The 288,358-nt window shown below is 44.3% G+C and overlaps 4 protein-coding genes across 5 annotated transcripts; 3 read left to right on the top strand and 1 right to left on the bottom strand.

Annotated features, from left to right (window-relative positions):
• Positions 1-28,939: 28,939 nt before the first annotated feature.
• On the bottom strand, positions 28,940-35,365 carry LOC136632956 (cystatin-like). The gene is made up of 3 exons (XM_066608279.1): positions 35,068-35,365; positions 32,571-32,684; positions 28,940-29,372 (listed from the first exon to the last, which is right to left on the bottom strand). Exons 1-3 carry the CDS (start codon positions 35,269-35,271, stop codon positions 29,295-29,297), a joined length of 396 nt encoding a protein of 131 aa, XP_066464376.1. The 5' UTR covers positions 35,272-35,365; the 3' UTR covers positions 28,940-29,294.
• A 35,418-nt stretch (positions 35,366-70,783) lies between these two features.
• Positions 70,784-125,464, top strand: UFL1 (UFM1 specific ligase 1). Its single transcript, XM_066608264.1, has 19 exons — positions 70,784-70,920; positions 74,045-74,190; positions 74,284-74,312; positions 76,394-76,491; positions 80,805-80,919; positions 84,996-85,126; positions 87,368-87,426; positions 88,621-88,767; positions 97,496-97,671; positions 102,153-102,332; positions 105,760-105,877; positions 109,236-109,358; positions 109,976-110,096; positions 113,221-113,387; positions 114,393-114,523; positions 116,673-116,753; positions 119,153-119,238; positions 122,046-122,226; positions 122,627-125,464. The coding sequence occupies exons 1-19, from the start codon at positions 70,844-70,846 to the stop codon at positions 122,843-122,845; spliced, it is 2,385 nt and encodes a 794-aa protein (XP_066464361.1). The 5' UTR covers positions 70,784-70,843; the 3' UTR covers positions 122,846-125,464.
• A 15,354-nt stretch (positions 125,465-140,818) lies between these two features.
• Positions 140,819-275,255, top strand: FHL5 (four and a half LIM domains 5). Of its 2 annotated transcripts, XM_066608253.1 has the most exons (7): positions 140,819-140,852; positions 155,901-156,067; positions 255,024-255,195; positions 256,791-256,965; positions 257,274-257,443; positions 263,657-263,843; positions 273,663-275,255. In XM_066608253.1, exons 3-7 carry the CDS (start codon positions 255,037-255,039, stop codon positions 273,812-273,814), a joined length of 843 nt encoding a protein of 280 aa, XP_066464350.1. In that variant the 5' UTR covers positions 140,819-140,852; positions 155,901-156,067; positions 255,024-255,036; the 3' UTR covers positions 273,815-275,255. The 2 variants fall into 2 exon arrangements, with proteins under 2 accessions (XP_066464350.1, XP_066464340.1); XM_066608243.1 differs by lacking the exons at positions 140,819-140,852; positions 155,901-156,067 and adding an exon at positions 197,247-197,514.
• Positions 217,117-218,859, top strand: LOC136611675 (uncharacterized). Its single transcript, XM_066591451.1, has 2 exons — positions 217,117-217,254; positions 217,328-218,859. The coding sequence occupies exon 2, from the start codon at positions 218,060-218,062 to the stop codon at positions 218,789-218,791; it is 732 nt and encodes a 243-aa protein (XP_066447548.1). The 5' UTR covers positions 217,117-217,254; positions 217,328-218,059; the 3' UTR covers positions 218,792-218,859.
• Positions 275,256-288,358: the final 13,103 nt, after the last annotated feature.

The following is a 288,358-nucleotide window of genomic DNA, read 5'->3' as shown; positions in this document are numbered from 1 at the left end:
AGCCATTGACAACATGGAAAGGAGTTTGCTGCTCACTGAGCAGGCACTCGCTGGGGTAGAGGCGGGGCGGATGGCAGCACGGAAGAGCAGGGAGAGCAGGCAGCTAGTTGGGTGACAGATAGAAGGAGGCGTAGAGGGAATAGATCCAGGGAGGCTGGTCCTGAACTGGCACAACCCAACATGTCTGCAACGTTGGCAGATGAGGGCGATGCCATTACAGAGCCAGCACCGCTGCCGCACGACATGCCCTCTGAACGCCAGGGGGATGACTGCTCCAGTGAGACAGGGACGGGGAGTGCAGGGCAGGCTAGACAGGTTCTAGTGGTGGGGGACTCAATTATTAGGGGGACAGAGAGGGCAATCTGCCATAAAGACCGGGATCGTCGAACGGTGTGTTGTCTTCCTGGCGCTCGAGTTCGACACATCGCGGATCGGATTGAGAGATTACTGGGAGGGGCTGGTGAGGATCCAGCGGCCATGGTGCACATTGGCACCAATGAACAAGTTAGAGGTCAATGGAGGGCCCTCAAAAATGATTTCAGGGACTTAGGATCCAAGCTTAGGGCACAGTCCTCCAGGGTAGTTTTCTCGGAAATACTACCTGTACCTAAAGCCACACTAGAAAGGCAGCAGGATCTTAGGGAGGTAAACAAGTGGCTCCGGAGTTGGTGTAAGAAGGAGGGATTTGGGTTCCTGGAGAACTGGGCTGACTTTGCTGTCGGCTACAGGCTCTACCGTAGGGACGGGCTGCATCTTAATGGGGAGGGTGCAGCTGTGCTGAGGGATAAGATGGCTAGAAGGCTGGAGGAGTGTTTAAACTAGGGACTGGGGGGGAGGGTAAAATGAAAAATAGTGGGGTAGCCAGTGTAACTAGCGATCCGGGTCCAAGCAAAGGGAATGGGGGTCGAGCAGGGGGTGGGGTTAGTACAGTTAGAACTGATAGATCAGCCATAAGTACGAATAGCAACAAAACAAATTTAAAAAACAAAAAAAATGATATAAATTGTATGACCACGAATGCAAGAAGTCTGATCGGTAAAGTGGGTGAGCTTGAAGCGAGAATGACTGATGAAAACTATGATATAGTCGGAATTACGGAAACATGGCTTGATGATAAGTGCGATTGGGCGGTGAATTTGCAGGGGTACAATCTCTTCAGAAGAGACCGAAGGAACCAGAAAGGGGGAGGGGTATGCCTGTACGTCAAATCGAACTTGAAGCCGAGGCTACGGGAGGATATAAGGGTAGGAGACAAACAGGTGGAATCTCTGTGGGTAGAAATACAGGGAGGAAAAAAATAACAAAATCCTGATAGGGGTCTTCTATAGACCACCAAAAGCAACAGAAGAAACTGAAAGCTTACTACTAAGGCAGATAGAAGAGGTGTCAAACCGCAACGAAGTAATTATCACGGGGGACTTTAATTATCCAGATATAACATGGGAGAAGGAAACCTGCAAATCTCACAGGGGTGATAAGTTCTTGAGAGTAATTAAAGACAATTACCTGAACTAACTGGTACAGGAACCAACAAGAGGGAGAGCCACTCTGGACCTAGTACTAACCAACAAACCGGAACGTATAAAGGGGGTGCAGGTTAAGGGGCACTTGGGGAACAGTGACCACAATATAATCAACTTCCAGCTGTCAATCAATAGGAAGCCTTATCAAGGAGCGACAAAGAAACTAAACTTTAGTAAAGCAAAATTTGATCAGCTTAGAACTACTATCAGTAACATTAATTGGGACAACATCCTCAAAAATGACGGTGCAGAGGACAAATGGGAAAAGTTTAAAAGGATCCTAATCACCTCATGTGAGCAGTTCATTCCCTTTAAAAATAAAAGAAACTCAACTAAAAGGAAACCAATGTGGCTCAACAGGACGGTAAGAGGGGCAATAAACGAAAAAAAGAAAGCGTTCAAACTACTAAAGCAAGAAGGCAGCGAAGAAGCGCTAAAATCATACAGGGAAAAAAACAAAATATGCAAAGATACGATCAAAACTGCCAAGGAGGAAGCAGAAAGACGGATCGCCAAAGAAAGCAAAAACAACCCGAAGCTATTTTTCAACTATATTAACAGCAAAAGGATTTGCAGGGAGAGCGCTGGCCCTTTAAAAAACAATGCAGGAGAAATCATTGATGATGACGAAGGGAAAGCAAATCTACTAAACAGTTTCTTCTCAAGTGTATTCACAAACGAAAAGGAAATGCCACAGGAGATGCAGGGGAATAAAACGAACCCCTCACAAAATATCTCATACCTAACGCAGGAGGAGGTGCGGAAACGTCTAAAGAAAACTAAAATTGATAAATCGCCGGGCCCAGATGGATTACACCCAAGGATACTAAGGGAACTAAGTGACGAGATAGCTAGGCCGCTATACCTAATATTTCTAGACACTATCAAGACCGGTGTTGTACCATTGGATTGGCGCATTGCCAACGTGGTTCCAATTTACAAAAAAGGGAGCAAAAGTGAGCCTGGTAACTACAGGCCAGTAAGTCTCACTTCAGTAACGGGAAAAATTTTCGAGGGGATTCTGAGAGACGCCATCGATGAGTACCTCAAGGAGAATAAGGGAATAACTCCTCACCAGCATGGATTCATGAAGGGTCGCTCATGTCAGACAAATCTGATCAGTTTCTACAATGAAGTAAGCTCTAAGCTGGACCAGGGAGAATCTATTGATCTTGTATATCTGGACTTCTCTAAAGCCTTTGACACCGTGCCACATAATAGGCTAATATACAAAATGAGGCAGCTCGGACTGGGCGAAAACGTGTGTAAGTGGGTAAAAAATTGGCTCAATGATAGAAAGCAGAGGGTGGTAATAAATGGTTCGTACTCTGATTGGACCACAGTCGCTAGTGGGGTGCCACAGGGTTCAGTATTAGGCCCCACTCTGTTCAACATATTTATCAATGACCTGATAGAGGGGCTGCACAGCAAAATATCAATATTTGCAGATGACACAAAATTATACAATATAATTAATGCAACGGAGGACAACGTGCGGCTACAAACGGACCTGGATAAGCTGGGGGCTTGGGCAGGAAAAAGGCAAATGAAGTTCAATGTTGAAAAATGCAAGACTATGCACATGGGCAGGAGAAACGGATGTCACCAATATTCACTCAATGGGGTACCGCTGGGGAAAAGTGATATGGAAAAGGATCTGGGGGTATTAGTGGATAATAGACTAAACTGGAGTAACCAATGCCAGTCAGCTGCTGCAAAGGCAAATAAAGTCTTGGCGTGCATTAAAAGAGGTATAGGGGCGAAGGACGAGAACATTATCCTTCCATTATATAAGGCACTTGTCAGGCCTCACATGGAATACTGCGTACAATTCTGGTCACCGGTGCTCAGGAAAGATGTCACAGTGCTTGAGGGGGTTCAAAGAAGGGCAACTAAACTAATACATGGAACGACGGGACTGGAATACCCTGAGAGGCTATCCAAATTGGGACTATTTACTCTAGAAAAAAGAAGGTTAAGAGGCGATCAAATAACCATGTATAAGTACATGAGGGGACAATACAGGGATCTCTCCCAGGATCTGTTTACACCCAGGACCATGACTGTAACAAGAGGACATCCGCTACGATTAGAGGAAAGTAGGTTTTATCACCAACATAGAAGGGGATTCTTTACTGTAAGAGCAGTTAGACTGTGGAACTCTCTACCGGAGGAAGTGGTGATGGCAAAATCCATAGAGGAGTTTAAAAGGGGACTAGATGTCTTTCTGGAGAGGAAGGATATTACAGGATATAAATCTTAGGTTAAGTGTCAATCTGGGTATATAGGAAGGTAGGAACTATTAGGGGTTGATCCAGGGAACAATCTGATTGCCATTAGGGAGTCGGGAAGGAGTTTTTTCCCCAAAAGGGCTAATTGGCTTCTGCTCTTGGGGTTTTTTGCCTTCCTCTGGATCAACTCAGTAGGATAGACAGGCTGGACTAGATGGACATTGTCTTCATTCAGCCTTACATACTATGTTACTATGTTACTATGTAAATGGTATAACGCCTCCTCCCCACTTAAACGACACAGAGGAGTGGCAATAGTTCTAAATAAAGATCTACCATTTCAATTCAACAATGTTCAGTCTGACCCAGACGGAAGATATATCTTCCTTAAGGGCACTCTGTACAACAAATCCTACACGCTGGCCAATATATACGCTCCAAACAGCAACCAAGTAAATTTCTTCCTCTCGGTTTTTGACCGTCTGGAAAAATTTAAAGAAGGGCAATTAATTATAGGCGGTGATTTTAATGTTCCACTCCAACCCTCCTTGGACACATCAAATGGAACGTCTTCAATTTCCTACCTTAAACTCAAAAAAATTAAAAAATTACTAACTGACCTTAACTTAGTTGACCCATGGAGAATACACAACCCCTCTACAAAAGATTTTTCTTTCTACTCGCCCGTACACAAGAAATACTCTAGGATAGATTACTTATATATTCCGCATCACTTACTGGGTTCGGTGACCAAGACTGCTTATGATGTAATCCTCTTTTCAGATCATGCCCCTCTTTCGCTCGAACTTTCACTAGCAAAAAAAAAAAGATGCCCACCGAATTGGATACTAAATGATAGCATCCTACATAACAAAGAAGACGTTGCCTCCATTAGGCAAAATATCCAATTATACTTTACTGATAACGCCCAATACTCCTCAAAGCCCGAAATTCTGTGGGAAGCCCACAAGGCAGTGATCCGAGGTCTTCTCATACAAATAGGCTCTAGAAGGAAGAAGAAAAGGGAGAAAGAGAAAAACGACCTCATCGAACAAATCAAAAAACTAGAATTACAACATAAGAAAACAATCTTGCGCCCCCTGGAGAAAGACCTCTTTGAACTACGCTCAAAGCTGAGGCAATTACTTAACCTAAATACCGACAAATATCTATATTACGCCAAATTCAAACACTATGCTTTAGCAGACAAATGCGGGAAAAGACTAGTCTCCTTAATTAAAAAACAAAACTCCAGATCTTTTATCACGAAAATTAAAGATAGGAACGACCAGCTCCATCACACAACAGACGCTATAGCTAGAACCTTTCAATCTTACTACTCAGATCTATATAATATAGATAATCAGGAGATATCATATACGCAGAGAACCGAGCGGATTCAGAGAATCTTAGATTCTATCAATCTCCCACGAGTTTCAGACTCCCAGAAATCGGCACTAAATAACCCAATCTCCATAGAAGAAATAGAGGATGTTATTAAAGACCTCCCCAAAGGCAAAAGCCCAGGCCCAGATGGGTTTAGTTCTTCATATTATTAAACATTCAAAGATAGTTTAACCCCGGCCCTGCTCAATTACTTCAACCATATCAACGCCACAAACGATTTCCCAAAAGAAGCACTCACCGCCAACATCTCCCTAATTCCGAAGGAAGGAAAAGATAACTCCCATTGTAGCAGTTATAGGCCAATTTCATTAATCAACAATGACATCAAACTCTATGCCAAAATCCTAGCGAATAGAATCAAACATCTTCTCCCAAGCCTTATTAACCCAGAACAAGCGGGTTTCACACCCTCTAGAGAAGCTAAAGACTAGAGATGAGCGAGCACCAAAATGCTCGGGTGCTCGTTACTCGGGACGAAATTTTCGCGATGCTCGAGGGTTCGTTTCGAGTAACGAACCCCATTGAAGTCAATGGGTGACCCGAGCATTTTTGTATATCGCCGATGCTCGCTAAGGTTTCCATTTGTGAAAATCTGGGCAATTCAAGAAAGTGATGGGAACGACACAGCAACGGATAGGGCAGGCAAGGGGCTACATGTTGGGCTGCATCTCAAGTTCCCAGGTCCCACTATTAAGCCACAATAGCGACAAGAGCGCCCCCCCCTCCCAACAATTTTTACTTCTGAAAAGCCCTCATTAGCAATGCATACCTTAGCTAAGCACCACACTACCTCCAACAAAGCACATACACTGCCTGCATGACACTCCGCTGCCACTTCTCCTGGGTTACATGCTGCCCCCCCCCCGCACGACCCAGTGTCCACAGCGCAAACCAAAGTGTCCCTGCGCAGCCTTCAGTGGCCCTCATGCCACACCACCCTCATGTCTATTTATAAGTGCGTCTGCCATGAGGAGGAACCGCAGGCACACACTGCAGAGGGTTGGCACGGCTAGGCAGCGACCCTCTTTAAAAGGGGCGGGGCGATAGCCCACAATGCTGTACAGAAGCAATGAGAAATATAATCCTGTGCCACCGCCATCAGGAGCTGCACACGTGGGCATAGCAATGGGGAACATATGTGCCACACACTATTCATTCTGTCAAAGTGTCTGCATGCCCCAGTCAGACCGCGGTTTTTTATAAATAGTCACAGGCAGGTACAACTCCGCAATGGGAATTCCGTGTGCACCCACAGCATGGGTGGCTCCCTGGAACCCACCGGCTGTACATAAACGTATCCCATTGCAGTGCCCTGGACAGGAGACCTAACGTCAGATTAAATGCAGGTGGGCTTCGGCCCACACTGCATGCCCCAACCTGACCGGGGTTTTTAATTCATAGACACAGGCAGGTACAACTCCCTATTGTGAAGTCCCTGTGGACCCACAGCATGGGTGGCTCCCTGGAACCCACCGGCGGTACATAAATATATCCCATTGCAGTACCCATCACAGCTGAGGTAATGTCATGTTTAATGCAGGTGGGCTTCGGCCCACACTGCATGCCCCAGTCAGACTGGGGTTCTTTAGAAGTGGACACATGCAGTTACAACTCCGTGTGGACCGACAGCATGGGTGGCTCCCTGGAACCCACGGACGGTACATAAATATATCCCATTGCAGTGCCCAGCACAGCTGAGGTAATGTCCTGTTTAATGCAGGTGGGCTTCGGCCCACACTGCATGCTTCAGTCAGACTGGGGTTCTTTAGAAGTGGACACATGCAGTTACAACTCCGTGTGGACCGACAGCATGGGTGGGTGCCAGGAAGCCACCGGCGGTACATAAATATATCCCATTGCATTGCCCATCACAGCTGAGGTAATGTCATGTTTAATGCAGGTGGGCTTCGGCCCACACTGCATGCCGCAGTCAGACTGGGGTTCTTTAGAAGTGGACACATGCAGTTACAACTCTGTGTGGACCGACAGCATGGGTGGCTCCCTGGAACCCACCGGCGGTACATAAATATATCCCATTGCATTGCCCATCACAGCTGAGGTAATGTCATGTTAAATGCAGGTGGGCTTCAGCGCACACTGCATGCCCCAGTCAGACTGGGGTTCTTTAGAAGTGGACACATGCAGTTACAACTCCGTGTGGACCGACAGCATGGGTGGGTGCCAGGAAGCCACCGGCGGTACATAAATATATCCCATTGTATTGCCCATCACAGCTGAGGTAATGTCATGTTTAATGCAGGTGGGCTTCGGCCCACACTGCATGCCCCAGTCAGACTGGGGTTCTTTAGAAGTGGACACATGCAGTTACAACTCCGTGTGGACCGACAGCATGGGTGGGTGCCAGGAAGCCACCGGCGGTACATAAATATATCCCATTGCATTGCCCATCACAGCTGAGGTAATGCCATGTTTAATGCAGGTGGGCTTCGGCCCACACTGCATGCCCCAGTCAGACTGGGGTTCTTTAGAAGTGGACACATGCAGTTACAACTCCGTGTGGACCGACAGCATGGGTGGCTCCTTGGAACCCACCGGCGGTACATAAATATATCCCATTGCATTGCCCAGCACAGCTAATGTAACGTCAGCTTTAATGCAGGTGGGCAAAAAATGAATTGGATTACACTGTAGGCAAGGGCCCCAAAAAATTGGTGTACCAACAGTACTAATGTACGTCAGAAAAATTGCCCATGCCCAACCAAGAGGGCAGGTGAAACCCATTAATCGCTTTGGTTAATGTGGCTTAATTTGTAACTAGGCCTGGAGGCAGCCCAGTTAAAATAAAAATTGTTTCAGGTGCAAGTTTCAACGCTTTAATGAGCATTGAAACGTATAAAAATTGTTTACAAAAATTATATGACTGAGCCTTGTGGGCCTAAGAAAAATTGCCCGTTCGGCGTGATTACGTCAGGTTTCAGGAGGAGGAGCAGGAGGAGGAGGATGAATATTATACACAGATTGATGAAGCTAAAAGGTCCACGTTTTTGATGGTGATAGAGAACAATGCTTCCATCCGCGGGTGCAGCCTACGTATTGTTTAGGTATCGCTGCTGTCCGCTGGTGGAGAAGAGAAGTCTGGGGAAATCCAGGCTTTGTTCATCTTGATGAGTGTTAGCCTGTCGGCACTGTCGGTTGACAGGCGGGTACGCTTATCTGTGATGATTCCCCCAGCCGCACTGAACACCCTCTCTGACAAGACGCTAGCCGCAGGACAAGCAAGCACCTCCAGGGCATACAGCGCGAGTTCAGGCCACGTGTCCAGCTTCGACACCCAGTAGTTGTAGGGGGCAGAGGCGTCACGGAGGACGGTCGTGCGATCGGCTACGTACTCCCTCACCATCCTTTTACAGTGCTCCCGCCGACTCAGCCTTGACTGGGGAGCGGTGACACAGTCTTGCTGGGGAGCCAGAAAGCTGTCAAAGGCCTTAGAGAGTGTTCCCCTGCCTGTGCTGTACATGCTGCCTGATCTCTGCGCCTCCCCTGCTACCTGGCCCTCGGAACTGCGCCTTCGGCCACTAGCGCTGTCGGATGTGAATTTTACCATCAGTTTGTCCGCCAGGGTCCTGTGGTATAGCATCACTCTCGAACCCCTTTCCTCTTCGGGTATGAGAGTGGAAAGGTTCTCCTTATAGCTTGGGTCGAGCAGTGTGTACACCCAGTAATCCGTAGTGGCCAGAATGCGTGTAACGCGAGGGTCACGAGAAAGGCATCCTAACATGAAGTTAGCCATGTGTGCCAGGGTACCTGTACGCAACACATGGCTGTCCTCACTAGGAAGATCACTTTCAGAATCCTCCTCCTCCTCCTCCTCAGGCCATACACGCTGAACAGGCAAGAAGCATGGGTACCCTCAGCAGTGGGCCAAGCTGTCTCTTCCCCCTCCTCCTCATCCTCCTCCCCCTCCTCCTCCTCCTCCTCAACGCGCTGAGATATAGACAGGAGGGTGCTCTGACTATCCAGCAACATACTGTCTTCCCCTGCCTCTGTTACCGAGCGCAAAGCGTCTGCCTTTATGCTTTGCAGGGAACTTCTCAAGAGGCATAGCAGAGGAATGGTGACGCTAATGATTGCAGCATCGCCGCTCACCATCTGGGTAGACTCCTCAAAGTTTCCAAGGACCTGGCAGATGTCTGCCAACCAGGCCCACTCTTCTGTAAAGAATTGAGGAGGCTGACTCCCACTGCGCCGCCCATGTTGGAGTTGGTATTCCACTATAGCTCTACGCTGCTCATAGCGCCTGGCCAACATGTGGAGCGTAGAGTTCCACCGTGTGGGCACGTCGCACAGCAGTCGGTGCACTGGCAGATGAAACCGATGTTGCAGGGTGCGCAGGGCGGCAGCGTCCGTGTGGGACTTGCGGAAATGTGCGCAGAGGCGGCGCACCTTTCCGAGCATGTGCGTGAGGCTGCCTAGCTGCAGAGCCACCACCAGGTTACGGCCGTTGTCACACACGACCATGCCCGGTTGGAGGCTCAGCGGCGCAAGCCAGCGGTCGGTCTGCTCTGTCAGACCCTGCAGTAGTTCGTGGGCCGTGTGCCTCTTCTCTCCTAAGCTGAGTAGTTTCAGCACGGCATGCTGACGCTCGCCCACCGCTGTGCTGCCGTGCCGTGCGACACCGACTGCTGGCGACGTGCTGCTGCTGATACATCTTGATTGCGAGACAGAGGTTGCGTAGGAGGAGGCGGGTGGTTTAGTGGAGGAAGCATACACCGCCGCAGATACCACCACCGAGCTGGGGCCCGCAATTCTGGGGGTGGGTAGGACGTGAGCGGTCCCAGGCTCTGACTCTGTCCCAGCCTCCACTAAATTCACCCAATGTGCCGTCAGGGAGATATAGTGGCCCTGCCTGCCTGTGCTTGTCCACGTGTCCGTTGTTAAATGGACCTTGGCAGTAACCGCGTTGGTGAGGGCGCGTACAATGTTGCGGGAGACGTGGTCGTGCAGGGCTGGGACGGCACATCGGGAAAAGTAGTGGCAACTGGGAACTGAGTAGCGCGGGGCCGCCACCGCCATCATACCTTTGAAAGCCTCCGTTTCCACAACCCTATACGGCAGCATCTCCAGGCTGATAAATTTGGCTATGTGCACGTTTAACACTTGAGCGTGCGGGTGCGTGGCGGCGTACTTGCGCTTGCGCTCCAACACTTGCGCTAGCGACGGCTGGACGGTGTGCTGAGAGACATTGGTGGATGGGGCCGAGGTCAGCGGAGTTGAGGGTGTGGGTGCAGGCCAGGAGACGGTAGTGCCTGTGTCCTGAGAGTGGGATTGGATCTCAGTGGCAGGTTGGGGCACAGGGGGAGAGGCAGCGGTGCAAACCGGAGGCGGTGAACGGCCTTCGTCCCACCTTGTGGGGTGCTTGGCCATCATATGTCTGCGCATGCTGGTGGTGGTGAGGCTGGTGGTGGTGGCTCACCGGCTGATCTTGGCGCGACAAAGGTTGCACACCACTGTTCGTCGGTCGTCTGCACTCTCAGTGAAAAACTGCCAGACCTTTGAGCACCTCGGCCTCTGCAGGGTGGCATGGCGCGAGGGGGCGATTTGGGAAACACTTGGTGGATTATTCGATCTGGCCCTGCCTCTACCCCTGGCCACCGCACTGCCTCTTCCAACCTGCCCTGCTGCTGCACTTGCCTCCCCCTCTGAAGACCTGTCCTCAGTAGGCTTAGCAAACCAGGTGGGGTCAGTCACCTCATCGTCCTGCTGCTCTTCCTCCGAATCCTCTGTGCGCTCCTCCCTCGGACTTACTCCAATTACTACTACCTGAGTGATAGACAACTGTGTCTCATCGTCATCGTCCTCCTCACCCACTGAAAGCTCTTGAGACAGTTGCCGGAAGTCCCCAGCCTCATCCGCCGGACCCCGGGAACTTTCCAAAGGTTGGGCATTGGTCACGACAAACTCCTCCAGTGGGAGAGGATTCGGAACCATTACTGCCCATTCTGGGCAGGGGCCCGAGAACAGTTCCTGGGAGTCTGCCTGCTCCTCAGAATGTGTCATTGTAATGGAGTGAGGAGGCTGGGAGGAAGGAGGAGCAGCAGCCAGAGGATTCAGAGTTGCAGCAGTGGACGGCGCAGAATTCTGGGTGGTCGATAGATTGCTGGATGCACTTTCTGCCATCCACGACAGGACCTGCTCACACTGCTCATTTTCTAATAAAGGTCTACCGCGTGGACCCATTAATTGTGAGATGAATGTGGGGACGCCAGAAACGTGCCTCTCTCCTAATCCCGCAGCAGTCGGCTGCGATACACCTGGATCAGGAGCTCGGCCTGTGCCCACACCCTGACTTGGGCCTCCGCGTCCTCGCCCGCGTCCTCTAGGCCTACCCCTACCCCTCAGCATGCTGTATTACCAGTAGTGCAGAAACAGAACGCTGTAATTAAATGTGCCGCTTATTGGCCTGTGGTTGGAGGCTGACTTCGCTTACGGAACGCACAGCAGAGGCAGGAAAGAAGTTTGCGCAAACCTGCTGTAACACTTAGCTGGCTGCGTATGAATTAGGACAACTACCCCCAGCAGAGACGCAGTACAGTCAGGACGGTCACAGGCAGCCCAAATAGATTTTTTTTCCCAAATTTTTTTGGAAAAGCCCACTGCGTATATAGACTGGATATGTCTTTCACTGTCCCTGCCTCACCACCACTACTGGCCGTGGACTATGTAAAATTACTGCAGGACGCAATGCTCTGGACGCAATGCTCTGCACGGCCGATATACAAAAAAAAAATAAAAAAGTGCAACACTGCAAAAAGCAACCTCAACAGTACTGCACACGGTCAGATGTGGCCCTAAGAAGGACCGTTGTGGTTCTTGAAGCCTAAAATCACTCCTAACGCTCTCCCTATAGCAGCTCCGGCATCAGCAGCACTTTCCCTGATCTCTGTCAGAATGCATCTGTGGCGAGCCGTGGGAGGGGCCGATTTATATATTTGGGTGACACCTGATCTCGCTAGCCACTCACTGCAGGGGGGTGGTATAGGGCTTGAACGTCGCAGGGGGAAGTTGTAATGCCTTCCCTGTCTTTCTATTGGCCAGAAAAGCGCGCTAATGTCTCAGACATGAAAGTGAAAGTAACTCGAACATCGCGTGGTGCTCGTCTCTAGTAACAAGCATCTCGAACACGCTAATACTCGAACGAGTATCAAGCTCGGACGAGTACGTTCGCTCATCTCTACTAAAGACAACACCATCAGGCTGATCAACGCGTTACACCAAGCTAAGAATGCCAAAACTCCCCTAGCGATCCTTACAACTGATGCAGAAAAAGCCTTTGATAGGGTAAATTGGCTATTTCTTAAAAAAGCCCTTCAAAAATTTGACCTCCCTGATAATTTTTATCGACAAAATTATGGCACTATATAAAAAACCCTCAGCTAAGATCAAAATAAATGGAAGCCTTTCCTCGGCCTTTAACATTAGGAATGGCACGAGACAAGGCTGCCCCCTCTCCCCTCTTTTATTTATCTTCTCAATGGAGGTGTTTCTGGAAAGAATAAGGCAAAATCCGCGAATCACAGGCCTCCGTTGCGGACAGATTGAGCATAAAACAGCTTCCTTTGCCGAAGATGTATTGATAATAATATTCCAGCCACAACAGTCTCTCAAACCACTCTTGAGAGAATTTGATCTCTTTGGACAAGTTTCAAACTTCAAACTCAATTATTCAAAATCTGACCTTCTTAATATAAATATAGAGGAAAAAATATGGTCCAGATTATGCAAAACATCTCCTCTTAAGAACACATGCTCCCATATAACATATTTGGGAACAAAAATTTCACATAATTTATCTGATCTATATAAACTAAATTTTCTCCCACTATTAGATAAACTTGAAAAAGACTTAGCTTCCTGGATGACCCTACAGGCGTCGTGGATGGGAAGGAAGAACCTAGTTAAAATGGTGGTCCTGCCCAAAGTCCTTTATCTGATGCAAGTGCTCCCAATAGAAATCCCACAGTCTTTCTTCATTAAAATAAAACGCCTTATATCCAGATTCATTTGGCAAAATAAAAGCCACAGAGTAAAATACTCAACCCTAATCAGACATAAAAAATCTGGTGGCATAGGCCTACCAGACTTTGAACACTATTACAACGCAATACACCTATCCCGCGTTTTCGACCTTATACACCCAGCGAACAATAAATTATGGGCTCAAATAGAACGTCACTCACTAGAGACCGATCTTTATTCATTACCTTGGGTGACACCATACAATAAACCCTTACTAAAAGGAATCTCCAATCCCCTATCTGCAACCTCTTTTAAAATTTGGCACAAAACTAACAAGAAATTGCGCTTCTTACCTCAGGTCAGTGGATACACTCCCTTTTTGAATTTACTACCAAACAAATTAAAGAGGCTTAAAAATTATCTCTCACAACACTCTCACCTACATACTATGTCCGCATCTAAATTATTTCACAACAATTCGTTTATCACCTACCAGGAGTTCCAAAACCTGCTCGGCCTGCCACAACTCCATTCTAAAGATTACAAGACCATTAGGGACACACTGTCCCTCTTTCAACCAGACATTCTGAGCACTAACCACAATCTACTCTCCCATAAACTCCTCAGGACATTTCGCCCCTTTAAAGGGATCACCTCAAAAATCTACAATACTCTCATCCATAATAAGGAAAACCCCTCTTATATCTCCAGCTGGGAAAAAAATCTCGGCACCACATTCTCCCAAGAGGAAACCCTGATCATCTTAAGCAATTCTCACTCAAGCTCAGTTTCAACAAAATATCAAGAGCTGAACTATAAAATAATTTCCAGGTGGTACAAAACTCCAGAACTACTCCATAGAATAGATTCGAAATATCCCTCGACCTGCTGGAGGTGCTCTAAAGCAGAGGGATCCCTTTCACACATTCTATATTTGTGCCCAGGGCTGGCCCCCTTTTGGCGGGATATACAAAGGACGCTAAAATCAATTCTGGGTTACGAAGTAAACCTCACACCCAAACTGCTCCTCTTAAATATATTACCCCGGAAGGTGGCAGGAAAAAGCGACCCACTACTCCCTCTTTTACTTGACGCAGCGAAAATACTAATTCCGAGACATTGGAAAGAAGTAGACCCCCCTAACATCCACGAATGGTGGAATGAGGTTAATTTAATAAATAGCTGCGAAAAAACGAGACGCCTACAAGAAAGAGAACCAGAAAAGTACTTCAATATCTGGAACAAGTGGATCTCTTATGGGAACAAACAATCCTCCAATTAGAAACACACCAATCTGCATACCATGTGCATCATCACAATAACCCTACTCTATTTCTTAAAACGACCTACAATTTGGATCATAAAGCAAACTACTAAAAATCGACCCTGTTTTTCCCCCCTCCTCCCCCCCCCCGTTCATACCTACCCGTATTCCCTTACCCTCTAACCTCTCCTATCATACGTAACTCAATTACAAGACTTAAATGTATGTGAACAAACCTCCTTGCATTTTATTGCTGTATATTCCCCTCCCCCTTTTTTCCTTTCTGTACCCAATTTAAAACCAAAATAAATAAAGAATTTATAAAACAATAAATAAATAACTATAAATGTTAAAAAAAATCATTTTTTTAGCATTTTACCCCCAATAAAACTAAAAAATGGAAAACAAAATCAGTGAAAAAGGTATTTAACAAATAGCCCTATATGTCAGGGGAAAAAAACACTGCAAAAATAATTTTGGTAGCTAAAGGAAACAAAATACGGCAGTAAAACTGCCACATGGGTAAAATCCCTAAAAAGTGTCTGGTCCTTAAGGGGTTAAGGACTCCTCCAGATCTCTAAAGGTGCTTCTCTTCTCTCAAACTCTATATGTATAGAGGTTACCTGTGCAGTGTAAGGGTGCATTCACATGAGCGGGTGCGTATTCGTAACTTGGTGTGCACAAAACCGCGCACCCATGTACATGCACAAACACGTGTGAATGCAGGTCCATGCAGCATCGCTTTTAATGGAGCCGTGGCTGCTGCCAGCGGCCGCATTGAAAGCAATAGGATACCAGCACCCCTGCAGTGATTTTCAGGGAAGGGCTGGAAATATAAGCCCTTCCCTGAAAATCAGCCATGGTTTGTGCAAAAATTTAAAAAAAATAAATAAATATATATATATATATATATATATATATATATATATATATTCACCTCTCTGCCACTGCTGTGTAAACATTCCCCACAGGGAGAAAAGAATCCTCTGTCACAGCTGTAGCAGAGGATTTCTTCATCTCCGTAGGGAGTCTTCTTGTCACTGAACACTGTGACAGCACTGTCAGTGTTCAGTGACAAAGGGACTCCCTGTGAGGCTAAAGATTTCCCCTGTCACAGCTGTGGTAGAGGATCACGATGTTCTCCCATTGATTTTAATTGGATCGGCGCTTCTGCAGTCCCAACAGCTGTGGCAGAGGATCGCGATGTTCTCCCATTGCTTTCAATGGGACCGGCGCTTCTGCAGTCCCATTGAAAGCAATGGGCTGCCGGCAAGCCCTGCAGGGATTTTCGGGAAAGGGCTTTAAATATAAGCCCTTTCCTAATAATCATCCCTAGAATGTGTTAAAAATAAAAAAATATATATATTCACCTCTCCTCAGCTGTCGGGGCTCAGGCACGTCCAGCCGATCTTCTCCCTGCACTGCTCTGAATCTGTTTCAGCAGGCAGGGATTTAAAATCCCCACCTGCTGAAATTGCTGTATCTAATTGGCTGAGTTCTCAGCCAATCACAGGCAGCACTCAGCCATTCATTGAATTCAATGAATGGCCAAGCAAAGTCCTTCCTCTGCCCTTGGAATCCTTCTCCTGAAGTAGTAGGAGAACCCTTCAGTATTGGAGTGCTCCCTGTGTTGCTGCACCCGGACAGGAGGTTTGTTGTATGTAACCTTCTGTTTAATCTGGTGCTTTCATCAGTAAATGGTGTTTAGGGTTGCTATTCTGGGCAACATGTAGTATCACCATTGATTAGAGTAGTACAGCTGGTAAAAGAAAGGAATGCTTTATAAGAGCATCTCCAGCCAGTCTAAAGTAGAATTACCCAGCATAAGGGAATAGATTCTACCTTTCCTTTAACCCTACAAGAATGAGAAATTATAGGAAATTAGCTTGTTACCCACGACTTCGACCGTGTGGAATTTGTATTTTTTTATCTAATGTGTTTTGCTGTATATTGAAACGTAAAGTTGAAATAGTGAAAGGAATGTAACTGAAATATGCTATGTCAGCTCAGTTCTGTATACTACTTTTTAGTCTTGTCATCTTTTGCTAGGATATAAAAGTTTTGTGGGCTGTATACACGTGAGACGCCACAAACAATCACCCATGAGAAAACATGTTTTTTCTAAATGTACACCTGCTAACTTAAGTGTATGCCTTTGAACCTTATTGATCGTCATCGCAAATGCTATTTTTAGGGGCAATTGCAGTCTTTTTGAATTGAAAAGGCAAATCCATTGGTATTATCGGAATGCATTATCCCCCGACAGATACTCTACAATTTCTCCTTCAACTTGCGAAATACTTTTTTTCATTCATCTGTCCTACAGTTTCATTAGTTGGTGCCAAAAGTGCCTTTAGACACAAACATTCTTTATTCCCATATTAGGTTGCAGTTGGGAATAAACCTTGCCTATCAGTTCCTCTGTACTATGAACATTACAGAATTCACGCTATTAATATTACAAAAAGCTCTCTCACCTGGCCGCTGATCTACATTGTATGGCCTCTTCCAGTGGTAAATCCCAATGATTGTCATTCTGTACTAACCTTTTTGGCTTACATGCCTCTCTGAATGTAGACAATTCCTGTCTGTTGTGATTTTTAAGATCTATGTAGTCACATCCTGCAGCTTCAGGGCATGTATGAAGGGACATCGTGGGGTGATCTCGCTCCATAGATTGTGGCTGCTAGCTGTTTCTCTGAAAGGCCCCAGGGGCTGTCAATGCAGAATGGCTATCACGCAAAATAATGTGTTATTTACAACGCATGGTGAACGTCATCAGAAAAAAAAATAAAGAATGCCAGAATTGCGCTATTTTGGTCACCCTGTCTCCAAGAAAAAAAGTAATAAAACATCATTAAAAAGTCGTATGTACTCCAGAATGGTACCAACGAAAACTAGAGGGCATCCCGCAAAAAATTAGCTCTCGCACAACTATGTCAATGAAAAAATTTAAAAGTTATGGCTGTCAGAAGATGGCGGTAGAAAATAATTTTTAAAAATTATATATCTTTGAAAAAAAAACGAAAAAAAACCCCCAAAATTATATAAATTTGGTATAATAGTGATTGTACTGACCCATAGAAAAAAGTAATCAGGTCACTTTTGTTGCTGTGTGTACGCCGTAGAAACAAGATGCATCCAAAGATGTTGGAATTTCGTTTTTTTCCATTTCACTCAACTTAAAATTTTTAAAACATTTTCCAGCACATTATATGGTATATTAAATAGTACCATTAAAAAATCAAGCCCTCATATAGCTACGTCAGTGGTTGCTTTTTGTTTTTTGTGCTATTTCCCACTTCTCCACATTCAAAATCTCTGAGCTTATGGTCTTTATTATCTTGAAAAAGGACATATGAGTCAGAAACGTTGCTATATTGAAAAATCATCCTTGTTCTGAAATATCATTGAATTGCACACCAGGCTTTTTCTCTTCATGAATGAACTACTTGTCTGAAATAAAGAAGCTGTTTTTAAGTGCATGCAAACTAAGTCTGTGGTGCAACTTATTCTCCTAATAAAATTTCTGAAATTAAAAATAGCTTTGGCGCTGCCTTTGTTAATGTATTTACATACATATTTTAGCGCACAAACTGAACTGCAAGCCTCTACATTGAAGTGGGCATTAAATATTTTGGACAAAATAGAGGAATAAGGAACCTATTATCGACATTAGTGTAACTGCCATTTCAAAGTCTTATAGATGCCGTTTGACCTCCACCTACTGGTGGTCTTCATTGGTATAGAAGTATTCGTTTTCATTGTGAACAGTCTCTTTGTGTAGCTTACGTGAAATTTTTTTTGTGCATTTCCCATCTTTCATGTAAGGGGATTGGGAATTTTCAGGGCTGCATGGACTATGAATCGTATTTTTAACAATGTCATGTAGTGCCTTGTCACTGCCTGAATCAGGTATTTCAGCACTGATGATATCAATTTGATTAGGTGTCAACTTGTTTTTTCACAAAAGTAAAATGTGGACATGTGGTAAGCCGCGCTTCTGCCATTCCATGGAATACATAAAGCACAACACTTCTCTATATATTTTTCCTTTGGTTATAACCGGCATTAGTTTTTTAAATTTTAATCTAAAAACTCTTGAAATTATATCATGTCTATCAGTAGTGTTTTGTCCCAACATCAGTTCACCGACTATTTCTGTCCATGTTGGGTTACATGTGAAAGTAAATAAATAAATCCGGGGCGACCATACGTGCGCAGATAAGCGAATGTGTCTTGAGTATACTCATTCAGGTATCATGGGCTGTTTAACCATTCTGCCTAAATGATTAGGATTAACATTTGAGACATTTGCTACAGTACCTTGAAGATGGATTTAATTCTCTGCTCTTCACTTAGTGTGATTTAACCCCTTAGTGACGAAGCCTGTTTGCGCCTTAGTGACGGAGCCAAATTTTGGAAATCTGACATGCGTCGTTCAACGTAGCATAACTCCGTAAAGGCTTTACATATCCAAGTGATTCTGACATTGTTTTTTGCCACATGTTGTACTTCATTTAGGTGGTAAAAAGAGACCGATATAATTTGTGTATATTTATTAAAAGTACCAATATTGGAAAAATTTTGAAAAAAGTGTCATTTTTTCACATTTTCAACCAAATATGTTCAAACATACTGTACAAATTTTTGCTAAGATATATATTTCCATCTGTTTACTTTATTCTGAATGCACACTTGAAAAACTTTTGTGTTTTTTTTTAACCATTTAGAGGACGTACAAATTTAACATTACTTTTCAGCATTTTGAGGAGCACTTTGTTTTCCTGCACAAAGCCAAGTTTGCAAAGGCTCATGAATGTCAGAATAATAGATACCCCCACAAATGACCCCATTTTAAAAACTACACCCCTTAATGTATTCACTGAGGGGTGTCATTAGTATTTTGACCCTACCAGTTTTTTTCAGGAATTAATTCAATTTAGAGGAGAAAAAATAAAATGTCATATTTTTGCAAATATGTCATTTTAAAGACATATTTTTTTCCTATAGTGCCCATGAAAATGAGGATTTACACCCCAAAATGGATACCCCTGTTTCTCCCGTGTTCAGAAACATACCCATTGTGGACCAAATATTATGTCTGGATGCACAACGGGGCTCAAAACGAAAGGAGTAGTCGGTGGTTTTCAGAACATAAATTTTCCTTGAAGGCGTTTTAGGCCCCATAGCACTTTTATAGAGCTCTTGAGCGGCCAAAACCAAAGAGAACCCCCACAAGTGACCCCATTTTGAAAACTAGACCCCTTAACGAATTTATCTAGGTGTGTACTGCCCATTTTGACCCCACAGTTTTTGAATGAATTCAAGCAAAGCAAAAGGAAAGAATTGTGATTTTTGTTTTTTTGTCAATTCTGTCATTTTAAAAACAGCTTTTTTTGTACAGCACACACATGAATGAAGACTTGTACCCCAAAATTGATACCCCTGTTTCTTCCGGATTCAGAGACATACCCATTGTGGCCCTAATCTTATGTCTGGATGCACAACGGGGCCCAAAACGAAAGGAGTAGTCAGTGGTTTTCAGAACATAATTTTTCCTTGAAGGCGTTTTAGGCCCCATAGCACTTTTGTAGAGCTCTTGAGCGGCCAAAACCAAAGAGAACCCCCACAAGTGACCCCATTTTGAAAACTAGACCCCTTAACGAATTTATCTAGGGGTGTACTGCCCATTTTGACCCCACAGTTTTTGAATGAATTCAAGCAAAGCAAAAGGAAAAAAATGTGATTTTCGTTTTTTTGGCAATTCTGTCATTTTAAAAACAGGTTTTTTCGTACAGCACACACATGAATGAAGACTTGCACCCCAAAATAGATACCCCTGTTTGTCCCGTGTTCAGAGACATACCCATTGTGGCCCTAATCTTTTGTCTGGATGCACAACGGGGCCCAAAATGAAAGGAGTAGGCGGTGGCTTTCAGAACAGAAATTTAGCATGAAGGTGATTTAGGCCCCATTGCCCACTTGTAGAGCCCTTGAGCGGCCAAAACGACAGAGAACACCCACAAATGACCCCATTTTGAAAACTAGACCCCCTAACGAATTTATCTAGGGGTGTACTGTGTATTTTTACACTACAATTTTTGAATAAATCTAAGCAAAGCAGTAGGGAAAAAATTACAATTTTCATTTTTTTGGCAGTTGTATCAATTTAAAAACTGTTTTTTTTTGTACATCACATGTATAAATGAAGACTTTCACCCCAAAATGGATACCCCTGTTTGTCCCTTGTTCAGAACCATGCCCCTAGTGGCCCTAATCTACTTACAGGACACATGGCTAGGCCTATAATGGAAGGAGCACCCGTTGGATTTCAGGGTACAGCGGAATAAATTCCAGGCCCCATTGCCCACTTGTAGAGCCATTGAGTGTCCAAAACGATAAAGAACCCCCACAAATGACCCCATTTTAAAAACGAGACCCCTTAACGAATTAATCTAGGGGTGTACTGCGTATTTAGACCCCACAGTATTTGAATAAATCTAAGCAAAGCAGAAGGAAAAAATTACGATTTTCATTTTTTGGCAATTTTGGCAATTTAAAAACAGTTTTTTTTGTACAGTGTACATAGGAATGAAGACGTTCACCCCAAAAACATGTTCAAAAACACACCCCCTTGTGGCCCTAATCTACTTACAGAAAACATGGCAAGGCCTGTAATGGAGGGAAAACCCGTTGGATTGCAGGGTACAACTGAATAAATTCCAGGACCCATTGCCCACTTGTACGGAATAAAAATTGACACCTTAAAAAAATCCCCCCCCCCCACACACACACTCCGCACTCTTTCAGGCGTTCCCCAAATCTTAGATAAAAGTAATAATGTGAACTGTGTGGTATTTCCGAAGACAGGGGTAATTACGGAGGCTGGTTGGGATGGGTACATGGGGCAATAAAACCGTGTATCCCCCCTCCTCTCATGCTTTTTGGGGGGTATTTATTGACCTCAGTGGCGGGTATGGGGTGTAAAAAGGGGCGCTCTGTGAGTCTCCGTAATCTCGCTGAGGTGCGGCGGTCTCACACAGAAGGCGCTCAACAAGGTGCTCCTGGAATTGCATGAAGGCGAGCGTTCCCGGGGCTTCTTGTAAATTACGGATTACAGGTAGTGGTCTGAATAACGCCGGGCTCACGCAGCCGTAGGTGGAATCTTTTTGCAGAGGCCCGCAGCGGATCCCATCTGTGAGCCCGGCTGTGACCCTGCGTACGGCCGCGTAATGTACTGCGCATAACTGCCTACTCACACAGGCCGTCATGCGCAGTATATATATATTTTTTGTTTGTATTTCCCTTAGCGATGACGCGGGTACCTGCAGGCCGTATACAACGTAGTTACGTATGGGTTGCGGGTATATCTGCGACCATGGAGCACAATAGGCTCTATGCTGTGGATATCCGCAGTAAAATAGAACTTGCTGCGTTCTGTTTTCTGCGAATGGATTACACAATTCTAACCCGCTAATGTGAGCGGAATTGTGGAATCCAATGCGATTGATCTGCGTATTACCGCATCGGTGAGGGGAGATGAACCTTCACCTTTTTTTTACTTTTACGTGAACGCCATTATCCATTGGATAATGGCGAACACGTGATCAGGAACCGCTCACTGCGGCCCCCCCGTGAAATCTCCAGGCTCTTGGCTAAGTTTTGTATCCAGGAGCAGGGAGATTTTAAATTACAGCTTTTGCGCATGCGCCTGCCACTTTGGCAACATGCGCGTGCGCAGAAGCTGGGGTAAGGTCCGCGGGCCTTAGGTACGTCATTTCATGATCCGTGGGGGGAGATGAAACGCAAGTTTTTTAAACTTTTTTTTTATTTTTTACACTTTTCTTTTACTTTACATGATCACTGTCATCCATTGGATGACAGTGATCATGTCCCTGGTGACATCCCTCTGCTCCGGGCTACACATGGCAGCCAGGAGCAGAGGGATTTTAAATTTCCCGGGGCTCGAGCCCCTCTGTGCATGCGCCCGATATCAATCATCGGACGCGCATGCGCAGAAGGGGACTCCGGTCCCAGAAGACTGAGACACCGCTGAGGACCGAGGGTGAGTATTTTCACCTCCCCTCATGGATCCGATCCATGAGGGGGGGTGAGACTTTACTTTTTTTTTTACTTTCAATCTTTTTCGCGATCGCCGCTATCCAATGGATAGCGGCGATCGCGGGCCCGGGGACCGCTCACAGCGGTCCTCGGTAACACCTCCTGGTTCCCGGCTACCTTCAGGAGCTGGGAGCCAGGAGATTTTAAATTTGCCAGGGGCTCCCGGGCTTCTGCGCATGCGCCTGACGTCATCGTCTGGCGCGCATGTGCAGAAGGCTGGCGGCGGGTCCGGGAGGACCAGATCTCCGGGGGACACCGCCCACCATCCGGGTGAGTATTTTCAGCTGCCCTGATGGATCCGATCCATCAGGGCAGCTGAATATCTTACTTTTTACACCGTTTTGTTTACTTTTTTGCGATCGGCGCTATCCTTTGGATAGCACCGATCGCAATGCCGGGGGTGACTGCCCGCATCCTGGGATGACAGCTCCATGCTGTCGGCGACCAGCGGGCACCGACAGCATGGAGCTGTCACGTCCTCAGGCAAGTGGGCATCAATCCAAAGAGGATGCATAAAACTGCGTCCTCTAGGATTAAAACCCACTTGCTGAGGACATAGTTTCCCAATGGGGCAGTCGTTAAGGGGTTAATTCTAAATATTGCAGTCGTTCGCTTTTTAATCTTAATGTACATAAAACTGATTGGCCAGTTGTCTACATCATGGTATCATATTAAAATCGTTATCATATTGTAGGCATAAAAATTCATTCAGGACACCTTTTTGTTTGCCAAGAAAAGGCCTGTTACAGGGTTGATATGCGTTATTTCAAAGTAATAACCTTCCTGCCCCTTGCTAAAAATGAGCGTATATGGTAGTGCCTCATAATATTTATGAGTATCAGGCACCCTGGTTAATCTCTCATCACAGGCCTGTAAGACAATATCACAGGTTGCAAACTGTTCACCTGTAAGCATGTCTGCAACTTAATTTATCAATGATGTGTTATATCGTGTTTCGTGTTCCCCATTTGGCGTACGGTCTGGGTGCATCACTAATTTATAATCTTCTCCCGGTATTCTGTCTAAAGCAGTTTTGAAAGTGGTGATAAGATGGTTATGTTGATGCAACATTCTTTGGATTTTTAAAATACTATCTTTTTCAATCCCTTGAATATTTGGCCTCATTGTTGTCATCCCCCATGAAATAAATCTGTAAGAACTTACGTTGCTGATTTTCTGTAGGAAGCAAAGAGCAAATTTTATGGTAAATTTGACCTTGGATTGTGAAAGTAGGTGAAAAACCAGGCATTATGACTTCCCAATCCATACCAAATGACATAATCTGGAAACATGAATTGTATTTCCTAATTCTATTTAAAGAAAATGCAGTGATTCACTGCAATCGTACAAACGTAGCGTTTTTAGCAGTTTCTCTGATTCGCCTAGTGATGAGAGCGAGATTTTCCCACCAGACTAACCGATACCAACAGTTTTCTCCTTCCATTTTAGCGCTTTGCAATGCTTACATTTTTGATTAATTCTCCCTATGATTACTAATTAAAGATTAACATAGTCAATCAATGGGTCATAATGAAATGCGGCATTATTAAAAGGCTCCCACATTTTCCTGCGTCTCCTGTCGGTCAGCAAATAAAACACGCCATCTTTGGGAGTCTTCAAGCATCTCTACAGCTGTCAGAGATGCGTGACACTCAACATCTAAAATCTGATGGGCCTAAGTTTGCTCTAGGGTCTTGGCAGCTCTAAGGGATGTGTGACGCTCAGCATCTAGGGCCGGCGGGCCTCAGATTGCTCCAACATCTCTGTAGCTCTAAGAGATGTGTGACGCTCATAATCTAAAGTCAGACGGGCCTGAGACTGCTCCAGGGTCTCTACTGCTCTAAGAGCAGCTTATCTTTCAGCTTGTTGATGCCCTCTTGCCTCAGCGTGGTCATCAGATTCGTGGGTCCTAGTAATTTTCGCAGCTCAAGCTCTACTGGAACTACGCGCTAGCTTTGACTTGCATGGCATATTAAATAAAGACCAAAAAATGGATAGAAAATCTGATCAAAAGGAAACCATTTCTTACACAGTTAAGGTAAAATAAAAGCTGCGCTGTGATTGGTTGGTATTTCTTATACGGCTAAGGTAAGATTACAGCTGCGCTGTGATTGGTTGCTATGGGCAATACAGATTTTCTTTAAAATCTCCATGTTAATCTATCTTTTGTTCAATTTGTAATGCAAAATCTGTCTGTGTAGTACAGCACAGCTTTCATTTCTTACACAGCTGAGGTAAGATAGACGCTGCGCTGTGATTGGTTGCTATTTGTTCTACTGCTGAGGTAAAATTAAAGCTGTACTGTGATTGGTTGCTGTGGGCAACACAGATTTTCTTTAAAATCTTAATCCATGTTAATGTGTCTTTTGCTCAAGTTTTAATCCAGGTTAATGCCAGATATCCCTGCTAGCTTAATAATCAACACAAGCACGTAGTGACGCGGTCACATGACGCGTAATGACGTGATGACGTCAGTATTACGTACACGTGAGGAGGTCGGGATGACGCGCACGTGACGCCGCCCCCCTCGTGACCAGGATGAGCGGAGGACGAAGTGGCAATTAGAAACAGGTAAGAATGTATTTATACAGACAATGTATATATGACAGCATGGCTTGAGAAGGGTGCTTGTAGCACCGAAACGCATTGCCCTATATTTTAATTGCGAATAAAGAAGACGATATCCTATACCTTTCAGCTGATTCTAACATCTCGAGACACTAGGAATAGGAGGAGGTTCGGTGGACATCATCCCCCCCTCCTCCAAAGTAAGTCTCCATTACAAGGGAGAATTATTATTATTGTCATTCTACCATTAAGCGGTGGATCCTATGAGCACAGGACCTTTTGTAATCTAGTTTCTTTCATTGTGAGGACCCCTGTAACTCCTGCAGCTCTCCCCTGGTCCAGTGGATGCCATCAGGCATAGGATTACACCAGAACGATCCCCAGGTGAGACAGCTGGTATCCTAGGGTGCAAAACTGTCTACACCACGTGAGACTACCTATATTATTCTATCTTTGGCGCTTCCCTGACTTTGTATCTTCCGGATCTAAACATTCCCTGGACAATATGAGAAAGTACAACTCATGTTTTCAAATGACGGCATTTGGTGTGACAAAGGAATTGAGTGATGCCAGATTTTTTCTTCGACTTTTAAAGTCCAAGGGCAAATTTATCATGGTGTTGGTTCACTACTACCTGAAGCAAATGAGAAACACAAGTTCCTGCAGATCTACTTTATGGGTACGAACAGTAGCAAGCCGACCGGCGCTGCAAGAACATCCCAGGCACTAGGGAGGATATGGTCTTATTGCTGCACGAGAATAACAGCTATGTTCGTAATTTTAAATCAGTGCTACAGCAAATGCCACGTAATGCCCATTTTGTATCGGGTATCTAGGCTAGTACCTTATATACTTGCATAGGGCTTATAGCATTCTGTTTGGCCTAACAGCATTTTTGCTTTTGCCTACGGCTTATTGCCTTGTGCTTTGCCTACGGTTCTTAGCGGTTGTACTTTTGCCTATAGCTTCTTTGCTTGGCTGGGACTCATGGCCTCTGTGATTAGGGGTCTTCTGTGCCTCACATGTGGCTTCAGGGCTTTCCTATGGATATCAGCCTACAGGCAGAGCATACAAGCCATAGGTAAAGCTAGCCTGTGGGCCCTGCTTATGATCTAGGCATCTAAGTTTAACCACTAGCTTATCACCTCTAAGCTTGACCTGTGGTTTTTAATGGATAAACAAGTAGATGAAATATCTTACTGAACGTGTATGATAAGGAATGCAAGGCTTCAAGTAAAGACTATCTTTTGAAGTGTTAGGTAAAGGCCCATTTACACAGGACGAGTGTCGGGCAAACGATGCCCGACACTTGTCCCTGTGTCTCTGCGCTCCCGTGCTCCTGCACGGGAACTAGCAGAGCTGCTTGCACACAGAGCGGCCATCAGGGGGGCAGGGCAGTGCAGGAGATTTCTCTCCTCTCGCTCCCTTGCCCTCTCCATTGAGATACACAGTGGCCGTTCGCTATGGGATATCTGCTGTTTAAACTGCACAATGAGCTTCATCTTTTTGCCTGTGTATCTCAATGGAGAGGGGCGGGGGAGCGAGAGGAGAGAAATCTCCTGTACTGCCCTGCCTCCCTGCTGGCCGCTCTGTGTGCAAGACAGCTCTGCTAGTTTTTTTGCATACAAAGTTTATTGCAGGTACAAACACTGCTATTCCCCATCATCACCACCACCACCACCACCACCACCACCACCACCACCACCACCACCACCACCACCGTGTTTGAGTTAAAAGAAAAAAAAAAAAAAAGAAAAAAAAATTTAGGTATAAACCTAAATTAAAATAGGAAAAGGCCTCAAATAATTCATAGGGCTTACTACAGAAGGAGGAGGTGAAAGATGTCCCCACTTTTAAAGCGATCTAGGAGTTTCCGTTTTCTTTCTGGAGGGAGGCAGGCACTCATAGCTGCTGTCATGGGCTTATGGAAAACGTATTACCACTAAGTAATGTTTTCTTGAAGATGGGATACCCCTCAAAAAATGCAATTCTAGTGTTGTAAATGTTTTCGTTACATCATTCATTGTGCAGTACAAATAAAGCATTATTTTGATAGATCAGACTTTTACAAATACGGCAATACCAAATTTTTTTTTTGTCCTGATTTTATTAAAATAGGAAAAGCATGGCCTTTAACCCCTTGAGTGGCGGGTTTCCTACCCCCCTGTCGTGCCCACCAGGGCAGGTTTTTTAAATGGGCCAATCATTTAATTTCAACTAATTTTGCAGTTGCGTTCCAAGAGCCATAACCTTTTCATTTTTCCATTGACACGGCCATATGAGGGCTTTTTTTTTGCTAGAGAAGTTGTACTTTTTGATGGCATCATTTTTGGGTATATATAATGTATTGCATAACTTTTGTGAAAAAATTTGTAGGGAGATTAGGGAAAAAAAGTTATACAAGTTATATCACTCTCCTTTTGCCATATCTATAATAAAAAAATCTAAATCATAAAAGAAAAATACATATTTGGTATCGCCGCGGCCGTAAATGTCTGATCTATCAAAATAGTGCATTATTTACCCCCCACGGTGAACGTAATCCGAAAAAAAAATAAAGAATGCTAGAAATGCACTTTTTCAGTCACCCTGTCTCCCAGAAAAAATGCAATAAAAAGCGATCAAAAAAATCATATGTATTCCAAAATGGTACCAACGTTAACTACAGGACGTCCCACAAAAAATGAACCCCTGCTCAAGTACGTTGATGGAAAAATAAAAAAGTTATTGTGCGCAGAAGATGCAGCAGAAAATAATTTAAAAAAAGTAAAGGTCTTTGAAAAAAAATACAAGTGCCATAGTAAAAAAAAGTATACATATTTGGTATCGTAGTATTCGTACCGACCCATAGAATAAAAGTTATCAGGTCATTTTTGTTGCAGTTTGTGTGTGGTAGAAACAAAACGCACTGAAGGATGGTGGAATGTCATTTTTCTTTCATTTTACCCCACTTAGATTTTTGTAAAAGTTTTTCAGTTACAATATAACTCATTCCGCAAAAAACAAGCTCTCATACAGCGACGTCGATGGATAAATAAAGGAGTTATGATTTTTTAAACGGGGGGGGGGGGGGGGGGGGAAGAAATGGGGAAAGAAGAAAAAAAAGGGACCGTGTCATTAAAGGGTTAAATAATGTACTAACTTCTGTCTCTGGGTCATTACAACGCAGGGATACCACATGTGTAATTTTATTTTTAATTTTTCACAAAGTAAAGGGAGACAAGTGTTTTTAATTTTATTTTTTAAATAATTTTTTACTTTTTTTTTTTTTACTTTTGTTTTTTACTTTTTTAAAGGTGACTTCCACAGAGACCCATCAGGACTCCCTGATCACATTCTGGGGGGGGGTCACATGGGGACAGCCCTTTACATGCTGCAGTCACATAGACTGCAGGATGTAAAGGGTTAACACAGCAGAGAGCGGAGGTTTTCTCTGATCTCTGCTGTAAGAGCTGGTACCTAGCTGTCCTCTGACAGCCAAGCACCAGCTCTCCCTGCAACAGAGACCATCGGCTTGCTTCTGACAAGCCGATGGTCTCTATAGCAACCTGTAAACAAAGCAGGACATTAGAAGCAGGAGATTGCCGGCAGATCGGCAATATCTTCCTGCTTCTCAACCTCCTGCTTTGTTCTCTGTGGGACTGTGCAGGCAGAGCACACTGCCACAGCTTGTGGCATTGTGCTCTGCAGCTCCCATAGTGATACATAGCCTGGAAATCTTCCGGGCTATATCGCTATGAGCAGTGGAGCTCGTCCCGGAAAATTTTTGGGCGTGCCAATCAAGGGGTTAAAACTGTCTGTAATGTCTCTGTGTACTGTGTGTAATCATTCAAACTAGGCAAAACTCTGCAAATAACTGCTTTATTATACAACAGAATACCATACACTGAGCGTTTGTCCTAGTTACTGCAATAGGGAGTTAAAAACAAGGCAACAACAATGCAGAGGTATATTACAAAAACTTAGTTACTGTTATGCAAGTCAGGTTACAATTAGTGGAAAAAAGACAGTTTTCTTAAATGAAAGCTGCTGAATACACTTCACTTTGCTTAGGAACACCACATTTTAGTTTTGCTATTATTTTTTGCATATAATACCAAAGTTAAAAACTACAGCGTATCAAACGTTTATCCTACTCTATGCTGTAAAACATTAATAAAATGCCATGGTAAAAACCTTAGTATGCTGGAATAACACAAATTAATTGCAATTATACTTTTTCAACTCAGTTTTTGACTCCCAAGGAATGACGCGCACTTCAAAGTGGCAATGAGTGATCTACAAAACAAAACAGGTTACAATTAGAACTTTAATGCAATAATATTTCTTCAAAACAGTAAGCTACAAAAATACACTGGCCGTCACAATGCTGAATATACTGTTGATGAAACATCCATCTGTTTAAATAGAAATCTATACATCACACTTGTTCACACTTGCCTTTATCTTAGTCTTGCATTTTTGTTTCTCTGCTCCGTTTTTAAAAAAAAGAGAATCTGACGTGAAACTCAAATACACTGATCACGTTTCTGCCCCATAGATTTCAATGGGTTTTCAAAAATAATGAATGATTTCTGTTCGCTTCAGTTTCTTTCAGCTCCATTTTGCTTCTCTTTTTTTTACTAGACAAATATCACAGTCTACTCTATTTGTTCCAGTAAAAAACTGAAGCAAAACAGAACTGAAGTAATTGAGCTAGGAAGGCGTAAATTGCAGGGTGCACTTGTCTATTTGTCTATATTCAATGATGCAAAAATCAACTATTTATGATTTTAACTTACTATTTTTTTCCTGTCCAAAGTGAACATGACAGAATCTCCAAAGAACACGCTGCAATCTATTTTGCACAAGTAGTGTGAGCAGCAACATGGATGCCTATGGCAGATTGGTACAGCATATTCCACATACAAGACCCGCGCAAAAAATGTGTTTTTTTTTCTCTAACTAATTTTCTAACAAAGTGTGAGAAGAGGACGTTTTATTCGCTCTTCCACTGGATATATACTTTTTTTCTTCCTTCTCATCTTTTTTTTCTTCCTTATACATTTTTTTCTAAACCCTTGCAGGGGACTTGAACCTGTAATGGTATGATCACTTGGGACCCTTTTACATGGGCCAGTCATTGCTTGGATTCTCGCTGGATCGAGGGAATCTGTTCAGTGTAAATGCGGGAGCTGAATGACAATTTGTTCATTTATCTTTCGTCATTCAGTTTATGTACTCACAAAAACTGACCGGTGATTGGCCCGTGTAAGCAAGCAGTAATTCATCTATTCATCACCTGTTTACTGTAAATGGAGGCTGGAACGATCTCTGGGCCCATCCACCTCCATTCATTGAGTGATGATTGCTCTTGTGGAAAAGCACAGGAGTGAATATGACTGTATAGAGACCCTTCGATAATACACTGCTATACTTCTGTTCTCTATTTTTTTGCAAGTGATGTTCCGGCACAGATCCTGAGCTACGCTCTCACAATTACATGCTTCGTAGGATCTATCTTTCCGTTGCAATGTAATAACAGGGTGAAAAACATCAAACAGCACATTTTTAGCAAAACTGAATGTACAGCTTTGTTGTGCTGTAGCGTGTATAACACAACATTTGCTGCCATGTAACAAAAGTTTTTCAGCATTAGATGACATGGCTGGTTTCTTCCAGAAACCGCATCACATCTGTCCAAAGGTCTTCTCTGTTACTGCAGCACAGCTCTACTGAATTAAATAGAGCAGAGCTTCAATACCACATACAACCTGTGGGGAGTTGGTACTGTATTTGGAAGAAAGCAGCAATGTCCTTCAATTCCAAGGAACCCCTTTAATCTCAATTCTCCAATCAACTCCAAGTCATACTGAAGTTTAAGGAATGAGATATGAGGAGCCCTTTACTCTGCTCCTTAAGGTAGTCATAGAAATTAGACGTATATTGGCCAACCCCGCCTATTTAGACATGTCTGCCTAATCATCTAATGCGTATAGGAGCCTCTTGACCATCACTGACAGCAGATGTCAGGTGAGATAAGGATTGATCAGCTGCATTTTGAAGAGGTATTCCAGACGTTTTGAACTTATGACCTATACTCTGGATAGATCATCGGAAGTTGATGGATGGAGGCCCGCCACTTGGGACCCCTGTCCATCAGCTGACCATCCGGCCCGCAGCAGGCCGCATGCCATTAACAGTGGTCACAGCAGGATATGGGAACACCAGCTTCATTCACATTTGAATCAATAGGAGCGCTGTGCTCCTTACATCAAATCCTGACCTGACTATAAGAAAAGCAAGAAATGTAAGTGAAGTGTGGTGCTCCTATTGATTTCAATGGAAGTGAAACCAGAGCTCCCACTTCCTGCTGTGACCACTGATGATGACACTACTAGCTGATAGACATGGGAACTGAATGGTGGACCCCTGTTTAAAAAGTCCAGAATACCCCTTTAACTACCCAATCTTTTTGCTCTAAGGAAGTTAAAGGGGTTGTCCCACGCCGAAACGTTTTGTTTTTTTTTCAATAGCCCCCCGTTCGGCGCGAGACAAACCCGATGCAGGGATAAAAAAAAACAAAAAACGGGTAGTACTTACCCGAATCCCCGCGCTCCGGTGACTTCTTACTTACCTTGTGAAGATGGCCGCCGGGATCTTCACCCTCGGTGGACCGCAGGTCTTCTGTGCGGTCCATTGCCGATTCCAGCCTCCTGATTGGCTGGAATCGGCACACGTGACGGGGCGGAGCTACGAGGAGCCGCTCTCTGGCACGAGCGGCCCCATTCAGAAGGGAGAAGACCGGACTGCGCAAGCGTGTCTAATCGGGCGATTAGACGCTGAAGATTAGACGGCACCATGGAGACGGGGACGCTAGCAACGGAACAGGTAAGTGAATAACTTCTGTATGGCTCATAATTAATGCACAATGTACATTACAAAGTGCATTAATATGGCCATACAGAAGTGTATAACCCCACTTTGTTTCGCGGGACAACCCCTTTAAGCCACTGCCAGATGTGTAGAGTGAGCATGTATAAGGGGGTATCGGCCCTTACATTATCCGTGCTCCTCCATGACCTGCAAGTAAAACTTCTCAGTTTATGAATATGCCCTCCAGTAATTGGTACCTTTTAAGGCATTGGAGACGACTCACAAACAGGTTTTAAACCTGCACATCTTTTTAAGGTGTTGACTTGGCTGACTACTGAAAGACAGGATCCTTCTCAAGCAGCGAGGAGCAGAGAAACCTCAGATCCTGGCAGCTTAACCCTTACATGCCACAATCAATAGCAACTGTAGCAACTGTGTTTGGATTTAACACATGCAAGTCAAAAGGTAAATTCCAAGGCAAATCTGCATCAACATTCAGATGCTTATGCATCCACCTTTGCTAAAATGGTCTGTAGATGACTGGCTCGTACAGGTGCTACATATCCTAAAAACACTAGGCGATCACATAAGAATTAAACATGCTGTGGAGCTAGACATTACCATAGAAAGCTGGGGATCTGTGTGGAATTCACAGTTGTCCGCGTCTGTGGTCGGCTTCTTGCACTGAGTTCGCCTAATATCCGTGTCCAGATAGTACATGGTCCCGGATACAAGCTTTGGGGGGCGAGAGAAGAGATATTAATTGCCATTTGGAGTACAAGCCATGTGTGATTAGGAAGATCCTTACTATCTATGGAAATCCTGCAGTTGCTCTTTGGGGTGAGCAGCGCCTGGACTCCTGATTCTGAGTGCTGGGAACCACTTGAGGACAGGAACAATTTTGTATATTTTTCCAGTTTGCGCTGCAGCAGTAATAACTGTTAGTCTCTGCAGCCCTGCTTTTTGCAGAACGAGTTGTACTTTATGTAGGTGCAATTTTTTACATTTAAATTATATTGACACCAGTGCAGAAGAAGAAACTATTTTGCTGCAGTTTCCATTTAGCTTTTTATGGCATATACAGCAGCCATCATAAATATATTGCACGGGTTGTTACAGCCAAGACGATATGAAGAAATGTGTAGACTGCTTTATGTTCCGGCAGCTGCTTTAATTCATTTAGCTTTATTTTACTTTTATCCCAATAACGTACTGTCCTAGTGCTTGGTCATGTATGCTACCCGATTGAAATGAGTGGAGCGGCCAGCATTTTATTCACTGAGCATCGCAGCGCCGACCAGAATTGGGTCAAAGGAGGACATATGAGCAATGCAAGGAGGAAAAAAAATCGTGGCATGCTCTACCTTTTCGCGTTTCTCGGAACGCATTGCCCATTGATCTTATTCAAACCCTGCACATGCGTTTGAAAAAGAAAATTGGTAAGGCAGGCCCTGCCGTATGTTTCTCACATAGTATTAACGCTGGAGAATCCCTACTGTGAAAACGAAACCATTGAAATCAGTGGTTTCATTTCGTCCCCTTATGTGATTTCACAGCCAGATAAGACAAAAGACACCCAACTGTTTAATCCCTAAGTGTGGAAAACACAAGCATGACATAGTACAAGCAAAGCGGGCGAGATTTAGGCCGCCTGTCCACAGCAGACTTCCTTGTAGCACTTCCTGGTCAGGAGGTACTAAATCCCTGCCTCCAGGAAGCGCTGGCTGTGATTGGTTCTCCAGCGCTGCAGCTCAGCCTATTACTGCCGAGCTCAATGACCAATCACAGCCATCACATTGAATGGCTGTGATTGGTTCTCCAGCGCTGCAGTGATTGGCTGAGCCACAGCTGTTCTTGTATTGTTTTTATGCTTGTTTTTGAAGTAGGGCTTTTATATTTTAAGCACCCCCTTCACCACCACTCCTCCCAAGGATTCCTGCAAAAGAACACTACAAAGTCATACGACTTTGTAGCAACACATAATGGCGATATAGCTAAGAAAATGCTGCAATATTACACAAAACACAGTTGCGATATTGCTGCGATTTTCTTGCGACAATGTCGCTGTTGCCCGTGTGAAAGAGACCTAAAGCCTAATTCATATGGATCTGACACTGAGGGCTTCTTTATATGAGCGTATACGCAAAAACACTCACTGAAGTGCAACGTAATAACGCCGTGAACGAGGTAGACTTGCATGTATATTGGCGCACAGTACCGCACGTTTTGCTCCCGCAGGGCCAGTCCACGCACGCATGGATAAAAAGGCTATTACCCCAATGAGATCCAGATATGGGTTTTGCTTTCCGTAGCTTTGCGCAGTCTTTCATGCATATTCGTGCAACTGCCATAGACTTCAACGGGACTTTTGCTGCGCAAATGCCCTCAAAAATAGAGTATGCGCACTTTTTTACTGCTGGCACGAAATGCACGCCCACGGGGACGGAGTACAGAAATGATTGGGTTCTGTGTTTTACAGATTTTGCATGTACAAATACGTTCGTGTGAAGGTGCGGCAGCGGGCCGAGGGCTCATTCACACGAGCGGCCCGTATCATCCGGGAATTCAGACCTGTATGTGAAGAACCCCACAGAATCTTCTATACCGAAATAGCCCATAAGCGCAAATGGGAAGGTGTAATCATGGCGCTGTGCGACACCGGAGGATTCACTGAGGATTTCCACGTAAAATCAATGCGCCTACTTGCAGTTTGTTTTTTTTAAAGCACATAAAAAATGCTGTTAATACGAGCGCAATGCAAAAAATGCAATCAGGGCCAGATCCGCAACGAATATGCAATGTTTCAGTTCGGGAAAACGCAGCACATTCACAAAACCAAAAGCTGCGTCCGCCCGTAGGCTGCGCCTCACTGGTGCGCGGTGGGTGCCGCCCGCCGGCGTGTGGCTGCCTTATATGGGAACCACTGAGGCAATTTACATGCCACTTTTTCTGCGAACATAGCATTAATTTGAATGTAAAAAATGGCGCAGTTTGCAGCCTGGATTTTGTAAATGGGGCCGCGGCCAGGAATGTTCTGTGCTGGTCAGCAGACATCCTGCCAATATGATGGGGGGCGGCCATAGCCAGCTCCGGACCAGCTCTGCGCCGCAGCACCGACCTGCTTCTCGGCGTTGGTCAGCTGCACCACGCGGGCCTGGTACATGTCGTTGGTGCGCCTGTTGTACTCGTACATCGCCAGCTTCAGCGCCTGCTTCACCCCCGGGGACTCCCTATCCGCGGTCGTGCGGCCGCCTAACAGTGTGCCGGCCTGTGTGACTGCAGACAAGCAGAAGAGCACCGCCACAATGCCGAGCTGCGCCATGACTGCCGGGGGACGTAGGGAGAGGGGGGCTCTCACAGGAAGGCGGGCGCCATGTTTAATGTGGGCGGACTGGGGATTGGTTGTCGGTGGGAGAAGAGTGGGCTATGAGCATCTCCTCTAATCTATGCAGTGTGTTAGCAGAGCAGGGGAGTCGTGCAGGCAAGGGGACGGGCATCGCCCACACTAAAGATGGCAGAGAAGTAAACAGATGGGCAGTGCTGATGGCAAGGAGGACACTACTGGTTCACAGAGAACCACTGTTTATTCTCTGCTATTCACAGACTGCGCTTGTAAATACCAACAGGCCACTTCTTTCCTGAGGGAGGGCCTGCGTGTGAACACGGGGACACATGACACGGGGCTGTTCTGGACAGTTTAAGCCATGTTCACACTTAGGCCACTCTCACAGCAGCGTGGCAAAGCACCGCGGCTTTACTGTCGTTTTCAGCCGCAGCTCCCTGTGGCCGACAGCGGTGGTTTAGCGCACACCATCATTGATGAGCTGCGTTAAACACAAAAGATGGAACAGACTGTCAAAAATAGTGGCGCTGGAAAGCGCCATGATCGAGCACATCTCTGCGAGGCTCCCATTAAAATCAATGGGAGCATTTACTGCGGAGTTCAAAACACCACGAAAAACCGCCTGTGTGAGAGTGGGCCCACGCATTCTGGTCATTGTTATTTGTAAGCAATATATGGAAGGGATGCCAATCCTCCATTATAGCGTTTCTCTCTGTAGGTTCCCCTTCTAGATTTCAGCTTCCAAACACGGATGCAGCATCTACACGCATGAGAGCGGGCTCGTTTCCTTGCCTTCGTGAGCGAAAAGACGGAACTCCTGCAAATCCATTGGAACATTCTGCATATTGACAAAAACACCATGGGCATAAAGAAAATGTCTGCCGAAACATTTAAATGGCTTATTTCCCATTTTTGGTTTGTTTATACAATGTATTAAAAATTAAAACGTAATGTAGATGCTTAGTACGCAATTGTGAATGAGTCCTTAAGGCCTTATTCGGATGGTCTCCTTTATCCGTACACCTATTCAGTGGAATCGTGAGGTCTAGTTAGTGTTAGGTCTTGAATGCAGACGGCTAAAATTGGGTACAATGCGTCCATCTGAATTTTAGGCCTAAGGGTAGGTTGATAGGACCACATACACTGGTGGATCCACTGCAGTATAGCCTTGGATTTCTGCTGCAGTTTTAGGGGCGGTATCCGCCATGGGAGCATACTCTTAGGGCTCCTTCACACTGGCCATCGCGATTTTGCCACAACTTTTGCTTAGTTTCCATGATTTTTGAATGTCAGCGATGCTTTTTCCTGAGAATAATCTCGCATCACATCACTGTCGCCCCCGCGATATTCTCAAGTCAATAGTAGTTTCTGTATAAAACTCATCGCACAAAAATCACAAGTTTGTGCGTTGCAATGCGATGAAAAGGAGGTTCCAAAGGGAAGCATAGGAGATTTAAAAATTTTTTTTCTTCCGCTGCGGTTGCGCTCTCCTCTATGGGAGCGCCATCCGCAGCGGAAGAGCAAGCGGCCAGGCCGCTTCAAAACCCGCGGCTAAGTGCCCCGGGTTTTGAAGCAGCGCTTCTCCCGGCGGAAATCTCGCGGTTTTTCGCTGCGGCAAAAACATGAGATTTCCGCCGGGAATCTGCCCCGTGTGAACCCAGCCTGAAGGAGCCCTCATACAAGCTTTTGTAAAAACGCAGTGTTCTATAGCAGTTTTAACATACCACGTTCATTTCAATGGGCGACGCAGGGCGTCAAAAACTCGCTGCAACGCTTAAAAATAGAACATACAATATTCATTTTAGCACGCGTTATCAATGCTACACTAACCCGCTCATCTGAGAAGCCCCATAGAAGAGAATAAAGGTTTAGTGCAACATTGTGAAAAAAAAACACCTGTGTGAAAGAGGCCTAAGGTACCTTTCACACAGACCCAAGAGGGTAATTCCCAATCATAATTTTTAGGAGAGTTTGCACATGCCAGCACGAGGGCTCCCACACACTGACGAGAGCGATATCGGGATGTGATTGACGCCCCGATATCGCTCTCGCAATCCTTCAGAAGCCCTGGATGTGAGGTGTTTTCGCAGGGAAACAGCCTGACATCCCAGCAGGGCTAAAGGAATCTCCTGCTGTGGCTGTCACAGCCATGGCAGGGGATAGTGATCTTCTCCCATTCATTTCAATGGGGCCAGCGGCAGCAGCGCCAACCCTATTGAAATCAATGGTGAGGATCGTGATCCTCTGCCACTGCTGTGACAGCAGTGGCAGGGGACTCTCTGCGATGAGGATTTTCGAGGGCGGGCTTGAAATATAAGCCCTACCCCGAAAATAGTCCATAACTGTAGAAAAAATAAAGTAAAAAATAAGAATACATCACCTGGAAAGCGCTGTCATCTCTGGCTCATCTTCTGGCCGGTCCCCGACACTCTTCTTCTGCTCCTCTTCCAGGGATTGAAAATCCCTGCCTCCTGAAGTGCGGCCTGTGATTGGCTTAGCGCTGTAACCAATCAGAGGCAGCGCTCAGCTGTCACACGGGCGACAAATTTGTGCAATTTTCTTGCGATGCGACAGTGTGACAAATCGCATGTAGGAGAAGCCCATGCTTTCCAATGGGTTCCTTCACATTACCCATGTTTTGTAGCCTTAGACATTGCAAGAAAAAAAATTGTGGGTTTCTAGATATGCCTGCGATTGTAACATTAGAAAGTCCTATTAACTTTCTCGATATAAAATCGCGGGTAGCTTCGACGCAATGCTACATTTTTCCCAAGAAAAAAAGCATCAGTGATACTACGAAACCGTGTGTACATAGCAGCGATATCGCAGTGGGTTTGTAGCAGCGATATGGCTGTCTCTCATGTGAAACAGGCCTCAAGTTCACAAGAAGACCCTTTCCCCAGTTTTTCCTTGTCGCCTCATCCTTTCACCCTGGCATGATTCGACTAACCTCATCACACTTCATATATGTTCAAGTCATTCTAGCACTTGTTTCCTGGGCCAAGACTCTTCCTTTGCGCTTTTTCGGTCTGTGGGATAGTATCATGCTTCCCAAGTTTCCTACTTTGTTTTGCTAAGTAATTTGATGCACCAAATTCTTCCATTGATCTTTTTATCCCAGATGGAGACAAGGTAAGAGAATTATTTGTGCATTTGGAATTGTCATCTTCTTCGTCTGTTGAATCAGAGCTCTGTTGTAATTTGATTTCTAAAGATCTTGTCACTTTCTGTAATTAGTTTTCGCTTTAGTTTTCTTTCGTGATGCAGAAAGTTCTTTCAGCTCTAGAGGTGTGTCATCCAGCGAGGATAAAACAACAGTAAAATCTGAGTGAATTTGCATCTTTTTTGTGTGATCAAATCAGATGATGATGACAATGATGATCCAGCTTCAGATTCTTCCGCAGCAGTAGCTGAGCCTGATACCCCTGTCCTTCCTCAGGTCAATGTTCTTCGGCATGCCATTCTGTTTCATCCCAGAAAACTGCTTTCTTATGCAGAGATGCTGTCATGGCACAGCATCTGGATCCACATTTCATTTTCTCACACAGAGCCGAGCTTATCACCGTCAGAGTTTTTGTTCTGACAGCATGGTATTTAAATGGGTTGCAGCAAGCTCTTTGGTGGTGAACAAAATTCTTCAGCCAATTAATGGCATGGTATGTGCAATTATCCTTCAGTTCTTCATAGGGCTAGCTGTGCGACTGTGCACTATTTCCTTTCCTTCATCTTTTATCTTCCTTACTACAGATTTTTTTTCTGGCATTGGTCTTCAATTGAATGTAACCTGCATTACTTCATTTTTATTTTGCATGCTTTGTTGCAGATCAAGCGAAGCTTAAACCTTTAAGGACCAAGCACCATAAATTTATGGCACTTGGGCCTGTGCTCTAACCCCTTAAGGACCAAGCGCGGTAAATTTACGGCGCTTGGTCCTGGGCTTTAATCCACAGAGTAAGCAAAAATATAGTGGGTTGGGTCCTCAGCTGTTAGTAACAGCTAAGAACCTGAAGAAGTAAGGAGCGTTTTTTAACTGCTTCTACTTTCTCCTTTCCTGGCTACATAGCACTGTGAACTAAAGAGGGAAAATGGAAGTGTTTCTTCTACTACCCTGTTTCCCTGAAAATAAGACATAGCATGATTTTCCAGAATTTTTGAGGATGCAAAATGATTTTTCAGGCTTTTTGAGGATACTTGAAATATAAGCCCTACTCCAAAATTAAGCCCTGCTAACAGTTAATTAAAAAAAAGTCAACTTAAATAGTGTCCAGGCAGCTATACATGTAAAAAAGTTAAACCTTTATGAACAAAAATTAATATGACACTGTCTTATTTTCGGGGAAACACGGTACATGACCCAGCAATCATCTGACCCTTGCCACAGAAAAGCTGCAGGGTACTAGCAGATCCTGATCAGCTCTGCCAGTGGTTATTGTCACTGCAGGGGATGCTTTTCCCCTACAATGGGGCTCCTATGGATGCCCCAGCTACAGTGGAAAAGTGTGAAATTAAAAAAAAGCAAAAAAAAAACAAACAATATGAATGACCCCCAGATGTCTTATATGACATCATGGGGGACATAGATGGTAAAAATAGTAACAAAAATTAGTAAAAAAAATTACAGTATGAAATAAAAATATGTACATAAAAAAGAAAGTGACCCACTGCCGACGCCAAAGAAAACCGTCGCCATATGTGCGCTGTAATCCAATACTATACATATTTCAAAAAGTCCGAACCAAAATGAGGAAACCAATCCTATGTTTTATTTTAGCGTAAATATACAAAAAAAACCAACTATAAGTAATTTTTTTTAGCTTTTTACGCCTAATAAAACTAAAAACGGAAAAAAAGTAAGTGAAAAAAGATATTAAAAAAATATCCTGCTTCTGCAATAAAGCAGGGGCAGGTCAGATCCTCGGTTATTAGACAGCGCTGAGAACCTGGGGGAGAAGGTAGAATCGATTTTTAACCGCTTCTGCCTTTTCCTTTCCAGGCTACATAGCAGTCAATGAGCTATGTACTAAAAAGTGAAATGGAAGTGTAATTTCTGCTAAGCGACCCAGCGATTACGTGACCGACGGGTGCCCTCTGTCCTAGCAGACCCAGATCAGCTCTGTTAGTGATTGATGTTTTCTCCTGTAACTGGGGCTCCTATGGATGTACCAGCTACAGTGGAAAAGTGTGAAATTAAAAAAAAAGACCATGTGAATGACCCCGAGAGGTCTTATATAACACATAATATTTACAAAAATAAGTAAAAAAAATTACAGAATAAAAATATATACATACATATGCCCTGTAATTCAAAACAATACAAATTATTTATCAACACGTCCAAAACAAAATGAGGAACCCATTCCCATAGTTTATATTAGCGTAAATATCTAAATTTTAAAAATAAGCAAAAAAAATCATTTTTTATCCTTTTAACCCTCATAAAAATAACAAATGGAAAAAAAATCAGTGAAGAAAAAAACTAGCCCCAAATGTCATGGGAAAAAAATTCAGCAAAAATAATTTTGGTAGCTGAAGAAAAAAAGAACAGGGCAAAAAAACACCATGTGGGTAAAATCCCCCAAAAGTGTCCGGTCCTTTAGGACCACACACTCTAGAGGTGTTTTCCGATTTATATTTTTGTAGTAAAAGTCTGTTCTGCATGCAGTAAAATAACAAACCAGCATATTCTCACCTGTCCCCGATCCCACTTTGTCCAGCTCCGGGTCTACCCTTTGATGTTACGTTTACAGGCTTCCATAGCTTACAGGACCTTGCAGGCATGGCAGCTAATAACAGTGTTCAGTGATCCAAAAATTAATGTAAAATTTAGATCATAGTACTTTCAGTGTTGGGATAAATTTACATTATATTACACAAAGATAGATAGATATTACACAAAGGTAGTTGTTTGTTTGTTTGTTTTTTTAAAAACTACAAATAACGCTTTCCTGAAATTTTGAGGTAAGTAACTTCGATGTATGAGTCATACATATAGCGGATATATAGTCTTCACACCCCTCTTATAATGCCATGATTTTGTCATGTTAAAAAAAACAGACAAAGATGAATCATTTCAGTTTTATTTCCACCTTCCATGTGTATAATTCCATTGAGTGGAAAATACATAAAAACAAACAAGTGGTTGCATAAGTATGCACACCCTAAAACTAATAAATTTTTGATGTACCCTTTGACTTTATGACAGCATTCAGTCTTTTTGAGTAGGTGTCTATCAGAATGGCACATCTTGACTTGGCAATCTTTGCCCTTTCTGCCTTGCAAAGCACTCCAAAACTGTCAGATTGTAAGGGCATCTCATGTTTACAGACCTTTTCAGGTCAACCCACAGATTTTCAATAAGATTCAGGTCGGTACTGTTGTACCTTGACGCCACCAGAAGCTAGGGTTTTGACAGGGCTTGCATGAAGGAACACCCCTGTCACACCCCTAACTCCCGATTGGCTGAAATCCTGAAGGTTCTAGCAGCGTCTGTATTGATTTTTGGCTCGCCTGAAGGGTTTGGGTTAGGTTTAGTTTTGGAAGCATTTAGAGCTAATAATGTAAGTCTAACGGGAAAACTAACCCTAACCCTCCAGGCCAGCCACAAATCAATACAGACGCTGCAGCTATCACTCTCTCCGAAGCAGGGGTCCCCCTTCCATCTCCCCTGGGCAACCGCTACCCGCCACCTCCGCTGACCATGTGATTGTGGCGGCGCTGGAGGAATCCCCCTGCTGTCAGGCTATGCCTACGCTCCCTCACTGCTCCGTCCGCTGATTTTTTTTTTACCTGGTGTGCAAAACACCACGGATGGGGACATACAAACAGCATGGTCGCCTACATGCAGCCCAACGGTAAACAGTCAGGGCTCTGGACGGGAGGTCATGCAGAGGCGCGCTCACACTGACACCAAGGACGCCAGGTCTGAGAGTGACAGAGGGGAACATGGCAGGGAACCCGCACAGACGGCTGGCCCGACAGTGACAGCGCCGAGCCCGGATACTGACAGCGGGGAGCATGCCAGGGAGGCTGCAAACATGCAGGCCCCAGGAGAGTGACTGTGGGGACAATTGCACGGAGGCCGCACACATGCCGGCGCTTACAGTGTCACCGGGGGACATTGCACGGGGGCCGTTGCTGACAGTCAGAAGTCTGCAAGGGACTGTCATACAGCTAATCGGAAGCTAGGGGCTTGACAGGTGGCGTAAACCCCGGCAACGCCAGGTCAGCCCCTAGCTTCCGGTGGCGTCACGATACCATTCTGGGCTCTGGCTGGGTCACTCCAAAACTTTAATCTTCTGGCAAAGCCATTCTTTTGTTGATTTGTAGGTTTGATTTGGGTTATTGTGCCGAGAGGTAAAATTCCTCTTCATCTACAGCTTTTTAACGGAGTCCTGAAGGTTTTGTGCCAAAACGGACTGATATTGACTAAAGCCCCAGTTCCAGCAGCAGAGAAACAGCCCAAAGCATAACGCTGCCTCCACCATGTTTTACTGTGGGTATGGTGTTCTTTTTATTAAGCGCAGTGAGTCCTGTCTTGAGAGTGAAGAGACTGTGAGCAGCGGCGCCATGGCACAGAATTTCGGATCTTTCTACACTGGCTCCATTGGCTACTGCCTTTAAAGGCTGACACTTCCGGATTGGGGGGGGGGGGGGGTCTCAATGGAGGGGACCTCCCATATTAAGTGTCTATATTGAATTAAGAGTCTATTGATTTGCTTCTAAAAAGGAGCGCAGGAATACACATTTTTTATTTTTCCATTTCTAACATGACTTTAAATGTGATTGGCTAATTCTGAACACAACTACATCTCCAAATATAAGAGGATGTTCAAACTTATACAACCACATTATTTTAGTTTTATTTTTCCGCCCTAAATGATTGCAGTTTGCTTTTCAATGGAATTATACAAATAATGGGTCAAATTGAGAGTGGCTTCAGACGACCGTATATCGGCCGGGTTTTCACGCCCGACCGATATACGGTCGTCTGAATAAGCCCTTAAGGTGGAAATAAATCTGAAATGATTCATCTTTGTTGGATTTTCTAACATGACAAAAACATGCTCTGGTACCTTTCTCACCATAGTTTCGTTAGCAGTCTTGGACAGATGTGACACTTAGTCGTCACCCACTGTTCAAGCTTGTCTGGATCTTTTTGAATCCTCTCTCTCTTAGGGTTAGCCATCTCTCCTAGCTTTGTGCTGTCTGGAAATTTAATCAGTTTCTCTTCAGTTTCCTCCTCTAAATCATTTATAAAAATGTTGAACACTGGGCCCTGGACAGAGACTTGTGGTACCCCACTTGAGGCATTATTCCACTTGGATGTGCAGCCATTTATAGCCACTCTTTGAGTACGATCACTCAGCCAGTTGTCAATCCATCTAACAGTTGCCTTGTCAATTCCATATTTGGTAACTTTTTCAATAAGAATAGTATGAGATGCTTTTCTAAAGTCAAGATATACAATATGTACTGCATTTCCCTGATCAATCCAGTTGGTGATTCTGTCATAAAAGGAAATTAGATTAGTGTGGCATGACTTTTTTGTTACAAACCTACACTGGCTCTGGTTAATTACTTCATTCGCATTTAAGTACATGCATACATGCTGTTTAATAATTTATTCAAATATCTTTCCTGGTATAGAAGTCAGTCTCACAGGCCTGTAGTTTCCTGGGTCCACCTTCTTCCATTTTTTGGAAGATTGGGACAATATTTGCCCTTGTCCTATCTTCTGGGACTTCTCAGGGTTCATCAGGAATTTTCCAAGATTACAGCAAATGGTTCACCTATTACCTCTGCTGCTTCCTTCAATATCGGGACTTACCGCAGAATTTGCGCCTGTGGAAGCTGCCATAGGATTGCGTTAGAAAACACAATCCTAGGCAGGCGGCCGCATTTTGTCTGCGCGAAATCACACGCAAAAAACAAATCGCAGCATGCTCTATTTCAGAGCCCCGCACAGAACTGTCACTCACTGGCCGCCGGCTCCAGTCTGCGCATGCACCGGCTGCCCAGCAGCCGGCACATCAAACAGCCGGAGCCGCGGCAGCAGGTGAGGCACGCGCTGGTCTCTGCAGGGGCTCGAGTTGGGTCCCGCTGAGAGAATTCTCGCATCGGGATTCGACCCGGCCGTCTGCAGGCGCCTTAGGCCACTCGCACATGGCATCGGCAAGACGCTGCGATTTTTATCGCGCCATGTTAAGATTTTTGTTGGCATTTTTGACAGTGTTTAATGCACCCCATCATTCTGATGGGTGATGAGGTGCGTTAAAATGCACGACAATGTGCTTAACTAGAGCAGACAGTGCTTGAAAATTACAGGTGTGCGAGGTTCCATTGAAATCAATGGTAGTGTTGTACCACAATTGAAAAATGCATGTGTGATAGTGGCCTTAGGGCACCTTCACAGAGGATGGAATATTCCACAACAACGTTGTGAAATATGCTCTCCTGTGGAATATACCACACGTGTGAAAGGTCCCTAAGTGTATCTTCACCTTAAAACCATATCAAAATCCCTGTCTTTCAACCGCAGTTTTTACCGTGGATCTGTGCGGAAATTTAGCCATGTTAATAGGTAAGATCCGTGTGCGTAATTCCAATGCAGAAAATCGTGTTTCTGCAGCAAGAAGTGACATATCACTTCTTGATGCAGAAACATGTCAGTATTCTATAACGTAGATCAGTGGTAAAACGAAGAGGATTTTTCTGTGGTTATTGGAGGGAGAATTCTCATGTGACCATACCATAGGGTGCTATTACACAAGTGTTTTCATAGTATAGGTGTGTCTATTTTCTCAGAGGACTCTAGAGTTCTCCACTCATTGTTTGGTATATTAATATCTCCTAGGGTGGGCTTTGGGATTTCTTATTTCTCTCTAATGCTGTCTGATTGCACATGAAGAGCTCAGACTTTTTCTCAGAGCAAAGTGTCATGGCGACCTCCACTACACAATTAATTAGTCTCCATGTGTCCTCTCACAACATCTGACTCGCAGGTGGTAACACATAAGAGAGCTTGAAGAGGCTGTCACAGGTGATGGGCTGTAGTACCAAACGGGAATGGAGGAAGACTAGCAGCCACCACTGTACAAGCTCCGCAGTGGTGTGTGACCAGAGAGCAGCAGAGTGCTGGGCGGCGTTGTTGAGGTGCTCACCCACAGCAAGCCTCCAGCTCAGGGGCAAGCACAAACTGTAGGCTCCACCCACTCATCCTCCCAGGCTTTTTCTCAGATCGTACACCGAGTCCTGAGAAACAGTGTACGGACTGATCTCAGCAACAAGCTGTATGTAAGAGGGGCTGATAAGACAGTGCTTGACTGGGTCTTCAGAGGGCATTTTCGGAATGATGGAAGCAGATTTTATTTCTGTAAACAAATATATTACTAAATTGCTTAATAACACATTTACTCTTGATATGTTAAAAAATAACTTTTTAAAACACTTTTACCTTTTTTTAACTTCATAAAAACAAACCCCCCAAAATAATAGCACTAATTTGTCTTTCCCCATTGCACCACTCTTATTTAAAAATGTTTCTATACATTATCTGGGCCTGTTCATCTTTGTTTTCTTATTCCATAAAGCTGTTCCATTAAGGGAGCAACTCAACAGAAAGACGACATTTCAGTTTTTGTGCCAATTGAGGCTGAAGACGTGAAGACCTTTGCGGGCGCAAGGCATACTTGTTTGTGCCTGGCAAACAAATACGCACAGTTTGAATTGGCTAAAATGTCTAATGAGTTCCAGATGTGTTCTTTTTCCTGCGCAGTTGCACAGTGTTTAGGGTGCACTCACATGGGCGACAGAATCCTGCATGTTTTGTGTGTTGCTAGATGGGAGATATTTTTATTCAAATCTGCTTTCCCGTGGGATCTGTGGCCCGTCTGCACGTCAATGGAAGCTGTTCCTGTGGGACCTGCGGCAAAATACAGCAAAATTTATGACATGTTCAATGCTTATGGCAAATTTCATGTTTATATGACATTGGGAAGTGAGAGATTTAGATTATGTACCTAAAATTTGGACGCTAATTCTTTTGCGCATAGAATTGAATAATCGAGTTGGGACCTATTAGCTTGTCCTATTTATGACATAATCAATGCTCGTGCCAAATTTCACGTTTCTTTGACACCGGAAAGTGAGAAAATTACATTCCGTACGTAAAATTTGGACGCTAATTCTTTTGCGCATAGAATTGAATAATCGAATTGGGACCCATTAGCTTTTCCTATTTATGACATAATCAATGCTCGTGCCAAATTTCACGTTTCTATGACACCGGAAAGTGAGAAAATTACATTCCGTATGTAAAATTTGGATGCTAATTCTTTTGCGCATAGAATTGAATAATCGAGTTGGGACCCAATAGATTTTCCTACTTATGACATAATCAATGCTCGTGCCAAATTTCGAGTTTCTATGACATCAGGAAGTGAGAAAATTAGATTCCGCACGTAAATTTGGACGCTAATTCTTTTGCGCATAGAATTAAATAATTGAGTTGGGACCTATTAGCTTTTCCTATTTATGACATAATCAATGCTTGTGCCAAATTTCACGTTTCTATGACACCGGAAAGTGAGAAAATTACATTCCGTGCGTAAAATTTGGATGCTAATTCTTTTGCGCATAGAATTGAATAATCGAGTTGGGACCCATTAGCTTTTCCTACTTATGACATAATCAATGCTCGTGCCAAATTTCACATTTCTATGACACCGGAGAGTGAGAAAAATACATGCCGCACATAAAAATTGGACGCTAATTCTTTTGTGCATAGAATTGAATAATCGAGTTTGGACCTATTAGCTTTTCCTATTTATGACATAATCAATGCTCGTGCCAAATTTCACGTTTCTATGACACCGGAAAGTGAGAAAATTACATTCCGTACGTAAAATTTGGATGCTAATTCTTTTGCGCATAGAATTGAATAATCGAGTTGGGACCCATTAGCTTTTCCTACTTATGACATAATCAATGCTCGTGCCAAATTTCGAGTTACTATAACATCGGGAAGTGAGAGAATTAGATTCCGTATGTAAAATTTGGACGCTAATTCTTTTGCGCATAGAATTGAATAATTGAGTTGGGACCTATAAGCTTTTCCTATTTATGACATAATCAATGCTCATGCCAAATTTCACTTTTGTATGACACCGGAAAGTGAGAAAATTAGATTCCGTACGTAAAATTTGGACGCTAATTCTTTTGCGCATAGAATTGAATAATCGAGTTTGGACCCATTAGCTTTTCCTATTTATGACATAATCAATACTCGTGCCAAATTTTAAGTTTTTATGACATCGGGAAGTGAGAAAATTAGATTATGTACGTAAACTTTTGATGCCAATTCTTTTGCGCTAGAATTGAATAATCGAGTTGGGACTTTTCATATTTTGGAGATAATCTATGCTTGTGCTAAATTTAATGTTTCTATGACATCGGGAAGTTGGGGAACTTTTGGCGAGTCAGTGAGTGAGTGAGTGAGTCAGTCAGTGAGGGCTTTCGGCACACGTGTGTGTGTGTGTATATATATATATATATATATATACTAGCTGATATACCCGGCTTCGCCCGAGTTAATTTGGTACTGGTGTTTATTTGGTGTTCACACGGAAAATCTTATGAAGTCGTGGGTACTTTAGAGATACTGAGGAAAAACATATGTTCACCATTTTGCATAGTTCTCTGCGTTACCCAGGAAACACCACGTGGAGGTAACCATGTGACGTTTTCTTCATATAAAATGACATCAGGAAGTGAGAGAATTAGATTACGTACATAAAATTTAGACACTAATTCTTTTGCGCTTAGAATTGAATAATCGAGTTGGGACCTATAAACTTTTCAAATTTATGACACAATCAATGCTTGTGCCAAATTTCATGTTTCTATGACATTGGGAAGTGAGAGATTTGGATTATGTGCGTAAAATTTGGACGCTAATTCTTATGCGCATAGAATTGAATAATGGAGTTGGGACCCATTAGCTTTCCCTATTTATGACATAATCAATGCTCGTGCCAAATTTCCCGTTTCTATGACACCGGAAAGTGAGAAAATTACATTCCGCACGTAAAATTTGGACGCTAATTCTTTTGCGCATAGAATTAAATAATCGAGTTGGGACCTATTAGCTTTTCCTATTTATGACATAATCAATGCTCGTGCCAAATTTCACGTTTCTATGACATCGGAAAGTGAGAAAATTACATACCGCACGTAAAATTTGGACGCTAATTCTTTTGCGCATAGAATTGAATAATCGAGTTGGGACCCATTAGCTTTTCCTATTTATGACATAATCAATGCTCGTGCCAAATTTCCCGTTTCTATGACACCGGAGAGTGAGAAAATTACATTCCGCACGTAAAATTTGGACGCTAATTCTTTTGCGCATAGAATTGAATAATGGAGTTGGGACCCATTAGCTTTTACTATTTATGACATAATCAATGCTCGTGCCAAATTTCCTGTTTCTATGTCACCGGAAAGTGAAAAAATTACATTCCGCACGTAAAATTTGGACGCTAATTCTTTTGCGCATAGAAATGAATAATCGAGTTGGGACCCATTAGCTTTTCCTATTTATGACATAATCAATGCTCCTGCTATATTTCCCGTTTCTATGACACCGGAAAATGAGAAAATTGGATTCCGTACGTAAAATTTGGACGCTAATTCTTTTGCGCATAGAATTGAATAATGGAGTTGGGACCCATTAGCTTTTCCTATTTATGACATAATCAATGCTCGTGCCAAATTTCCCGTTTCTATGACACCGGAAAGTGAGAAAATTACATTCCGCACGTAAAATTTGGACGCTAATTCTTTTGCGCATAGAATTAAATAATCGAGTTGGGACCCATTAGCTTTTCCTATTTATGACATAATCAATGCTCGTGCCAAATTTCCCGTTTCTATGACACCGGAGAGTGAGAAAATTACATTCCGTACGTAAAATTTGGACGCTAATTCTTTTGCGCATAGAATTGAATAATGGAGTTGGGACCCATTAGCTTTTCCTATTTATGACATAATCAATGCTCGTGCCAAATTTCCTGTTTCTATGACACCGGAAAGTGAAAAAATTACATTCCGCACGTAAAATTTCGACGCCAATTCTTTTGCGCTAGAATTGAATAATGGAATTGGGACCTATTTACTTTTCCTATTTATGACGTAATCAATGCTCGTGCCAAATTTCCCATTTCTATGACACCGGAAAGTGAGAAAATTACATTCCGCACGTAAAATTTGGACGCTAATTCTTTTGCGCATAGAATTGAATAATGGAGTTGGGACCCATTAGCGTTTCCTATTTATGACATAATCAATGCTCGTGCCAAATTTCCCGTTTCTATGACACCGCAATGTGAGAAAATTAGATTCCGTACTAGAGATGAGCGAGCACCAAAATGCTCGGGTGCTCGTTATTCGTGACGAACTTTTCGCGATGCTCGAGGGTTCGTTTCGAGTAACGAACCCCATTGAAGTCAATGGGCGACCCGAGCATTTTTGTATTTCGCCGATGCTCGCTAAGGTTTCCTTGTGTGAAAATCTGGGCAATTCAAGAAAGTGATGGGAACGACACAGCAACGGATAGGGCAGGCGAGGGGCTACATGTTGGGCTGCATCTCAAGTTCACAGGTCCCACTATTAAGCCACAATAGCGGCAAGAGTGGGCCCCCCCCCCCCTCCCAAAAACTTTTACTTCTGAAAAGCCCTCATTAGCATGGCATACCTTAGCTAAGCACCACACTACCTCCAACAAAGCACAATCACTGCCTGCATGACACTCCACTGCCACTTCTCCTGTGTTACATGCTGCCCAACCGCCCCACCTCCCCCCCACAGCGCACACCAAAGTGTCCCTGCGCAGCCTTCAGCTGCCCTAATGCCTCACCACCCTCATGTCTATTTAGAAGTGCGTCTGCCATGAGGAGGAACCGCAGGCACACACTGCAGAGGTTGGCACGGCTAGGCAGCGACCCTCTTTAAAAGGGGCGGGGCGATAGCCCACAATGCTGTACAGAAGCAATGAGAAATAGAATCCTGTGCCACCGCCATCAGGAGCTGCACACGTGGGCATAGCAATGGGGAACCTATGTGTCACACACTATTCATTCTGTCAAGGTGTCTCTGCATGCCCCAGTCAGACCGGGCTTTTTAATTCATAGACACAGGCAGGTACAACTCCCTATTGTGAAGTCCCTGTCGACCGACAGCATGGGTGGCTTCCTGGAACCCACCGGCGGTACATAAAAATATCCCATTGCAGTGCCCAACACAGCTGAGGTAGTAATGTCGTGCTTAATGCAGGTGGGCTTCGGCCCACACTGCATGCCCCAGTCAGACTGGGGTTCTTTACAAGTGGACACAGATGCATTTATAATTCCCTGTGGACCCACAGCATGGGTGGGTGCCAGGAAGCCACCGGCGATACATAGAAATATCCCATTGCATTGCCCAACACAGCTGAGGTAGTAATGTCGTGCTTAATGCAGGTGGGCTTCGGCCCACACTGCATGCCCCAGTCTGACTGGGGTTCTTTACAAGTGGAAACAGATGCATTTATAATTCCCTGTGGACCCACAGCAGGGGTGGGTGCCAGGAAGCCACCGGCGGTACATAGAAATATCCCATTGCATTGCCCAATACAGCTGAGGTAGTAATGTCGTGCTTAATGCAGGTGGGCTTCGGCCCACACTGCATGCCCCAGTCAGACTGGGGTTCTTTACAAGTGGACAGATGTAGGTTAAACTCCGTGTGCACCTACAGCATGGGTGGCTCCCTGGAACCTACCGGCGATACACAAAAATATCCCATTGCATTGCCCAACACAGCGGATGTAACGTCAGCTGTAATGCAGGTGGGCTAAAAATTCATTTGATTACACTGTAGGCGAGGGCCCACAAAAATTGCTGTATCAACAGTACTAATGTACATCCAAAAAATTGGCCATGGCCAACCAAGAGGGCAGGTGAAACCCATTAATCGCTTTGGTTAATGTGGCTTAAGTGGTAACTAGGCCTGGAGGCAGCCCAGTTTAACGAAAAATTGGTTCAAGTTAAAGTTTCAACGCTTTTAAGAGCATTGAAACATAAAAATTGTTTAGAAAAATTATATGAGTGAGCCTTGTGGCCCTAAGAAAAATTGCCCGTTCAGCGTGATTACGTGAGGTTTCAGGAGGAGGAGCAGGAGGAGGAGGAGGAATATTAGACACAGATTGATGAAGCAGAAATGTCTCCGTTTTGGATGGTGAGAGAAAACGTAGCTTCCATCCGCGGGTGCAGCCTACGTATTGCTTAGGTATCGCTGCTGTCCGCTGGTGGAGAAGAGAAGTCTGGGGAAATCCAGGCTTTGTTCATCTTGATGAGTGTAAGCCTGTCGGCACTGTCGGTTGACAGGTGGGTACGCTTATCCGTGATGATTCCCCCAGCCACACTAAACACACTCTCTGACAAGACGCTAGCCGCAGGACAAGCAAGCACCTCCAGGGCATACAGCGCGAGTTCAGGCCACGTGTCCAGCTTCGACACCCAGTAGTTGTAGGGGGCAGAGGCGTCACGGAGGACGGTCGTGCGATCGGCTACGTACTCCCTCACCATCCTTTTACAGTGCTCCCGCCGACTCAGCCTTGACTGGGGAGCGGTGACACAGTCTTGCTGGGGAGCCATAAAGCTGGCAAAGGCCTTGGAGAATGTTCCCCTGCCTGCGCTGTACATGCTGCCTGATCTCTGCGCCTCCCCTGCTACCTGGCCCTCGGAACTGCGCCTTCTGCCACTAGCGCTGTCGGATGGGAAGTTTACAATCAGTTTGTCCACCAGCGCCCTGTGGTATAGCATAATTCTGGAACCCCTTTCCTCTTCGGGAATGAGAGTGCAAAGGCTCTCCTTATACCGTGGATCGAGCAGTGTGTACACCCAGTAATCCGTAGTGGCCAGAATGCGTGTAACGCGAGGGTCACGAGAAAGGCATCCTAACATGAAGTCAGCCATGTGTGCCAGGGTACCTGTACGCAACACATGGCTATCCTCACTAGGAAGATCACTTTCAGGATCCTCCTCCTCCTCCTCTTCCTCCTCCTCAGGCCAGACACGCTGAAAGGATGACAGCCCAGCAGCATGTGTACCCTCACCAGTGGGCCAAGCTGTCTCTTCCCCCTCCTCCTCATCCTCCTCATGCTCCTCCTCCTCAACGCGCTGAGATATAGACAGGCGGGTGCTCTGACTATCCAGCGACATACTATCTTCCCCCGGCTCTGTTTCCGAGCGCAAAGCATCTGCCTTTATGCTTTGCAGGGAACTTCTCAAGATGCATAGCAGAGGAATGGTGACGCTAATAATTGCAGCATCGCCGCTCACCACCTGGGTAGACTCCTCAAATTTTCCAAGGACCTGGCAGATGTCTGCCAACCAGGCCCACTCTTCTGTAAATAATTGAGGAGGCTGACTCCCACTGCGCCGCGCAAGTTGGAGTTGGTATTCCACTATAGCTCTACGCTGCTCATAGAGTCTGGCCAACATGTGGAGCGTAGAGTTCCACTGTGTGGGCACGTCGCACAGCAGTCGGTGCACTGGCAGATTAAACCTATGTTGCAGTGTCCGCAGGGTGGCAGCGTGCGTGTGGGATTTGCGGAAATGTGCGCAGAGCTGGCGCACCTTTCCGAGCAGGTATGACAAGTGGGGGTAGCTTTTCAGAAAGCGCTGAACCACCAAATTAAACACATGGGCCAGGCATGGCACGTGCGTGAGGCTGCCGAGCTGCAGAGCCGCCACCAGCTTACGGCCGTTGTCACACACGACCATGCCCGGTTGGAGGCTCAGCGGCGCAAGCCAGTGGTCGGTCTGCTCTGTCAGACCCTGCAGCAGTTCGTGGGCCGTGGGCCTCTTCTCTCCTAAGCTGAGTAGTTTCACAACGGCCTGCTGACGCTTGCCCACCGCTGTGCTGCCACGCCGCGTGACACCGACTGCTGGCGACGTGCTGCTGACACATCTTGATTGCGAGACAGAGGTTGCGTTGGAGGAGGAGGAGGAGGGTGCTTCAGTGGAGGAAGCATACACCGCCGCAGATACCACCACCGTGCTGTGGCCCGCAATTCTGGGGGTGGGTAGGACGTGAGCGGTCCCAGGCTCTGACTCTGTCCCAGCCTCCACTAAATTCACCCAATGTGCCGTCAGGGAGATATAGTGGCCCTGCCCGCCTGTGCTTGTCCACGTGTCCGTTGTTAAGTGGACCTTGGGAGTAACCGCGTTGGTGAGGGCGCGTACAATGTTGCGGGAGACGTGGTCGTGCAGGGCTGGGACGGCACATCGGGAAAAGTAGTGGCGACTGGGAACCGAGTAGCGTGGGGCAGCCGCCGCCATCATGCTTTTGAAAGCCTCCGTTTCCACAAGACTATACGGCAGCATCTCCAGGCTGATCAATTTTGCAATGTGCACGTTTAACGCTTGAGCGTGCGGGTGCGTGGCGTCGTACTTGCGCTCAAATCGTGGCACTAGCGACGTCTGGACGCTGCGCTGAGAGACATTGCTGGATGGGGCCGAGGACAGCGGAGGTGAGGGTGTGGGTACAGGCCAGGAGACGGTAGTGCCTGTGTCCTCAGAGGGGGGTTGGATCTCAGTGGCAGATTGGGGCACAGGGGGAGAGGCAGTGGTGCAAACCGGAGGCGGTGAACGGGCATCATCCCACCTTGTTGGGTGCTTGGCCATCATATGCCTGCGCATGCTGTTGGTGGTGCCTCCCCAGCTGATCTTGGCGCGACAAAGGTTGCACACCACTGTTCGTCGGTCGTCAGGCGTCTCTGTGAAAAACTGCCACACCGTAGAGCACCTTGACCTGTGCAGGGTGGCATGGCGCGAGGGGGCGCTTTGGGAAACAGTTGGTGGATTATTCGGTCTGGCCCTGCCTCTACCCCTGGCCACCGCACTGGCTCGGCCTGTGCCCACACCCTCACTTGGCCCTCCGCGTCCTCGGCCGCGTCCACGTCCTCTAGGCCTACCCCTACCCCTCAGCATGCTGTATTACCAGTGATTTGATTTCCCAGGCAGGAAATAAATTGGCGGAAGCCTGCAGGTCAAATATAATTTTTTCGCTTTTTTGCAAAGGGAAGGCCCCACTGCGTATATTCAATGAACAATACGTTTAATAACTGTGGTGTGGCCCTGAAAAAGTGTCACACAACTTTAGTGTAGCAGAGTTATTAACTCTGGCAGAGCAGGTATTTGCCAGTCAGGAAAGACAATGGCGCAAGCCTGCAGTAAACCGTAGCTGGTTGCGTCTGATTTTTGTACGTTGTCCACGCAGCACACACGTACACGGAGACCTTAGGACTGACACAGGCAGGCCAAATATAATTTCTTTTCCTTTTTTGCAAAGGGAGGGACCCACTGCGTATATTCAATGAACAATAACTTTTAGAACTGTAGTGTGGCCCTGAAAAAGTGACACACAACTTTAGTGTAGCAGAGTTATTAACTCTAGCAGAGCAGGTATTTGCCAGTCAGGAAAGACAATGGCGCAAGCCTGCAGTAAACCGTAGCTGGTTGCGTCTGATTTTTGTACGTTGTCCACGCAGCACACACGTACACGGAGACCTTAGGACTGACACAGGCAGGCCAAATATAATTTCTTTTCCTTTTTTGCAAAGGGAAGGACCCACTGCGTATATTCAATGAACAATAACTTTTAGAACTGTAGTGTGGCCCTGAAAAAGTGACACACAACTTTAGTGTAGCAGAGTTATTAACTCTAGCAGAGCAGGTATTTGCCAGTCAGGAAAGACAATGGCGCAAGCCTGCAGTAAACCGTAGCTGGTTGCGTCTGATTTTTGTACGTTGTCCACGCAGCACACACGTACACGGAGACCTTAGGACTGACACAGGCAGGCCAAATATAATTTCTTTTCCTTTTTTGCAAAGGGAAGGACCCACTGCGTATATTCAATGAACAATAACTTTTAGAACTGTAGTGTGGCCCTGAAAAAGTGACACACAACTTTAGTGTAGCAGAGTTATTAACTCTAGCAGAGCAGGTATTTGCCAGTCAGGAAAGACAATGGCGCAAGCCTGCAGTAAACCGTAGCTGGTTGCGTCTGATTTTTGTACGTTGTCCACGCAGCACACACGTACACGGAGACCTTAGGACTGACACAGGCAGGCCAAATATAATTTCTTTTCCTTTTTTGCAAAGGGAAGGACCCACTGCGTATATTCAATGAACAATAACTTTTAGAACTGTAGTGTGGCCCTGAAAAAGTGACACACAACTTTAGTGTAGCAGAGTTATTAACTCTAGCAGAGCAGGTATTTGCCAGTCAGGAAAGACAATGGCGCAAGCCTGCAGTAAACCGTAGCTGGTTGCGTCTGATTTTTGTATGTTGTCCACGCAGCACACACGTACACGGAGACCTTAGGACTGACACAGGCAGGCCAAATATAATTTCTTTTCCTTTTTTGCAAAGGGAAGGATCCACTGCGTATATTCAATGAACAATAACTTTTAGAACTGTAGTGTGGCCCTGAAAAAGTGACACACAACTTTAGTGTAGCAGAGTTATTAACTCTAGCAGAGCAGGTATTTGCCAGTCAGGAAAGACAATGGCGCAAGCCTGCAGTAAACCGTAGCTGGTTGCGTCTGATATTTGTACGTTGTCCACGCAGCACACACGTACACGGAGACCTTAGGACTGACACAGGCAGGCCAAATATAATTTCTTTTCCTTTTTTGCAAAGGGAAGGACCCACTGTGCCTATTCAATGAACAATAACTGTGTTGTGGCCCTGCCTACACAATTCTGTCCCTGTAGTATCAATGGAGGGTGCAATGCTCTGCACAGACGATTTTTAGAAAAAAAAAAAATATGCAACACTGCTAACAGCAGCCAGCACAGTACTGCACACGCTTAAATTTGGCCCTAGAAAGGACCGTTGAGGTTCTTGAAGGCTACACTCACTCCTAACACTCTCCCTGCCTATGCACCACTTCTGTCCCTAATGCCGGGTGCAATGCTCTGCACTGCCGATTTTGAGAAAAAAAACAAAAAAACACTGCTAGCAGCAGCCTGCACACAGGTAGATGTGGCCCTAAGAAGGACCTTTAGGGTTCTTGAAGCCTACACTGGCTCCTAACGCTCTCCCTACAGCAGCACCAGCACGATAGTACTTTCCCTCAGCTAACTCACAAGGCATGTGTGGCGAGCCGCGGGAGGGGCCGACTTTTATACTCGGGTGACATCTGATCTTCCCAGCCACTCACTGCAGGGGGAAGTTGTAATGCCTTCCCTGTCTTTCAATTGGCCAGAAAAGCGCGCTAACGTCTCAGAGAGGAAACTGAAAGTAACCAGAACACCGCGTGGTGCTCGTTACGAGTAACGAGCTTCCCGAACACCCTAATATTCGCACGAATATCAAGCTCGGACGAGTACGTTCGCTCATCTCTATTCCGTACGTAAAATTTGGACGCTAATTCTTTTGCGCATAGAATTGAATAATTGAGTTGGGACACATTAGCTTTTACTATTTATGACATAATCAATGCTTGTGCCAAATTTCCTGTTTCTATGACACCGGAAAGTGAAGAAATTACATTCCGCACGTAAAATTTGGACGCTAATTCTTTTGCGCATAGAATTGAATAATCGAGTTGGGACCCATTAGCTTTTCCCACTTATGACATAATCAATGCTCGTGCCAAATTTCACGTTTCTATGACACCGGAAAGTGAGAAAATTACATTCCGCACGTAAAATTTGGACGCTAATTCTTTTGCGCATAGAATTGAATAATCGAGTTGGGACCCATTAGCTTTTCCTTTTTATGACATAATCAATGCTCCTGCCAAATTTCACGTTTCTATGACATTGGGAAGTGAGAGATTTAGATTATGTATGTAAAATTTTGACGCCAATTCTTTTGCGCATAGAATTGAATAATCGAGTTGGGACCCATTAGCTTTTCCTATTTATGACATAATCAATGCTCCTGCCAAATTTCCCGTTTCTATGACATTGGGAAGTGAGTGATTTAGATTATGTATGTTAAATTTCGACAGCAATTCTTTTGCGCTACAATTGAATAATCGAGTTGGGACCCAATTTCTTTTCCTATTTTGGAGATAATCTATGCTTGCGTCAAATTTCATGTTTCTACGACATCGGGAAGTTGGAGAACTTTTGGCGAGTCAGTCAGTCAGTGAGTGAGTGAGTCAGTGAGTTAGTTAGTCAGTGAGGGCTTTCAGCTTTATATATATATATATATATATATATATATATATATATATATATATATATATATATATATATATATATATAATTTACTAGGTTTATTTTTTTAACTATTGGGATTCAGGAGTGATCATATACATATCTATGCATTACATGCTACACTTATAAATAACGAGTAGCCTAATGACAGTAGCCCATTAGATCACTGATACAAGCGATCTGTATATGGAGACACACAGAGAAGATGCATATAATGCTTCTATGTCCTTTCTGGGAAAAGCAATTGCAGGCTTCCCTAGATTTTCACGAAATGCAGAATCAGTGGCTGGAGTGGGAAGGGGATGATATGTTTGCTGCTCTACAGATCTCATGTATCACCAGCAGTGTGTGGCGTGGTAAATGTGTAAGAAGGTCTATTGACAGCTGTGCACCAATCAGATGTGAGCTGATGCCCAATCAGTTGACAAGGCTGAGAATTACTGCTGGGAGCAGAGACGAAAAAGCTGCTGACATTGTGGCCTGGCTAGAGAACCTGTTACAGTTGTAGTGGCCCAGAGTTGGCACTACAAAAATAATTGTGGTCACTTGTATTTAAATATGTGTATATGTATTTAAAAAGGTTTAATTCCTGTGTGTAACTGACTGAAGAAGCTGTTTGACAACCCACTTGGCTATCAATTCCTGTATTCCCATTGGCCTGAGTTCAACTGAACAACAGGACAGGGATTGGAGGACTCGGCAGTTGAAGAGAGAAGAAGGAAAGACGAACACAGCAGGAGAAAGAAGTGCGATGGGAAGGTGAAGGTATGAGTACAGAAGGAGTATTGTATTGAAGGGAGAGAGATTGTGTGTGGAGAAAAGGATAGAGGAAGGAAAAAGGAGAAGAAAGATATAAGGGAAGAAAAAATTGGATCTACGCTGATGCAGTTAGAGAGGAAAGCAGAAGGGCAAAGCACAGCATACAGAGGTGGTTCCTGTAATTAACTACCTCAAAGAAAAGCAATACCATCTATATGAAATTCTATTTATTGAAGACATAGTAACATAGTATGTTAGGCTGAAGGGAAACAACATCCATCTAGTTCAGCCCCCCCCCCCCCCTCCACCTTGTTAATCCAGAGGAAGGCAAAAAAAAAACAACGAGGCAAAAGTTAATTTAGCCCATTTGGGGAAAAAATTCCTTCTCGACTCCATAATGGCAGTCAGAGTAATACCTGGATCAACATTTGATAGTTCCTACCTGACTCCAAGACCGGGATCAACAACCCCGGTTATTTAATGTTGATATCCTGTAATATCATAGCGCTCTAGAAAGGCATCTAGTTCCCTCTTAAACTCCTCTATCAATTTTGCCATCACCACGTCCTCAGGCAGAGAGTTCCACAGTATCACTGATCTTACAGTAAAGAACCCTCTTCTATGTTGGCGATGAAAGCTTCGTTCCTCTAGGCGTAGAGGATGCCCTCTTGTTACCGTCGCAGTCCTGGGTATAAACAGATAATGGCAGAGATCCTTGTATTGTCCCCTAATGTACTTATACATAGTTATTTGATCACCCCTTAATTGTGTTTTTTCCAGTGTGAAAAATCCAATGATACAACCCTGGTCTCAATAGTATCCCTAAAGATAAGAAATAGTGGTCTGTCTATCATGTGACTTAGTTCCCTTAGAACCCTTGGATGTATTCCATCTGGGCCCGGCGATTTGTTGATTTTAATCTTCTCTACCCGGCTCTGTACTTCCTTCTGAGTTAGGCAGGTGACATTTTGCGGGGGGTTCGTTTTATTCCCCTGCATCTCGTATGACATTCCATTTTCCTTCAAGGATACACTTGAGAAAAAACTATTTAATAGATTCGCCTACCTCCCATCATCTTCTATGATTTCTCCTGCATTATTTGTTAAAGAGCCACTGCTCTAAGTGTAAAGTCTTTAATCATGTATATAATTGAAGAATAGTTTAGGATTATTTTTGCTGTCTTTGGCAATCAGTCTCTCTGCTTCCTCCTTTGCAGTTTTGATCTTTTCTAGAGATGAGCGAGCACCAAAATGCTCGGGTGCTCGTTACTCGGGACGAAATTATCGCGATGATCGAGGGTTCGTTTCGAGTAACGAACCCCATTGAAGTCAATGGGCGACTCGAGCATTTTTGTATATCGCCGATGCTCGCTAAGGTTTCCATTTGTGAAAATCGGGGCAATTCAAGAAAGTAATGGGAACGACACAGCAACGGATAGGGCAGGCGAGGGGCTACATGTTGGGCTGCATCTCAAGTTCCCAGGTCCCACTATTAAGCCACAATAGCGGCAAGAGTGGGCCCACCCCCCAACAACTTTTACTTCTGAAAAGCCCTCATTAGCAATGCATACCTTAGCTAAGCACCACACTACCTCCAACAAAGCACAATCACTGCCTGCATGACACTCCGCTGCCACTTCTCCTGGGTTACATGCTGCCCAACCCCCCCCCCCCCCCCGCATGACGCAGTATCCACAGCGCACACCAAAGTGTTCCTGCGCAACCTTCAGCTGCACTCATGCCACACCACCCTCATGTCTATTTATAAGTGCGTCTGCCAGAGGAACCGCAGGCACACACTGCAGAGGGTTGGCACGGCTAGGCAGGGACCCTCTTTAAAAGGGGCGGGGCGATAGCCCACAATGCTGTACAGAAGCAATGAGAAATATAATCCTGTGCCACCGCCATCAGGAGCTGCACACATGGGCATAGCAATGGGGAACCTATGTGCCACACACTATTCATTCTGTCAAGGTGTCTGCATGCCCCAGTCAGACCGCGTTTTTTTATAAATAGTCACAGGCAGGTACAACTCCGCAATGGGAATTCCGTGTGCACCCACAGCATGGGTGGCTCCCTGAAACCCACCGGCTGTACATTAATGTATCCCATTGCAGTGCCCATCACAGCTGTGGTAACGTCCGATTAAATGCAGGTGGGCTTCGGCCCACACTGCATGCCCCAGTCAGACTGGGGCTCTTTAGAAGTGGACACGTAGTTACAACTCCGTGTGGACCCACGGCATGGGTGGCTCCCTGGAACCCACCGGCGGTACATAAATATATCCCATTGCAGTGCACAACACAGCTGATGTAACGTCAGCTGTAATGCAGGTGGGCAAAAAATTAATTGGATTACACTGTAGGCGAGGGCCCCAAAAAATTGGTGTACCAACAGTACTAATGTACCTCAGAAAAATTGCCCATGCCCAACCAAGAGGGCAGGTGAAACCCATTAATCGCTTTGGTTAATGTGGCTTAATTGGTAACTAGGCCTGGAGGCAGCCCAGTTAAAATAAAAATTGGTTCAGGTGCAAGTTTCAACGCTTTAATGAGCATTGAAACGTATAAAAATTGTTTAGAAAAATTATGTGACTGAGCCTTGTGGGCCTAAGAAAAATTGCCCGTTCGGCGTGATTATGTGAGGTTTCAGGAGGAGGAGCAGGAGGAGGAGGAGGAATATTATACACAGATTGATGAAGCAAAAAGGTCCCCGTTTTTGATGGTGATAGAGAAGGATGCTTCCATCCGCGGGTGCAGCCTACGTATTGCTTAGGTATCGCTGCTGTCCGCTGGTGAAGAAGAGAAGTCTGGGGAAATCCAGGCTTTGTTCATCTTGATGAGTGTAAGCCTGTCGGCACTGTCGGTTGACAGGCGGGTACGCTTATCCGTGATGATTCCCCCAGCCGCACTAAACACCCTATCTGACAAGACGCTAGCCGCAGGACAAGCAAGCACCTCCAGGGCATACAGCGCGAGTTCAGGCTACGTGTCCAGCTTCGACACCCAGTAGTTGTAGGGGGCAGAGGCGTCACCGAGGACGGTCGTGCGATCGGCTACGTACTCCCTCACCATCCTTTTACAGTGCTCCCGCCAACTCAGCCTTGACTGGGGAGCGGTGACACAGTCTTGCTGGGGAGCCATAAAGCTGGCAAAGGCCTTGGAGAATGTTCCCCTGCCTGCGCTGTACATGCTGCCTGATCTCTGCACCTCCCCTGCTACCTGGCCCTCGGAACTGCGCCTTCTGCCATTAGCGCTGTCGGATGGGAAGTTTACCATCAGTTTGTCCACCAGCGCCCTGTGGTATAGCATCATTCTGGAACCCCTTTCCTCTTCGGGAATGAGAGTGGAAAGGTTCTCCTTATACCGTGGGTCGAGCAGTGTGTACACCCAGTAATCCGTAGTGGCCAGAATGCGTGTAACGCGAGGGTCACGAGAAAGGCATCCTAACATGAAGTCAGTCATGTGTGCCAGGGTACCTGTACGCAACACATGGCTGTCCTCACTAGGAAGATCACTTTCAGGATCCTCCTCCTCCTCCTCAGGCCATACACGCTGAAAGGGTGACAGGCAAGCAGCATGTGTACCCTCAGCAGTGGGCCAAGCTGTCTCTTCCCCCTCCTCCTCATGCTCCTCCCCCTCCTCCTCCTCCTCAACGCGCTGAGATATAGACATGAGGGTGCTCTGACTATCCAGCGACATACTGTCTTTCCACGCCTCCCTTTCCGAGTGCAAAGCGTCTGCCTTTATGCTTTGCAGGGAACTTCTCAAGAGGCATAGCAGAGGAATGGTGACGCTAGTGATTGCAGCATCCCCGCTCACCATCTGGGTAGACTCCTCAAAGTTTCCAAGGACCTGGCAGATGTCTGCCAACCAAGCCCACTCTTCTGTAAAGAATTGAGGAGGCTGACTCCCACTACGCCGCCCATGTTGGAGTTGGTATTCCACTATAGCTCTACGCTGCTCATAGAGCCTGGCCAACATGTGGAGCGTAGAGTTCCACCGTGTGGGCACGTCGCACAGCAGTCGGTGCACTGGCAGATTAAACCGATGTTGCAGGGTCCGCAGGGTGGCAGCGTCCGTCTTGGAGTTGCGGAAATGTGCGCTGACCCGGCGCACCTTTCCGAGCAGGTCTGACAAGTGTGGGTAGCTTTTCAGAAAGCGCTGAACCACCAAATTAAAGACATGGGCCAGGCATGGCACATGCGTGAGGCTGCCAAGCTGCAGAGCCGCCACCAGGTTACGGCCGTTGTCGCACACGACCATGCCCGGTTGGAGGCTCAGCGGCGCAAGTTCGTGGGCAGTTCGTGGGCCGTGTGCCTCTTATCTCCTAAGCTGAGTAGTTTCAGCACGGCCTGCTGACGCTTGCCCACCGCTGTGCTGCCACGCCGCGCGACACCGACTGCTGGCGACGTGCTGCTGCTGCTGACACATCTTGATTGCGAGACAGAGGTTGCGTTGGAGGAGGAGGGTGGTTTAGTGGAGGAAGCATACACCGCCGCAGATACCAGCACCGAGCTGGGACCCGCAATTCTGGGGGTGGGTAGGACGTGAGCGGTCCCAGGCTCTGACTCGGTCCCAGCCTCTACTAAATTCACCCAATGTGCCGTCAGGAGATATAGTGGCCCTGCCCGCCTGTGCTTGTCCACGTGTCCGTTGTTAAGTGGACCTTGGCAGTAACCGCGTTGGTGAGGGCGCGTAGAATGTTGTGGGAGACGTGGTCGTGCAGGGCTGGGACGGCACATCGGGAAAAGTAGTGGCAACTGGGAACTGAGTAGCGCGGGGCCGCCGCCGCCATCATGCTTTTGAAAGCCTCCGTTTCCACAAGCCTATACGGCAGCATCTCCAGGCTGATCAATTTGGCAATGTGCACGTTTAACGCTTGAGCGTGCGGGTGCGTGGCGACGTACTTGTGCTTGCGCTCAAACAGTGGCGCTAGCGACGTCTGGACGCTGCGCTGGGAGACATTGCTGGATGGGGCCGAGGACAGCGGAGGTGAGGGTGTGGGTGCAGGCCAGGAGACGGTAGTGCCTGTGTCCTCAGAGCGGGGTTGGATCTCAGTGGCAGGTTGGGGCACAGGGGGAGAGGCAGTGGTACAAACCGGAGGCGGTGAACGGCCTTCGTCCCACCTTGTGGGGTGCTTGGCCATCATATGCCTGCGCATGCTGGTGGTGATGGCTCCCCAGCTGATCTTGGCACGACAAAGGTTGCACACCACTGTTCGTCGGTCGTCAGGCGTCTCTGTGAAAAACTGCCACACCATAGAGCACCTTGACCTCTGCAGGGTGGCATGGCGCGATGGGGCGCTTTGGGAAACGGTGGATTATTCGGTCTGGCCCTGCCTCTACCCCTGTCCTCTACGCGCGTCCTCGCCCGCGTCCACGTCCTCTAGGCCTACCCCTACCCATCAGCATGGTGTATTACCAGTAGTGCAGAAACAGAACGCTGTAATTAAATGTGCCGCTTATTGGCCTGTGGTTGGAGGCTGACTTCGCTTACCGAACGCACAGCAGAGCCAGGAAATAATTTTGCGCAAGCCTGCTGTAACACTTAGCTGGCTGCGTATGAATTAGGAGGACAACTACACCCAGCACAGACCCAGTACACTGAGGACAGTCACAGGCAGCCCAAATAGATTTCTTTTCCCAAATGTTTTTGGAAAGGCCCACTGCCTATATTCAATAAATATATGTCTTCTGTCCCTGCCTCACCACTACTGGCCCTGGAGTATGTAAAATAACTGCAGACTGTTGCACTGTGGACTGGAATACAACGGTGATGTAACAGCCAACACAGAGCCAGGAAATAATTTTGCGCAAGCCTGCTGTAACACTTAGCTGGCTGCGTATGAATTAGGAGGACAACTACACCCAGCACAGACCCAGTACACTGAGGACAGTCACAGGCAGCCCAAATAGATTTTTTTTCCCAAATGTTTTTGGAAAGGCCCACTGCCTATATTCAATAAATATATGTCTTCTGTCCCTGCCTCACCACTACTGGCCCTGGAGTATGTAAAATAACTGCAGACTGTTGCACTGTGGACTGGAATACAGCGGTGATGTAACAGCCAACACAGAGCCAGGAAATAATTTTGCGCAAGCCTGCTGTAACACTTAGCTGGCTGCGTATGAATTAGGAGGACAACTACACTCAGCACAGACCCAGTACACTGAGGACAGTCACAGGCAGCCCAAATAGATTTTTTTTCCCAAATGTTTTTGTAAAGGCCCACTGCCTATATTCAATAAATATATGTCTTCTGTCCCTGCCTCACCACCACTACTGGCCCTGGAGTATGTATAATTACTGCAGGGCGCAATGCTCTGCATGGCCGATATACAAAAAAAAAATGTGCAACACTGCAAAAAGCAGCCTCCACACTACTGCACACGGTTAGATGTGGCCCTAAGAAGGACCGTTGGGGTTCTTGAAGCCTAAAATACTCCTAACACTCTCCCTATAGCAGCTCCGGCACCAACAGCACTTTCCCTCCTCTATGTCAGAATAAATCTGTGGCGAGTCGCGGGAGGGGCCGATTTATATACTCGGGTGACACCTGATCTCGCCAGCCACTCACTGCAGGGGGGTGGTATAGGGCTTGAACGTCGCAGGGGGAAGTTGTAATGCCTTCCCTGTCTTTCTATTGGCCAGAAAAGCGCGCTAACGTCTCAGAAATGAAAGTGAAAGTAACTCGAACATCGCATGGTACTCGTCACGAGTAACGAGCATCTCGAACACGCTAATACTCGAACGAGTATCAACCTCGGACGAGTACGTTCACTCATCTCTAATCTTTTCCTTACATAATTTGTTTTTTCCCCTGTATGTTTTTCTTCACTGCCTTCTTATTTTAATAACGCTTTCTTTTTTTTGCTTATTGCCCCCCTTACAGTCTTGTCGAGCCACATTGGTTTCCTTCTACTTGTCGTTCTTTTATTTTTAAAGGGTATGAGGTGCTCACATGAGGTAATTATGATGTTTTTAAACTTCCCCTAATTGTCGCCTATACTATTATTTTTGAGGAAGCTGTTGCCGATAGTAGTTCTGAGCTGACCAAATTTTGCTTCACTAAAGTTTAGTTTTTTTGTCGCTCCCTGAGAAGGCTTTCTATTGAACAACAGATGGAAATGAATTATATTGTGGTCATTATTTCCCAAGTGTCCCTTAACCTGCACCCCCGTGATTCTGTCTGGTTTGTTAGTTAATAATAAGTCCAGAGTGGCCCTCCCTTTAGTTGGCTCCCGTACAAGTTGGGTAAGGTAGTTATCTTTAATTGTTCTCAAGAACTTATCACCCCTGAGAGATTTGCAGTTTTTATCTTCCTATAGTGTATCCGGATAATTAAAGTCCCCCATAATAATTACTTTATTGCGATTTGACACCTCTTCTATTTGCTTTAGGGTGAACACCCACTTGCGTTTTTTAACGCTGCGATATCGCTGTGTTATTTTAATGCGAAAACGTATTAATAAGGGTGAACACACACATGCGTTTTTTCAACACTGCGATATCGCTGCGTTTTTTTTAAGGCAATTGTCAACGGGACTTTCTAATGTTAAAAACGCATTGCAAGTTTGTGCTTTGCGATTTTTGTGCGATGCGTTTTTAACATTAGAAAGTCCCATTGACAATTGCCTTAAAAAAAACGCAGCGATATCGCAGTGTTGAAAAAACGCATGTGTGTGTTCACCCTTATTAATACGTTTTCAGTTTAATCTTTTCGTGGCCTATAGAAAACCAGGAGTTTGTTATTTTTCCCTCCCTGTATTTCTACCCACAGAGATTCCACGTGTTCATCTCCTACACCTATATCTTCTCGTAGCCCCTGAATTAACTAGGATTTAACATACAGACATACCCCTCCCCCTTTTTGGTTCCCACGGTCTCTTCTAAAGAGATCGTAACCCTGTAAATTCACCATTCAATTGCACTTATCATCAAGCCATGTTTTCGTTATTCCTACTATGTTGTAATTTTCTTCAGACATTCTTGCTTCAAGCTCACCCACTTTACTGATCAGACTTCTTGCATCCGTTGCCACACAATTTATACTGTGGCTGTTGTTATTTTTTGTATTCATTATGCTACTTATGGTCCTATCAGCTGTTCTATCAATTCTAACTGTACTAACCCTATCCCCCGCTCGACCCCATTGCCAATGCTTGGTCCCAGGTCACTGTTTCCTCCCATTACTCTTTTTGCCCTGCCCCTAATCCCTAGTTTAAACACTCCTCCAGCCTTCTAGATATCTTCTCTCCCCAGCACACCTGCCCCCTCCCCATTGAGATGCAGCACGTCCCTACTGTAGAGCCTGTAGCCGACAGCAAAGTCAGCCCAGTTCTCCAGGAACCCAAACCCTTCCTTCCTACACCAACTCTGGAGCCACTTGTTTACCTCCCTAATCTCCCGCTGCTTTTCTGGTGTGGCTGGTGGTACGGGTAGTATTTCCGAGAAAACTATCTTGGAGGTTCTAGCCCTAAGCTTGGATCCTAGGTCCCTGAAATAGTTTTAGAAGGTCCTCCATTAACCACTAACTTGGCCTTTGGTGCCAATGTGCAACAGTAATCTGTCAACCCGATCTGCGATGTGTAGAACTCAAGCGCCAGAAAGATAACACACCGTTTGACAATCCCGGTCTTTGTGGCAGATTGCCCTGTCTATCCCCTTTATAATTGAGTCCCCCATCACTAGGACCTGCCTAGCTTGCCCTGCGCTACCCATCACCTTCTTACTGGGGCAGTCCTCTCCCTGGCTTTCAAAGGGCATGTCGTGCTGCAGTGATGCTGACCCCTCATCTGCCAGCTTTTGCAAACTTATTGGGGTGTGTTGGTTCAGGACTAGCCTCCCTAGTTCTCTTCCCTCTACCCCTTCTGTCACCCAGCTTGCTGCCTGCTCCCCCTGCTCTCCTGAATTACCGTCCACCCCCACATTTACCCCAGCGAGTGCCTGCTCAGTGAGCAGCAAACTCCTTTTCATATTGTGAATGTATCTCAGTGTTGCCAGTTGCTCATTTAGATCCAAGATTTGGGCTTCCAAATGTGCGACATGCATGCATCTTGCGCAACAGTATGCATCCTCGATCGGCTGATCAAGGACACATGCATTGCACAAGTAACACACTTGACGGCATTGTCAAGCATGGAGCACATTCAGTGGGGATCTACAAATTTACTTACAGAAGTAAAGAGAATCAGCTAGATCACACTCCTCACGTGCCTCCACCTGTTCGCAACCACTGACGTGCCTCCGTCTATTCGCAACCACTGCTGTCTCTCAGTCACAACTGATTTGCTTCACTTACACACTTACTCTCTTATACCCCCTTACTTACACCCCCTCCCTTACACACTCACTTATACACAAAATATACTTATATGCCTTTGTCAGCAGCAGTCTTCTTGACAGCTCCTCTTTATCCATGTGACGTCACCTGCAGGCTCAGCGTCGGGACCTCTCTCCCGATGGTCGCACTCTAATGCCTCCTGCTTCTCCAGGACCTGCTTCTCCTCTCCCTGACGGACAGATCCTCCAGCAGCTCTACCCCAGAGGCTCTCCTGGTCTTCTTGTGGCTCTGGTACCGCTCCGACGCTCCTGCTCCACGGACTCCCACTAACGTCACTTCCAGTATTGAAAAATATTTTTTTTCCTGTTTCACCATTTACACCTGGAAATCCCTTCTTGCCACCATAACACCTGCACTGAAGTACTACACCGCCCTCCAGGGGAAGAGACTACATCCCCCATTTTATAAATTCTTTTTTATTTTTTATTATTTTGCCCGGAGCAGGTTTTGGCTTATATACAGGCTTGCATCACGAACTTGACATTTATTACCACCATACCTTGCCCAACTGACGGGTAGCACCAAAAAGAAATGCCAAACTAAAAGACTTAATTTACACACGGATGGCCGCCGCCAGTTTGTGTGAGTGGGAAAAGCTGCGGAGCCCCCGCCGCCATACTACCACCAAACCCCCTCCACACTCTGGCGCACCACACTACTGGGAAACAGAATCAAATATTCTATGATGAAACAAAGGTGGACATAAAAAGTGGCAGCAGCTCCGGCCCCATGGAAAGCAACGGAAGAACTTTGTAGCCCTCTGCTGTGGCTGTGACAAGAGGAATCACTTTCAGCCACGGCAGGGAAATCCCTTCAGCCTCGGCAGGGAAATCCCTTCGGAGGCGGAAGGTGAAAGCCTTAGGTAGTTTTGACAGCTGCGGCGGGGAAGAATGGAGTCACAGCACTTATGTGAGACTGTTTTCAGATGAAAACACCTCGCATCCACGCATTTACATCCATGGCAAGGGTGATATCTGTCCGTGAATCATGGCCCAATATCGCTCTTGCCATCCATGTGAAACCCCTGATGCGAGGCGTTTTCATATGAAAACCACCTCGCATCACTGCGAGGACTCCCTTCATCCCCGCGCCACGTTTGAAGGGATCGCAGAGTTCTCCCATTGCGTTCAATGGCCCCATTGAAAAGAATGGGCAATATCGCAAAAAGAATGGATACGCGGCAATTTTTTTTTCTCGCAACATCGTAGAAGTGAAAACATCGCAGATGGGAATGAAACCATGAAAAATCATTGGTTTGATCACTCAGTGTTTTACTCACTCTCGCATTGTGCGATTCCCTCGCCATTGTGAAACCCCCCGAAGTGTGTCCCCAACATTTGGGAGGTCTGCAATCGTCAGTGTGCTAGATATAGTCAAGAATAAATATGCATTATAGTGTTGTCTGTTCCTTCAATTTATTTGTTCCAAAATGAAAGAACATACGTCTCCATGTCAGAGAAAAAATGAGTGTTTGAAAACTGCCGTTTTCCATGAGCTCGAGGAGCGCGCCCAGCAGCAGTCCACCAGCAGGGGGCGCAGTACATAAGTGTACAGAGTGGAGTACATATAATATACGGCGATATGTCCATTAGTCTTTTACACATAGGATGTAATGGCAGAGTCGGAGCACGATACATTACTATATGGCATTCCCTGCTAGTTCTCCCTGCAGTGCCCAGAGCAGCGCCTGGTGGCATATTAACATTTTCCACCCCAATTCTGCCCTAATTGGCAACTCCAGCAACCTGATTGGTTGTTTGGGTTCGCTGGATGTGCACGAGGATAGAGTTACAGAGATGTGCACGTGCTGAGCCGTCAGTGGCAGTGATTAGAAGCTCGGTGCCCATGTTTATGCAACACACATGGCGTGTTGTGTGAATATGATGCATATTAGCATGTATTACTGTGTGGATATGTGTGTAAGGCTACTGCGTGGTGGTGTGCTAGCATGTGGGCATGGGTGTATGTAGTTTGCATGTATGTGTTGTGTTTTTATACAGTACATGTGGTGTGGTTGTGTGTATGTGGTACATATTAGCGTGTGTAGGCTGTGTGGTGTAGCCAGAGCATATAAGCGTGTGGTTCTCTGTGTATGTGTAGTCGTGTGTATGCGGTATGTGTGGTGTACTAGCATGAGGTTATGTGTATTCAGTACGTTGAAGCATGTGTAGGCTGTGTATGTGTTGTGCAAGTGCATGCTCCTGTTTATGCGGTACGTGTGGTGTGTGAATATGGCACATATTTGTGTGCGCGCGCGGTGCATATTAGCACGTGTTTGAGCACACGTGGTGCATATTAGCACGTGTTTGAGTAGAGCACTGCATATTAGCGCATGTGCGTGCGTGGTGCATATTAGCACATGTGGTACATATTAGCGCGTGTGCGTGCGATGCATATTTGAGTGGGCATATTATTCCGTGTGTGTGCGTACATTACTGTGTGTTTTGCGCGCACTTTAGCGTGTGTACATTAGCGCTCAAACACGCTCTAATATGCATCGCATGCACATGCGCTATGTACCACACGTGCTACTATGCACCGCGCACTCACCTGTGCTAATATGCATGGTGCGCCCACACAAATATGTGCCATATTCACACACCACACATACTGCATAAACAGGACCACGCACGTGCACAACACATACACAGCCTACACATGCTTCAACGTACTGAATACACACAAGCACATGCTAGTACATACCGCATACACACGACCACACATACACAGACAACCACACGCTTATATGCTCTGGCTACACCACACACAGCCTACACGCTAATATGTACCGCGTACACACGACCACACCACATGTACTGTATAAAAACACTAACACAACACATACACGTAAACTACATACACCCATGAACACATGCTAGCACACCACCATGCAGTAGCCTAACACACATACCTGCATACACACATATTCACACAACACACCACATGTATTGTATAAACATGAGCACCGAGCTTCCGTGCACATCTCTGTAACTCTATCCTCCTGCACATCCAGCCAACCCAAACAACCAATCAGGGTGCTGGAGTTGCCGATTAGGGCAGAAGTGTTGTGGAAAAAGTTAATATGCCTCCTGGCTGTGGTCTTTTGGCCCCTTCCGCCCGCCGTAGTGTGACGTGTGTTTGAGCTGCAGGAAGCTTTCATTTCAGCACCACAGACATGTCTGCCGACTGGGAAGAGATCCGGCGGCTGGCGGCTGACTTCCAGAGAGCGCAGCTCAGTGACAGTGTGCAGAGGTGAGAGGCCGCTAATGGCTGCACTACCGGGCCGCAGATGTGACCGGCAGCAGCGGCACCCGGGCTTGTATCGTGTGAGCAAGGGGTTAACAAGAGGCAAAGCTTACAGTTTAGTCTACAAAATATGTCATGCAACTCCCCCATGCTTCTGTGAGGCACCAAGTCTGTCAGCTGGGATATAGCAGGTCCTCACATCTACCATCTGCAGGGGATCAGCTGGGATATAGCAGGTCCTCACATCTACCATCTGCAGGGGATCAGCTGGGATATAGCAGGTCCTCACATCTACCATCTGCAGAGTACAGGCCGCAGGTACTGCTGTGTCTGCAGGGGATCAGCGGGGTGATAGCAGGTCTTCTCATCTACCACCTGCAGAGTACAGGCCGCAGGTACTGCTGTGTCTGCAGGGGATCAGCGGGGTGATAGCAGGTCCTCAAATCTATCCTCTGCAGAGTACGGGCCGCAGGTACTGCTGTGTCTGCAGGGGATCAGCGGGGTGATAGCAGGTCTTCACATCTACCATCTGCAGAGTACAGGCCGCAGGTACTGCTGTGTCTGCACGGGATCAGCCGGGTTATAGCAGGTCTTCACATCTACCATCTGCAGAGTACAGGCCGCAGGTACTGCTGTGTCTGCACGGGATCAGCCGGGTTATAGCAGGTCTTCACATCTACCATCTGCAGAGTACAGGCCGCAGGTACTGCTGTGTCTGCACGGGATCAGCCGGGTTATAGCAGGTCTTCACATCTACCATCTGCAGAGTACAGGCCGCAGGTACTGCTGTGTCTGCAGGGGATCAGCGGGGTGATAGCAGGTCCTCACATCTACCATCTGCAGAGTACAGGCCGCAGGTACTGCTGTGTCTGCACGGGATCAGCCGGGTTATAGCAGGTCTTCACATCTACCATCTGCAGAGTACAGGCCGCAGGTACTGCTGTGTCTGCAGGGGATCAGCTGGGTTATAGCAGGTCCTCACATCTACCATCTGCAGGGGATCAGCCGGGTGATAGCATGTCCTCACATCTACCTTCTGCAGGGGATCAGCTGGGATATAGCAGGTCCTCACATCTACCATCTGCAGGGGATCAGCTGGGATATAGCAGGTCCTCACATCTACCATCTGCAGAGTACAGGCCGCAGGTACTGCTGTGTCTGCAGGGGATCAGCGGGGTGATAGCAGGTCTTCTCATCTACCACCTGCAGAGTACAGGCCGCAGGTACTGCTGTGTCTGCAGGGGATCAGCGGGGTGATAGCAGGTCCTCAAATCTATCCTCTGCAGAGTACGGGCCGCAGGTACTGCTGTGTCTGCAGGGGATCAGCGGGGTGATAGCAGGTCTTCACATCTACCATCTGCAGAGTACAGGCCGCAGGTACTGCTGTGTCTGCACGGGATCAGCCGGGTTATAGCAGGTCTTCACATCTACCATCTGCAGAGTACAGGCCGCAGGTACTGCTGTGTCTGCAGGGGATCAGCGGGGGGATAGCAGGTCTTCACATCTACCATCTGCAGAGTACAGGCCGCAGGTACTGCTGTGTCTGCAGGGGATCAGCTGGGTTATAGCAGGTCCTCACATCTATCCTCTGCAGAGTACGGGCCGCAGGTACTGCTGTGTCTGCAGGGGATCAGCGGGGTGATAGCAGGTCTTCACATCTACCATCTGCAGAGTACAGGCCGCAGGTACGGCTGTGTCTGCAGGGGATCAGCCGGGTTATAGCAGGTCTTCACATCTACCATCTGCAGAGTACAGGCCGCAGGTACTGCTGTGTCTGCAGGGGATCAGCGGGGTGATAGCAGGTCCTCACATCTACCATCTGCAGAGTACAGGCCGCAGGTACTGCTGTGTCTGCACGGGATCAGCCGGGTTATAGCAGGTCTTCACATCTACCATCTGCAGAGTACAGGCCGCAGGTACTGCTGTGTCTGCAGGGGATCAGCTGGGTTATAGCAGGTCTTCACATCTACCATCTGCAGAGTACAGGCCGCAGGTACTGCTGTGTCTGCAGGGGATCACCCGGGTTATAGCAGGTCTTCACATCTACCATCTGCAGAGTACAGGCCGCAGGTACTGCTGTGTCTGTAGGGGATCACCCGGGTTATAGCAGGTCTTCACATCTACCATCTGCAGAGTACAGGCCGCAGGTACTGCTGTGTCTGCAGGGGATCAGCGGGGTGATAGCAGGTCTTCACATCTACCACCTGCAGAGTACAGGCCGCAGGTACTGCTGTGTCTGCAGGGGATCAGCCGGGTTATAGCAGGTCTTCACATCTACCATCTGCAGAGTACAGGCTGCAGGTACTGCTGTGTCTGCAAGGGATCAGCGGGGTGATAGCAGGTCTTCACATCTACCACCTGCAGAGTACAGGCCGCAAGTACGGCTGTGTCTGCACGGGATCAACCGGGTTATAGCAGGTCTTCACGTCTACCATCTGCAGAGTACAGGCCGCAGGTACTGCTGTGTCTGCAAGGGATCAGCGGGGTGATAGCAGGTCCTCAAATCTATCCTCTGCAGAGTACGGGCCGCAGGTACTGCTGTGTCTGCAGGGGATCAGCGGGGTGATAGCAGGTCTTCACGTCTACCATCTGCAGAGTACAGGCCGCAGGTACTGCTGTGTCTGCACGGGATCAACCGGGTTATAGCAGGTCTTCACATCTACCATCTGCAGAGTACAGGTTGCAGGTACTGCTGTGTCTGCAGGGGATCAGCGGGGTGATAGCAGGTCTTCACATCTACCACCTGCAGAGTACAGGCCGCAGGTACGGCTGTGTCTGCAAGGGATCAGCGGGGTGATAGCAGGTCTTCACGTCTACCATCTGCAGAGTACAGGCCGCAGGTACGGCTGTGTCTGCAAGGGATCAGCGGGGTGATAGCAGGTCTTCACATCTACCATCTGCAGAGTACAGGCCGCAGGTACTGCTGTGTCTGCAGGGGATCAGCGGGGTGATAGCAGGTCTTCACATCTACCATCTGCAGAGTACAGGCCGCAGGCAGCTCTTTTCAGTTAGTCTATAGGCTGCAGCTCTCGCTGTAGTTTGATGGTGTGCTATTGGACTTGTTCTCACAGCAGCATCACATAGGGGTAGACACAGACTTTAGTTTTTCAGGGTGTTTCTTTTCTCTTAGGTTATCTGAACGCAACTGCATTGAAATAGTTTCCAAACTAATTGCTGAGAAGCAGTTGGATGTAGTACACACTCTCGATGGGAAAGAATACATTACACCATCGCAGATTTCTACGGAGATCGGAGATGAACTTCAGGTTCGAGGTGGTGAGTACACGAAACTGGTTTACTCAGAGGAATCCCCACGACTACTTCCCAGTAACACCAAGTAATGGAGATGTGTTCTTTTCTTCTCTTTAGGGAGAGTGAACATAGTTGAACTTCAACAGGTAAGTTAAAAATCATAAAGAGATGCAATCTGTCAACTCCATCACAGTAAATATCAGATTGATGAAGGCTCGATCTAAGGTCACCCATCTGTTATCCCATTTCCTTCCATGTCACAATTGTAATGGTCCAAAAAAATTGAAAAGAAGGAATTCTTTCTTTCTTATCTCTTCCTCTAGATTCCCTCAGTAGTAGCTGTGGGATACATTAACCCAGCATGTAATAGTGTGGTCAAGAGCTGCACCAGCACCGTAATACAAAATGCATGTGCCTGGAACCACAACATGAGCTTAATGAAATTCTTAGTTGCCTCTAGCAACCAATCACAGCGCAGCTATCAGTTTGTATTGTGCTCTGGTAAATTGAAAGCTGAGCTGTGATTGGTTGCGTTGGACAACTAAGGCTGGGCTCACATGACCGGATTTGAATTGTGGATTCCGCGATCGGTGTCCGCGTGACCTTTCTGCGGTAAAACACGTCCGTTGAAAGGCGTACATTTTAGAATTTTTCTTCACACTCGTGGATATGAATTGTGTATTCCATGAGCGGAAGGAAGATCGCAGCATGCTCTGTTTTACCGCAGAATCCATGCGGAAGGCCTCCATTGATGTCAATGGAGGTGTCCGACCCATAGCCCATATACAATTAACATTGCGTATGGGCTGCAGGTAAGCGATGGCACGGGAAATACAAACCAAAGAGAAAAAAGAAGTTTATTGTGCATGACCCCCTGATGTGCCTTTTGCGGTCATCTGCAATACAGTTCAGTGAGGTATGCAGGGTCACTGACCGGGCTCACAGCCGAAATCCGCTGTGGGCATCCTGTATGCGGAATCCAACCCACATGTGCGAGCCCGGTCTAAGACCGTTTTTATTTTGGATCGTTTCATAAGGCCTCTTTAACATGGGTGACAGCGAAATCATGGTGATATTGTAGCTGTGTTTCTGTGATTTTGCAGCATCAGTGATGCGTTTTTCTTAGGGAAAAATCGTGCTTCGCTGCTGCCAGTGATAAAATCGTGCGATTTTTATTTTTTGTTATTTTTGTGAGAAGGTTAAGCCTTACCCCTAAAATAAGCCCTAGCTGCATTCCCTGAAATAAAGAAAACTTACCTAAAAGGCTCTGGTCAGAGTCGTCCTGCTGCTCTCCAGAGCTCCGCTGGGCGTCCTGCAGACCTCGTTCACCCAGAGAAGATCACTTAGTGGTTGCAGGATTCAAAAATCCCGCCTCCAGGAAGCGATGGCTCTGATTGGCTGAGTAGCGCTGGATAAACCAATCAATGCAGCGCTGAATGAACCAATGCAAGGGCTCTGATTGGTTCAACCAGCTCTGTGTTGATTGGCTGAGCAGAGTTTGAAGAATCAATCATGTTGTGAAGGCGAGATTTATGAATTGGCTGAGCCGCAGCATTGATTGGCTAGTTTATAAATGTGAAGGAAACCATAGGAAAGCATGGGCTTCACATACATGCGATTTGTAGTGCTGTCGCATCGCGAGAAAATGGCACGATTTTGTCGTCCGTCTGAAAGCGGCCTAAATCTGCCCCTCGTGCCTCCAATTTTTTTTCCCCCTGTGTTTCGACCCCACATTTCCTTATATGTGTGTGTGTTTAACCCCTACAGCCAGGTTATCTCCCCCCCCCCCCCCCCCCCCATTTCTCCTCTACACACAATGACTAAAAATGACAGCTGTAAAGTCAGTATTCCCAACTCAGTTTCAAACAGCTGTAGCTCCGGGTCTGTAAGGGCTACAGACATAATTATGGTGTAATTTTAAAGCCAAGAATCCTAAATTGACAGTAAAATCCTGGTAGCCCTGATATAACGGGGGCTGCAGCAGTTTATATTAGAATGAGCGCTGTTCATCCAAAACTGTAATGTCCTCTTCCTGCAGAAGGAAGAGCGCTCGTCCTAAACTGCTGGGGGTAATGCTTCCTGTCTTGCTGTGTTATAGAAACGTCCCCTCTGTTTGTCCTGTTGGTATAACTATGACCATGTGGCCACAAATCATCACAGGCAGGTCATTTTCGGCATATTCTTTCTTATGTATCCTGTCTAATATTTGTTGTTTTCTCATTAATAGGTTGTCAATGTTGACCTGACACACATAGAAAGTAGAGCCAATGAGCTGGTGAGAGTAGATAAGAATGTTCAGCTGGTGCTTGGACAGCTTGTGGATAAGTAAGTAAGCACATTCTTGCTACATATGGTGTGATGGCATTAAGTAAAACTTCTTTGTCCGCAAGCGTTAGATTCACTATATTCCTATTGTGAGAGAACCTCCCAAACTGTACTGAACTTGATTATAAGTACGGCAAAACACTTATGAAAACGTCATCATTAGTTTTGCTATTCATGTAGTTCAGTATTGTAAACTGTGACTATTAATATATATACATTTAACCATATCTGTTAGAGAATTGGGCAGCCTGTATGCTATATGCAATATACCTATATTGATTATTATGGATAAAGAAGAAAAAAGGAAAAAACGTCATGACTCTAATTCTACTTTATTCCAGCATTGGTTTTTGTGCTGGAAGATCAACTGAAATCTGATTTTGTTCTACTGCAATTATGTGCTGCAGTTGTGAAATATTAAGGCTAATTTCACACAGGCAAGTGTAATATCTGACTGTGAAACGTGGCCTGATATCGCGCTCGCCAACGTGTGTTTTCGCCTTGGATGCAAGGCGTTTTTGTAGTCACGTGCACCTAGCGATGCTGCCGCTGGCCCCATTGAGAAAAATTCTCATGTGTTTGACCCCATTCAAAAGAAAGGGGTTCATATTTGTGCATCTTGCAACACACAAATCTTGCATGAGAATCTTGGCTGTGTGAAACTGCCTTAAGACAATACGCATGCTTACTGCTAGCATAGGTGCTACTATATCAAGGCCTTTTTAGTCTTCTCCACATTTAGCATTAAAGGGGCTTTCTGAGTTACTTGCCCCATGCCCAAAACTATATAAAAGTAATAAATTGAACGTTGTGGTTCCAAACCGCCATTTCAACACCTGGTGACATCTCATAAACCTATCATGCGGGCTTCTAAGGTAGAAGCGGCAAGGCAAGTTTATGAGACGTCTCTGCTGGCACTCTGTTCGGCTGCAGCAGTCATCTGGGTAAACAACCCACAGCACCACTGCAGCTGATGGGAATAGACTGGCATGGCGACCAGCCGTGGTGAGTATTATGGTTAACCTCTTTTGTGTCCCTCCCACTGCCACCAATGTCTAGGGACTTTAAAACCCCTAAAGAGGCTATGGGAACTACTTCATGCCTTGGGAATGTCCTTCCTGCTTGATGCTGTTCAGAAGTGTATTGTGGGTCACACATTGTGCATGTCTGTAATTACAGGGGCAAGGCTAGACCCTTAGGGGAGTCCTTAAACTATGTGCAAAGCCAAACATCACCATTACATTAAAAAAAGTTTCAGATTTGGCACTTCAACCACCTTTACAATGATAGAATCGGATTCTTTTCCAAAAAGTGTTTGTTGCTTCTTCTGTAATATAAACAGCCTGAAAAAGCAAAGCTCGTTCTGTGACAATAAGTATCGTACAGCTGTGCAGACTTCAAATTAGAAGCCTATTCTTACTGGAACCCAAAAGTAGCCTGGCCTCTAGTCCATTTACTGTTGCCCATCATGTTTTTACATACTGCATTGACATAGTATGATAGAGACTTGCTGTAAATGTATCTTTCCATGCGGAAAGTTTCCTACTGCAGTGATTCCACCTCAGTATTGTGAGGGATTTTTTTTTTGTATTATTCCTAAGGAACCCTCAGGGCGGCTTCACATGGGCCACACTTGTGCTTTGCGAGATTCACAAATCTTGCACGAATATGAACCCCATGTTTTTGAATGGGGTCATACACATGAGTAAATGTTTTTTGTTTTTTTTTTCTTGTTTTTTTTGTTTTTTTTTACTGCATCACACAAGTCACGGCATGTCCTATCTTTGGGCGATCCCTCGCGTTGCATTTCCAAATGTTTGTTGGGTGCACGTGATTTGAGGTTTCCCCATTTGAAAACAATGGGAGAAACTCTGCAATCCCCCACCGCTGCTGTCAGCGATGGAGGAACGCTACCTCCCGTGATATAAAAACGCCTCACATCCAGTGGTAAATCGCATGTTTGCATCACACTTGCCCTGTGAATTTAGCCTTAATTTTGTTACGACCTCAGAAATGATGGGGTAGTGGCATATAAAGTATTATGTTCTGTTTGATTTGTTGACTGCTTTGTCTGTACCTATGCCAAGCATCTGCAGGCAGGCTAAGTTTGGCATTCTTGCAGTACAAATGGCAGGTCTTATTGCTGCTGTCTCCTGGGGATTCTTGATTGGGAATCGGTGTCCTTACATAATTACTTTTTTTTTTTTTCAAATGTAATGTTGCCATTAAAAATCAATTTTTACGAAACAAATGCTGCAAACGTATAACTAAACCCCAATAATGTGGGGTTAACACGTTGGGGCAGACTTAGGAATCCTGTAATAATTAGGCAGTGCAGACATAGACCAGGTAGTCTGAGAATGAATCACAGTGGCTCTGTTGGATGATAAATTTGGTACATATTACCAAATTTATACAGGATTCATAAATCTGCCCCAACGTGTTAACCCCACAGGGCACCAATCAAGAATCCCCAGGAGACGGCAGCAATAAGACCTGATCCCAATGAGGTAGAAGTCAATCTTTCTCATTTAAGGGAGAAAAATCCTTCCTGACTCCAAGTCTGGCAATCAAAATAATCCCTGGATCATCAACCCATTTGAAGTTATTAGTGACCAAATCCTATAATATTGTATTGCTCAAGAAAGGCATCCAGACCCCTCTTAAACTCTTGTATCGCATTCGCCATCACCACTTTCTTGGGAAAAATTCCATAATCTCTCACTGCTCTTACAGTAAAGAAACCCCTTCTATGCCGGTGCAGAAACCTTCTTCCCTCTAGACGTAGAGGGTGCCCCCTTGTTACAGTCACAGTCCTGGGTATAAATACATTGTAGGAGAGACCTCTGTATTGACCCCTGATATAAGTATACATAGTTATAAGGTCGCCCCTCAGCTTGTTTTCTAAACTGTTGTATCGAATGTGTGATGTCACAGTAAGCAGTATATAATTGGGTGTCATCAGCGTAGAGGTAGTATCAAAACCCAAACTGATAGTTTATCCAGTAGTGTAGATAGGGAAAGGGGGGAGAGAAGGACAAGGACTGAACCCTGAGAAACCTTAACAGCAAAGGGAAGAGGGGAAGAAGTAGAGCCAGCAAATAATACACTGAATTAGTGGTCAGAGAGGTAGCAGGAAAACCAGGAGAGTGCAGTAGCCTTGAGAACAGTCAAGTGGAGCATATTGAGAAGTTGGTGATCTTCAGTGTCAAACACTGCTGAGGGATCCAGAAGAATTGGTAAAGAGCGGTCGCAATTTGATTTGGCTGTCGGGATTGTTTGACACTTTAGTTTGAGCAATTTCTGTAGAATGTAGAGACCGAAAACCAGAAGATAAGGCATCAAGAAGAGTGAGAGCTTATTAGGTGAGAGTAGACTAGACATTCCAGGAGTTTGGAGACAAAGAGGAGATTAGTGATGGGTTAGTAGTTGGCAGCACAAGACTAGTTGAGAAAGTTTGTTTAGTAATGGGGATATGACAGCATGTTTAAAAGCCGGAAAGAAGACACCAGAAGAACAAGACAGGTTGAATATTGTGATGAGGTGACTGATGAAAGAGGGACATGAGTAGGTGAGAGGGAATAGGGTCACTAATGCAGGTAGTCGGGTAAGAGGAGACTGGAGAGGACTTCTTCTGACGTTGGGTCAGATGCTGACGGTGAACTAGAGGAGGTGCGGGAGAGAAGGGGGATCAAAGCTAATCAAGAACTGAGAAGTTATTTCCTGACGGATGTTGTCAATTTCCTCTTTGAAAGGAGCCGCTGTGTCTTCAGTACTGAGATCCGTCACAGGGGGCTGTACTTTAGGGCTAAGAAAGAAGTGAAAAGGGTTAGAGTTGTTTTGGGCTATTGGATAGTGAGGAGATGAGAGGTGAAGTAGGATTGTTTGGCACGGTGGAGGCAGATTGTAGTGAGCATAAAGGTGTAGTGGAGGAAATCTGCAGAAATTTTTTTCTCTCCACATCTTCAGCATATCCAGAACAGACATACCTGTCATTCTCTACACAGATCCCGTAATGTCCCCAAAATCGGTGTTTTAATGCAGCGGTGTATGTAAATTACTATTAAACTGTCCAAAGGGTATTTTGCTAGCTGAAACTAGTCTAGGTTCTTGCCCCTTTGCTCTGCACAAATCCTGCCCCTTGGAATTGATGGTGGACAGGTATGTTGACACTTGTTTACATACTCCCCACTGCATACCACTGGTTTATAAGCAAAAATCGCTCTGATGGAATTCCTTGTTTCATGCATAGTTTATAAGTTTGTGTTATTTTTAAATAAGCCCAAAGAGCCCATGTTTCTTATTTTTATTAGTAACTATCTGGACCAGATAGCTGAAGAAGTTAATGATAAATTGCAGGAAGCCGGCCAAGTGACTATATCAGAACTATGCAAGACATACGACCTTCCTGGAGACTTCTTGACAGAGGTGATAAAGGACTGCGCCAGAGCCATATTTCAGCAGCTCTGTATTTCTTTTATTATTACTACTGCATTAGAACATAAATCTGATACTTCTCGCTGATGTCATTTACTAGAATATACTTTTCAGAGTAAACATAAGCTGGTTTTTAACCTCCTCGTTATTGTCTCTCTTACACGTAAATGATCAGTTTATACATATATCGAATACATGGCCTGCACCGCAAATTGATCTATAAATGTGATCTAATTAGCTGAGGACAATTGGATATTATTACCCATTAGGATGCCTGTACGCGTTGTGGTTAATATGCTCTAACTGCATGTGGTTCACCCCTAATTACCTCCGGCACCTGGTCTTAAATGGTAATTCTAGGTTGTACGGAGAGGAGGGGATTGGTCTGCACATATCACTCTATGGCAAAACTCCAAACTCCTTGAACTGTTACAAGATTATGAATTTTGACCCCAAAGGGCTATACAATATCCCAGTCGGTTGTATAATGGCCGTTTTTAGATGATTGTAGATTTTAAGCAAGAATCCAGTTTCCACAGACCAGTCTATTTCATTATTGTCAATTTTGGAATGCTTGTACTGCTCAGTTTGACAGGAGTCCTATTACAGAAGACTGGGGCCTTTTAGAATCAATTGCCCATCAGGATTCTGTCCAAATGTCAGTGGTGGTCTTCTAAAAAGCCTTTATGGCAAACCACGTCTCTCCATTAGAGAGGTCTTTTGACAGATGGAAAAGGAACATAAACAACAAGTAAAGTGATTTCAGCTCACCCGGAGTCTCATTAGATGTTTGGATCCTTTCATGAGATCAATGGTGCAAGGGAGATGCCTGCCGCACTAACCAGGATAATCCAGGTAGGAGCCACATTTTTCCAGCACTCCTATTTCTATTTAAAAAAAGGACCCTTCATTAACTAAAGGCATATGCACCCCAAATTTCTGCTTTAAAAAAAAGCGTTTTTAATCTCGGCATGCCATTTTACACAGCAAAACTAACCTTTCATTGACATCATTAGCTCTCTTAATTTAGTAACCCCTTGTTGGATAAATGAATGCAACTTATTTATTTAGTACAAGCATGATAAAGCTATTTTAAAACTTAAACCCCTTTTGGATACCATGTGTCCAAAAGGCTTCTCTTCTAAGAAGCACTCCGTTCCAATCTTCACCTCTCCTGGGTCGCTTAACTTTTTCATTTGACATAACTTTAAATGAGTCAAAGTTATCCTGATGGCAATCCACAGAATGTTTGATATTCCCAAGCCTGAGACACATAAGTTATTAGGTGCATCCAAAGAGATGTTTACTGATACGTTTGCGAAGGGAACACACAATGCATCCAACATATTCTACTCGTTGATTTTAATATGCTGTGTTCTCTGAATGCTTCCTAACGCTCATGCGATTTATTGCCCTCTCTGGTGGAAAGCAAACTAAAAAACCTCCAAGTAGTCCTAAATGGCTTCAGGAAACCTTTAAAAAGCATGTACATTAGGGCTATGACTTTTTTTTTTTTTCAAATATAAAAGGCTGTGGTGGCAAACTATAACTTGTAGCATATACCATATTTTTCGCTTTATAGGACGCACTCCCCCCCCCCCCCCCCCCCAAAGCGGGGGGGGGGGGAGTTGCTGCGGCTTATAAAGCGAATGTGCCAAAAAATTTGTTCCGATCGCCATTTTTAGCGCAATCACAAATTTAACGTGCGAATGCGATTTAGTTCACGCGATTGCGTGTTAAGCTCGCAATCGCACGAACAAATGTGTGACCAGTCTCCTCCCCACTGCCACCCATACATACCTGTGATTGGTCGTGAGCACCGGCGGGTACTACTGCTGTTCCCTGCCTCCACCAAACGGCTTCCTTCCTCCTGCTGCACACAAGCGCCGCTGTGATATGGAGTGCCGGTTTTCCAAACCTCTGCTGCTCCGTCACCCGGCACTATCCCTGCGCTGTCCCTGGGTGAGTTCAAATTTTTCCCCCCCATTTTCCCGCTCTAAAATGGGGGTGCGTCTTATAGACCGCTGCGTCTTAAAGAGCGAAAAATACGGTAACTCTCAAACTATTTTCATTTTGTTAAATTGTAAAAAAAAAACAAAGAACCTCTGCACCTAACGAGATGTTTTAGCTTGAAGCATGAAATCTGAAAATAAAATACATTCCTTTAGACATGAGAATTGTGAATTAACGATGCTAACAATATTTAAACCAATTTTAACCCTTTCCAATCCACTGTCTGACCTGTGAAGACATTATGATTGTAGGCTATACATCTCCGATGTTGGAAGACGTCCGTTGGGGCTCTCTTACTGTATATTGCCAGCCTCTCTGCTGTCACAGCCTATCCAACGTGTCACCTCATGCAGTACTGGCTTTAGCCAGCATATAGCGCCGTTGTATAATGGCAGAAAAAGAGTAAGCCCCCTACGAAAACCATAATACAAATTGGACTGGAAAGGGTTAAATGATAAACCGAATTTAGAGCATCACTATCCAGCACTTATCCATCCTCTGTGACTCATTATTTGAACTTTGCACATGACCCAGTAACCTTGCTGACAGAAATTTTATTATGTTTTACAACTTATACGGCAAATAACAAATAGGAGTTTATATGGCAAAAATCAAATGATATTGGGTGCAGGAGGTTTCTACATGGCCAAAAGAAAATAAAACTGGAAAACTAACCTATAGGCAAAAGTTCATGAAATGCAACATCAGGAAAATTAATATTTTGAAAAAAGTTTAATTTTTCTTAGATACAATAATGAGTGGAAACCTACATGATATGTTTCATGTTTAGTTTACATTTTACAGCCATTAAGATAGTTTTTTAGTAAAGTCATCCCGGCAAGGGGTGTTCTTTAGCCTTTTATTGTGTAAAAATCAAATAAAAACTTTTAAACTAAAAAAAGCAGTACATTAGACATCTTTTATCGAATTTGACAATAAGTTAAAACAAAGTCTTTCCAAACTTGAAAATATAAATTACTGAGATAATGAAAAATACATGTTTAAAAGAGACCTGATCTAGACAAGGTTTATATTTGGAAGAAGAAAAGGACTAAAGTTCCTAAGTCTAGTCTGAAGAAAAATAAACTAGAATTTTATATGTGAACTTTTTGTCATCAGAATGCCCAAGGATAAAGAGGTGCCTTTTTTACATTCCACAGACAGGGTGAAAGTACTAAACGGACAATAGAGATCCACTCCTATTATTGCGCACTACTGAGACATTGCCTATTAAGTAATAGAAACTTGTCTTACATGTTGTGATGTACACTCTAAGTGCTTTTTTTGACTAATACGTGACTTGTCTCTGTAGTGGTGCTGAATACTTGACTTCTGTTTTTCATGTTTGTTCACTTTGTTATCCGAAAATGTAGAGAAAACAAAAACTGTTGATCTGCCTGTGGTTGAAGCAGCTCAACCACAACATGTACGGGCACCCTTAATGGACTAGTTCATGGAACAGCTAAAGTAGATGCTAGTCACTTCCACTACAGTGGATTTGCAGCTTTACCCAGCACCCATTAAAATAAATAATATATCCATATAAAGCAGAGGTATACTGGGTCCAACTCTGGCTTAAAGAGTGTATGGACGATTATTCCCACATTAGTTTTGTTTGATTGCAGTAAGGAGAGAACTCTCACGGGAGAAGACCCCAATGCATTCATGTAAACTAGTGGTACTTCAATCAGACCAATGGTCAGAGTTTAAAAAGTCATGGCATGTCCTATTTTCGTATGAGTCTCGCACAAGAATAGGACCTGTAATGTGCCGCGTCTCACAGTACATAGACTGGAGTATCCGTGTGATGTGAGATGTGCTTGAGAATCTCGGGTGCAACTCATCGCCTGTGTAAATACAGCCTTAGGGAATTCTCAGCAAAACTCATATGCCCTAATGCAGCATATACAAACATACTGTTCAAAGCTTTTCATATGCAGAAAAGGGGCATGTGGAATTTGCTTTGTCAACACTAGTGAGTCTAACAGTTGATAAGGCAATAGCCACTCACTTTTGCTTATTGATGGTATATCTTAATCCCTCTTTATCTGCAGTCATTGGAACTAAGACTTGGAAGTCTTATTCAAGGGAAGATTGATCAGAACAACAAGGGTGTCATTTATACTGAGGCGTTTGTAGCTCGCCATAGGGCACGCATCCGGGGACTTTTCACTGCAATTACAAGGTAGGAGTGTTTCATACAACTACTGTGTAATAAAAAGGAGGCATGCCCAGATATGCTAAAGCAGCTAATCGTTTTGTTTTTCCCACCCACAGCTACTGCGCATTAGTTACAGAGCACATCTACACTGCTTGGATCTGCTCTATAGTGTGTGTGTGTGTGTGTGTGTGTGTGTGTTATATATATATATATATATATATATATATATATATATATAAAATTTAATTTGGAAGTTGGATCTGAACTTCACAATAATGTTGAAGGCATAGTGGAAAAGAAGCTAATTTATGTAAACCAGCAATTTGAGAGTGATTTCAGTTTGAGTATTCAATAACTTTTTCATTAAAGGGGTTCTGTCTTTAAAAAAAACTTCTAGACTCACGTATCTCTTCCCCGTCTCTCTCCTTGCCACATATTCTCATCTCTGAGCTTCGTCAGTGCCCTGGGTCACCTCACCGCACGCTGCCCGGCTTATTATGAAGCTGGCATTCCTCACATTCCTTATGTCCGGGTCAGTAAAGGTCACATCCCTTAGCTGTAGCGTTCAATGGCTAGGAAGGAATTCTGATCTATTGCTGAGACAGTGCATGCTGAAGTAGATCGGCACTCCCGCTGCTGGCCTGTGAACTGTAACATAACGTACTTTGGGTGGCAGGAAGAAGACTGCCAGCAATGTGCGTAACTTCACAAGAAGAAGAATCGGCCAGTTGGAGGTGAAATGATTTCCCTAAACTAGAGCAAATAGGAGACGATGGGTGAGGAGAAGACCCGGCTAGTAGACTGACGGGGAAGGAATAGGTAAGTATGGAATTTTTTCTTTTTTTTAAATGACCGAACCCCTTTAAATAATGATTAAGCTTTTTATGACACTCTTTAACATACTGTGTATTTCACTTCTTAACCATTTCAAGCTCTCTATTTGCTCTCAATTAATAGAAACCTCCTGACTTGCATTCAGAGGGTGACTCCCCATCCTAATGATGTCTAACTGGCCTCGGTGTCTCTTGTAATAAGCTGTGTATTTAAAGAGTACCTGCATTTTCACTTCAGAGCGCTTCTGCTCTGTCAGACATTTTTGACTCCTTGTGGCAGCTGAAGACGACCCCATATAGCGCTATATGGGACAGTCGTCAGCTGCAGGAAGGAACCGAAAACGGCCAACGGAACAGGAGCTCACTGAAGTGAAAGTGCGGGTACTATTCTTTTTTTTCTTTTAAGTCAGACATGTCCTACATTTTTTTAGGGCGCTTTCAAACCACATTTTCTCAGTAGTTATGTTATATTTCCCATGAACGAGGAATTCCCAGTAAATCTGTGTGCTGGTGAAGCTCCTGGCACATATGTATAATGTATCCGGAGGCCCGAAGAGTTTCCTCCTGGCCTGTTAGTAAACCTACTTTTTTATTTAATATATAGTGTATATAAGGTGGTGGGATAGAGGTCAGATGCATGCTTGATAAAGACCAGCAATGGTCCAAACGTTGCTGCCTGTACCGTTTGCTTTTATGGATTTGGAATAAAAGAACATCTTTTTACATCATCTCCTTGTCTGCTGCGGATCTCCTTCTTATCAAGTTTGCAATATACAAAGGTCGGTTCACCTTTATTGATCGGCTGTGCAGAGAATTCTTCCCCATGTTTGGGTATTGAAAGTGGTGCTGCAGGACTTCTCTATTTATACTATTACTTTTTTATTTCTAATATACTCTCTCTTTGCACTGTATGGAATACTGGGCTATTAACTACAAACGTATCCAGTTAAAAAAAAACAAAAAAAACACAGGCAGTGAAAGCTATATATATATATATATATATATATATATATATATATATATATATATATATATATATATATATATATATATATATATAAATATAAAAGCTTTCACTGCCTGTGTTTTTTTTTTTTGTTTTTTTTTCAATATACACATTGGAAGGGCCCATGGGCATTGAATACGTCCAACATATGTAATTGTATGCTTATACAGTGCCATGTTGGAGGTATACATTGGGAAGTGCTCTTGACATAGAGTGCAGTGTGAAAGTAGCTTTAGAAAGAAGTAATTCATCATGCAGCTCTTGAGTGGTGTAACTATTACTGGTTTTATCAATAAAATGTGCTACAGCATAAAAACAGTGGAAGACCTTCCACAGGAAAGTTCAGATATTTCTTCAAGTTCAATCAAACAAGTGCAATAGTGATCAGTGGTGTGTTTTTGTCTTCTGTTTTTTTTTCTGTTTTAGACCCACGCCGGTGATCAGTTTGATTTCTCAGTATGGTTTCCCAGAGTATCTTCTATACTGTAAGTGTTTCATCATTAGTAGTTTTATTCATTTCATTGTTTTGATTAAAAAAATTAAAACATAAAAAAAAAAATCAAACAATTGATTCTTTGGGGGTGGGGAGGTGGGAGGACATACCGTGCTCTATATCTGTTATGTGTTTTGTATCTCCATAAGGGTGTGGCTTAAAATGTGACAACTAGAGATGAGCGAGTATACTCGCTAAGGCACATTACTCGAGCGAGTAGTGCCTTAGCCGAGTATCTCCCCGCTCGTCTCTAAAGATTCGGGGGCCGGCGCTGGTGACAGGTGAGTTGCGGCGGGGGGGAGAGAGGGAGAGCTCTTCCCTCCATTCCTCTCCGCTCTCCCCCATCGCTCCCCGCCCCCGCCGGCCCCTGAATCTTTAGAGACTAGCGGGCAGATACTCGGCTAAGGCACTACTCGCTCGAGTACTGTGCCTTAGCGAGTATACTCGCTCATCTCTTGTGACAACCTATGTCAAGAATTGGAAACACCATACTGGTTTGCTTACTCTACCAATATTTTGCAAAGTTAGGCAAGGTGTCTATAACACATCTAGCAATATGGACCAAATGTATCAGATAGTGTGAGCCACCATGGGAAATGTGGCACATCTTCAGACTGTCTGGTCTGCGTTTACACTAAATATTTGATTCGTAAATGTGTCCCATTGTCAAATAGAGGGGTGGAAAACTCAGTTGGAGCACCATTCTTTATGCATTTTATAGGGCACACGAGAAAAAGTTTTCCTAAGCCTAATGGCTCTCATGCACCTTCCATAGCTGTAACAAACTTTTGGCCAAGCGTTCTTGTATTTTGTGGAGAAAAGCCGCCATCAGAGCTGCCTGGCTATAGCTATCTCCAAGAGGAACAAGGGGCTTGGGTGTTTAAATGGTACGTTTCATCCTTTATCCTGGCATCATTTGCTGGCGGAAAGTTGAGAACCCATACACATTCAACAATCGTGTGATCCTGCTGAAATTGGTGGGTTCAGGTGGTGAAGGTTTGTGTGTGGGGCTTCAAAATCTGTTTTTACCTTGTATTGTATGAACCTTCTGTTCTGGTTGACTAAAGGCTACTTCTCCAGCACGGCTTACATCTGTATGCAGTGTGTTCCAGCCTGTCCTGACAATTAAGAAGCACCATTTAGACATTTTTCAAAGAAATGCTTTTTAATCCCTTTTTTTTCACAGCACTGTTGGAAGAACTTGTTAACAGTGGACGTTTAAAGGGCACAGTGGTCGGCGGAAGACAGGATAAGGCTGTGTTTATTCCTGACATCTACGCCAGAACACAGAGCAACTGGATAGACGCCTTTTTCAAGCAAAACGGTTACCTAGGTAACTCTTCTCTTCTGTGTTAAAGAAACAAGGAGGTCTTTGTGCATCTTGTTTTCAGCTACATGAAGGTGATTTAGAGAATGCAGCTCCTGGCATGAAAAAGCTGGCTTTTCACTTTCTGCCCCCGGAGTCTAGCTCTTTATTTTCTATATAATGTGACATTCTGTACTACGGTTTGTTTGTGTTGGCGAAAAAAAGAAATAGGAGGGGGTTAACGGAGAAGCAGGACATTTGCCAATTACAATACACATAAAATGGACTGTGTTTAAATCGCCTTTTGACTAATCATCATCACAGTGAGAAATGTATAACTAGCAGACCTCAGGCTTAATTCACAGTGTGACTACAAATCCGATGTGACTAAATAGCAGTTATACAGTTTCAAACGGCAATTCCACACACTTTGCACATCGCAACAGTCTTATTTAAATTCTAGCTCTGTGCAAAACTCATGTATATTTGGATACAGAAAGTTCCACTGCGAGGATCCGCAGCATTTCCGTCACGTGTAAACATACTCAAAGTCAGCTTGGAGGTATGCTGCCACGTGCAGAGTGGCCATGGTAGTAATGGGGAACCCCATTAGTGGCCCCAGTAGCAATAGTGTTACTTCCCACCCCCACTGTGGCTCCAGTAGTAATAGCACCTCCCTGAGACTGATATACTTGCCTCCTCCTTGTCTTCAAAGCACAGCTGCGGGTGGAAGTGTGTGCGCCCAACGCCTACTCACTTCTCTCCTCCTGTGTAACAAAGGTAATATCCTTCATGGTGACCAGACATCGGTGCACGTGCCATAGGTTTGCCAACACGGTCCTATATCCTCAGCTGTTGTGCTGGTAAATCTATCCTTATGATGAGTTGGAGATCAGAAACTTAGGGCTCATTTGTACAAAATAATTATCGTTCAGTTTATTGCTGAATCATTTAATGATGAACAATAATTGTGACTGAACACGAGCGTTAATGTGTCCCCTTATGACTTGTCATTCAGTTTATGCAAGCAACGATCAGTTTGTGTAAACTGGCAGTTGTGCAGCTCTGAACAGCCAGCTGCCTCCATTCACAGTAATGTCCCGTGTAAAAAGACCCTTAGGTCTTACCTGTATAAAGATGTATTTTAGGAAGAAATCAGCACTGTATGTTTTACCTAAAATTAAAAATAAAGTGGACATTCACTTTAATGGGAACCTGTCACCTACTTTTAGGCCTGAAGGTGAGTGACCGGTGGAGTCTGGGAATGTACTGTTATACGCCTTCCCCATTGTTCCTTCAGTGTGAGTGCTAAATGCATCGAGCGGCGCTACTAAATAGTCTGCCCATTATAAAATTAGAATGGTAGGACTATGCACACTGGGGAAATTGGGGGAAAGTTAAGTGTAAAAAAAAAAAAAAATTGCATCCGCGAACTCCATAACCTTAATTTATAGGGCTAAAAGTAGGTGACAGATTCCCTTTAAATGAGATCCAAGTAATGCAGTACATTTTTTAACCCCTTAAGGACATGGCCTATTTTGGGCATAAGGACGCAACGATTTTTGGCGGATTTTCATCTCCATTTTTCAAAAGCTATATCTTTTTATTTTTCCGTCGACGCGGCCGTATAAGGGCTTGTTTTTTGCATGGCTAACTGTACTTTCCCCCAGTCGTCTCCACGACAGCACCAATTGAGATTGCCTCCTCCTCATAGGACAGAAACACACTGAGAGGTTAAAAGCTCCCCCCCTTCCCCACTTTCCTCAGTGTCTTCCTGTCCTGCCAGGAGGCAGGATCTCTGAGAGGGGCTGGTGGAGAAGCCAGCCAGAATCTACTCACAGGCGGATCGGAGGGCAGTAGGTCAGCCTGTCCTCCCTTCCCAGCCAAACGACTCCCGGGACGCCACATGGGGTGGTAACCCCCGGGCCAGGTTCCTCCCGCGGCAGCCCATGGGGGGTACAAAGCGGGAGCCTCAGTCCCCCTCCTCCTCCTCGTATAGTCACAGCGCGGTGCTCCAGGAAGCCCTTTGATGGCAGGGGGCGGGACGTCGCGTCACGTGTCCAGCGTGATGACGTCATCACGCTCGCATCAGGAGCCGCATGGAGGGGGCGGGGCTTAGCGCAGGAGCGCGAAAATTCAAAATAAGGAACCTGAGAGAAGCCAGAAGGTGGACCAGCACTACAGGTCGCAGGGTGTCTGCAGCACCGGTACAGTAATGAGTGCTCCAGCCCCAGAGATAGCTGAAACCTCAGCCTCAGCGGCCGGGGATAAAAAAGACAACCCCCCCAGAACAAAACCCCAAAAATGTGTGGAGTGCGGGATGAGACTGCCAGCTACGTACCAGAGGCCTCTATGCAAGGCATGCGTAGCTAGGCTAGTCAAAGAGGAATCGGGGGGATTCCTGGATGACGTTAGGAAGCTGGTGAAGGAGGAGGTTCGATCAGCCCTAACGTCACAGCTGGCGCCGCCAGACAAACGCCAGAAAAAGGCGTATGTTCCCGACGAGCCTTCTGACTCCGAGAGTACTATCGGATCGGAGCAAGAGGAACAGGCGGCCGAGGAGTTCTCAGATGAAGAGGACTACAAAAGATACTTATTCCATCAAGCCGACTTAACGGAATTGATTAAAAATGGAAGAGCCCAGAGAACCACGCACCCTGCAAGATGAGATATTCGGGGGACTAGGGGAGAGGCATAAACATACCTTCCCTGTCCACAAAAACATTAAAATTATCCAAAAGGAGTGGAAGAAACCAGACGCAGGTTCCTTCTCCGCTAGAGGGGTAAAAAGAAGGTACCCATTCGAGGAGGAAGTTTGCGCAAGCTGGGAAAAGATACCCAAGGTAGACGTCCCAGTGGCCAAAGTAGCTAGGAGGACGAGCCTGCCCTTTGAGGACGCCGCACAGTTAAAAGATCCCATGGATCGCAAAGCCGAAGGCCTTCTAAAAAAATCATGGGAGGCAGCGGCAAACATACTTAGGCCAGGGATCGCAGCCACTTGCGTGGCGCGCACTCTGGGGGTATGGCTCGAACAGCTGGAGCTACACTTAACCAATAAAACGCCAAGGGAACAGATCCTAAATTCCCCACCTATCCTGCGTATGGCAACAAATTTCCTAGCGGATGCCGCGGCCGAAACGGTTAAACTCTCGGCAAAAGCTACAGCCCGATCTAACTCAGCCAGAAGAGTACTATGGCTGAAATCATGGTCAGGCGACTTAGCCTCAAAAAATAAACTATGCGCCCTCCCGTTCTACGGTCAGTTTTTGTTCGGACCAGACCTAGACAAAATCCTGGAGAAGGCGGCCGACAAAAAGAAGGGATTCCCGGAAGAAAAGCCGCAGAGAGGGAAGACCTTCTTCCGAACCCCAGGGCAACAGCCCGAGGCCTACCAAGGCAAGGGCAAGACAGGCCGCTGGAGTTACCCCAAGGGGGGCAGAGGGAGAAATATCCTCTTTAATCCCCACCAGGGGGAGCCCAAGCAGAGACCCTGACGCCAGCTCCGTAGGGGCAAGGCTGGGGAACGTTGTGGACCAATGGGCCACAATTTGCGAAGGCCCATGGATCCCAAAGATCCTACAGCAGGGATACCGGATAGAACTGGTGTCCCTCCCCAGAAGGAAATTCATTATCACAGGAGGCTCAGGGCAACAGTTACACTTACTAAGGCAGAGCGTTCGGGACCTGCAACATCTAAACGCAATATCCCCCGTACCGCAAAACGAGGAAACTCAGGGCCATTATTCCAGGCTCTTCCTAGTAAGAAAACTCTGCGGGAAACAGCGGATGAGGTTCGCAGTGGATATGGGCAAAGGAATAGAGCACCACCAATTCAGATGCCTGCCTTTCGGGATCTCCTCAGCACCCAGAATTTTTACCAAAATTATGGCAGAGGTAGCTGCCTACCTGAGGAAAAAGTCGATCCTAATAATACCCTACCTGGACGATATTTTAATAATAGCAGAGTCCAGGGAACTACTAACGAAGCACCTAAAGATAGTGCTAGAACTCCTCCAGTCTCTAGGATGGATCATAAACTGGGAAAAATCCAGCTTAGACCCCGACAGGAAGAAGACATTTTTGGGCATAACGCTCAACTCAGAATTACAATGCTCCTGCCTGCCCGAGGAAAAAATACAAAAAATCCAAAGGCTGGTCAGATCCTTCCTACAGAAACGATCATGCACAATTCGGGAAGCCATGTCTCTCCTGGGAAGCCTAACATCATGCATTCCCGGAGTAGCATGGGCCCAGGCTCACACTAGAGCTCTACAGGCCTCCGTCCTATCCACATGGGACAAAAAGCAGTCCTCGCTAGGGACAAAAATGTATATCCCAAACACAGTGAAAACATCCCTATGTTGGTGGATATCCCCAGCGAACCTGCAGGAAGGGGTTAATTGGCTACAAAACCCAGCCACGCACATCACAACGGACTCAAGCGCCTGGGGATGGGGAGCGCATGTGGGGAACCAGTTCTTTCAGGGCCCGTGGTCCCAAAGGATAAAAGAACAATCCTCCAATTACAGAGAGCTACAGGCCGTATGGCGGGTTCTATAGCAGTTAGAAAACTCGCTACGGAACCAGCATATAAAGATACTGTCGGACAATACCACCACGGTCGCCCATATTCGGCACCAGGGGGGCACAAGGTCTCCTGCCCTGCAAAACATTTAGCAGAAAATCTTCCACTGGGCAGAGGGCCGGATCCTTTCGATCACGGCAACACACTTAAAAGGGACGCTAAACCAAAAAGCGGACTTCCTCAGCAGGAGGCAGACCCAGACGCCCTAGGCCAGGACTGGGGAAAGGGGCTAGCGTACGCGTTTCCTCCGATACCGCTGATCCCCAGGGTCTTACAACATTTCAGAACCCAGGTATGCACGCTAATCCTGGTGACCCCCTTCTGGCCCAAGAGAAGTTGGTTCGGTCTTCTGACAACATTGAGTGTCCAGGACCCAGTCACCTTTCCGACCTGGACAGATCTGCTATCACAGGGGCCACTGAACCACCCGGGCTTAGATAGACTCCACTTAACAGCATGGCTCTTGAGGAATCCTCACTAAGGGGGAAGGGATTCTCACAAAGAGTGGTAGAAACGTTAATGTCCAGCAGAAAAAAGACGACCCACCTTATCTACCAGAAGGTTTGGAGAAGGTTCTCCTCATGGAGACAGGGAAGGGATTCTGGGGATTCTATCCCGAGCATCCCTTTGATCTTAGAATTCTTGCAGGAGGGCCTACAGATGGGCCTCTCTCCAAGTACCCTGAAGGTCCAGGTCACAGCCCTTAGCGCTATATGCGACACAAAGTTCGCGGACAATAGATGGGTCAACAGGTTCCTGACAGCAGCAGCTAGATTACGACCTAGACCCATAAAACTTGTTCCAGACTGGAACCTTAATTGGGTTCTAAGGGCCATGTCAGCGGAACCATTCGAGCCGATCAAAGCACTACCGATAAAAATGCTTACGATCAAGACCGTTTTTCTAGTAGCCATCACGTCTGCGAGGAGGGTTAGCGAGCTTCAGGCTTTGTCTATCCGCCACCCATTTCTAAAAATCTCGGACTCCAAATTAGTATTTAAAACGGACCCTGCCTTCATGCCAAAGGTGGTATCACATTTTCATAGGTCCCAGGACGTAATAATTCCCTCATTTTTTTTTTTTTTAGCAAACCTAAAACCTAAAAATCCTAAGCTGCCTGGACGTCAGGAGAGCAGTCCTAGGCTACATAGATGCGACAAGCCACTGGAGACGGGACGACAACCTGTTCATCCAGTTCAGTGGCCCAAATAAAGGGAACAAAGCGGCAAAAAACTCCATAGCCAGGTGGATCCGCCTGGCCATCATAGAGTCCTATAAGGCCCTCGGGAAGGAAATCCCCTTAGCTCTTAAAGCCCATTCTACAAGGGCAGTAGCATCCTCATGGGCCGAACATAGCTCAGCTTCGGTCGAGCAGATATGCAAGGCCGCAGTCTGGAAAAGACCCCCCACGTTCATTAAACATTATAGGGTAAAAGTGCAGCAGGACGAGGACATGGCCTTCGGCCGCAAAGTCCTCTCGGCAGCAATCCCACCCTAATAAACTTTAGTTGGTACGTCTCAATTGGTGCTGTCGTGGAGACGACTGGGGGAAAAAATGGATTATACCTACCTGATAATCAGGTTTCCAGGAGTCTCCACGACAGCACCCGTACCTTCCCCTCCTAAATGGATAGAAAAGAAACTATAGAATATAATATAAAAAATAAATAAATATATAATATAATTTTATGATCAACAAAAAAACCCCGGTTAAGGGAAGAAATTTAAGTTGAGCTCCTACCCCGGCAATTCGTTAGAATCCACTGAGGAAAGTGGGGAAGGGGGGGAGCTTTTAACCTCTCAGTGTGTTCCTGTCCTATCAGGAGGAGGCAATCTCAATTGGTGCTGTCGTGGAGACTCCTGGAAACCCGATTATCGGGTAGGTATAATCCATTTTTTTTATTAGTACCATTTTTGTGTACATAGACTATATTGTAAAACTTTTATTACATTTTTTTTTATGGTAGGGAGAGAAAATGCATCAATTCTGCCATAGATTTATTTATTTATTTATTTTTTTTACAGCGTTAATCATGCAGCTTAAAGGCTTAGTCACACGGGCGCAGCCGGGCGCCGATGCGCCCGTCTTCCTGCACGAAGAAGACGGCCACACTTCAGGTGCGGACGACTCTCTGCAGCCCCAGAGGAAGGAACACTTGACCGGCAATGGAGTCGGTCATGTGTTCTTTCTCCACACCTGCAGTGCGGCCGTCTTATCCACCAGTAAGACGGGCGCATTGGCGCCCGGATGCACCCGTGTGACTAAGCCCTAAATGTCACAATATAATTTTTCTGTGGATTGGTACGATTACAACGATACCAAATTCGTTTTTTTTCTTTTTAAGTTTTTCCACTTTTCCGCAATAAAAACTCTTTATTGGAAAATGGTTTTTTTTTCTGTATCACTGCATCTGAAGTCCACGTACAGAGCTCTGTGAGGGCTTATTTTTTTTACAAGATGAGGTATAGTTTTTATTAGTACAATTTTTAGGTACATACAGCTTTTTTTATCATTCTTATTGCGTTTTTTGTGAGGCAAAATGGAAAAAAATAAGCATTTTGCATCTGTTTTTTATGCTTTTTGCTGTGCAGGATAAAAAGCATTTTCAATCAATTGTAAGCGTCGTTACGGATACGGATACTTTTTTTTTTGTGCTAATATGGAAAAAAGTTTTTTTTGTTTTTTTTTAACACTATTTATGTCCCTGTGGGGGACTTGCACCATAGCTCCTATGATTGCTATTTCTGTCCTGCAATGCCTTATTGCAAGTATTAGCAATAACTGGTAGTGGCTGTACAAGACGCCTCTAGCTGGCGTTCTGTTGCCATGGCAACCTGCCGGGCTCTTTGCGATTACATCGCGAGAGCCTGATGACGTCCGAGAGGGAGCGCACTCTTTCTGTGGACCCTTTCCCTGCCGCAATGTACATAGATCGTGACAGGGAAGGAGTCCCCAGCGTGGGTGCTGTCCCGATGCACCCCAGCTGTTGCAGCAGGAGGCTGGCTGTCGGTGACAGCCCGCTCCCGCTGATGGATAGTACGGGATCTCTTCTGATCTCTCACTATCCACAGGACGTAAATGTACATCCTGGTGCGTTAAATACCCCTCTGCCATGACGTACATTTACATCCTGTGGCGGGAAGGGGTTAAAAGATGCGCACATTTCTATGTAGCGTCTTTCTGTGAATAAGCTTTAAATTGACATTTAAATTTGTATTCACTCTTTAAAGGGAATGTATGACCTACACTATACAGGTGTGTTTTGTGTGTGTTTTTGACTAATTAAAGCCAGCTAATGGCTTATGGATGGTTTTTTTTAAGCTGTTTATAAATTACTATGGAGCCCACCAAGATTCATACAATGGAGAGTAGCTGACCCATTGAGTTCAATGGGAGACTTCTAGACAGGTTGTGTGACTTGTGCAGTGAGAGGGAGTAGATAAGCTGTGACCTGCTGTGAATCAGGCATCCTGTGTTATGTTTATCGAGATGTTTAAAAGGATCTTCCAGTAAGTTCATGTTTTTTCAAGTTTTCACTCATCCACTGGTTAGGTGAAGACTGATAAATTGCTGGGAGTCTGACCACTGGGACCTTGACCGATGTCAAGAGCAGGGGTCTGTCCAGTTTCAAACGGATCACAGGTGCGCTACCAATCCATTCATTTTTAATGAATGTGCCAGAGATTGCTCAGCGCTTTTTTTTCTTCTTCAAACTAATGGCACAATAGTGCGCTTGTGTGACCTCCACTTTGTTCATATGGGGACTGACAGAATCCCTACACTTGGGATCAGTGAGGGTTCCAGCAGTTGGACCCCCACCAAACTGTCAGTTTTCACCTAACCACTGGATGGGTGAATTTTTGAAAAAGCATGTAACGTAGACCATTTTAAGTGTTGATTGTGGCATTGAAATACAAAAAAAAAAATAAAAATTCTTTAAAAAAATGATTGGCATAAAAACATGATTTATACAGTAGGTCATTTCCTGATGCACATTCAGTAGAAGCCCAGTGCATTCAGTATACTGTAGTACAGTTTGTACAAATGTTTTTCCTATCCTACTTGACACTAGTCATAAGTTTCATACAGAAATTGTCAATTTTTATACGTTAGTTTCAATACAGGGCCTTTTTGTTATTTAATGTTTAATTCTCTCATTTATTTTTCAGAGTATGATTCCTTATCTAGGCTCGGAATCCCAGACCCAATTGGATATATCAAAAAAAGATACAAATCCGTCTCAATAATTTATTTGAAGTCAGTATGTGTTGGTCAGAGTATAGTGGATCAGGTGGAAGCCTCAGTTGAAGAAGCTGTGAGCTCAGGATCATGGCTGGATATAGAGGTATGTGTTTAGTCAATGGGGACCTTCATAAAGGTTTTAACGCCGGTTTCTCATGTTGAAAAGTTGCAAAATCTGCTGCATGACCTTTGGCTGACACTGCTGTCCACCACTTTCCACAAAAAGGGCATGGCTTTTCAGGAGAGGGTATTGCCGCGTGGACTGACACACTCGTGTATAATTTTTGCCAGAAAGTGACAAATTGTACCAGTAATGCACACCAGATTAGATCTGATGTACCGTATATACCGGCGTATAAGGCGACGGGGCGTATAAGACGACCCCCCAACTGTCACCTTATACGCCGGTATTCAGTGGAGAAAAAAAAAAAAATTTTATTACTCACCTCCCACGGCGTTCTGTCGCGCTCCGGCAGGATGTCGCTCGCTCCGGCAGGCTGTCGCTCGCTCCTCGTCCCCGCCGCAGCATAGCTTTCTGAATGCGGGGCTTGAAATCCCCGCTTCCAGAAAGCTAATACACACGCCGGCAGCCATGACATCATTGAATGGCTGTGATTGGCTAAAGCACACGTGGCTTCAGCCAATCACACTATTCAATGACATCATTGAATGGGTGTGATTGCTAACACGTGCGCCTTCAGCCAATCACAGCCATTCAATGATGTCATTGAATAGTGTGATTGGCTGAAGCCACGTGTGCTTTAGCCAATCACAGCCATTCAATGCTGTCATGGCTGCCGGCGTGTGTATTAGCTTTCTGGAAGCGGGGATTTCAAGCCCCGCATTCAGAAAGCTATGCTGCGGCGGGGACGAGGAGCGAGCGACAGCCTGCCGGAGCGAGCGACATCCTGCCGGAGCGCGACAGAACGCCGTGGGAGGTGAGTAATAAAATTTTTTTTTTTTTACACTTTTTTTTTTTTTGTATTACCGGCGCATAAGACGACCCCCGACTGCAGAGCAGATTTTTCGGGGTTCAAAAGTCGTCTTATACGCCGGTATATACGGTACATGTCTGCATAGGTGGAACGATGAAACAATGCCTCTACGGTGCCACCTACTGGAATACAGCATTCCTGCAAGTCAAGGTCAGACCTTTTAACAAGCCTTGTAACAATGGGAGTGTACTCCACATCTAGAATCTTCTCCAGAAGGATAAGATAACCATGCACAGACAGTTGTTTAGAGGTAATTGCCCCTCATCAGTGTGCAGTAGGTTTCTGACTTGACTGAGTGAGAAGCCCATAGATGTTGGTCGGGAAAGGTATCACTTCTACTTGGGGAAAGCACCTAGAGGGTGTGAGGAGACTTATAACCCCTTAACGCTTCATGACGTACAGTTATGTCATGGACGTTCTGGGTTTGTATGGAGCTGGATCGGGTTTAACTCCACTCCATACAATCTGGGTTTCGGCTATCTTTGACAGCTGACACTTTCCTGCAACAGCCACGTTCAGTGCTCCTGATGATCGCGACTGTTATCTCTTTAAATGCCACCTTCAATTCTGACAGGCATTTAAATGCCTGATCGGAGTTTAGAGATCTTGAACACACCCCTATCGATGCCATTGTTTGGTGCCATTTGGTTGCCATGGCAGATGGGGACCTTCTAAAGGCTCCCAGGGCTTCCCGTTGCAGATTGTCTATGCAGCCATGCCTATCAGATCATGGTATAATGTAGTGGTACTATGGTATTACATTAAAATGCAGGAGCGATCACAAGTTCAAGTCCCCTATAAGAATTTGTAAATTTTTATTTCATTTTACATATATTTATTATCTCTAGATAGATATCATAGATATAGATATATATATTTTTTCCCCCACATCTCCCACCACACCCCTCTTCCCATATTTATAATAAAACAAAACACATTTCGTATCGTTGAGTCCGTAAAAGTCTGCTATATCAAAGTAATGCATTATGTATCCCACAATGTGAACATAATCAGAAGAAAAAAATACGCAATCCTAACGTACTCCTCCCCCACCACTGTCTCTTGAGTCATTGTAGACCTGCTTGGCAAGATACAGCCTAGAATAATTGAAGGTCTTAGGCCGCCTTCAAATTTTTAAAAAACTGCATAAAATGTGTGCGTTGTGAGACACAGAAATCTTCCATGAATATGAATCTCACTCTTTTGAATGGGTTGCTACATATGGGAGATGTTTTCTGTACGATGCGGGAAACAAATTATGGCGTGGCAAGTTCTATCTTGTGCATGCTCTCGCATTGCATTACACATTGTTTTCAAAGGGGCCGACGGCAGCACCGCGCTACGTGCTAGGTGCACACGATGCGAGGTCTCTCATTGAAAACAAAACATTGACATAAAAACTCCTCACATCCACAGGGAATCCTCATGTTGGGGAGTGTGATATCGTGTCATGATTATCAGACTTGCCTGTGTGAGGTTGGCCTCAGAGATAGAAAGATTGAAGTCAACTTTTTGTGTTGATAAACAGAATGTGCCATTTAGTTAATTAATGTTGTAGAATACATTATATATATGTATGTATGACGAAAGGACTGACTGGCTGACTCGCCACTAATTCTCCAACTTCCCGATGTCGTAGAAACATGAAATATGGCACAAGTCTAGATTATGTCCAAAATAGGAAAAGCTAATGGGTCCCAACTCGATTATTCAATTCTAAGCGCAAAAGAATGTGTCCAAATTTTGCGTAGTAATCTAATTCTCTCACTTCCCGATGCAACAATTAATTACACAAATTTTTTACCACACAAATTTGAAATTTGCCATGACCATTCTTTGCATACTAAATATTGGAAATGTAAAGGGTTGCAACTTGATTATTCAATTCTATGCATAAAAGTGAGTGACCCCCTATGTAATGAAACTAATAACACACATCTGTACTGCACAAACTTGAAATTTGGCACGACCATTCCTATGTTATGTAACTAATAACATATCTGTACCCCACAATATATGAGACAGTTATCTTCTCAGCAAAACAAAATGCATTTAGAAATATGAGTATATACTGACAGGAATTAAACTGATTGTTGTATGTATTGAAAGTCTGTAAAGTACAAAAGGAAGTGGACATGGACTGCTGGGATGGAGTATGCCTTTAAGTATAACAAGGGGCTGCAACCTTCAGTCTGGGTAGGAAATTTGAATAAAAAGGGGCTTTAGTTTACCTTTCATGGTAAAAATGAGTGTGTGAGGTGGCCCATTCTGTGGGGTGACATTTTCACATATAGTCTGAGATAAATCTCTCCTCTATCTGATCTGTGTGTTATGAGCAGCGTGTGAGGTGGCTATTCTGTGTAGTGGCATTTTCACATACAGTCTGAGATAAATCTCTCTCCTATCTGCCTATACACTGAGAGGAATCTATCTGATCTGTGTGTTATGAGCAGTGTGTGAGAGGTGGACATTCTGTGTAGTGGCATTTTCACATAGTCTAAGGAAAATCTCTCTTCTATCTGGTGAACATATTTTTTTCCTCTGTATCTCTGAAGTAACCACGACTTCATAAGATTTTCCGTGTGGACACCAGATAAACACCAGTACCAAATTAACTCGGGTGAAGCTGGGCATATCAGCTTATAATTCAACATACAAAATACAGTATATATGAGACCCAGAGTTCTTTTAATACAAGTACATAGTTTAGACCACTGGAGGCCTGAGTTTTCAACTCCAGTAGCCAGAAAGCTTTCCTAGTTAAAAGCTTTTTAATTCAATCACCTTCTTTCTTTGAAAGGTTCAATTTTTCAGAAGTGATAACTCGTAAGACATGAGTGGTGTTGTCAGAAAATGTCTGGAGAAACCATAGAGACTGCGTTTTTAGAAAATCCTTCTTAGTTGCAGAGCCAGAGATGTATTTCATAAGCCGCACCTCCAATTATAAGAAGTGCAGCCTACAAATTGTACTCCACATGTGCTGCATTCCAATAAATAACCCACAGGTGTTCTACTGCAGCGCATAGAAGATCTTGTCTGGTAGGACATGCTAGTCGTCTTAGATGTGAGGGTAGTGGTGTTGTCCATATATTTGCAGAGGCCTCATCTATTTATTTTTTTTTTCTTCCTACATCAATGGGAACCTTAGTGCAGGAGCCAGCCAGTCAGTCTTTAACTTAAGTGTAATGTATAGGCCAGGAAAACAATTTTATCTAAAGATGAGCCCCGCATATACACACATCAATAGCCTGATTGCAGGAGGGAGTCCTGGTGTGACATGTGTATATAATTATGTAGAATTTACAATTTCTTTAGATTGAATGCTTAAAATAGGCTGTGAAAAGTGTGTGTGTGTTTATTTATTTTTTTGCAGTTCCTTATTTTGTTTGCTTGAATAGCAATAAAGATGGTGACGAGTTCACACACCATCTTCTTTCCGGTGTTTTTTTGCATCTGTAATACAAAGGTATATCTCAGACTGAGCACGGGTCTCCTTACCAAAGCTCTGAGCAACTGGCTTATTACTTGTAAGGTGGGAAGCTTATTCATATATTTGACCTACTTTTTTCTTCTTGATTTGTTTTCCTAGCCGTTGTTACCAAGCTGCTTTTCTTTGGAAGATGTCTCAATCTTACTTCAGCAAGTCATGAGAACATTGAATAAAAACTCTTCTGCTTGTGTCTTTGGAGACAATATTGTTGTCAGTGAAAAGTTTATAAATGAATGTGCAAATATTTTTAATGATCTTATGCAACACAAAGCTGAAAAGGTATGAATGATTTTAGTCACAAATTTCTATTAATTTTTTAAAATCAATCAACTTTTGACTTGGGCCGCCTGCACACAGCAGAGCCGGATTCCGTATGCGGGAGCCCGCAGTGTAATCTGGATCTATCAAAGCCGGCAACCGCACGCAACTGTTTTTTTTTTTTCTGTACTGCGGATGGTCCGGACAGAAGCAGTTCATGCAGAGCCCGCACAAAAATGAAGCATAATTTTTTTTTTTCCTTCCCCCGCGAGCGGAAACCGGAATTGATCTCTACTCCTGTACAGGAAGCAGCTGTTCTCCATAGGCTGTAACAAATGGAATTTGATGTGGATTCATGGTGCAAGCGCCGACCGTGGATTCCGCAATACAATTCCCACCCCCCCATCCTGTGTGCAGCCGGCCTTAAAGGGATTTTACGGTCTTCTGCTAGTGTTTTTGTTGTGGGATAACAAGTTTATGCAATTTTACATATAGTTTGCTTATCAGATGATCATGATTTTCAAGATCCCTGCTTGCAATCACTGTCTTACTAACGTTATTGTGCTGAAAATCTGTCCTGGTCAAGTTGTGCTTAGACAGAAGAATGTAGACTATTAACTGTACATGACATTTTCAATTTGCTGATTGCATCTTGAAAAGCACAAAGAATTGATGCTAAAATGCGTTTTATAATATTTTCATTACACATAAGATTTTTTTTTTTTTTTCTCTAACTGGAAATTCCATTTAAAGAGGATGTCTGGTTGTAAACCTCAGGATAGGTCATTGATAGACAACCACTGATCTACGAACAACTGGGAACCCCACCGACTTGATCTGATTTCTTCACTGCAGTGGCCGGGCTTGTTCCCATTGAAAGGAATGGGTGTAATACCAAGCCATTGCAGCAGGAATGGAGCTGTTCATTTTCCTGCACACATCAGGTCAGTGCCACAGCCCAGAAAATGGCTGATCGGCAGGGGTTCATTCCTAAGGAATAGGCCATCAATAGTGTGCAACTGGACAACCCTTTTTTAAATGTAAATATTATGCTTTTAATTAACTATAAACCTCAAAAGAGACTCCTACATGAGGTACAGGAATTTGGTTCTTACACAGTTTTCATACTAGTGTTTAATGTTTTAACTACGCGTCCATTGTATACAACAGTGAATATTTCAGCTTTCGAGCAGTGCAACAAATATAACTGACAACCACAGAAAAATAATTGCTAATGACTTCACACGATAATACCCTTCCCGCCACAGGGCGTAACTGTACGTCCTGGCTCCCTGGTACTTAACACAGCAGGACGTACATTTACGCCCTGCGGATAGCGCAAGATCAGAAGCGGGAGCCTTTGTCACTGATAGCCAGCCTCCCACTGCAACAGCAAGGGTGCATTAGGACAGACCCCCTCCCCCACTGTTAACCCCTTCCCTGCCGCGATCTACGTGGAAAAATAAAAAAGTTATAGGACTTTGAATACAGCGAATTAAAAAAAAATATCAAAAAAAGGGTTTATATTGCGGAAAAGTGGAAAAAAGCTAAGAAATATAGATACGAATTTTGGTATCGTTGTAATTTTACCGACCCGCAGAAAAAATGTATTGTCATGATCAATGCTGTAAAAAAAAAAAAAAAAAAAAATCTATGGCAGAATTGATGTGTTTTCTCCCCCTGCTACCATAAAAAAATTAATAAAAGTTTTATAATATAGTCTATGTACCCAAAACCTGGCACCAATACAAACTACAGTTCGCCACGCAAAAAGCAAACCCTTATACGGCCGTGTCGATGGAAAAATAAAAAAGTTACGGCTTTTGAAAAATGGAGATGACAATCTGCCAAAAATCGTTGCGTCCTTATGCCCAAAATAGGCCATGTCCTTAAGGGGTCCAAGGGGCTGTACCAAAATAAATTTTCTGCACCTATCTATAAGATAGTGAGAAAATCAGTGTGCTGGAGGCCTTATTGCTGAGCGCCGTACTAATCCCGACAATGGGCGTCCCGTGTCACCTTTCTTCCTCATTGCTGGCTTACTGCACCCCCTGCAGATGGAATGGTGCAATGGCCGTGCATGCATGGTGCTGCCTTTATTTTCAATAGAGTTGCTGGTAATAGCTGAGTAGAAGTGCTCGACTATTTGCGTCAGCCCCATTGAAATGAATGGAGCAATGTGCAGCCATTTACTTTTTACAGTATTGTGCATTAAGCTTCAGGAACAGTGTAAAGTTTTCAGGTTATCAAGGGACTAAATTGCAATTTATTGTCCTCATGTCAACGGGGCTAGCTGCATAGGTTTGCTGCCCTGGCCCAGCTGACTCTATTGCATCGTTTCTGCTCATATTATTTGCCGTTTCCCTGCACCGCTCTCTTTAGTGAGCGTTCCCCACCAGTCCTTGTCGCTCAGATTCAGTGTTGCCCGGCAGTGGCTGGTGGAGACCATCCGATGGACACTTTCCAAGCACCAGCTGTTGAATCTAAGGACATCGAGAACGTGGGTGAGAATAAACAAAAGAAAGGCTATGATGGTGTCAGCAGGGCCACAGCTGCAGAGGTATGCAGCAGGCCTTGCTAACCTAAAGATGTGACAGGTCTTTAAAGTGCCCCCTTGATCCTGGACTAACAAAGGTGGCCGCACCGCATGTCTGATTACCTGATGCACCCTGTGTATTAGTATACATCATTAGTATAAGACACTGCAACTTCTATGATTAACCAGTGTTGTCCACATGAGCAGTGCTGGTCGGTCAGAGCAGCATGTAGTATGTAAGGCTACCAATGCATACTATACACAGTGCGCCTCAGGTAGTCAAAAATGTACGTATTTAACAGCTGAGCATGAGCTAAAACAAAACCAAAGACAGCATACTCTCCTGTCTTTCACCCCCAGTACACAGCTGAGTGGCTCCTGTAACTCCCGTCCCTGGCACAGACCACCAACGAATGTCAGGTGACTACCGCAGCCACTCGGAGGCCACCATGTTACCATGCCAAACTCCTCGCACCATGGTGCCCAGGATGTGAGTGCTAATGCCAGGAGTTTGTATGGTGACACTGTTGGCTCTGGTCACATCAGTCACCTCCCTTCTGGGACTGGGCTATGGGAGCTGCTCAGTTGTGTCCAAGGGGCCAGAAGATAAATAAACATGCTGTCGTGTGTGTGGTTTTTGTGATGAGACACCTTTTTTTTATATTTCTATATACTGATTTGGAACAATTCTCATAAAAGCACCCATTGACTTGCAAAAGGTGGTATTTGTAAGGAGGGATTCAACCTAATAGGAAGACTAGAGAGCAGTAGACTTGAAAACCTTGCAGCGCGGTTTCTGAGAATCTAGACTCTGGGTACAGGAGCGCATTACAACGTGGATACAATATTGTTCAGAAATGCCTAAACCTGATATCATAATGACTGTAGTGACTTTCCAGTTTTATTTTCCAGGAGATGAAGAAGAACCCTGTATTTCTGGTAACGGAAGAAGATCTTAAACAAGCCTCTGTTTTGGAAAATGCAGTAAGCAAGAAAGAGAAAAAGGATGAGAGACGGAAGAAAGCCACAGGTTACTATCTTATTTCTGGAGTGTCACACTGCTTGCAGCCTGGTGTAATGCTTTATTCAGGGGTATCGGCGTGCGCCATATCAAGACTCCCAATGCTTCGTGTGTGAAGCTGTGGGATGTTAGGTACTTGTCGTTACACCTACAAGTGCATAACATAAGTGTGTTTTGGTTTTTTTTGCTTTGTTTTTGTTTCTTTTTCTTTTAAAGAGGTATAAGTAGTGTTTTTGACCTGGAATAAATTAGATGCCACAGATAAACTAACCAATTTGGATGCAAATGTAGAACTCTTCAAATCGTCTGGTTGTATCAGGAAAATGTATCATCGGGAGGTTCAAATAATTTCAGCGTGAGACTGGTTCAATCAGGACTGCAATTAAAATAAGTGGTTCTGATATGGAGGCGTTTGCTACTGCCAGGCTTTTGCTTCTAATGGATATGCCTAAAATAGGGCATTTCATATTTCATTGAATTTAAGCCCATTCCCAGTTACAATTTAAATGGATTGTAAAGAATGTTCTTTTAAGCTAGTGATCAATTTGATAGAATGTGTCAAAGATCATACATTTTTTTATTTTTATTTTTGAGCTTCTTTGCTCTCGTGTGTATCCATATCATAAATACCCTGTAGTAAATGAATGATTTCTGTGGATAAAATAATTGCTATTTAGTAGCTTAGAAGTGTGCAGCAGTGACTTCAGTTGTTTAATACAGGCATTGGCCAGGAGTTTTGTAAGTAGGTTGTTGCCTATGCATCTCCCACCACTTGTTGTAAACTTCAGGCACTTGAGCTGTGGGCTTCAGACGTACAGCATCCGGATCTTCAGGATAAAAGACATATGAAGGGAAAGCGTGGCAACAGAAAAAAAGAGAAAATGCCCATTAGACCTACAACCACTGAATTTCTCTCCTATTTCATGTTTTGGGGAGAAGGAATATTGGAGTATTGTAATAGCTCTTGTATGTTCTACAGGACTTCAGAAGAGAAGGGTTCAGGGATTCTGATTGCAGGCCATTTCATAATGAGATAACAAAGTGGCCAGGCAGTAGGAAGAGCTAGAGGTATAAAGGAGGAGGTTGTGATCCCACTCTGTAGATCTCTGCTGAGACCACATCTGGAATATAGTGTTCAATTCTGGAGAACACTTCTAGAAATACATTGATAAAATAGAAGAAAGACTGGCTACAAAAATGGTGAAGAACTCAAGAACAAAACTATGACAAAAAACATAAAGCACTTTTGGCCTGGATTAAGGACCGGAGAGAGGGGACATGATCGAAGCTTTTATATATGTCAAATGTATAATTAAGGTTCAGGAGGAAAGTGTTACGAAACTTAACCCTAGAAAAAGGGGGCACAATCTGAGATTATTGGGGGAAGATCAGAAACCACGTCAGAAAATATTTTTCTGAAAGACTAGTAGATACGTGGAACAAACTTGCAGCAGATGTGGTTGATATTCAACAATAAAAGCATTCCTGGGATAAGCATAGATGTATCCTAAGACCGGAACAAAAAGGTAATTACATAAGGGCTGACTAGATGGATGACGGGGTATTTTTCTGCCGTGTGTGTGCGTGTGCGTGTGTTAGTTAATGGGCTCTCCTCTCATAAGGTGAAATTTAAAGTGCCAAGGGCGGGATTAGGTATACACTGAATGGCCACCGTATTAGACACCCATTTAGTAGCCTGTTGGACCTCATTCAGCTTTCAGAACTGTAGAAATGTCACTAGCTGTTGAAACCTCTCTGCAGGAAAATTGGCTCTCGCAAACAGGATACCTTCTTATGCAAATTAGATGGAGTTACTGACAAGCTTTGAACACCTGACAAGAAGAGTTCATTGATTCACACTGTTTGCGTCAAATTCTGACCCTGACATTCATCTGACTAAACAATTATTCCACTGCTCAGCTATCCCATTTTTCAATTTGTTTTTTTTAAACACCGCAATGGCTCTTGACCTGGTCATATGATGGTCTAGTATATCAGTGGTATGGAACACTAAGATGTGCTTTCGGACATGTTTACTTGACTCTGCACTGTTTGTTCTTCAGAACAATTCGTGGAATCTTCTTCTGACCCCTTCCGTTGACAAGTTGTTTATGTCCACAGGATCCCCATTTGCTTGATGCTTTCCCTCTATCAAACCTTCTCCATATACTCAACACCTTTGCACAAGAACCCCCCCCCCCCCCATCCCAATCAAGATCAGTAGCTTTTAAAATACTGGCATCAGCTTGTCTAGAACCGATAACCAGGCCTCCTTAGAAGATGATCAGCTCAATTTTCCCATTCTCATGTGGATTCACACTGAAACTGGTCCATAGAAAACGGTCACTTGATGTTATTCTGCACTTTGGTGTCTTGTGTCTAATTTTCATACAGGGAAGCGCCAGTCGTAAAAGGACCGGTATTTCTAGTACAGCTGAGTTAATAGAGCCTAAAAGAAAGAATCCAGGTTTTCATCAGACTGGTCTCTTTCTATCCTTTCATTAACTATCAATATTCTTGGCCATTAGATTACTCACATAGTAGTAATAGTTTAAAAAAAAAAACAAACACCTTTTTAAAAGGTTAAAACAGTATTTTAAGAAACTAATAGAGATGAGCCAGCATATTCGCTAAGGGCAATTACTCGATCGAGCATTGCCCTTAGCGAGTACCTGCCCGCTCGGAAGAAAAGATTCGGCTCCCGGAGCGGGTGACAGGTGAGTTGCGGTAGTGAGCAGTATGGTTTCCATGTAGAGCCTTTGAGAAACCTGTCCAAGAGTGTAACTAGGTTGAGTTGATAAGATTTGAGAGGAGGGTGTTGAGCCGTGGATGGGGCAATGTTTTTGTCAGGCTAAGGCCTCCTGTCCACAGACTGGTTGGATTCCGTATGTGGTAGCCTGCAGCCCAATCGGACCCTGCCTGCCGCCGACCCTGTGGGTGTGGGGGGGGGGGGGGGTGTCTGCATTGTCAACTGACTTCAATGGAATCTATCTGCACAGAATCTGCAGTAGAATGAAGCATGCTGCGATTTGTTTTCCGCATGTGGAATCCAGAAAACAAATCTGCAGGTGTAGATTGAAGTGCGGACGCCCCTGCTTCCCTATGGGTGGCTTGAACTGCGGATCTTCCGCGCAAGTCCGCAAATCATATCCGCTCGTGGATATTGGTCCTTAGAGGAGCAAACAGTGTGTTGTTGGGCTCGGGTCTCTTCAACCCAACCTGGTTACATTCTACAACAGTTTTTTTTCACAGATGGCAGCCATTTTATTAGTTTCCTAGACAACCCCCTTTAACTGATGTGCCACTGTAGATTGTGCCCATCAGCTACTCAATGAGCTCCTTCATGACAACTTCCTTTGTACTCCAGAGGGCAGTGGAAGCACCAGAGGAGGTGGCTGTAGCAATGCTAGAGAGATAAAGATAAAAAAGACAAAGAAGAAAACAAAGAAGGATGAAGACAGCGATGAGGAGTCCCAAACTACTAGCACAGGTATGTTACGTGTCCTGTATTTGCAGCGTATTGAGACTTGGGAATCATACTGAAGTATTGCTGGACTTTGTTCAAGATAAGTTACTTGTTTAAAATGTATACATGCATTTAAAGGGGTTATCCCACTGCAAGCACCTAGCCATATATGATTGTTGGGGGCGCCACAGCTAGGATTTCCACAAGGCACTAGAACATTTGAATGGCATAGTGGTCACATGTGGCCTGCCACTCTATTTGGGGTCTGTTACTTGGCTATCCCAGGCAGTCATATAGACTTTGAATAGCGCAGCAGGCATATGCATGACCACTGCTCCATTCATATACCTCTGTAAGGGGGGCTCAGGATCTTGTGATCATAGGGGTCTCAACAATGGAGTTCCCAGTTATCATACATTTATCACCTATCTGGTAGATAGCTGATAAATGTATTAGTGGGAAGGCTAAAATTACATACATTTTATACTAGTGTGCAAATCCTTTTGGGCAGGATACATATTACTTATGATTTATACAGAGTTATTAAGTACAGTGCCTCCTTCACAGCGTAATAAATTGATAAATCCTAGTAGAATGTAATACCTTAATATTATATTTTGTTTACTGCTGATTTTCCTCAGCTAAACCAAAGGTACGAGAGATCCCATTTATGTCCCTGGAAGAAATTCAAGATATTTTAAGAAAGCATGTTCCAGATGCTTCCGATGAGCTGGTCATTGAGCTCTCTGAAAACCTAATCCGGTCAGTCATTCAATTTGTTTTAGATCCCTTATCTGTATGCCTTGTTAAGACACTGTATAAAGGTACCTTTACACAGGGGGATAATTGCCCGCATAATCTCTGGGAACAGTGAATTTGGGCGACGCTTATCTCATGTACAAGCGGCCACCAACCGGACACTGAGTTAGCAGTCACTCATTTGTCGGAGTTGCTTGTTTTTTTACCTCATCTAACAACCAAGCGACTGTCGGGCTGTCTCAATAGGAATTGCTAAATCTTTGAGCTACTGCCGCTTTACTGTGAATGGAGGGGGGGTGTCTGGAAGAGATCTCTAACTGCTCAGCCTCCATTCACAGAACAACTCTCACTCCTCTGTAAAAGCATAGGAGCAATAGTCGCTGGGACAGCTGTGCCGTCATCCCATGTAAAGGTACCTTAACACAATCTATAGAGGGTTTGATGGTTTTAAAAAAAAAATGCTTTTTTATCTTTTATGTTCAGTGCAGCTAGAATGAATTGCAACTCTTCATTATTTTTGCTAAGGGTTAGAGTGTTAGAATCCTTTACCTGCCAGTTAAGAGGAAGATGGTTTAGCGACAACAAGAATATTGGGACACATTTAGAAAAATATAGCAACTTTTTTTTGCCCCAGTTTTATTAATAGGGTTGTGTGCCTTTTACTCAAATTGCAGAAATGCCATAAACCGACATGGACTAGCATAAGAAACACTTAAGACACTATGTTGCACCTGCTCCTAACATGATCATCAGAAACTGACAGTGTACTACACATGCTGAAAGTTGTAGTTTTCTAGCACACTTGTGTGTATTCCTGTGCCTAAGAGTATGCAGCCACCACCATCTTCAGAAGCAATGGATGCCCTACGGTTTCTTTACATGCAATACTCATGAGCACCTAGGATAAAATAACCTAGGGAGCATCTTGGAATGTCTTATGCCCTTACACGTGTGTGCTGCATTTCTGAAATTCCCGCTGAAAGCGGACCACCTCTTTTAAACATTGCACAACTATCTATATGACATTACATCAAGCCTAGCAAGTTAAACAGATAAATTCAGTATACTTTTAAATACTATGTTTCCCCACTGTCTTATATTAATGCTTGCCCCAAAAGAGGCACAGTGTCATATATGAAGAGTGGAGGTGTGGGGCTTATACTCACCTGACCCGCTTCGCGCTGGTCTCTGGTGCTGCGCCAGGCTTCTGTGTCCTCCGTGCTGACATATTACACTTTCTGGTGACAGGGCTTTGAATACCCCGCCTCTAGCAAGCGAGTGCTGTGAGTGGATCATGAGCACCGCTGGTTCAGCCAATCAGAGCCGGCGCTTGATCAACCAATTGCAGCCATTCAGTGCTGTTATTTACTGAATGGCTGTGAATGATCGAACGCCGGCTCTGATGGGCTGCCGGTCAATCCAGTTACGGCACTCGCTTGCTGGAGGCTGGGTATTCAAAGCACTGTCAACAGAAAGAGTAACCTGTCAGTGCAGAGGACACGGAAGCCTGACGCAGCGACAAAAACCATCACTAGGGACTTGGATGCCGTGGGCTAGGTGAGTATTGATGTTTTTTTGTTATCTTTTTTCAATGTGGTGTAGCTAGGTCTTATTTTCGGGGATGGTTTGTATTTCAAGCCTCTCCAAAATCATGGTAGGGCTTATTTTCAGGGAAACACAGTAGTTGTAACAAAACTATAAAAATAGTTTTTGGAATGAAATTGCAAAATAAAAGGTTGTCAAACAATGCTATGAGTTATATAGTCATCGATCACTGCATTAGGAAGCTGATGTGTGACATCTTGTGATCAGTGGTATTCAAGGAGGCGGCAGCATCAACGGTGTAAAGATAGTAAAAAAAGGGTTTTATTGCTCCATAAAATGGCGACGTTTCGACTTAATCTAAGTCTTTTTCAAGCCAGACTGGAACCTCTGCACTGAAGTGCATGTGTTAGGTGTGCTGCGGGATTTTCCTATTTCTATCTTGTGATCAGTAACGCATCACGATCTGCTCTCAGATAATGTGCTGACCTTTCATATATGTAGCAGATGGCAACATTTAGCAGTCAAGGGTAAATGTGGTAACTTGAATGACTTTGACTGAAGGCACATTGTTGGTCCCGGTATCAAGAGTGTACCAAGACTGGTTGAACCATGACAGAAAATCACTGTGGCAGGCTATTTGTGGTTTATCGTAAAAGCGAGCGGTAGGTGGCCTGTCTCGTATCTCAGCAATGACCTGCCGCAGTGGAACAACTGACCCATCAGTACAACTCTGCGGAAGTTAGACACATTTCCACAGTGACTATGCAGAGTTAGGGATGAGACCCCTGCTGATCGCTGAAGTGAAGGGGCTACAGCTCTCACCCGAGCGCTTTGCCCCTTTTGGCTCTCTCTGTTGCCTGTCTGCTCCTCTTAGCAGCTGAAGAGGTCTTTGCATCCGTCTTCAGCTGCCAAAAGAAGCCAACGGGTAACCAAGATAGCCAAGGGAGCACATTGAGCTTTGCAGCCCCTTCGCTTGTGTCCAGAAGGAGTCTCAGCATTCTGACCCTCACTGATAAAAACTTTTGATGTGTTGCTCTGACTTGTCAAAGGTTTTTAAAAAGTGCTATTAATTTTTTTAAATGTTGCTGTATTCCTTAAGTGCAAACCAATCACATCCATGTCTGTGCCTTGTCATAAGTATGTGTGTCATACGTGTGTATAAATATGCATGCCTCTTCGGATCTATTTAATTTAAGCCTGAAGAAGAGCCCTGCGTTGGTTCGGAAGCTCACATTGTCATGTATTTTTGTTAGCCATGAAAAGGTATCCTATCTACAAGGTTACGTGGTTTCTCTTGCTGGGAGCAATCCTCTTTTTAAATATACACAGTGGCGATCCTATATGGTTATACGAGTCAGAGAGGGCCAACTAGCTATAATAAGTACAACACTAATGGAATTATTTAAAATGCTCAGTTTTATATTTGGGTGGAGTAATAGATTGCAACAATTTGTAGAGATGGCAGATACAGAATACGTAAAAAAAATATTTAAAATAGTCTTTTAAAAAGACTATCCAAAAAGGACATCTCTTTAAAATCTATTCTGATATAAGCTTTGATTTGGAACATAATGCTTTGCAGAACTCTTACTAAAAGTTACCAAGAGGTGGTGCGTTCTGTTTTCATGTCCTCAACATCATCCACATCAGGAATCAGCAGGAAACAAACCATGAGAGACTTCCAGGAAGAAGTGTCCACTCTTTATAACAATATTCGTTTGTTTGAAAAGGGGATAAAACTCTTTACAGGTATGTTAATTCTTTTCATTCAACACTGTCTGGATCTAAATTATAATGACTGTTTCCTTTGCACCCGAAAGTTGTTTCACGCATGAAAGATATATTCCCACTAGAGGGCGCATCTACTTTCATGAGTAATGTCACAATCAAGCAATACTGTAGACTGTTTAACCAGTATAGATTTGGGCAAGGGCTTTGTTTAGTCAGGTTCATTGTTGTCATGTATAACTTATGTGACTTTAAATTAAGCAATCTAAAAATGCCTACATTGTACCTGCTCAGAATGTGTTTACATCCAAAATGCAGGCAATATATGTTACATATTTTTGTTTATAGAGATATTAGCATATTTTTGTTCGGTTATGGTTTATTAACATTATTCAGTGGGTCTGTCTGATTATAATGATACCAAATTTTAGATAGTTTTTATATTTTTAAAAAGTTGTAAAAAAATAATGAATATATGAACGTGTCTGCTCAAATCAATGTTCTCATATATTAGTATATTCTGTATTCCAGTAGAGTATACTTTCATAGGTATCCTATTAAGGCCTGGGAGTCTTGATGGGACCCAGGCTGACATGGCAACCCATTGGCACCCTGCTAACGTGTTGGGAGGGTGTGCAGTGGTGCTTCCTCCAGGGGGCTCCCTCTCGCCTGCTAACTGCTTACACACCACTGTCAGCATTGACTGCAGTTGTTGGTGACTGTCAGCTGTATGCTAGTTAGTATGGACTGTACTTGGCTCCTGCTCCGTCCCCTGACAGCCGATGCCTATGATGATGCATTCTTATGGATCTTTAAAGGCAAGAGAATTAGTGAATGTGGATGGAATATCCCTATTACTTCAAGGGTGTGATGATCATGATGTGTCAACCCACAGAGGTAGAAAGTGCATTCTTAAACTACAGCAGAATCCTATTTACAGTAGTTTCTTGATGTGAAACACTATGCTAAATCGGTCTATAATTCTTAAATTGTTTTGTACATAAATTGGAATTCCTTGTTGTGCAGATGAAACTCAAAGTAATCTCGCAAAGCATTTGCTGAAGACTGTGTGCACCGATATTACCAATCTCATCTTCAATTTCCTGGCTGGTGATATAATGATGGCTGTGGAAGACTATTCAGCAATTACTAATGAGGTACTCTCTCTGTCTTAGATGTACTTGTTATCCTAAAATAATACAAAAGTTTGGGAGGGAACTCAAAGGGGGCTTCTCTAACTTTTTGTAAGAAAACAAGAAGCCCCAGAGTGATAGGGGGTATACGACTAGACGACAGAGAGAACGGGGTGGTGTCCTAGTTAAACCTCATTAATCTAAGTTGTTCTAAAGGCCCATTTACACACAAGGATTCTCACTCAGAATTCATTCAAGCGAGTGAAAGTGAGTGATAATTGTTCAGTGTGAAACGAAAAAATCGTCTAACTTGTTGTTAGCAGTTGTTTAAGCTGACTTTTCAGTCAGCTTTAAAAACCTCGTTAGCTCGCTTGCATGTCGTTCCATGTGAATTCTTTAAGCTCAGCGCTTCCTATAGGAGGATGAAGCACTGAGTCAGAAGCGGACCAGAAGCCCACAAGTCTGCGGCAAGCCTTTCTGTTTGCAGGCTCTGCACGAGCGCTGACTACCTTAGTGGTGATGTCGGTGCTTGTGCAGTCGTCCAAACGACTGTCGGCCCATGTAAAGGGGCCATAACTCTAAGGTAATTTATAGTGGATCATGGTGCCACATAATGAAAAAGCTGTGTGCTGTCAAATAATTCTGGAATGTCACATTACTGACAATTATTGGTAATGATGGGTAGTAGTGTGGCGCATCGGGATGGGGGGTGTTGTGGTGGTGGCGGTTACTTTGCGATCCTCCAAAACGCCGGCGACCGACAAAATATTTTGCATACAACTTTAAATGACTGCTACTCCTGATTTGAGTAGGGAATGATGGTAGCTGTTGTCGTGACGCCAGTTCATAGCCAGGCCTGAGCCCACTACGGATAAAGTTTGTGTAAGGGGATTTGGTGATATTGGGGGCTGTAGTCCCTTACCCTGGAGGGAGGTGTAGTATTCAATGCCATACAAGTGGTCTTGGGTGAAAGGAAGTTCCAAGAGTCAGGTTAAGGGGTAAAACAATGGAACTCCTCTTTAGTCTTAATTTTCACTTCCGTTAGGCAGTTGACAAGTAGTAATAGATGTCCTTTCTGGAGTTTGAGGACTGGAGAAATATGTTTCTTTAAATAAATAATTTTTTTCTCTATTCTCAACTTTCTCTATCGTTCTTCTATAATCTTCTGTCTCTGTCCTTCCTCTCACAATCACCCCACTGTCTGCCACCCAGCCAATCCCTAAGCTGTTGCCATAAGGCAGAATGGCCAGTGGGGAGCTGGGTGACAGACAGCTAATGGGGGAACGGAGTGGTTGTCATGTAGATTGTGATTAACCGTTTATTCTCCAACCAACAAAATCTTAAATCATTAATGCATAAAACAGACTACTATCAAACATTATGTAGTGCCTACTCCAGGCCACTACAGTAGTGTGCAGAATTATTTTAGAAGGTGTGCATTACAGGACATTCAGTGCACTCTATTAAAGATGAGCAGTGACATTCCCGTCTCAGTCTGCCCCGTACTAACTGTATACAATCGTCTCTGCAATTATCAGTGTTCTAGCTGTGTAATGTAGGCCTGATATTCTGTCTGATCAACAAATCGTACCCCATTAGTGATAAATACACTCATCTCCACTTCTTACAGGCCATAATGCAGTCACTTCTCAGTCGGCTCAAACATGGCTAATGTAAGGGCTCTGTTCGCTTCCTTGAATGAATGAGCATTTTCACCCGTTTATGTTAACATAATGCTGGACACCTTTTGAGGAAGAAGAGACCATTACTTTCTTAAAGGGAATCTTTCACCTGGAGTTCTTGGGCTGCTGGCTGACGGCCTTCTTTTGGGCTGTCAATCAGTGGGGGTAGGGCAGGGTTAGCCTGACACTTATAAAAATGAGGACTACATCTTGAATCCTGCTGCAGCTTCTAAACACTAACTTTCATTAAATTAGTCTTCATGTATGATGAAGTAAGTGTCCAACACTGGATTTCTGTCTCCAGATCTGAGAGCAGCATAAAGTAATGACCGATTTTCTGCTGTGGAAATAAAGATACAAAAGATTTAGAAGTGATGGACACAATAACTCCTTATACATTAATCGCAATCTAAAAATAATCTAAAAATGGGGAAGAAGACTTGTGATTGCCATATCCAGATTTAAAATTCTGCTTTTATTTATTCTTTCAGGTTAGGAAAAAGATGTTGAACAAATTCCAGGAAGAAGCAAAAGGCCCCTTAACAAAGCTGAACAGTTCCTTGGCTGGCAAGGTAAATCTGGAATTCTTTCTTATCTGACACAATTTGCCGCATTTACTTTCTATTCAGTTTGTTTGAATAGATATCTTTCATAGATGATTTTACAAACCTTAGTATTTTTATTTAGTTTTTTTTATTAGTTTTTTTTACGGGCTTGTCCAGTTAGGATGATGAGGACACTGGGTAACTATGGATTTGGCTAAAACAGAGCATAATAGGCAACAATGAAAAGTACAGTATACTGCAAAACAAAATTATACAAAATATTATACATGTTCTCTTAGTGGGGGAAAAAAAATTAATTCTTTGTATTTTATTGAAAATGTATTATTTAAAAATAGGGTTTCAAAGCACCACTTAAATGTTTTTAAAAATTTTCAGTATATTATATGGTACATGATGCTGTTTAAAAAAATACAACTCATGTCAATGTTATGGTGGGGATGGAAAGCTGAACATAGCAGGTTCTTAGGGGAACTAAGGAAGTCTTGTTTCTGTGAAGTTTAAAGGAAATCCCTACCCAGATGAATATGCAGCTGCAGGAACTTTAGAAGCCTGCAATGTTGTCCATAGCGACATGGGAGAGAGAGAGAGCGCCAGTGGGTCTTTTTTATGAACCTTTGTTTTGGGCACATGCTAAGATATCCAAACAAGACAATAGTTGTGAAGAATCTGAAACAGCTGGCCTTGGCAATTAAAATGCCAAGACAGTTCATTAACAAAGCCGTAGACATCAAACAGTGGTATCTCAAGTGGGATCCATGACATGAGCAAGTGCTCATGAGGCCCACGTGGGCTAAACCAGGGGAGTTGTGTATGAGATTGTAAGTTCTTCACCCTAGAATTTTGTAATGAGATAGACTTTCCCATAAAGAATCCCTAGGTCACTACCCCAAATTGGCCTCTGCGTTTAACCCCTTTAGGATCAGGCTGGTTTCAGACGTTTTGATATATAATATGTATGGTTCTGGATTACAGGGCGCATACAGTGACTGTTTTTGTTGGCGTCGGCTTGGGGTTTTTTATGTATATATTTATTTCATTCTGTAAACTTTTTATCTGTGTCCCCTATGATGTGATATAAGACCTCTGGGGGACATTCACGTGCCTTAGTTTTTTTTTTGGGGGGGGGGGGGGGAGTTAAACTTTTCCACTGTAGCTGGGGCATCCATGGGACAGGTCGGCCTGCTTCTGCTTGATTGCAAATGCAGGGGCTTCAATCCTGTGCCGTATTTTAACTATCTGCCGAGATAAAAGCCCAGGACCAGGCGCCGTATATTTACCGCGCTTGGTCCTTAATGGGTTAATGCTATCAATGCATCTGAAAGAAATCGTAATCAGTCTGGCTCAGGTCAGAGCAAGTGTATTCATAGCATTAGGTCAGGGTAAGTAGAGTTCAAGGTCTGAATGGGCAGCAGACAAAAGACATGATTAGAAGATAAGGCAAGTCAATGCCAAGAATGGAAATCTAAGGAACACCATTGTAGCTAACCAGTACACTATACACCTTTTATTGCTGAGGCACAGCAAATGATCAGCTGCAGAAAGGATGCATTGCGGTGTGGTGGCCGTTTTAAGAAGTCGAAGTCAGTAGGCTTGTGAGTCTATGGGAGTGGAGTGGCGGGGAATGGAGGCCATGAGTGTGGCATAAGAGACCAGCAAAGTTAGGGCCAGCATCAGCGCCAGTCCACAGCAGTTGCAGCCATCCACAGGTCCTCCCTCACCAAAAAAGGATCACCACACGCAGTTTAATTATAATGTTCCGTTCCATACACCGCTTGGCTGTAGCACCCGGCAGATTGTGTTTCTTGAATTATTTTCCTTTATCGTCCCCTTTCTGGTGTGCAGCTATAAGTGATGGAGAGAAAAGAGGACAATTCAGAATGCACAAGCTGCTGTGCGCCACAGCTCTGCAGTGTGGGGAATTCAACTATAGTTAGAATTAAACTACGTGTTGTCAGAAAATAAGAGCAGCAGGACAGAAGAATCTGAAGGAGAACACAAGGACCTGTGGTGATGTAGAAGGACTTGAGGGAGCAAACAGGGGCCTGTGGGGATGCAGGGCCAATCAATCAGTTTTTATGTATGCAAGCTATAGTTCGGGCCTGTATAAATGTTCCTAACTTGTAGCTTTCCCCACATATAGCTGATCGCTAGAGATCCCAGTCAGGAGACGCAATGTGATCAGCTCATTGTAAAGGCACCCTTCTTACAAATAGGGGTTGCCTACAGTGAAGTACTCATTTATGTCACATGATCGTAGCAGAATTAGAAAATTAGTGTCAAAAATGTTTAGTGTCAGAATAATTTTTTTTTTTATGACTGTTTTGTGCAATAGCTGACAGAATGCTAATCTTCTATTTTTCTACTATCAAGTTCAAAATTGGTGGTTTGTATTTTTACCCCTGCAGAGTATAGAAGAATTTCTGTCTTACCTGGATGCAGCAGCTGATGCATGCGGCATTTTGGTTAAAAAAGGAGATAAGAAGAAAGAGAGGTATGTGTACACTTTTTTATTTATTTAATTCAAACTGCATTTCTTAAGTAATAAACTACATAAAATCTTTTCATCCCTTTTTAGACCTCAAATTCAACATGTCTTAATGGCTCTTTGACATGGGCCAACAGGCGTTTAACCCCTAAAGGACCAGGCTGTTTTGTACCTTAAGGACCCGACATTTTTTAGGGATTTTATTAATGTGGTAGTTTTACTGGCCAAATTTTTTTTTTCTTTCAGCTGGCAAAATTATTTTTGCTGCGTTTTTTTTTTTTTCAGTGACCTATAGGGTTTTTTTTTTTTTTTATGGTTTTTTTTCACTGACTTTTTTTTTTTCTCAGTTTTTTTAGTTTTATTGGGGGCAAAAAGCTAAAAAATGATTTAACATTTTTTTTAAATTTACTTTATTTTAGCGTAAATAAATTATGGGAACAGGTTCCTCATTTTGTTTTTGATGTTTTGATATATAATATGTATGGGTTTGCATCACAGGGCGCATATAGCGACCGTTTTGGTTGGCGTCGGCTTTGGGTCATTTTCTTTCTTATGTGTATATTGTTTAATAACTACTTATGTATGTAATTATTGTTTTTTTTACTATGTCCTCTATAACATTATATAAGACCTTTTTGGGGACATTTACATGCTTTTGGTTGTTTTTTTTTGTCATTTTTCCACTGTAGCTGGGGTATCCATAGGAGCATTAGTTACAGGGAAAAACATCCCCTGTTGTGGCAATCACTGGCAGAGCTGATCAGGGTCTGCTACAATCCTGTAGCTCTGCTGTAGCAGGGAATCCCAGGGGGGGTCACGTGATTCCCGGGCTTGTGTAGTGGAAGAAACGCTTCCACTTTTACTTTTTTGTACACGGTGCTCATTCAGCACTGTGTACCAAAGAAAGGAGGAGGCAGAAAGGGTTAAAACCCACTTCTCCCTCCTACTCCAGGTTATCAGCTGTGACCAACAACTGACAACCCGTCCTGCTTCTGATTGATTGCCGACGCAGAAGGCTTTAATCTCCGCTGTAATTTTACATACGGCTGGGCTTTAAGCCCAGGACCAAGCACCATAAATTTACAGTGCTTGATCCTTAATGGGTTAAACTAGCGCTGATGTCACCTTTTTAAGGTAGTCAGTGCTTGTGCACAACGTTTAGACTGAAAGACATCGCTTAGTTCTCGCTGGCTTCTTGCTCCTCGCTTCACCTTCTATGTGAAGCAGAGAGAGTGTTTACATATAATGAGAAGCCTGCAATAGTTTTCTAGCTGACAGTCAGTGATAAACAACCACAAACAAATAGCAAGAGGTTTTTCTTTTTTTTCGCCTTCACTGAGAGATTAATGCTCAAATTCATTCAAACAAATTGAGCGATAATCTTCACGTGTACATGGGCCATTGGGGATCAACAAGTTGTGAGTGGAAGGATGGTTTACATTTAGCCATTGTATCCACCCTTTTGTTTTTTGTTTCTGTCTAAATAGTGCTAATTAATTTTATCTGCTTTTCAGATACAGACCTCTAAAATCCTTTGCATAGTCACAAAGTTAAATGATAAAACTTTACTGTCTGCAACCACCACACAGGGTAGATTAGGAATTTTCTGCATCAACCTACTAAAGACGACCTCTTCATCCATGCATGAGTGGGTTTGTGAGTGACTTGCATGCTCTGCCCCTGATCACATGACGGTAATGTCATCATAGGTCCTTCACCCCTAGTGAGGGAGTTACATGTTCCGCCCCTGATCACATGACTGTAACATCATCACAGGTTCTGTATGCAGGTGGCTGCTGTTCAGGTAGGTGTTAATTAGTTTCCCATAGCAAATGAGGCCACAGGGGGTTTGTAGCCCACCCCTAATCTGCACAACAATGCAGGACCTGTGATGACGTCATGTGTCAATGCAGGGTGCATGTAATTCCCTCACTGGAGAAGGATCTTTGATGATGTCACCATCATGTGATCAGGGGAGGAGCATGCCTGTAATGTCATTACAGGTCCTTCATCTCCAGTCCTGTGCTGCTTCTGATCCCTGGTGTGTGCGTGCGTGCAGCGCAGCTGTGTGGTGCATTGCGCCACCAGAAATACTGATGCTATAATTTCCTAATTACTAGTACTGTTCATATAGGACAGTATACACTCAGATCCTGCTAGTAGCTGCAAAAGGCAGATAGAAACGTATAATTTAATAAATGCAGGGAACTCTACATATGAAAAATATAACGTCTTCCTTTGTAAAGATGTAGTAAGAAAGTACTCTGCACTGATTCTGGGACATAGTAACATGGTGTTAAAAGGTAAAAATCACTCTAAGCTTGGTCATACACATAAATTAGCTGTTGACTGAATTTTTATTGAGCCTGCAGGTCTTTCTCCTATCTCCTTCATAAACATGCATGCACAGATCAGCTCAGCATGCATGTCTGCTACCTTGGGGAGAATTGGCCGAGCCCCCCAACCCCCCATGCTCCATTTTTTTTTTTTCTTTAAGGAAACTATTTTGTAGAAATCTATCATGCCTGACTTTTCTGTCAAGCTGCCCCATACACATTCGAACATAGTTGATCCTGCTAAAATCAGTAGGGTTGGTATATGTTGGCCTGTATATGTATCTAGACAGCTTTAGTATTTGTGGAATCTTTTCACTTTAACACCTTCTTCACCAGATTGTGGTTTCCTCCCATGTTTCTGAATATATAAACTCCGTTAAATGCACACCATTATTTGTTACAAGTTTAAATTTGCCTTGAAACTCTAATAATTCACTTATGTATTAAATAACATCTGTCATCTTTCTCCATTTTCAGGCAGGTTTTGTTCCAGCACAGGCAAGCCCTTATAGAGCAGCTTAAAGTTACGGAAGATGCAGCTCTGGTACTGCATCTGACATCAGTCGTGTTGTTTCAGTTGACTACACATTGTATGCTGCATGCCCCAGGAAGATGTGTCCCCCAGATCATTTCATTCCTAACCGCAAAGATCCCTGAGGTATTGTCATCCAATGCCTTCATTGCACAGTATCACATTAAGTCATTTGAACAAGGCATATATGCTGTACACAAGGTGCCCTAGCAAAAAGAAATGCACTAACACTTTGTTTCACATCAGGTCAGCCTTCTTTTAGTGAATTGCTGTTGAATATTATAAATTCAATAATAAAATCTCAGATGCAGGATAATTGTGGATTCACTATCCGTGTATGTGAGACGTGGCCTTGTGGTATAGAAATTACTGTGACAGTACTACAATATAACAGTACCACAATATACCCATAGCACAGTACTAATAAGACATATATTATATACATCCCTAGCTAAGAGCATTCATTGCTTTTACTTTTCTCCTTTCGATACTAATGTCAGCTTGTTGTTTTTCTTCTTTTACTTAGGAACAGCACAGCTTGTTGGTTAACTACCAAAGCCTTGTGGTAAAACAGTTAATAGGTCAGACAAAGCAGAAGGATGATGATGTTGTAGACACGACTGGAGATCTAGCAGATGAATCTGGAAAAGCTTCAGATAGCGTTAGAAAAGAACTTCAAGAGCTGTCTGCTGCAATCAAAGATCTTGTTCTCCGACCCAGAAAGACCTCCGCATCTGAAGAGTAACCAGACATGATTCATTTTTATATCCAAAAGCTTTATTTCTGCTAGGCTCCAATGAGCACTTAACAGACTGTTTTAATTACTTCAAATGAATATAAAGAAATAAATGCTATAAAGAGGGAAAATCTAACTGTAATTGAGCAGAAGAGTATTAAGGTTTTTTGTATAATTCTTATAGACTGTCTGGATTGATCTCTTTATCTTCAAGCTAGTAATTAACTGTGCAAAACACAATACAAAATTGCTTTAAAGGAAACTTCTCATGACCTCTGAGCCCCATAAAGTACATGATTGGGCTCTATAGCTAGGGAACAGGGTGTCCGGGGAGCATTGCTTTATACTCGCAGCACTCCCCCTGCTGTGATGTGTCCCTCCCAAATCCGCTCATGCCGTGATTCCATTCGTGCATCTTCCATTCGTCTCCGTGAACGGTGCGCGCAGACTTCAGAGGGACACAGGGCAGGGACGGAGCACCCGATAAGTATAAACAACTCTCACGAAATATGTTCCCTGACCTTTTGCGCCCCATAACATACTATATTGGGCTCAATGGTCATAACAGGCTCCCTTTTTAACAAATTCTCTTCTCAAAGCAGAATTTTCATTTTTAGTAAATATCTAAAAAAAAACTCCAGAAAATATATAGAAATAAAAAATGCAATTACTATAATAACTATGCTACTCCCTCTCCTGATTGATGTCTTCTTGACCATTAGATATTCTAGGGAATGGAGCTGCTAGATTCTATTTACCTAATTATTACTTCCACATGATATCTTAACTTTATGTGATTAAAAAATGATGGGGGACATTAATAAAACTTTACACCAATTTCTCGAGTATATGTATACGCACAAGGAGCTTTGCCAAATATACATAAGTTAAAATGAAGGCTTATGTACCTTGTTCACAGAGCCTTCTATTAGAAATCAACCCTGTCTCTATTAACCCTTTCCAATCCACTGTGACATCTAAAGACATTCTGATTGAAAGCTGTACAGCTCTGATGTTGGAAGACGTCCGGCAGGCTATTCTTACTGTAGATTACTGGCCGCTCTGTTGTCGGGGGCCTCTCCAGCATGTCACATACCGCAGTACTGGCTCTAGCCAGCAGATGGCAGAAAGAAAAAGCCCCCTAGGAAACCCTAAATCCAAAATTGTATTGCAAAGGGTTAAACCTGAAAGCCATATCATCATTAGACTGCAGGCTAAATACTCGATAGCAGTGTTCACCAACCTGTGGCTTTCAACTATTGCAAAGCTTCAGGATCTTTTACAAAAACTGGGAGCCACAACACCAGCATGCTGGGAGTTTTGCAACAGCTAGAGCCACAGATTAATTAAAGGGGCCACTTTGGGAAAACACCGCCCCCCCCCCCCCCCCCCAGGGTTCCCTTATTGTAGATGACATACTTACCAATTGTAGGTTTTCACTCTGCTTTGCTCCCCCGCTGTCCCACATAACTTCTGTTTAGTGAAAGCTGAAGGATTGCTTTCTAAAGTATGTCTTTTGAGTTTCAAATTAGTTGTTTGTATAGCCGGGCCTGGAATAACTTGTACCACAACACAACAGGATGTGATCAAAAGTTATCTATCTTTAATTTAAGAATCAGCAGTTTATATAGAGGCACATGCCTCAATTACAATAATTATAATGTATTATAACCATTGGTTCATAAAACTAAAACACAAATATGAATATGCATGATAAATTTAACATCTAAATCGCCAAACTGACTTCTCACAGGCGCAGTGGGATCATATATGATTAGATTCTCAGAACACGGGTACAGGAATATATAACAATAACATGTTTAGTATAAATATTCAGGAACATGCGTGAACAGCAAGGAACAAGTCATCATGACATGCCAGTCAGTCTGGATGCTTCATAGCCATCAGCTGCAGCTCTGGCCTCGGTTGTTCACTCAAGGCGTTTTGAGCAACTATTTAATATCTATAAATATTCATTTTAAAGGAAGAATAAATGTAAATGAACGAGGCATACAAGATGGCTACCTGGTACAAAATGGCTACGCATAGGATAGAACATGGAGTCCTGTTCATTGCACTAACACTTCCACTGTTACTAGTTGTAAATTCTGTGCCCCCGGAAGTGACTTTTCTCTGTTCATTCCTATGAGTGTTGATGGGACTTTCATAGCAATAAATAGAGAAAAGTTGCCCATGGGACAGAGATGACACTGGAGCTGGTCAATCTCAGCAACGTAATAACCAGTAAGTATGTCACCTGCCCTAATATGTGCTCTGACAACTGGACACAGGGAAGATGTTAAAGTTTCCCTGGAGTTGCCCCTAAACACTCTTTAGTATCTAGTAGCAAAGAGCTGCATGCTAGCACTGGTGGGCTTAGAAGGAACTGATATCAGTCTTGGAGTACCTGCACTTTCACATCGGAGATGTCTAAACACTCTGCATGAGCGCTAACTACCTCAGTGGTGATGTCAGGGACTCATGCAGTGGTTTAGACAACTAATGTCCCTTTTACATGGGATAACAGTCTTTGTTCATATGATAATTGGCCTGTTTTGATGTGTACCTTGAAAAATCTTCGGCACCTGTCACCCACAAGGGCTCATTATTAAACAAAAAATGATACCATTCTATGTTTTTGTTTTTTTTTTTCTTTTCACTGTTTCCTGGCAGCTAAAATCTGCCAGTGGTGTACATTTAATGGAGGCCACTGCCGGTGGCTATATAGTTACATACAGGGTCTCGTTGAAAAAATATGTTTGCTTTTTTTTTTTCTGAATTCTATTGTAGGGAATCTAAAATTTATCCAGAATCCAGAAGTTATATCCTTCCAGCTTTCTAAAATACCAGCATGAAGAGAAACATATCTAAAATACAATATCTAAAATGACACAGTCCAAGTTGGAAAAATGACTTTTGGTGCTGGTCTCTCACAAAATTGGGACATATGTGTGATATATCGCACAGCACACGGAGTGTGCATGTGCTGTGTGATGCGCGTTGTGGCTGAGAATGTTGGGCGCAACTCACATTGCCCAAGTAAATACAGCTCAAAGGTATATTTACACATCACTGGCGGCAAAATTCATGAAAAAAACTCTGCAGCGGATTTCACCGCTTCAGTTTGAATTCAATTGAAACTGTGAAATTACTATAAATTGGCAGCAAATGAGCAACCTGTAAGCATACCCTTAGACATGCCTAGCATGTTGTACAAGGTTTATCATCTCACATCCCATGAATTTGGTGGAGTTTGCTATTTCTGCAGACTTTTTGGTGCAGATTTCACAGCGGACTTTGCAGTCAGTTCAAAGAAGCGTCTTAGGAGACTAGCCACATTATACAGTCGGATGTCAGGAAAATTGAGTCCTCCTCTGCTCTTGGGGAGCATTCATTTTTTTACATCCATGCGTGGTTGCTTTTGCGACCACACAAAAGCCGAAAATGCTGTATGTAGCTCCCCCAGATCCCACATTTGAATCAGAAGTGGAATTGTTGGTGATGGATAAAGGAGCCTTGGAAAACTGATTATTTTAACTAGATGACATCTGCCCAAAAAAAAAAGAGCGGAAGGTTACTCCGTCTGTCCAACTCTTTTGTTAACTTAAGTATTATTGGAGGATAGTTCAGTGCATAAAGAGATTCCAGTCTTTTGCCTATATTAATACCCAAATACTTAATATAATTTTTGGCTATGGTAACAGGGCACCTCTCCAGATCTGTGTCTGGGATTTTATCCCTGGGTGAGATATCTAGCAGTTCGCATTTATTGTTATTTACTTTAAAGCCTGATATTCCCCCGAAAGCTTCTAATAAAGCAAAAACCTGCGGAAGATTGGCTTTTGGCTGGGCAAGTGCTACTAAAATATCGTCAGCGAATAGCATTGTTTTACCCTGGACCTTAATGCCTTCAATCTCTGTGCTATTTTCCAGCAATCGTGCTAATGGTAGAATCGTCAGGTTGAATATTAATGGTCATAGGGGACATCCTGGTACCTTTCTGCAGAGGAAAGCTTAGAGATAAAAAAAAAAACCTGGTGTGTTAACTTTCGCTTGAGGGAAGAATAAAGATTCCATAAATAAGAGCAAAAGGGCCCTGTAAAGCCTATTCTGTCCATTACTTCCCTTAGAGATGACCACGAGACATTCTCAAAGGCTTTCTCCACATCAATTGAGAGAAGGGCTGGGGGGGAAATGAGACGTCGGGTGCAACTTAATATCGGCGAGGGTTGTCAAGATCTTTCGTATATTTATGATGGCCAAGCGTCCTTTCGTAAAGCCTAATTGCATCGAGGAGATTATGTGGGGCATAATAGTAACTAGGCGATCTGCCATAATTTTGGCCATCAGTTTTAAATTGGTATTAATTAGGGAAATTGGGAAAGATTTTGCGTCTGTTGGGTCTTTTCATGGCTTGGGTAGTAGCTTGATAAAAGCTGTATTCATATCAGAGGGAATGGGGCTGTCCCGCATATACTCATTGCATAAAGTCTGAAGTAATTGAGCGGTCTGATCTTTTAATATTTTTAAAAATTTCCCCGTATACCCATCAGGTCCCAGAGCTTTATTATTTCCCAAGCCCTTAATACCTACTTTGATTTCTAATAGGGATATTGGAGCATTTAACATTTTACGTTGTTCATCAGTCAGAGTGGGCCAGGATATGTCCGAAAAAATGTCTTCCCATAAGATGGTTTTCAATTTGTGCTTGCGAGTTCAGTTTAGAGAAGAATTCAAAGACTATATTGGTAATCACTTATTTTTTTAATATACGGTAAGGCCTCCTTCCCACGAACGGATTTACGCCGCGTAAATTCGCCGCAAAAATCCGCTGCGTTGCCCCCTGCTATTAGGTTCTATTGAACCTAATAGCACAATGCTCACGATGCGTAATTCCACCGCGGAATTTCGCACCGTGAAATCTCCCGTCCTCACCCGCGGCATGCTCTATTTGCCGCGGGTGTACGCGCTGACGGCTTCCATTGCAGTCAATGGAAGCCGTCCGTTCACGCTATCTCCCGCTGTAACACAGCGGAAGATAGCGTGAAAAAACGCTTCCCCGCCTACCGCCGCGCGTCATATGACGCGGCCGGCCGCGTCATGTGACGCGGTGGGCGTGTCACATGACGCGACGGCGGTGGGCGGGGAAGCGTCTTCACGCTATCTTCCGCTGGTAAGTATGGGGTCTCTGGGGGGCGCCGTGACGGGCTTCACTGCGGAATATTCCGCAGCGGAGCCCGTCACGCTCGTGTGAAGCCGGCCTAAGTGTTCTTTATTCTTGTCTAAATCTTAAGTTTAACAAGGTCACATGTTCATGGAGAACACTGTTAATAACCATATTGAATGTCCTAAACGTAACTCATGAAACCTTGGATTATACCGTTCTATTGTAAGATATTGTGGACAATATTTTCAGTAATGGACTTCCACCACAATTTGGTCTGTTAATTTGAGAGGGAGGGAATTATTTAAACTGTTGTTTTTGTTTGGTTTTTGGGAAAGGTGAGAATTTGTGTTTTGGAAAAATTTAAAATTTTTCTATAAAAACTATTTGATTTAAAAATTTGTATTCAGTAAACAGCTGCTAATATGTAAAGTGATTCTGAATTACCCCATATGGACTTCAGCTCTTCTAGTAGGATTCTGCTGACATTGGTTCATAAAGAGCTTACCACACATCAAAGGGATCTGATTAATGAAAGGTATCAGTCAGAAGTTTTCCCCAAAATTCCCAAGGCAATTTACATAAACCATGGAACACATTGAAGACTGTCATCAAAAACTGGATTAAATTTGGCACAACAGTGACGTTACCAAGAACTGGACGTCCCTCAAACATTGATGAAAAAAACTGAAGAAAATTGGTCCAAGGAGCTGCTAAGAGGCCTACACTGAATTAAGGGAACTGCAAAAATATCTGGCAAGTACTGGTTGTGTAGTGCATGTTGAGTTGAGTGGCTGCTCAAACAACCTGCACCTGAACATTTTTGCTCCTCTAGCAATCTGGATTGCTGCATGCTATCAGGTCAAATGGCGATTGAGCATTTCCTGAGTATATATCTTGTATCTGGCCTATTTTTCTGTGAGTTATGTCTTTGAGCATTTTTTCTCACCTCTATGATTTTATGTAGTTAATAGAGATGAGCGAGCGTACTCGGATAAGCACTACTCGCTCGAGTAATTGGCTTTATCCGAGTATCGCTGTGCTCGGGTCTAAAGATTCGGGTGCCGGCATGGAGCGGGGAGCTGCAGGGGAGAGCGGGGAGGAACGGAGGTAAGATCTTTCTCTCCTTCTCTCCCGCCCGCTCTCCCCTGCTCCCCGCTGCGACTCACCTGTCAGCCGCAGCGGCACCCGAATCTTTAGACCCGAGCACAGCTATACTCGGATAAAGCCAATTACTCGAGCGAGTAGTGCTTATCCGAGTACGCTCGCTCATCTCTAGTAGTTAATTATGAAATACCGTAGGTTCTGGTGTTCGCGCGGTGGTCTTGCCATTGGCACGCCAGCTTACGTGTTTTGGACCTAAAATACTAACACCCGCATTTATCAGTGTGTATTTTTGTATGCATGCAGTTTGCTATAGATGCTGGAGGAGCTCAGGCTGACTTGCCTGTGTGGCACACTTTTTTAATTATACCCCTGTATGTGTTGTGCACATATCTATGGCGGTCATCCTGGTATCAGTTCATATGGTGTGGACAGTCACCCCTCCTCCACCCTGGGTTGAGGTGAGTGGCTGCTCAATCAACCTGCACCTGAACATTTTGCTCCTCTATACAGCAATCTGGTTTTGCTGCATGCTATCAGGTCAAAAGGCGATTGAACATTTCCCGTAGTACATATCTTATATCTGGCCTCTTTTTCTGTGAGTGATGTAGTGCAAAAACCTACATCAAGTCTGCCAAAAGCATGATGGAGAATGTGTTCTGGTCTGATGAGACCAAGTTAAACTTTTTGACCATAATTCTAAAAGGTATGTTATGTGCAAAGTCAACACTGCATAACCAAAAGAACACCATACCCACAGTGAAGCATGGTGGAGGCAGAATTATGCTTTTTGGCTGTTTTTCTGTTGATGGAACTGGGGCTTTAGTCAAGGTGGGGGAAATTATGAACAGTTCCAAATATCAGTCCATTTTGACACAAAACCTTCAGGCCTCTGTTTGTTTGAAAAGATGAAGAGGAATTTCACTTTCGGCACAATGACCCAAAGCACACCTCCAAGTCAACAAAACCTGAATCCCATTGAAAATCTGTGGGTTTAACCTGAAGAGAACAGTACACACGACATGCTCTTTTTACAATTTTACAGATTTAGAAGAAGAGTGGGCAAAGACTACAAAGTCAAAATGTGCCTTGCTGATAGACCTCTATACAAAAAGACTGAAAGCTGTCATAAAGTTAAAAGGTACATCAACAAAGTATTAGTTTTATGGTGGGCATATCTTTAAAACCACATTATTTTATTTTTCTATCCTAAGCGATTTGTTTGTTTTTCAATGTAATTGTACAGTAAATGCCACATTGAAGGTGAAACTGAATCTGAAACTCTATTTTTTTAACATGACAAAAACATAGTATTTTAAGAGGGGTGTGCAGACTTTTTATATACACTGTACAATATATCATCTTCAAGGATTCATATGAGCCTCTTCATTTCCCATGAATGCTTTCAAGATAAATAAAGATCAAGTAAAGAAGATGCAATTATTTCATGAACATTTGAGAATTTATAAGGCCAAGGAAGGGTGGAAGGTCACAAAAGTCATAGGGAAAAATAATCAACATAGGCTCTATTTTAGGAAGTCTATTTTATTAATGAAAATATCATTTTTATAGCCGCTTTGTTTATACAAAGTTTCCATGTATTGTTTGCCCAAAAGAACATTTATATTAACATCTGCAATTAAGAAACAATTCATTAGAATTTGACTTAGTAATTGTAGACCGACAAACTTAACATTTGTTATCCATTAGCTGTAAAAAAAAATTAACTTGTAAGCTGGTGTGTAATACAAGAAGTAGAAATGGTAGTTACAGCCAATGTTTCCTCTTGAGCCTTTGTAGCTAGTGAGCAGGGAAACTTTCGGTTCTGGACACAATTCCCTCTAAAGTGGGTAAGCTAAAGCAGCAAAGTAATATTACTTGATACCTAATTAGTGTTAAATATTTGGTGCTAAGTCACTTCTGCACAAGATGACTGTCAAGTGCTGAAGTGCCCAACAACTGCCATAGGGGTGATTGCTCCTGTGCTTGCATACAGGAGTGATCATCATTCACTGAATGGAGGTGGAGAGCATTGGGGATCATTCTGTCCCTTCCATCTCCATTCACAGTTCACAGGCAGTTATTCAAAGATGAACTGCTGCCTGCTTACACAGGTAGATAGAGCTGCAGACCAATTATGATTTTATGGTCTACAAGATGCAAAACCCCTTTAAGAATGCGGGGTTGGGTATCAGCTGTCTTAAGTCCTGCACTCGGCACCCCCCAGCAAACAGCTAATTTTGCCTGGGAAAGATGCTACTGTTGCATGAGAGATGCTGTAATATAATATGGCTATTCACATGAATTACGGTCCTGTAACAAGAGGATAGCAGAAAGTCTGTCAGGATGGGAGCTGCCCTTAGTGAGTGTCATATTTGGTATCGTATCTACCAGATTGCTTGGTTTCTCTTACTGAGAACAATCACATTTTCCATTCTGGGACACAGATGGGGGTCCCAAGCAATGAAGCCTACTCGATGATGATCATATACCCTAATAGTGGAAATAATACATTTCTACACACCAGTCTTTGTAGAAACCGATACATGATGTACCTTTGTGCTTCAGATGCTACTCTATGTAGAAATACATATATTGTCCACCATTTTACAATACGTACCGCTCAGCACACATATCAGTTTCTACGGGGGATAGTAATATTATATATCTAATATTATGAATCTGCGCAGACCCTATAGAGATTAGTTCATGTGCTAAGCTGTATATAATGTAAAATGGTAGACAACTTTTGTGTGTAGATAGTAGCTCCTATAGAAACTGGCAACTGCTAATCTTGTGTATCATACACCATACCATTACACAGAGACCAATAATACCATAAAACAATGACCATATAGTGGTCAGATACCAGTTCTACACAAGTGAATACAACATTGTCCAGACAGTCATAGAATACAAAAATATTACACCCTGTGCTTCCCAGCTGATGTCTTCTCTGGTAGGGGTCATTTAGTTTTTTTCCATACAGTCCAGACTGCCTTGAAGCCTAATCTGATGATGAATGCAAAGTTTGCTGCTGCTAGTGGAGGGAGAGGTAGAGAGTGCTGCTGTAAGGAGATAGGTTGATTAGGGGTCAGTGCTGCTGCTAGTGGGTGAAGAGTAGAAATGAGGGAATGCTGCTGTTAGTGGTGAAGTGGAGGGGGTGCTGCTGCTATTGGGGTGAAAATCCTGAAGCTGTTAGTGGGAAAGACTGGGACTATGCTGCTGCCAGTGGGGAAGGGTAGGAGTAGATGCTGCTGCCAGTGAGCAAGGTAAAGAATGTTGCTGTCAGTAATGGTTGGGAAGGGGGATAATGGGACACTGCTGCTGGTTGGACAAAAATGGGAAAAGTGCTTCAACTAGTGGGAAAGGAGTTAGGAGAATTGCTGGCTAGTATGGAAGAAGAAATGCTGCTGCCATTGGGGAAGTAGGGGAGAGCTGGGGAATTCTCCTTTCAAGTAAAGAGGCTTCTTATCTGTTCTGTGATGCCTTTCCAGTTTCCATCCTCATCCGTATGAGAATACTGGTGCAGGACCTCTGTACACAGTCATGTGACCAGCATGTCTCAGTATTTCTTTCAATCATTCTAGCCTCAGTCTTCAGCCAGGGAAGAGTGTAGCCAACTATCATACCTATCAGCCCACTGAGGCTAGGATGATAACACTGGTCTGGTTTTGGTAGAGGCTCCCACTTCCCTCTTGCTGCTGGAAGCCCCAGTGTGCATGCTCTAGGTGTTCAGCCCTGATCGTAGAGATCAGCGTAGGGAGAGGATAAGATAGGACTGTGCATCTGTAACTACTATTTACACAGTTCTCTATCTGAGCAGACTAAGGATTTCATAAATGCTCTGCCAAATTCTAATAGAACAACACCGGGAGGATGCACAAAAGCAACTCTGAGCAGGGGAAGTCTGTGAGCTGTGTCGCTGCTCAGCTTTAACGGAACAGTACATTAGGTGTAGCTGTTTTAGATGCATGAATATCAAAGACAAAGATGTTGTCAATACCATCTGTGGACATGAATGTACATTAACCTATTACCAACATCTCCCAATATTTATGCAATGGACTTTGCAACATAACTGTACCAGCAGCCTTTGGAGCTGAGGCTAAGGAAACTGTTCTTGTAGTTATGTACCAGTACTCACAGCTGATACATGTTGTCAGACAGCATCCAACTCGACTACAGAGGCATGTGAGAAGATTCCAGGGTTTATTTAGACAGGAAACTCCCTAGCAGGAGGAAAAGGAGGAGTTATGCAACACGGGGTACAGAGAACCAGAAAGGACAAACTAAGAAGGCAAACACTTGGAGATACAGTATAGCCTATTCATGTCAATGAATAGTGTCAGGTACTGAGACATGACACTCCCCATCTGAAATCTTTAGATTTCACTGAATACTGTTGTGATGAAAGTAATCAACAGGTGGACGTCTTCAGGTTCTCTCTGTTGCAGTCCGCGGTGATATGCTCCCCGCCATGAGCTGTGTAGGATAATCATAGCTTCCTTAGGTGACTTCCTTCCTTGGAAGAAGAAGTACTAGTTCAAATTCTGCAACATGTAGGGTGTGCCTTACACATATGCCAACCACCACACTCCGATGATGCATTCTTTGCTAAACACTGGCCAATGTGAATTAGTCTGCTAATGGCTTGCACAAGAGACCTCCATGTCGAGAAACGTTGGAAGCGATGTGACTTCAGCTTCACCTTAGAAGTTACAGAAGTGTAAAGTTTATAACTTAGGGCTCCGATTTCCTTGTCAGACGCAGGGTCCACTAGATCATTGATGGCATTGGTAGGTAACAAGGATCTTTGTATGGAAATCTTGGAGGTGCAGACCAGATGTGGTCTAGCAGGTTTGAAGTTGGTGCGGTTAAGTTCTGTGGGGGTGTAATGCCACTGGTCAGGGGTGGAGAAACCTCTGATCCGTTCTACTCGGTGGCCAACATACACGTAGAATTGTTTTGTTTGGTTGTGTATATAACCGATAACAACCTTACTGTCTGTGTAAAAGGTGAATGAATCAAATGCGACGCCCATTTCATCCCTTATAACTTCGGCAATCTCTACTGCTAGCATGGCTGCACAGAGTTCAAGTCTTAGTATGGAATGTGCAGGTTTTGGGGTTAGTTTGGCCTTACCTAGTACAAATCCACAGTGTAGCTCATTGTTGGTTCCTGAGATCTTCAGATAGGCCACTTCGGCTATGGCTTCCGTTGATGCGTCAGAGAAGATGTGTATTTCCCTTTCGACGGCAGCTGAAAGAGAACTGGGAACATAACAGCGCGGTACTTGGAGTTGTTCTAATACCTTCAAGGACCTTTTCCATTTTTCCCACCTTTGTTGTTTCTCGACGGGTAGAGGAGCGTCCCAATCCATATTCTCAGTAGTAAGCTGTCTCAGAAGTATCTTGCCCTGAATAGTGATGGGGGCTATAAACCCGTGAGGATCATAAAAACTGTTCACGACTGATAAAACTCCACTCTTGGTGAAAGGTTTGTCGCAAGCTAACACTTGAAATATAAATGTATCTTGTTTTAATATTCCACAGCAATCCTAGGCTGTTTTGTATAGGAAGAACTTCAGAGCTGAGGTCAAGGTCCCCCAAGTTGATTGCATGATTGTCAGATGGAAAGGCCTTCATTACTTCCTTGTTGTTGGAGGTAATCTAGTGAAGTCTAAGGTTCGCAACAGACAGCATTTCTTTGGTTCTGGTGCGGAGATCAAGCACCTCTCCACTTGTGGGTAAGGATTTAAGTCCATCGTCTGCATAGAAGTTCTTCTCGACAAATTGATGAGCATCAGATCCGTACTCCTCACCTTCTTGGGCTGTCCTTCTCAGTCCATAGATTGCTACAGCAGGTGATGGACTGTTGCTGAAGACATGCACCTTCATCCGGTAATCTATGACCTCTTTGTTGACATCATTGTTCTTGTGCCATAGGAACCTGAGATAGTTTCTGTCATCTTCCTTAACGATGAAGCAATGGAACATCTGCTGGATGTCGGCCATAACCGCAACGGGTTCTTGTCTGAAGCGAATTAGAATGCCCATGAGGCTGTTGTTTAGTTTAGGGCCTGTGAGGAGCAGGTTGTGGAGAGAGACACCTTCATGCTGAGCGCTGGAATCGAACATGACTCTGATTTGTTCAGGCTTGCGGGGGTGATACACGCCAAAGGATGGAAGGTACCAGCATTCTTCTTCCCTTACCGGTGGTGCAGATTCTGCATGGTCTCTATCGAATACCTTCTGCATAATGTCTACAAAATGTTTTTCCATTACTGGTTTTCTCTCAAGAGTGCGTTTCAGAGAGGAGAATCTAGTGGTAGCTTGCTGTCTATTGTTAGGTAGGTTTACTCTTGGAGAACGGAAGGGTAAGGGAGCTACCCAGCTATTGGAATCATCTTGGGTGAATTTCCTTTCCATGACCTTGAGAAATTCAATGTCTTCTCTAGCATGTGCCAACTTGTTGTCGTCACTTGTTGTATTGAACACTGTTGATCCAAGACTGTCGTCCCAGAGAAAAGTGTTTGTACTGTCTTGTTGGTCATGATGCCGCTTACTGTTTGTCAATTTCTCCTTCACCCGATAATGGTGTGGGCATGGATGAAAATAAGTACTGCGACCATTTGGCAAGATGTGTGTCTTAAATGATGAAATCTTGGTTGGTTTTTTCATCTTGTCTATACAGACATTGCCTATGATGACCCATCCTAAGTCAAGGCGCTGGGCAAATGGTGCATCGTGAGGTCCATTAATTTGCTGGCATATTTTGTGCACCCTAAGAATGTCTCTACCCAGCAGAAGTAGGATCTCTGCAGTCTTGTTAAGGGCTGGTATTTCGTTAGCTATAGCCCTTAGGTGGAGATGATGGAAAGCAGCCTCTGGTGTAGGCATCTCTCCCCTATTGGATGGTATATGATTACATTCAACAAGTGTAGGCAAGGGTATCTCAAGATTGCCCTTAAGAGAGGCTACTACGAGTCCACTGGCTCTTCTCCCTGAGACCTCTGTCATTCCACTACAAGTACCCAAGGTATATGGGTAAACATCTCCCTTTATGTTAAATAGATTGAAGAGTTCTGACCTTGCAAGTGATCGGTTGCTCTAGTCATCGAGGATAGTGTACACCTTCATAGTCCTTTCTGGTTGACCCTTGGGGTACACATTGACTAGGCATATCCTCGCACAGGACTGATCCGAATTGCCTTCTCCACAGACTTCCGTGCATGAAGAGGATACAGTGGTAGGACTTGCTGCTTGATCTGTGTTCTCCCCGCCATATGTTGGTGGGGTAGGGAAACTTGTAGCTGGTGCAGTACAAAGTTGAGATGGGTGAAGAGCTTGTACATGATCTTCACAACCACACTCAATGCATTTGATATCATTTTTACAGTCTTTAGCAACGTGTTCAGTAGAAGCGCAACATCTGAAACATACCCCAAACTTCTTTAGAAGCTCCTTGCGTTCTTGGAGTGGTTTCTTCTGGATGCACTTCTTGAGGGGATGAGGCTTCCTATGGAAGGGACACAGACGTTTAGGGTTTTCAACCTTTTCATCTTGATTGCTCTTGTAGCTGGCTCCCTGTGAAGCTGACAAAGTAGAGGGAAAAATATCAGTCTTTTTTACTGACACCGGACCTCTGTGGCCTTTATAGTCGGCGCGTGAGTTGTCAGACTTAGATGGATGTGGACCGGGGTTGGATTCCTCATAGGAAAAGCTTGGGTCGTTTTTGGATTCTGCAATGCTTTTGATGAACTCTTAGAAGTAGGAAAATGGAGGAAAAGAGACTTGATTTTCTCTCTTATATCTTGACCCCAAAGCAGTCCACTTCTTGAAGGTTGTATGGCAGCTTCAACACGATAGGGTTTACTCCACGAGCAATATCCAGGTAACTGAGGCCAGGTAGGTGAGTGTCTGCCTTGGCCAGCTGTAGCTCTAGCAGTAAGTCACTGAGCTCTTGGAATTTCTGATTGTCTTTACCAGATATCCTTGGAAAGGCTTGCAGACGTTTGAACAGAGCATTTTATATTGCTTCAGGACTGCCATAGGTTCTCTGCAGTCCCCCCCAAGCAGCCGCAAGGCCCGCTGCTGGATTATCAATGTGGACAGACCTGAGTCTCTTTATTCGTTCTGTAGATTGTGGGCCGAGCCACCAGATCAGTAGATCTAGTTCTTCTGAAACAATAATGCCGAGGTCGTGAGTTGTGGTTCTGAAGGCACATTTACAGCCTCTGTAATTCTCAGGCTGGTCGTCGAACCTTTTCAGTCCTGTCTTAGTGGGCTCACGGCGTACCATATACCTTACAAATTCTGACATGTCGGTTCTCTCTGACTTCAGGTGTGAAATTGGCTGAGTGATGCTGATTGCATCATTTGTGGTGTTTTGTGTAAGAGACGTAGGTACATATGGGGCTTTCAGGGTGTTCAGCCTAGGAGCTGGTTTGAAGTCCATAGGTTTGGTGACATGTGGATATGGAACCATGTAATTGCTAGAGGCTTGGAGAACCGCTGGTATCTTGAATTGTCCATGAATACCTGTATGTTGAGCTTGCTGGGGTGCAGAGCCTTGGTGCTCCGTATAGGAAGGGAGGTCGGTATGAGGAACGAGCAGAGTTCTGTGCTGACCTTGCTGGGTGCTGTAGAAGAATGTGCGGCCTGCCGCTCTGGAGAGACGTCTGTTTTGTCAGGAATGTTTGCGGCAGATGGGGAATCGAAGCATTGGCTTAGCACATAGTCTCTTGTACGCACAAGAGGTTCCTCTGCATCCAGTTCGCTGAAGTCAACACTGTCTCTTTCACTCTGACTCGTGGCTTGTTCTAAAACTCTTAATCTTGCTAGGGCTGTAGCATGTTTACATTTTTTCTCCAGAGCCTCCATTTCCGCTTTTCTATGTGCTCCACTTCTGCCTCTGCTTTCTGCGCAAAGACGACCCGTACGTTAGCGGCTTCCACTTCTATGCGTGCTTTTAAAAGCTGCTCGCTGAGGGTGGAATGCTTTGAAGATCGTGACTTAGATGTATGCTTGGAGCACCTGGTAGTCGGAAATGTGAGATGACATTTCCTGAAGTTGCGCAATTCTCGCTTCTGTCTTAGACTTAATGTCACATGCTAAGCCGTATCTTTCTACACTGGACTGCAGACTAGGGTCCATGTTAGCTTGTGCCTCAGAGTGTTCTTCAGCCATGATGCAGCACACAGGATGAAGGTAACACTGAGTAGAGTTATAACGTGGTGGCAGATTATGAGCCTCAGCTGTGGTTGTATGTGGAGCTGCTGGAAGAGTCTTTACAGCAGTGTCTGGCAGGATTTATACATTCTTTTTACTATTCTGACTCAATAACATGGCTGCAAGCGTATAGGCTGAGGAAACTGTTCCTGTAGTTATGTACCAGTACTCACAGCAGATATATGTTGTAAGACAGCATCCAACTCGACTGCAGAGGCATGTGAGAAGATTCTAGAGTTTATTTAGGTAGAAATCTTGAAGAATGCACATTCAGCAGTAGGTAAAAAGAATGATGATGAGCCAAGGCATAGAGTAGAGACTTAAAGGGGTTGTCTCGCGGCAAACATCAAAATTTTACATTACCCCATTCCCCCTGTCACCCCCCTGGCATAAAATAGCAATTTAAAGCGGTTTTTAAACCGCTTGCTACTCACCGATCCGACGAAATATGGAGCTATATAAATCTTCTCCCTAAGATGGTCGCCGGTTCTTTCCCAGGGATGCACTGCGGTTTTCTCCCATGGTGCACCGCGGGTCTTCTCCCATGGAGCACCATGGGCTCTGTGCGTTCCATTGCCGATTCCAGCCTCCTGATTGGCTGGAATCGGCACACGTAATGGGGCGGAGCTACGATGACGCGGTGACCAGCTCTCCGGCACGAGTGGCCCCATTCACCAGGCAGAAGACCGCACAGCGCAAGCGCGTCTAAAAACGCCAGAAGACATCAGAATAAGACGGAGCCATGGAGACGGGGACGCTAGCAACGGAGCAGGTAAGTGAATAACTTTTGTATGGCTCATATTTAATGCACGATGTACATTACAAAGTGCATTAATATGGCCATACAGAAGTGTATAACCCCACTTGCTTTCGCGAGACAACCCCTTTAACACGTGGCTATAGACAGGAAACTCCCTAGCAGGAGGAAAAGGTGGAGTTATGCAACACAGGGGGTACAGAGAACCCGAAGGGACAAACTAAGAAGGCAAACACTTGGAGATACAGTACAGCTTATTCATGTCAATGAATAGTCAGGTAGTGAGATATGACAGTGTCCATTCCAGTCTGAAAGGTGGGCAATGCGCAGGCAAGTGAACCCCGCTTGCTTACAATATGTACGCATGTATATATGTATGTGTGTGTTTGTGGCCCTGCCAGCTTTCCCCATACAGATTTCCTGCGCTTACCTGATAGGAGTCTCCCGGGCTGTCAGTGCTGTGTGCCACCAAGGAGGAATTCAGCGGAGGGAGGAGCGCTGTCACCCTGTGCAGGGAAGGGCTCTGCCACCAGTGGTGGGGAGGAGGAATGCAGCGGCGCTGAGAGAGCCTCCGAAAGAGGAGGGGGGAGGAGCACTGGCACCCCGTGCAGGGAAGTCCTCTGTGAAGCGCTTGGGGAGCACTTTCGCTGGCTTTCTTCTGCTGATGCCGACCTCTCTGGTGGATCAACTGTGCTCTGGGCACTGTGTGATCAGTGGATTTGTGTGGATTTGTTGGTGAGGAAAACAGCCACGAGCGGAGATAATGGCTGTTCTCCTCATATTAATGTTGCTTAGCAACGCATCAGTTTCCGTAACTGTGCGCTGCTACAGTTAGTTGTGTGCCCATAGACTTGACATTGGGAAGTTTAAACTACTCTAACAGGGTATTCGTTGTACCAAAGTCTAATTTTAGGTGGTGGTGAGAATGGTACAAATCCATTAGGATAGATACAAAAAAAAATAGCTGACAGCAGAACCCAAATGTACCTCAAAACTTGAGGGGAGGCTCCAACGTTTGATGCAGGTTTTAATGATGGATCAAGATCGGTGATCCATATGTCCAAGACAGATACCTTCAGAATTTCAGCCGCATCCGGGGTACCAAGAAGGTGAGATACTCACAGCTCCATTAAAAGTGCTTCATCTTTATTAGTTGCACATAGGTTTTTTTTAAATTCAAATATTTTTTATTGAATTTTCCTCGTCCGAAGACGTTTAAGTAACAATACAAAACACTAAAACATATCCCAAATAGTCAGTTGCACATAGGTTTAGTCTAAACCTATGTGCAACTAATAAAGATGAAGCACTTTTAATGGAGCTGTGAGTATCTCACCTTCTTGGTCTAAACCTATGTGCAACTAATAAAGATGAAGCACGTTTTATGGAGCTGTGAGTAACTCACCTTCTTGGTACCCCGGATGCGGCTGGAAGTCTGAAGGTATCTGGTACAAATCCATTGACACCAAAATCATCCACCAGAGGTCTCGCAAAGGGATCAAAGAGTGGTGCAGGAAAAAGGCTGTCATCTTATTTATATTAGATTCCAATTGACTCAAAAATGTATGTTTCAGGTAAAATACCCTTCATCAGGCTTAGCAGGAGGACGTCTTGTACATGGCACCTGCGGTCGCTGAGCTCTGTCATTGGCTGAAGCAGCCTGTGACGTCCCTTATACAAGCTGCTACAGCCTGGAAACATTACATGAGAAGGGAAACCCAGAGTATCAGCCCTGGACACAGCAGGGAGCTGGGAGAGGTGAGTATGAGCTACTGTATTTTTAGACATGGGAAGCCTGTTAAGATAATATTTGAATAAGTCAAGCAACCCAAAAAATAACTGGTTTGGCAAAAATTCATGTGTTCAGTTCTCACACATTAACGGCTCCAATATTCAAGAAGGCAAACTGCATGCATAAAGTGCTAAACAAGAGCAATATAGCAACCTGCTGCAGATAAATCAAGAAGTGGATAAGAACATCAAAGTGACCTTTAATTCACATGTCAAGTTATGTAAGATTATGTACCAGTGGTAACAGTTACACTTTAACAAGAAGACAAGTGGAGAAATCTGATATGAGAGAGGATTTCGGTATACTAGGAGACAGTAAGCTAAATAACGGTACTGGCTATCAGGTAGCTTACTTACTCAGTTACTCTCACACATGTACTGCATATAACTGCAAGTAGATATACATGATGGAAATAGATTTGTTGCTAGTTATTAGCACACATTACATATCTGCTGGACAGACCAGAAGATGAATTAAATTGAGAGCGTCTAGGAAATGTAGGGATTAAATTATTTTTTTAGTTATGATTACACAGGTTGACAAAATAATTTTTGCTCAACACATCAAATGTTGAATTATACTTGTTTGGACCATCACATAGTACTTGTATTCTCGCGTTTACTAACACCCATGGTTTTCATGTTACAACAAACCCCAAATAAATGCTTTATATAATACTAGCTGACCCGTCGCACGTTGCTGCGAAGACAGACAGACATACATTCATTTGTTTTTATATATCTAGATAACAACCAATCACAGCGCAGCTTTCATGTTACCTCAGTGGTATAATATATAACAACCAATCACAGCGCAGCTTTCATGTTACCTCAGTGGTATAATATATAACAACCAATCACAGCACAGCTTTCATGTTACCTTAGCAGTATAAAATATAACAACCAATCACAGCGCAGCTTTCATGTTACCTCAGCAGTAAGAGAAATAACAACCAATCACAGCGCAACTTTTATTCTGCCTCAGCAATATAAAAAATAGCAACCAATCACAGCGCAGCTTTCATGTTACCTCTGCGGTATTATATATAGCAACCAATCACAGCGCAGCTTTCATGTTACCTCAGTGGTATAATATATAACAACGAATCGCAGCACAGCTTTCATGCAACCTCAGTAGTATAAAAAGTAGCCACCAATCACAGCACAGCTTTCATTTTACCTCAGCATTCTCAATATCCAGCAATTGTCTTGCGAAACGTTCGGCGGATGCATCATTTTCTAGTTGAACACGCTTGCTCGTAATGCCTTTTGCTTTCATGCTTGAGATGGAAATCAAACGATCTTTGTCTGGGGGGCATAACTGTCGACGATGCTCGCACGCGCGCCACCTGTTGTAGGATAGATGTACTATGCCAGTAATCTTCCCAGGAGTGTACTCAACAACTTCCCAAAGTCTCATGGCAATTGGATGAATGGTGTAGTAATGCATAATGGACAGACAGACAGACATTCATTTATATATATCAGGAAGTGAGAGAATTAGATTCCGTACGTAAAATTTGGACGCTAATTCTTTTGCGCAAAGAATTGAATAATCAAGTTGGAACCCATTAGCTTTTCCTATTTATGACATATTCAATGCCCGTGCCAAATTTCATGTTTCTATGTGAGAAAATTACATTCCGTACGTAAAATTTGGACGCTAATTCTTTTGCGCATAGAATTGAATAATCGAGTTGGGACCCATTAGCTTTTCCTATTTATGACATAATCAATGCTCATGCCAAATTTCAAGTTTCTATGACATTGGGAAGCGATAAAATTAGATTCCGTACGTAAAATTTGGACGCTAATTCTTTGGCGCTTACAATTGAATAATCGAGTTGGGACCCATTCACTTTTCCTATTTATGACATAATCAATGCTTCTGCCAAATTTCAAGTTTCCATGACATTGGGAAGCGAGAAAATTAGATTCCGTACGTAAAATTTGGACGCTACTTCTTTTGCGCATAGAATCGAATAATCGAGTTGGGACCCATTAGCTTTTCCTATTTATGACATATTCAATGCCCGTGCCAAATTTCATGTTTCTATGTGAGAAAATTACATTCCGTACGTAAAATTTGGACGCTAATTCTTTGGCACATAGAATTGAATAATCGAGTTGGGACCCATTAGCGTTTCGTATTTATGACATATTCAATGCCCGTGCCAAATTTCAAGTTTCTATGTGGGAAAATTACGTTCCGTACGTAAAATTTGGACGCTAATTCTTTGGCGCATAGAATTGAATAATCGAGTTGGGACCCATTAGCGTTTCCTATTTATGACATATTCAATGCCCGTGCCAAATTTCAAGTTTCTATGACATTGGGAAGCGATAAAATTAGATTCCGTACGTAAAATTTGGACGCTAATTCTTTGGCGCTTACAATTGCATAATCGAGTTGGGACCCATTAACTTTTCCTATTTATGACATAATCAATGCTTGTGCCAAATTTCAAGTTTCCATGACATTGGGAAGCGAGAAAATTAGATTCCGTACGTAAAATTTGGATGCTAATTCTTTGGCGCTTAGAATTGAATAATTGAGTTGGGACCTATTAAGTTTTCCTATTTATGACATAATCAATGCTCGTGCCAAATTTCAAGTTTCTATGACATTGGGAAGCGAGAAAATTCGATTCCGTACGTAAAATTTGGACGCTAATTCTTTGGCGCTTACAATTGAATAATCGAGTTGGGACCCATTAACTTTTCCTATTTATGACATAATCAATGCTTGTGCCAAATTTCAAGTTTCCATGACATTGGAAAGCGAGAAAATTAGATTCCGTACGTAAAATTTGGACACTAATTCTTTGGCGCTTAGAATTGAATAATTGAGTTGGGACCTATTAAGTTTTCCCATTTATGACATAATCAATGCTCGTGCCAAATTTCAAGTTTCTATGACATCGCGAAGTGAATTAGTGGCAGTGATGGAAATCGAACAATCTATGTGTGTGTGGGGGGGGGGCGTAACTGTCGACGATGCTCACACGCGCGCCATTTATCGTAGGATAGTTTTACTATGCCTATAATCTTCCCAGGAGTGTACTCAACAACTTCCCAAAGTTTCGTGGCAATTGGATGAATGGTGTAGTAGCGCATAAAGGACAAACACACACACAGACATACATTCAATTTTATATATATATAGACTAGCTTACCCGTCGCGCGTTGCTGCGAAGACAGACAGACATACATTCGTTTTTATATATCTAGATAACAACCAATCACAGCGCAGCTTTCATGTTACCTCAGTGGTATAATATATAACAACCAATCACAGCGCAGCTTATATGTTACCTCAGCAGTATAAAATATAACAACCAATCACAGCGCAGCTTTCATGTTACGTCAGCAGTAAGAGAAATAACAACCAATCACAGCGCAACTTTTATTCAGCCTCAGCAATATAAAAAATAGCAACGAATCACAGCGCAGCTTTCATGTTACCTCTGCGGTATTATACATAGCAACCAATCAGAGCACAGCTTTTATTTTACCTCAGCATTCTCAATATCCAGGAATTGTCTTGTGATACGTTCGGCGGATGCATCATTTTGTAGTTGAACACTCATCCCGTTGCTCGTAATGCCTTTTGCTTTTGTGCTTGAGATGGAAATCAAACGATCTTTGTCTGGGGGGGGGGGCATAACTGTCGATGATGCTCGCACGCATGCCACCTATCGTGGGATAGATGTACTATGCCAGTAATCTACCCAGGAGTGTACTCAACAACTTCCCATTAACTTTTCCTATTTATGACATAATCAATGCTCGTGCCAAATTTCAAGTTTCTATTACATTGGGAAGCGAGAAAATTCGATTCCGTACGTAAAATTTGGACGCCAATTGTTTTGCGCTTAAAATTGAATAATCGAGTTGGGACCCATTAACTTTTCCTATTTATGACTTAATCAATGCTCGTGCCAAATTTCAAGTTTCTATGACATTGGGAAGCGAGAAAATTAGATTCCGTACGTAAAATTTGGACGCCAATTCTTTTGCGCCTAGAATTGAATAATCGAGTTGGGACCCATTAACTTTTCCTATTTATGACATATTCAATGCCCGTGCCAAATTTCAAGTTTCTATGTGAGAAAATTACATTCCGTACGCAAAATTTGGACGCTAACTCTTTTGCGCATAGAATTGAATAATCGAGTTGGGACCCATTAGCTTTTCCTATTTATGACATAATCAATGCTCGTGCCAAATTTCACGTTTCTATGACACCGGAAAGTGAGAAAATTACATTCCGTACGTAAAATTTGGACGCTAATTCTTTGGCGCATAGAATTGAATAATGGAGTTGGGACCGATTAGCTTTTCTTAATTATGACATAATCAATGCTCGTGCCAAATTTCAAGTTTCTATGACATTGGAAAGCGAGAAAATTAGATTCCGTACGTAAAATTTGGACGCTAATTCTTTGGCGCTTAGAATTGAATAATCGAGTTGGGACCCATTAGCGTTTCCTATTTATGACATAATCAATGCTCGTGCCAAATTTCATGTTTCTACGACATTGGGAAGTGAGAGAATTAGTGGCAGTGATGGAAATCGAACGATCTACGTGGGGGGTAACTGTCGACGACGCTCGCACGCGCGCCATTTATCGTAGGATAGTTGTACTATGCCTATAATCTTCCCAGGAGTGTACTCAACAACTTCCCAAAGTTTCATGGCGATAGGATGAATGGTGTAGTAGCGCATAAAGGACAAACACACACGCACACACGCACACACGCACACACGCACACACGCACACACGCACACACACGCACACACACGCACACACACACACACAGACCGACACGCATACATATAATTATATATATATAGATATGCATGCATATAACATGTTTTTCGAGATTGGTTTGTAGATAATGGGCTCCCAGTATATTTCACAGTATTAACCCCTTAAGGACCAGCGTTTTTTGGTCTTTAAGGACCAGACACTTTTTAGGGATTTTACTCACGTGGTGGTTTTACTGCCCTATTTTTTTTTCTTCAGCTAACAAAATTATTTTTTCTGTATTTTTTTTCCTGTGACTTAAAGGTCTATTTTTTTATGGGTAAAAAGCTCAAAAAAAGATTTTTTTCCCCTTTGTTTATTTTAAAAATTGTAGTACATTTAATAACACAGAATCACATGTCGTTAAGTAGACGGCACAACTGATTATTTAAGGACAAACATTAATCAGTCATTGGAGATGTGTATCAAGTAGTCACTATAGTGGGTCTCACTCATATAGTGTATATGTATCTTCGTATGAACCCGAGAAATTGACGTGACTACTTGACAGTGTAACCCTTCAATTAGATCCACTTGAGATTTCACCCGCAAAAAAGGGGACTTGTTGTGTAGTTTAACAATAGATCATTGTGGATCTATATAGAGAGGGTTATGTCTCCATCAGCTGGTCATCTTCTGATTAATTTGTGGTGCTTTTTGTTTAGACAAACTCAAAAAGTACTGAGTTACGCAGCTGATTAATTGCAAAATGCTTATTCTTGCACTATCAGTGATACTTAATTTGGATTCTCTAGATTTGAACTAGATTCAAACTTTTAAACTCCACAGTGCTAATTATTGCACTTTTGCGACCGGTAATAATGGGCGTTTACACCATGAAGACACGTCAATATGTGGAGTTACGGCCCCCAATGCGTTCCATGGGACGTAACATAAGGACGTCATGACGTAACGCAAACACGTTATGACGCAGTCCCGTCATGACAGATCGGGAGTCATGGCCCCCTATGCGCTCCATGAGATGGAACGCAAGTACGTCATGACGTAATGCAAAGACGTCATGACGCATCGCCGGCAGATTACATCCTGATGCGACACAGTCAATTTCCACCCCACCAACCATGATTGGCCGAAGTACTGAGCGTCATGATGACGCGAAGAACCATGACGAGATGACTAGCTAGGCTCCACCTAAATAACCAGGATTGGCCGCGACGGCCCGCGTCATGATGACGCGGCATAACTCCACCCCCACACCGGCCGACGTGCAGCACTCTGCCTCCACCCCCTTGCGCTGTTACGGGCCGATACGCACAATCACTGATCTATTTTTAGTATCTGAAGAGCTTTATCGGGCACAATAAACTAGGACTTAGGGTGACAACACTAGTTCGGATTAATGAGGGAAGGATGAGCATTTTTGTTACACATGGCCAGGCGACAGATGGGTGTATCGCATCATGATTGGCGAGCCAATACAAACCAACCCCTTTGTGGGAGGCGACCTGGGTATATAAGCAGGTCTATATTGGACGAGCCCTCATTCCCTAGCCTACCATCTGGGCTACGGACACCATCTTCTTTTTTATTTTATTCGTTTATGTATCTTCTGCTCAGATTATTTAAGAACTAAGGGGGAACCTCTAGATGCACTATAAGGACTAAGCTGCGAATAGGCTTGCTCGGTGACATCTAACTGAGCTTCATGCAAAACAGGCAGGCGCTACTTTGGAGTATTGTCTCCATCTATAGCCTAGACAACATTTAAGGTCTAGTTTCACTGCTGCGGGCTCTCCTGCTGCAGACCACAGCGAAGAGCATAACCGTCAAACTAGTTCAGCAAATAGCCATTTCGGCTCAATTGCGACTAGGTTTGCTTGGTGATAGCTCCCTGCAAAACAAGCAGGTGCTATTTTGGAGCACTGACTCCATTTATATCTAGAATAACCCTTAAGGTTGAGCTTTATTTTGGGGCTCTTTGGCTGTAGATCACAGTGAAGGGTTTAAACCATCAGACTAGTTCAGCAAATAGCCAGGTCCCTTCCGGACAGACTATTATCGAGAATAGTTCGGAGAGGGCCGAATGACTTTAAAATCAATGCTGAAACCAGTTAGCTCTCCAAGTCCAGCTGACAAACAGACAGACCCGTGAGAACAAAAGGCAGCTTATAAATCAGCCCAGCACCCTTGCATTTTCTCTCTAACTCATTTTGGTCGTTTCCATCATATCTGTAAGTGCAGTTGATCCTGTTTTTAGGACACACATTCTTTTGGTATATAATTCTATCTATGAAGACTCCTAAAGAATCATTTCTTAATACCACTAACTTTATTTATGCATACTCTTAAAGAGCTATACTCAAGTTCTGTGACACTCCTGAGGATCCACCTAATATAGTGGTGAAACGCGTCGAGTTTAACAGTTCTGAATTTGAGCTTAACACTTTGAATTCAGCATCATTTATAGGTTCGAAGAGTTGGAATTAAGTACTATTGATAATGCAATAATTAGCACTGTGGAGTTTAAAAGTTTGAATCTAGTTCAAATCTAGAGAATCCAAATTAAGTATCACTGATAGTGCAAGAATAAGCATTTTGCAATTAATCAGCTGCGTAACTCAGTACTTTTTGAGTTTGTCTAAACAAAAAGCACCACAAATTAATCAGAAGATGACCAGCTGATGGAGACATAACCCTCTCTATATAGATCCACAATGACCTATTGTTAAACTACACAACAAGTCCCCTTTTTTGCGGGTGAAATCTCAAGTGGATCTAATTGAAGGGTTACACTGTCAAGTAGTCACGTCAATTTCTCGGGTTCATACGAAGATACATATACACTATATGAGTGAGACCCACTATAGTGACTACTTGATACACATCTCCAATGACTGATTAATGTTTGTCCTTAAATAATCAGTTGTGCCGTCTACTTAACGACACACGTGATTCTGTGTTATTTGTTGTGCCCTAGTGTGAAAATTATTTTAATATATTACTTAATAAAGTTTATTCTTTTACTCTAAGTCCCCTCTGTGACAGGGCTTTAATATATATTTCTGAGACTTTCTGACTGCCCCTTCTGCGAATTTGTAGTACATTTGCACTAAAATAAAGTATGGGAATGGTTTCCTCATTTTGTTTTGAACATTTTATATATTACTAGCTTGCCCGTCGTGCGTTGCTGCGAAGACAGACAGACAGACATACATTGGTTGTTTTATATATATGTATATATACAACCAATTACAGCGCAGCTTTCATGTTACCTCAGTGGTATAATATATAAAAACTAATCGCAGCGCAGCTTACATGTTACCTCAGCTTTATAATATATAGCAACCAATCACGGCACAGCTTTCATGTTACCTCAGCAGTATAAGAGATAGCAAGCAATCGCAGCACAGCTTTCATGCAACCTCAGTAGTATAAGAAGTAGCAACCAATCACAGCACAGCTTTCATGTTGCCTCAGAAGTATAATATATAACAAGCAATCACAGCGCAGCTTTTATTCTGCCTCAGCAATATAAGAAATAGCAACCAATCACAGCGCAGCATTCATTTTACCTCAGCGGTATAATATATAGCAACCAATCACGGCACAGCTTTCATGTTACCTCAGCAGTATAAGAGATCGCAACCAATCGCAGCACAGCTTTCATGTTACTTCAGCAGTATAAGAAAAAGCAACCAATCACAGCACATCTTTTATGTTCCCTGAGTAGTATAATATATAACAACCAATCACAGCGCAGCTTTCATGCTACCTCAGCAGTTTAAAAAGTAACAACCAATCAAAGCACAGCTTTCATGTTACCTCCGCAGTATAATATATAAGAAGCAATCACAGCGCAGCTTTAATTATACCTCCAGCAGTATAAGAAATAACAAGCAATCACAGCGCAGTTTTTATTCTGCCTCCGGAATATAAGAAATAGCAACCAATCACAGCGTAGCATTCATTTTACCTCAGCGGTATAATATATAGCAACCAATCACGGCACAGCTTTCATGTTACCTCAGCAGTATAAGAGATAGCAAGCAATCGCAGCACAGCTTTCATGCAACCTCAGTAGTATAAGAAGTAGCAACCAATCACAGCACAGCTTTCATGTTGCCTCAGAAGTATAATATATAACAAGCAATCACAGCGCAGCTTTTATTCTGCCTCAGCAATATAAGAAATAGCAACCAATCACAGCGCAGCATTCATTTTACCTCAGCGGTATAATATATAGCAACCAATCACGGCACAGCTTTCATGTTACCTCAGCAGTATAAGAGATCGCAACCAATCGCAGCACAGCTTTCATGTTACTTCAGCAGTATAAGAAAAAGCAACCAATCACAGCACATCTTTTATGTTCCCTGAGTAGTATAATATATAACAACCAATCACAGCGCAGCTTTCATGCTACCTCAGCAGTTTAAAAAGTAACAACCAATCACAGCACAGCTTTCATGTTAACTTAGCAGTATAAGAAATAGCAACCAATTAAAGCACAGCTTTCATGGAGCCTCATTAGTATAAGTAGCAACCAATCACAGTGCAGCTTTCATGTTACCTCAGCAGTATAAAAAAATAGCAACCAATCACAGTGCAGCTTTTTATTATACCTCAGCCGTATAAGAAGTAACAACCAATCACATTGCAGCTTTCATGATACCTCAGCAGTATAAGAAATAGCAACGAATCACAGCGCAGCTTTCAGATTACCTAAGCATTATAGGAAATAGCAACGAATCACAGCAAAGCTTTCATTATACCTCAGCAGTATAAGAAATAGCAACCAATCACATTGCAGCTTTCATGTTGCCTCAGCAGTATAAGGAATAGCAACGAATCACAGCGCAGCTTTCATGTTACCTCAGCAGTATAATATATAACTACCAATTACAGCGCAGCTTTCATGTTACCTCAACAGTATAATATATATCAACCAATCACAGTGCAGCTTTCATGTTACCTCAGCAGTATAATATATAACAACCAATCACAGCGCAGTTTTCATGTTACCTTAGCAGTATAAGGAATAGCAACCAATCACAGCGCAGCTTTCATGTTACCTCAGCAGTATAAGAAATAGCAACCAATCACAGCACAGCTTTCATTTTACCTCAGCATTCCCAATTTCTAGCAATTGTTTTGCGAAACGTTCGGCAGATGCATCATTTTGTAGTTGAACACGCATCCCGTTGCTCATAATGCCTTTTTCTTTCGTGCTTCAGATGGACATCAAACGATTTACGTCTGGGGGGCATAACTGTCGACGATGCTCGCACGCGCGCCACCTATCGTAGGATAGATGTACTATGCCAGAAACCTTCGCAGGAGTGTACTCAACAACTTCCCAAAGTTTCATGGCGATCGGATGAATGGTGTAGTAATGCATAACGGACAGACAGACAGACAGACAGACATTCATTTATATATATATATATATATATATATATAGATGACATCAGGAAGTGAGAGAATTAGATTCCGTACATAAAATTTGGACGCTAATTCTTTTGCGCTAGAATTGAATCATCGAGTTGGGGCCCCTTTTACTTTTCCTATTTATGACATAATCAATGCTTGTGCCTAATTTCAAGTTTCTACGACATCGAGAAGTGAGAGAATTAGTGGTAATGCCTTTTTCTTCCGTGTTTGAGATGGTAAACGAATGATCTACGTGTGGGGGGCATAACTGTCAACGATGCTCGCATGCGCGCCACCTATTGTAGGATAGATGTACTATGCCAGTAATCTTCCCAGGAGTGTACTCAGCAACTTCCCAAAGTTTCATGGCGATCAGATGAATGGTGTAGTAGCGCATAAAGGACAAACAGACAGACAGATATACATTCACTTTTATATATATAAAAGATTTGTATAGTTTTGGATTTAGATTTTAGGATGCTTATGACGACTGTTTTAGTTGGCGTCGCCTGTTGTTCATTTTCTTTTATATATTTTTTATAATTTTATTCTGTAATTTTTTTTAACTTATTTGTGTAACTATTTTGTTTATCATCTGTCATGTCCCCCATGACATCATATAAGACCTCTGGGAGTCATTCACATGGTCTTTTTTTCCAACACTTTTCCACTGTAGCTAGAGCATCCATAATAGCCCTAGTTACAGGGAAAAGCACCTCAGTCACTAACAATTCTGATCAGGGTCAGCTAGGATCCTGTAACTCTGCTATGACGCATGTCACGTGATTGCAGGGTCGCATAGTGGAAATATTTGCACTTTCACTGTACATAACGCTCATTAAGCGCTACTAGAAGCCATTAAAAACACTTCTTCCTTCTCCTCTGGGTCATTGGCTGTATCAAACCGCTCAGGACTCTAACTGCTCTTGCTTGATTGTAGGAGCAGAGACTTTAATCATGTGCTGTATTTTTGCCCAGGACCAAGAGATATAAATTTAATGTGCTTGGTCCTTCAAGTGTTAAGTACAATGCTGGTTACATTCTTTCAGTATTTCTGTTTACAATTATATTTCTGCAGTTTGTGCTTAAGTGTGACCTCTAGTGGTCTTCAAAGTCTCCACAGAGAGTCTATTGGTCTGGTCTTTGATTGACTTGGTGAGTCACATGCGGTGTGAGGACATATGTGGCATTTAGGCTCCCTAGTGATGCACTGGATAGTGGGTAGTGAAGTTTATGACAGACATTGCTGCAGAGAGGATGTGGCTGCCAGTTGGGTACTGTAACAGGCCCTCTGGCAGGGCCTACAGCTAGGTCATTCCCAAACTGTATTTGGGGCCATGTTCTGGCCATATAATTCCACAGATAGCACATGATTCCAATTTTATAGCCTATAAGGCTATACACGTGGATGTTTTTTCACATGGACCCATGGTCCGCATAAGAGAAACTGATGGCATATCCTATTCCTGTCTGTTTTATGAATGGGAAATAAGATATACTAATGCACATGAATATGCTGTGACTGTTTATATTGGACTGATGTCTGTGTGCTGTCCAATGTGAGCTGCGCACGAGTCTTTCAGGCGCAACTCCCAGTTACGTTAGTGTGCACCTAGCCTCATTTACATGACATGGGTGTCACAGACACAGCTTTGGTACATGACATGCGCCTGACAGACATGACATGCACATGGTACAAACACAGCTCTACTACATTATATGTGTGTGACAGGCACAGCTGTGCCACAGTACATGTGCATGTTGCAAACTCGGCTTTACTACATGACATGCGTGTCACAAACACAGCTGTGCTACATTACTTACATCCGTGCTGACTATACACATTACATGCACAGAACATTAGACCAACAGCCACTTGCGGCTCTACTACATTTATGCTGACTGCACACATAACACACAGCCCTTGGATACAGTGATGAGCCCTTGGTCATGTGATCCCTGACTCCACCCACATAAGAGATCACATGATAGTGACATTATTACAGGTCCTGGTAGTTTCTGTTGGCTTATCCAGTATACAGTACTCCCAAACTCCAGAATGGCTCCTCCCACAGCAGTGACATCACCACAGGTCCCTTAGCCTGCCGGATCTCTGTGGTGATGGTAGGTCAGTGTCTTCTGAGTTGTGTCTGACATAATAACGACTTAGTTGTATTCTCAGTGAGTTAGGACCTGCCATAACGGCCCTAGGGGGTGGAGTTATGATGGTGTCAGGGCGCAGGACTATGACATCACCAGGGGCGGGGCTAAGATAGCACTGGGGGCCAGTGCTATGACTTCAGCAGGGGCGGGGCTATGAGACTCACTCACATACAAAGAGACAAGTGGTCATTAGTAGTTTAACTAAGCTAAAAGTAAGTATACAGTTGGTAGGCTGAACTATCATCTACTTCATTATAACTGTGTAACAAGAGCCTCTAAACATCAGCAGTAAGTGCGACAGGGGTTGCTGTGTCCCTCTCCAAAGAGCTTGTGTGTTAGGTTGCCTGTCCACGGCCGCAGGTGAGGAGGGGGGAGCACTAAAAGGTCTCCACAATGAGCCTATATTATTGATAGTCTCACCACAGAAAATCACAGCATGCTGGGATTTTAATCACGCAAGCGGAAAATCGCTGTGGTTTTATGCTTGTGTGCAGTAGGCTGTGCTTTCCATAGTTGTCCTATGAAAAGCGTGTCATGCGAGCTCCACGTGTGATTGATCACCGCGGCTCCTGCATTGACACCTTGCCTGCGGATAGCCAGCCCTAGGGTCCATCATACAGGAATTATGCTGACTGAAAGACTGACTTTTTTGAGAGGAACATAAAGCGAAATAATTCTCAGCTAGTCACAATGGGATCACATGATCCACCTGAGGTTAACCCCTTAGTGACCAAGCCTGTTTGCTCTTTAATGACCAGGCCAAATTTTGGAAATCTGACATGTGTAACTTTAACATAGAATAAATCCATAAAAGTTTTGCATATCCAAGTAATTCTGACAGTTTGTTCGTCACATACCGTATTGTACTTCATTTAGGTGGTAAAATACACCTTATTTGTGTATATTTATTAAAAGCGCCAAAATTGGCATTTATTATTGGGGGTCACTGGGCTGGGACAATTATTGTAGGTCACTATTACTGCTGGTGCAAATATTGGGGGTTACTATTACTGCTGGGGCAATCATTTGGGGTCACTATTTCTGCTGGGACACTATTGGGGTAACTATTACTGCTAGGGAAACTGTGGGGGGATCACTTTTTTGCTGAGGCAACTACTGGGGGTTACTTTTACTGATGGGGCAACTATGGGGGGGGGCGGTCAGTATTACTGCTGGGGCAACTATCATGTGTGATACTGTCTGCCAAGCTGATTTCTCTGAGCCGATCCTGTATGACACATCTGCTCAGCTAACGTACTGCACTGGAACTGCTTAGATACAGCAGCTCAACAGACGTATCACCCAGATGTAATTAAGCAGATCCTGTGTGATGCGTCTGCTCAGCTGACGTATCACCCAGGATCTGCTTAGATTCAGCAGCTCAGTAGACGTGTCACCCATGATTCGCTTAGAAAGGTCTGCTGTGCTGAAGTATCAAGCAGGATCGGCTTAAATACTACTGCACAATGAACTAAAGATGTATCTAAGCTGACTGGACAATGTATTTAGACGGGACAAAGGTCAGGCAAACGATGCCCGACACTTGTCCCCACAACTACCCGCTCACGTGCTTTTGTACAGGATCGGGTGTCCTTGCTTCACAGCAGGGCGGCTGCAGGAAGATTTCTCTCGTCGCTCCCCTACCCGTCTCCTTTCGCCTAACATAGCGTCCGTTCAGTACTCAACGTCTGCTATTTATACTGAGTGTTGACAGTCTCTCCTGGCCCTGCCCAGCTCCCACCCAGGCACCGCCTCCTCTAAGTTCACTCTACAGCAGGAGAAGGTCCCCTACTGTAGAATGAACTTAGAGGGGGCGGGGTCAGGAGATACTGTTGATGATTTCAATAGAGGTGGGCTGGGCATGGTCGGAAGCTAGCTGGGGCCAGGAGACATTGTTTTTTATGTCAATGCATCCTGCCATCATCGGGAGTGCACATACAGAGGGGAAAGGGCGCAGGGCATTGTGGAAATGCAGCACAATGGCGCCATCTTTGAAAGATGCTTTCGACATCAGATTACAAAGTAAGAAACAGACATTACAGCTAATATACCTGACGTTTTGAACCCCTGTATGCTGTGTTTTACAATGCTTAGTGAAAGGAAAGCAGTATTATTATAAAAGAATATTACCCTGTGTGGCCGGACAACCCCTTTAAGTAATAAAATTCTAGCTGACTGCAGCTCCTGCAAGGAGTAATTCACTAAAGATAAATTTATAAAGAAGACCCCATTAGAAAATGGGTATTCCTAAACTTGGATAATTATAGCATATCGATAGGATGCAGGTCCCTCATCTGGGATCCACCCACTTGTGCAGAATGAGGTACTTTGGCCCACCTGGCAAGGTAGTCACTGCACCTAGACATAGAAGAGAAAAGTGACCACACTTCTATGGAAAGCAGCTGAGCATGTAGGCATTTATGTTATATCTTGTTGAAATTGGGAAGACTCCTTAAAATAAAAAATATTTCAGTTCTTAGCAACTCCACCTGGTGTTGGTGGCTGCAGACAGACAGGATTTTATCATTTTACTGCATGGTTGAGGGACAGAATGTGCAGGGTGGTAAGTTATTTGCAACTTGGCATCAAATTGAAAAATACTTTTTATAGTAACAAGGTTATCCCAAAATTCATTTTCTTTTTTTTTCAGAAAGCCCTTGTGTGGAAAGAGCTAGTGTGATAGGAACTGACTGAAAAACTGACATTCGGAGAGCACATAAACCCAAGTAAATCTCAGCTGGTCAGAATGAGATCACATGACCCACCTAAGGAGAAGGACTCTAGGAAATTCCAGATACAAAGAAACAACTAGCCAAGGTAATACTAGCCAACTTACATACTGAGGGTCTAACTACATGGATGAATGGAAAAAAATCACCAGAATTTCTCTTTAAGTACATTTAAAATATACGCTTTCTTACGCCAATATAAACTTACAATGCCTTTTGCTTTTTGTTCATTTTCCTTTAGCGCCTCTATTCGCCTGACTATCTGCACAGAAGACACTGGGCAGATTTGCATTACTCCCCACAACTGCTGCTTTACACAGGGAAAATCTGTTTCCTAAAGTGTTCTGCGTACTCCTCCTGGCAATGCCCACTGAAAGAAAAGAGTTAGAGCTTAAACAGATGAAAGTAATTTCATCATATTTTGTGGCTGGGAAAATCCCGCTGCAAAATGTGACCAAACTAAACAACTGATTTCAATGGTTTCAGTACCACTTGCGAGAAAAGATAGGCCTTGACAAATCTTTCTCGAAGATACTTTTTATACATGTGAGAAAACATAGGGCACGATCTATCTTCCAGCTTCTTTATTTTACCTCGTGCAGTAGCACGAAATTTAAAAGGTAAAAAAGAAATAATTGCGAGCGTATTTGTGCATGCGCTTGTCTGTTTAACCCCTTAAGGACATGGCCTATTTTGGCGTTGAGGACCAAACGATTTTTGATATTTTTTCATCTCTATTTTTCAACAGCGATAACTTTTTTATTTTTCTGTCAACGCAGCCGTATAAGGGCTTGTTTTTTGCATGGCGAACTGTAGTTTTTAGGTGCATAGACTATATTGTAAAACTTTTATTATTTTTTTTATGATCGTAGGGAGAGAAAACGCATCAATTCTGCCATAGATTTTTGAGTTTTTTTTTAGAGCGTTAATTATGCAGCATAAATGATACACTACATTTTTTTCTTCAGGACGGTACGGTTACAACGATACCAAAATTTTTATATTCTTTTAGGTTTTCTACTTTTCCACAATAAAAGACCTTTCTTTTTGGAAATTATTTTTTTTTTCTAAACTCACTGCATTCAAAGTCCTATAACTTTTTTATTTTTCCATGGATGGAGCTCTATGAGGGCTTATTTTTAGCGAAATGAGCTGTAGTTTTTATTGGTACCATTTTGGGGTATATATGTTTTTTTATCACTTTTATTGCCTCAGTTTTTTAGCGTTTTTTTTAACGCTTTTTGCCGTGCAGGATAAAAAGTGTGTTCAATTTATTGTACACGTCGTTACGGACGGGTCGATACCAAATATGTGTGATTTTTTTAAATGCTAATATAAGAAAAAGCATTAAAAAAGTTTTTTTTTACTTTTTTTTTTACATTTTCATTTTTTGTACTTTATTTTTCTCTTCTTTTTATACCATCTGTGTCCCTCTGAGGGACTTACACAGCAGGACTGCAAATCGCTATGATAAGGCTTGGTAGGACTTCTCTCCTGCCATGCCTTATCTCTTACTAAAGGGATCTTAGGCAATGGCAATACAGGACTCCGGTATCTGGCGTCCTGTTGCCATAGCAAGCAGCCGGGCCCTCACGATGTTAATGCGAGAGTCGGCTGGAGTCACAGAGGGAGCGTGCTGCCTCTGTGAACCCTTTCACTGCTGCGATCTACTTAGATTGCGGCAGGGAAGGGGTTAACGGCGGGTGGGCACATCTCCGAAGCCCCACGCTGTCGCAGCAGGAGGCCGGCTACTAGTGACAGACGTCTCTCGCTGCGGGATACCGCGAGATCTGCTATGATCTCGTGCTATCCCTATAACGTAAGGGTATGTCATTTTGCGGGAAGTACCCTGCTGTCATGACGTACCCTTACGTCATGGGGAGCGAAGGGGTTAAGCTCTTATGCAAATTCAATGTATGATTTGCTCTGTGCAGTATGGAAAACCGTGTGGTCACAGAGAGAGACAGTGATTCAAAAGGAATAAAGCTGGTTCGATCTGCACATGCTTGACCGCTGAGTGCAGAACTACTGGAGGATGTCCAGTAGCAACAAATGGAAAAGTCCTAGTTGGCTCTAGATATTTAGTGTTGTGAGTAATCAGAAATGGTACTTTTATTAAAATTGAGTTCATTTTGAAACACATAGAACACACCGGGCCATCAGTGCAATCTTAGGAATAATCCCTTAACCACTTATTGCATATTTAACCACTTATTATCACGTATATGCACATCCAGGGTGGGAAGGACTTTGTGTGGAATGAAGATCCCCGGCTGCCATGACACCTGCATGTCTCCTGCGATCTCATTGTGAGGGGGCCATACGGGACCCTGAACAACATAGCGGGAAAGAGGTAATATATCTTATAAACCAGAGGAAATAATTAGTGATGAGTAGAGATGAGTGAGCACCAAAATGCTCGGGTGCTCGTTACTCGGGACGAAATTATCGCGATGCTCGACGGTTCGTTTCGAGTAACGAACCCCATTGAAGTCAATGGGCGACCCGAGCATTTTTGTATTTCGCCGATGCTCGCTAAGGTTTTCATGTGTGAAAATCTGGACAATTCAAGAAAGTGATGGGAACGACACAGGAACGGATAGGGCAGGCGAGGGGCTACATGTTGGGCTGCATCTCAAGTTCACAGGTCCCACTATTAAGCCACAATACCGGCAAGAGTGGGCCCCCCCCCCCTCCCAACAACTTTTACTTCTGAAAAGCCCTCATTAGCAATGCATACCTTAGCTAAGCACCACACTACCTCCAACAAAGCACAATCACTGCCTGCATGACACTCCGCTGCCACTTCTCCTGGGTTACATGCTGACCAACCCCCCCCCCCCCCCCCACAGCGCACACCAAAGTGTCCCTGCGCAGCCTTCAGCTGCCCTCATGCCACACCACCCTCATGTCTATTTATAAGTGCGTCTGCCATGACGAGGAACCGCAGGCACACACTGCAGAGGGTTGGCACGGCTAGGCAGCGACCCTCTTTAAAAGGGGCGGGGCGATAGCCCACAATGCTGTACAGAAGCAATGAGAAATATAATCCTGTGCCACCGCCATCAGGAGCTGCACACGTGGGCATAGCAATGGGGAACCTATGTGCCACACACTATTCATTCTGTCAAGGTGTCTGCATGCCCCAGTCAGACCGCGGTTTTTAATTCATAGACACAGGCAGGTACAACTCCCTATTGTGAAGTCCCTGTGGACCGACAGCATGGGTGGCTCCCTGGAACCCACCGGCGGTACATAAAAATATCCCATTGCATTGCCCAACACAGCTGAGGTAGTAATGTCGTGCTTAATGCAGGTGGGCTTCGGCCCACACTGCATGCCCCAGTCAAACTGGGGTTCTTTAGAAGTGGAAACAGATGCATTTACAAGTCCCTGTGGACCCACAGCATGGGTGGCTCCCTGGAACCCACCGGCGGTACATAAAAATATCCCATTGCATTGCCCAACAGAGCTGAGGTAGTAATGTCGTGCTTAATGCAGGTGGGCTTCAGCCCACACTGCATGCCCCAGTCAGACTGGGGTTCTTTAGAAGTGGAAACAGATGCATTTATAATTCTCTGTGGACCCACAGCACGGGTGGGTGCCAGGAAGCCACCGGCGGAACATAAAAATATCCCATTGCATTGCCCAACACAGCTGAGGTAGTAATGTCGTGCTTAATGCAGGTGGGCTTCGGCCCACACTGCATGCCCCAGTCAGACTGGGGTTCTTTAGAAGTGGAAACAGATGCATTTATAATTCTCTGTGGACCCACAGCATGGGTGGGTGCCAGGAAGCCACCGGCGGTACATAAAAATATCCCATTGCATTGCCCAACACAGCTGAGGTAGTAATGTCGTGCTTAATGCAGGTGGGCTTCGGCCCACACTGCATGCCCTAGTCAGACTGGGGTTCTTTAGAAGTGGAAACAGATGCATTTATAATTCTCTGTGGACCCACAGCATGGGTGGGTGCCAGGAAGCCACCGGCGGTACATAAAAATATCCCATTGCATTGCCCAACACAGCTGAGGTAGTAATGTCGTGCTTAGTGCAGGTGGGCTTCGGCCCACACTGCATGCCCCAGTCAGACTGGGGTTCTTTAGAAGTGGAAACAGATGCATTTATAATTCTCTGTGGACCCACAGCATGGGTGGGTGCCAGGAAGCCACCGGCCTTACATAAAAATATCCCATTGCATTGCCCAACACAGCGGATGTAACGTCAGCTGTAATGCAGGTGGGCTAAAAATTAATTTGATTACACTGTAGGCGAGGGCCCACAAAATTTGCTGTATCAACAGTACTAATGTACATCAGAAAAATTGGCCATGGCCAACCAAGAGGGCAGGTGAAACCCATTAATCGCTTTGGTTAATGTGGCTTAAGTGGTAACTAGGCCTGGAGGCAGCCCAGTTTCACGAAAAATTGGTTCAAGTTAAAGTTTCAACGCTTTTAAGAGCATTGAAACGTATAAAAAATTTTAAGAAAAATTATATGAGTGAGCCTTGTGGCCCTAAGAAAAATTGCCCGTTCGGCGTCATTACGTGAGGTTTCAGGAGGAGGAGCAGGAGGAGGAGGAATATTATACACAGATTGATGAAGCAGAAATGTCCCCGTTTTGGATGGTGAGAGAGAACGATGCTTCCATCCGCGGGTGCAGCCTACGTATTGCTTAGGTATCGCTGCTGTCCGCTGGTGGAGAAGAGAAGTCTGGGGAAATCCAGGCTTTGTTCATCTTGATGAGTGTAAGCCTGTCGGCACTGTCGGTTGACAGGTGGGTACGCTTATCCGTGATGATTCCCCCAGCCACACCAAACACACTCTCTGACAAGACGCTAGCCGCAGGACAAGCAAGCACCTCCGGGGCATGCAGCGCGAGTTCAGGCCACGTGTCCAGCTTCAACACCCAGTAGTTGTAGGGGGCAGAGGCGTCACCGAGGACGGTGCTGCAATCGGCTACGTACTCCCTCACCATCCTTTTACAGTGCTCCCGCCAACTCAGCCTTGACTGGGGACCGGTGACACAGTCTTGCTGGGGAGCCATAAAGCTGGCAAAGGCCTTGGAGAATGTTCCCCTGCCTGCGCTGTACATGCTGCCTGATCTCTGCGCCTCCCCTGCTACCTGGCCCTCGGAACTGCGCCTTCTGCCACTAGCGCTGTCGGATGGGAAGTTTACCATCAGTTTGTCCACCAGCGCCCTGTGGTATAGCATCATTCTCGAACCCCTTCCCTCTTCGGGAATGAGAGTGCAAAGGCTCTCCTTATACCGTGGGTCGAGCAGTGTGTACACCCAGTAATCCGTAGTGGCCAGAATGCGTGTAACGCGAGGGTCACGAGAAAGGCATCCTAACATGAAGTCAGCCATGTGTGCCAGGGTACCTGTACGCAACACATGGCTGTCTTCACTAGGAAGATCACTTTCAGGATCCTCCTCCTCCTCCTCCGGCCATACACGCTGAAAGGATGACAGGCAAGCAGCATGGGTACCGTCAGCAGTGGGCCAAGCTGTCTCTTCCCCCTCCTCCTCATCCTCCTCATGCTCCTCCTCCTCCTCCTCAACGCGCTGAGATATAGACAGGAGGGTGCTCTGACTATCCAGCGACATACTGTCTTTCCCCGGCTCTGTTTCAGAGCGCAAAGCGTCTGCCTTTATGCTTTGCAGGGAACTTCTCAAGAGGCATAGCAGAAGAATGGTGACGCTAATGATTGCAGCATCGCCGCTCACCATCTGGGTAGACTCCTCAAATTTTCCAGGGACCTGGCAGATGGCTGCCAACCAGGCCCACTCTTCTGTAAATAATTGAGGAGGCTGACTCCCACTGCGCCGCGCAAGTTGGAGTTGGTATTCCACTATAGCTCTACGCTGCTCATAGAGTCTGGCCAACATGTGGAGTGTAGAGTTCCACTGTGTGGGCACGTCGCACAGCAGTCGGTGCACTGGCAGATTAAAGCGATGTTGCAGGGTCCGCAGGGTGGCAGCGTGCGTGTGTGATTTGCGGAAATGTGCGCAGAGCTGGCGCACCTTTCCGAGCAGGTATGACAAGTGGGGGTAGCTTTTCAGAAAGCGCTGAACCACCAAATTAAACACATGGGCCAGGCATGGCACGTGCGTGAGGCTGCCGAGCTGCAGAGCTGCCACCAGCTTACGGCCGTTGTCACACATGACCATGCCCGGTTGGAGGCTCAGCGGCGCAAGCCAGCGGTCGGTCTGCTCTGTCAGACCCTGCAGCAGTTCGTGGGCCTAAGCTGAGTAGTTTCAGCACGGCCTGCTGACGCTTGCCCACCGCTGTGCTGCCACGCCGCGTGACACCGACTGCTGGTGACGTGCTGCTGCTGACACATCTTGATTGCGAGACAGAGGTTGCGTAGGAGGAGGAGGAGGGTGGTTTAGTGGAGGAAGCATACACCCCCGCAGATACCACCACCGAGCTGGGGCACGCAATTCGGGGGGTGGGTAGGACGTGAGCGGTCCCAGGCTCTGACTCTGTCCCAGCCTCCACTAAATTCACCCAATGTGCCGTCAGGGAGATATAGTGGCCCTGCCCGCCTGTGCTTGTCCACGTGTCTGTTGTTAAGTGGACCTTGGCAGTAACCGCGTTGGTGAGGGCACGTACAATGTTGCGGGAGACGTGGTCGTGCAGGCCTGGGACGGCACATCGGGAAAAGTAGTGGCGACTGGGAACCGAGTAGCGCGGGGCCGCCGCCGCCATCATGCTTTTGAAAGCCTCCGTTTCCACAAGCCTATACGGCAGCATCTCTAGGCTGATCAATTTTGCAATGTGCACGCTTAACGCTTGAGCGTGCGGGTGCGTGGCGTCGTACTTGCGCTTGTGCTCAAACTGTGGCGCTAGCGACGTCTGGACGCTACGCTGAGAGACATTGCTGGATGGGGCCGAGGACAGCGGAGGTGAGGGTGTGGGTGCAGGCCAGGAGACGGTAGTGCCTGTGTCCTCAGAGGGGGGTTGGATCTCAGTGGCAGGTTGGGGCACAGGCGGAGAGGCAGTGGTGCAAACCGGAGGCGGTGGACGGGCATCGTCCCACCTTGTGGGATGCTTGGCCATCATATGCCTGCACATGCTGTTGGTGGTGCCTCCCCAGCTGATCTTGGCGCGACAAAGGTTGCACACCACTGTTCGTCGGTCGTCAGGCGTCTCTGTGAAAAACTGCCACACCGTAGAGCACCTTGACCTCTGCAGGGTGGAATGGCGCGAGGGGGCGCTTTGGGAAACAGTTGGTGGATTATTCGGTCTGGCCCTGCCTCTACCCCTGGCCACCGCACTGGCTCGGCCTGTGCCCACACCCTGACTTGGGCCTCCGCGTCCTCGCCCGCGTCCACGTCCTATAGGCCTACCCCTACCCCTCAGCATGGTGTATTACCAGTGATTTGATTTCCCAGGCAGGAAAGAAATTGGCGCAAGCCTGCTGCTAAACGTAGCTGGCTGCGTATGATTTCTGTTTACGTTCTGCACCCACCACACACGTACCCAGAACGCTGAGGACTGTCAGAGGCAGGCCAAATAGAATGTTTCCCTTTTTTTGGTAAAGAAAAGGCCCACTGCGTATATTCAATCAATAATATATGTCTTCTGGCCCTGCAAATGTGTCACAGAACTGCAGGGTTGCAGAGTTATTAACTACAGCAGAGCGGTGATTTTTCCCAGGCAGGAAAGAAATATGCGCAAGCCTGCTGTTAAACGTAGCTGGCTGCGTATGATTTCTGTTTACGTTCTGCACCCACCACACACGTACCCAGAACGCTGAGGACTGTCAGAGGCAGGCCAAATAGAATGTTTCCCTTTTTTTGGTAAAGAAAAGGCCCACTGCGTATATTCAATCAATAATATATGTCTTCTGGCCCTGCAAATGTGTCACAGAACTGCAGGGTTGCAGAGTTATTAACTACAGCAGAGCGGTGATTTTTCCCAGGCAGGAAAGAAATATGCGCAAGCCTGCTGTTAAACGTAGCTGGCTGCGTATGATTTCTGTTTACGTTCTGCACCCACCACACACGTACCCGGAACGCTGAGGACTGTCAGAGGCAGGCCAAATAGAATGTTTCCCTTTTTTTGGTAAAGAAAAGGCCCACTGCGTATATTCAATCAATAATATATGTCTTCTGGCCCTGCAAATGTGTCACAGAACTGCAGGGTTGCAGAGTTATTAACTACAGCAGAGCGGTGATTTTTCCCAGGCAGGAAAGAAATATGCGCAAGCCTGCTGTTAAACGTAGCTGGCTGCGTATGATTTCTGTTTACGTTCTGCACCCACCACACACGTACCCAGAACGCTGAGGACTGTCAGAGGCAGGCCAAATAGAATGTTTCCCTTTTTTTGGTAAAGAAAAGGCCCACTGCGTATATTCAATCAATAATATATGTCTTCTGTCCCTGCCTACACAATTCTGTCCCTGTAGTATTACTGCAGGGCGCAATGCTCTGCACAGCCGATTTAAAAAAAAAAAAAAATATGCAACACTGCTAACGGCAGCCTGCACAGTTCTGCACACGGTTAAATGTGGCCCTAAGAAGGACCGTTGGGGTTCTTGAAGCCTACACTCACTCCTAACACTCTCCCTGCCTAACCACCACTTCTGTCCCTGTAGTATTACTGCAGGGCGCAATGCTCTGCAGACAGCCGATTTTGAAAAAAAAAAAAAAGGGCAACACTGCTAATAGCACCCTCCACAGTACTGCACACGGATAGATGTGGCCCTAAGAAGGACCGTTGGGGTTCTTGAAGCCTACACTCACTACTAACACTCTCCCTACAGCAGCTCCGGCACCAGCAGCACTGTCCCTCAGCTAACTCACAAGGCATCTGAGACGAGCCGCAGGAGGGGCCGACTTTTATACTCGGGTGACATCTGATCTCTCCAGCCACTCACAGCAGGGGGGTGGTATAGGGCTTGAACGTCACAGGGGGAAGTTGTAATGCCTTCCCTGTCTTTCAATTGGCCAGAAAAGCGCGCTAACGTCTCAGAGATGAAAGTGAAAGTAACCCGAACATCGCGTGGTGCTCGTTAAGAGTAACGAGCATCCCGAACACCCTAATATTCGCCCGAGCATCAAGCTCGGACGAGTACGTTCGCTCATCTCTAGTGATGAGCGAACTTACTCGTCCGAGCTTGATCCTCGGGTGAATATTAGGGTGTTCGGGATGCTCGTTACTCTTAACGAGCACCACGCGGTGTTCGGGTTACTTTCACTTTCCTCTGTGAGACGTTAGCGCGCTTTTCTGGCCAATTGAAAGACAGGGAAGGCATTACAACTTCCCCCTGTGACGTTCAAGCCCTATACCACCCCCCTGCTGTGAGTGGCTGGGGAGATCAGATGTCACCCGAGTATAAATGTCGGCCCCTCCCGCGGCTCGCCTCAGATGCCTTGTGAGTTAGCTGAGGGAAAGTGCTGCTGCTGGTGCTGCTGTAGGGAGAGTGTTAGGAGTGAGTGTAGGCTTCAAGAACCCCAACGGTCCTTCTCAGGGCCACATCTATCCGTGTGCAGTACTGTGGGGGGTGCTGTTAGCAGTGTTGCACAATTTATTTTTTTTCAAAATCGGCTGTCTGCAGAGCATTGCACCCTGCAGTAATAGTCCAGGGACAGAAGTGGTGGTTAGGTAGGGAGAGTGTTAGGAGTGAGTGTAGGCTTCAAGAACCCCAACGGTCCTTCTTAGGGCCACATTTAACCGTGTGCAGTACTGTGCAGGCTGCTGTTAGCAGTGTTGAATTTTTTTTTTTTCAAAATCGGCTGTGCAGAGCATTGCGCCCTGCAGTAATACTACAGGGAGAGAATTGTGTAGGCAGGGCCAGAAGACATATATTATTGATTGAAAATAGTCATTGGGCCTTCCCTTTAAAAAAAAAGGGAAAAATTCTATTTGGCCTGCCTCTCTCAGTCCTCAGTAAAAAAATCATACGCAGCCAGCTACGTTTAACAGCTGTCTTGCGCCAATTTATTTCCTGCCTGCCTGGGAAAAATCACCGCTCTGCTGCACTTCATATAACTGCATTTCTGTGGAACAGATTTCTTATCTGATTGAATATAGTCATTGGGCCTTCCCTTTAAAAAAAAGGGAAAAATTCTATTTGGCCTGCCTCTGTCAGTCCTCAGCGTTCTGTGTACGTGTGTGGTGGGTGGAGATAGTAAAAAAATCATACGCAGCCAGCTACGTTTAACAGCAGTCTTGCGCCAATTTATTTCCTGCCTGCCTGGGAAAAATCACCACTCTGCTGCACTTCATATAACTGCATTTCTGTGGAACAGATTTCTTATCTGATTGAATATAGTCATTGGGCCTTCCCTTTAAAAAAAAAAGGCAAAAATTGTATTTGGCCTGCCTCTGTCAGTCCTCAGCGTTCTGTGTACGTGTGTGGTGGGTGAAGATAGTAAAAAAATCATACGCAGCCAGCTACGTTTAACAGCAGTCTTGCGCCAATTTATTTCCTGCCTGGGAAATCACTGGTAATACAGCATGCTGAGGGGTAGGGGTAGGCCTAGAGGACGTGGACGTGGCCGAGGACGCGTAGGCCCAAGTGAGGGTGTGGGCACAGGCCGAGCTCCTGATCCAGGTGTATCGCAGCCGACTGCTGCGCGATTAGGAGAGAGGCACGTTTCTGGCGTCCCCACATTCATCGCCCAATTATTGGGTCCACGCGGGAGACCTTTATTAGAAAATGAGCAGTGTGAGCAGGTCCTGTCGTGGATGGCAGAAAGTGCTTCGAGCAAGCTATCATCCACCCACAGTTCTGCGCCGTCCAGTGCTGCAAATCTGAATCCTCTGGCTGCTGCTCCTCCTTCCTCCCTGCCTCCTCACTCCACTACAATGACACATGCTCAGGAGCGGGAAGACTCCCTGAAACTGTTCTCGGGCCCCTGCTCAAATTGGGCAGCAGTGGTTCCTCTCCCACCAGAGGAGTTTATCGTGACTGATGCCCAACCATTCAAAAGTTCCCGGGGTCTGGGGGATGAGGCTGGGGACTTCCGGCAACTGTCTCAAGACCTTTCAGTGGGTGAGGAGGACGATGACGATGAGACACAGTTGTCTTGCAGTGAGGTAGTAGTAAGGGCAGTAAGTGCGATGGAGGAGCGCACAGAGGATTCGGAGGAAGAGCAGCAGGACGATGAGGTGACTGACCCCACCTTGTGTGTAACGCCTACTCAGGACAGGTCTTCAGAGGGGGAGGCAAGGGCAGCAGCAGGGCAGGTTGCAAGAGGCAGTGCGGTGTCCAGGGGAAGAGGCAGGGCCAGACCGAATAATCCACCAAGTGTTTCCCAAAGCGCACCCTCGCGCCATGCCACCCTGCAGAGGCCGAGGTGCTCTAAGGTCTGGCAGTTTTTCACTGAGACGCCTGACGACCGACGAACAGTGGTGTGCAACCTTTGTCGCACCAAGATCAGCCGGGGAGCCACCACCAACAGCCTCACCACCACCAGCATGCGCAGACATATGATGGCCAAGCACCCCACAAGGTGGGACGAAGGCCGTTCACCGCCTCCGGTTTGCACCGCTGCCTCTCCCCCTGTGCCCCAACCTGCCACTGAGATCCAACCCCCCTCTCAGGACACAGGCACTACCATCTCCTGGCCTGCACCCACACCCTCACCTCCGGTGTCCTCGGCCCCATCCAGCAATGTCTCGCACCGCACCGTCCAGCCGTCGCTGGCGCAAGTCTTTGAGCGGAAGCGCAAGTACGCCGCCACCCACCCGCACGCTCAAGCGTTAACCGTCCACATAGCGAAATTTATCAGCCTTGAGATGCTGCCGTATAGGCTTGTGGAAACGGAGTCCTTCAAAAGTATGATGGCGGCGGCGGCCCCGCGCTACTCAGTTCCCAGTCGCCACTACTTTTCCCGATGTGCCATCCCAGCCCTGCACGACCACGTCTCCCGCAACATTGTACGCGCCCTCACCAATGCGGTTAGTGGCAAGGTCCACTTAACAACGGACACGTGGACAAGCACAGGCGGGCAGGGCCACTACATCTCCCTGACGGCACATTGGGTGAATTTAGTGGAGGCTGGGACAGAGTCAGAGCCTGGGACCGCTCACGTCCTACCCACCCCCAGAATTGCGGGCCCCAGCTCGGTGGTGGTATGTTCGGCGGTGTATGCTTCCTCCACTAAAGCACCCTCTTCCTCCTCCTCCTCAACCTCTGTCTCGCAATCTAGATGTGTCAGCAGCAGCAGGACATCGCCAGCAGTCGGTGTCACGCGGCGTGGCAGCACAGCGGTGGGCAAGCGTCAGCAGGCCGTGCTGAAACTACTCAGCTTAGGAGAGAAGAGGCACACGGCCCACGAACTGCAGCGGGGTCTAACAGAGCAGACCGACCGTTGGCTTGCGCCGCTGAGCCTCCAACCGGGCATGGTCGTGTGTGACAACGGCCGTAACCTGGTGGCGGCTCTGCAGCTCGGCAGCCTCACGCACGTGCCATGCCTGGCCCACGTCTTTAATTTGGTGGTTCAGCGCTTTCTGAAAAGCTACCCACGCTTGTCAGAGCTGCTCGTAAAGGTGCGCCGGCTCTGCGCACATTTCCGCAAGTCCCACACGGACGCTGCCACCCTGCGCACCCTGCAACATCGGTTTAATCTGCCAGTGCACCGACTGCTGTGCGACGTGCCCACATGGTGGAACTCTACGCTCCACATGTTGGCCAGGCTCTATGAGCAGCGTAGAGCTATAGTGGAATACCAACTCCAACATGGGCGGCGCAGTGGGAGTCAGCCTCCTCAATTATTTTCAGAAGAGTGGGCCTGGTTGGCAGACATCTGCCAGGTCCTTGGAAAGTTTGAGAAGTCTACCCAGGTGGTGAGCGGCGATGCTGCAATCATTAGCGTCACCATTCCTCTGCTATGCCTCTTGAGAAGTTCCCTGCAAAGCATAAAGGCAAATGCTTTGCGCTCGGAAACGGAGGCGGGGGAAGACAGTATGTCGCTGGATAGTCAGAGCACCCTCCTGTCTATATCTCAGCGCGTTGAGGAGGAGGAGGAGGAGCATGAGGAGGATGAGGAGGAGGGGGAAGAGACAGCTTGGCCCACTGCTGACGGTACCCATGCTGCTTGCCTGTCATCGTTTCAGCGTGTATGGCCTGAGGAGGAGGAGGCGGAGGAGGAGGAGGATCCTGAAAGTGATCTTCCTAGTGAAGACAGCCATGTGTTGCGTACAGGTACTCTGGCACACATGGCTGACTTCATGTTAGGATGCCTTTCTCGTGACCCTCGTGTTGCACGCATTCTGGCCACTACGGATTACTGGGTGTACACACTGCTCGACCCACGGTATAAGGAGAACCTTTCCACTCTCATTCCCGAAGAGGAAAGGGGTTCGAGAGTGTTGCTATACCACAGGACCCTGGCGGACAAGCTGATGGTAAAATTCCCCTCCGACAGCGTTAGTGGCAGAAGGCGCAGTTCCGAGGGCCAGGTAGCAGGAGAGGTGCGGAGATCGATTAGCATGTTCAGCACAGGCATTGCAACACTCTTTAAGGCCCTGGACAGCTTTATGGCTCCCCACCAAGACTGTGTCACCGCTCCCCAGTCAAGGCTGAGTCGGCGGGAGCACTGTAAAAGGATGGTGAGGGAGTACATAGCCGATCGCACGACCGTCCTCCGTGACGCCTCTGCCCCCTACAACTACTGGGTGTCGAAGCTGGACACGTGGCCTGAACTCGCGCTGTATGCCCTGGAGGTGCTTGCTTGTCCTGCGGCTAGCGTCTTGTCAGAGAGGGTGTTTAGTGCAGCTGGGGGAATCATCACGGATAAGCGTACCCACCTGTCAACTGACAGTGCCGACAGGCTTACACTCATCAAGATGAACAAAGCCTGGATTTCCCCAGACTTCTCTTCTCCACCAGCGGACAGCAGCGATACTTAAGCAATACGTAGGCTGCACCTGCGGATGGAAGCATCGTTCTGTATCACCATCCAAAACGGTGACATTTCTGCTTCAGCAATCTGTGTTAATATTCCTCCTCCTCCTCCTGCTCCTCCTCCTGAAACCTCACGTAATCACGCTGAACGGGCAATTTTTCTTTGGGCCACAAGGCTCACTCATATAATTTTTCCAAACAATTTTTATACGTTTCAATGCTCTTACAAGCGATGAAACTTTAACTTGAACCAATTTTTCTTTAAACTGGGCTGCCTCCAGGCCTAGTTACCACTTAAAGGGGTTGTCCCGCGAAACAAAGTGGGTCTATACACTTCTGTATGGCCATATTAATGCACTTTGTAATGTACATTGTGCATTAATTATGAGCCATACAGAAGTTATCAGAAATTTTTCACTTACCTGTTCCGTTGCTAGCGTCCTCGTTTCCATGGAGCCGTCTAATTTTCAGCGTCTAATCGCTAGATTAGACGCGCTTGCGCAGTCCGGTCTTCTTCTTTTCTCAATGGGGCTCCGTGTAGCTCCGCCCCGTCACGTGCCGATTCCAGCCAATCAGGAGGCTGGAATCGGCAATGGACCGCACAGAAGCCCTGCGGTCCACCGAGGAAGAAGATCCCGGCGGCCATCTTCAGCAGGTAAGTAAGAAGTCACCGGAGCGCGGGGATTCAGGTAAGCGTTGTCCGGTGTTCTTGTTTAACCCCTGCATCGGGGTTGTCTCGCGCCGAACGGGGGGGCTGTTGAAAAAAAAAAAAACATTTCGGCGCGGGACAACCCCTTTAAGCCACATTAACCAAAGCGATTAATGGGTTTCACCTGCCATCTTGGTTGGGCATGGCCAATTTTTTATGAGGTACATTAGTACTGTTGCTACACCAATTTTTTTGGGCCCTCACCTACAGTGTAATCATTGTAATTTCTATGTTCTTCGCCTGCACTCATGGTACAGAAAGGTGTGTGGGGTTAGCCTACACTTTTGCTGCATAAATGTAACTGGGGCATTGTCTATACTGCAGCTACTGAAATGTGAAAGAGACTGTTATCTCCCTAAACTGCTGCTTCGGAATTGTTACTGGGGCTTGTCTTGAGTGCTACTATTACTGAAATGGAACGAAGACTGCGCTCCCCCTATACTGCTGCTAGTGATATGTTAGTGGGGCCTGTCCCTAATACTACTGCTGAAATGTGAATAATTCTGGGCTCTGCCTATACCGCAGCTAATGGTATGTCACTGGGGTGTGGAAACAGAGGCTTCACAAAGACATGATGGCGGCGAGGCCATTTCCCACCAACGCTGTTACTGTTAAGGTGCATATAACCACGGACACGTGGAGAGGACGAATAGTACATCCATAACATCCCCCTCCTCCTCCCACAATGAAAACATTCTTGGCAAATACCTTTGCATTGGTCCGTCTGGTGGCAGTCCAAGAATTTCACCTTTAACGACACTACAAGAGAGCACCACCACCATCCCCCCGCCACGACCCACTTAATCATGGCCACATTCCGAAAACCAACTACATAAAACCGCGCTACTAGGTCCGCAGTCACCACCACATTACCACCAACGAGGTTACTGTTAAGACACATATTACCAGTCTGACTGGGGCATGCAGTGTGGGCCAAAGCCCACCTGTATTGTATCTGACGTTAGCTCTGCTGAGTAGGGCACTGCAATGGGATATATTTATGTACCACCGGTGGGTTCCAGGGAGCCACCCATGCTGTAGGTGCACACGGAGTTGTAACTGCATCTGTCCACTTGTAAAGAACCCCAGTCTGACTGGGGCATGCAGTGTGGGCCGAAGCCCACCTGCATTAAGCACGACATTACTACCTCAGCTGTGTTGGGCAATGCAATGAGATATTTTTATGTACCGCCGGTGGCTTCCTGGCACCCACCCATGCTGTCGGTCCACAGGGAGTTGTAAATGCATCTGTTTCCACTTCTAAAGAACCCCAGTCTGACTGGGGCATGCAGTGTGGGCCGAAGCCCACCTGCATTAAGCACGACATTACTACCTCAGCTGTGTTGGGCAATGCAATGGGATATTTTTATGTACCGCCGGTGGGTTCCAGGGAGCCACCCATGCTGTAGGTGCACACGGAGTTTAACCTACATGTGTCCACTTCTAAAGAACCCCAGTCTGACTGGGGCATGCAGTGTGGGCCGAAGCCCACCTGCATTAAGTACGACATTACTACCTCAGCTGTGTTGGGCAATGCAATGGGATACATTTATGTACAGCCGGTGGGTTCCAGGGAGCCACCCATGCTGTGGGTGCACACGGAATTCCCATTGCGCAGTTGTACCTGCCTGTGACTATTTATAAAAAACCGCGATCTGACTGGGGCGTGCAGACACCTTGACAGAATGAATAGTGTGTGGCACATAGGTTCCCCATTGCTATGCCCACGTGTGCAGCTCCTGATGGCGGTGGCACAGGATTATATTTCTCATTGCTTCTGTACAGCATTGTGGGCTATCGCCCCGCCCCTTTTAAAGAGGGTCGCTGCCTAGCCGTGCCAACCCTCTGCAGTGTGTGCCTGCGGTTCCTCCTCATGGCAGACGCACTTATAAATAGACATGAGGGTGGCGTGGCATGAGGGCAGCTGAAGGCTGCGCAGGGAAAATTTGGTGTGCGCTGTGGACACTGGGTCGTGCAGGGGGGGGGGGGGTTGGGCATCATGTAACCCAGGAGAAGTGGCAGCGGAGTGTCATGCAGGCAGTGATTGTGCTTTGTTGGAGGTAGTGTGGTGCTTAGCTAAGGTATGCATTGCTAATGAGGGCTTTTCAGAAGTAAAAGTTGTTGGGAGGGGGGGGGGGGGCACTCTTGCCGGTATTGTGGCTTAATAGTGGGACCTGTGAACTTGAGATGCAGCCCAACATGTAGCCCCTCGCCTGCCCTATCCGTTGCTGTGTCGTTCCCATCAGTTTCTTGAATTGCCCAGATTTTCACACATGAAAACCTTAGCGAGCATCGGCGAAATACAAAAATGCTCGGGTCGCCCATTGACTTCAATGGGGTTCGTTACTCGAAACGAACCCTCAAGCATCGCGAAAAGTTCATCCCGAGTAACGAGCACCCGAGCATTTTGGTGCTCGCTCATCTCTAGAAATAATCTTAAATCAAAAATACTGAAAATATGCTTTGAAGTTCTTTATTTTCTTAAAATAACTAAACTACTCTAATTTTGATCTGGGTATACAGACAGGTAGGAACTATTAGAGGTTGATCCAGGGATTAGTCTGACTGCCATTAGGGAGTCGGGAAGGAATTTTTTCCCCCAATAGGGCTAATTGGTTTCTGCCTCTTGGGACTTTTTGCCGTTCTCTGGATCAATAAGGAGGTTAAATAGGCTGAACTAGATGGACATTGTCTTCATTCATCCTTAAATACTATGTTACTATGTAATTTTGGGTCAAGGAAAATGAATGTGACATTATTAGAGATGAGCGAGCGTACTCGGAAAAGCACTACTCGCTCGAGTAATTTGCTTTATCCGAGTATCGCTGTGCTCGTCCCTGAAGATTCGGGTGCCGGCACGGAGCGGGGAGCTGCAGGGGAGAGCGGGGAGGAACGGAGGGGAGATCTTTCTCTCCCTCTCTCCCGCCCGCTCTCCCCTGCTCCCCGCTACGACTCACCTGTCAGCCGTAGCGGCACCCGAATCTTCAGGGACGAGTACAGCGATACTCGGATAAAGCAAATTACTCGAGCGAGTAGTGCTTTTCCGAGTACGCTCGCTCATCTCTAGACATTATATTTTGTTTAGTAGACCTAACTCTGGTTTTATAGATACACTAACTTAAAAAAAAAGGGCTTAAACACGCGAACAGATCCTCTTTGCTAGTTGCTTGTTCCTTTTCTGGGGTGTCTCTTGTTCCAACAGTAGTCCGCATGCAGAGAAGCTTTCCATTTTCCCTGATACCTTCATTCCATTTTCGATATATCCTGATGGTATCGCTCTCCATGTTGGTCATTCACGGCACCGCAGTTGTCAGGGAAGAAGTCCAGGTGAGAATGTAGGAAATGGATTTTGGGTGACATGTTGCAACCTAATCGATGATACCTATCTAGTTTATTGTGAAATTTTATTCACAATCTCAATGTAATTGTCAACTCTTCGATTTCCCAGGAAGCCATGCACAACATCTTTAAATGCCTCCCATGCTGCTTTCTCATGACCCTGAAGAACTTGCTCAAAGTTTTTATCTTTAAGTAGATTCTAAGATTTAACCCCTTAGTGACGGCCCCATCGGGATTCTACGTCCTCACTAAGTGGGCTTTAATCCTAGAAGACGTAGAATTATGCGTCCTCTTAGGATTAATGCCCTCTTAAAGGGGTTGTCCCGCGCCGAAACGGGTATTTTTTTTCAACCCCCCCCCCCCCCCCGTTCGGCGCGAGACAACCCCGATGCAGGGACTTAAAAAAAAAAACAGCACAGCGCTTACCTGAATCCCCGCGCTCCGGTGACTTCTATACTTACCGGTTGAAGATGGCCGCCGGGGTCTGCTCCCTCCGTGGACCGCAGCTCTTTTGTGCGGTCTATTGCCGATTCCAGCCTCCTGATTGGCTGGAATCGGCACGTGACGGGGCGGAGCTACACGGAGCTACACGGAGCCCCATAGAGAACAGCAGAAGACCCGGACTGCGCAAGCGCGTCTAATTTGGCCATTAGACGGCGAAAATTAGACGGCAACCATGGAGACGGGGACGCCAGCAACGGAACAGGTAAGTGAAAAACTTTTTATAACTTCTGTATGGCTCATAATTAATGCACAATGTACATTACAAAGTGCATTATTATGGCCATACAGAAGTGTATAGACCCACTTGCTGCCGCGGGACAACCCCTTTAAGTGAGGACATGACAGCTCCATGCAGTCCCCCCCGGCATTGTGATCGGCGCTATCCAATAGATAGCGTCGATTGCAATTCAGTGAAAAAAAGTTAAAGATTCAGCTGCCCTGAAAATACTCACCCGCCTTGTCCGTGGTGTCCCCCGAAGATCTGGTCCTCACGGACCCGCCGCCGATCTTCTGCGCATGCGCGCCAGGCGATGACGTCACGCGCAGAAGCCCGGGAGCCCCCAGCAAATTTAAAATCTCCTGGCTCCCGGCTCCTGAGGTAGCCGGTAACCAGGTGATGTCAGCGGGGACCACGGCGAGCGGTCCCCGGCCCGCGATCACCGCTATCCAGTGTATAGCGGCGATCGTGAGAAAGTTTTTTAAAAAGTTAAAAAAAGACTCCGTTTCACCTCCCTTCATGGATCGGATCCATGAGGGGAGGTGAAAATACTCACCGCAGCTCCTCTGTGAGGTCCTGGTCTCCCAGGACCCGAGGTCCCCTTCTGCGCATCGCGCCCGATGTCAATCATCAGGCGCGTACACAGAGGGGCTCGAGCCCCTGGAAATTCAAAATCCCTCTGCTCCTGGCTGCCATGTGTAGCCAGGAGCAGAGGGATGTCACTGGGGACATGATCACTGTTATCCAATGGATAACAGTGATCATGTAAAGTAAAAAAAAGTGTAAAAATAAAAGTTTTAAAGCGTAAAAAAAAAAGTTTTAAAAAGTTAAAAAAAGCTTATGTTTCATCTCCCTCCACGGATCATATCCGTGAAGGAGGATGAAATGACGTACCTAAGGCCCCCGGATTTATCTGCGGACCTTACCCCAGCCTCTGCGCACGCGCCCGTCGCCAAAATGGCGGATGCATGCGCAAAAGCAGTGGATTGCCAGGGTAATTTAAAAATCTCCCTACTCCTGGCTACAAATCTTAGCCGAGAGCCTGGAAATTTCACGGGGGGGGGGGGGGGGGAGGGGCCGCGGTGAGCGGTTCCTAATCACGCATTCGCCATTATCCAATGGATAATGGCTATCACGTAAAAGTAAAAAAAATGGTGAAGCTTCATCTCCCCCTCACCGATGCGATCGGTGAAAGGAGATTAAACTTATTACCGGAGGCCTCCGTATTTGAACCCCCGACATGATCTTCCTCCGTGAACTTTCCCGGATTCTGCACATGCGCCGCCGGTAAAACACCGGACACATGCGCAGGAGTCAGGGAGCCCAGGAAACTTAAAATCTCCCTGCTGCCAGCGACCAATGGTCGCCGTGAGCCTGGAGCAGTGACCTTGTTGAGCGATCGCCGGTCACGTGATAAAAAGGCAGCGATCTACCTTAGGCCGGTTTCACATGACCGGATAGGAATTACAAATTCCGCATGCTTCTGATACACGGTAATATGCAGATCAATCGCAATGGATTACACAATTCCGCTCACATTAGCGGGTCGGAATTGCGTAATCCACTCGCAGAAAAGAGAACGCAGCAGGTTCTATTTTACTGCGGATATCCGCAACATAGGGCCCATTGTGCTCCACGGTCGCGGATATACCCGCAGCCCATATGCAACTACATTGTATATGGGCTGCGGGTACCTGTGTCATCGCTAAGCGACGGTGCGGAAAACACAAACAAAAAAAAAGTGTACTGCGAATGACCGCCTGTGTGAGTAGGCAGTTATGCGCAGTACAATACGCGGCCATACGCAGCGCTCATAGCTGGAATCCGCTGCGGACCTCCGCAAGCAGATGTCAATTTCGGCGGCGTGAGCCCGGCCTTATTAACACCACTACCTGTAATACGTAATTTACCTGTCCCAACCAGCGTCCGTGATTCCACCTGTCTTCAGAAATACCACACAGTTCACATTATTACTTTTATCTAAGATTTGGGGAACGCCGAAAAGCTGCGGAGGGAGGTGGGGGGGGAGAGAATTTTTTTAAAGTGTCAATTTTTTTAATTCCATACAAGTGCGCGATGAGGCCTGGAATTTATTCTGTTGTGCCCTGCAATCCAATGGGTGTTCCCTCTATTACAGGCCTTGCCATGTTTTCTGTAAGTACATTAGGGCCGCAAGGAGTATGTTTCTGAACACGGGACAAATGGGGGGTATCCATTTTGGGGTGAAAGTCTTTATTCCTTTGTACACTGTACAAAAAAACCTGTTTTTAAATTGACAAAATTGCCAAAAAAATGATAATCGTAATTTTTCCTTCTGCTTTGCTTAGATTCATTCAAATACTGTGGGGTCAAAATACACAGTACATCCCTAGATGAATTTGTTAAGGGGTCTAGTTTTCAAAATGGGGTCATTTGTGGGGGTTCTCTATCGTTTTGGATGCTCAATGGCTCTACAAGTGGGCAATGGGGCCTGGAATTTATTCTGTTATACCCTGAAATCCAATGGGTGCTCCTTCCATTATAGGCCTAGCCATGTGTCCTTTAAGTAGATTAGGGCCACAAAGGGTATGTTTCTGAACAAGGGACAAACAGGTATCCATTTTGGGGTGAAAGTCTTCCTTCATATGTGTGCTGTACAAAAAAAACCTGTTTTTAAATTGATACAAATGCCAAAAAATGAAAATTGTAATTTTTTCCTACTGCTTTGCTTAGATTTATTCAAAAATTGTAGGGATCATGTAAAAATACACAGTACACCCCTAGATAAGTTCTTTAAGGGGTCTAGTTTTCAAAATGGGATCATTTTTTGGGGTTCTCTGTCGTTTTGGCCGCTCAAGGGCTCTACAAGTGGGCAATGGGGCCTAAATCACCTTCATGCTAAATTTCTGTTCTGAAAGCCACCGACTACTCCTTTCATTTTGGGCCCCGTTGTGCATCCAGACATAAGATTAGGGCCACAATGGGTATATTTCTGAAAACAGGACAAACAGGGGTATTCATTTAGGGGTGCAAGTCTTCATTCATGTGTGTGATGTACAAAAAAAGCTGTTTTTAAAATGACAGAATTGACAAAAAAAACGATCAATTTTTTCACAATCACAATTTTTTCCTTTTGCTTTGCTTGAATTCATTCAAAATAGTGGGGTCAAAATGGGCAGTAAACCCCTAGATAAATTCGTTAAGGAGTCTAGTTTTCAAAATGGGGTCATTTGTGGGGGTTCTTTTTGGTTTTGGCTGCTCAAGAGCTCTACAAAAGTGCTATGGGGCCTAAAATGCCTTGGGGCCACAATGGCTATATTTCTGAAGACGGGAGAAACAGGGGTATCAATTTTGGGGTGTCAATCCTCATTTTCATGTGCACTATAGGAAAAAATATGCCTTTAAAATGACATATTTGCAAAAATATGAAATTTTATTTTTTCTCCTCTAAATTGAATTAATTCCTGAAAAAAAACTGTGGGGTCAAAATACTCATGACCCCGCTCAGTGAATACATTAAGGGGTGTAGTTTTTTAAATGGGGTCATTTGGGGGGGTATATATCATTCTGACACTCATGAGCCTTTGCAAACTTGGCTTGGTGCAGGAAAAGAAAGTGTTCCTCAAAATGCTGAAAAGTAATGTTAAATTTGTACGTCATCTAAGTGGTTAAAAAAAAAACACAAAAGTTTTTCAAATGTGCATTCAGAATAAAGTAAACAGATGGAAATATATATCCTATCAAAAATGTGTACAGTATGTTTGGACATATTTGAAATATTACAGTTGAAAATGTGAAAAAAGCACAATTTTTTTCAAAATGTTTCCAATATTGGTACTTTTAATAAATATACCAAATTATATCGGTCTATTTTTACTACCTAAATAAAGTACAACATGTGGCGAAAAAACAATGTCAGAATCACTGGGATATGCAAAACCTTTACGGAGTTATGCTATGTTTAACAATGCATGTCAGATTTCCAAAATTTGGCTCCGTCACTAAGGCGCAAACAGGCTTCGTCACCAAGTGGTTAAGCATTACGTTATCTGATTTACATTTTAGTTATTCAACTATTTTACTATATATGCTTTTGTTTATTTAGTGATTTCACTCATGTAACCTTGTGGATCTGAATAAAGGTACATATATTTAACTTAAATGTGCACCATCTCAGAGCCAAGAGCTAACTCCAAGTTTTCAGTGTCATGATGAAATGATTAAGAAATACCTATTTTCAAGGCGGAAAGCTTTTCACTGTTGACCAGTGTATTTGCAATGGATTCTGAAGTGGCCTAAGGATCTTACAATATCCAATATCAAATACCAAGAAGTAAATCGTAATGTCAGAAGTTCATTTCTTCTGTACTAAAAATGGACAAATAAACATGTTCAATTACTTAACCCCTTAACGACCAGCCCATAGTGTTTTTACGTCCTCCCGAAGTGGGCTCTATTCTCTGAGGACGTAAAAACATGCTTCCTGCAGAGAATAATGCCACTCGGGCTGTGGACGTGACAGCTCCATGCTGTCGGTGTCCGCAGGTAGCTGACAGCATGGAGCTGTCATCCCGGGCTGTTCGGACACCCCCCCGGCATTGCGATCGGCGCTATGCAATGGATAGCGCCGATCGCAAAAAAAGTAAATAAAAGTACACAAAAGTTAAAGATTCAGCTGCTCTGATGGATCGGATCCATCGGAGCAGCTGAAATTACTCACCCAGGTCCGGCACGCTGCTCTTCGCTCTCCTGCCGCTCTGGGGCCCGAAGCCGGTCTTCTGCGCATGCGCGCCAGGCGGCATTACGTCAGCCGCATGCGCAGAAGGCCCGGCGGCGCGGGAGATTTAAAATCTCCTGGCTCCCGGCTCCTGTAGGTAGCCGGGAGGCAGGAGATGTCAGCGGGGACTGTGGTGAGCGGTCCCCGGTACCGCGATCGCCGTTATCCAATGGTTAGCGGCGATCACGAAAAAGTTAAAAAAAAGTTTTAAAAAATTCAGTTTCACCTCCCCTCATGGATCGGATCCATGAGGGGAGGTGAAAATACTCACCCCCAGTCCTCAGCGGTGTCCCGATGTCCCGGGACCCGAATCCCCGTCTGCGCATGCGCGCCCGATGATTGACATCGGGCGCGTGCACAGACGGGCTCGAGCCCCGGGGAATTTAAAATCCCTCTGCTCCTGGCTGCCATGTGTAGCTAGGAGCAGAGAGATTATACCGGGGACATGATCACTGTCATCCAATGGATGACAGTGATCATGTAAAGTGAAAAAAAAAAGTTCAAAAAAGTTTTTAAAAGTTTAAAAAGCGTACGTTTCATCTCCCCTCATGGATCATATCCGTGAGGGAGGATGAAAGTACGTACCTAAGGCCCCCAGATTTATCCGCGGACCTTACCACAGCTTCTGCACACGCGCCCGTCGCCAAAATGGCGGGCGCATGCGCAAAAGCTGTGGATTGCCAGGATAATTTAAATTCTCCCTGCTCCTGGCTACAAAACGTAGCCAAGAGCATGGAGATTTAATGGGGGTCCGCGGTGAGCGGTTCCTGGTCACGTGTTCGCCATTATCCAATAATGCCGATCACGTAAAAGTTTTTAAAAAAATTTGAAGTTTCATCTCCCCTCACTGATGCGATCGGTGAGAGGAGATGAAACTTTTTACTGGAGGCCTGCGTATTTGAATCCCGACGCGATCTTCCTCCGTGGACCTTCCAGGATTCTGCACATGCGGTTGCCGGCAAAAAGCCGGACACATGCGCAGGAGTCAGGGAGCCCAGGAAACTTAAAATCTCCTTGCTCCCAGCGACCAACGGTCACAGAGAGCCTGGAGCAGTGACGGGTGGCCTCGTTGAGCGGTCCCCGGTCACGTGATAAAAAGGTAGCGATCTACCTTAGGCCGGTCTCACATGACCGGATAGGAATTACGGATTCTGCATGCTTCTGATCCACGGTATTACGCAGATCAATCGCATTGGATTACACAATTCCGCTCACATTAGCGGGTCGGAATTGCGTAATCCACTCGCAGAAAAGAGAACGCAGCAGGTTCTATTTTACTGCGGATATCGGCAACATAGAACCCATTGTGCTCCATGGTCGCGGATATACCCGCAGCCCATACGCAACTACATTGTATACGGGCTGCGGGTACCCGCGTCATCGCTAAGCGATGGTGCGGGAAATACAAACAAAGGTGTACTGTGCATGACCGCCTGTGTGAGTAGGCAGTTATGCGCAGTACATTACGCAGCCGTACGCAGGGTCACAGCCGGGCTCACAGATGGGATCCGCTGTGGGCCTCCGCAAGCGGATTCCGCCTGCACCCGCGTGAACCCGGCGTTATTCAGACCGCTACCTGTGATACGTATTTTACAAGAAGCCCCGGGAACGCTCGCCTTCCTGCAGTTCCAGGAGCACCTTGTTGAGCGCCTTCTGTGTGAGACCGCCGCACCTCATCAAGCTTACGGAGACTCACGGAACACCACTTTTTACACCCCATACCCGCCACTGAGGTCATGAAATACCCCCAAAAAGCATGAGAGGAGGGGGGGGGATACCCGGTTTTATTGCCCCATGGGCCCATTCCAACCAGCCTCCGTAATTACCCCTGTCTTCGGAAATACTACACAGTTCACATTTTTACTTTTATCTAAGATTTGTGAACGCCAAAAAGGGTGCGGAGGGGGAGGGGGGGAATTTTTAGGGAGTCAATCTTTATTCTGTACAAATAAGCAATGGGGCCTGGAATTTATTCAGTTGTGCCCTAAAATCCAATGGGTGTTCCGTCCTTTATAGGCCTTGCCATGCGTCCTGTAAGTAGATTAGGGCCACAATGGGTATGTTTCTGAACTCGGGACAAACGGGGGTATCCATTTTGGGGTGAACGTCTTCATTCCTATGTGCACTGTACAAAAAAAACTGTTTTTAAATTGAAAAAATTGCCAAAAAAATTGAAAATCGTAACTTTTTCCTTCTGCTTTGCTTAGATTCATTCAAATACTGTGGGGTCAAAATACGCAGTACACCCCTAGATGAATTCATTAAGGGGTCTAGTTTTCAAAATGGGGTCATTTGAGGGGGTTCTTTATAGTTTTGGCCGCTCAATGGCTCTATAAGTGGGCAATGGGGCCTGAAATTTATTCAGTGGTACCCTGAAATCCAACGGGTATTCCTTTCATTGTAGGCCTAGCCATGGGTCCTGTAAGTCTATTAGGGCCACAATGGGTATGTTTCTGAACACGGGACAAACAGGGGTATCCATTTTGGGGTGAAAGCCTTCATTTATATGTGTGCTGTACAAAAAAAACTGTTTTTAAATTTACACAATAGCCCAAAAAATGAAAATCCTATTTTTTTCCTTTTGCTTTGCTTGAATTTATTCAAAAACTGTGGGGTCAAAATATGCAGTACATCCCTAGATAAATTCGTTAAGGGGTCTAGTTTTCAAAATGGGGTCATTTGTGGGGGTTCTATATGGTTTTGGGCGCTCAAGAACTGTACAAGTGGGCAATGGGGCCTAAAAGGACTTCAAGCAAAATCTATGTTCTGAAAGCCACCGATTACTCCTTTTATTTTGGGCCCCGTTGTGCATGCGGACATAAGATTAGGGCCACAATGGGTATATTTCTGAAAACAGCACAAACAGGGGTATCCATTTTGGGGTGTAAGTCTTCCTTCATATGTGTGCTGTACAAAAAAAGCTGTTTTTAAAATGACAGAATTGCCAAAAAAACTAAAATCCAAATTTTTTCCTTTTGCTTTGCTTGAATTTATTCAAAAACTATGGGGTCAAAATACGCAGTACACCCCTAGATAAATTCGTTAAGGAGTCTAGTTTTCAAAATGGGGTCATTTGTGGGGGTTCTCTATGGTTTTGGGCGCTCAAGAACTCTACAAGTGGGCAATGGGGCCTAAAAGGACTTCAAGCAAAATTTGTGTTCCGAAAGCCACCGGTCGCTCCTTTCATTTTGGGCTCCGTTGTGTATCCAGACATAAGATTAGGGCCACAATGGGTATGTCTCTGAACACGGGACAAACAGGGGTATCCATTTTTGGGTGCAAGTCTTCCTTCATATGTGTGCTGTACAAAAAAAGCTGTTTTTAAAATTACAGAATTGCCGAAAAAACGAAAATCACAATTTTTTCCTTTTGCTTGGTTTGAATTCATTCAAAAACTGTGGGGTCAAAATATGCAGTACACCCCTAGATAAATTCCTTAAGGGGTCTAGTTTTCAAAATGGGGTCATTTGTGGGGGTTTTCTATGGTTTTGGGCGCTCAAGAACTCTACATGTGTGCTATGGGGCCTAAAAGGACTTCAAGCAAAATTTCTGTTTTGAAAGACACTGACTACTCCTTTCATTTTGGGCCCCGTTGTGGACTCAGATATAATAGGGCCACAATGGGTATATTTCTGAACACGGGAGAAATAGGGGTATCCATTTTGGGGTGTAAATCCTGATTTTCATGTAAACTATAGGAAAAAAATATGTCTTTAAAATGACAGATTTGCAAAAATATGAAATTTTACTTTTTCTCCTCTAAATTGAATTAATTCCTGAAAAAAAACTGTGCGGTCAAAATACTCATGACACCCCTCAGTGAATACATTAAGGGGTGTAGTTTTTAAAATTCGGGGGGGTATCTATTATTCTGACACTCATGAGCCTTTCCAATCTCGGCTTGGTATAGGAAAACAAAGTGTTCCTCAAAATGCTAAAAAGTAATGTTAAATTTGTACGTCTCCTAAATAGTTAAAAAAAAACGAAAGTTTTTCCAATGTGCGCCCAAAATAAAGTAAACGGGTGGAAATATAAATCTTAGCAAAAATTTCTATATTATGTTTGCACATATTTAAGATATTGCAGTTGGAAATGTGAAAAAATGACGATTTTTTCAAAATTTTCCCAATTTTGGCGCTTTTAATAAATAAACACAATTTCTATCGGTCTATTTTTTCCGCCTAAATGAAGCACAACATGTGGCGAAAAAACAATGTCAGAATCGCTTGGATATGCAAAACCTTTCTGGTGTTTTTCCATGTTAAAGTGACACATGTCAGATTTGCAAAATTTGGCCTGGTCATTAAGGCGCAAACAGGCTTGGTCACTAAGGGGTTAATACCTAAAGGTAATTTTACCCATGTGGTGGTTTTACTGCCCTATTTTTTCCTTCAGCTACCAAAATTATTTTTGCTGTGTTTTTTTCCAGTGACATATTGGGCTATTTTTTTAAATATCTTTTTCACTGACTTTTTTCCCGTTTTTAGTTTTATTAAGGGTAAAAGGCTAAAAAAAATGATTTGACTTTTCTAAATTTAATATATTTACGCTAAAATAAAGTATTGGAATGAGTTCCTCATTTACTTTCAGACTTTTAAAAATGTATGGTTTTGGATTACAGGGCACATATGGCGACGGTTTTGATTGGTGTCAGATTTGGGTTATTTTCTTTTTAATGTATGCATTTTTATTTTACTAAATTGATCTGATGTTCGCTATGCGAACATAAAATGTTTACCTCCATGTAGCAGTGCTGAGTGTGTGTACTTTCTTGTAGCAGTGCTGAGTGTGAGTACCTGTGTGTAGCAGTGCTGAGTGTGTATGCCTGCATGTAGCAGTGCTGAGTGTGTGTAGCAGTGATGAGTATGTGTGCCGGCATGTAGCAGTGCTGAATGTGTGTACCTGCATGTAGCAGTGCTGAGTGTGTGTGCACCTGCGTGTTACACTGCTGAATGTGTGTACCTGCATGTAGCAATGTTGAGTGTGTGTACCTGTTTGTAGTAGTGCTAAGTGTGTGTGTGTACCTGCGTGTGGCAATGCTGTGTGTTCCTGTTTGTACTAGTACTGAGTGTGTGTACTTGTTTGCACTAGTGCTAAATGTGTATGTACCTGCGTGTAGCAGTGCCAAATTTGTGTACTTTTGTGTAGCAGTACTGAGTTTGTGTACCTCTGTGTAGCAGTGCTGAGTGTGAGTACCTGCGTGTAGCAGTGCTGAAAGCATGTACCTGCATGTAGAAGTGCTAAATGTGGGTACCTTCGTGTAGCAGTGCTGAGTGTGTGTACCTGCATGTAGCAGTGCCTAATGTGTGTACCTGTGTGTAGCAGTGCTGAGTGTGCGTATGTACCTTCGTGTAGCAGTGCTGACTGTGTGTGTATGTACCTTCATGTAGCAATGCTGAGTGTGTGTGTATCTTCATGTAGCAGTGCTGAGTGTGTGTGTATCTTCATGTAGCAGTGTTGAGTGTGTGTGTGTGTACCTGCATGTAGCAGTGCTGAGTGTGTGTGTACCTGTGTGCAGCAGTGCTGAGTGTTTGTACCTGCGTGTAGCAGTGCTGAGTGTGTGTGTACCTGAATGTAGCAGTGCTGAGTATGTGTGTGTGTACCTGCGTGCAGCAGTGCTGAGTGTTTGTACCTACGTGTAGCAGTGCTGAGTGTGTGTGTATCTTCATGTAGCAGTGCTGAGTGTGTGTGTGTACCTGCATGTAGCAGTGCTGAGTGTGTGTACCTGCATGTAGCAGTGCTGAGTGTGTGTGTACCTGCGTGCAGCAGTGCTGAGTGTTTGTACCTGCGTGTAGCAGTGCTGAGTGTGTGTGTGTATACCTGCGTGTAGCAGTGCTGAGTGTGTTTGTGTACTTTCATATAGCAGTGCTGATTGTGTGTGTACCTGACCCTTCACTTCCTGTATTTTTCCTCTGACTGGACGCCATCTAGGAAGCCCTGCCAGCTCTCCCTATACAGATCCCCTGCTCTTACCTGATGGGGGTCTGCGGGGGGGGTCAGCACTGTGTCCCATCTATGGAGCAGAGGAGGAATGCAGCAATACTCAGAGAGCCTTCGGCAGAGAAGGGACGGGGAGTTCCGGAACCCCATGCAGGGGAGGACTCTGTTAGCGCTTGGGGAGCGCTTTCACCGGCTCTCTTTCTGGTCATGCCAACCTCTCCGGTGGATCAGCTGTGATCCAGGGGATGATTGATCTGCGGGTCCACGTGAAATAGTTGGTGAGAAGAACACCAATGAGCGGAGCTAACGGCTGTTCTCCTCATAGAAACGTCACTTAGCAGCGCGTCACTCTCCCTAACCGTGCGCTGCTGCACTTAGCTGCACACCTAGAGACTTAGCAATGGGAACTTTGACTTGCTGTAGCAAAATCTAATTTTAGGATTTTATGGTGGTGGTGAGAATGGTATAAATCCACTGTCAGCAAAATCAGCCACCAGAGGTCTCACAAAGGGGTCAAAGAATGGTGCAAGAAAAAGCATGTAGGCTTATTTATATTAGATTCTGTAATTTTTTTTACTTATTTATGTAACTATTTTTTTTACCATCTTTGAAGCCCATGAAGTTATATCAGACCCTTGTAGTGACAATAGTTACTGGCAGAGCTGATCAGGATCTGTAGGAGCCTGCAGCTCTGCTGTAACAGAGAGACCTGGCGGTCAAGTGATCACCAGTAGAGATGAGCGAGCGTACTCGGAAAAGCACTACTCGCTCGAGTAATTTGCTTTATCCGAGTATCGCTGTGCTCGTCCCTGAAGATTCGGGTGCCGGCACGGAGCGGGGAGCTGCAGGGGAGAGCGGGGAGGAACGGAGGGGAGATCTCTCTCTCCCTCTCTCCTGCCCGCTCTCCCCCGCTCCCCGCTGCGACTCACCTGTCAGCCGCAGCGGCACCCGAATCTTCAGGGACGAGCACAGCGATACTCGGATAAAGCAAATTACTCGAGCGAGTAGTCCTTTTCCGAGTACGCTCGCTCATCTCTAATCACCAGTTTACTTAGTGGATGAAAGCTTCCACTTTCACTTCTTAAAACACAGCGCTCATTGAGCACTGTGTACCCAGGAAAGAAGAAGGCAGAAGCAGTTAAAAACTCCTTTGGCCTCATGTCCATGGGGAAAATCAGGCCCGCCTCGGATTCTTCATGGAGAATCCCGCAGCGGGTCCCTCCTTTCTTGCGGACATGATGCTAAAAAATAAGAATTTACTTACCTGTCCAGATGCTGCGGACCTGCCCTCCGTCGCGGCTGGATCTTCTTTCTTCGGCCCGGCAGATGTACTTGGACACTCCATTTTTTTTAACTCCTGCTCTCCCGTGCTCCTGCGCACGGAGAGCAGAAATTCAGGCGCGGGTGTACCGTGTATCCGGACGGCTTCCATAGGCTTCAATAGAAGCCTGCGGGAGCTGTCCCCGCGGGACACCCCCACTAAAATGGAGCATGTCCCGGTTTTTTCCCCGCACACGCAATCCTCGCATGAAGGGGAAAATGACATCCACAGGTATTTCCTACCTGCGGGTTTTCAATGCATCCCTATGGGGCGCGGATCCGCGTGCGGGAAAAACGCTGCGGATTTAAAGTCACAATTATCCCATGGACATGAGGCCTAAGGGGGTTACAAAAATTAGTAACACAACTTTCTTTTAAGCGTTTTTAACCTATCCATGTTCAGTAAATGCTTTATCTTCACAACCACTTCCTGCACAGACAGGACAGATTGTTGTTCACAATTAAATAGAAGACACCTGTTAGCAACCAATAGAAAGGCATGAATCATGGTAGGAACTCTTAAAACTTTAGAAATATATTAAAATAAATAAGCCTGAGACTAATAGTAAATCTACCTTCCAGGTCTGGATGATTAATGTCTTAACTTCACTCCAGAAATGTTGAGCATTTGTACATTTTATGTGACAAGTCTGTCTTAGCATTGGTCTGTTGTTATAGGATTATACAGGAGGTGGACAAAAATATGCAAACACTGTACAAAATGCATGCCTTAAAATAAGTCTGTACATGTCTTATTGAAATATTATTTATAATCCCATATAATTTAAGTGGAGGTAATAAAACACAGATGCTACCCGAGCAACAAGGTTCCATTGGTCAGGGGTTTGAGCCACTCAGCTGTTGTTACCAGCTGGCTCTCAAAACCACCCAGAGCAGAGCAAGAGGTGAAATAAACACAAATTTAGCAGGAAAAACTCTCAGCCAAACAGGGGTCAAAGGGCGGCTCTGTTTTAATGGTTAATATCTAGAGATGAGTGAACGTACTCTTTCGAGCTTGATGCTCGATCGAGTATTAGGGTGCTCGAGATGCTCGTTACTCGAGACTAGCACCATGCGTTACTCGAGTCAATTCCATTTCCTTTCCTGCATGTTTAGCACCATTTTCTGGACAATAGACATGCAGGGAAGGCATTACAACTTCCTCCTGTGACGTGCCAGCCCTATCCCACCCCACTGCATTGAGTGGCTGGTGAGATCAAGTGACTGCCGAGTATTTAAAACGGTCCCGCCTGCGACTCGCCTCAGACACATGCTGGCAGAGATTAGGGAGAGTGCTGTTCCTGCTATAGGGAGAGTGTTAGGCTACTGTTAGTGTTTTCAAGAACCCTAACGGTCCTTCTTAGGGCGACATCTGACTGTGTGCATTACTGTTGTGGCTGCTGGGAGCAGTTTTGCACAAATGTTTTTTTTCTCATCTTGGGCTGTGCAGGCTATAGCGTTCTCAGTCTGCAGTCAATTATACAGAGTATAGGGGCAGTACTGATGAGGCAGGGACAGTGGTAGTGTAGAATCCTGTCAACAAGTACCCCCAAAAAGCTCCTTCTTAGGGCTACCTGTGACTGTGTGCATTTTACTGCGTGGCTGCTGGGAGTTGTAGTGCCTCACTATTACCCAACTAGGCCTTTTTGCAGCCTTGCGTATAATTTTGTTCGGACTGCAGTTACATAACTGCTGTGAGTCTCCAACTGCAGGCCAATAATTGCTTAATTTGTTACACCACTCTGTGTGTCCCGTCAACTTCACGCACAGCGTGCGGCAACAGCCCCTGATAGATGGAAAGATATATACGTGCTCTCTAGGCTGTTTGCTTTTACAATAAAATTTGAAAAAAAGCTCCTTCTTAGGGCTACCTGTGACCGTGTGCATTATACTGCGTGGCTGCTGGAAGTTGTAGTGGCTCACTATTATCCAGCTAGGCCTTTTTGCAGCCTAGCGTATAATTTCTTTCGGACTGCAGTGTGCGTTACATAACCGCTGTCAGCCTCCAACTGCATGCTAATAATTGCATAATTATTCAGACCGCTCTGTGTGTGCCGTCAACTTCACGCACAGCCTGCGGCGACAGCTCCTGATAGAGGGAAAGACATATACGCGCTCTCTAGGCTGTTTGCTTTTTCAATAAAATTTGAAAAAAAGCTCCTTCTTAGGACAACCTGTGACCGTGTGCATTATACTGCGTGGCTGCTGGGAGTTGTAGTGGCTCACTATTACCCAACTAGGTCTTTTTGCAGCCCAGCGTATAATTTTTTTCGGACTGCAGTATGCGTTACATAACCGCTGTCAGCCTCCAACTGCACGCCAATAATTGCATAATTATATCTGTATTATAATCTGTGTCTGCTCTATTCGTAATCCACCATGCTGAGGGGTAGGGGTAGGCCTAGAGGACGTGGACGCGGGCGAGGACGCGGAGGTCCAAGTGAGGGTGTGGGCACAGGCCGAGTTCCTGGTCCGGCTGCTGCTGGATTAGGAGAGAGGCAAGTTTCTGGGGTCCCCAGTTTCATATCACAATTATTGGGTCCACGTGGTAGACCTTTATTACAAACTGAGCAGTGTGAGCAGGTCCTGTCGGGGATGGCAGAAAATGCATCCAGCAATGTATCGACCACCCAGTCTTCTACGCCGTCCACTGCTGCAACTCTGAATCCTCTCGCTGCTGCTCCTCCTTCCTCCCAGCCTCCTCACTCCATGAGAATGACACATTCTGATGAGCAGACAGACTCCCAGGAACTGTTCTCGGGCCCCTGCCTTGATAGGGAAAAAATGGTTCCTCTCTCAGCTGAGGAAATTGTCGTGACCGATGCCCAACCTTTGGAAAGCTCCCAGGGTCCGGGTGATGATGCTGGGGAGTTCCGGCAACTGTCTCAAGAGCTTTCAGTGGGTGAGGAGGTCGATGATGATGAGACACAGTTTTCTATCTGTGAGGTAGTAGTAAGGGCAGTAAGTCCGAGGGAGGAGCGCACAGAGGATTCGGAGGAAGAGCCGCTGGACGATGAGGTGACTGACCCCACCTGGTTCGCTAAGACAACTGAGGAGAGGTCTTCAGAGGGGGAGGCAAGTGCGGCAGCACGACAGGTTGGAAGAGGCAGTGCGGTGGCCAGGGGTAGAGGCAGGGCCAGAGCGAAGAATACCCCAACTGTTTCCCAAAGCGCCCCCTCGCGCCAAGCCACCCTGCAGAGGCCTAGGTCTTCAAAGGTGTGGATGTTTTTCAGTGAGAGCGCGGACTACCGACAAACAGTGGTGTGCAACCTGTGTCGGACCAAGATCAGCCGGGGAGCCACCAGTACCAGCCTCACCACCACCAGCATGCGCAGGCATATGAGGGCCAAGCACCCCACAAGGTGGGACGAAGGCCGTTCACCGCCTCCGGGCCGCACCACTGCCTCTCCCCCTGTGCCCCAAGCTGCCACTCAGATCCAACCCCCCTATCAGGACACAGGCACGAGCGCCTCCCGGCCTGCACCCACACCCTCATCTCCGCTGTCCTCGGCCCCATTCAGCAATGTCTCACAGCGCAGCATCCAGCTGTCGCTAGCTCAAGCGTTGGAGCGCAAGCGCAAATACGCCGCCACGCACCCGCATGCTCAAGCATTAAACATGCACATTGCCAAATTGATCAGCCTGGAGATGCTGCCGTACAGGCTTGTGGAAATGGAGGCTTTCAAAACATGATGGCGGCGGCGGTCCCACGCTACTCAGTCCCCAGTCGCCACTATTTTTCCCGGAGTGCCGTCCCAGCCCTACACCAGCACGTCTCCCGCAACATCAATCGCTCCCTCACCAACGCGGTTACTGGGAAGGTCCACTTAATCACAGACACGTGGACAAGTACTGGTGGGAGGGGCCACTATATCTCCTGACGGCACATTGGGTGAATTTGGTGGAGGCTGGGACCGAGTCAGAGTCTGGGACCGCACACGTCCTACCCACACCTAGAATTGCGGGTCCTTCCTCGGTTCTCTTATCTGCGGCGGTCTATGCCACCTCCTCTAAACCCTCCCCTCCCTCCTCCTCCTACGCAACTTCTACCACTCAATTAAGAAAAGTGAGCAGCACGTCGCCAGCAGTTGGTGTGGTGCGGCGCGGCAGCACAGCGGTGGGCAAGCGTCAGCAGGCCGTGCTGAAACTACTCAGCTTAGGTGACAAGAGGCACACAGGCCCCCGAGCTGTTGCAGGGTCTGACTGAGCAGACCGACCTCTGGCTTTCGCCGCTGAGCCTCCAACCGGGCATGGTCGTGTGTGACAATGGCTGTAACCTGGTGGCGGCTCTGCAGCTTGGCAGCTTCACACACGTGCCATGCCTGGCCCACGTCTTCAATCTAGTGGTTCAGCGGTTTCTGAAAAACTACCCGCACTTGTCAGACCTGTTCGGCTGTTGTGCGACGTGCCCACACGGTGGAATTCTATACTCCACATGTTGGCCAGGCTGTATGAGCAGCGTAGAGCATAGTGGAATACCAACTCCAACATGGGCGGCGTAGTGGGAGTCAGCCTCCCCAATTCTTTACCGAGGAGTCGGCCTGGATGGCAGACATCTGCCAGGTCCTCGGAAACTTTGAGGAATCTACCCAGATGGTGAGCGACAATGCTGCAATCATTAGCATCACCATTCCCCTGCTATGCCTGCTGAGAAGTTTGCTGCAAAGCATAAAGGCTGACGCTTTGCGGTCGGAACAGGAGACGGGGAAAGAGAGTATGTCGCTTGATAGTCAGAGCTCCCTCATGTCTATATCTCAGCGCGTTTTGGAGTAGGCGGAGGAGGAAGAGGGGGAGGAGCAGGAGGAGGAGGGGGAAGAGACAGCTGGGCCCACTGCAGAGGGTACCCATGCTGCTTGCCTCCTATCTATTCAGCGTGTATGGCCTGTGGACGAGGAGGAGGAGGATCCTGAAAGTGATCTTTGTTACGATCGTGTGGGCAACCTAGGCATGGGAGCCCACACGATCGCACCCAAAAAGGGATGAGGGATAGAATGGGAAGGGACGCACACAGGTAGCACAAGGGTCACACAGGATTCACATAGGTTTCAGGCAACTGACCCTGTACTACGCGGGAGGATGGCATGGCACTACCTAAGCAGGGAACATTGCCCCAATAAGGGCAGCCCAGCGGTCTTCGGATCTGGGCCCTAACTGATCCTAGGAGCCACGCCACAGACAAGACACATACACATGCCACATGACAGAGACAGAAGACACAGCATACAGCAGCCACAATGCAACCAATAGAAATAGATGAGCTGAATATGAATACCAGGTATTGGTTGACATTTTGTACAAAACATGAAAGCTAGCGGGCCTAGTCCCTACGCTAACCAGGAGTCCAGCAGAATAGGACAGAGTTCACACAGAAAGCTGCAACAGGACAGGACACCGATAGCAGGTCACGCAGTAAACTGATACGAAACTGACAGAATTTAAATGTACAAACGGACATGAACCAGCAAGACAGAAATCACTCAGCAAAGCTTGCAACAGGACAGAACAGAGCACTGTACACACAGCCAGCTGCATCAGGAACAGGACAGGGTACAGGGCACACAGCCAGACAGACTCCACTCAGAGATCACATGCACACAGATGAAACTCACAGCAAGTCTATGGGTCCTCATACAGGGGGAATAGACAGTCAGCTACAACAAGCTCACATAGGGAACCGTGTCAAGTTACACCAACTGACACCCAGAATAAGACATAAGACCTTTGGAGGCTGCACCTGTACAGGGGGAAGGAAAAGGGGGCTGCATGTACTGCAGACTAGGACTACAGGTGTCCAAACAATCTTGGGGAAGCAGAGAGACAATAGACCTACTTGCAAACACAGATCAGAGTGGGAACAAGCTGAACATGACTGATAAGTTACAGGACACAGAAGTAACATGAGTGCTCACCCTAGGGTCCAGCCAGACTGACCAGGAGCTGGGTTTATATGTGAGCACAGATCCAGGAGATTGGCTAGCAGGAAGTACCACACCCAGCCAGCTCAATTAACCCTCAACCACCTGACTGTGCTGCTAGGAGTACATAGTACAACAAATCCCAGCAGCACATGTAACAATCTTCCTAGTGAGCACAGCGATGTGTTGCGTACTGGTACCCTGGCACACATGGCAGACTTCATGTTAGGCTGCCTTTCTCGTGACCCTCGCGTTAGACGCATTCTGGACACTACGGATTACTGGGTGTACACCCTTCTCGACCCACGGTATAAGGAGAACCTTTCCACTCTCATTGCCGAAGAGGAAAGGGGTTCGAGAGTGATGCAATTCCACAGGGCCCTGGTGGACAAACTGATGGTAAACTTCCCATCTGACAGCGTTTGCGGCAGAAGGCGCACTTCCGAGGGCCAAGGAGCAGGGGAGGTGCGGAGATCAGGCAGCATGTTCAGCGCAGGCAGGGGAACACTCTTCAAGGCCTTTGCCAGCTTTATGGCTCCCCAGCAAGACTGCGTCACCACTCCCCAGTCAAGGCTGAGTCGGAGGGAGCACTGAAAAAAGATGGTGAGGGTGTACGTAGCCAATTGTACCACCGTCCTCCGTGATACCTCAGCTCCATACAACTATTGGGTGTCAAAGCTGGACACGTGGCACGAACTTGCGCTGTATGCCTTGGAGGTGCTGACTTGCCCTGCCGCTAGTGTCTTGTCAGAGAGGGTGTTTAATGCAGCTGGGGGAATCATAACGGACAAGGGTACCCGCCTGTCAACTGCCAGTGCCGACATGCTTACACTCATAAAGATGAACAAAGCCTGGATTTTCCCAGACTTCTCTTCTCCACCAGCGGAGAGCAGCGGAACCTAAAGATTCTTTTCACTGCAACCGCAGATAAAAGCACTCTTCTCTATCACTGGGAAAACAGGGCATTTCTCTTTGTTAATCTGTCTCTGACATTAGTCCTCCTCCTGCTACTCCTCCAGAAACAACATGTCATCGCGCCGAACGGCCAATTTTTCTGTGGCCCAAAAGGCTCATCTACATCTACCAATGTTTTTACAATTTTGCTAAGTTTCAAAAGTATTGAGACTGTAACATAAACCAATTTTTTTAACAGGGCTGCCTCCAGGCTCTGTTACAAATTAAGCAACAGTGAGCTGTATCTTTAAAAAAATGTTTATGGGTTTCACCTGCCCTCTCGGTTGATAAATTTTTCAGAGGTACACTTGTACTCTTGGTACACTAATTTTTCAGGCCCACACCTACACTCTTATCCAACTAATTTTTCCGGCCTTCGCCTACGCTCATGGTATCCCAATGTTTCAGAAGTAGGCCTATACTATTACTAGAGAAATTTTACTGGGGTCAGCCTGCCTGCCTATACTTCTGCTACAAGAAAGTTACAGGGGTCTGCCTATACTGCTGCCACTTACATGTTACAAGGGTCTGCCTATACTGCTGAACTTGAATGTTACAGGGCTCTGCCTATACTTCTGCCACGTAAATGTTACAGGGGTCTTCCTATACTGCTGCCACAAGGATATTACTGGGGTCTGCCTATACTGCTGCCACGTTAATGTTACAGGGGTCTGCCTATACTTCTGCTACAGAAATGTTACTGGAATCTGTCTATAGTGTTACTACAGAAATGTTACAGGGGTCTGCATATACTTCTGCTACAAAACTGTTACTGGGGTCTGCCTATACTGCTGCCATGTACATTTTACAGGGGGCTGCCTATACTTCTACTACAGAAATGGTGCTGGGGTCTGCCTATACTGCTGCTACAGAACTGATACTGGGGTCTGCCTATACTGTAGCTACATAAATGTTACTGGGGTCTGCCTATACATCTGCCACATAAATGTTACAGGGGTCTGCCTATACTGCTGCTACAAAAATGTTACTGGGGTCTGTCTATACTTTAACAACAGAAATGATGGTGGGGTCTGCCTATACTGCTGCTACAGAAATGATACTGGGGTCTGCTGATACTGCTGCTACATAACTGTTACTGGGGTCTGCCTATACTAGTGCCACATTAATGTTAAAGGGGTCTGCCTATACTGCTGCCACTTAAATGTTACAGGAGTCTGCCTATACTTCTGCTACAAGAATGTTACTGGGGTCTGCCTATACTTCTGCCACGTAAATGTTACAGGGGGTCTGCTTATACTCCTGCTACGAAATGTTACAGGGGTCTGCCTATACTGCTGCTACATAACTATTACTGGGGTCTGCCTATACTTCTGCCACATTAATGTTAAAGTCGTCTGCCTATACTGCTGCCACTTACATGTTACAGGAGCCTGCCTATACTTCTGCTACAAGAATGTTACTGGGGTCTGCCTATACTTCTGCCACGTAAATGTTACAGGGGGTCTGCTTATACTGCTGCTACGAAATGTTACAGGGGTCTGCCTATACTGCTGCTACATAACTGTTACTGGGGTCTACCTATACTTCTGCCACATAAATATTACTAGGAGGTCTGCGTATACTTCTGCTACTAAAATGTTACTGGGGTCTGCCTATACTTCTGCCACGTAAATGTTACAGGGGTCTGCCTATACTTCTGCTACAGAAATGTTGCAGGGGTCTGCCTATACTTCTGCTAATGAAATGTTACTGGGGTCTGTCTATACTGTTACTACAGAAATGTTATTGGGGTCTCCCTAGACTTCTGCAACATAACTGTTAGTGGGGTCAGCTTATAGCTGTGCTACAGGAATATTACAGGGGTCTGTGTATACTATGGGTGCACTAAATCTTCCTATCGCGGTGTTCTACCTATCTGGCCCCCCAAAAAATCACGACTGACTAGGGCATGGATTGTGGGCCGAGGCCAACATGTACTTCCCCCTTACGTAACCTCAGCTATCCAGGGCACTGCAATGGGATTTCTTTATGCATCGTCTGTGTGTTCCTGCTAGCCACCCATGCTGTGGGTGCACACAGACTTGCCATAGCGGAGTTGTACCTGCCTGGCACCTAAAAAAAAAAACAGAATGTCTAGGACATGGAGTGTGGGCCGTAGCCAACATGTATTTCCTGTCACGTAACCTCAGCTATCCGGGGCACTGCAATGGGATTTCTTTATGCACCGTTTGTGTGTTCCTGCTAGCCACCCATGCTGTGGGTGCATACAGACTTGCCATAGTGGAGTTGTACCTGCCTGGCACTTTAAAAAAAAAAATTGAATGTCTAGGGCATGGAGTGTGGGCCGCAGCCAACATGTATTTCCTCTCACGTAACCTCAGCTATCCGGGGCACTGCAATGGGATTTCCTTATGTACCGTCTGTGGGTTCCTGCTAGCCACCCATGCTGTGGGTGCACACAGACTTGCCATAGCGGAGTTGTACCTGCCTGTCCCCAAAACACTAACAGACTTGGGTAGGATGCAGACTGCAGATGGTTTACCCCTTGCGTTGTCGATGAGGTATCCGACACCCAAACAGAATGAGTTGTGTGTGGACACATGGAGTCCCCATTGCTATGTCACTAGCAGCACCTTGGGCCACACAAGGTGTTTGCTGGGACAGAGGCTGACCCAGGGCCCGCTCACATACTTCCCACACCGAGTATTGCTGCATTGTGGAGATGTGTAGAAGTGCTGGGCTGGCAGCGGACTCCCCTTTATGCCCACATTTGCAGCTCATGACGGAGGTGGCACAGGATTAGAATGAAGATCGAATGTCAATCTATTATCAATTCTCAATAGCATTGTGGGCTATTGCCCCCCCTCCTTTCAAAGAGGGTCTCTACCTGGCCCTGCCAACCCTCTGCAGTGTGTGCCTCCGGTTCCTCCTCATGGCAGACGCACTTATAAATAGACATGAGGGTGGTGTGGTTATGAGGCCAGCGTGTGGCATGAGGGCCGCTGAAGGCTGCCGCAGGGACACTTTTGTGTGCGCTGAGTCATGCGGGAGGGGGGGGGGGGTTGGGCAGCATGTAACCCAGAAGAAGAGGCAACGGTGTGTCCCGCAGGCGGCGATTGTGCTTGGTTGGAGGTAGTGTGGTGCTTAGCTAAGGTGTGCCTTGCTAAAAAGGGTTTGTCCGAAGTAAAAATTGTTAGGGGGATCCACTCTTGCCGCTATTGTGGCTTAATAGTGAGACCTGGGAACCTGAGATGCAGCCCTGCATGTTGCCCCTCGCCCGCCCTCTCCGTTTCTGTGTCGTTTCCATCACTTTCGTAGGTTTTGCAGATTTACACAAATGAAAACCTTAGCGAGCATCGGTCATATACAAAAATGCTCGAGTCGCCCATTGACTTCAATGGGGTTCGTTACTCGAAACGAACTCTTGAGCATCGCGGAAAGCTCGACTCGAGCAACGAGCACCCGAGCATTTTGGTGCTCGCTCATCTCTATTAATATCCCATGCATTTCGTATAGTGTTTCCATATTTTTGACCACCCCCTGTATATCAGGAAATGTTATTCACAAATGTTTTGCTCCCCCCAAAAATGTTTCCTTTATTTGCCTTTACTCTCAATAAAATGTATTTGATGGTTTCTTATAAATTAGTGAAGAAAATAGCGCATAGTAAAGTAACAAGAGCCCTGGAATTGCATCTATATATCTTTACATCCTCTGTATAACTGTACACTACCAGATACACATTCCATTCATTTCTCCAGCTATTGACATTCCTAAGGCCAGTCCTTTGGGTCCTGGCCATGGTTAAAAGGAAATCAACTAATTTAAATCTATGCTGCTCTCTTTAATTTGCAAGTTTAGGACCTGAACATAAACATCCGTTATTGCTATCTAAGAGACAGGCATTAGGATAAATGTGAAGAATAACAAAGCCGCTCTGCCCCAGAGCCAAAATCTGACAAGACTTGAATTACAGAAACATTGCTCACTGACTCCAGTATGTAACTGGGAACCGTCCCTACAAGCCACTAGCAGTTCAGCTGAGAGGCAGAGAAGCTGTAAGTATCTATCTTCAGTATGACTTTTGGAACATGTATTGCAATGTACTGAAGTTAGAACTGTAGATAAGTTGATACTACTTTCATTTCGGCAGCTTGAATGCTATTATGGGATAATATTGCAGTTGAGATATAAAACATTTGATCTTATGAGGATGCAGTGTTAAAGAAAATGATTTATATAGCTTTTGTTAATAATGCCAATACATTTCTAAATGTAAACTGTTTCTGATGAATGATCTTTGCTGTGAGGGAAGATCTGGGTGAAATGCAGCAATACTTGGTCTGTAATGTAACAGAATTTTACCCATTTTTTCCCTTTCAGCACCATTAAGAGGCTGAAAAGCTCAGTTTATTTCTTTGTTCTTTATTCTATATAAATCACATCTTTCTGAATGTTGATATTTGCTTATATGACTTTAGAAAAAGTCACCTAAAATGTTTGTTTACCCATGAATCTACCAGAGATACTTCATCTGGAATAGCTGTAGATGAAAGAGTATGTTAATACTACTCATCCTTTTCATACTGGGATTCATGCAATCAGATGATGAGGACATTACTCATACAACTATATGGCAAGTCCTGAATGTATTAGAAAGAAGACAAATCTTGATCCATAGAGTATATTATATATAAAGACCAGTAAATCTTGTTTGAGAAAAAATGGTTCCCAATTTCATTTCTGCGCTTGTATTTTGTGCTTTAAGCATGAAGCGATTTTCATAGTCGCATTGCAAGAGCCATAACTCGTTGACATACCCGTATAAGGGTTTGTTTTTTTTAGAAGAGTTATATATTTTAATGGCACCACTTTCCACTTTGGGGTACATATAGTGTATTGTATAACTTTTATTGCATTTTTGGTGGGTAAATAGGGCAGATGAAAAAAAAAACTCCAGAAATTCTGCCATTCTTTTGGAGTTTTGTTTTTACAGTGTTCACTATTTGGTAAAAAAGAACATGGTCATTTTCTTATCTGGATCAGCACAATTACTACAATACCAAGTCTGTAACATTTTTTTACTACTTTAGCACAATAAAACACATTTTTGCAGAAAAACAATTGAATCTGCGACATTGCATTCTAGAACTCATAACATTTTCTTTTTTTCAGCAATAAGACTCTGTAAGGTCTTGTTTTTTGCAGGAAGGGTTGTTGCTTTTGTTGGTACCATTTTAAGGTATAGATGACTTTTGGACTGCTTTTTATTACATTTTTTGGGAGGTCAACGAAAGGAAGGTAGTGATTCTGGCATTACTTTTTAAAATTATTAAATTAGTTGGGTTTGTTTGGTATTTTAACCATCAAAACAGGTTTCTGTGGGGAAGAATGTCTTTTTTTAACTAGATTGTTTTTCTTTAAATTAAATTTTATTGGGCTTTTTGATGCTATTTTTTAGTCTCTTAAGGGGACTTAAAGATGTGATTGTTTGATCACTAGCATAGTACACTTAATAGTACACTAAGCCTATAACAGCACCCTATTAGAATCTGTAGGAGGCGGGACTTAATAGTTACGTGATCAAAGTAATTTCAATAAAAGAGTTCAAGAGGGACCCTGGATGCCTTTCTTGAGTGATACAATAATATATGTTATAATCATTAATAACTTCAAAAGGGTTGTTGACCCAGGGATTATTCTGATTGCAAGAGTAGAGTCAGGAAGGAATTGTTTCCTGAAAATATGGAAAATTGGCTTTTACCTCATTGGTTTTTTTCAGGCCTTCCTCTGGATCAACACTGGGGGGGGGGGGGGAAATAAACTGAACTGGATGGCCAGACTATGTTATTATGTTACTATGCTACATGGCAGACATAGAGGCCTTTGTTAGGCTTCCAGCTGTCATGGGAACCCATTGAAAACTTGTGTTTGCAACTGCAGGGTGTTGATGGGTGACAGGGGGAGGGGCTCTCCCTATCATTTGCTTACATGCTGCAGGTGCTATTGATTGTGGCATATAAGGGGCTAAACTGCCACGATCTGAGGTTTCTCTGTTCCTTGCTGTTAGAGTAGAAATCTGGCTGTCAGTTGTCAGCTAAGCCACCACCTTAAAAATATATATGTGCATGTTTGAAGCCCATTCGTGATCGCCATTAAAAGGCGTATTGTTGGTCAATAAGGGGTTACGTTGTTAATATGTAAAATGGCCTAATTAAACTAAACTAATGCCTAAAAATTGCCTCCTTTAGGGGAGATAAGGGATCCAAATAAAGCTTACCTTGTATGTAAATGTATTTTCACACCCATCAGCATAGCTAAAAGTGCTACTGTTGCATGTCCTTAGAGTTATCTAGATACAGGGGAAGTTTAGTGAAATGAGTCTTTTCCCAGGTGAAGGAAAACCTAGCCATAACTCTGGCCTAAATCCCAGAAAGCTCTCTTGGCCAGTCAGTGGCCTGAGTAGAATTATGTGCCATCACTTCACCAGCCATAGACTCGTGAAACCCAGCATGTACTAATAAGACGTTGTTTAATTGCTGCAAATACCAGAATTTACACATAATCTCTAAATAAACTTGAGCCCAAAAATGGCCACTAGAGTGCTTATTGTCCACAATCATATAAACCTACAAACAAACACACTCAAAAACTAAAGATAAAAAATATACTCGAGTATGAGACGAATAAAAATTACGTAAAAATTAGCACATAAAATCATTCAAAGCCACATCACAGGTACAACCATAAATCATGATCAAGGGGTACTGGGTCAGAAGCCAAGTAATACAGTGCAAAAGCATCTCAGCAAGGCTGACACAAACAAAGTTCTCTCTCTATATATATAGATATATAGTGTGCGCGGCCCATCCACAGTTAAATAAATCTGTGCTTCACATGTCCGATGGCGAGCCGTTGGGTCCATCCGCAGAACAGATAAAGATGGGAAATAATCCACCATAAAATATTCAGCTCTGGAGGTCATAGACCAATGTGCTAATATGACTCAATTAGTGATGCTACTGAATGTACAACTGTAGTTATCATCTAAGAGGTCTCCTATATGGAAATGCAGACAGTTTTCTTCTTGCCACATTGGGCTCATTGTAGCGTCTGAGGACCGGGCCCTCAGCCTAGGAGACAGCGAGGTAGAGTTTGGGCCTTGTCACAGGGCTCTACCATCTCCCACCCTGAGGGTAGCACAAGACCCATCCAAGTTAGGCTGCCTGTCCACGGGCATTGCGAAATCCCGCGATGAATCTCCACCTGGGAGCCGCCGGCAGACGGATCTCTGCGGTGAGCCTATCTGACAGATAGGCTCACCATGGAGAATCGCAATAATTCGCAGCATGCTGCGAATTGCCGGGCGTGGGCGGAGAATCGCAATGCTTTTCCGCTCGTGGATGAGGGGGGCTGCGCTTTCCATAGCAATGCATTCCCCAGGGCCAGATTATCGCCGCAGGGAACGCAGTGAAAGTTTGCCTGTGGACAGGAGCCCTAACTGAGGGTAGGCTGTTCAAAGAGGTAACCCAATATGTGGTTAAACTTAGCAGTCTGTTGTCACAAGTGACGCCACTGTCCCTTCCTCTGCAATGAATCTGGATGATGAAATAAATGGTCCACACTCACAGGGAATGTTTAAATAGCAAAGCTAGGAATGGTTGGCAGTACTTGTTTACTTGCAGAAACTTATTTACAATTCCATAAAGGTACAAATTTATGCCAGCAGGTAAACTGTGTAGAAATCACAAAGTGGTGCAACAGAGAGGAAATCACAGGTGCACAGAGGAATCTACAGTCCTAGTTATCTGCAGAGCTCTGGTCCTGACACACTCCTTCCATACTCTCTAGCACTCTATCGGTCGGCACTCATTTTCGCAGGCACTCCAAAATGCAATGGAGATTCCATTCTTTCTCCATTCATCAGTGGCTTAGGACACCACTGGCATCTTCTGAGTACAGCAGTCCCAGGGAAGGCTGAGGTTACCTTTTCTCCTCCTCCATTCCTAGCCACACAAAACTGATGGTGTCTGTGTGGCTCACTGACAGCTCAGACGGACTGACTGCCAGACTGGAAAAGACTCCCTTGCAAAACACCTTGCACACATACATATAAAGCACGATCACATGACAAACAACAAGATAACTGTTGGAAATGTGAGGATTTCTGAGAAATCTAACTGCAATACACATCAAATTCATGTAACATGAAAGACACTGACAGTACATAAGCATGAGACAAATGCATTTATACATGATGGAGGGGCTCCGTTAACTCCGAGCCACTACACTCATTCATCTAGACAGATATATAGATTACAATTTCATAGCATGTAAGAGAACAGTTTTAATTCTTTCAAATTGTGTTTTACCGGGATAAGATTCCAATATGTATTTAAGGCTTAATGTTTGGCTGTGATAACAGCATGATGATCTGTGTCAGTTTCAGTTACTTATGATGTGTCACGCTCCATTTTATATTTTAGGCAATAGCTTATTCACTGTGAGAACTGTTAATGGAACATATCTGAATGAGATGCATTTACATCTCAAGTGTGGTATACCGAAACTGTGCCATCTGGTCTGCAGATGTGTAAACCATGTGGATGAATACTTGAATACCTTGCAGGAAAATACATTTTTAATCTGAATTCAGAATATGGTCCCCCTGGTTTTCTTGCTACACTTCAGATTTCTTGGATATGTCCCCAATATTTACTCCTTCATACCTAACAAGTAGAGTAGAAAATAACATGCATTGGAAGACTCTATGGAAACAGAATTTGTAATTTTTCAGTAACATATATGTAAGTATGGAGTCTTTTAGCTGGAAGTTTTATAAAGTACAGAATATTAGAAAGAAGAATTGTAGGTATTTCTATAATTTGTATAATTGACGTAAATGAGTGGCAGTTGCCTGAGAAGTTGCACCAGAATAGAACATGCTGCATTTTTTTACAGTTCATATAAAAAAGCACATATATCAGCCCATTGACTGTAATGGCTAAGTGTGCTCTCAATATGTGGACAGCACATAGATGTGAAAATTCTGAAAGTGTGAATTAGCCCAGAAGAGAAATGGCAGAAGAAACTTTTTATCCTATGATAAATGAGCTCCCAAAAATGATGCGCACATACTGTAAACGAGAAGGTGACTCCTCCTGGAGTAGCTACATTGATATCCTCTGTATAGTCACATATGGCAAATTTGATGCAGATTACTGTAACTGAAAACCAGTTTCATATATGTGAACAGTTATCTAAATTTCTGCAACAAAGCTGAAGTGTGGTAATAGTGCCAAATATGTCCTGCTATTAAGAGGTAAAATGCAGGAAGCACTGTTGTAAGCTAATGAGGCCTGAGCTATACTCCTACACAACAACCCCAAAAATATGAAATTATACACCTTTTATATCCAATGGCTTTGAATTATATATTGTAAAGGACTGAACACACTATTCATATGAAATAATTGGTTATATAGAAACCGCTGTCTCTAGCAAAAGGACCTCATCACTAGAATCATATAGCACTTTTCAAACTCTCAGAGCATAAAATTAGTGACCAAATTCATTTGACCAGCCATATGTATTTTTACGGCAGTCACTAAGCAGCTCAAGGCTAGGCCATCATAAAAACTATGGTGGCGTAATTGAAGGCCTGCACAGAAGTCCCATGTTTGAAAGAGCTAGCATTCTTCTGTCCACTGACAGCCAGGCTCCTGATGTAAAAACCAGGTGTGGAGAAACCTCTTCATGTCACCCATGGGCAGCCTGAAATGTGAATGTGATCACAGGTTCTAACACTTTGACAGGTTCTGATAGGAGAGCTGTGAAAATTATACTACACTACAGTACGTAAATAGTGCAATGTAATATATTAGCTCTTGAACAATTGCATCTTCAAGTTCCCTTAAGTGATTGAAGAAATGTTAAAAACGTTAGTTTAATTTTAAAAACAATTTTTTTTCTACAAAATACCTGATATTATAGAAAAAATATTAGGTATTGTGAATTTGTAATGTCCTGTAATATAAAAATATTATGCTTGTGTTTCCACATGATGAGCAATGTAAAAAAGGTGAAAAAAACAATGCCAGCATTGCTATTTTTATTTATCTGCATCCCAAAAAAGCAATCAAAAAGTCGCATGTTCCCCATAATGATACCAACGGCAAGTACAACTCGTCTTGCGATAAACAAGACCTTCCACAGCTCATTTGGTGAAAAAAGTAAAATGTTATGTTATGGATCGTAGAATGTGCCAATGTTGTGCAAAAATAGTAAAAAATAAAAATTTGGAATCTGCATAATTGTATTGACTCAAAGAATAAAGTTATCATATAAACTTATACAGCATGGTGAGCACTGTGAAAAAAAAACATAAAAAGAACTACTCCAGAATTGCTGTATCTCATTCATCTGCCTAGCAAAAAAAATAAACGTGATCAAAAATTTGCATGTACCCCAAAATGGTCCGAGTGGAAACTAAATCTAATCCTGCAAGAAACAATACCACACACACCTCTCTTGGCAGAAAAATAAAAATGTTATGGCTCTTGAAATGTGATGATGCAAATAGAATTTGTTTTTTTAACTTCTTTTGTGGCAAACTGGTAACAGAAAAAAACTATAGAAATGTAGCATGGCCATTATCATATTGATCTACAAAATAAAGGTATTATTTCTAGGCTTTTTTTCATCCTCCTCTACAAAAGTTAATACAAATTAAAGAATACATATGCTCAGGGCAACCTCCTGGGATGAATCTTATGTGGCTTCATTAATAGGTTGCAAGCCTGCATGATGCATCACATATATCAGTGGGACTGGCAACTTTTGTATTCCCTATCTGAAAGTTTAATACTAAGCAGCTACTTCCCCCAATATGTTTTAGGGATCTTTTACAAAGGACGAATTGAAAACCATGGATATTTCTGCGTCGCAATGTTTTCCACATGTTGCTTTAATTCTGCATCTGTAAAAATCCAGGCGTTTTTATTTTAAAACCGCAAAATTAAAAGCTTTCTACTGCAGAATTAAGAATGTCTTGCGGCATTGTTGTTGTAGATTTCTAACATACAGGGGATGAAATTCTGCAATTAACGTCTGCAGAAAAAACGCAAGAAATTCTGCCAGGTGTTCCGCAGAATGCATTCCACAGTTAAACATTCAACAAAGTCCACAGTAATTAACACAATCTCCATCTTTACTGCGTCCTACGGACAATTCTGTAATGTGGAAGGTCCCCTAGGGTTGTGAGTGATTGTTTATCAGTATCTTGCACTTGCACATGCAATACTCTTCCATATAGCAATTTGTCTTTTTGCATTTTGCTGAGAAGTGGTGTATACCTGCCCTTGTGTACCAATCTTTGTATTAGTATATTGGTAAGTATGGTTACTGCCAGTGATTTTTGATTTGCTTTATCCTTTTGAGGGATAAGTTAATACATTGTATGCACTCCAAAGTGATACCATTACAAAATAAGTGATGTTGTAAAAACGAAAAAAAAAAAGTACTTGGTCACTATGGCGCAAAATAGGCAGGCCATTAAGGTGTTAAGATATTTAATGTTTAGACCAGAACTGCATAACTCGGCAGTAGGTAGGAGCAAAAATTAAAATAGACAAACCTCTTGGGGTCACAGATAGGTTTTTATTGGCTTTGGAATGGCAACAATTATTGTATTTCATCTGAACAGGTATAACGTCGCGAGAAACAAGGCACGATATTTTGTCTTTTGTGTAAGTAAACAAGCATCTGTTTGTTCAATCTGAATTAGGTACCTTTCACAAGGGATCAAATATTCAGCAACAGCGTTGTGGAATATACCCTCCTGTGGAATATTCAAGGGGGGAATAAGTGAGCATCAACTATATGTTCAATGCCAGGTTCAAGTCATGCAGCTGACCCCCACTATCCCTTCCCTCTCTGCATGGCCGGTCACACAGCTGTGATTCAGGGATGGTCCTTTAGGCTAGTCATACTAGCCACTAGCATGACATGACTATGCCGCAGACTGCGACATGACTATGATGGCATGAGGCTAGCCGCTAGACTTGACATCATACTCATGTCACAGTCCACAGGCCACCAGAAATCCTTTGGTGGGCCACTTTTGGCCCATAGGCGGCATGCTGTGCAGACCTGGTTTAAACCATGGTGGTATCCTATTACTGGTTTGTATGTCAGTGACACAACACTTACTTAGTACCTGGTGACAAATGGAAAAACATGCATTCTGTAGTGCTCTGGGATGGAAAAGACATCTGAATTTCAGTGAAACAATACGTTTTCATCCTTATCTATTCAGTGCTTAGTAAAAACAATAACATCTAGTATATTGTGGTTAGAACAGTCATCTGCCTAATCTTTGCTAGTCAGTCATATTTTGAGTATCCTGTATCTATAAAGTTCTCACTGGTTCAAGGTATAGTAGGCACCTTGTAGGCCTAAGTGCTTCATTGAGGCAAACTGAAGTTAAGACCTGAATGCACAGAGGACAAATTTATGAGATGAACTTTATTTAATTCGGCATTTTTTCCTTTCTAGTTTTCTAGGTAAAATTGAAGTTCAATTTACTTTATTTACCTAATATCAAGCATTTGTGCTGAAAAATCCCTTTAACATGCTGGCTACTAGGTGTCTCCCTTCCTTTAACTTACTGTTCACTGCCTGTTGTCAAGTGATGTTATCTCTATTACTGGAGATGGCACAACAGCAAAACAGAAAGTGAGGAGGGGTATGAGTAATCCAGCTCAATGAAGTTTGTAACAGCAAAGTAGATCATCAGAGCCGCAGGCGCTGCACCTTTCTCTATCTTTTTTTATTTTATTGGCTCTATTGACTTTATGTTTTGGTTTAAGTAGATAGGTGGCTGAACCACTAATGCACTCACTGGTAGCTAGTTGAGCTGGGGATATCTTGATTGATCCGAATATCTAAAAGGACTACTAGTCAGACTATCAGTTCAGACTACCTGTGGTCTCATGACTGCCAGCCTTCCCTTATGGGATTATTGGACGCTATACATCCCTAGCAAACGGATCATTTCCTGATTCATTTGGGGAACTAGTAGTAACCAGTGGCCATATATCTAGACCAGATATGATCTGTTTCTGCCTCTGGTGGTATTACAATTAGGTGGCATACTGAAAAAGATTAGCCACTTATTTAGACCAGACAGTTAGCCGTGATATACTATTGAGTAATACACCTACGGCTCTCCCAAAACTGGACCACCAGTACCTATCTAGAGTATTATTGGGGACCTATATATCACCTCTAGAGTAGGTTAAGTTTTGAACAATCATAACTGTCGTTCATTATTAAGATAAAAGCCAGACAGCTGATTGACTTATAGCCATCTCAACTGCTGACTACATCTGCATGAAACAGGTCTGAATAAATACAAAAAAGTGCATGAACAGTAGAAAGACTACACCTCACATTATATATCTACTTACCTCTTAAGTCAATAATAAATCCTCTACCACTATCGAGTGGTGCGTATCTTCTACTCAGTCCAGATAAGACTGAAAAAATAGTCAGTAGTATATACCCCTCTGCTCCTGATGAACCACATACCAGTGGGGAAACGCGTAGAGCAAATTTCGGTACCTTTATACATCTCTGATTATTTGAAATGAAGTCTTAAGATATCATTGACTTCTATGGGAGCAAATCTATGCACTCATATGGATCTCAAACTATCTAAAATTTGAGTCCTGAGTTATTAATGACTAATATCTCTATGATTATTGAGACCTGATCAACCCCCAAGTCGTGCCAGGATCTCTTTGAATATTGGTCATTTATATCTTGACTGACTAATGAGCGATTACATGCTCTAATTATAAGTACCACACAGCTATCCAGCTTGACCTCTGTGTCTGGAGGCCGAGTAGTCTCATTACGGAAAAAAGAGACTTCCTCTTGTGGAAAGGTTACCGAGATACCTTCTGGTCTTTATGTTATGTATGTCGTAAGTGGCCCATATATGTTTTTTAAAGGATCGAATTAAAGGATTATTATTTTAGTCTATAACTGTGAAGGGCGAGATTTGTAAAACTATAGACGTTCCCGTTTCTGTGAATATAAAGCAGCAGCACGGGAGCGAATACACACAGGGACCAGTATCGAGCATCGTTGGCCTGACATTCATCCAGTGTAAATGGCCCTTTAATGCAGTATGTCTCCACTAGGGAGGTTTTGTCAGTTTCAGTCGTGACCCGGGCATTACCTGTAGGTCAGCCCGGCCAACCCATACTTATGGGGGAGTTATACTGCACTAATACCGATTTAAGGCAATCCTAAATACATAAAAAAATAAAAATGCATGTAAAAAATGTATGGATAAAATGAAACCCCATCCAAAGATCATTTGTAAAAAAAACTTCATAAAAATCATTGTGTTCTTTTTCACATTAAAAAAGGCACAAAGACTGTGTTAAGAAGACTTTAAGGGCTCCTGTCCACGGGCGATAGTTCATTGCGTTATCCGCAGTGATAATCCGGCCGCGGGTGACGCAGTGAATGCTTTCTATAGCATTGCTATGGATAGCACAGGTCCCTGTCCCCAAACGGAGAATCATAGCGATTCTCCGCTCGCGGGATTCAAAATGCGGCATGCTGCGATTTGCCACAATTCTCCACAGTGAGTCTATCTGTCAGATAGGCTGAGAGCGGAGAACCTGACAGCTCTTCCCTCTGCTCCCCCGCGGTGGAATATCGCTAGAGATATTCTGTCACGGCCGTGGACAGGGGGCCTACGTCTCTTTCATATGGCAGTACTTTGGTCAGTATTTTTCATCAGCATTTGTAAGCCAAAACCATGTGTCGGTCCAAAACACAGAAGAGAAAAAAATCTTCAACTATAAATTTTCTGTTTGTTTTGTTCCTCGTTTTGGCTTACAAATACAGAACAGAATACTATGCTATGAAATTTACCTTAAAAGGGTACTCTGGTAAGGGACATTTTTTTTACATTTTCACCTATCCACTGGATGGGTAAAAACTGATAGATCAGTGAGAGTTTGACCACTGGGACCCCCACCAATCCTGAGAATGGGGGTCCCATTTGCCTCATGTCTGGTTACTTCTGCATCACAACTCTGACTGGAGTGATGTCACTTTGAATAGATGGGTTGGCCATTCTCATAACTGATCTTCTTGTGGTTGGACCCTCACCAATCAGCTAGTTATTCCCTATTACTATACTGAAATAATTCTTTGAGCAGTATTATGCCAAATTTTCTAGAGATGATAGAAGGTGTAGAATTAATATGTAACTACAGACAAAACTTTATTTCCTTTTTTCCCAGGATTATTATTCTCCAATTGTCTTTTACAATGTGGGTCCAGCACTGTGTACTGCCAATTAAACCTATCATAAGGCGTCTGCATAATGAATAGGAACTTGGGGTATAATCATATGTGACCAGAGGTGTAGCTAAAGGCTCATGGGGTACTTTTACTTGAGATGACTATGAGCAATAGTTGTTCAGTGAATGAAGGTGGAGCACGCTGGAGATCTCTTCTGGTCACCCACCTCCATTCACTGTGAACAGGCAATTCATCTCTGAATGACTGCCTGTCCACAGTGAATGTTCATCTATGAATACTGCCTTTTTACACTGAGCGAGAAGTCACTTATTAGTCATTTCATTTCAATGTGCTGAAACAAAGCAACTAGCAACTGATGAACAATGTCTCGCTCAGTACCCTGTAGGGTCCCGTGCTTACACAAGACAACTATCACTAGAAATTGCTCCTTTTAGTGATTTTTCTACCAATAGTCAGCCCAGTAAAAGTACAGATAGGCTGTGGCACAACAATGCAGCTTGGGTCCCCGAGTTTTTGACAAGACCAAAATAATATTTATTGGTATTCGGTGATGCCAATAAGCTTGATACATGGCTACTATATGGTTTTCCCCAATGTATAAACTGATTTGATAGGAACCCATGTCTATTTAGAGATCTATCTACTGTATCTCCATCCAACCATTTAGGAATTAGGTCTGAGAATGGTTGAATGTAGTGCACGTGTGTCTTTTTACCACCTTTGTAACAAAATAAAACTACAGATTGTTTGCTTATTCTATAACATGGAGATCATTATTTGTCTTTCTATTTAGATATCTAGATAGTTTAGAGAGCACATTTTTATGGATTTTCCAAAAATAGACTTTAGAAAACAGGACGGAGTTGGAGGAGGGAGAGAAAAGGGGATGAAGTATTCCTTTGAGGTTTGTGGTTTATTTAGCTATTCATTCCTTGTTTGTTTTTCAAATATTTTTCATACAATTTCAATAATGTTTTGCTAGGAGGTTACAGTCAGTCTACTTCACTTTAAGAATCCACAGATTTACAGATACCTTTATACATAATGTATGGCTCTGACACAGATTTTCTTCTTAACCTATTAATGCATTAAAACTGTATATACTGCATATACATGCCCAAGAACAGACTGGGGTCCTTGATTTGAAGCCATTTAAGAGCAAATCTATATAAAGTTTTTAATTTATCCCCATGTTTGAGTGACTTTGTTCTGGGTTCCCCAGTTTCCTTCCTACTCAACAACATATGGCTTTTTGACTGTGTATCGGCCCTAGTGTTATATACATATATAAATAAAATTAGATTGTGAGGCCTGTAGAGGACAGGGACTAATGTGAATGATGACAAACTCTGTACAATACAGTATCGCAGAGCTGTATGAACAAAAGGAAATAATAATATAATTGACTCTGTATCTAAACTGCTATACACCAAAAAAAAATCAGTAAACTACAATTAGATACTACTTTTATTTAAAGGGGTTTCTGGGACTATGAGATTGATGGCCTACTTCTAAGATATCAATATCAGATTAGTGGGGTCCCAACTGTGAGTACTCCATCAATTAGTTAATTGAAGGGGCTGCTGTGCCATGCCCTCTTCATTGTTTACCAGGCACAGCTCTGCGCATCTTGTAGTGACTGTGGCTGGTATTGCAGCTCAGTTCTATTCACCTGAATTACATAAAGCTGCAGAGTGCTGCAGTATCAGGCACAGCAGGCACAAAATGTACAGAGCTGTGCCTGGTAAACAGTAAAGAGGGTGCAGTGCTCTTCAAAAAGCTGATTGGAGGTGTGCCAAGAGTTGAACTCTCACTGATCTGATATTAATATCAAAGTTACAGAAACCCACTTTAAGGGCTTATTCCGATGTCCGTATATCGGCTGGGTTTTCACGCCAGGCTGATATACGCTGTCCCTCTCTGAAGGGGTTAGAGGTGTGCCCGGCCGGGAGCAGTGCACTGAGTTCCCGCCCCCTCTCCGCCCCTCACCACTGTTTGCAATGGGGTGGGCGGGGTGGGGGTGGAGCTAAGCTCTGCCTCGTCCCGTCCCCTTCCATTGCAAATAGTGGCGAGGGGTGGAGAGAGGACGGACAGGGGGCGGGAGCTCAGTGCACTGCGCCTGGCCCACCTTCTCCCCTACAGAGAGAGACAGCGTATACCAGCTGGGCTTGAAAATCTGGTTATATTCACACGTTAGAATAAGCCCTAAAAGGAATGTTTCACCTAGATGTTTTACTAATTAAAATTACACAATGAAACATTCCAACATACAATTTCGGATTGTAGACTTTTTAAAAATTCTATTATCTGTACAGGATATGGGCGCTGCCATCATGCTTTCACTACAGAAATATGCTTTACAGCTGATTTTAAAAGTTATATTTTACAACAGTCTTCTGGCCAATCACACAATGGACAGAAGCTGGGTATTAGTGTACCTTGATACCACCAGAAGCTAGAGGTTTGACAGTGAAAACGCCCCTGTCACACCCCCAGCTTCTGATTGGTGTAATAGGTAAAGGTGTGGCAAATGCCAGGAATGCCTGAGGGGCAGAATTGGTGTCGCATGTAAGTGAGCCGAGCTTACTCACTGTCTTACCCGGCTACCGGTTCCGTGTCATTGTCCCTGTGCTGTTGCCTCTCGTTCGTCAGGGAGCCGCGGTGCATCTTGCAGCCCCCCGCCGAGGTAGCCTCCGTTGTGCACTACTCAGTCAGCGGTGCTGTGGTCCGGGACGCTGCTGCTGGCGAAAGTGAGGGTCTGTGCCGGTGGTCCTCTGCCCTGGCTGCTGCGGCGCCGATTTCTACATTACACTGGGTGTGGGAGAGTGCATGTGTGGCCGGAGTGCGTGGCCGCCGGCTCTCAGAGTGTCTCCCGGCAGGCACGAAAAACCCTCCGTGCAGCGCCGCAGAGCTAAAGGGTGGCGGAGTGCTGTGGGGGCCGCTTGTCACCCGGTCACAACGTGTGGTCTTTCAGTGTACAGAGACAGTCCCTGTGGCCTTCCTGCAGCGGCAACAATGTAACATCGACTAGGAGACAGCGGGGTGGTGGTGGGGCGGCAGAAGAGAACAAGGTGCATAATCACGAAGCTTGCGCCTTCAGCATCCCTAGCCAGTACGACCCTTAGCACGGCTACAGTATGCCTTTTCCAGCTACAGTGCCCTTCCAGGACCTACAGCCCTGCCAGCTGTCCATCCAATCAGGAACAGGGGACGTGAACCCCCTGTCAATCTTGGCTCCACCAGGAGTTCCTGGTGGCGTCAAGATACACTAATATCCAGAAGCTGACCCATTGGCTTCTATGGGAGACTGATCTAGACATGTTGTGTGACATGTGCAGAGGTCATTGTGCAGGGAGGGGGAGCAGATAATCTGTGACATCATCTATTGTGAATGATGGTTTCATTGTAATCCGATTATAATAAGATGACTGTTGAAATGTATTTCTACAGAAAAGAAAGTACAAGCTATTAGGCTTAGTGGTCAGTGTGAAAACTAGGATTTTAGGATTTTAAAAATACAGATTGTAACATCGAAAATTAAAAAAAAAATCTTTAAAAATATGTTTAACATAAAAACATGATTTATACAATAGGTTATTTTCTGATTACATATTCCCTTTAAGCATAATGAGCCAATACAGTGGGTTGGACTGTGCCTCAAAATCAGCGCTGGTATACATAGACGCACTTGCTGTACATATGAAATGTATTTGTGTGTTGTAGGATATGAGACCACTGTATAACATTTATATGAAGTGCCATGATTTCTTGATAGAAAGCAAGTCATGATATATATTGTTACACAAGTCGTGAAATCTTTGGCATTACTTATGTCAGACTGATTTTGAGTTACTGTGCCTATCTTTTAACATATTTTTTAGTCACAAGTTACTGCTGATGTCTACGGGAAGTATTTAGTATGCTGAAAAACACAACACAACTTTCCTACAATGTAGTACAATATAATATGGTTATTGTTATAAAACGTGAAAAAAAATCGTTACATTTGGAGACAGTGCTGGGCTAGTTCTCACACTGGTATTGATTTAGGAGCTACATGGAAATTTTGTGTGTTTAGTTTTAGGCCATTACAAACTGTATTGTACATGTTTTCCCTTCTGAGTGCTGTGTTGCTTCTTCACCTTTTTAATGGCCTAAAGTATAGTTAAGGTGGTTCTTTATTGCAATACTCTGAAAACTGTGTCTATCCAGCTTTTTGGACTAGGGTCTGCAGCTGTCAGGACATGCTGGAAATTGTAGTTTCTTAGGTTGCAAACAGTTACATAACAACCCAAGGGGTACATGTGTGCTTGGCTTCGCTCCAATATCAGCACACAACTTCCTAATGTGTCCTGTGCCTATCAGCTGTTATGTCTGACTATATCAGGCATTCTTACCCTGTGAAGGGTGTCTGAGTATTGTGCTCCTTCTGGTCTGTTGGCTCTGCTCAAGGGGTGCTGAAAAGTTTGGTCTGATCTTTGGTTTCCTGACATTTGGCTATTCCTTGACTTCATTACGGTCTCCACTCCGGACTCCAGCTTTGTAAATTGTCTACACTTCTGTCCACTGCCTGCTCTGATCTCTATCCTGATATCCCTACTGACCCAACCTCTTACTTTATTCCTTATACTGAAGTGTGCCACCTTCTGTGACCTGGACTGTCTAACTAAGCTCTTGTTCACACTGTTAGATATCGCGCCTAATGATTAACCCCCTAACGCCACAAGACGTACGTTTACATCCTGACTGTATGTAGATTGTGGCATGCAAAGTGTTCATATAGTAGGCGCGCTTCCACTGTGATGTAATTGACCCTCCACAATGTGTCCTTGCTTGCCATTGCCTATGATCTCTATATTAAGCGATAAGGCATTGTAGTAAAGAAGTCCTGCAAAGCATTATCATCATGATCATAACATTTATGGTTCAATTCCCCTACAGAAACATAAAAATGTAAAAAGAATAGTGTAAAAAAATGTAAAAAAAAGTAGCTAAAAAACATTTTCCTTGCACACATTCCCCTATTTGTATAAAAATAAATAAATTAAAAAATACCACATACTTGGTATCATTGTACACGCAACGATCTGTACAACAAATAAAAACGTTATTTATCCTGCATGGCAAATACTGTAAAAAAGGAGTGTTTTATTGTGCAAGTAGAAATAACTAAAAAAGGTATCATGTCATTTATGCTGCATGATTATCGCTGTAAACAAAAATGGCAGAACTGATGTGTTTTCTCTTCCTGCTCCCCCCCCAAAAAAGATACTACCGTATATACCGGCGTATAAGGCGACGGGGCGTATAAGACGACCCCCCAACTGTCACCTTATACGCCGGTATTCAGTGGAGAAAAAAAAAAAAATTTTATTACTCACCTCCCCCGGCGTTCTGTCGCGCTCCGGCAGGATGTCGCTCGCTCCGGCAGGCTGTCGCTCGCTCCTCGTCCCCGCCGCAGCATAGCTTTCTGAATGTGGGGCTTGAAATCCCCGCTTCCAGAAAGCTAATACACACGCCGGCAGCCATGACATCATTGAATGGCTGTGATTGGCTAAAGCACACGTGGCTTCAGCCAATCACACTATTCAATGACATCATTGAATGGGTGTGATTGCTAACACGTGCGCCTTCAGCCAATCACAGCCATTCAATGATGTCATTGAATAGTGTGATTGGCTGAAGCCACGTGTGCTTTAGCCAATCACAGCCATTCAATGCTGTCATGGCTGCCGGCGTGTGTATTAGCTTTCTGGAAGCGGGGATTTCAAGCCCCGCATTCAGAAAGCTATGCTGCGGCAGGGACGAGGAGCGAGCGACAGCCTGCCGGAGCGAGCGACAGCCTGCCGGAGCGCGACAGAACGCCGTGGGAGGTGAGTAATAAAATTTTTTTTTTTTACACTTTTTTTTTTTTGTATTACCGGCGCATAAGACGACCCCCGACTGCAGAGCAGATTTTTCGGGGTTCAAAAGTCGTCTTATACGCCGGTATATACGGTAAATGTTTTACAATACGTTATATACGCCCAAAAATGACACCAATAAAAACTACAGTTCACTAAGCAGAAAAACATGCCCTTCATATAGCCATGTTGATAGAAAGATAAAAAGGTCATACCTTTTGAAAAGTGGAGATAAAAATCCCCTAAAACTCGTAGCATCCTTTGGGCCAAAATAGGCCATGTCCTTAAGGGGTTAAGTAGCGTCAGCTGCCACAATACTGGGACCACTTCTTGAGTAACAGCCTGGGGAACTTATAGTGAAGCCCACATCCAGACTGTTGGGGATATAGGTTGAAGACCAAGGTACGTTAGGTGTTGCCTCAGGATTTGGCCCAAGCCAAACCAATCTGTGGTTCACTGGATCTACATCCGCTGATCCTCACATACTATATGAATAAACACAATGTTTACTTTTGTATTGCTTTAACATCCATGTGCTTTTTGAATATTTCTGTCCTTAAACCATAAGTGCTCATGTTGTTCAAAGAATTTTGACCTGCAGTGCATATATTTAAAAGAACAAAAAAGTTAAATATAAGTTATAAAACTTCCTTTTTTGATTTGTTTCTCTAACTAGCTGAAGTGAGGAATAAATAAAGAAAAGTGAAATTGACATAAAAACTATTCAAAATCTCTCCCCCCCACCCCCCCTTATAGTCAGTAGTAACAATTATTTGGCTATTTGATTTCCCATGTTTTGGATTGGGGGGTGAGCCAGAACTCAAGTACCTCAAGCACATCCAAGAGAACAAAAGAAGAACAATCCCCAGTCTCAGAGAAGAAGAAGAAAAAAAAAGAAGAATTGAAGGCCACTCTAGTATTGCTCTAATTTATATGGACACACAATAAGAATCCTTCCACAAATTGCTTTAGCTCTCATATTACCTATGTACTGTGGCTCAGTAATGTGTTTGTGCTCATCATTAAGCACTTCCAAAAACAGCACTCCAAATGCAGTACTGTCTTTATATAGAAACACTTCTGTCTTTCACGTATTACTATCCTGTGCCAAATGTTTATCAGTGCACAAGTTGTTCTTTTCTTAAAGAGGACAACATTTAATAAGGAGTACTGTGAGTTTCATTTACTCTTCTACATCTTTGTTGCTGAATGTTTTACAGTAAATAGCTTTTCAATTGAATCAAAAAGTCTTCAAATTTAATATGCATTTTTTTATAGTGAAATTATTCCCAAGGGAATGAATGCAAATGTAATTGCTGATGTGAACCAGAAGGGAGGAGCACTCAGTAAGATCTAACATAGTGTCCCAGAAAGAGGAACTGAATACTCCACACTGAGCCAACATGCTGAAGAAAATTACCAGCTAGGAAACTTCTGGCCCAGGGTGTGTGAGATAAAAATCTCACTGATGAACTGAATTGTAGTATAGAATCTACATTAGTAAGTACTGTACATATCCTTTAACATATACATCTGCAGTGGCTCGATAAATCATCCTGGTCCCCTCCATAAATGTAATACATGTTTGTCCTATGTGGATGCACTGCACAAGCCTGTCCTGTCATTTACAGTATGTTTGTTACACATCTGCGGCGCTTAAGAGGTTAACGTCTCTAAAATTCAAAAGCCTACATGTAAATGTAGCAAGTCTGTCATGTCACGTGGTATCAGAGAAGGTATAAATAGGAATGTTTGAGAGCAGGAAAAGAACTCCATCTTCCTGAGTAGCAAAAGTTCCATCCTGCCTGCTATCTGAGTTTCACCTAACACAGAGCCGCATGGAAGCACCTTCAGCTTCCTTGTGGTGGAGATGGAGGCAGAGGAGAGATAGCTTGTGCTGCTTGTGGATTGGATGTGAGTGGAGTGAGCCCCCGAAGAGTAAGAGAATGAATAATTGTAAATGACTGCTTCTTTTCAAGGCCAGTGCAGAGGTACTACTTCACTGACTAATTTTCCTACGCGGCCGTCTTGAGCTTAGATCACTGTGCAGAGGTACATCCTTTAATTGACCCACCCCTGTGTCTTCCAGACTGGGTGGAGGTACTATAAAAGAGAATAACACTATGTAACAAATGTTTCTGTCCTTGGGCATTAATTGTGTTTTCCTGTTCCCCAGTGTCTAGAAAGTACAGAAAATGGCAATTATGCTGTAAAACGTTTGCTTTTGTGGACAGGACAGGATTCATATGTAGAATTTGCATATTTTTACATTACATGTATGTGATAATGTTATATATTTGCATGCTGTGATACATATATACTTTACCTAGGTAAATAAAATGACTTCAAGCAGCTGCAAACATCCAGTAGACACATTTTTCTATGTCTGTGGTGAATTTCTCAAGACAAGAGCGAAAAAGTACTCTGTACAAGCATCACAGAGAATATGTGAGGCCTACAAGGCATATTTTGGAATGCCAGTTGGCAATCAGGATAAAACATGGTTACCTCATTTCACCTGGGAGAACTGCAAAAGAACTCTAAAAGGTAAAGTAAAATTAAGGTAGTTGTTGCTCACGATGTCTTAGTTTTACATTGATTTCATTTTGTTCTTCTGCAGGATGGTACAGAGGAGAGAAAAGGGCCATGAGGTTTGCAATTTCACAAATTTGAAGGGAACCTACTGACCACACAAGCAACTGTTACTTCTGCATGGTGGACCCTTCAAAACGCCAATCTGGTAAAAATGCACAACCAGTGGTGTATCCAGACATTCCCTTATCAATCGCCCAAGTGCCACACAGCTCAGATTTCCCAGTGCCCACTCCACCAGCAGCAAAAAAACTGTTAAGATCCTATGAAAGTAGCGAATCAGACAGCGAAGGAGATGAAGATGTTAATTTCACCAACACTGCTGCGGACAAAGTGCCATATTTCCCGAATCAACATGACCTGAATGATTTGATTAGAGATCTTGGACTCACAAAATCTAATGCTGAGCTGTTGACCTCCAGGCTCAAGAAGTGAAACCTTTTGGACGAAAGTTTACATGTAACAGACCAGAGGAACCGCCACCATGTTTTTACAGTTTCTTCACAAGTCAAGATGGACTATATTTCTGCCACGACATGAGAGGTCTTTTTGATGCAATCGGCATCACATACAGTGAGAATGCATGGCGCCTTTTCATTGACAGTTCGTGCAAGAGCCTCAAGGCTGTCCCGCTTCATAATGGGAACATGTTACCTTCTCTTTCCCTGGCGCATTCAGTACATTTCAAAGTGGACTATAAAAACATGAAGATTTAACTGCACTGACTGAGGTATAAAGAGCACTGGTGGAAGATTTTAAAATGGTGGCATTCCTGATTGGTCTCCAAGGTGGCTTTACCAAGTTCCCCTGCTATCTTTGCCTTTGGAAAAGTAGGGACACTGATTCACACTACCATAAGCGGGACTGGCCACTGAGAATGGAGTTTTTAGCTGGACAGAAAAATGGCAAGTGGGAGCCACTGGTGGACACTACAAAGGTGTTGATGCCACCACTACACATCAAATTGGGGCTTATGAAACAGTTTGTCAAAGCTCTCGACACTGACTCAGCAGCCTTCAAACACCTAGAAGACCTCTTTCCAAAGCTCTCTGAGGCCAAAATCAAGGCCGGTGTTTTCATTGGACCACAGGTAAAGAAGCTCATCAAGTGCACTGAATTCCAAAAGAAGCTGACCAGAAATGAAAATGCAACTTGGAACAGCTTTGTGGCAGTAGTTAAAGGCTTCCTTTGGAATCTCAAGGCACACAACTATGTGAAGCTGGTTGAAACTCTGGTTAAGAACTATGGCAAGATGGGTTGCAGAATATCTCTAAAACTCCATATCCTTGATGCTCATTTGAATCACTTCAAGCGGAACATGGGAGAATATTCAGAGGAGCACGGCAAACACTTCCACCAAGATATTATGGCCTTTGATCGTCAACACCAAGGACAGTACAATGAGAGCATGATGGGAGACTACATATGGGAACTAATTCAGGAAAGTGGTGTGCTGTGCAATCGTAAATCTAGAAGAATCACACATTTCTAAATATTGGATTTGTTTTGAAGTATAAATAAACATTACTTTTGATCTAGATGTCTGTTTAAAAAAATTAAAATTTGTTACCCATTTATGTACATGGGGATATGCAAAATAAAAAAAACCTCAATTTTCTGAGCATAAAAGCAAACTTTGGAAGGTATATTGGCCATTTTCTAAACTTTTTAGACATAAAAAAGCAGGAAATAACACTCACTTGCCAAGGACAAAAAGTGTGTTACATAATCACTGTTTACAAATGTGCATCTTTGAGCTTGTGAGAGCCGTGTGGAGGTACTGCGTTATGAAGACTGACATTTTACCTGCACTGTGAAGTATATAAGTAAACTGCCTTGTAATAATTGTTCAAAGTTTTTCAAGTAAAAGTTTGACGAACTCTAACCGTTCCTAGGGACCTATGGTACTAAGAAATTGTCTGAGGCTACATTTATTCTCCGCCGAGGGTCATACCGGTGGGTGAAGGAATGGTGGCGTCACCCGTGACAACTACATCCCCCATTATCCTGTGTATTGGCATTCCCTATCCTAGGTCTTTGGTGGCCTGTAGTGGTACTCTGGCCTTGGCTGTGTGTGTCCCTCCAGGAAGGAGTTGATAAGTGCCACCGTGACACGTCAGCACTATACCCTCCCAGCTCCTCATGTATGTCAGGTGTCCGAGGTCTTCCTATGGGACGCTGCACATCCAGCAGGGAACAATATTATTATTCTACTGGAATACCCTTTTAAGCGCAACACCTTGATATACACAATTCATGTATAAGGTAAACATAAAATTCTCCTTGAGTAGGTATTTTCTGTTCTTACATACTGTAGTTAGTTTGCACTGTTGTCGGAAAGGTAGTAGTGTTTACTTTGTAGATTTAAGAGTCTTGCTCCTAGGAGCTGCCATGTGCAGCAAAAACAGAATATTAGTTAACTGTAAATCTGGTGATTTTAGTAGGAGGCGATGGGGCTCTCATATGGACTGACAGATTTAGCATCATTTACACTAGAAATTAGCACTTAAAGCAAAGATTGGTAGCACTACCCCAATTGGTATTAACATGCGGAAAAATCCCAAGGTCGCACTGTCATGACCTCTAAAAGTAACCTAAAGTCAAACTAAAGGATAGTATGCTCTTCTTTAATTTGCGAAAGTTTATGAATGCTTGTCTAAGATGTTCACAGTATATTCTATGAACAACTGACACATCTGTAATAAAAGCATTTAAAAACTTTTGCAAATTCAAGAAGAGTATGCTATTCTGTCTTTTGACTTTTAGTTACCAAAAATTGGCTTAGATTATAGTGCAACTATATCTGCAGGCCTAATTTTAAATTCCTGACATAAGGTCAGCCCAAAATGCAGCAAATTTATTAACTATGTAGTGACCACGCACATGCCTTTTTACAGCAGTAATTAACAGTTCTAACCCTGTCCATACACCTTTTATGGCAGGGTAGATTTAGTGACCATGGCATCTAAGTGGTTTCAGAGGGAGGGGCTGTTTCACCCATCAGCCCCCTCACAATGCAATGGGATGCCATTGCAGTTTGAGACCTCCCAAAGGCCTCTGGATATGTCATGAACTGAATCATGGTAGGCCGTGCTGGAAGCTGGATCTAATAGTCAGTCAGTGTACTAGCAGGCATAATACACTTCCCTACACAAGTAGTGTTATATTATACAACTGATAGAATGGTAATTAATACGATGTAAGCAAAGCATGTTGTGAATTTGAAAGCCCAGATCTTGAATCAACAACCCTGCAAAGGAGTTTGATGCTGACTGAGCAGACACTTGCTGGGGCAGATGTGGGAGAGGATGGTAAGGCAGCTAGTTGGGTGACAATTTGAGGGAAGAGATCCTAGAAGGCTAGTTCTGAATTTCCACACCCCAACATGTTTGCACAGTTGGCAGATGAGGGGAAGGCCATTCTAGAATTAGCACTGCTGCAGCAGGACATGCCTGCTAGCGCTAGAGGAAAGTCTGCACCAGTGAAAAGAGGAACAGGAATGTAGGGCAGGCTAGACAGGTTCTAGTAGTGGGAGACTCAATTATTAGGGGGACAGACAGGGCAATCTGCCACAAAAACTAGGATCATCGAGTAGTGTGTTGTCTTCCTGGCACTGAGTTCAACACATTGCGAATTTGGTTTACTGATTACTGGGAGGGGATGGTGAGGATCTAGCAGCCATGGTACACATTGGTACCAATGACAAAGTTAGAAATAGGTGGAAGGTCCTTAAAAACAATTTCAGCAAACTAGGATATAAGCTTACAGCAGGGACCTTCAAGATATTATTTTCCGAAATACTACCTGTACCCCGTGCCACCCCAGAAAGGCAGAGGGAGATTAGGGAGGTAAAGCAGTGGCTCAAGAGTTGGTATAGAAAGGAGGGGTTTGGGTTTCTCGAGAACTGGGCTGACGTTGCTGTTGGCTACAGGTTCTACTATAGGGATGGGCTGCATCTCAATAGAGAGGGTGCAGCTGTGCTTAAGTAACTGGCTTAATGATTGAAAGTAGAGGGTGGTTATTAATGGTACATACTCTGATTGAGTCAACATTGCTAGTGTGGTACCACAGGGGTCACTATTGGGCCCTTTTATTTTTAATATATTTATTAATGACCTGATAGACAGATTGCAGAGTAAAATATTAATATTTGCAAATGATATAATATTATGCAAACTGATTAACACAATAGAGGACAGATTGCAGCTGTAAGTAGGTCTTGATAAGTTGGGGTCTTGGGAAGAAAAGTGGCAAATGAGGTTTAACACTGATAAATGTAAGGTTATGCACATAGGCAGGGGAAATACATATCACCATTACAGACTAAATGGGAAACCACTGGGTAACACTGACATGGAAAAGGACTTGGGGATTTTAGTTAACTGTAAAACTAACTGGATCAACCAATGTCAGGCAGCTACTGCCAAGGATCATGGGGTGTATTAAAAGAGGTATAAGGGCACATGACGACAACATTGTATCACTGGTCAGACCCCACATTGTATATTGTGTACAATTTTGGACACCGATACTCAAGAAGGACATATCAGAGCTTGAGCTGATTCAAAGATGGACAACTAAATTGATAAATTGGAATGGGTGGACTACAATACTCTGAGAGGTTATTATAATAAGGGCTATTCACTTTAAAAAAAAAGATGGCTGAGGGGCGACACACTAATTATGTTTAAATATATCCTCTTCTTGTATCACCATCTTTAGCCCTTGATGGAATTTTACTGGAGAGCAGTGTCTCTCCTAGTTTTTGTTTGTGTCTGAGTCTGTTTTTGTGTGTTTTTTACGGGATTTTGGGGCATATTTACCCCTATCCCATTTGGTCTAGCCCTTGTGTGTATGTTTTTAGATACTTTTCAATAAAGAATAATCGTTTAAAAGAGTCTAGTCTGTGAAGGGCTTTAAAAAAACAGTCAAAATTAATTTTTTTGTTCATCCACCTCCCAAAATAATGGAAAAAAAGTTATCAAAAAATTTTATGTGCCCCAAAATAGTACCAATAAAAACTGCAACTCATGCTATAAAACAAGAACTCGTTCAGCTCTGTCGACTGGAAATAAAATGCCAGTAATATATCTGCCCCATTTACCCTGTGTCTACTGTATATTTACAATCTTAGCTACAAAAGCTGCCCCAATATCAATACTACCTAAAATGATCTAGTTTTTCTCCCCCGATGTCTCCCTTGCTATTATCCACTGGCTACATTAAGCTCCATGTATAAAATAACAGTCTAATGATTTTCCAACATTTTCTAGGAATAATTAACTAGAAAACATGATATAGGCATCTGCTCTATATCACAAAACTTCACTGCTCAGCTTTGTGTCTTGAGAAAGATGCGACTTGACCTCTAGAAGGGAGACATTTAACATAGCAGACAATTAATTTGAATGTCCAAACTTCATTGTCTCGGGTGATTTAGTGAAGAACAGCAGACCATTCTGATCAATTATAGAACAAACAGTCCATTTTATGTTGTTTATAATAAGGTTGAGTTCAACATTTTGCCGTTTTTTTCCGTTTTTGGAGCTGTACAATGAAAATACTGGAACTATGGTGTCAGCTCTTCACTGATACACTTCACACATAATATGAAAAAATTTGCATAAAATGCTGTGCTATTTTGAGATTTCATGCCGGAACTGCGGCAGAGACTACAGAAGGAACTTCTGACCCAAATGTGAATAGAGTCTAAGTATAATTTTTAAAAAGAAGTCTGACTGTTTGCATATAATATTATTTATAACTTCCCTAGGGTAATGTATACTTTCAACTTGTCTATATTATTTATACTTCTGCAGAAACCACATATATTATAAAACTATAGTCACATATAACTCAATATCCATGTAATTATCTAATAGAGGGGAATACTAACTTTGGTCAGGAAAGTTTTTGGTGTTCATCAGCATCATTTGTGTTATGGAATACATTGCTACACCTTATGTCTGCAGCGTGTTGCAGATAATGAAAAAAATTGCTCATCTCTAAACTATGGTGATCAACTCTAACCTCACATAAAGCTACATCTGACTACACAGGAAATGTACTAATATAGGGCAGCCATTCAACTCAATGGCCACCCATGTAAGGTATTGATGGTTTGTGCCGCCTAGAGGGCTCTTTCTTCAGGCTAACAGGGAGGATTCTAAGCAGGAGATCCTCTTGTACGATATTTATATGTTCTAATATTTTCATTGGACAACCTCTTCAATATATCATGTGACAAAGGCATTGCTAAATTGTTTTCTATGAATTCATAAAAGCAATTGACTGTGGTGTCAGGGATCAGGGTCTGGACCGGTCAAGCCACTGGTTTGGTAAATGCAGCTTTTAGTGCCCGAGGTTGAATCTATATACCCACTCGTGTATGCCACACAATCTCCTGGAAAACAATAGGGAAACCATTAAAGGCTGTAACACAATACTCTGTAAAAGACCTTTTACAGATGACAGGCTACCAGTAAAAGTATGCTGTAGAATGTTAATTATATCCTATTTTGTGCAATTCACAATATTTTATTGAAAATACCTGTACTGAATCAGAGCTATACTTTCACATCCTGCTTTAAAATGACTTTACAAAAAAACAGAAGTGTTTACTTCAGTTCTTATTGAACTTTACTAAAGAAATGCAATTATCTATAATCTTATTTCAGTAGTAATGAAAATCAGGAGACTTCATTGAATTTACTGAAGTGGCATGTCATTAGATAGTCTGATTTCTTGTGTAATATGACATTCAAAAATGTAGTAAATGGTTGCAGCTGTTCATACAGCTAAGGATCACCAGCTCAGTTTTGTAAGGGTGAATGCAGACGCCCAGGTCAGATTCCGACTGCGAGATTCTCGCAGCGGGATGCGACCTGCGGCCCTGCATTGACCTCTTGCTTACCAGTCCAGCGTCTTCTCTCTCTGCTCTGCGGATGTTCCAGATGGTGCACAGCCGCCCATGTGCATTGTAGAGCCGGCACATCAGCGATGATGCGACAGTCCGAGCCTCGCAACAGTGCTGAGCAGAGGAGGAAGGGATATGTACATGGGTCTCAGGGGGGCACCATCACTACTGGGGGCCGTGTGGGATGTCACTATTACTTCTGGGGCCACTGTGGGATGCCACTATAACTACCGGAGGCCACTGTGGGATGTCACTATTACTGCTGGAGCTACTGTGGGGTGTCACTATTACCAGTGGTGCCACTGTGGGGTGTCACTATTACTACTAGGGCTGCTGTGGGATGTCAGTATTACTACTGGGGGGCGGCTGTGGAATGTCAGTATTACTGCTGGAGCTACTGTGGGATGCCACTATTACCGCTGGGGTCGCTGTGAGATGTAACTATTACCACTAGGGCCGCTCTGGGGGGGGGTCACTATTACTACTGGGGACCGCTGTGGGATGTCACTATTACTACTGGGGGCTGCGGTGGGATGTCACTATTACTACTGGAGGCCGCTGTGGGATGTCTCTATTACTGCCTGAGCTACTGTGGGATGTCACTATTACTACTGGGACCACTGTGGGATATCGCTATTACTACTGAGGCCAATGTGGGATGTCACTATTACTACTGAGGCTGCTGTGGGATGTCACTATTACTACTGGAGGCTACTGTGGGATGTCACAATTACTACTGGAGCTACTGTGGGATGTTACTATTACTAATGGGGCCGCTGTGTGGTGTCACTATTACTACTGGGAGCTGCTGTGGGATATCACTATTACTACTGGGGCCGCAGTGGTATGTCATTATTACCGCTAGGGTCACTGTAGGGATGTCACTATTACTGCTGGGGCCACTCAAGGGGGTCACTATTACTACTAGGGACCTCTGTATGATGTCACTATTACTACTGGGGGCCGCTGTGGGATGTCACTATTACTGCTGGAGCTATTGTGGGATGTCACTATTACTACTGAGGGCGGCTATGGGGTGTCACTATTACTCCTGGAACTACTTTGGGATGTCACTATTACTACTGGAACCACTGTGGGATGTCACTATTACTACTGGAACCACTGTGGGATGTCACTATTACTACTAGGGCCACTGCTGGATGTCACTATTACTACTGGCACCGCTGTGGGATGTCACTATTACTACTGGGGGCTGCTGTGGGATGTCACTATTACTACTGCGGGCTGCTGTGGGATGTCACTATTACTACTCAGGGCGGCTATGGGGTGTCAGTATTACTCCTGGAACTACTTTGGGATGTCACTATTACTACTGGAACCACTGTGGGATGTCACTATTACTACTAGGGCCACTGCTGGATGTCACTATTACTACTGGCACCGCTGTGGGATGTTACTATAACTACTGGGGGCTGCTGTGGGCTGTCACTATTACCGCTGGAACTACTGTGGGATGTTACTATTACTAATGAGGTGGCTGTGGCATGTCACTATTACCGCTTGGGTGGCTGTGGGATGTCACTTTTACCGCTTGGGCTGCTCTGGGTGGTCACTATTACTACTGGTAACCGCTGTGGGATATCACTAATACTACAGTGGGCAGCTGTGAGGTGTCAGTATTACTTCTGGAGCTACTGTGGGATGTTACTATTACTAATGGGGCCGCTGTGTGGTGTCACTATTACTACAGGGAGCTGCTGTGGGATATCACTATTACTACTGGGGCCACAGTGATATGTCACTATTACCGCTGGGGTCAATGTGGGATGTCACTATTACTGCTGGGGCCACTCAAGGGGGTCACTATTACTACTAGGGACCACTGCATGATGTTACTATTACTACTGGGGGCCGCTGTGGGATGTCACTATTATTACTGGGGGCCGCTATAGGATGTCATTATTACTGCTGGAGCTATTGTGGGATGTCACTATTACTACTGGGGCTGCTGTTGGATGTCACGATTACTACTGGGGCCAATGTGGGATGTCACTATTACTACTTGGGGCTGCTGTGGGATGTCACTATTACTACTGAGGGCAGCTATGGGGTGTCACTATTACTCCTGGAGCTACTCTGGGATGTCACTATTACTACTGGAACCACTGTGGGATGTCACTATTACTACTGGGGCCACTGCTGGATGTCACTATTACTACTGGCACCGCTGTGGGGTGTCACTATTACTATTGGGGGCTGCTGTGGGCTGTCACTATTACCGCTGGAACTACTGTGGGATGTTACTGCTACTAATGGGGTTGCTGTGGCATGTCACTATTACCGCTTGGGTGGCTGTGGGATGTCACTTTTACCGCTTGGGCTGCTCTGGGTGGTCACTATTACTGCTGTTGACCGCTGTGGGGTATCACTATTACTACAGTGGGCGGCTGTGGGGTGTCAGTATTACTTCTGGAGCTACTGTGGGGTGTCAGTATTACTACTGGGGCTGCTGTTGGATGTCACTATTACTATTGGTGCCCCTGTGGGGTGTCACTATTATTTGTGGGGGCTGCTGTGGAATGTCACTATTACTACTGGGTGCCGCTGTGGGATGCCACTATTACTACTTGAGCTACTGTGGGATGTTACTATTAATAAGGGGGCCGCTGTGGGGGTGTCACTACTACTACTGGGAGCCACTGTGTGATGTCACTATTACTACTGGGGCCACAGTGGGATGTCACTAGTACTGCTGGAGCTACTGTGGGGATATTACTATTACTAATGGGGCTGCTGTGGGATATCACTATTACCGCTGGGGTCACTGTGGGATGTTACTATTACTACTGGGGGCTGCTGTGAGATGTCACTACTACTACTGGGGACCACTGTGGGATGTCACTATTACTACTGGGGGCTGCTGTGAGATGTCACTATTACTACTGGGGCTACTGTGGGGTGTCACTATTACTACTGGGGGCTGCTCTGGGATGTCACTATTACTACTGGAGCTACTGTGGGATGTTACTATTACTAATGGAGCCGCTGTGGGGTGTCACTATTACTACTGGGAGCCACTGTGAGATGTCAATATTACTACTGCGGCCGCAGTGGGATGTCACAATTACTGCTGGAGCTCCTGTGGGATGTTACTATTACTAATAAGGCTGCTGTGGGATGTCACTATTATTACTGGGGCCGCTGTGGGGTGTCACTATTACTACTGGGGGCTAAGGACAGCTCAGTCCACTTTAAGCAGCTTTTATAACCTTTTATAACTAAACTGTATTAAACCCTGAATAAAAGAATAAAAAGTGTAGCATATGTCATCTTAATAATTTCACATCTACCCCTCTTTCGATTACACTTTTATTCCCAAACCAGGTATATCCCATGGGCTAATCCCACAGGCGACACTTCAGTGCTTCACCTCCCTGGAGCCAGCCTCTGAGGAGGACTCGTCTTAACTTTGTTTCCCAATTTAAGAACTACTCTGGGTTACGAAATCCCAACAAATTAAAAAATAAATTTTGTGACATAGAGACTGGTAGGCTGTCAGCCAATTTACATGTGTTATCCATTTTGAGTGTATCAGGTCTGGCTATATTGTCATCCACTTTGTGTGTAGTTAAGATTGCATTTGTAGCTTTCAGTCAACATTTTACCCAGTTCCTTACGCCTCTTGATATTCGCATTTAGAAAGGACATTGTCTGGCATTCCATTGGACAAAAGTTGTGATGTGAGTAAATAACCCCCTTCCTTTCTTCTACCTCCTGTATCTGTTGGCGTAGAATTAGCATGAGTAATTCACATTGTGTGACCATCATTCGCCTGCAAGCTGGCTCCTCACAGACACTGCGAAGCTGGAATTCAAATTAGGGAAAAATCTTTTAATAAGGGTTATTGGCCATGTGTAGGTCCTAGCCCAATATTTTCAGAATTGGGCAGGCCAGCTAAACAAAACACACCTAAACTAATTGGGGTGCGAGGCCTAGAACACCCCCAAATGGCGTATCCGCATACATGGTAATAATTTCTGTGTCATATTTGGTATCGCTGAGTAGGTAAAGTCATGACTGAAAATATGACAGACATATATTCCTAATCAGAGATTCTCCTGCGAAGATGTGGCCGAAATGGGGAATTATGGTTTTTCCACAGGTCTATACACATTTACCCCACACTTCTCTGAATGACCACAGAAGCGGCGGGGTGAGGTGTGTTCTAGGGAAACTTTAAAACTAAGGGTTTTAGAGAGACCCAAGGTCAGACTTCAGAGATACGCCTTGGCGTAAGGCTGCTTCAGTGACTCTGCACGAATCAGAACCTTGGGCCGAATATCCCAAATCTGGTATCTTTCTTTTATTTTCTGTTTATTTTAAACTACTGTCATGTTGTGTATACCTGTATACCCTTATACTCCCATGTAACAACCTTTTTGTATACCCTTTGTATATATATATCTGCTATCTGTACTGCTAGTCTTTTTTTTTAGACTAAATCTGCAATTTATTAGTTAAGCCTCGTCCCTTTTAAAATGAACCATAACTCTGAAGATTGTGTTAATAGGTTGTAAGTCTGGGTTCCAGTTTACCTTTAAAAGTTGGTGGTGACAGCGTGTGTACAAGGGGCATTGTGGAGTGCTGGAGTGCTTTAAACCAGATCAGGGGATAATTTGTGCTTTTGGTCTGCATGTCGCAGAACCTCGTGAAAGCTGGTTACAAATCCACCTGTAGTCTGGCGACTCCTCACTCGCAGTCTCACTAGAGCGATCAGACTCTGCTGTGACAAATTAGATGCAACGGTTTGAGTGATCGTCTCTCCCCTCCCTATCCATGACAATTTTAATAGAAAGTAATTGATATATTTCTGTCAAATTAAAATCTGCTGATTATACTGGTAAAATTGAATAATACCTAGCACATCTCACTTTTAATTTACAAACCATTTCCTTTGTTTAAGATGATAACAGTTTGGACATGCCGTTATATTACTATTCGACTGTTTTTGGTGGAAAATAATGATGGATCTTGACTCCCTCCTGTAAGAAACATTACTTTTCCTCTGTAAGAACCAGTAAAAGTCGCCCATCATATTCAGATCGTACTTCCCTTTGTAAAGGTCTTCAATGACTGAGATGTCTTGTGGAAGCGTTCCCCTTGTTTATCACTGACATCACTTAGGTTAGGTTGAAAGAAATTTATATGTGAATGATGAAAGTGCATTTTCAGTGACATTCGTGCTCAAACTTTCTCGTCATTAGCTAGCATCTTTGTCACCAAATCGGAATGGTGAATGGCATTCTACTTTTGCCTTTCAGCCACTGTGTGAGATGAGTGTTACATGACACATAGAGGATGCATGGTGCCCACTTCTTATCTTGGTCATGAAACTTTATTCCAAAATACTTGTGATAGGCACACTTTACCAAAGATGTTATTTTCCTCTGTTGTGTCTTTGTTGTGAACTGTCCGAAGATATACCAGAAATTGTCTGGGTTGTTCAGACATCCATGCCGGTCAGCCATATTCTTATTAAATTTTGAAAAACAGGCCCAGTCTAACCAACGACCTGTAAAAACACAGTTCATTAATTACAACTTACTGGTAGATGATCCGCCGTGTTTCCACCATATAGAAACATACCCTATATGTTACATAAACATACCCTTATATTGTTCAGTCGGTGCGCGGTGTGTAGCAGTGATTGCAAAATAGTTGCACAATCACTTTTGGTATTCTTTTTATTAAGCAAAGTTAATGGCGAGTTTACTGGATTAATCGTATGGGCATATTTCCAAAAAATAAAGTACAATGGCAATTGAATCACATTATTCCCCATAACTGGAAAACCTTACATGGCAGAAAAAATGGTTATCATATTTAAATTCAGCACACTAAAGTTAATATTAATCATCAATCTGTTTATCTGTTACAAAAATTGTGTTGCACAGTGTTAGTTGTGACATGAGTAAGCATCATTACATGTACATTCCCTAGGGCGTACAACTTTGGTAAGTCGTTCAATTTGTTCCTTACATATTTTAAGCAAATAAGGTAAACAAACCATTAAGATTTTTAATACAGCATAAACAGCTAAGCATAGCAATAATATTTAGAATAAAGCTTGAAGTATACTCATAATCCATCTTCTAATAGATTCGAACCGATTACTGAGGTTGAATACTGCAAATGTGTCATTCCACCATATATCCTGCTTTTACTCATTCTGTTTTAGCCATTTATCTCTCATCTCAGTCATTACCTGCACACTAGTTTTAACTTGCATATTACCTTCAAGATTCACATAATATCAACAAGTTGGTCTTATTATTTGGCACATCCCACCCTGGGCAGCTGTAAAATAATCCATTACTATGGTATATAGATTGGTTATCACAATCAACTGGGCTTGTACCATATTGCTTTGATTGACTAATCACTAAATTGCAAATATTTGGTCATCTAAATAGTCAGTAGCCTCCACTAACTTGTTCCATATCTGCATGATCATTTGATAGACAATGTACTAATAACCTTGCTATCTGGACTTATAGACGCCACATCAGGTTTACCGTACAACCTTGGCCTATTTATTATCTGCTGCTCTTCTAAAGAGGGTGTGATTTGAATTACTTATATATGAGAGACGATCATGTGAGAGTTCAAAGGTGCAGTTGTAAGCCTAGTTAGTTAGCTAGTTATATCGCTTGAACGACGAGGGTCCGTAGCACTGATTTAGAATGATCACAACCGAGAGCATTGTTCCATTCAGTGTTGATGTCAGAGGAGGTACCGTTGACTATCTGTTGCACCCACGAGTGCCGCGGACGACCAGGAGGCCTTCACCATCTGGCAGGGGGTTGTCTCTCTATTTTCCTAGCAATTGCTGCGGTTAGAGCACCGTGGGCCAGGACAGCTTCTGACAAGCGTGCAACATGACCAAAAAGTGCAAGTCGTCTCCTTGTTATTGTTTTTGTGATTGACTCAAGGCCCGTGCCAGCCTGTATCTCACTGTTTCTGATGAAGTCAAACCAACAGACACAGAGAATCTGGTGTTGGCATCACAGGTGAAAGGACTCCAGATGCTCAGTGGTTTGTGACAGCAAGGTCCAGGTCTCTGAGCTGTACAATAATATTGGCATTACTCAGGTCTGGTAAAATCAAATCTTAGTCCTGAGTGTTATGTTCTGCCTCCGCCAGAGTTTATCCAGGGACCTCATCGCCGAGGCTGCCAGCGCTATTTTCTGCAGGATGTCTGGATGTGCCCTTCCATTTGTGTGAGGAATGCTTCCGAAGTATACGAACTCACTGACAGCGTCGACTCTCTGGCCGTTTACATCTAGGTCCAGAGGGATTGCGCCGGCTCCTTGATTCTGCAGCTTGGTTTTTTGCTAGAAGATGTGAAGCCCAAGACAGGATGCCTCAAGATCAAACTGTTCCAATGAGTGTCTCAGATTATTAGATGTGACATCTAAGAGTGCAAGAGTAGGCGTAGTCTAGTTCAGTGAAGTGGTACTCCAGAAGAGTGACCCCATTACATTGGACAATACGCTGAAGAATCCAGTCCATGGCCCTGCATAAGAGTGCAGGAGCCGAGATGCAACCTTGTCGAACACCAGACGAGGTCTCAAAACTAGCAGAGGTTGAACTGTTGATACAGACTTTGGCGGATGTGCCCTGATGCATGTCTTTTAGTAAGTTTAGAAGGGATGTTGGGATGCCAATGCCACGCATGGCCTTCCAGAGGCCTTCTTTGTCGACTGAGTCGAACGCCGCCTTGAGATCGACATACGCGACGAGGAGTGGTTTGTTAAATGTATCTCTGAGTGGAGTCTAAGAGCGAGTATGGCATCCATGGTGGAGTGGCTGTCGTGAAGTCTGACTGCTGGGGTCTCCACTTTGAAAACCGGAGTGGTTGTATCCTTGAGAATAGAATGTACGCAAAGACCTTGCCAGGAACCGAAAGAAGCGTTATCGGCCTGTAGCTAGTGCTACTGTTTTTGGGCCCTTCCACTTGTACAGGGTGAGAATGATGCCCTCCTTCCATTCAACGGGGACTTTCCCACAAGACCAGACGTGCAGAAATAGCTGATGTAAAGCAGTGCTTATCGGCTCAATTGCACATTTCAGCAGTTCAGGTGGAATGCCATCTGAGTCGGCGGCGCGTCCGTATCTAATTTTCTGAATAGCAGAATGGACCTCTTCCCATGATGGAGCATCCGTAGATACAGAATGGTCATCCACAGCAACGGATGTGAGGTCATCGAGGTAATGGTACGGATTAGTCGGTGAATGGTTTAGGGTGGATGAGAAATGTTCACGCCAGCGTTGAAGAGTCCCGTCATGGTTGGTAGAAGGGCTGCCATCAGATTTGTGGATTGGCGCATGCCGGCTGGTCCCTGATGATCCTCGGATTCTGGCGACTGCTTTGTATGCTGCTCTTAGATTGTTTGACTTCAGACTCTCCTCAGCTTCATCAGCCAGAGCATTATAGTACCGCTCCCTGTCTTTCTTGGCCTTTGCCCAGAACACACCCTTCAGCCTCTTACATTCCTCTTGGTCGTTTTGAAGGTGGGCTTTCACCTTCGCTTCAAGGACCTGCATATTGTTGTTCGTTAGCCTGGGTTGCCTATGGGGACGCTGGTATATAAGAACGGTCTTTGCAGTTTCACGGATAGCGTCTCTTGTGACATTCCAAGCTGCCTCTGGTTGATCTGGGAGATTGCCCAGAGCGTGGAAGTGGTTTTCGATTGCAATATTGTATTGACATTCAAGTGCTGGATTTTTCCTCAGTGCGTCAATGTTTAATGAAGGTTGTGATCTGCTCTTATGGGGTGGACGGAGTGGAACTGCTATTTCGTCAACAAGCAAACAGTGGTTTGTGTTTGCTGGAGCTTCTGCCCCGCTGTATACTCGACACGATTTTACAGAATTGAGATGACAAATGAGTGTATGGTCCAGTTCCTTTTTTGTAGGTCCATCGTTGGATATCCAGGTAAACCTATGAATGCTACGTCTCTAGAACCAGGACCCCGCTATTGTGAGGCCCATTGAGGCACATAATGACAGCATATGGTGTGAATTGTCATTGGTTGAGCCTTGGCCAAAGGATCCAATGACGTCTTCGTAGAGAGGAGTCCGGTGACCTAGGTTTGCATTCAGGTCGCCAAACACTATGAGTACATCGTGCAGAGGGACTGACTGCACGGTGGCAGCAAGCTGGTCATAAAAGGCATCTTTGTCTGCAGGGGTGTATACTTCAGTTGGTGCATATGCCACAATGATGGACATGTGACCGTGACGATGAACAAATCTGGCGTATATCAGACGTGGAGAGATCGGATGCCACATTTCCATGGACTGATTTATGGGAGGGTGAAGGATCAGTGCCACTCCCTGGGTGTGTTCCGAGCCACCGGAGTGTAATATGGTGGCGCCATTAACCTCGCTCTGGTCATGATACAGTAGACGAGCTTTAATGAGGCCGGCTACAGTGATGTTATATCTAGCCAGTTCATTGATGAGTGCCACCTGGGCCAGTCCTGTTCAGAGTAAGGACATTCCATGTTGCAAAGCGTGTGACTGAACGCAGGTCAGTTTTTGGGACCCGGCGATCAACCTTCATCCAGAAAGGGCCGTCCCGAATTGGGCTTTTGGCTCTTTCCTTCATGTGTGCACTGTGAGGTGCTGGTTGGCAACGGGAACTCGGGTTGTCAGGGGCTCTAACCCTGGTGCTTGAAGTGCTAGCCATTGTTTTTTGATCGGGAGTTCCTGTATACTTCGTCACCTTGGGACAGGGGACGACGGGAAGCGCAGTAATGAGGCCCATTTCACAAGTGTATTGGTACTAGGCCCTTCACTGTTGCATGCTGTTGCCGTTTGCCTCAACTAGGAGGTGTATCTGCCTTCAGCAAGTAAGGAACTGCTGCTGCCAGGCATTCACCAGAGCCTCGTTAGCCAGCCGTATTCGAGGTTCCTGACAGGCATTCATGACTACCGTTGCAGCCACCGTACTTCGCCCTGTCAGGCGGTCCCCTACTTGACTGTTGCCCATCTCCCACAACAAGGACGTGAGGTTGGACTTTTGGGAGACTGTAAGCCTAGCAAGGGTACATAACCCTGTCTTGTTTAACAGAAGCAATTTAAAAGCCTCATGTCCACCCAGAATATAGATTCTTGGAGGAAGTGCTAGGACAATATGGTTGAGGACACCAGCTAACCACCAAGGCAAGATAGTAAGACTCTTTGTTAAAGTTTTTAGCTAATGTGATGGCTAGTTGGGGGGTGTCATGAACACAGCATAATCCTATACCTCACTTAATCACTGATACCCCTATGCACTGAGTTTTGGATTTAAGTTGTCCCAAACAAGTTTTATTCCGGGTAGGTGTAAAAAGTGGTCTCACTAAATTATCATCCCTAATCTGGAAACACAGGAGCAATTTATCCAGGTAGGAAAACTTTTCACTGAGGTTGTGTCTTGCAGACTAAAAGGTATGTGACTATTTCCATCTTTCTCATCAGGCAATGATTGGTTGAGAATCAACCAGGAATCTTGATACAAAAAAAAAAAAAAAATCACAGAAAGTTGCCATATACTCACTGATACAAGAGGGCACGTAGAAACAACACATCCCAAACATGCAGGCAGCCAAACTGCTAAATGCAGGAGCAACTTACACAAAGTAGTGATGAACAACCACTTACACACCTTCCTTATATTGAGGAGGTGGCTACTTAGTACACTTCTTGCACAAAAAAAGCAGATAATGGGTGTCAGGCCACATGGTATGTATAGTGCACCCTACAGGCCTATAACCTATTAATGATGCCATATTTCAATTCAATAGGCTGCCCTGCACCTCATAGGAAAACCACACCGGCACTGGCACCCTGTGCTCCCCCAGCTTTCAAAGCCACACTACATGTTACTGCTAAATACAAGGTTACACAAGAATACATATAACAATATTGCACTATAAAAAATATACTTAAAAGATTTTTCACATAAAGTTTTTCTGTAGAAAATTCTTGGTAAAAAATCTCAATTAAATTTTTTTGTTTCAAAACAATTATACTGAATTTTCTGCAAGACCCTGTTTAGGCCATGAGGGGTTAGAGTATCAAAACGAAAAATATAAAACATTTCCTTGGTTTTCAGTAAATTCACCTTGGGGGATTTTTTTCAATGGGAGTAATTCTCATATTTGACGGGTCTGAATTATGAAAAAAAAAAAGTTTGTAAATGCTGTGCTTTAGGTATCCCTGCCTTATCATTTTATATAATTAATTCCTCTTAACTAAATTATACATATAACTACTTGAATCATGTATACATTTATATTTATATATAAAAAAACACATACACTGATCCTTTATATTTATTAATGGGTGGTCACAGAGAATCCCAGTAACTAGTCTGGACTGGGATTGGAATTTGGGGGAAATTTAACAACACAACTATGTATTTTTCAAAGACCAAATAAACACAAAACTACCAGTATGAGGTTTATACCTTCAACACAATGCACATCCATCCAATGCAGATCAACCTTACAACGTGTTACATTCATTTGTGCAGGTTATTCATTTGCACTCCTCTAAGATTACAAACAAATCTAGTTATCCAATCTGGAGTGTATGCTCTATTTCTTATGATCCAATCAAGATCTTTGTCTTGCGCATAGAACAGAGGAACAGTGTGCAAATTCACCAGACAAAGATGGTTTTCCTTATTTTAGCAGTCTGTTTGTTGTGGCACACGGGGTCACTGAAAACAGTCACTACATTCCAGCTCAAGTTGCTGTTCCTATATTGCAGTCTCAGGGTGCATTCACACGAACGTATATCGGCTCGGTTTTCACGCCGAGCCGCTATACATTGTCCTAGTGTGCAGGGGGGGGGGGGGAGGATGGAAGAGCCAAGTGCAGGAACTGAGCTCCCGCCCCCCTCTCTGCCTCCTCTCCGCCCCTCTGCACTATTTGCAATGGGGAGAGGTGGGACGGGGGCTAATGCGCGGAACTTAGCCCCGCCCCCGTCCCGCCTCTACCCATTGCAAATAGTGCAGAGGGGCGGAGAGGAGGCAGAGAGGGGGCGGGAGCCTCAGTTCCTGGCCCTGGCTCTTCCATCCTCCCCCCTCTGCACACGAGGACAACGTATATTGGCTCGGCGTGAAAACCGAGCCGATATACGTTCGTGTGAATGCACCCTCACATTGCATGCACACTGTGGACAGGGCTGATTCATACACAAAAAATACTCTGGTTGATGATATGGCAAGTGAAATAGAAACAAAGATTGTACCTTCCCAAGACAGCAGACAGAAGCAAACATGTTTAAGAAACACTGGTCTTATCTTACTGCACTGCCTTTTTTTGCTTGGTGTCCACTATTCAGAGACCTTTACAGTCCTTAGAACATTCCACTTGCTCACATTCTCCACAAGGTAATGTCTGAGTAATCCCTTAATTTTGGTGATACTCAAGGGATGTCAAAACCTCATCAACCATGTATGCCCAATTTTCTGTACAGTGCACCAAAGAACACCACATGGTCATTTCAAAGCTTTTCTTAAGTAGTTTATTTACAGGAGTTTTTATTGAAGAAGAACAAATTTATTGTGGTTTTTTTCCGCAGCGCTTTTTTACTTTTGCAGCGGATTTTGCTGCGTCCATAGAGGTCTATGGACAAAAAAGCGCTGCAGAAAAGTCAAAAGAATAGACATGCTGTGTCTTGAAAAAACGCTTCGCAGTTGCATTTCCGCACTGCAGCTGTGCAGAAAAAATCCGTCCTGTGCGAACAGCTTTTTGCCCAAACACATTTGTACTGCATTGCACTGCAACACAGCGGTTTTGCCGTAGTGCGGATATGCAACAGCAAACCACGGCAAAAACGCAGCGAATCCGCCCTGTGTGAACCCAGCCTAAAAGAGTTTAATACTGACGAATGAATACATAATGTGACACATGCATAAACTGGTATGACTCTACACCGAATACATAAACAAATGTTCATTTCAGATCAGACAGATCTGGGAAAGTTCGTAATAAAATAGTTTAGGAGACTGCTCTAGATTGGTAAAGAAAATGTGTGTTTATAAATAAGACAACCATTTTATCACCTCAACGCCAGTGTAGGGTTATTGAGACATGCCAAAAGCCAAGTGTCACAAAAATCTCTGGTTTAGCAACAGAATAGGCTAATTGTGTGCTTATTTTAATATTCTTCTGACTGAGACAAATTGTTAAATAAATTGATGTAATTTTTAAAAATGTTATCCTGCATTACGACTAATGGTGAGCCACAGGCATCACTTTGGTCTGGTCGATGACACCCTAATAAAAAAAGGCTAAGAAGCCGTGCTTTACAAGAAATTAAAGAGGCAGAACCAGGCTAAAACTTAAATACAGATCATAGCATTGATGAAGTTCATACCATTTTGAATAATAATTGTGTTAGTGATTATATTTTGTGATTTAGACCAATTTTTCAATTCTTTTATATGATAATGTTTCATGTAGAGTTTTATGGTCATAATAAGATGCTAGTGATTAAATAATAATAATAATAATAATTCCAGATTCTGTGCTGAATTATGATATATGGGTACAACTAGCGTAAGTTGAGTCTGTCAAATGCCAAGATTGAGAGCTTGGGGCACAATAGATACAATACATAAAAGTTTAACTAACCTCTGAAGGGATTCATATAAGATCAAGGGCAGAAAATTTTAATCCTGCAGCTGTCTTAACCTTTATTTGACCAGACAGGACACTCAACATGAGTCCTCTTGCTGGGTCAGAGAATTGTTATTTGCTAAGAGCAGATCTATTTCTCCTCTAGAAGTCAGACAGCGTAAAGTAATGGATTAATCCCAAAAGGAAAAAGCTGAAAAAGAAAGGAAATGAACATTACCATAAATTGTGTTTTATTCATCTTTTCTCCACTGATGACCATTCGCTGAATGGTTTGAGCTGGTGTATCACTGCAAAACCAACTCAGTAAAGTAAAAGGTGGCTATTGCACTGATTATCAGCAAATATTCCTTAGCACAAGAACAAAACCCAATATACTGCCTATCGGTTAAGTGTGTGCTTCTGGGACCTGTTGTTTCATAGGTTTCTATGAGCACGGCTTCACAGGTGAGGGTTAATTAAGCTGGCTGGGTGTCGAGTTCCTCCCGCCAGCCAATTCCCACTGGTCTGCTGCATATATATTTATATATATATATGAAAAATATATATATACCAGTCCCTCTGCTAAAGGAGGATGGTATTCCTTCACTCTAGGGTTTGGTTTTCCTGCATACTTGTTATATGCTTAGTCTGTAGGTGTGAACAATGTCCTGTTCAGTGTCTGTGCAGTTGGCCAGACATTAGGTGTGAACAGGCATGTTCAGTGTATGTGTGTGACCAGTTTCGTGTTCATTGTCTGTGCTGGTGGCCCAACATTGGGTGTGAATGGGCATGTTCAGTGTTAATGGTGTTCTGTGTTGCATGCTAGCCTTAGTGTGTTGGTGTGAACTGTGTCCTGTCAGATCATGTATCACCTCTAGGCTTGTAAGGCCCTTAGGTTCCAGTGCGGGCCACCCTTATCGGGCGATCACCCTGCTTGCAGCAGGGTTCTCGTGGATGTTGTCTCGTTGGGTTAGGGACCCACAAAACAACGAGGAGCCTTCAAGTGGCTTGCAGGCCTAAGTGACTTGGCTAATCCATGAACTAATACCTCATACTTTTATAGCAATTCCATCTATGTGTGCAGGTATGAAAGGTGAGTTTTTTTTGGTCGCTTGTCAGTCCTTATGTTATGTCTGTCCTTGAGTTCAGTTCCCAGTATGCAGTTCACTGTCACTTTGGTGTTCCAACCAGCGCGTCCTGGTTGAATGCGTTACCACTTGTGCGTCTGTCCCTCGGAAAGTTGCGTCCGGTGGACGTAACACTACCATTATGAAATCTACACTATTTACAAGTATATCAGTTTGCAGCAAGGTTGTTAGAGTATATTCCCTGGTGATTAGGGACATACCATAAGTGTTAAACTAAACATTAGCAAAAGTGCATATGAACTTATCACTTACTGCCAATGAGTAGGACACATAAATGTAACGCACCATTATAAAGTTGAGATATATCTAATAAAAGACTACTGTAAAAGAGCAGCCCAAGTCAAGGCTGCACTATGCATATCAAAAACTTATACCACATATGGTGGAAAATCCTGGCATTTTTCATACATAACACTTGAGGGTGAATCAAAGGTAACAGCTTCCTGGATTCTTGAGAGGTGTATGTGGTGCTCAGTGAAAATAGACTCCATGGAAGCTAACATCCATCCAATATTAATTATTTTTATTTATGCATAGGCCAGACATCACGATCTCACTTCCTAATAGCTATCACCAATTTATTTAGCTTGGGGTGGATGAGATCTCGACCCTGCTCTATCTGGTCTTTGGGCATCTCTAAAGCAGTTAGAGTGATAATCGTTCTGTTTAAATGCGCTGCCATCGTGCACTGTTCGTGCACTATTTGTTTATCGCTCATTTCTAGCAAGCTAGAGCTTTATTAGTGCCGCACACTGATTTTCTCACTGATAGCATTCTTTCAGCTGACAGCTTCGAGAACAAAGATCGCATTAAAGTAAAGAAAAAGTTTTAAAAAATTAGAGAAAAGTTTTAAAAAGCTAAATAAAGTTAAACTTTCATCTCCCCTCATGGATCCGATGAAAATACTCACCCCCGTCCAAGGAAATTTAAAATTCCTCTGCTCCTGGCTACCATTTGTAGTCGGGAGCAGAGAGATGTAAGCAGGGACCACTGTATGCATTTCCTGGTGATGTAATCACTGTAACCCAATGGATAACAGTGATCATTTAAAGTAAAAAGAAAAGTGAGGGAGGATAAAATTACGTAACTTAGTCCCCCGCATTTGTCTGTGGACCTTACGCCGGCTTCTGCGCACAAACCCGTCGTCAAAATGGCAGACACATGTGCAAAAGCTGTAGATTGCCGGGGTAATTTAAAATGTCCCTGCTCCTGGCCATCAAACGTAGCTGAGAGCCTGCAGAAAAAAGCTTATGTTTCATCTCCACTGACGTATCATATCCGTGAGGGAGGATGAAATTATGTATCTTAGACTCCTGGATTTATCTGCGGACCTTACCCAGGCTTTTGCGCACGCCCCTGTTGCCAAAATGGCGGATGCATGCGCAAAAGCCACGGATTGCCTGAATAGTGTAAAATCTCCCTGCTCCTGTCTACCAAACATAGCCGAGAGGCTAGGGATTTCACGGTGTGTGTGTGGGCGCAGTACGTGGTTATTGGTCACATTATCGTCGCTATCCAATGGATAACAGCGATCACGTAAAAGTAAAAAAAAAAGTTAAAATTTCATCTCCCATCATAAATCCAATCCGTTAGGGGAGGTAACGTTTAAAATCTCCTTGCTCCTGGGTATTAGAGGTAGCTGACAGCCTGGAACAGTCACTGTGAGCCGCGGTGAGCAGTCCCCGGTCATGCGATAACCGTTATCCAACAGATTATAGCGATCACATAAAAAGTTAAAACAGTTGAAGTGTAGTGCTCCTTTCGGTTTGGGCCCCGTTGTGCATACAGACATAAGATTAGGGCCACAATGGGTATATTTCTGAATGCGGGACAAATAGGGGGGTATGCATTTTGGGGTGCAAATCTTCATTCATATGTGTGCTGTACAAAAAAACAGTTTTTAAAATGACTCAATTACCAAAAAAATGAAAATCATATTTTTTACCTTCTGCTTTGCTTAGGTTCATTCAAAAACTGTGGGGTCAAAATATGCCATACACCCCTAGATGAATTCGTTAAGGGGTCTAGTTTTCAAAATGGGGTCACTTGTGAGGGTTCCCTATCATTTTGGCAGCTCAAGAGCTCTACAAGTGTGCAATGGAGCCTAAAACACCTTCAAGCAAAATGTCTGTCCTGAAAGCCATCGGCTGCTCCTGTAATTTTGGGCCACGTTGTGCGTACAGACATAAGATTACGGCAACAAGGGGTATGTTTCTGAACACAGGACACACAGGGGGATCTATTTTGGGGTGAAAGTCTTCATTCATATGTGTGCTGTACAAAAAAAACCTTTTTAAAAAAGGCCACAATTGCCAAAAATGCTAAACTGAGTCATTTGCAATTTACACAAATCAGTGTGTGTGACTTGTGATTCTCCGAGCAGCTTGTATTAACCCTTAATTTGGAACAGCAAAAATATACCTTTAGCACTGCATTGCGCTGACAAAGGCGTTGTGTCCTGCATGAAAAAACATGACTTGTGTGCACAAAAAGTACAGAAAAATACGACGATATGCGTGCAAAGAAAACTAGTTCATAGCGCTAATATGTTGCGCACAATTGCCCATATGCTCATGTGGAGTTGTCAATAGGGCCACTTCACACAGAGTATTTACACTAGTTTTATCCTGTGGAGCATCTAACTTTCGGTCACTCTATGGATCAATATTCTCCACACATTCCTGTCTTTCACCGCTTCTTTCATTTCAGCGATTGACATGTTCCTAGTGACATTGATTGTATCTAGCCATCTTGCTCTTTGTTGTCCTGACTTTCCCTTTTACTGACCTTGCCAAGCACAAATACTGTTTCCAGTGAGTTGGTGCGTATCAGGTGGCCAAAAAAATAGAGCCGCTTTGATGATTTTGCCCTGCAGTGATATTTTTGGTTAGACGTGATCTAACACTACCTTATTCGTTGTCGTGGCAGTCCAAGGTATCTGTAGCATTCTCCTCCAGCACCATAGTTCAAACGCATCAGTTTTCCTTCTGTCTGTTTTCCTGAGCGTCCAACTTTTGAAACCATGAGCTATTATGGGAAAAACGATTGCATTGACTAGTCTGGTTTTTGTTGCAATGCTAAAATCCTTGCTTTTCTAGATCTTTTCCATGCCTTGCATTGCATTCCTACTAAGTGTATTCCGTCTCTTGATCTCAGGTCCAGATTGCCCGTTGCAATCCATTTTGGATCGAAGGACCAATCCAAATCCTGGACCAACTCGATTCTTCATTGTTAATTTTTATGTTCACTGTACCGTTGCTTACCGTGGTCATGAACTTTCATTTTCTTGCTGTTGAGGTACAGTCTCATGTGTTCACTTTCCTTTTGCACTTGTTAGAAAAGGTTTTCCAGGTCCCTTTCACTTTCCGCAAACAGGGTGGTGTCGTCTGCATATCAGAGGTTGTTGACATTTCTGCCACTGATTTTGACTCCAATTTCTGATTTATCTAGAGTGCATCGCCTCATGATCGTTTCTGCATACAGATTTAAAAGGACTGGTGATAGAATGCAGCCTTGCCGTATGCCTTCCTTGATTCCGAACCAATCCGTGTATCTATCAGCTGTCCTGACTGTTGCTTCTTGGTTTTTGTAAAGAGACCTTATAAGCTGTTCAATATGTTCTGGGATGCCAATTTGCTTCAGACACTTTCAAAGCTTGTCATGTTCTACACCAGTGATAGGCAACCTTTTGAGCTCAGTGTGCCGAAATTCGCCAAAAAACCGAACATAACTCTGGTGGTGTGTCACTTCGAGAAAAAAAACAAAACATAAATTTGCGATATTTATAGTTTAAATAACAAAAATGTATAATTGTAATGTATAACTGTATTTAATAAATCCAAAACACCTGTAGCAGAGGCCCTCGCCTCTCGCAGCCTCGCCCTCACTTATCTTAGCAATGATGAGCCCCCAGCAGTGACAGCGCCCCCCCCCCAGCAGCGGCCCCCCAGCAGCAACAGCGGCCCCCTAGCAGCGACAGCGGCCCCCACAGCGGCCCCCCAGCAGCAACAGTGCCACCACAGCAGCCCTCCCAGCAGCGACAGCAACCCCCAGCAGTGACAGTGGACCCCCAGCAGTAACAGTGCCTTCCAGCAGCAACAGCGCCCCCCACAGTGGCCCCCAGCAGCAAAATCGCCCCCCATAATGGCCCCCAGCAGTGACAGTGGCCCCCCACAGCGGCCCTCAGCAGTGACAGCGGCCCCCCACAGTGACAGTGGCCCCCCAGCATCGACAGTGCCCCCCACAGTGGCCCCCCCAGCAGCGGCAGTGCTCCCAACAGCGGCCCCACAGACGCGATAGTGCCCCCCACAGCGGCCCCCCAGCAGCAACAGCGGCCCCCCTGCAGCGACAGTGGCCCCCCAGCAATGACAGTGCCCCCCACAACGGCCCCCCAGCAGCGACAGCGGACCACCAGCAGTGACAGTGCCCCCCACAGTGGCCCCCCCAGCAGTGACAGTGCCCCCCGGGACCCACGTACTCACCCCATCCACATCCTGGAAGCTCTGCTCCTCCACTGCCCTCCGCATTGCTAGCAGTGTGCACCGGTAGTAGCACTGGTTAGTAAATACCAGCAGGGGAGCCACGGCCCCTGCTAGTATTCACTAACGAGGTGAACGGCCGACAGCGGCCGTGTGTCAGCGACTATGGTTATGCGTGTCAGTGCTGACACGCGTGTCATAGGTTCGCCATCACGGTTCTACACAATTAAATTGCTGTAGTCGATGAAACACAGGTACCCGTCCTTTTTTATAGCGTATATAATATAATGCATATGCATCTTAGGCTGAGTGACATTTAAAGAGTCTTTTTCATTGCAATTGGTCTGATCTTAAATTTGAGACACTGTATAGAAAGGTAGTATTGCGATTTTAAATAACATTTTGGGGATTTACCACCAAATTAAAGTGTCTTGTGTGATTGTTTCACAATCTTTGGTTTGGGTGATTCTTTGGGACTCAGGAATCGGATCCATCACATATTACACAATAATGAAGCCAGACATCCAGTGGCTGCGTTTCTAATCCTGTGGAAGAAAACAAAATGAAGCTAAGGCGACAAGCCTCGCTGCACTATTAACGCAAGTGCAGACACATCCTTGGATGAAGATAATGGGGGAGATTTTTCAGTAGTGTTGAAAAGTGCTTGAGTTTAATATGCAAAAACAGCAAACTGCACCGAATTTAACAAGTGAGATGATAGGTTTCGTGCCACTCGCTAGGCATTTTAGAATCTTTTCTCTTGCTTATTAGAGATGAGCAAGTATACTCGCTAAGGCACATTACTTGAGCGAGTAGTGCCTTAGCCGAGTATCTCCCCGCTCGTCTCTAAAGATTCGGGGGCCGGCGGGGGGCGGGGAGGAACGGTGGGGAGATCTGTCTCCCCCCCGCTCCCCCCTGCTGCCCGCCGCAACTCACCTGTCAGCGGTGCCGGCCCCCGAATCTTTAGAAACGAGCGGGGAGATACTCGGCTAACGCACTACTCGCTCGAGTAATGTGCCTTAGCAAGTATACTCACTCATCTCTATTGCTTATGCCACATCTTACTGGCATATTTTACATCAGGATTTTTGTAGCAAAAAACAGAGCATGTCATTAGATACTTTACAGCATTATACGACTTCTAGCCACACTCGATTTTCAAAACTATCAAGGAAGGTAAAACAAGTCTATAAATACATTTGGTGCACTCCAGGTACTCTTCTTTTTTGGCCTAATTTGGGCTGTCAATTGAGCACATTTTACTTAGTAAACCTCCAAATTGTATCATTGTGACATAAAGACATTAATGTAGTGTATAGAGATGAGCGAACGTGTTCTTCCGAGCTTGATATTCGTGCGAATATTAGGGTGTTCGGGATGTTCGTTATTCGTAACGAACACCATGCGGTGTTCTGGTTACTTTCACTTCCTTCCCTGAGACGTTAGCGCGCTTTTCTGGCCAATTGAAAGACAGGGAAGGCATTACAACTTCCCCCTGTGACGTTCAAGCCCTATACCACCCCCCCTGCTGTGAGTGGCTGGGAAGATCAGGTGTCACCCGAACATAAAAGTCGGCCCCTCCCGTGGTTCGCCTCAGATGCCGTGTGAGTTAGATGAGGGACAGTGCTGTTTGTACCGGAGCTGCTGTAGGGAAAGAATTGGTAGTTAGTGTAGGCTTCAAGACCCCCCAAAGGTCCTTATTAGGGCCAGTAATACCTGTGTGTTGGCTGCTGTTAGCAGTGGCAATTTTTTTTCTTCTCAAAATCGGCTCTGCAGAGCGTTGCACCCGGCATTAGGGACAGAAGTGCTGCATAGGCAGGGAGAGTGTTAGGAGTGAGTGTAGCCTTCAAGAACCTCAACGGTCCTTTCTAGGGCCATATTTAACCGTGTGCAGTACTGTCCAGGCTGCTGTTAGCTGTGCTGCATTTTTTTTTGCTTCTCAAAATCGCCTCTGCAGAGCATTGCACCCTCCATTGATACTGCAGGGAAAGAATTGTATAGGCAGGGCCACAACACAGTTATTATTCATTGAATATACGCAGTGCTGCCTTTTGCTTGTAAAACAAGTGAAAATAATTCTATTTGTCCTGCCTCTGTCCGTCCTAAGGGCGGTGGACACGTGTCGGCTGCGTGTGCAACCTTTAAAAATCAGACGCACCCAGCTACGTTTTACTCCTGGCTTTGCCATTTGCTTTCCTTAATTGGGAAAAAAAATACCTGCTCTGCCACAGTTAATAACTCTGCTACCCTCACGTTCTGTGACACATTAGCAGGAAAACAGCACAGTTATTAAACTTCTCATGTTCATAGAATATACGCAGTGCTGCCTTTTGGTGCAAAAAAAACGGAAATTAATTCTATTTGTCCTGCCTCTGTCCGTCCTAAGGGCGGTGGACACGTGTCGGCTGCGTGTGAAACCTGTAAAAATCAGACGCACCCAGCTACGTTTTACTCCTGGCTTCGCCATTTGCTTTCCTTAATTGGGAAAAAAAATACCTGCTCTGCCACAGTTAATAACTCTGCTACCCTCACGTTCTGTGACACATTAGCAGGAAAACAGCACAGTTATTAAACTTCTCATGTTCATAGAATATACGCAGTGCTGCCTTTTGGTGCAAAAAAACGGAAAATAATTCTATTTGTCCTGCCTCTGTCCGTCCTAAGGGCGGTGGACACGTGTCGGCTGCGTGTGCAACCTGTAAAAATCAGACGCACCCAGCTACGTTTTACTCCTGGCTTCGCCATTTGCTTTTTTTAATTGGGAAAAAAAATACCTGCTCTGCCACAGTTAATAACTCTGCTACCCTCACGTTCTGTGACACATTAGCAGGAAAACAGCACAGTTATTAAACTTCTCATGTTCATAGAATATACGCAGTGCTGCCTTTTGGTGCAAAAAAAGGAAAATAATTCTATTTGTCCTGCCTCTGTCCGTCCTAAGGGTGGTGGACACGTGTCGGCTGCGTGTGCAACCTGTAAAAATCAGACGCACCCAGCTACGTTTTACTCCTGGCTTCGCCATTTGCTTTCCTTAATTGGGAAAAAAAATACCTGCTCTGCCACAGTTAATAACTCTGCTACCCTCACGTTCTGTGACACATTAGCAGGGACACAGCACAGTTATTAAACTTAGATTATACATTCACTAGAGGCAGTGGGGCCTTTCGTTTTCAAAAAAGGGAACAAATTATATTTGGCCTGCAGTCTTGCGCCAATTTATTAGCTGCCTGTGAAATCAAATCACTGGTAATACAGCATGCTGAGGGGTAGGGGTAGGCCTAGAGGACGTGGACGCAGCCGAGGACGCGGAGGGCCAAGTCAGGGTGTGGGCACAGGCCGAGCTCCTGATCCAGGTGTGTCGCAGCCGACTGCTGCGCGATTAGGAGAGAGGCACGTTTCTGGTGTCCCCACATTCATCGCCCAATTAATGGGTCCACGTGGGAGACGGTTATTACAAAATGAGCAGTGTGAGCAGGTCCTGTCCTGGATGGCAGAAAGTGCTTCGAGCAACCTATCGTCTACCCGCAGTTCTGCGCCGTCCACTGCTGCAAATCCGAATCCTCTGTCTGCTGCTCCTCCTTCCTCCCAGCCTCCTCACTCCACTACAATGACACCTGCTCAGGAGCGGGAACACTCCCAGGAACTGTTCTCGGGCCCCTGCTTAGATTGGGCAGCAGCGGTTCCTCTCCCACCAGAGGAGTTTATCGTCACTGATGCCCAACCATTCGAAAGTTCCCGGGGTCCGGGGGAAGAGGCTGGGGACTTCCGCCAACTGTCTCAACAACTTTCTGTGGGTGAGGAGGACGATGACGATCAGACACAGTTGTCTTGCAGTGAGGTAGTAGTAAGGGCAGTAAGTCCGAGGGAGCAGCGCACAGAGGATTCGGAGGAAGAGCAGCAGGACGATGAGGTGACTGACCCCACCTGGTGTGCAACGCTTACTCAGGAGGACAGGTCTTCAGAGGGGGAGTCAAGGGCATCAGCAGGGCAGGTTGCAAGAGGCAGTGCGGTGGCCAGGGGTAGAGGCAGGGCCAGACCAAATAATCCACCAAGTGTTTCCCAAAGCGCCCCCTCGCGCCATGCCACCCTGCAGAGGCCGAGGTGCTCTAAGGTCTGGCAGTTTTTCACAGAGACGCCTGACGACCGACGAACAGTGGTGTGCAACCTTTGTCGCGCAAAGCTCAGCCGGGGAGCCAACACCAACAGCCTCACCACCACCACCACCATGCGCAGACATATGATGGCCAAGCACCCCGCAAGGTGGGACGAAGGCCGTTCAGCGCCTCCGGTTTGCACCCCTGCCTCTCCCCCTGTGCCCCAACCTGCCACTGAGATGCAACCCCCCTCTCAGGACACAGGCACTACCGTCTCCTGGCCTGCACCCACACCCTCACCTCCGCTGTCCTCGGCCCCATCCAGCAGTGTAGTTCAGCGCACCGTCCAGCAGTCGCTTGCGCAACTGTTGGAGCGCAAGCGCAAGTACGCCGCCACGCACCCGCACGCTCAAACGTTAACCGTCCGCATAGCAAAATTCATCAGCCTTGAGATGCTGCCGTATAGGGTTGTGGAAACGGAGTCCTTCAAAAGTATCATGGAGGCGGCGGCCCCGCGCTACTCAGTTCCCAGTCGCCACTACTTTTCCCGATGTGCCGTCCCAGCCCTGCACGACCACGTCTCCCGCAACATTGTACGCGCCCTCACCAACGCGGTTACTGCCACGGTCCACTTAACTACGGACACGTGGACAAGCACAGGCGGGCAGGGCCACTACATCTCCCTGACGGCACATTGGGTGAATTTAGTGGAGGCTGGGACAGAGTCAGAGCCTGGGACCGCTCATGTCCTACCCACCCCCAGAATTGCGGGCCCCAGCTCGGTGGTGGTATCTGCGGAGGTGTATGCTTCCTCCACTAAAGCACCCTCCTCCTCCTCCTCCTCCTCCTCTGTCTCGCAATCAAGATGTGTTAGCAGCAGCATGTCGCCAGCAGTCGGTGTCGCGCGGTGTGGCAGCACAGCGGTGGGCAAGCGTCAGCAGGCCGTGCTGAAACTACTCAGCTTAGGCGATAAGAGGCACACGGCCCACGAACTGCTGCAGGGTCTGACACAGCAGACCGACCGCTGGCTTGCGCCGCTGAGCCTCCAACCGGGCATGGTCGTGTGTGACAACGGCCGTAACCTGGTGGCGGCTCTGCAGCTCGGCAGCCTCACGCACGTGCCATGCCTGGCCCACGTCTTTAATTTGGTGGTTCAGCGCTTTCTGAAAAGCTACCCACGCTTGTCAGACCTGCTCGTAAAGGCGCGCCGGCTCTGCGCACATTTTCGCAAGTCCCACACGGACGCTGCCACCCTGCGCACCCTGCAACATCACTTTAAGCTGCCAGTGCACCGACTGCTGTGCGACGTGCCCACACGGTGGAACTCTACGCTCCACATGTTGGCCAGGCTCTATGAACAACGTAGAGCTATAGTCGAATACCAACTCCAACATGGGCGGCGCAGTGGGAGTCAGCCTCCTCAATTCCTTTCAGAAGAGTGGGCCTGGTTGGCAGACATCTGCCATGTCCTTGGTAATTTTGAGGAGTCTACCCAGGTGGTGAGCGGCGATGCTACAATCATTAGCGTCACCATTCCTCTGCTATGCATCTTGAGAAATTCCCTGCAAACCATAAAGGCAGCTGCTTTGCGCTCGGAAACGGGGGCGGGGGAAGACAGTATGCCGCTGGATAGTCAGGGCACCCTCCTGTCTATTTCTCAGCGCGTACAGGAGGAGGAGGAGGAGCATGAGGAGGATGAGGAGGAGGGGGAAGAGACAGCTTGGGCCGCTGCTGACGGTACACCGGCTGATTGCCTGTCATCCTTTCAGCGTGTATGGCCTGAGGAGGAGGAGGAGGAGGATCCTGAAAGTGATCTTCCTAGTGAAGACAGCCATGTGTTGCGTACAGGTACTAAAATTCCCAGCCGACAGCGCTAGTGGCAGAAGGCGCAGTACCGAGGGCAAGGTAGCAGGGGATGTGCGTAGATCGAGCAGCATGTACATCCCAGGCAGTGCAACAGTCTTTAAGGGCCTGGCCAGCTTTATGGCTCCCCACCAAGACTGTGTCACCGCTCCCCAGTCACGGCTGAGTCGGCGGGAGCACTGTAAAAGGATGGTGAGGGAGTACGTAGCGGATCGCACGACCATCCTTGGTGACGCCTCTGCCCCCTACAACTACTGGGTGTCGAAGCTGGACACGTGGCCTGAACTAGCGCTGTATGCCCTGGAGGTGCTTGCTTGTCCTGCGGCTAGCGTCTTGTCGGAGAGGGTGTTTAGTGCGGCTGGGGGAATCATCACAGATAAGCGTAGTCGCTTGTCAACCGACAGTGCCGACAGGCTAACACTCATCAAGATGAACAAAGGCTGGATTTCCCCAGACTTCTGTTCTCCACCAGCGGACAGCAGCGATACGTAAGCAATACGTAGGCTGCACCCGCGGATGGAAGCTACGTTCTCTCTCACCATCCAAAACGGGGACATTTCTGCTTCATCAATCTGTGTCTAATATTCCTCCTCCTCCTCCTGCTCCTCCTCCTGAAACCTCACGTAATCACGCTGAACGGGCAATTTTTCTTAGGGCCACAAGGCTCACTCAAATAATTTTTCTGAACAATTTTTATAAGTTTCAATGCGCTTAAAAGCGTTGGAACTTTAACTTGAACCAATTTTCCGTTACACTGGGCTGCCTCCAGGCCTAGTTACCACTTAAGCCACATTAACCAAAGCGATTAATGGGTTTCACCTGCCCTCTTGGCTGGCCATGGCCAATTTTTGGGATGTACATTAGTACTGTTGATACAGCAATTTTTGTGGGCCCTCGCCTACAGTGTAATCAAATTAATTTTTAGCCCACCTGCATTACAGCTGACGTTACCTCAGCTGTGTTGGGCAATGCAATGGGATATTTTTGTGTACCGCCGGTGGGTTCCAGGGAGCCACCCATGCTGTAGGTGCACACGGAGTGTAACCTACATGTGTCCACTTGTAAAGAACCCCGGTCAGACTGGGGCATGCAGTGTGGGCTGAAGCCCACCTGTATTAAGCACGACATTACTACCTCAGCTGTGTTGGGCAATGCAATGGGATATTTCTATGTACCGCCGGTGGCTTCCTGGCACCCACCCATGCTGTGGGTCGACAGGGACTTCACAATAGGGAGTTGTACCTGCCTGTGTCTATGAATTAAAAAGCCCGGTCTAACTGGGGCATGCAGACACCTTGACAGAATGAATAGTGTGTGGCACATAGGTTCCCCATTGCTATGCCTACGTGTGCAGCTCCTGATGGCGGTGGCACAGGATTCTATTTCTCATTGCTTCTGTACAGCATTGTGGGCTATCGCCCCGCCACTTTTAAAGAGGGCCGCTGCCTAGCCATGCCAACCCTCTGCAGTGTGTGCCTGCGGTTCCTCCTCATGGCAGACGCACTTCTAAATAGACATGAGTGTGGCGTGGCATGAGGGCAGCTGAAGGCTGCGCAGGGACACTTTGGTGTGCGCTGTGGGGGGGAGGGGGGGCGGTTGGTCAGCATGTAACCCAGGAGAAGTGGCAGCGGAGTGTCATCCAGGCAGTGATTGTGCTTTGTTGTAGCTAGTGTGGTGCTTAGCAAAGGTATGCCATGCTAATGAGGGCTTTTCAGAAGTAAAAGTTGTTGGGAGGGGGGGGGGGGCCCACTCTTGCCGGTATTGTGGCTTAATAGTGGGACCTGTGAACTTGAGATGCAGCCCAACATGTAGCCCCTCGCCTGCCCTATCCGTTTCTGTGTCATTCCCATCACTTTCTTGAATTGCCCAGATTTTCACACATGAAAACCTTAGCGAGCATCGGCGAAATACAAAAATGCTCTGGTCGCCCATTGACTTCAATGGGGTTCGTTGTTTGAAACGAACCCTCGAACATCGCGGGAAGTTCGTTCCGAATAACGAACACCCGAACATTTTGGTGTTCGCTCATCTCTAGTAGTGTACTGTATTGCGATAATACTGTACATTTCAGGCAAGTTAACATCTTCTAAATAATTAGTGAGGAAACTGGAAACACGTTTGCTTCTTGAATCAAGTAGAGTACATTCAAACATTGTGGAAAACATTCGTACCAGAAAACACTGTGAAATCCGCAGCCAATTTTGGTGTGGGTTTCACTGTGGAATTCATTTGCTACAATTAATGAATTCTTTGGGAAAATGCATGCCGTTTTTGCAACAAATAGAGCATGCTGCAAGGTTGAAAATCCGCAGCATGACTCTCTTCTGCTGGTGATTCTTTTCCACTCTAGGGTGCATTCACAAGTTTCTGATTTGCTGCAGACTTTTTAGGTCAGCAGCAGACTTTATCCTTTTAATTAGATTCAAATTGAAGGAATGAAACTGCAACAGATCTGCACCAAAATCTGCAGCAAATCAGCGATGTGTTAATGCATGCTAAATGCATGGAGTTTATTAAAACCCCATTCATGTACTGTATCTTGCTGCAGAATTTTGGCCTGATATGCAGATGAGCAGTGAGTATTTTTATGCTTCCATAAAAGAGCTGATTAGCCAACAATCATCAAGAGCACAGCCACTTTACTTGAAAGGAGTTGTCAGAGTTGTAATATCTCTGCACAATCCTTCCCTGTGCACTAGAATAACAAATACTTACCTCTCCCCGCTGCCACTGTGTCCCACACTGGTGCTCGGTCTCCTTCCCTGGTTTGTGTTTATAGCTGCAGTTCCGCCTGGTTTATGGACATCACAAGGGCTGCAATCAATTACAGAGCTCAACAATCGATTGCTGAGCTCTATTTTTGGACGCTCTGGAATTGTAAGTCAGCATGCAACAAATTCCCCACCACCTATGACTTTTTCACTGCTAAATCCCTAAAACTGCTAGCTCTAACAGAAACGTGGATACAGCAGTCTAACACGGCCTCCCATGCGGCATTGTCTTACAGTGGCCTGCAGTTCTCGCATACCCTGAGACCAGAAGACAGGTAAGGAGGAGGAGTAGGTGCTCTTCTGTCTCCGCAATGCACCTTACAGGTTATCCTCCCGGAATCCTCACTCACTTTCCCATCATTCCAGGTACATGCCCTTTGACTTTTCCATCTGCTGTCCATGCGAGTAGCAGTTATCCACCGCCCCACAGGTGCTCCTCGCCTGTTTCTGGACCACTTTGCCACCTTGCTCCACCACTTCCTCTCCTGCGAAATCCTAACCCTCATCCTAGGAGACTTTAACATCCCCACCAATGACTTCATCTCCCTATCTGCCTCTCCCACTCACAGGAATGGCAATGTTCTTGATCTGGTCTTCCTCCATCTCAGCTCTGCTTCCCACTTCACTAACACCCCTCTCCCGCTATTGGACCATAACCTCTTCTTTTTCTCTGTCAAGCTTCCTAGTATCTCCCCAGACCCTTCTACCCACCGTATGCACAGGAACCTTCAGGTCGTTCACACTCAAAACGTTGCCGAGTCCCTTTCCCCTAACTCTCTCCTCTCCTCCCCAACCTGGCTGCCGCACATTACAACACTACTCTCAACATGCGCTGGATAAAACGGCACCCCCTGTGACCTAAGCTACCCGATGCAGACCATGGCAACTCTGGCTCACTCCTCAAATGTGCTTCATCTGGTGGTGCCCTAAGTGTGCTGAACAACTGTAGAGAAAGTCTCAAAATTCTGTAGACTTTCTCCACTTTAAATTCATGCTCAGAACATACAACCTCGCCCTTTACCACGCCAAACAAATCTACTTCACCTCTCTTGTCTCCTCACTATCCCACAACCCTAAACAACTTTTTGACACTTTCCACTCTCTTCTCAGCCCAAAATTGCAGCCCCCAGGGATGGATCTCAGTGCTCAAGAGCTGGCTGCTTACTTAAAAAAGAAAAATGATGACATCCGGCAGAAAATACCATCCCAATCCCAGACTAGCCCTGACCCTAGACTTGTCAGTAATGCATCTAAAAATTTACTTCACTGGGGGGATCCAGAACCAACTGTAAGGCTTGGTTCACATGGGGCGGATTTGCCACGGAAATTCCGTGCGGAATTTCGCCGCGGCAAATCAGCATGCGGCCGTTAATTCCGGGATTAGCCAGCCATGTGGACGAGATTTGCCGACTGCAGCATGTTAATTTTTATTTTTTTCCCGCGGCGGTTTTGAAGCGTCCCGGCAGCTCGCTCTTCCGCTGTGGCTGGTGCTCCCATAGAGGAAAGCGAGGCCGCAGCAGAAGAGCGAGCTGCCAGGATGCTTCAAAACTGCAGCGGGTTTTGAAGCAGCGGTTCTCCCGGTGGAAATCTCATGATTTTTCGCTGCGGCCAAACCCCGAGATTTCCAGCAGGAATCCGCCCCGTGTGAACCCAGCCTAATAGTCTGGAAAGAAGTCAGTCTCGTTGGACATTTTCATCTGATAGTCAGACAGATCTTTCATACAAAAGATTTTTTATCTATGAATGATCTTTCGTTAAGTGACGTTTTAAGGATATATTGCATCCCATGGCTTTGTATGATCTCACAAGATCACTCACTAGATCACAATAGCTTTCGGATTTATTATTTCCAAGAAGAGACATTTTCGAATGACAACCACCCTGCTTTCTGCAGTAGATTTAGGAGTTCCTGAAATTTTTAATCATCCATCATTGATTTGTGGCCCTAACTTTGGGAAATTTAATTTTCAATTGCATAAATGCTGCAGAACAGGACACTGAATATAAAAGGTAATTCATCCAATTGCAAACCATAAACAACTTCTATGGTTAGTACTTCTAGTAACATTTCATCATCACTAAACATTTATCTATCTTTCACTTTTTTATATTTTGTTATGTTGTGGCCTTGTGCAAATAAAAAAAAATAAAGCATTTCCTTGGTTGGGATTGATGGAAAGCTGAATGAAGCAAAGTAAATTGATATTTTGAATGGAAACCTGATCCAGAGTGCAAGGGACCTCAAGCTGGGCAGAAGGTTCCCCTTCCAACAAGACAATAACCCTAAGTACACAGCCAACACAACACAGGAGTGGAGTAGGGACAACTCTGTGAATGTTCTAAATTGGCCCAGTAAGAGCCCTGACTTGATCCCTCGCAAGCATCTCTGGAGAGACCTGAAAATGGCCATCCACAAATGGCCCCATTCAATCTAATAGAGCTTTAGAGGATCTGCAGAAAATAATGGCAGAAGATCCCGAAATCCAGGTGTGCAAATCTTGTGGCATCATACCCCAAAAGATTGGAGGCTGTAATTGCTGCCAAAAGGTGCTTCAACTAAGTACTGACTAAAGGTTCTGAATATTTACGTAAATTCAAAATGTTTGTTTTTCAGGTTTTAAAAAAAATTACAAAGATTTCGAACATTCTGTTTTCACTTTGTTATTATGGGGTAATGATTGTGGAATCATGGGACAAAAAAAACTTGAAATTTCTTTTTAATTTGCACAAGGCCAAAACAACAAAATGTAAAAAAGTGAAAGAATCTCAAGACTTTCTGGACTCACTATTTATCATATTGTTTGTTTTTTACAGTTGCAGTGTTGCCATGGATAACAAAGCCTTTGACTGCTTCAACTGTAAGAAATCCCTTTATGGTCAAAAATATACAGAGAGAGAGGAGAATCCATACTGTGTCAAATGCTTTGAAAGCATTTTTGCAAATAAATGCGAAGGATGTAAAAATCCCATTGAATGTGATTCCAAGGTAAATGTTAAAACTGGATAAACAACTGTTTAAACATATTCCATTGATATTTTAATAGAGATTATTTTATGTAATGGGTTCCATATTTTAATTTAGTTCTTTATACAGTGAAACCCCTCCAAAAGACAAATTCTTGAAGAAGAACACTGCTGAACCTGGACAATACGTTTTGTGATAGATCTTCTGTATATATTCTCTTCTTTGGTGAAATAACCTTTGAAAACACAAATTTTACAAAAAAAATGAGTGGTTAACTCAAAGAGGATTCACTCTACATAGATTGTAAATTAATACATGAGCTTGAGATCTTAGGGAATGATGCTGTAGGACACATATATTTGCTAACAGCAAATTTTATGGTTGCACTACACTTAAGCTTAACGTACACAGTGATCCCCTACAAAAACATGCAGGATGCCACCTTAAGGTCCAAATTGGCAACATAAATGAAATAATAGTGGTAGTAGTAGTAACTATTGTAGTAGTTATAATTGTTATACATATTTTATTGCATGATAAAACAATGCATAACACTGTAAATTATACAATGAAGCTACAAGAGATTCCTAACAGAATGTAGTACTTGTCATACCTAGAATGGGTATATATGCTGGATTTCCATTGCCAAGAATTTCTATGGCAGGAATCTGTTCCATACAATCATTCTATCAGAAATATAAAGGAATTAATCAATTGATTCATCTCTCTCACTTAGGGCTTATTCACAGGAGCGTGTCTGCATTATGTACAAAAAATTAGACAAAAAAAAAATCACCCAATGGCATCTGTGTGCCGTTCAGATTTCTGTTAACTTTGAATGGGATAGCATTGTTCGTAAAACATAGCACAGTGGCATGTGCTATTGTAGTACAATTTGCAAACAATTTTTTTTACACAACTATTGGTCTGTGTGAAAAGGCAGAAAGAATGAATAGCCCCCATTGACTAATACTGATCTCTGTGCTATGAAGTCCAGTAGACTCATAAACAGCACAAGGGCAAGAATTATGCTCATGTGAATAAGCCCATAGTGTGTTTGGAAGAATACAATTAAGTATAAGGCCGCCTGCAGACAGGCGGGTCGGATCCGGCGGCGAGGATTCTCGCCGCGGGACCCGACCCGAGTGCCTGCAGGGACAAACACGTACTCACCCGCGTCCGCAGCTCCGGCTGTTTGATGTGCCGGCTTGCTGGGCAGCTGCGCATGCGGAGACCGGAGCTGGTGGCGGGTGAGTGATGTTTCTGTGCGGGGCTCAGGCCCGCACCGAAATAGAACATGTCACGGCCATCTGCATAGAATTGCGTTTGTTAACGCAATCCTATGCAGGCTTCCAGCGGCGGAAATCCCGCCGCGGTATTTCCGCTCGTGTACAGGCGCCCTAACACAGTGTATCAGTTTTGCTTGGAGTGCTGTTTTAATTTAGCTGTTTCTTCTTTTCCAGACAAATAAATGTTGCTGGGGTACACTTTAGTTTTCAGTGCATTCAAGCAAAATATGTATTCAACTGTCTTTTGAAAAATGGTAGTTGTATTGTGCTATTTAACATTTCTATTTGTCTACACATACATAAATCTAAGGTTTATTACTCTTCAAGGACCTGTCCTATAAAGACAGTCACTGGCATGAAGCTTGCTTTAAATGTGTCAAGTGCACTTGTTCATTGGTGGAGAAGCCTTTTGCTGCCAAGGATGAGCTCCTGCTGTGCATTGACTGCTACTCTAATGAATATTCTGCAAAATGTTTTAACTGCAAGGCCACCATAATGCCAGGTAAGACTCATGTGTGCGCAATTCACTATATCAGAATCATATAAATCAATTCATATTCTTTTACATTTGGGATTATGATACAAATCCTCAAACTGAAATCACCAAAAACATCTTTCAACCTGAATGAGTTGGAATACATTCAACAAAGAGGGTCCCATAATCACTCAGAGACCCCTGCTGGTGCTGGTTTGTACCAATACACTTCACCATCTCAAGACAGGATAGTCCAATACTTACTGCTCTCCCCGATACTCCCCATGCTTTGCACTACACCATTAACTCTCTAACATGTTTCATTTATATTACAGGTTCTCGTAAAATTGATTACAAAGGTTGTAACTGGCATGAAACATGCTTTGTTTGCCAAGGTTGCCAGCAGCCTTTAGGATCCAAATCATTTGTGCCCAAGCATTCTAGCCTATATTGTATCCCTTGTTATGAGAAAGACTTTGCCCAGCAGTGTGCTGCCTGTAAAAAGGTAAATATTCTACATAAATGTAATGTACAATACTATTTTGCGTAATTCTCCAGTAACATTTTATTAACAAATAAAGTATGCTACTTAGTGGGGGCTTCTTGCCCTTGCCTCTCTTTCTCTGAATCAGTATTTCATTTGCGTGTATATGGTACTGTTGTATCTTGTCTCCACCAGAATAATGAGTGGAGACATGCTTTGGGAGTGCCGAGTTGAAGGACATGCCCCCAGCAGCTGATTGGCTGCCACAGACATGCCCTGCTGAGCTGGATCTCCTGCCTCATCCTTCTGGGCCCTACACAGACATATACTGCTGGAAGCAGGGCTGGCCTTCAAGCTGCGGCCACTACTGCTGCTAGAGTGACAGCCGTCCCCCTCTGCAGCGGCCACAGGGAGAACGGGGAGAGCGACAGCATCGCCAGTGGCAGCACTGATGAGCCAGCACAGCAGGGCTCTGAACATCGCCATTTGGAGGCAGCTCAGCGCAGATGGCGTGGGACCATGTAAAATGAAGGAAGGGGGCGGAAGGGGGTGGAGGGGTCCTGGCTCCAGCATGGATGGAGGATGCCATGGGAGACCTCCACAAATATGACAGGGAGGTGGTGAGCGGAGATGCCACCCCACCAGCGGCAAGACACTAACAGGGTCGGCAGGAGCTGGCAGCTGTAAAAGGCTGAGAGCGCCAGTGGGGGGAGAGTCACAGGGTCTCCAGCAGCTGACATGCTGCAGAGGGGGACCATTGGCGTAAAAACAGCCATCATCTGCGTAAAAACAGCTGTCATCGGCGTTTCCCCAAAAAGACTGGGCAGGTGGATGGCTGGATGCTGACAATTAGTATCAGATGAGAATCCTCTGCTAAGGAACAATTGATTGAGTAGGAGCTGAACCCCCCAGATCTCAATGAGCTATGGGGCCCTTACATACACTTCTCCCCAAAGTCTGTATTATGTATATTACTTAGCAATGTATTACAATAACAATTTATCAATAACAGAGATAATAAATTGAAGCAATCCACCTGTTGGGAGAGAAAAATGATAGCAAAGTTCATAACATAACATTTAAAACAACAGATAAAGGCATTATTCTTGTCTTCATTCTTTGGAGGATTCAGCAAGCAGCCTCTCAACCAAGATCTAGGTGTGCCATCTCAAGGCCTAGGTAGACAGCTTAACTACCTTTTTGGAGTGGTATTGTCCCCAGGCACAGTTTGGGGCACACAGTCCATAAAACACGTTACTGGACCAGCTGTAACAAATTTGTGATCCACAGAAAAAAAAAGAAACAAAATGCTAACTATAACATGGTTCTTTGAGTACTTCCTCATGGCACAATCTTTAAAACATTGCAAACATGTCGCTGAGTTCTCCCTCAGGGCACAGTTCTTAAACAGGTTCTGAAACAAAATGGTACAACCACAGTAGTTCCTTTAGTTCCTGCATCTCACAGGAAGCTGTCCAATATTGCTCCTCTGTGAGTGTTGAATGGTTTGGATGGTTTCATTGTCTTGGAGATCAATTGATGTTTGTAATCTACTGAATGATAAGTCAATAGTGTGGATTGGATGATGTGGCATGGTCAGGATCACATCAGTCCTAAGTACCATGTCAAAGTTTATGTCAGGTCAAACATAGGGACAGTCATTTTAGTTTCTGTCTTTTCTGGTTGGGGTAAGGGTGGCTTCACACGAGCGTGTTTTTGTGCGTGCCTATGCATGCACAAAAACACGCGTCTATTACAACACATGCATTCCCTATGGTGTGTTCACATGTCCGTGTTTTACAGGTGTGTGCCTGTAAAGATGGGACATGCGTGCACAATAGGGAATGCACGCATTGCCTTCAATGGGGCCGTGGCTGCTGCCAGTGGCTCCATTAAAGGTAATGGTCTGCTGCCGCCCCGTTATTGTTTTTCAGGGAACGAGTTTACATATAAGCCCTTCCCTGAAAAAACTGAATTTTAGTGTAAAAAAAAAAAATAACACACACATTGTCTTTAATGGAGTCGCAGCTGCTGCCGGCGGCTCCATTGAAGACAATGGTCTGCCAGCACCCCTGAATTCTTTTTCAGGGAAGGGCTTTACATATAAGCCAAAAAACAAGAATTTTAGTGTAAAACAAAAATGTAAAATACTTACCTGTCCGCCGCTGCCATGTCCCCACGGGGATGAAGAGCACATCTGCCGCATGCGGCAGATGTTTCCTTCATCCCCGCAAGGAAAAATAATTCCCTGCTGCACCTCGTACATCTGTGAAAGATGCAGTGGAGGAATTCTTCTTCCCTGCGGGGAATAAAGAATTCCCTACCACAGCTGTCACACATGACTGCTGCGCTAGGGGACCCAGCTGCCGGCATCCTGTAATTGCTTTTCAAGGAAGGGCTTTAAGTCCTTCCCTGAAAAAAAAAGAAAAGTGGTGTTAAAAATTTAAAAAAAAAACATACTCACCTACTCTTCAGCTGTTGGGGCTCAGCCGCATCCTCTCAGCACTGTCCCCGGCTCTTCTAAGAAGTTCTTTCAGTAGGGGGCATTTAAAATCCCTGCCTGCTGAAAGAGCTGCTGGTAATTGGCTGAGCATCTCAGCCAATCACAAGCAGCTCTTTCAGCAGACGGGGATTTTAAATCCCCCGCTGCTGAAAGAACTGCTTAGAAGAGTTGGTGACAGCGCTGAGAGGACACAGCTGAGCTCCAGCAGCTGAAGGGAGGTGAGTATGGGAAGCTGATGGCATTGATTCCTGGAGAGCCTCCAGCATCTCATCGTAACAATTTTGTAATATGTTCATGCCCAGAATCACAGCGGGAGCATTTCTTTCTTCTATATTTATTACTAGAATCATTTGCTGTGGCAATTCTGCTCTTCCTGCCAGTACAGTTGCCTGCAATTACCCTACCAAAGGTACAATTTGTCCATTGGTGTCAATGATATCTAAAACTCGTTCTGGCGGTTGTATCAGGGTTTCAGTATTCCAGTACTGCAGCTCTTCTCATTGTGGTGACCTGTGACCCGGTATATATCAAGGCTGGAAGCGGCATGGAATTAAAATAGACAGTCACTTCAGGCCAGGGTCCCACATATTTAGAGAGCCATCTCAGATGTTCAGGACCGAATCCTGCTCTACCTGAGGGGCAATCCTTGACCCAAGGAGCTGTCTGTTTAACTGCCAGCAGTTTCTTTCAACATGTCCTCTCCTATGACAGTGTTTGAAGATGATGGGTCCCAGTCTATCTCGTCGCAGTTTGGCCCGCCTTTCATCTGGAAGGGTGTGTGGTCTCAGAGGTCTATTATGTGTCATTTTTTCCGGCCTGCTGTTGGATCTGGCTTCCAAATTTTCAATCCTCTGACAAAGCATGGACACACTATGGGACATTTCTTCCATGCTCTTTGGCATTTCACTGAGAAGTTCAGCTGTATTGGTCTGAAACTTCCCTGCCTGTAATCCAAGGACATGCTTAAAGGGGTTGTCCCGCGAAAGCAAGTGGGTCTATACACTTCTGTATGGCCATATTAATGCACTTTGTAATGTACATTGTGCATTAATTATGAGCCATACAGAAGTTATCAGAAATTATTCACTTACCTGTTCCGTTGCTAGCGTCCTCGTCTCCATGGTGCCGTCTAATTTTCAGCATCTAATCGCCGGATTAGACGCGCTTGCGCAGTCCGGTCTTCTTCTTTTCTCAATGGGGCCGCTCGTGCCGGAGAGCGGCTCCGTGTAGCTCCGCCCCGTCACGTGCCGATTCCAGCCAATCAGGAGGCTGGAATCGGCAATGGACCGCACAGAAGCCCTGCGGTCCACCGGGGGAGAAGATCCCGGCGGCCATCTTCAACCGGTAAGTAAGAAGTCACCGAAGCGCGGGGATTCAGGTAAGCGCTGTGCGGATTTTTTTTTAGGTCACTGCATCGGGTTTGTCTCGCGCCGAACGGGGGGGCTGTTGAAAAAAAAAAAACCCGTTTCGGCGCGGGACAACCCCTTTAAAGGGATTGACCAGTGGATTATCTACTTTGGAAAGGTAGGTGGTTTCATAAGTGTCTTGAGAATTACTCTTAAGTTTCTTGACCTAATATTTGAATGGCCAGCTCCTAAAAGTCAAGGAAAGAGTATCTGTATTCTGGACAGATAGCATCTTTAGCTGTCTTCTCAATTCCTCTGTCGCTGCCCCTTCACAAAATTGCTCACAAAGCATTTGTCTTGCTCCAGCTGCTTCTCTGGGATCAGCTTGGATCACTGCCATGCTTTCCTGTATTGACAAGGCATACTCTCTCAGGGACTTGTCTGCCTTCTGCTTCTTTTTGAAGAATTGCTTCTATACTCCAGAGGTCGTTCTGTTCTCAAAAATGTTCTGTAACCTCTCAAAGATCTGATCCATTCTCAGGCTGCAACTTCCCCCAATTGACCCACCAACTTCTGTTCATTGCTAATGGGACACAGGCGATGGATAGTTTTCATTTGGTGTTTAAACTCACATAGCTTATGCATTTTACCACTATACGGGGGCAGCCATGGTGCTCCCAGATAGTAAGGCATAGTGAAGGGTATTGTGGGGGGTGGAGTGGTAGTGGATGATCCACCACTGGTTTGTTCATTTTCCCTGGAGTCAGACATTCTGTTAGGCACTGACAGACTGACAAATCCATTTTGCTCAGAAAATGGCAGTTGCAGATTTATTTTTAAGCTAAAGTGGCAGTTACAAAATCACAGAGACTCTATATCCTGTTCATGATGCCACTTTTAAAGGGGTGGCTGCTTAGGTGCTCTAAAGTAACTATCTGTCGTGTGCGACAAAGCCACAATGGCCTCTTCATGGCGTTATTGCAGTTTTTTTAAATTAATTATAATTTGTGACACTAGTGCTACATTAGCACAAAAATGTGAAGCAATCAAGAAATCACAAAACCAGAGTTTAAAATGAAATAACTATCTATTTCTTTGTTGATGTCAGTAGCGATCATATATCATTGTACACATGCAAGACTTTCATTAAAAGTGGTTATTTTCTTTACATGTAAGGAGCATAATTAACAGGAATAATGTACATGGGATTCTTCAGGTTAGAGACAGAGATGATGCTCTGGGTAACATATGACAGTGCTATTAGTTTTTCTCGAGCCGATTTAATGGCTCTTCAGTGGCGTGAACTGTGAGCAATATACACCTTTGTCTTGGCTCAGGTTATGTGGGTATTCCGTGGCGCTGGTGTCTGCAATTATAACTCTGCTCTGTATTTGGAGCCCTCTCCTCACGGTAAAAGGAATATTTCTGCGTTTTACTTCTCGTGTCTCGGACATCTCACAGGGACTCTCCTGTGATAGGCTGCAACTTGCCTCTAGATCTAATAACTTTTCCAGTAGCTTGCTGCAGCTTCCTGACTGCAATGCTGACAGGGATCTTTCTTCTCTTGGTAATCCTAATTCACGCTCTATACATACTAACACTGTCCGTTGCTCTCTCTCTGATGGATGCCTGAAGATTTTCACTGTGTAACTCTCTCACTTGTCTGACTAACTCCTCTCACAAAAAAAAACAAAACATGAACACACTGACTAACTATATGGTTCACTTGTTTAACAGCTGATTTACTGACAAACTTTGCATACTTTACTGTGCTGATCTGACTGAAATCTCACTGACAGACAATCTTCTCACTATAACTAGGACACAACTCCTCTCCTACCTCTCTTTCTTCACTCCCCAGATCTGCATAATCAACTGCCTCCCAACTGTCACTCTACTGGCTTGCAGCCAAACCGAGTTCAATCTGCCAGCAACCAATGAGAATCATCTGTTCACCTGGCAGATTATTAATAGCACTGTCATAGGGCAAATTAAGTAGTGGTTAACACATGAACTGAGCGCCGCCATTTAAAGGCAAGGCGCTTTTGTAGGACCCATATGGGCCACTACATAGGTAAAACACAATCCTTCCAATTCTATATGATGTACAAGTTCTTACTCATATATGTAATAAGAGAAGTTGAATGTATTTATTCTCTAACTCCTATTAATATATACTGTCTCTCCGTTTTATTTCATTCTTTATATAATTCTCTCTATTTTTCATATGGTGACTGATTGCTATGGGCACTTCTATAATGTCCTTTGTTTTCCTTTATGCCATTAGGTATTGTATACATTAATAACATTGGGCTGTATTTGTGTTACAATCATATGCAATATATACTCGTTAGACAGCACATTCATACTGTTGTGCTTGAACAGGCAATCACCAAAGATGGAATATCTTATCAAGAACAGCCTTTTCACAGTGACTGCTTTTTATGCACTGGATGTAAGAAGAAACTGTCTGGAGACAAGTTTACATCAAAGGATGATATTCCATACTGCCTGGATTGCTTTGGTAATCTTTTTGCAGAAAAATGCACTGCGTGTGCAAAACCCATCTCTGGTGAGTATCATGCTATGTTCTTTATTTAAAAGTGTGATGTTTAGAGGGTTATTTCCATCTTAGACATTTTTATAGCATATCCAAAGGATGTGGCATAAATGTCTGATAGATCCAGGACCCTCTTATTACACCCACACATATCTGCAAGATGGACGTCCCCTATCATGCCCCACTATACTATGCAGTTTCCATAACTCATATTCACTTCTATAGAAAAAGAAGGGGAAAAAAACGTCAGAAAAAAAGGATCCGTGCTCATATTCACTTCCATAGGAGTTATAGAACAGCGGAGCAAAGTAGCTCAACTCTTTCCATAATTCTTGCTAATTCTCCATTTAAGGTATTGCACAGCAAGTAAATAGTTATGACCAATAGTGATCAATGAACAAGAAAATGACACCTTATTGTTCATAAAAAAAAGCTATGTAGAGAATGGATAAAAGCAAAAATGTTTGGGCCTGGTCTTGGTCAAAATAGGATAAATTAAAGGACAATTATGCTGCCATAAGAAAATAGCAGGACTTGGTAGCCCTATTATAAAAAGTCTAAGTCACGCCTCTTCTTGTCCCAGTTGAGGGTAAAATTGATTAGAATTACTATCTTTTTTTAGAAACAGGGAAATAGACAGCTTGTATCAGCAAGTCATGCCACATCAGGGTAAAAATCATATGAACCAAAAAGAAGTGTATTAGGAAGATTATTACTTCAGCATATTGCGCAAACTTATTAGTATATTTATGCTGTAAAAAAAACTTTAACCCCCTATGCCACAGGGCATAAGTGTACGTCCTTGTTGCAGGGTACCTAACGCAACAGGATGTACACTTACGCCCTGTGAATAGCGTATGATCAGGAGAGAGCACGAGCCATCCGGCATCGAGAGCCGTCTGTGACCAATAGCTGGCCTCCCGCTGCAACAGTGGGGTTGCATAAGGACAGTGACCCCCGCTATTAACCCCTTAAATGCCGCAATATATGTAATCGTGGAGGGCCTGACGAAGTGCCATGGCAACAGGACACCAGCTACAGGCGTCCTTCTTTGACATTGCCTATGATCGCTATTCCAAGCAATGAGGCATTGAAGGACATAAGTCCTGCAATGCTTTATCAAAGCGATCATAGCTGCAGGGATATAAAAAGTGTAAAAAAAAAGATTAAAATCTTGTAAAAAAAAAAAAAAAATGTATTAGTATAACATTATTTATTTTTTTAATTATAATCCCACATATTTGGTATTGTTGTATCTGTAACGACTCATACAATAAATTGAACACATTTTTTATCCTGCATGGCAAAAAGCGTAAAAAAAAAACCCCTAAAAAACTGAGGCAAAATGCTTATTTTTTTTCATTTTGCCGCCCCAAAAAGCACAATAAAAGTGATTTAAAAAAGCTGTATGTACCCCAAAATGGTACTCACAAGACCTACAGCTCGTCACGCAAAAGACATGTCTATATACACAAAAGTGGCACCAATAAGAAATTACAGTTCACCACGCAAAAAGCAAGCCCTCATACAGCCATGTTGACGGAAAAAAAAAAAAGTTATGGCTTTTGAAATGTAAAGATGGAAATCCTCCAGAAATCATTGCGTCCTTATGCCCAAAATAGGCCATGTCCTTAAGAGGTTAAAGGACCACTCCAGCACAAACATATTTTTCCATCTCTGCTCCCCTTACCTGATTGCCTGTCACACTTTGGAAGTCTCCTCTATGTATTCCAGGCACATCACTGCAGTGCAGCCCCTTATCAGACACCATCTTAATGCTGAGAATTTTTTGTTTCAGTTTTAGGTCTATCCCATCAGCACAGCTTTATGCAAGGCTGCAACATTTTTGCCTGTGGCTGTGTGTGTGTGTGTGTGGGGGGGGGGGGGGGGGAGTTAATTATCAATATCTTCTATTGTCGTGGATTTCCTTTGGGAGTCCACGGTGTAATCAATAGGAATGTTTGCATCCTTCCAAATTAATGTTATTAGACTGAAGCAATCACACTGACACAGCTTTATTTGTGGGTGTGCAGCCTCTTTTAAAGAGTTCAACATACCTGCCTTTTTGGGCAGGCCAAAGATTACATAGATACAACGTATTGTTTAATTATTAGATAAGCATCTTGAGATTCTTCCTTCATCCGGTCATCTGTTATTGCCATCACGTGGTAGCAGTCCGGAGAGGGCAGGACGAGACGAGTGGGTTGTCTTGGACACCACGTGTGGATGGTCCGTTATGATGGAGGTTATAACTTGAACTATTATTTGCATAAATTTCTTATATTATTTGCATAAGTTTCCCGTAAAACTGCTTGTGTTACTATTATTTGCATAACGTTCCTGTAAACTGTTTATTTTTTCTAGTGCGTTAGCTAAAAGCAGTAATATTCTAGACTGCGGTTTACTTGTGTCTGACTTGCTCCTAAGATTAGCTAGGAATCGGGAAGTAGAGTATTACTAAATGTTAGCTATCGTAAAAGCCAGTGAGAGTTTAGAGAATAGAGTTTCATTATATATGAAGAAGTGGATATATTGGATACATAAAGAATATATTTATAATGTAGAAGAGCAAACAAAGATAGAAAAATACTGTCATTGGTATACAGAATATACAGACTGCATAACATACGCAAAACTGTCCATCACAGGTCCACTGTCCACTACATATGGAATGCATGTCCACTGTCACAGAAATATAGATTCTACGTATATCCACTACACTATATTCACCTAAATAAGCTCAAGCCCATAGGTATACAGTCTGTAGGATGAGCTGAGATCTCCTCTATTATAACGGTGTGACAGGATCTATGTGATCATCATCAGTAACTATGATGGGAGTGTCTGTTTCCCCTTATAGGCAGTTTCTGTGGTAAGATTCATGCAGCAGCATCACACAAAGGCCGGTTGCACATTGGCATATTTGCATTGCAGAATCCGGGGAGGGTGTCTGTACACGGGTTCTGCAGCAAATACCGTCCATAACATGCCATGGAAAAGCACTTTTTACTGCACACAAGTGCAAATGAATTACAATTTTCCGTTCATGGAGGAAAAATTGCAGCATGTTCTATTTTCGTGTAGTGTCCGCATGGACAGCTTCCATTGAAGTCAATGGAAGCTGTCCGACACATGGCCCTTCCGCAATTAACATTGCGTAAAGGTCGTGGTACTCGCGTCATCATTTAGAGATGGTGTGTGAAAATCTGTATTGCGCATGTCTGACGACAGGACAACCAGACGATCCGTAGTACAGATGAAGAAGAAACAAGACTGGTATGCAGGGTCACCGGCCAGGCACAGGGTCTGATCTCACATCTGGAAATCAACCTGTTCATGTGCAGGCAGCCAAACTGAGAATCTGAATGGTTTCAGAGATCATAACCCCAAGTAAATTCGGCCTAGTCAGGATTGAGCTCATATGGCCATCTGAGGAAAAAGAGGCCAGGAGTTTCAGACAGAAAGAAATAACTAACCAAAGAAACACTAGCTCCCTTATATATACTGGGGATAGCTGCATAATAAACTAGCTGGTATACCTGGCCTCACCCGATTTAATTTGATACGGGTATTTACATGTTGTTTGCACAGAAAATTTTATGAAGTCAAGGTTACTTTAGAGTAATCGAGAAATAAAATATGTATACACAGAGGAGCGTTAGATTCTCCTCAGGCTGCATGTACCGATGTCCCTCTGCAGAACGTGCCACACCTCCCACTCTCCTCATTTAGGACCTAAAGAATGCTTGTGCCAAATTTCATGCTTGTACAATACCGACAAGTTACATTACACAGGGGTGCACTTACTTTTGCACTTAACATTGAATAATAGAGTTGTGACCCCTTTACTTTTCCTATTTAGGACCTAAACAATGGTTGTGCCAAAATTTAATGTTTGCACGACGCCGGGAAGTTAGAGCGTTAGATATGGTACATTATATAGGGATGCCAATTCTTTTGCACTTAGCATTGAATTTTTGAGTTGTGACCCATTTACTTTTACTATTCAGGACCTAAAGAATGCTCCTGCCAAATTTCATGTTTGTGCGACAGCGGGAAGTTATTTTACATAGGGGTGCCAATACTTTTGCATTTAGCATTGAATAATCAAGTTGTGACCCCTTTACATTTCCTATTTAGGACCTAAAGAATGGTTGTGCCAAATTTAATTTTTGTGCGACATCGGGAAGTTAGATTTGGTACATTACACACGGGTGCCAATACTTTTGCACTTAGGATTGAATTTTCGAGATGTGACCCCTTTACTTTTCCTATTTAGGACCTAAAGAATGGTCGTGCCAAATGCCATGTTTGTATGACACCAGGAAGTTACATTACATACGCGTGCCAATACTTTTGCACTTGGCATTAAATAATCAAGTTGTGACTTAATCAACTTTTGCTATTTAGAACTTAAAGAATGCTCCTGCTGAATTTCATGTTTGTACGACATCGGGAAGATAGAGAATTAGTGGTGAGTCAGTCAGTCAGTGAGTGAGGGCTTTCACCTTTATATATATATATATATATAGATGAACTAGCTGATATACCCGGTTTCGCCCGAGTTAATTTGGCACTAGTGTTTATCTGGTGTTTACACGGAAAATCTTTGAAGTCGTGGTTACTTTAGAGATACCGAGGAAAAACATATGTTCACCATTTTGCATGGTTCTTTGCGTTACCCAGGGAACACCACGTGGAGGTAACCATGCGACGTTTCCTTTATATAAAATGACATCAGGAAGTGAGAGAATTAGATTATGTACGTAAAATTTGGATGCTAATACTTTTGCGCTTAGAATTGAATAATAGAATTGGGACCCATTAACTTTTCCTATTTATGTTTCAAAAGGTTTTATTGAGTTAAAATTTTAAGTTTGGCAACATTCTGCCACAAATGCCCCTCACAGGGGGAAGATTTACACTTTTATTGGAGAACAGAAGTTTTAGGTCAGGGAGGTTTGGGGCGGGTGAGGGAGGGAACATAATAAGGGGGAGGAGAGGAGGGGGAAAAATAAAAAGAGGTGAAAACAGACTAAAGAACAGTAAACAGGGTAGGTAACTAGACTGTTAAGTATATGCAGAAAGTATTCAATCAATTATTCTCTGTATATTACATTTATTTAGGAGGCGTTCCAGTAACTTGCTTCAATTTAGTATTTTAAGTCCTCTGAAGTGTTAGGGTGGGACGTTGCTTAGATAGTAGGTCTATTTCTCAGGTGTGGTAGCTTTTTCTAACTTTTCCTATTTATGACATAATCAATGCTCATGCCAAATTTTAAGTTTCTATGACATTGGGAAGTGAGAGAATTAGATTACGTACATAAAATTTGGACGCTAATTCTTTTGCGCTTAGAAATGAATAATCGAGTTGGGACCCATTAGCTTTTCCCATTTATGACATAATCAATGCTTGTGCCAAATTTCAAGTTTCTATGACATCGGGAAGTGAGAGTATGAGATTACGTACGTAAAATTTGGACGCTAATTCTTTTGCGCTTAGAATTCAATAATCGAGTTGGGACCCATAAGCTTTTCCTATTTATGACATAATCAATGTTCGTACCAAATTTCAAGTTTCTATGACATCGGGAAGCGAGAGAATTAGATTACGTACGTAAAATTTGGACACTGATTCTTTTGCACTTAGAATTGAATAATCGAGTTGGGACCCATTAACTTTTCATTTTGGACATAATCAATGCTTGTGCCAAATTTCAAGTTTCTATGACATCGGGAAGCGAGAGAATTAGATTCCGTATGTACAATTTGGACACTAATTCTTTTGTGCTTAGAATTGAATAATCGAGTTGGGACCCATTAGCTTTTCCTATTTATGATATAATCAATGCTCGTACCAAATTTCAAGTTTCTATGACATCAGAAAGTGAATTAGATTCCGTACATAAAATTTGGACACTAGTTTTTTTGCGCTAGAATTGAATAATCGAGTTGGGACCCATTAACTTTTTCTATTTATGACATAATCAATGCTCGTGCCAAATTTCAAGTTTCTATGACACCGGGAAGTGAGAGAATTAGATTCCGTGCGTAAAATTTGGTTGCTAATTCTTTTGCTCTAGAATTGAATAATCAATGCTCGGTCCAAATTTTATGTGATAGAATGAGATTACATACGTAAAATTTAGATGCTAATTATTGTGCACTTAGAATTGAATAATTGAGTTGGGACCCCTTTACTTTTCCTATTTTGTACATAATCTATGCTTGTGCCAAATTTCATGTTTCTGCGACATCGGGAAATTGGAGAATTAGTGGCGAGTCAGTCGATGAGTCAGTCAGTGAGTCAGTCAGTGAGTGAGTTAGTCAGGCAGTGAGACAGGCAGTCAGTGAGTGAGTGAGTGAGTCAGGCAGTGAGGCAGGCAGTCAGTGAGTCAGTGAGTGAGTGAGTGAGTGAGTCAGTCAGGGCTTTCATCTTTATATACATATATAGATAACAATAAACATCAAAGGGGCCTTTAGGGCTAATGCCCACGAACGGATTTATGTTGTGTTCCCAGTGGCGTAAATCCACATCAAAATAACGCAGCTATTAGGTTCTTGCTCAGTCCTCACATGCGGGATTCTGCCTCAGATTTACGCATGCTCTATTTTACTGTGTTTTTCTGCGGTGGGAGGTCTTCATTAATATAGTTTTAATGGATGTCCTGTGACATGTGTAGAGGTCATTGTGCAAGGAGAGGGAGTAGATAAGCTGTGACACCACCCATTGTGAATGGTGGATGTCCTGTTATCTATATAGAGGTCTTATCTTTCATTGTAATCCTGCCCGTGATAATGAGATGACTGCTGAAATTTTCTCTCTAAAGAAAAGGAAGTGTCAAGCATATTATTAGGCTTGGTGGTCAGTGTGCAAAATGCTGGATTTTAGGATTGTTTTTAAACATCTACAGTGACATTGAAAATTAGGGAAAAAATTGCCAAACATTAGAGATGAGTGAGCACCAAAATGCTCGGGTGCTCGTTACTCGAGTCGAACTTTCAGTGATGCTCGAGAGTTAGTTTCGAGTAACGAACCCCATTGAAGTCAATGGGCGACTTGAGCATTTTTGTATATCGCCCGATGCTCGCTAAGGTTTTCATTTGTGAAAACCTGGGAAATTCAAGAAAGTGATGGGATCGACACAGAAACGGATAGGGCAGGCGAGGGGCTACATGTTGGGCTGCATCTCAAGTTCCCAGGTCCCACTATTAAGCCACAATAGTGGCAAGAGTGAGACCCCCCCCCCCCCGCACTGTCAGCATAAAGATAGTTCTCCTCTGCCACAGCTGTAACAGCTGTGGCAGAGAAGAACGATGTTAGCCCATTGAAAGCAATGGGCTGCCGGCGATCGCGGGATGAATTGTCGGGAAGGGCTTAAATGTATAAGCCCTTCCCTGCAATTCATCCAGAAATGTGTAAAAATAAAAAAAATATATACTCACCTTGTCCCGGCAGAACGATGTTAGCCCATTGAATTCAATGGAGCCGGCAATACAGCCGGCTCCATTGAAAGCAATGGGCTGCCGGCGATCGCGGGATGAATTGTCGGGAAGGGCTTAAATATATAAGCCCTTCCCTGCAATTCATCCAGTTTCCAATTCATCCACTACCGCGTAGTGCTCGTCTCGAGTAACGAGCATCTCGAGCACCCTAATACTCGAACGAGCATCAAGCTCGGACGAGTATGCTCGCTCATCTCTACCAAACATTCTTTAAAAAATATGCTTATTAATATGAAAATTAGGTTTACACAATAGGTCATTTTCTGATAACTAATTCCCTTTAATACTGCAGGGCATGCCTTCATGTCTTGTACATTTGCGATTTACATGGAGGGGAATCAGGGGTCAATCCCGCTTCATACAATGCCGCTGAGACCAACCCACAACAGCTCCAATCTGCAACGCTGCTGATCAGAGTTATTAAACGTTCAAATGCCACCGTCAATTTTGACAGCGGCATTTAAATGCTCTGATTGATATTCGGGGATCCCGTGCGGTTGCCATGGCACCCGGTGACCTTCTGAAAGGCCCTCGGGCATGGTACATTGCCTATCAAGCCATGCCTGTGAGACTGCGGTATAATGTAATACTATGGTATTACATTATTCTGCAGGAGCGATAAAACTTTTGAAAGTTCTTGTCCCTTATGGGGACTAAAAATATGTAGAATTCAGTTTCAAAAAGTTTTCTTAAAAAAAAAATGGTAATAAAAGTTTTAAAAAAACCTTTTGCATTGCTTATAATAAAAAAAATCTAAACAAAAAATCCAAACACATATTTGGCATGTACGGTCTATCCAAGTAACACATTACTTACCCCCCATGTGAACATTGTCATAAAAAAAATAAACAATGCCAGAATTGTGTTTCTTTTGGTCACCCTGTCTCCAAGAAAAATTGTAATAAAAAGCAACCAAAAAGTTGTACATACTCCATACAAACTACAGAACGTCCTGCAAAAAAAACTCCTTGTACAACTATGTTGACAGAAAAATAAAGTTATGGCTGTCAGAAGATGGTGGCAGCAAATATTTAAAAAAAATAAAATCTTTGGAAAAATGAAAGTAGTACAACAAAAAAAAAATATATAAATTTGGTATTCTAGTAATCGTACTGACCAGGAAAGAGCTAAGTTTGTGATGCCAAGGGAGCAAAGAGTTTGTAGCCAGAGGGAGTAGTCAACCATGTCAAAGGCAGAGGACAGCTCTTCGAGGAGTAACATGGAGTGATGTTTGAGGCTTTTGTGGTTATTTCATCAATTTCATTGTGTACCAGAGGCACACCGCTGTATATTTTATAATGACTGTACCTGATATTGCAGCTCAGTAACATTCACTTGAATGGGATAGAGGAGCAGTAAGCTGCAGTACCAGGCTCCACCACTACAAACTGATGCACTGCCACTCCTTCAATCAGCAGGGGATGTCAACAGTCAGGCCTTACCAAATTATAATGATGGACAATCTTACAGATAGGTTCTTAATATTGGTGTCCCAGAAAACCCCATTAAAAGGCTTCTCAATAACCATTCATAGCTGCATACCTTCTATGTGATCAGATGCACTTAATATTGCACTTGTTAAGAATTCCCTAGTGTTATGATGCCACCCTTTCCTTTTAATATAGAAAAAAAGGCTCAGATCCCTGTTGTCCATTCATTTGAGAACTTTAAGGTATCTCAATAATTATAAGTAGCGAGATATCTCATTGTGTATGTGCTACATAGCATCATTGTGTATAATACTATACATGAAACGTATCTACTGCAGCATGGTGGAAACTGAGTGTTCAAGCTATTTTATCAGGATTATTGGTCAATAAAGATTATATAAACAATAATATAATCTTACCGAATTATTCTCCCTATAATATAACTAGAATATTATAACCGGAATAAGCAATAGCAGCGATGCTCAGCAAGTAAACCAAGATAGAGCAAAACTTGATTTGTACGTAGCCACTTCATCAAATGTTCTACAATGTCTGCCATCTGCTGTAACATCCATCTGTGTGGAACATTGCCCTTTGCTTTAGCAGACACCTGTGTTGTCACCACTATAATATGATCAGCCCATGGAGTCTTGAATGAAGGTTTTTATCATGGCTGGGGGTCATGTTTCTTAGTGACTCACTGCTGATGCTAAAGCAAGCATAGAGCCAAATATTTTGTTTGTTGCTATGGAGCAGCTATTTATTTTGCACACAAACTAAGATAGAGGCTGTTTCATACCATTATGTGGATAAGAAGCTATTCTAATGTAAGGAGGTGCTTTGTTTGCATTGTTGTGTTATTTCTCACATTTTTATCCCTTTCCTATCTGCACAGGTCAAGGAGGCGGCCAGTATATCTCCTTTGAGGATTGTCAGTGGCACAGTGACTGCTTCGCCTGTTCAAAGTGTAAAGCTTCCCTTGTTGGCCAAAGATTCTTCTCCCAGGAAAGCAAAATATTCTGCGCTGAGTGCAGCCAGGAGATGTAGATAGATATACACTCATCGGGGGAAAAATCAGGCACCTAGAAGAAGTTGTCAGAAACAAATTAAACTTTCTATGTGTGATTGTAACATTGATATAAGTAAGTGATTACAATATCAGAGCAATAGGATCATTGCGATAGCCCCCCAGACCATCACACCAGCAGTAGGGGCATTGTGCCACTCAAAAAGGCAAAGATAGGATAGAGACTCCTACCCTTAGGTCTCTAGACACAAACAAGGCCGTCATCAGTGGCCAAATTAACCCTGGATTCATCCCTAAAGGGTACCTGGTTCCTCTACATGGCAGTTCAGGATTGTCATTCACCACAGCACTCCAAACAGAGGCGACAGTGGGTGTTAAAGGCAATACATGTAATGAGTGCCATGGGTCCAAATACCCTTCAGCCAAGCAATGGTTGGAAATGGTTCTGAAAGACACGGGAGCCTGTAACGATAGTGCCACCTGTTTCTGGATCCTCTCTACTGGTGGTCTGTCGACGGCGTCCTGAGCCCTCTCATCTTGAGTGCATGCCCTTGTGCATCCACTGGTCCTAACACCTCCTAACAATCTGGTCAGAATCGACAAGTTGATGGACAAGTCATCAATTTCAAAAATGCGTTCCCTCTCAAATTCTGTTAACTGGATGAAATCTCTTTGATTGCATCGTAGAGGCGTCTAGTGGTCAACAAGCTCTACACAACCAAAAAAAAACAGGTCCACTACACACAAGTAATTACTGAGAGTCTTTTTAAAGGCCAAGGATAGAACCACTTTTTGGGCCTCAGGTGGCAAGATCAATTATCTAATCATGCCATAGCTCTTATCATTTGCATATCTGCCACGTTTTGCAGCAAAACAACAACTGCTTCTAGGTGCTTGATTTAAAAAAAAAAAAAGAGTGTATGTGAGTGCGACATTTCAATGGGCATTTTATATTTTAACCTTAGGTGCCGTAAGCAATCAACTTCTGCTTTGAATGCTTAATGTGTGTAATGTGAATCTAAACTTGTGGGCAACATGTGCCAATTGCCTGGAGCACTGTAAACAAATGCATTTAATATCAATATATTACACAAATATTGGACTTTTTTTGCACCTTGCCCTAATGGCCCCTGATTGACTCTAAAGTGAAGAATGGAAGCTTCTCCGTTGCCATTAGGGGTCAACATGTGAGAATAGAAAAAAAGGGCTTATATAGACTATGCACCAGGCTGCCTTGGTGGCCATTATAATGTATGTTTTTTTCTGACAGATCAAGAAAGCTACACAAAAAGCCATGTATAGTCATTGTTGTGAATACTGGTAAAAGCTATTTATAAGCCAGTAAAGGTGAAGCTTCCATTAATCACCTTCACATGGTGGAGGAATACATTTTGTAACCTTATTATGCCGTAATATTTTTTACATATGCGATGGAAAGGCAATTAAAATGATCTTCTGACATGTCATAGATACAGATGAGGACATCACATTGGTGGAAGTATGTGATCCTGGATCACCAGAGAAGGAAAGAGTTTAAAGGGGCTCAAATACATGGCAGCTGTCTTCAATCAATAGTGCCACATCTGTCCATGGCTTATTCAAAGATGTAGCTAGGTATAACTGCACCTGGGGAAAAGGTACAGTTTGGTGCCTCCCTCCCTGACCAATTAATGCAGTAATGTAACTTTTTTACATTTATTTTGTTGCTACATTATGGGGTCCGGATATAGACATTTGCAGATGCGTAACTTGAAGCTCCTGGGCCCCAATGCAAAATCTGTAATAGGGCCCCCAACTATAAGGCTTTAGTCATAGTACTGGGCTCCCTATATGGAAAAGAAAAGCCTTATGGGCCCGGGTGCAACCGTATCCCCTGCACCCTCTATAGTTACGTCCCTGGACATTTGAATGTAATGCCCCAGGGTGTTGCAGCCAGGACACAGTTAAAATGCGCTGAACAGCATGTTGGCATAGTTTGTAAATTGATTGTTATTGGCTGCACGGTTTTGCAAGTGAAGCTACTGTTTACCTGCAGAATTGGGCGGCCATTTACCAAACAATTTGAAACCGAGGCACCAGTATCTGCGCACAATTCTTGGCTGTACTGTGGCCATGCTGCCCTATGCCCAGGGGTATGATTAAAGGCTCATGGGTTCTGCCGCAAAAATTCAGTATGTGGTCTCTCTACACGACTTCTTTTTGTAGCTACTGGCTACATTCCATCTCTAATGTATTGCTAGGTCTGTTAGGCCAGGGTCTTACGGGCGTACCTGCTTGAACTGTACTGCGTATGACTGCTAGCAGCTCGTGACGGTCTTGCGCAGTACAGGTGTTTTGTTTTTTTTATCTCCTATGCTGTCGCTGGGCAATGATTTGGGTACCCACAGCTCATACACAATGTTAATTGCATGGGGGCTGCAGGTCGGACACCTCCATTGACTTCAATGGAGGCTGTCCATGGTAAAATAGGGTATGCTGCAATTTTTGTTCTGCTCGCAGAATACACAGTTCATATCCGCAAATGTGAAGGAAAAAAATCGAAAGTTCATGCCTTTCATTGTCTGCGTTTTGCCGCGGATCCTATATGCGGATGGCGATCGCGGATTCCGCAGTTGGAATACGTCAGTGTGAGACCCCCTAAGGATATGGGGTAATTTTCAGTTAAATCTATAAGGTTTCTGCAGATTTCTGACCAGATTTTCATTTGTTGCACCCACAGATTTAGCGCAGTCAATGGGAAAAATCTGCATGAGATTTTCCAACATAGAATCCACATTAAGAAGTGACATCTCACTTATTTTTCTTCTGCACGTGGATTTCAAGTTTGGATGCATTAAAAATCCACACCATATACACTACAGCAGAGATTCCCAATAAAACTAATGAGAGATGCTGATTTGATATAGAATTTGTACAGATTCCATTTCAAATCCACAGTGACAAAATGCCTTGTGAACATGTTTGTAAGTGAACTATTGCTGCAGCCAAGGGTGTTGCTGGGTTCTTAGATCAGAAACACATTTCACAAGACTTATGCTCCCCCTTCTTCTCCCACACAGTAATAATCCTCTACAGTCCTCCAATGTGCCCCCCACAAGCATAGTCTCCTCCTTTGTACCCCACACAAGTGTTAGATTTCTCTTATCTGCTCATGAGGAACTTCATTTCCTTAGGCCCAATGCACACAGCCGTATGTGCACAGCAGGATCCAGAGTTCAGGATCCTGCAGCAAATACAGCCCCACAGGACATGCTTTGAAAAATGTATTTCCATATCAACTGTGATATTCCGCTTATGGAGTGGAAATCGTGGCATGTCATATTTCAGTGCGAGCCTCGCACAGCCGTGCCATCTACGACGCGCCGGCCCTGCACCGCGCATGTGCGCCAGCTAGCACGTCCACAACGCAGAGTGAAGATGCCAGACAGGTAAAGGCCCATTTACACTGGATGATTATCGCTAAAAACTTGTGATAATTGGTGCATGTAAATGGGCGCAGGCCACCTGCATTTCGGGCACTTTTAGCTGATCATTAAAATCAAGTCAACCTAAAAATCATCGCTCACTGTTCTCCACGGGGGAATGCTGATAGCATTGTTTTCCCGTGGAGAACAAAGGATCTGAGCGCAGATAATAGCCTCAGGCTATTAGCTGTGTTCAGTGAAGGCTTCATTTGCATACATAATTGGTATTCAAGTAGCTGAGTAGCTACTTAAATGCCAATTATTTTTTATGCAAAATAGTCGCTCAAAGCTGTTGCTCAAATTGTCGTTTAAGCGATCTCGTGTAAATGGGCCTTAAGCCGGGAGTCACTGCAGGGGCACAGGGTTGAATCCCGCTGGCCTTACTGTAGAAAAAGCTGCACAAAACTCCCCTGACAGCAGCACAGCCTGGACTCTGACTTCCTGCTCTTATGTAACTGATCACATGCTCATAAATAACGTCATACAGGTCCTCAGATTTTCCAGCAATGCTCCTATACATATGACTGGTTATCTGATATCACATTAAAGGTCTGGCTTGTGTCTAGTATTGTAGCTTATCTCATTGAAGTAAATGCAGCTGATCCTGGATAAACTCTTTACATTTGAAGGGGTTGATTGAAATTGGAAAACTGCACCACTTGTGGAGTGCAGTGCTTAAAGCAAGCAACCCCTTTAAACTCTCTTTTGAGGCCTTTTCCTCTAGAATCAATTGTGGTCTGAGATCACAGACTTCACCATTACATATCTGTTGCTGGACATTTTGACTGGATTTCCTGTTTAATGATAATTGGTGATAGTTGCTTAAAATGTTGGTTAATTAGGTTTGCCCACATCTGTAGCAGAGACTAGTTTCGGTCTCCAGTATAGATCTAGAACAAAACCTCAGACAAAATAGTGCAGCGTGCTGAGCTATTTTATCCAGGAAAATGCTGGAGTGCATGACAGAAGCCTGACAAAGCCCATTATAGTCAGTGAGGTCCTTCGATCACTGTTCATTTTTATTATAAGATGGATTCATCCTGGCTTGTATCCAATTTTCCTGATTCCTTGACGGTGTAGGAAAGCAGAATGCTACAATGCAAATGTGAATTAAGCCTTAGCGTCTATGATTTATACTTAGTGTGTATAAAAATTTGAAAATAAAACTTTTGCACGTCACATTCAATTACCTCAAAAATTTAAAGGGGTTCTGTCATTAAAAAAGAAAAATTCTATACTTATCTAATCTTCCCCCGTCAGTCTACTTACCATATCTTCACCTCCCCCAGTACCGATCTACTGCAGTGATTACTCATGCGAGATGTCTCTGAAATAGATCAGCATTCCTTCCTAGGCAGTGAACAGTGCTACAGCACAGGGACCTGACCTTCACTGACCCAGCCGGAAGGAATGTGAGGAATGCAGTCTTCATAATAAGCCGGCCAGCGTGCGGTGAGATGACCCCGGGGACACTACAGAAGCTCAGCCAGGAGAAGGTGTGCTAAAGAGACTGACGGGGAGGAATAGGTGAGTATAGAATTATTTTTTCTTTAATGACAAAACCCCTTCAAGGAAAATAGATGCTGTGGCAGCACGTCTGTGGCCTTGTTGTTCTGGCCTTCCTTGTTGTCAAACTGTTCTAGAAAGTTAGTAATGTTTAGTGCAGAACTCTGCATATAATTCAATATGAAGTGAAAGTCAATGGAGACAATTTAAATAACGGCTATTTGACTACATAAGTCATTACCATCTGCTGATACCTGTGATCGCACAATGTATGATAAGGGTTGGTTTAGCTAAAAGCACTTTAAAGAGTTTGGGGCAGGGGCAGTTTTAGACAAGTGTGGCCCTGAGCAAAATTAAAATTGGGGCCCGAAATTCCAAAATACTGTACCAGTTATGTGTAGTCAACTCAGTACATTAAAACGAATGATCGTGTGAAAATATGTCTGTTTCATGTTGCAACAACTTTGGACTCTTTTCTTCTTACAGCAATACGATTAAGAAAAAGGTTATATGCTTAGCAGTGTAACTATATGTGTGATATATATAATGTGTGTGTGTGTGTGTGTATATATATCTATAGATAGATAGATATGAGCAGCATATGGGAGTTTGTATGTTTTCCTATTTTGACTTTGTCGGATTCGGTGAACTAAGCCGAGATGTGATCAATTTCCTTAATATAATGGTCAAAGAGGGATGGTGTTAAAGGGGTTGTCCCGCGCCGAAACGGGTTTTTTTTTTTTCAACCCCCCCCCCCGTTCGGCGCGAGACAACCCCGATGCAGGGACGTACAGACAGCTTACCGGAGCGCTTACCTTGATCCCCGCGCTCCGGTGACTTCTATACTTACCTGTGAAGATGGCCGCCGGGAACCTCTTGCTTCGTGGACCGCAGCTCTTCTGTGCGGTCCACTGCCGATTCCAGCCTCCTGATTGGCTGGAATCGGCACGTGACGGGGCGGAGCTACACGGAGCCGCTCTCTGGCACGAGCGGCTCCATAGAAGACTACAGAAGACCCGGACTGCGCAAGCGCGGCTAATTTGGCCATCGGAGGGCGAAAATTAGTCGGCTCCATGGGAACGAGGACGCCAGCAACGGAGCAGGTAAGTAAAAAACTTTTTATAACTTCTGTATGGCTCATAATTAATGCACAATGTATATTACAAAGTGCATTATTATGGCCATACAGAAGTGTATAGACCCACTTGCTGCCTCGGGACAACCCCTTTAAGTCTATATTTAAAAAGAGACTCCCCAGCACCATCCCTCTTTGACAGTTTTATTAGCGAAATGTATTCCATGCCGTTCCGACATAGTCCACCAAGTCTGCGGTTGTCCAAAAAGGGGGGAAGGGACTTGTTATTTGTATAGCAAAAAAAACCCTAAAAAAAAAACACTACAAAGAAATTATGCATCCGTTGAATAAACAATTACATTTTCTATTTAGGACTTATTCAAATGGCTGTATTTTGAGTACATGTGCTGTCCTTGTATTCCAAGGGACAACAGATGGACACATAATAGCGAATGAGACTATTTACAGAGGCAAATTTTCACACAAACCAATGGTTCAGGTGGAATAAAAATTGTAGCATTTCCTATTCTTATCTGTGTTCATGGACAGCAATAGAAGATACAATGTCGAGTACCAGTGTATGTCGGACAGCCCACAGACAGTGCATGAGTGCTCTCCCATGTTTTTTCGCCAATCCAACTAAGTACTTACTTTAATTTCTAAATAAACCTTGTTCATTTGCCGGATTTCACAGAAAATCTAATGCAGGATCCTCATGGAATCCAGGCTGTTTCCGCATCCAGTCAGCAAGAAAAACTGTGTTCTAACAGGTCCCATTCATTTGATTGAGAATCCACGTTGTATTCTATCCCACAGATTGATCTTAAATTTGTGTCATAGGAAAAAAATTCATATGTAACTTTGTCACAGGGATTCCGCATTGGGTTTACTTTATGCAGATTAGCCCGATTTTATGAGGCAAAAATCTGTATGCAAATCTTTGGCAGAAATTGACGTTGAAGAAAAACTTAGATCCCTGGTGCGACGGATTTCCACTGAAATCAACTGCGTCAGAAATCCATGATGAATACACACCGGTCTCTGATAAAGGCAGATTTAACCGCATCAGGAAAATCTGATGTGAATGACTATATGAATATACCCTTGCAGCAGCATACCCAAGTTCTCAGATAGTGATGGGCAATTAGTAGAATAATCGGTTTATGTAGGTTTCTGGCCAATTTCATGAAAATCATCAATAATTCGGGATGGCTGATTCTGACTCTGATTCAAGTCAATGGGAGTAAAAATTGGGTTCACTAATTTCCCCTCCAGAAAGTCCCCAATGTAGCCAAAGTCCCCCAAAATAGCATGGGTATACAGCCACACATCTGGGGAACACTCCTCTCAAAAATTGATCAAAATTCTATACAGTGGTGTGGGCTTCAATCATAACACAGGGTTTTGTCAAACAAAAGAAGGCCCATATATGGTCTCCTAGATCAAAAAATTGATCTAGCAGGTGCGCTGCTTGTTTGCAAAGGAAAAATTCTACCAGGTGAACAGAACAGCAAGCACAGTCTTTCTTCAAAGACAAGCTTAGAGTTACCTAGCTTTTTCTTACGCTTTAGAAAAATTTCATCATGGGAGAAGAAGGAGGAGGAAACAGAAAAAGGAGAGCAAAAGCAGTTTCATCACCACTAACAGCAACCCCACCTTGACGTTAGAGTGTGCTCCTCGAAGAAACATGAGAGCTGTAGCTCCGTATTTCTATATTGACATCTTTTTTATTCAGCAGGAAATAGGAGGTGAAAACATGGCAAAGCAGAAGAACACCACCAGCAACAGCACCTTGTTTAGGAAGTGTTGCACTACCAAATTCATTACATAGGCCAAGCAGCGTACGTTTGTGAGAATTCTGAGGTAAAGGGCTGCCAGCAGATTGACAAACCACCTTGCGTGGCTTCAGATTGTCAGCCACGTGTCAGCCTGCACTTGCAGAGCTTTCAAGAAGTCTTCAGCAACGTGGCTGTGCTGCCCTAGATATATGAGTTTTAGGACAGCATTTTGGCATTTACCATGTGAAAAACTGTATGGAGTTTAGAGTTTGTCACATACAGATATTTGTGTCGATGTGGAATATATTGAAAGGTGGTATAAGTAGGTTGAGGAAGAGAAAAAGGAGAAGGGGGTGAGGAAGGCACAGATAAGTATGAATGCTCCACAACTCTTGGGTGTACCATGAAATGTAGAACACCACTTTTGGCTTCATGCCCCACCTGCATAACATTGACCTAGTGTGCTGTTAAGGATATATAATGTCCCTGGTTATGGTTGCTGAACCACGTTTACATGGGTAGTTGAACCCTACTACTGACAGCGTTCTTCAATGCCAGGGATATGTTAACATTCACATGGTGGAACAGGGCAGGGACAACTTTTTGGGCAAAAAATGGGGACTGGGCATCTGGTATTGTGGGTTAACATGAAGCATCATGTTGCAGAAGACGTCTGTGTCCACTAGCCTGTAAAGCAGCATTACCATTACAAGCAGCTGTGCAGTGCTTGTGTTCAGGCTCTGAACTTGTGGATGGTTAGGGGGGTTATTTTTTTATGTCCCGATAGCTGGAGGATGAAGAGCTGGCTGCTGAGTCACGCTGGAATATGGGGTAGATGTGAATGTTGGTGAAGTTGGTGGTGGTGGCTCAACTTATGTTCTGTTTCTCACTCCTGGTTCTAAAGCCTGCAGCCCCATCATCAATTGTGCAGAGACCAGAAGTAGGCATGCTACTGCACCTGCACAAAACTGCCACTCTGTACTCAGCAACTACTGCATGAACAGCGAGGCCGATAGAGAAAGAGGCAGTGGGAGAGGGACCAGGATGAGGCTGACTCTTTGCCCTCTGGCTCAGGTGGGCTCTCCAAGGCAGCAGGTGGTGGGAGTTCATGTGACTGTTTATAGACGTTGTGTTTAGGTTGTGTACATTCTTGCAACATTTTAAGTGCTTGCCACAGATCTTACAGACCACTCTTTTGTCATCACCTGTCATTTTAACGAATGCCCAGGCTGCTGGACAAGTCCTGTGAGGAGACCTAGCTGTGGACCTGAGTTTGCTGCTGCTTTGAATACCATGTTTTCCCAAAAATAATACCTTTCTCCGATAATAAGCCCTACCCTGATCAGGGGAAGGGGGATGTCTTGAAATATAAGCCCTACCCTGAAAATAAGCCCTAGCTACACTACATGGGGGAAACAAATGATACTCACCTAGCTGGCATCGCCTGCGTCCCTCCCATTGGACTGTGGCGCTCCGTCAGGCTTCCATGTAGTACTCAATGCCGGCAGAGCATCTCTAGCTGGTGATGGGGCTTGAACATCCCACCTCCATCAAGCAATTGCTATGACTGGTTCAGGAGCACCACCTCAGCCAATCAGAGCCAGTGCTCGAACCAATCACAGCCATTCATTGAATTCAGTTACATAAAGAGTGTAAAATGTGTGTAAAACGTTAAATAAAGAGTGTAAAAAAAGACAATGTAAAAAAACTTTTTTGCAAAAGTGGAAAAACTTTTATAATATATAAATTTAGTATCATTGTAATCATACCAACCTACAGAAAAAATATGTGATTTATGTGGCACAATGGCCAAGTGGTTACCACTGTTGTCTTACAGCTCAAGGGTCGTTGGTTCGAAGAGGAAGATGGCTTAACCCTTTGCAATCCAATTTTGGATTCAGGGTTTCCTAGGGGGTTCTCTCTTTCTGCCATTATACAATGACGCCATCTGCTGGCTAGAGCTAGTACTGCTGTATGGGAAATGCTGGAGAGGCTCCCGACAATAGAGTGGCCAGTAATTTACAGTAAGAATACCCTGCCGGACGTTTTCTGACATCGGAGCTGTACAGCCTTCAATCAGAATGTCTTCAGACGTCAGACAGTGGATTGGAAAGGGTTAATACCTCTGCAGCGCCACCTACAATACCTCTCCCGACTCACCTCATAGGTCTCTCACTAGCCAGGCCAGAATACTACTGCACATTGATAAGGGGCAAAAACTCTGAAACAGATGTCTGTGTATGGAATCTGGCTTAGTTTTCAATTCCCAATCTTTGTTAAGACCTGTATAAAGTGTTGGACACTGATTTGAAGGAATGCTGCTATCCAATAGGTGGCGTTGCACATGTATTGTTACATCTTCTTATTTGGGTTTTCTTCGACACTCCAGAAACATACAGATAGGTTGTGAGCACTCATGGGGACAGAACCCAATATTGAGTAATGTAATACACCATGCTATATAAAGCAAAAAACGATCAAAGGTTTTATGGTGAATGTCATAAAAGTAAAAAACAATGGTAAAATTGATGTGCTTTTTCACCTTGTGGTTAAAAAAAAAATGAATAAAAAAAGTTATACAATACATTATATGTTCACCAAAATGATACCAATAAAACCTACAGCTCATCATGCAAAAATAAGCCCTCACACAGGTAAGTTGATGGAAAAATAAATAAATTACTGAAAGCAGCCATATACTTACTGATATACTGATACAGGAGGGCAGGAATAAACACCACATCCCTCAACATGCAGACAGCCAGACTGCCAAATGAAGGAGCAAAAGCACAGCTGCAAGGGTACTGATGAACTGCTAATCACACACCTTCCTTATATTAAGGGTATGGCTGCTTAGTACTATTCATGCACAAAAGAAGCATATACAGGGTGTCAGGCCACAGACATGATACATGTAGTGCTCCATACAGGCTTACAACCTATTAATAATGCCATATTTCAATCCAGCAGGCTGCCATGCACCTCATAGGTGAACCACACAGGCACTGGCACCCAGAGCTCCCCCAGCGATCAAAGCCGCACTGCATGTTACTGATAAATACGAGGTATTGGTTAATATTTTGGCCAAAATGCATGAGCTCGCAGCAAAAGTTCTCGTTTCCTTGTGCACAAAAAGGTTTTTTTTTAATGTGTTTTTTTTCTACACCATTTTATGTATTTATGTACATTTTTACGTCCCTGTAGGGGACTTGAACCTTAAAAGCTATGTTCGCTATGATAATGTATTGCAATACACCAAAACAGTAGAAATAAAAACTACAGCTCGTCACACAGAAAAAAAGCCATCACAAAGCTCCGTTCGTGGAAAAATAAAAACAGTTATGAGACTCTGAATGCAATGATGTAAAAAAAAATATATATATAGGGTTTTTATTGTGCAAAAACCTAAAAAAATAAGAAGAATTTTGGTATTGTCGTAATCCTACCATACCCCAGGAAAAATTTATCATGCCGTTTATGCTGCATGATTAAGGACTTCTACCCACTAGCATTTTTTCAATGGGACTTTCTAATGTTAAAATTGCATCACACAAAAACCGCAAGTTTGTGCTTTTGCGATATTTGTGCGATGCAATTCCCATTGAAAAAAATGCAGCGATATAGCAGCGTTAAAAAACACCGCTAGTGGGTAGAAGCCCTAACAATGTAATAAAAAAAAAAAACAATAGCACAATTGAGGTTTTCTCTTTCTGCCCTGAAAAAAATGAATAAAAGTTTAGAATACATTATAAGCACAAAAAATGGTACCAATAAAAACTGCAGTTTGACACACAAAAAAACAAGCCCTCATATTTCTATGTCGAAGAAAAATAAAAAAAGGTTATCGCTTTTGAAATGTGGAGATGAAAATCCCCATAAAATTGTTGTTCACTAAATTCTTCATCAGGCACAAACTAGATACCTTTCTGCTGCCAGGCTCACTAAATACAAGGCTGCTCTCCTAACCACCTCTAATCTCACCATTAGATGTTCTGTTCTGTGTTGAACACAGTTATGTGGGCCCAAAGAGGGGTAAGGGAAAACCACAACTGTCTTTAGGTCATGAAATTAGAATGTAAAAAATTATGAAATGTCACAGAGAATGCCATTGCTAAGGCAAATTTCGAGTTTTTTTGTAGATGGATCCAAATATCATGGAAATGGATGAGCAAAAACAAGCTATGCAGTGGTAACCAATCACAGAAACCACTCCCTCCAAGAAGTCTGTTCAGGAGGCTAAGCTGATGGCACTCACTGAAGCTTGCAAACTGGTTGAATGTAAGACACTAAGGCCCAATGTCCATGGGCGGACTTGACTTGTGGAATCCGTGTAGAATGATCCACAGTTCATGCCGACCTGTAGAGAAATATGGGCATCTGCATCTGAATGAACGCATTCAGATTTGTTTTGTGGACCATTTTGTCTGGAAAACGAATCGCAGCATATTTAAGTGTGGTTCCCACATGGACAGCTTCCACTGACATCAATGGAAGCCGTCCGATCCACGGGAAAGCAGGAGTTACAAAAAAGACTACTGCGCATATGCAGCGGCCGGCGCTTCCGCACACATCAGCTGTGAAGACTCGGGCAAGTACGCATGGTCCTCAGCTGCGGGCAGGGTCAGATTCCCGCATGCGGAATCTGACCTGCCTGTGGACACAAGGTCTAACTTGAGTTAAGCTTTTTGAAATTGCATATGATTTTGCACCTTTTTGTCGCAGCAGAAACTTTGACCAATTATCGGATAAAACAATTCTAAACACAGAAGCAGTTTCTTTGTTGCACAAGGCTTTAGTTCTTCCCAAACAGGTACGGTAGTTATGGAAATCCTCAGTTTAGAGGAATCGTAGGATGTGCTAAAGTAAGATTGGTGCAATAAGTTTGTTAAGCATCATGAGACTATTGTTAAAGAGGTTCTGTCATTAAAAAAAAAATAAATAAAAAATCAATACTTACCTATTCCTCCCCAGGAAGTCTACTTACCGCATCTTCTCCTGGTTCCTGCAGTCCCCTGGGTCACCTCACCACAAGCTGGCTGGATCTTCTTCTGCCTATTATGGAGGGTCAATTCACAGCATTCTCCTTTCTGCAGATCAGTGTGCGTTATGTCATTAGTGATGTAGCATTCACTACCTAGCAGGGAATGCAGGGCTATTGCTGAGACTGCGCATGCACGCTTTCTCACCGCAGGTGCTCATATACTATTGTCGCGAGACAGCATGCATGAGCAGTCTCTGCAATAGCCCAACATTGTGTATCAGAGGGCAATGCACTCCTGATTATAAAGTTTCTCAAATTTGGAGATTGCCTGCAACATAGGAGGGGAGGGTCTGGGAATATGATTTTCAGACAGTCATCCTTGTGTAGGGTATGATGAACTAATTAGGTATTTACTCCTCTACTTATCCTGTTCTGGTATTGTTTTAAATGCAAATTAATCACACCATGTCTGTGCCTTTTCATATGTTTGCGTGTGTATATATAACTATGCATCTTCAGATCTATTCCATAAGCCTGAGGAAAAACCCTGAGTAGGTTCGAAAGCTTGCTATAACATCATGTCTTTTTGTTAGCCATTAAAAGGTATCATATCTACAAAATTACTTGGTTTCTCTTGCTGAGAACAATCACTTTTTATTTAACTCATTCCCAGCCTGAAATTTTTTTTACTTGTAAAAAAAACCCCACAACCCCTTTAAGGTAATTTTTTTCTGCTTGAAGGGGTTTTAGCAAAACAACAAGTTATTCAATCCAGGATAGGCGATAACTTGGTAAATAGTGGTGGTCTTCCATGACCTGCTTTTCTGTCACCGAGGGCTGCTTCTTCCTCAGCAGTGATGTCATGCTAAATGCAGCATTGGCTGAGCACTACACACTAAACCTGCTTTGTATAACCAGTGCTGCCCACATGAGCAGTGCTGACCAGTCAGATCAGCATTTAGTGTGTTAGACTACTGATGCATACAATGCACAGTGTGCATCAGGTAGTTAGAGAAGCAGTTCAGCTATCGCTGTTCCTCCAGGCCCAGAGGGTCGCTTTAAGTCATCTTATTAAAAAGTTGTACAAGATAATTTTATAAATAGTATTGTGAAAAATCATTCAAGAACACAGGATTGGGATTAAACCCTCAAACTAAATATTCCACTCTTGGCCACTAGGTAGCAGCAAAGGAGAAAATTCATACATTCTATCCTTCAATGAAATACTGCAGATTGCCAGTTAAATGACGAGTTGATTTATAATTTGCTGTTCCATTTTGTATGATAATTTGAGTTTTCACTCTTTGATATATTGGATCAGAACATTTAAGACATGAATCGATAACAGGTATCATATCTAAGCTACCTTACAATCGTTAACTTTAAGCAATATGTAAAGATAGCTTGAGTATAATACAAATGATTTGAATGTATTATAAAAGATATTATACAAATATATACAGGTTCGTTGATGAAATGCAAAAAGAAATTCCAGCTCACCAACCACCTTCATTAAAAATATTAAAAATTCTAATGGATATTAGAAAAGTGACCACAAGACATGAAAAATTATATAAATTTTAGTGACGTGTTTCCAGTGCAGCCAAGCACTCTTAGTCGTAGCAAGTGAAATATAAACAACAGGATATATTTAAAACCACAGTGAACTCTTGCCTGATACCACTATTTTGGGATCAAATGATCTAATCTGCACAAAATGCCGTACCTCAATGTCTTATGCCCAATGTGCAAATTGTAAA

The sequence above is a fragment of the Eleutherodactylus coqui genome, chromosome 1, assembly GCF_035609145.1.
Source record: "Eleutherodactylus coqui strain aEleCoq1 chromosome 1, aEleCoq1.hap1, whole genome shotgun sequence".
Classification (NCBI taxonomy): Eukaryota; Metazoa; Chordata; class Amphibia; order Anura; family Eleutherodactylidae; genus Eleutherodactylus; species Eleutherodactylus coqui.
This window is presented reverse-complemented; position numbering and strand designations above follow the sequence as displayed.

Coding starts and splice junctions, on each gene's coding strand:
- LOC136611675 (XM_066591451.1), top strand. CDS start 218,060: ATGGTGGCATTCCTGATTGGTCTCCAAGGTGGCTTTACCAAGTTCCCC.
- FHL5 (XM_066608253.1), top strand. CDS start 255,037: ATGGATAACAAAGCCTTTGACTGCTTCAACTGTAAGAAATCCCTTTAT. Junction 255,196..256,790: donor CCATTGAATGTGATTCCAAG/GTAAATGTTAAA, acceptor TTACTCTTCAAG/GACCTGTCCTATAAAGACAG. Junction 257,444..263,656: donor AGTGTGCTGCCTGTAAAAAG/GTAAATATTCTA, acceptor GTGCTTGAACAG/GCAATCACCAAAGATGGAAT.
- LOC136632956 (XM_066608279.1), bottom strand. CDS start 35,271: ATGGCGCAGCTCGGCATTGTGGCGGTGCTCTTCTGCTTGTCTGCAGTC. Junction 32,685..35,067: donor TGACCAACGCCGAGAAGCAG/GTCGGTGCTGCG, acceptor CGCCCCCCAAAG/CTTGTATCCGGGACCATGTA. Junction 29,373..32,570: donor CAGATCCCCAGCTTTCTATG/GTAATGTCTAGC, acceptor TTTGTTTTGTAG/ATCACTCATTGCCACTTTGA.
- UFL1 (XM_066608264.1), top strand. CDS start 70,844: ATGTCTGCCGACTGGGAAGAGATCCGGCGGCTGGCGGCTGACTTCCAG. Junction 74,191..74,283: donor TGAACTTCAGGTTCGAGGTG/GTGAGTACACGA, acceptor TCTTCTCTTTAG/GGAGAGTGAACATAGTTGAA. Junction 74,313..76,393: donor ACATAGTTGAACTTCAACAG/GTAAGTTAAAAA, acceptor TCTCATTAATAG/GTTGTCAATGTTGACCTGAC.